The sequence below is a fragment of the Phalacrocorax carbo genome, chromosome 3 (genome assembly GCF_963921805.1).
Source record: "Phalacrocorax carbo chromosome 3, bPhaCar2.1, whole genome shotgun sequence".
NCBI lineage: Eukaryota > Metazoa > Chordata > Aves > Suliformes > Phalacrocoracidae > Phalacrocorax > Phalacrocorax carbo.
Genome location: NC_087515.1, coordinates 24154532 through 24397238, shown reverse-complemented (window position 1 = coordinate 24397238; position 242707 = coordinate 24154532). Strand labels below are relative to the sequence as shown.

At 41.9% G+C, this 242707-nt stretch overlaps 2 protein-coding genes across 2 annotated transcripts; both read right to left on the bottom strand.

Moving 5' to 3' along the window:
- Window positions 1-9116: 9116 nt before the first annotated feature.
- HHAT (hedgehog acyltransferase) lies at window positions 9117-171275 on the bottom strand. Its single transcript, XM_064446166.1, has 12 exons — window positions 171099-171275; window positions 170657-170793; window positions 169837-169904; window positions 167695-167808; window positions 166891-167085; window positions 165390-165602; window positions 161711-161882; window positions 150580-150730; window positions 134605-134640; window positions 92645-92846; window positions 77060-77204; window positions 9117-11455 (listed from the first exon to the last, which is right to left on the bottom strand). Exons 2-12 carry the CDS (start codon window positions 170748-170750, stop codon window positions 11364-11366), a joined length of 1482 nt encoding a protein of 493 aa, XP_064302236.1. The 5' UTR covers window positions 170751-170793; window positions 171099-171275; the 3' UTR covers window positions 9117-11363.
- Window positions 171276-221505: 50230 nt separating this feature from the next.
- On the bottom strand, window positions 221506-228927 carry SERTAD4 (SERTA domain containing 4). Its single transcript, XM_064446164.1, has 4 exons — window positions 228821-228927; window positions 228282-228474; window positions 227671-227786; window positions 221506-224506 (listed from the first exon to the last, which is right to left on the bottom strand). The coding sequence occupies exons 2-4, from the start codon at window positions 228457-228459 to the stop codon at window positions 223760-223762; spliced, it is 1041 nt and encodes a 346-aa protein (XP_064302234.1). The 5' UTR covers window positions 228460-228474; window positions 228821-228927; the 3' UTR covers window positions 221506-223759.
- Window positions 228928-242707: the final 13780 nt, after the last annotated feature.

Below are 242707 nucleotides of genomic sequence, written 5' to 3'. Positions count from 1 at the left end.
CTGGAAATCGGAGTACTAGCGATGAAAGAAGCTTCCGCTGTCTATCATCTGCTGCAGAAGGAGACCTTACTGTGGACTTACATGAAGACAAAAACAACAGGAAGGAAGCTAGTACTGTGTCTCCTGCCACTGATGCTACTGCAACAAGCAGCAATGAATGTTATTTTGTTGGCTACCTCAGCAAAGAAATCCATAACCAGAGGTGACGGGAAAGGGAGATCCTTTCAGGTCAGGATGGGCATACATGACAGGGTCATGCACAGCCACCGTTCCTGCGGGCCAGCAGCTGCTCTTGGGCACGTATACAAAGTTTTAGTCTTCAGGATGTCTGCCTAGACCCTCTGAGCATCGCACCCATTTTTGTGGTTCATTCTTCATCCTCTCGTTGGAGGGTCTGGTGAACACGGCTGTCACCTGTATTAGGACACTTCATGAGATTGAGAATCTCATCTTCAAAAGAACAGCAATAAAGCATAAGCTTTCAGACTGCAGAGCTGAGGCTAAGCCGTACTGAGAGCAGCCAAGGAGCACAATGAGGAGCTATTTTTACCATCATTCCTCCATCCGCTATAGTATGTGGTGTGACAAGATCTCCAGTTGCTAGTATTGTTTCACTGGCCAGTATGAAAATCGAGCTTTCTTTTGCCTAATGTTATATACAGTGTTCCCTGTACTTATTAGAAAATGGAAAATTACCATAGTGAAGGCACGTACTTTTTTTTTTTTTTTGAGGTCTCCAAAGGCTGTTGTTCTCATTTTCTTAACTCTCCATTATTTTATTTGCTCAGGCTTTTCCTGCATTCTTAGCAGCCTCCCTGGTTGTGCTGCAAGCTTAAATTAGTGCAAAGAGGAATAGCATTGCCCACACAATGTTCCATGGCTTCCCTCCCCTCATCAGCCCCACAGCATTTCAAACCAAAGGTTATTAACTACAGCATTTTTTTGCCCAGATTTGTGCAACAAATTGCGAAAGTTCCTGTTCCACAAGCTGGCCTGTCAGCCCTGGGCTCAGCTGAGCAGCAGCAAGCTGCCCCCTTGCCCACCTGTGCCAGCCCCTGCTCCTCATTCACCGCACCTGGGAGCACATTCAGAGCAGGGAGAAAAGGTTTCTAGACCACGGGGCAGGTGCTACGGCTTCTGACTTCTCTCAGCGATAACTGCAGGTATTTCTGTGTCTATTATGAATTAGTGTGCAAAGGGCAACACCTACAAGATGCCTGAAGGTGTGTAGCTAGAGGAGAGCTCTGGGTCAAGACACGTGTAATGATGAACAGTCTTCCTGGGGCTCTTCCTCATTACACAGCCCCTCGCAGGTAGTACTGGCTGACAGAGGACCCGGACCCCACGGAGTCTTCCATGCGTCTACGCTGCTGTAAGTACAGCAGCTGCTGGGGACCCCTCGCAGGGTTGCGAGGGCTTTACGTGGCTGGGTCTGCAGCCCCAGGGCGCTCAGCTGCAGGAGCAACAGCAACGATCTCCAGGGCAGTCTGCAATGTGTCAGCTTGTGGGGAGGTGGGTGCTGCTTACACCGTTTTAAATTTTGTGTTTTGTAACGGGGGCTGTTTAGTTGCCCTGTGGTGCATTTTAGTGTCTCTGTCGAGGTCAGAAGTGCTCAGACTCCAGTGCTTTTTTGCATCGGAGTAAATATGACCAGCATAAACCAGCTCTTCTGTGCTGTGAGAACCTGTGGGACTGAATTGCAGTAAATCCACCCCATCCTGCACATATGTGCAATAGGAATGTCTTTTATTTGCTCCCCCCAATCACTAAAGGAACATCAAAACTGTTTCTGTTCAGTGTGTGCCAGCCATACGTCTGCCTGGTGTGGGCCGGTGCTCGGGACAGCCTGCTGAAACTCAGGGGGAGCAATGAGCCTAGTGGCCGTCTGTCCCCTCATTTCGCGAGAGCTGGCCGCTAAGCTCCAACCTGCCCACCCACGGCGGGCACTGAGACCTGAGGAGTTCTTGGCTGATACCTGCTTTCTGTGCTTCCGTTGCGCTCCACTGAGGTTGGGTGGTTAGTAAGGCTGCAAATCCAACTGGATGTGGTATTGCTATGGTATTTATTACTGCCCATTGTGTGAGGGGTTTCATTGCAACAGGCATCTAGTGTATGAAGAATATCAGCAACTACAAGTATTTTTCACCTAAACAATTGCGTTTTTGCTCCTTTCATTCTAATTCACCACAACCTTAGCGACAGTACGTGCAAGCTGGGAGGAATAACTTGTTCTGTTCTTGAAAGGTAAAAACCTGCAAGAGATCCAAAGGCAGCATTAGAGTAACTGAACTCCTAACATGGCCGTCAGCAGCCGATACAAAAACGCTTGTGCACAGCCATATCTGCAAAATGCATGTGCTCAAGCCTTGCCTTTTTTTTTTTTTTCCCCTTTCCTCTTCCTTTTCCATTCCTGTTCCCCCCTTCCTAATAAAGTTCAAGCCCTCATGTACCACAGCCAAGTTCAAATTTAAGCTGCCCCATGGCACAGGTGTAGGTTTAAACAAGTTTAACTTTGGCAGGTTCACCTGTCATGACTGCCTCTCAACCTTTCTCGCCAAAAATCTCACCTGGTACCGTCAGAGGCAGGAGCGTGTGAGCAACCGCCAAGAGTCTGCTTCTCAGATGACACGCTTTTGTTGTTCTTCACAGCGTTTCTTTTACCTATGTTGAGGTTTTTTTAATCCTTGTTCACTTGTAGAATTTTCCTTGAACACGTGTCTGTTCAGGTGGATGAGGAATGAGGTGAAAGTGCAGCTTTGCTGTTAAGGCCTGCCTGGGGGGACGGGTAGCCCCTGTGACTGTCGCTGTAGTTTGCATGTGCAGAGCTGAGGGGGATGAGCTCTGGTATGGGTATTTGCCTCCACATCCCCACTCTCCTAGCTGAAATAACACAACTTGGGGGTTGGGGGCAGGGGGAAAACCTGTGCTGGACTATCTGTTACGTGTGTGGATTTTCTATAAAGGGAGGACTATGGGCTCTTCTTCAGCAGGGGTTACCAGTGGGGGGAAACGCTAAGCAGCGGTAGCACACTGAGTGCACTGTTAAACCTGGGAGCTACTGCGTGCTCAGCAATAGGGCCAAGACAGCTCAACAAGAAATGGTTCCCTGCAAGCAGTGGCTCACAGTGAAGGAAAATACAGATTGCTTTCAAACCTCTCTGGCAATCTGTTTTTGTGAGTTTTACGGTTAAGCAGAAGGTATTTTAGAAGAACTAACGATAACAGGAAAATTTACTGAATGTTCTCAGCTGTGGCATGAGGATAGGAAAGAGAGCTAAGATAATCTGTATATAGCCCCAAGTCAAAATAAAGTACTTGTTTTGGTTTTCCTTTCGGATGATAGTACTGCACATGCAGCCATACTGAACCTGGCTACTGGAGGTGTGGAGACGGAAATGTTCAGCTGAAACTGTTCAGCTGAAAGCTAAATTGAAAAAAACACCCTGTAGGAAAGCACGCAGAAACTGTGCGTGAACTACTGCCTAAAATTACAGTTCTGGCAACAAGAATTGTAATGGCTCTGGAAAATGGGGATGGGTGCACCTCATTTGTGAGCAGAAAATAAAGCAGCTGTAGTCAGGCATGCTGAGAAGCTGCAGGCTGGTTCCTCTGACCTCTGTGGCAGGCCAGGTGTCAGTAGAAGAGTCTAAGGCTGTGGCAGTAAATGGAAGCAGCATATAATGTAGCCAAAGTACAGCCTTGGATAGCTGTCCTGGTGGGTTGTATCTGCTGCATTTCCTTTGTCCAGGAAAATGGGTTATGGAGGAAACATAGCTGTGTGTCAGGAAAGTATCTGAGGAAAGCCTAGGAAAACAAAGGGCACGCGTGCAGGCTGCAAACCCACCACGGGAGCAGACAGCAGGGAGGGAGCAGGAGCAGCTGAATGGAAGTACAGTACTGGCACAAGAGCAAATGGGACTGACTGCCCAGGAAGCTCCATAGGTTGTGTGTTGTAAACGGCCGTAGCCCTCTGTATTACCATCTGCCCAGCAGCTGCTGTAGTTTCATTAGTGGAGTGTGGCTGTCTTTGGGAAGGAGCTGTGATATACTTCCCCCAGCCTAAGTAGTCTCTGCCCATGCCATAGGGTACCCTTGTGTTACTGCCAGCAGCCTTACAGTTTTAAAGATTTAGCTTGGAAACCTTATTATAATGAAAATATAATTTTTCTTAAAAGGGTGTGAAGTAATAAGCAGTTTGCAGCCTTCAAGCACTCCTAGAGCAGTATGCTATTGTGTTGTGAATGATTGTCATGCTTTTTAAACCCTTATACCATGCCAAACTTGCAGTTGCTCTTGGTGTCAGTGGTTATTGGCATAATCGTTCAAGGCAAGCAGGATGTCTCCAGAGACCGAAGACCCTTTGTAGGCCTCGTATTTTTACCAAGCGATGTTTGGCAGGATTTGATCAGATTGTGGAACTCTGAGAATAAGTAACGTGAGCAAAGGTCGCGGAAGACTGGGCGGATGGCACCAGCAGAGCGTGATGTGTGGGTGAAGAGACGGCACAGCTGACAAGCTTTGCGTTTAGGACCTAGAGCTCACGTGCTCACACATCCCTGGTGACCTTCTGGGATATCGCTGTCTGGAGTGCTGGAGGCTCAAAACCTGCCTAGGGCTTGAAGGGTTAAAAACAGTTAGTGTCCCAAAACCCTTATATTTGTTGCCAGACTGGGAGGAGGTGCACTCAGAGGCTCTTGTGCTGAAGGGGCCTGGGTCTCTGAGCCCCAGAGAGGGTTTGCTCCAGGGTTTCTTCTCCTGTGTTTTGGCATTTCATAGCACATTTGCAATGGGTCTGTGGTGAAGAGCTGGTAAAGTGAAGCCCAGGGTGAGCTGGGCTGATGCCGCTGCATAGCCCAGGGTAAGGCCATGTGTGGAGAGGGTACTAAAGGGGATTTACCGCCCGCCCCAAGCCACAACTCTTTGTACACCAGAGCCGCTGGCAGGCAGCAGTGGGGCTAGGCAAGTGCTGGGCTCCCTCTCTAGGCAGCCTGGTCCTGGGCAGATATTTGCCAAGGCAGGACCCCAGGTCATGCACTCACTGTGTTTGCAGCAGCCTCATGAGAACCGAACCTGATCAAGGGGTGGCCTGGAGGCAGGATGCCAAGAGGTGGGAGAAGGCGGCTGAGTGATCACTGAAGTAGCCTGGAGCAGAGATGTGACCAAATTACTCAGCACTTGTCAGGCCACACCTGCAGTACTGTGTACAGTTCTGGTCCCCTCTATACAAAAAAGATGTGGGCAGGCTGGAAGGGGTCCAGAGAAGGGCCACCAAGATGATCGAAGGACTGGGAAGCTGCCATAATAGGATAGGCTGGGAGAACTGGGTTTGATCAGCCTTGAGAAAAGGAGGCTTAGACAGGAACTCATCCTCATGTACCAGTACTTAAGGGGTAGCTACAAAGAAGATGGAGACTCCCTTTTTACACGGAGTCACATGGAGAGGACAAGGGGGAATGGCCACAAGTTGCTCTTGGGGAGATTCCGATTGGACATCAGAGGGAAAATTTTTCACAATGAGGACAGTCACCATTGGAATAATCTCCCCAGGGAAGTGGTTGACTCAGCCATGTTGGACACCTTCAAGAGTCATCTAGACAGGGTGCTGGGCCATCTTGTTTAGACTCTGCTCTTCCTAGAAAGGTTGGACTACATGATCCCTGAGGGCCCTTCCAACCTGTGATTCTGTAATGTTCTTAGCCTGTAATTTCAGCATAAATGACTGTCTAGCACAAAACTACCACCACAAGCATAAAGAAACCCAGAACTATAAATTGGCAGTAACTTCATTTTAAAAACTGTCTCATATACGCTTAGTTTTATCTTTGCAATTTTGCTTACTCTAAGGTAATCCGCCCACACATCTTAAACAACCTTAACCCTTCCAGTAGCAGTCTGGGGGGAAAAAAAACCTGGATCATCTTTTTTCCCCTCAGACTTGCCTTTTAAATTCATTTACCAACAGTGTACATGTTTCTGAGCTTCTAGTATCATTTCCAGTTGTTCTGGTTTTTTGCCACCTAATTTTGGAAACTCAAATGCACTAGTGCAGGGATGGAAGTTCTATGGTCCATAAAAATTAATTAATCTTGTCAAGAAAGATCAGCTCTAGAGGGAGTGCTAATACAATTTAAACTTCACAGGTCATAACCAAAGTTATGTTACTGTATTATTTTATCAGTAAACTTTAATTTTTCAGTGGTTGGCTGATGCACCTGTCAGCAATGATTCACTTCAGCTACCCAACCATCTGTAAAGTTCCTCTTAAATCCCTGTAGCTAGTTATGTGCTGTTAGTGCCTGTAGGCTGTTGCTGGGGAAGGCGTGTGCCACAGGTAGCCCATTTCATTTTACCCATTTCTGAAAGGTGCTGGGATGCAGGTACCTAAGGTTAATTTACACTTAGACCAAACTGGCCCTGGATATGATGAAAGGTGGTGCAGCCTAGCTTGTGGCCAAAATTTGCCTGTTTGATAGCTTAACCTGCTCTCACCCAGACCTTTTTGTGACTCCCGGCATAAGGAATGAGGAGTTCTTTGGCTATCTGTTCGTCTGTGATTCCCTTAACTAACTAATGCTGCCATGTGATTTTCATCCTGTCATTATCTGTGTTGGGTGCTGAATTCATGTGCCTGGTTCCTCCTGGAGCTGTAGGTTCCGAGGTCAGCAGTGCCTGGCTGGACTTACATACATGGCTGGAGGACTTATATTCCTAAAGCTTGTGGGAGCTGCCCTGACTGGAGAGATGCCCATGCTGCCTGAAAGGTGGGCGTTGACAGTCATCAGCTCAGTCTAAAGTATCTGTGTCAGCTCTGTTAGACATTTTCTTTTCCTTTTCTGCTCCTCCTGGGCGTTCGTGGCATCCCTGAAAGCCTCTCAAGGTTGGAGCAGCCAGTGCTTGCCCCCCCGGCTTGGCATGCCTGAACTGAGTTGGTGCATCCCCAGTTAGCGCAGGCATAGGTGAGTTGCACCACAGACAGCTGGGACGCAGCTCATTCTCAGATGCTCTGACAGGACCTGTGCTTGACATGACTGCATTTGCTGAAAGTGGAAATCGCAGCTAAACTGATTGTCTTCATATTATTTTCTTCCTTTTACATGCAACTAATGAAGGAATGGCTTCACAAGCAGCTACTGGTGGAACTGCTGAATTCAGTGCACGCACACACAATACCCCTGTGCATCCCGTGTCTGCAGGGTGTCAGCAGAGCTGGCCTCTACCGAGGGTGGCTCTCAGAGGTCCCTTAATACAAGAAACGACCTATTGTAATGCAGATTTGCCCTCATTCCTCAAAGGTGTTACAGCCTCAGAGTTCTTCACAAGCTTTGCTGCGAGCAGTGTTTCAGCTGTCCCTGCGGGTTTAAAATATACACGTTGACTAACAAGTGGCTGTGCGCTGAGAGAGTTATTTTGCAAAGCAATAATGGGCAGCACTACTCGGGGGGGGCTTGGGAGGTGTCTGTGTGGGGGGGTGGTGGTGGTGCTATGAAGTGCAGGCAGGAGAAGCTGTGACAGAGATGCATAGCAATTGCATCACTCTTCACAGCGCCTTGGGGAAAAGTGTGCTAGCATGCCTGAGGGCAGCAAGCCTCTCCTGACCAAGTGTGAGCTACAACTGGCTCAAGGGTTGGCAGTGATGGAAGAAATTAAGTGGGTGTGCAAGAGAACAGGGAGGCACTGTGTTTATTGCTATGACTAATAACAAAATTGCTGCAGGTTTTCATAAGCTCTTTTTCTTCTGACCTGTAGTAAGCTGGTTATTCCAACTAAGCTGCTTTTAGGTCTCAGATGTGAAAGAGATACACGAGAAAAGCCTCGCTTGCCTTCTAATCAATGCAAAATTAAAGAAAGAGCCACTTAGCATCCATCCTCTTACCCTCCCCAGCAATAACGATGGCTGGGAGGGCTTTGTTAGCCAAGGAGGGGCTTAAGGGGGGGCGGGGGGGAGTAGCAGTTTTTCACTTGTGAACTGTTTTTGTCAGTAGGCATCACGTGTCTGTCCATCTCCATTTCAGAGCCACCACCTTGGGGTTGTGGGGTGGGGGGTTTTTTTTGGTGGTTTTTTTTTGGGGGGGGGGGTGGTGGTGGTGTTTGGGTTTTTTTGGTCACTGCACACTTGTGACTTCTAGGGTCTATCAGCAGTAGTGTCCTTGAGTGTCTTCCCCCCGTGCCCCCCCCAAGACTGGGAGTGCATCCCCTTCACTTCAAAATGGTGCATGTCTTACTTCGCCAATTTCTGTCTTTGTCAACTCTTTCCTAGGTCCCTTCACCAGCTTTTCCTTTGTGTTTGGAAGTCTCCTCCTCTCCTCACCAATTTTTTTTCTTTAGTAAGTGGGGTGTCAACTTCAGTCTCTTCTAGGCCTCTGCAAGCTCCCACCCCTCTAGGACTTGCATGGGGGATGGCATTTCTGGCTACCACGTAATTTAAATTACATCAGGTGCCACATGATAATGAAGAGTCAATTCTCAGGTCATGCTGAGGAATATGCCTCGAAGCTGAAGGTATAACTGACTACATACACTTAGAGTGCTTCAGGCACAGCCTGAGCTCGCAACAGAGCTGTGTGTCTGTCTGACCAAGCATGCCCCGTGCCTTGCCTACTGGTGCTCTATCATCAGGATGGAGCAGAAACGTTATCAGGGGGTGTGTTCTTGAAATACCTACTTCAAAGCAGCAGGACAGAGAACCTCTGGAAAGACTGAGAGCAAAGGAAATCTATTTATTTCTCATATGATAAATACTTCAACTATAAGAAATAGTTATCTATTTCTTAAATTGTGCAAGTGCACTTGATACTTCTGACTGTGGATCAGGATAGCAAGAGTCTAAAGGGAAGCATCATTTGACTTACATACTACTCTTGGTGACCATTCTCAGAAGCTTCACATGCTGAAGTCTCACCTTAACTGAGCTACAAAGGGTGTTATTTGCTTTTGAAACTCACACTATTAGGGGAATGCACGTTCTGCGCGGTGCACAAGATGGATAAAAGTGACTAGTCTGCACTGCGCACATCCTGCAGGCTTTCAGTGCGTCGTAGTGTTTCTTTACAGCAGCAGAGCACTTATTTTTCTTATACCAAACCGTAGCTTTCTAAGACACAGTTCTCAAGCCAACAGTCAGTTTCAGCTTTATTTATAGAAACAGAAAAGGATACAAAATTATGAAAGGTGTATAAAGCACTGAAAATAAAAAACAATTTTAGTTCAAAAATAAGCATACCCTAGATGAGCTTCAAGGTCATTTCCATATTGGAGTAGGAAGTTTTGCATGCATACAAATTGGAATCTAATCACTTAGTAGCCCCTCGTTTCATGTAATAATGGTAATCGATAAGACTGAAGAACAGACTCATGACTTTCTGATTCAATGCTAATTCCATTTAATTACAAAGCTTGAGTTAAGTTTGAGGAATTTCTTGCCCTTAGCTCAGTTCTACTCCAAAATGGAGGCCAATCTCAGATTCTTTTAGTAAATTCGGAGGCTGAGAGCAATATACTTCTCTGTGGCTAAGGGGATCCCTGCAATCATCATAAGTCAGTCAGGAGGGCCATGTCTCTGGCCAGGCAGCATTCAAGGTAAGTCTTATTTTCAACGGTCCATGGTATCACCTAGAAATGACTTTGAGCAGGAATCACAGCATTCTCATGGTGGGGAAAATTTCCCCTAAACATAAAGGGCTGAAGATTCTGCTTTGACACAGCAAGAGATGGGCCTAGTCTCTGGATGGGTAGAGAGCTGAAGCCTCTGCCCTTATTTCTTCAGGAACAAATAAAGGGGAAAAAGAAGGCTGCCATACTTCTGAGCAGCAGAAACATCAGAAATGCAGGCACTAAGCTGAAGCCCACCTCATGGACTGAATTTCTTACTGAAGGGATAAGGTACATCAGACTTGGCTGAAGCTGCAGGAGTGATAGACAGTAGGATGCAAACTATGCCTCCCAACAGGCCAAAATGGCTGCCAGGGGGCCCAGAACAAGTTTTTGACAGGAATCCTTCTGCTTTAGGTGCAGGAAGCTGCTCTTGGAAGAATACCTTTCCAGGACTGGTGGCCTTTTGCCAGGCCTAGGGGTAATGTCTAAGTTTAGAAAGACTAAAGGTCTTTGGGTGGCTTTTCAATAGAAGTTTAAAATAATAACAGCTTGGGAGACACCCCTTGTGCCCAACGTGAGTAGGGTCTCCCCTTCCCTCAGAAAACAGCATGTGCTGAAGCACTCCCACAGCCCCGATGCCTGCAGGCAGGAGCTTCCCAGCTCTGGGCAACCCAGTCTTTTGGCAAAGATGCTGCTTTAACAGGCCTGGCTGTGGGCAAAGGACATGGAGCTCTGGCTAATTTGGTGCCACTGTATCGGACCGTTCTGGGTTTTTTTAAAGGTCTTAAAATGCTTAAATGCTTAAAAGGGTGTCTTTAATATTGGAGGAGCTGATTGCCTGGACACCGGAGAATGAAGCAGACAGAACAGATTTACCAGTCAGCCAGACCTGTGTTATCTCCTTTCATAACAGGCAAAATACAAGAGGCAGACTGAACAATTCCTTAGAAGGTGTGATTTGCCCCATAATAAAGGTAATATTATATGCTTTAGCTCTAACACAAGGCAGAGAGCTCTTAAAGCCCAAGGAGCTGTAAGGTCATACTTGATTAAAAAGAAAAGCTGTTCCTTAAGAAAAGACCTGCCTCCCTACTCCCTCTTTTTAAAGAAACCAATAAAACCATTCCTAAGACTACCAAAAAAAGAGTGTTGTTTTAAAGGCAAAACATTAAATGAAGATGTTAAAGAGAGAAAGCAGACCTTGCTACACTAGGTAGAAAAGTAGCTTAAGGCTGAACTACTGCAGTCAGTGAGAATAGCAAAAAAGTTCTAACTTATCTCAGAAAGCAATCAAGAAGAACTGATGAGCATCATGCCCTCATGGAGTAACGTAAGTGCAGGGCACAGCCCTGTGTGCCCCTGGACAGAGGCTGAGAGATATTGGGGTTTTTGAATTCTGCAAGGTAGGAAAAATTTTTTTTCTTCAATATCTGAAAATAGGCAGCAAAACATTGGAAGAAACAAATACAATCTTCAACATATATAAAATACCTATTCTGAGAGGCATGCTTCCAATGTACATAGAGTCATAGATATGCTGTTTTATAAAAATAACATAATTGAAAATGCTTTATAATTTCTCCCCACCCCCAGCCATAGCCCATCAGTGTTTCTGGTTCAATACCTGTATTCACAATCCAGAATCAATTACAAGACGTTTTGGTTTTAACACATTAACCAGATACTTGGGTCTGGCGCATCCTTCTGCAGACCGGATATCCAATGTAGAAAAGCCATCAACCTGTCTTAAAAGTCATCGTTCTGCACCATTCCTAATTCACAGCATGCCTTTGTTCCCATTCAATTCCAACGTGAGCATAGCAGTACAGGAACCCGAGAACAGTCAGTGTCGCCCATGGCCAGCCTATAAATAGAAAGACAGACAATCCCAGTCATAATAATTAATGACTGCTTCAAGTAGAAATACTCTTGGGATGACCAACTTATGATGCTTCTAATTAATTTTATTAGCACTACAGTCTCATAAGTAAGTAGAGCCAACACACAAAATTTGAAAGGGGAAATCTGGATTGCTTGAGCTGCTGGGGTGCCTGACCCTCTGCAGCCCCAGTCTTTTCCATTTTTAGGCAACTATATCAGATTTCTTCCGGCTCTGCACCTCCAACCAACACTTGCCAAATTAGAGAGGTCTGTTTCAATCCTCTCCTTTGTGGTGGATTTGTCTGTCAAGCAGATCCCCAAAGGAAGGCCGATGCTTTAAGCTGGCTACGGCACTTCCTGGGCATAAAGGGATGCATGGCCACAGTGCAGGTTATTAACAATCAGAACAAATCCAGTTACCTGTTCTGCCAAAAGGGTGCAGGGGAACCTCTGACTAAGGCTGTTTTGGATACCTGCAGCTGGGTGTAAAACTGCTGTATGCACGCTACAGCCCCATAACAGCTAATTGGCTCAGAACCCCATTGTACCCGTGCAGAACAGACAGCCCTATTTGCCTGATGTGTTCTTGTTAGATTTTTTTTAACATACTAAAAAGACTAACTCCTCTAATATATAAAACTTTCACTAGGGACATGACATGTTTTGTCATTATTTCAAATTCATTTTAGTGAAAGTCACCATCTTTTCACTTGAACTTTTTACAGCTAAAGCAGGAAGCAGGAGGTCACAAGCCAAAAGGTGTATTGTGTTCCAGTGGAGTTGTAGATCACTTGAACAAAATCCATACCTGTACACTTCTGAATCAGGTAAGTGATTTGCTTTTCTTGATACCTTTCCTGGCACCTCTGTTCCCCTTCTCCATCCTCCTCCTCCCCTTAGAATTGATGACATTTACAGTTTATAGGTTGAAAGCCCCAGCATTAGGCCCTAATGTTCTTCAGTGTGTTTCGTCTGTGGGAAGGGGGCAGGGAGGAAGGTATTTGAGGGGTTTTTGGTGGCTTTTTTGTTGCCGTTGTTGGCATAAGAAGTTTTGTTATGTGTATGACTGGTTTTCTGCGTGCCGTTCTCGAACTACCAGCAGCTGCTTCTGAAAGAAGGGCATCAGTGCTCCCCTTTGAGAAAAACTCTGGTCTGAAAAAAACCTGCTGGCAGGAATGAGATTCCCCATTGGCCTGGAGAACGGATAGAGAGATGTAACCGCTCCACAAGACCATACACCTTAGCCTTAGCTGAATAACCTGCCCTCAGCAGGGCTCGCTGCCTTAGGCTCAGTCCTGCACTTCTGGGGACCACACGTGCTGGGACCCTTCCTTTATGGTCTGAGAGCCGGGGCAGTGTAACACTTCACCCTGGAACAGCTCCAGAAAAAGTTAATTTTTTTTTTCCCCCTGTGAAGAGCTGTATGTTTGCTTCATGAATCTTTAATTGTTCTGGCCTTGTTTTGTGGCGAAATACAATCTTGTAACCTGAATGATTTTCATGGGGACATTTACAAATATTAATCACCTGTCCTCACAGCACCCTAAAGCAAAATTATATATTTGTTTAATTATTTGTTTCACAAAACAAAATTGCTGAGGTATTTCCAAGGGGACTTTTAACAATCAAATAGTCTTGTTTTTTCTTCTGTGAAATTAGACTACTGTAGATTGGGTTTCACCTTCAATAGCAAGCTAAAGCCCAGCTGTGCTTTGTCTCTGATAAAATTGCATGCAGAAGTATGTCAATAGATGTAATAAAAACATACCCCTTCTAGCAGCAATACTGTGGTGGCTGCTTTACACAGACAGAGACAGAAAGTTAAAAAAGGAGTTGAGTCTAGGATTGGGGGTGGTTTGGGGTTTTTTTTGTTTTTGTTGTTTTTTTTTTTAAGGGCACTTTTGGAAACCTTGCTAGATACATATTTTGCATTTTTAAATACTTTAAAGCTCTGGCACACAGAAAATGTGACAAAAGTAGTCTTTAGTCTGACTTCTTATCCCCAGCCAATGTATAAGAGATCTTGTCAGAATACACAGGTGTGCACTGGAAATCTTTCCTAGATGCCTTAGATTTATGATAAGATTCTTTAGTGACCACGACCTGGGTTCACAGGGCTTTCATGCCGCTATAATCAGGTTTGTGGTAATCCTGGAAGACAGGGAGTCTCTCCTGTTCAGTGACAGGTGTCAGGGGTTGCATTTGGCAGATTACCTCCTCCTGATCTAATTAAGATGACAAGGATGAAGGAAGACAAAGTGACACAAAACGGGTGAGGGAAAAGGAGAATTCTTTTTAATTTAATCTTGCTACAGCTATTCTAGGAGGAGCTGCACATATCCCAAAGCATTTCTTGCTGCACGGGTGGGAGGTAGCCAGCTCCAAGGCGGGGGTGAAAGAGAGGGCACCTCTGCCTTGCTGGCTCTTTCTTGCCGTACAGGAACCATGTGCATGGCTGCTGGGCCTGGGGAAATGCATACGGTGCTTCTGCTGTAAGTGAGCCAAGCAAAGACATGTTCTGCTCCTATGCAATCCTGGATAGCACCAGTCCACTCAAGGCAGATTTGCACAAGTGCATCCACACCTGAAAAGCAGCCCAAGGACAGCCTGAAGCAAGCAGGGGATCTTTAAACTCTTTTCACTCATCTCTTCCATTTTAAGATTGGATATAAAATAAACTTGTTGAAAAGACCAAAGAACTTGGTCTCCAGAAGGTGATGTAGGCAAGGGCAAGGAGACATTGAGCAACACTAATCCAACAAGGACACAATTTCGAATTCTGCCTAGCATGTAAATGACCTATGTATCATCTTTGTGTGTGATCTCTATAATCAAACAGCAGCATGAGCTGTTCTCTTGCAACATGAGTTCACAGGAGCCTTTTCCTTGCTTAAACAGTTTCTCCTTGTAAACCCCAACAACAAAATCGTACCTATGGTCTTGGATCTGCAGTTCCACAGAAATCACCCTTTTTCCCAGGGCCAGCAGCGTAAGGTACGTTCTTCCCTCAGGCCTTTTGCTGACTCTCATTCTGCTCCTACCCTCAAACACAATTCAACAGGCTCATTATTCTGGTGGCTCCCCAGCTTTACCGTATCACCCTAAAACACTGCATGCTCACCTACACCATACCATTCTCCAAACTCCACTTGGAAGTGTGCCTGTCCATATTCTAGATCAGTATCTCTCTACAAAATCATATATGCAAAATGTACTCTTAAAAACATTACTAGGGTCAAATCAAGTACTAAGTTGTTAAGAAATGGCTGAATTAAGTTGGCCTATTCAAAGACATGTCACATACCCCCTTAAATCTTAAAATTTCTTGACTCTTCAATAATTTGATTTCAGCCTTGAAGGCCAAGTTTCATGAGACAATTCAGATTTTCATGATCTTTTTTGTGGAAAGATGAATTAGTATTCATTAACATATTCTCTTTGTAAATCCAGCAATATTTGTGAGCTTTACCTGCATAAACTTCTTTTAAGACAGCTGGACTTCCCTTTTAACAAAGGAACGCTGGGTGAGAAACATTAATAGAATCACAATCAAATTCTCTGCTTAGACAAATATGCTGCTCCGCAAAAATCAAACGCAAACTCCTTTGTGAAGAGGAAAGGAATGTGAATTCTGTGGCAAGGTAACAGCAGTGCTTTATCTGCCTATCAAACAGCCTCTTCCGAAAAAAGAATTCTCCAATCCTAACTAGGCAGGAGGCAACGCTCTGTCACACACAGCTGGCCTATTGTCCAACAGTCTTGTCATTTTAAAACCATGTTTTGATACATTATGTACTCAGCTTTCAGCATAAAGTAGGGGAGGCTTGTTTTCATTAAATGGTCAAAACAGAATTAATCCAAACTAAGGCTGAGGTACTTAGCAACTTTTTGCCTCAGACTTCACTGGCAATCTCTCAGATGTGACTTGGCCGCACAGTCCTCAGAAGTCTTCCAGTACAGAGTAGTTATTAAATCAATAGAAGGCAGAAAAAGTCATCTGTTTGAAAAGCTTGACTTCAGGAGTGTACATCTTACTTTGATTTGTAAGTACCTAAGTTGCTTTAAGACTTAGCACTCAGGAAAATTTATCCTTAAACTTGTTCACATGTGACAAGATACTGAAGCAACTCCCCTGTAAAGTGGAATTAAGGAGACACAACTGTGGGGAGGAGGCACCAATTTGTCAAGCAGAATAAAAAAGCCAAAGCAAACCAGCATTTGAGGTCAAGAGCTTTCTCACCCACAATTACTGACATCCTTACAAGATCAGTAAACTGCTACATTTTCAGGAAAAAATAACACATGCAAAACTAAAGATCAGTTGAAAGAAACCTATTTTCTAGCCCAACATTTGAATCAGAGGATAAACTCTGGATTTTTTTAAAATTTTTATTTCAGGTCTGTTGGAATCATAGAATTATTAAGGTTGGAAAAGACCTCTAGGATTATCAAGTCCAACCATCAACCCAACACCACCATGCCTCCTAAACCATGCACTCAAGTGCCACGTCTAAACGTTTTTTGAACACCTCCAGGGATGATGACTGCACTCTGTCTCTGGGCAGCCTGTTCCAATGCCTGACCACCCGTTCAGTGAAGAAATTTTTCCTGATATCCAATCTAAACCTCCTCTTCCCCCTCCACTTGTTCATCACTTCCAGGTGGACCCCTGCTCACCATTATAGCAGGGCATGTCCAACAGCATGCTTTACAACCACTGTGCAGTCTTGACACCCAATTATTCTTTTAGGTATTTGGAAAGGAAACTATATATTTTCAGCTGTGTTAGCATTCAGCATGCACATGTGGGACTGGAGAACTTCAAAGCACATTAGAAGCAATCTAATTGGTTTATATAAAATTGCTTTATGCTTTATGCATGAAGTTTTCCAGCTGCTCTGTACACACAGACATGATACACGCAGCCCTACTTAATGCTGGGTCTGGGCAGCACTACATTATGCAGTATGTGCTGTATTTGTACAGCTGAACAGAAACCTAACATTCACTGTGCTATCTTTTCACAGATAATGTTCAGCAGACTAAGCTCAGTGTTTCAATGAAGGGAGAAATGGAAGGGACCTCTCCCTTTCTCCTGGAGTTAGTTTCTCTACTGTAAGTACTAAAGCAGAGTATGAAAGAAATAAAAAATTTTAACTCTTGGATTAAAAAGTTATTTCTGAAGAATATTCTTGTTCTTAAAAAACACCCTTCAATATACAGCATCATATGATAAATAGCAATTCACCCTTTATAGGGAGGGGTTTCCTACAAACTCCTTTAGCCTTAGGATGCTAATTCCTTCCCACCTGCCTCCCTTGACTCGCTTATAACTAGCCCAGACAGGAAACTGGGTATTTTCGATTACCATGTGAAGAAAAAGAACCAAGAACAGCCTTTGTTTTCTAGTTTAAATAATTTTCCCATTCATTAAATAAAGCCAAACATTTAAGAAATCTCAAGGAAACTGGAACCCATGATAGTAAACAACTCCACTCCCAGGTGTAAAGAGAACAAAACAGAGGCAATTATGGAAATATTTGACCTATTTGGAATTCAGTAAAGTTAGCTTTCATACTTTTATCTCTGTCTCTCCCCCCCATCTGCTCCCCCTTCAGTTTCTAATCAAAATCTGTCATTGCCCCAGAATGCTGGACTCAACCATAGAAAGCTCTGGAGTGGTTTATTAGTGGCTGGCAGCTTTGCCCTAAGCATTTCTATGTTACGGGTCATCCTAAGAACAAAATTTAGAGATGGGAAGATGCAAGGAGAGCTGGTAGGAAGCTGAGAAAACCTCTCATATATGTTGAATTATATCCTCTGTGTGATAAAGTAAGCTTACTGCAGTATCATGTAGGGCCAAAAAGCAGCGAATAGTAATGTAAAATATTAAATGAAAACATGTAATTCCCCTTTTGTGTGGCTGCAGCATGTCTAAATTATTTGCTATACTGTATGTAAAGCAACATACTACATTGACAGAAAATGTATTAATGTATCTAAATTACCCAGCTGTACCCCATCCCAATCACATCTGCCCCCTCTCCACTGATCTCTGTATGCTCTGCTTGAGCTGACCAGATTTGGCAGTGATCTAAACCTGATTTAAAGAATTTTTCCCCAGTTTATCCTCCCACTGCTCTGCAAGGACTATACCACCTAGAGAAATTGACTAGAAATGCAGTTTTTTACCAGTCTGTATTTTCTTGAGCAGTGCTATCAAAGGACTTTCTTCTGCGTGCATCAAGTGCTGTACAAAAAGCTTTCATCAGGGAAGCAGTCTTCTCATTATTGAAATTCTTCCTAATCTCCTGGTGTTGGTGATCAAATTTTTTCTTTCTTTTTTTTAATAATCCACATTTGAGGACAGACACTTAAAAATTACAAGTGTGTCCATTACTCACTGTAGCTGCTCCTCTTAAAATCCAGCAGAACATTTAATACTTGAAACCTTAGCCTAAAGGCTAATTGAGGCTCCCCGTTTCTGGGTTTAAAACGTATAATGAAAAGTCTTCTAGGTGGTATTATTCACATGCTTAAATTCAACTGTGGTGCTTTTCTAAATGAATAGCTAACTTAGGCATTACTGTCTGCGAGCAGCCTGTACCCCTGTGTAGGAGCTTTTACTAATAAGCATTTTATTTTGTGTACTTCTAGTTCAGCTACTGATATATAAAATTCTGCTGCTAACGAACAGGCCTGGAAAAAAGAGATGATGCAGATAATTTCAATTCCATTTAACTGGCTTCTTGGCTGTTGCATGGGAGCACTCAAACCAGGGATATCAAATCACTTCCAGCCATTCATTCAGCAATAACTGCAAGGACGGTGAGGTAAGATGCAGTATGCTGAGGATAACTAATTCAGTTGCAAAAGAATACATACGGCAAGCAAAGCCCTAACCTGAGCCATGGCAGAGGTTTTTTTGCTGCTACTTTCAGTCTCCACATTGCACACTTATTGTGAAGAATAGGCAATAAATTCTGCCAGCAAGCACAAAGCCCTCAAAGTCCCAGCTGGGCATCTGCATCCTCCCACCCCGTGTAAAGCAGCACATAGATTCACAGGGTCTGTGTATTCAAGATGCCACCTTGTCCTATTACTAGCCTCTAGCAAACAGCTCCTACATCTTTGCCCTCCATCCGCTGTGTAGCCTGGGAGCAGAGCAGCAGAGTGGCTCAGCGAAGGGGAACCAGCCTGCGAGACTCCAGGCTGACCCTTACTGCTATAGATTCCCAGGTGCTGAAGACACTTAAGCTTCAAGTGTAGATAAGGTCATGATATTCAGAAAAAGTATTACTGTACAATAGGAGGTATTCAAAAGGCAAGCCAGGGAAATGCTGTAAAGATAACTCAACAGCTGTCCCATGCACCATCTGGAAACAAGACTGAAAGGACAAAAATCCTTAGCTGCCAGGTCTAGACCTGAACCTCAGCCAGGTACACTGGCAGTAACCGCAAAAGCTTCCTCTTCAGTAGACATTAAGTAGTTTCCAGCTAAATACATTAACAAATGTATAACATGGTAGTCTACTTATGTGAATTTTAAATTATACCATCCTGGAGAATGCTTACATCTGTGGCTTTCTGAGGACTCCTTATCACTGCTGAGAAAAACAGAAAATGGATAGATAACAGTCCAAGACCATCATCTGCAATGCAGGATGACCACAACTCACGCAGATCAGCATTACTGAGAGCAGAGAGCCACAGTCTCTTAGTGTTTTCATAATGCAAACAGGGTTTTCTTAGCAGATAGTGGTCACAAAAGTTGTGGCTCTTCTTTTTTCTTACTGTGCGTGGAACCACACTTCACCATAGCTAAAATAATTTTACTTTTATGCTTGGCTTGGCGGCACTGAAGAAAGTTGCGAGCTGGCAAGGACTTTCTTAACAAGAAAGCAATTCAACCTGCACCAGGGCTAAGGCTGCTGAACATACTTTTCCCTATTAATTAGATAAGCTGCAAATAAACAATTTCACAGGTAGAGCTCAAAAGATAGGCTTTCATAAAGAACCCCTCGACAAAATTCAACTAAGATGCCAAAACTATTTGCATTGCATTAAGTATATATGTGACAGAAAAAAACCCTGCTGTGTTATTTACAAATGCTGGTAAATGCTCCATGGATGCAGGTATCCATACAGGATATGCCTATCTGCATGGATTGTCCATTTTGTCTTTGGAGCCAGAACCTCATTAAATGCTACCTAACCATGACACTATCAGCTCTCCAGATGCCATACAGTGTAGATCAGAAGCATTATTTCCCCTGTACGTATCACATGATGTGAGCAGGATGACACTGGTAACTTCACTCTGTATTTCTTGGGGGTTTTTTTGGTGGTGTTATCGGCCATAATTCTATCTTAATTATTTTTAGTTCTAAACATTGTATAAAGCACAAAAGAATCATAGGAGTTATGCCTTCTGCTTCATATTTTAAAATAAAGATTTACCCTCTAGTAGTTTTTCCAGCAGAGCTAGTCAGTGGAAAAAAGAAACGAAACCACCTGAGATTTTTCGGCAGTAATTCTGGTCTCACGCATATCAAGTTGACTCTGGAGTAATTCAACTAAAATCAAAAGAACCATATTCATGCTACTGCTGAATTTGAATTAACAGTAAGGAAGACTGCTTAAAACTGCCTGGCAGAATCTTTCTGCCACAAGTGCTAATAGGAAAGGAAAAGAAAACCAAACAAACAGCTTTAGTTTTCAGATTAAGAAGGGGTGAATCTGTAAATCAGAAGCAACCTTCCCTCTCTTCCCAGGCCTTGAGTTGAGAGCTACACACAGCTAATGTGAAATCAAAGCCCACAAAATGTGAAATCTCAATGTTTGTTCATTTATTTTTAGAACAGGTGCAAAAGCATTATAGTAAATAAAGATGCACCTTCACCTGAAAGCAAGGTGAAAAGAGCAAAGAAAACATTTTAGAGAAATATATCTATCTGGCTTTGCATGCATAAGGACAGCACCGTCCCCATCATCAAATGCCGACTTAGGTATTCCCAGGACAACCTCCTTAAATATAATGGGAACAATTACGGAAAGATAACACTTGCAAGGATTTTAGGGCATTTTCCACTTGTAATTATTTGCTGAGAGCATTACAGATGCCAACTGAAACACCAGAGCCACGAGCCTCCTTTTGTTACAGTTGCAGGACGAAACAGGAGAATAAAGAGCTAACTCCCCAGAAGAACATGAACATCCCAAAGGCAGAGCTGGGAAAGCTACTGCTGCCTGGCAGGATCCTGAGGTGAGCATCTGTCCCTTATTGAGCAGAGACACACCCACGTCATATATAGAAAGACATGCTGAGCAGAAGGGTGAATTAATGTCCCCTCTACTAGAGCTTGAATTTCAGGAAGATTTCTGCATCAATCTAATTGGGGTTCTTGGATTTAGGTTTGTCAGCCTTTTTGCACACAACAAAACTCCTCCTGTAGCCCGTTAGTGCTAGGGAGCTCTTCAGAAATCATAGTCATAGAACGGTTTGGGTTGGAAGGGACCTTTTTAGAGGCCATCTAGTCTAACCCCACTGCAGTGAGCAGGGATATCTTCAACTAGATCAGGTTGCTCAGAGCCCTGACCAACCAGACCTTGAATGGGCCTCCACAACCTCTCTGGGCAACCTGTTCCAGCACTTCACCATCCTCAGTGTAAAAACCTTTTTCCTTATATCCAGTCTAAATCTACCCTCCTTTAGTTTAAAACCATTACCCCTTGAATCAAGCCTATATACCCTCAAAAGCAGAGGATTTAAACCAGGGATTCAGACAGATATCATCAATCACCATCAAGTAAACATTTGGGTAAAAATGTGAAGTACTATAATTTATTTCCCCAGCTCAATTTCTGGCCAAGGTACCTTGGAATAGCCATGAACATAAGATGCTTAAATAACCATAAAATAATTAATTTCTAAATGTGAAGAATTATTTAAGAATGAATTATTCACAGTCTCCTTCCTACCTGCAACACACTTTTTGATCCACAATTTTTCCTTGTCATCCTCAAAAACACTTATGTTCCCAGACCACTGCAGCAATTCTACGGCACTGTCTTGTCCCTTCACAGCGTTACGAATAAGAAAAAAAGCAGGCAGCCTGACAAATTTAACAACTATTTACAACAAGTGATGCTGGCAATAAACAAACTGTAACTTCTCATTTCAGAGCTCTCGCACCTGAAATGCTCTGTGTAATGAAAATTATATTACCTGTTAGAGCTTAATGCAGTAAGAGAAGGGCTGAGAGCACATCGGTAATTTACAGGAACACTGCACTTGGGATAATTGCTGTATCAGTGTAAAGCTAGCACTACAAGTGAGGACATTGAAGCGAGTTCTCAACAGAAATCCAGACATCTTGAGGGATGGAAGTGCATAGATAAGGTAACCAGGCAATCTTGCAATCGCTTACCGATCCATAGCAATCGATTCGGGACTAAGGCATTTTTACTGCTGCTGGTCTTAGATTGTATGAATTACTCCACTCCTGCTCACGTCTTGTTTTCACAGCGTCACCGAAGGACAAAGAAAAGGGCTGATGCGGAGCAGCCATCAAAGGACAGCGGTGCCTGAAGGCAGCAATCACCCCACAGAAAACACTGACTATGAACAATCTCCATCACACTGGTGGCATATCATGTGAAATATAACTGTCGCATGCAAGTTATTTGTATGAAAAGGGCCATGCTGGGTTGACCTTGGTTGATCAGTTTGTGATAAAGCCATTGTTTCAGTCCTCACCTGTGCAAGCTAACCTGACCCTGCTTCAGCCCATATAGTCATAGCAACTAAATAGAAAAATTATCAGTAAAATATTTGTTACAGGTATTTTGTGGGTAAGACTAAATTTTTTTTTTTTAAAAAAAAAAAAGGGTCTGTGTTAGTCCACCATCAAGACCATTTGAAACAAACAAACAAAAACCCCTTAAAATTACTTGGAAGTTATCAATATTTCATTGTCTTCAAGGTCAAAATTAGGCAGTTTACTTGTATATTCTCAGAAAAACCATTCTGGATTTCAAGAGTTTGGGGAGGAAATACCTTATTCCCTGCTTTCTGTGTGGATCAAAAATATGCTCTCTGCATCACAGAGTCCAGGGAGGACCTGAAAACACAGGTCTACCTATGTGAGCTGTGTAAGCGTGGAGCTCATCTGAAGCAAAAGCTTGCAAACATTTTATCACCTACATCGGAAAACATGGATTAGAAATACCCAGGCATCTACATCAACATGCAAAATCTGCCAGCATTACCAAGTACAGGGAGCTCGTTTCCTGAGCCCTGCTCCACTTTCCTGGGATCTGGTCTCAAGCCAGTAACCAGCCACCTGAGGGGAGGAAGTCTGATCAGCACGAAGCTGAGCGAGTTACCTACTGGTGTGGAAACCAAGATCAAAACAATTCTGTCAGCCTGAGCCTCTTCGTCTGTACACTGAGGATAACAACGATTCTTTGCCTTGTAGCTGACTCAGAGGAATGCACATGGAAAGATTTACATGTTGTTATAATAGCCTAGCTGGTCTCCTTGCTTTTCTGTTTTAAGAAAGCTTCCTGAACAGATGCGGAATGGGATCACTCACAATGTTCCTTTCAGGTAAGATGGCTGCACTGGTGGAGCAAAGCATATGCAGAAACAATCCTGCAACTGCAAAAAGATTGTCTAAAAAAAAAATCCTTTTTTTTTAAAATCATCTTTAGCAGCATATTCTCTTTTCCAGAAAAAAAAAACCAACCCTCACAACCACCACCTCCTTTACGTTACATCAAACAGGATTACTATGCCTTGCCAGAAAGTTAATGCCTATATTTAAATTGCCTTATTAAACAAAATACAGCTCAGTACAATAAGATACAATCTTTCTATGTGGTTCCCTAGCTCCACTAAAATTAGCAAGGAGCATGATCAGCTGCATGGCTGTTACACCCTGTCCCACCTGTGCTCTGCTATTCAATGTAATAAAAGCAGTGCTGCAAACCTTTAACAAGCCTGCTGATAGTGCTAATATACACATCTTGCTCAAAACCAACACACACATGCACCTCCCTAGAGGAAACTAGTGACCCAGTAATATACATCAACTCTGTAGTGTTTGGCTAGTTTCCTGTCTCCTTGCCCAGGTGTGCAATGAAATGACACTTCAGTGATTCACAGCCTTGATTGTGTCTGCTATCGGTGCAAGGCAGGAACAGGTTAATTGAAGTCAGCTGTACAACCCTGGCTAAGCGACATAGTTTCAGCCCCGAGGGCAGTGAGGGGTGGATTTGCTTGTCTCCCTCACCAGAAGACCGCTGGGCCCTATCTGGATGTCAGGGACATGAAGGCACCAGCAGGCTCTTGTTGCCCTGACCAGACTTAGCAGGGTACTCCACATTGCCCCTAAATTTAACCATATAAACATATATTGTTTACACATATACTGTATGCACACTGTGCCTGATCGTGACTTGACTTCACAGCTCATCACCTGGGCCCTGCCTCATCACCGCTGCCTTGGCCACTCCTGGCTGGCCCCTTGGCCAGCCCCGGTTGACTCCAGTGGACTGTCTCTGCCCCTTGCTGAGGCATTTTGGCGAGGGCAGGTTTCTGCCAGCCTTGCTGCCTCCCTGCTCCCCTCTTCCTGGTGGAGCAGCCTCGATGGCAGAGACTAGGCTTCAGCCCCAGCTACCGTGGGATTTCTCCTAGTGCTAATTACATATCTCATGGGACAGAAGTATAATGAGAACTGGCTATGAAGCAGTCATTTCCATTTGTAAATGGGATAGCACAAAGGAAGAAGTGAGAACAAATTTCCATATGTACAGTCCCTGCTAAACAATCATCTCTGCAAACCTCTCCACAGCGTGCGTGGTGCACACTGCCTTTCTTCATGGGATCAGCCGCACAACTAGAATAATTAATTAATCTAGGCACCATCACACCAGCTCAGAGGATCAGAGCTGGATTCGATTTGTTTTGTTTGAGATCACAGTTCATGTGCAATGGTGTGACCGCACAGATTAGTCAGATTAAATATAATTTGGGGCTAATTAATGAATACCACATCTCAAGCAGGCCCAGACCATGTTCAAACATCTTTGTTTACAATCACTACACATCAAAACACCACTTTCTCATATCCCCATTTTGAAACTAAAACACCAAGATGGAGAAGTAGCCCACCTGAAGAAGAAAGCACGGCAGTTACAGAGAACTGGCCATGCGGGCACGCAAGGCATGGGATGGAGAGTGTGCTGGGCAGAAAAAGACATGGGGAACGGCTCTACAGGTGATACATCAAAGGTCCTGTTTCTCTGTTAGTGTCATTCCTCATGTGGTAATTGGGCTATGCAGCTAATACTTTTAGCATGCTGTAAGAAATGTGAAAATGGTGTATTTTAAAACCTGAGGTGACCAAAATGTCTTATTAGATTTGTTCCGCTTAGATGGGTGTGGTAAGGTGGCAGAAGGAAAGCTCACCATGGAAAACAAGCTACCAAGAAAGGCAGCATTTTGTAGGGGATGCACTAAAAATGTGCATAGGGTTAATTGGACCGGGAGTGGCTTCATTTTAGTTAGGATTGCCAAAGCTAGGGGTTGGCAACTCTTGGTTTGTTGGTGAAAGCATATTGCCAAATGAAGGTGTCAAGGTGTCTATCATTTCCACTGATTAGCTGAAGGTCCAAAAGATTGCCATTTTGGGGGGAAGAGACTGGGAATATGGCTCGCCCTGCTGAAATAGGCTATTTTTCTTTTGAAGGCAGTATTACTCCTAATCTTGACAAGGAGGTTTCTTTGGCAATAATTAGGATACCTAATAGGGAGGATAGAGGATTCATCTTCCCTTCCTTTATTTTCATTTGGATCTTCGACTGGTTCTAAATTATTTTACAAATCAGTTCCTCGTGCTGAACTACATATTCTGGATGAAATGGAAGAGCTTCTCAAAAATTTATGCATGGTCACTTAATGTAAATGATTTTTGCCCAGGAAAATGGAGAGTAAGATTTTGTAGGGGATGCACTAAATCCAAGGTCCATTTATTTCCTTGGTTCTTTACTCTACCTGGAAATCTTAAAGGCACAGTCTGGTTGTCCAGCCATCATATATCACCTTACTCATTTCTTTCAAAAAAACTTTTGAATGGATCCTGGCACACCCAGTATAGATTTTGGAAGCCCTGCTTTTCAGATCAAAATTTCTGATGCAAGTGTCAGTATCCTTCATGTCTGCTCACACTGTATTCATCATATGGGCCAAGACTGCTCAGATGACCCTCTATTTCTCCTTTCAAGAATTATTTTGCATTGGGATTTATGTTCACAAGTCCATGGGGCTGGATGGGATCCACCCGAAGATACTGAGGGAGCTGGCAGAGGAGCTCACCAAGCCACTGTCCATCATTTATCAGCAGTCTTGGTCAACCGGGGAGGTCCCAGACGACTGGAAACTAGCGAATGTGACGCCCCTCTACAAGAAGGGTCGGAAGGAGGATCCGGGGAACTACAGGCCTGTCAGCCTGACCTCGATGCTGGGAAAGGTCATGGAGCAGATCATTTTGAATGCAATTACGCAGCACATGTGGGACACCCAGGGGATCGGGCTCAGCCAGCATGGGTTTATGAAAGGGAGGTCCTGCCTCACTAACCTGGTCTCCTTCTATGATAAGATGACCCGTGTAAAGAATGAGGGGAAGGCTGTGGACGTTGTCTACTTGGACTTTAATAAGGCCTTTGACACTGTCTCCCACAGCATTCTCCTGGAGAAGCTGGCTGCTCGCAGCTTGGACAAGGGCACTCTGTGCTGGGTTAAAAACTGGCTGGACCGGCCAGCCCAGAGAGTGGTGGTGAATGGAGTCAAATCCAGTTGGTGGCCGGTCACGAGTCGTGTTCCCCAGGGCTCAGTGTTGGGGGCTGGTCCTGTTCAATATCTTAATTGATGATCTGGATGAGGGGATTGAGTGCACCCTCAGTAAGTTTGCAGATGACACCAAGCTGGGTGGAAGTGTCGATCTGCTGGAGGGCAGGAAGGCCCTACAGAGGGACCTGGACAGGCTGGATCGATGGGCTGGAGCCAACGGTATGAGATTCAACAAGGCCAAGTGCCGGGTCCTGCACTTGGGTCACAACAACCCCATGCAACGCTACAGGCTTGGGGAGGAGTGGCTGAAGAGCAGCCTGGAGGAAAAGGATCTGTGGGTATTAGTTGACAGCTGGCTGAACATGAGCCAGCAGCATGCTCAGGTGGCCAAGGCGGCCAACAGCATCCTGGCTTGTATCAGGAATAGTGTGGCCAGCAGGAGTAGGGAGGTGACAGTGCCCCTGTACACGGCACTGGTGAGGCCGCACCTCGAGTACTGTGTGCAGTTTTGGGCCCCTCACTACAAGAAGGACATTGAGGTGCTGGAGTGTGTCCAGAGAAGGGCAATGAAGTTGGTGAAGGTTCTAGAGAACAAGTCTTATGAGGAGGGGCTGAGGGAATTGGGGTTGTTTAGTCTGGAGGAGGCTGAGGGGAGACCTTACTGCTCTCTACAACTACCTGAAAGGAGGCTGTAGCGAGGTGGGGGTTGGTCTCTTCTCCCTAGTAACAAGTGACAGGACAAGAGGAAATGGCCTCAAGCTGCACCAGGGGAAGTTTAGGTTGGATATTAGGAAGAACTTCTTCACCGAAAGGGTTGTCAGGCATTGGAACAGGCTGCCCAGGGAGGTGGTGGAGTCTCCATCCCTGGAGGTATTCAAAAGAAGGGTAGACGTGGTGCTCGTGGATATGGTTTAGTGGGGGACTTGGCAGTGATAGGTTAGCGGTTGGACTCGATGATCTTAAGGGTCTTTTCCAACCTTAACGATTCTATGATTCTATGATTTGTCTCAGCATTCACTTTACTGCTGAACTGCAAGATAACCTCCTCTGTCCTTTAGTGTTTCAGTGGGTACTGGACTCAAGTGAAGAGCTAAGCTGCAGTCCAAGTTTGTTGTAACAAAGACATCTGAATAAATAAGAGAAATTTAACATTTGGCAGAATTCTTCACCAGCTCGCAAAAGGAAAAGTCAAACACATAACTTTTGTTCAACTTAATGTTTGATCAGAAACTCTGCTTAAGTCTTTGACTTGCATCCTTGATGACCTTCAAATTGCATTTGAATTCATTTCAATTACCAAGGCAGGAAAATTACCCTGCCAGATGGACCAAGGTCACTGCCAATTTACTAACATCTCTACTTTCCCTTTTGCTGAAGCTTCTGCATCTTCTATGACTTTAGAATAATAAATTATTTTTTATTCTTCAGAAAGTGATGTAGCTTAATTTGTTTTAAATCCTAACCCAAACTGCAACAGATGTTATAACTGTTGGGTGGAATACTTGAGAGGCTGTTGCATGTCTCCATTTTGATTTGCTATTGGAGGCCTCAAAACACAATAAATAAAAGTACAGAGAAGGACAGAAGCAGAAGTGCAACTCAAATGCATTGGCATCACTCTAGACAAAGACTCTGAAAAAATAAAGATCACAGGGTTAAAGTGAGCAAGCAAATCTCCAGTAAGAAGGAAGAAATGTCAGAGGTAAACTGAGAACTGAACTAGGGACACAGTGACAGAGAAAAGATGGGAAGCAAGAGTCGAATTCACAGATTTGAACAAATAAACTCTTCACTAAAGAAGCCATAAGAGGTTTTCTCAACTCATCAATACTGATTTAACAGTCCAGTTAGAAACTGGGCAAAGAATGGGCACTGTGCGCTACGTTAGACAACAAGTGGTCTTAATCAAGTATGTTATGAGAGAGAGTATAACATTCAAGTATTCTTGTTAAACAATACTTTTTTAGAAAGGGAAACAGGGAAAAAGATTTGATAACGGGTTGGGGTTTTTTGTCCAAATCTGAGGTGGTTATTCTCAGTCTTACAAGTAAAAGCAAACAAAGCTTGTATGCCAATGTAAACTTTCCCCACTGCTCATGAGTGTGCCTCAGCAGGGACACAAGCTGGCTCAACTTGCCTTGTGCCTGTAGTTTGCACATGCATCCTGTACTTGCAGAATAGATACCAAAGGTCATTTGGCAAAAGACACCCTCAAAAATTATAAATTTGTAAATTTTGGTTACTACTAACTAGGATGGCCTTTATCAGGTCCAGTCTTTTGAGCCTTCTTTCAGAGCTAATTAGGCCAATTTTGTTTCAGAGTGCAGAGTTAACTTAGTCTACAGTGAAGAGCTGTAGGCTTCGTACAGGTTGGCCAGCAGCTTAATTATAGCTATAATCTTACTAATGCAGAAGAATTTTATTGTCTTCCCTCTTGGAGATACAAGTGGACTTAATCTTGTACCTCAATCAAGCTTAACAGAACATTAAATACAAGTGGTGTCAGTAGCCAACTTCTTTAATGAAGGCAGCAGTACATAAAGCTGAATTGAATTATTAATGAAGTTACTCCTGCAGAACTCCATGATGGTAGGAACACTCTGTAAAATGTGTTGAGTAAATGTTAACATTTTCCAACAAAATAACCACTATCTTTGATTAATGGAGATCTAATCAGACTATACATTAATTTTGAATCACCTCTAAATTGCCATGGAAGTAATTTGTGTCATCTTTCAAAACCAGTACCAATTTGGCAAAGTACTACATGTAATACAGAGTCTTGATGTAACTAACTTCCGTGACTGAAATGCTCATAAAGTGTGTATCCTTGGCTAAGCATGACACCGCCATGGTCTCCGTTTCAAGAGAACTGATGGGTCAGCACTTACTATTGTAACAGAAGTACAGGTATTTTACTGTAGGCAGACCTTTACCATTGTTTTATATACTGCTGTGCCTGCACTGAAATGAAGTGATATATATTTAATATATATCCATAGGCAGTGTGAAGATACAGAAAGTACAAAGTGTAAGCAGGACAAAAAAAATCCCAATTGACCCTTATTTTTTCACAATCATGCTGAAGATTCAGCATTTTAAGATGTGACATCTGGGTATGTGGTGGGTCCTCTTGTTTTGTTTGTTTTGTTTTTTTTACCTTTGTGACTGGCCATGCTTATAGCAGTGCCTGCACACAATGCTATAGCAACAATAGCTATTGCATTTGCTGGGGTAATAATCATACTGGTATGCTGCACCAGATTCCCAAAGGGCAACATGCTTCTACTGGAGGCTTGCACTGGAGCTGCCTCAATGCTGGGCTCAGCTCTCTGCCTCCTTTGAAAGCTGCTCCATGGCTCAGTTAGAGAGTAGCTACATAAAACCCCATGATTTTCTGTATCCGTGTGGCTTGCACACTGTGGCAGAATGGAAGAGATAGGTCCCCGCCCTGCTCCACAGACTACATTTTGTTTCTACCCAGTAACTCTTTAATAAAGTAAATCTGACTTTCCAGGATGGACCAACTGGCAGAAACTAAACCAAACACGTCCTACAGGTGCTTCCATCTTCTCTTTAGCATTCTCTAGGAGGCATCAAAAGCCCAGACCATGCAGAGGACATCTCACTACTCCACTTTACTTGGGGAGTGGACAGTAAAGGTGAGGGCAGATTTTCAGAGGAAGAAAAAAACCCACAAATAAAGATGAGAACATCATAAAGGACCCCCTACCTATGCATGACAGACACATACACTAAGACAGACAATCCTGGAGGAAAAAAATGGGGAGGGGACAGAACGAGTCATTTCTTCTAGACTATGAAAGCAGGTAAATGCTGACTCTCCTAGTTTCTCCCGTCCTCATCTCACCACCTCTCCTCAGCAATAATGTTATTTAAAAAAGAAGCACGAGATAAAGCTTGTGTATTTGACTGTAACGCAGGAGCCAGCTTCACTGAGAGACAGATCAGCAATGCTTATTGCGATGTAAAGGAGACACCTTCGTGTTACTCAGTGACCATGACTTTTTAAACAAGGACTTGACCTTTCTAAACTTAGCATAGGTCAAACAATTTGAGACATGCCTAATTCATGGCAACCCCTTCTATATACAACACAGTGGATTTTTCATGCACTGCTCAATAAAGACTTTACTGCCAGCTCAAAAACAACAGAAACAAATGCACTGAAAGGATCTTCTAACACTACTGTGTTTCTGCTTCATGATCACTTCTGGCTCTTTCTTCTGTGCTACTGAGCTCCATCCACAAACCCCAAAGAACTTGGTGTTTATGCAGGGCTGTGAAAAAGTACATCACAGAGAGGAATGAATGCTGAACTACTACTGACAGCAGGCATGAGAGCCAAGACCTATTCCCAGTTCTGCTACTGACTTGCTACTTCTCTCTGTGTCTCTGTTTCACTTTGCTATTTGTAAAGCCACTGGAATCACAAAATTCTTCAAACGTTTAGGTCAAAAATACAATACAGAACAACAAAAGGATACACCTGTCTATTGCCATATTTTACTGCTCTGAAGCCTGACAACCTACTCCAACCTTAAAGTTAGCCAACACAAAATCAAATGACATTAGGAGGAGAAACCATGCTCTCTCTCTTCAGAAGTGGCAATTAGAAATAATGCAGGTTTATAAAGATGGGTGTTTTGGGACATTTCTGAGCAATTTTGTCCAACATGTTGCCAGTGCAACATAAGTTTTACTGCAATAAAGACAGGTGCTATTAAATTAATTTTTTTTTAAATAAGTGTCATCATGATGTAAAATTTGGATCTTATCAAAGAGGTTAGCTCATATAGCAATATGCATAGAGCTCCATGACACTGTCACCATCAGGCTCACTGGAAAGGATGCTGCTACTAGGAAAGGCCTTTAACCCTGGCTGCTGTGATAGGGTCTGGGATTTTACTGCTCAGCATAAAACAGCAAGATGATATCAAATGCCCTGGCGAAGCTATATGTGCCTTACGACTCAACTGCACACATCAGGTAACACTGCAGTAAGATTCATTCCCTGCTCTACACAATTTTGTTTGTGGAAGTTACAAGAGTATTCCTGCCATTACATGCTGTTTCGATCCAGGGAAGAATTTTACTGAATTGGAATAAAGCATGGATTTATTTGAGATGTCCTGCTGGTACAGCCTGTGGGTATTCCTGTACTTGCAAAGGTGCCCTCTACACAGGTACGGCCCCAAGCATATGAACTGAGAATACAGACAGCTGGACAGAAATCCCTTTGTGGTTCTTCCCTTGTTGAAAAGTGGTCCTCCAAAGAAATCCCAGAGTAACTCCAGACATTCTTTAGGAAGTTATTAGTCCTTGAGAAATTTGGCATTTTGAAGTTACTCCACATCCCTCAGGACTATCCTCTCCTAAATGTGGTGGACTGGAGCTTAATTACTGTGGCTCTGACTCTGACCAGAGCTGGCCTCTGTTCCTGACACCAAAAGGGAGCTGTTAGTGATTTTCCCCCAGGAAGCACCATTCATTATATGCTGCTGTCAAGTATAAAATAGCTTTTGGCTCCTTCAGATTTTTGTTTCATTTTGTTTTGCAGCATGACACAGAATAAAAGGCAACGTGGATTGAACTGTTTATGTGATAAAAGGCACGACTGCCACTACACAAGCTGAAGCAGCTCAATAGCTGAAAACAGCTGCTTCCTGCAGAGAATTGATGTGACAAAACTTGGACTCAGTTTCTGAGTCAGGCAATAGATCTTCAGCCCAGTACAGAGGAGCAAGTGTACTGAACACAGGCTGTGTAAAATTCAGCATGCAGCTTACCCCAAATTAGCTTTTTGTGAGATGGCCTCACCGCTTGGAGAAGATTTCTTAACGCCACCACCTTGATCTTGTTTTCTCAGGCTATGAAAGTATATGTGAAAGAAACAAGGCTGACTGCAGTAAATGTAAGGTTTAATGTATCTGGGATAAGCTCCTACTAAAATTTTCATTACATAATAAGGCTCAGATTGAAATACGGTGGTCTTTGTAGAAAATGGCTTCACCTTAAGAAAAGAAGATCCAGACATTTAAATCTGGTACTAAAAAAATCAGTGGGGATTTTGCCACCAACCTTAGATGACACAGGACTGGGTTGCTCTTTATTGTATGGTGATGACCACTCCCACCAACTCAGGCGGAATTTAAAAGCACTCAATAATTTGGGGGACTTCGCTTGAAGGTAGCTGAAATATTGATGCCTACCTCACCCTGGAAATATACCATTTGCTTGTGATTGTTATTGGAGGACTTCACATCTCTGAATACATGACAGGACCTTCTCCCATAATCCCCACCCTGAACCCCAAACTATCCCTCCACACCTTCCCATCTGAGAAAAGGAGTGCATTAAATATTTTAATAAATGGCAACACTTGAGTATTAAAATTATTTCCCTCTCTAGCAAAATAGTTGGAGTAGAAGACAGGAAAATAAACAGAGCTTATCTACTTCAGTGAAAAAAAAGCAGACACCATTTTGGTAGACAGATCAAAATATTTCTGTAAAATATAATTGTTTAACAAATAACTACCAGACTCCTGTAAAGCATTAGATCATCTACACTTAATTTCATGAGAAGCGTTTAGCAAACAGAAGGTGACACTCTCTGCTCTCAATCTATAAATTTCACTTGAACAAACTTTAAGTCCTCCATCTATCAATTTTTTCACTGCTGTGTTTGGTTACCGTACAGGTACTAACTTGTTTACCTGCATGATCATTCTGTCCTGCCTTTTTATCACCTCTGCTGGTCTTCTCCAAAACCTGCCAAGCTCTGCTATATGCCTTCTCATATTTGGGGAAGGCTGCAGGGACTGCAGAGCTTAACAGCAGTCTGAACACATATACCAGAGGGTTGACTGTATGTGAATATTGTGGTGTGTAAAAGAAGTCCCATCCAGGACTGATAAACACAGCAGGGTAAAGCAGAAGTTGGAAGCCCAACAAAGGAACAAGCTTATGCAAGGGTAGGAACAAATGCAGGTGGAACTGTCTATAGAGCAGACGCCAGAAGAAGAACAACAGTCTGAAAAGCAGGACCATGTAGCAAAGCTGTCATGTCAAAATCAATGAGAAAATCTGCTGCAAAATAACACGTCAGAGCGGGGAAAGCAGAAGGGCAAACACTACTTTCCATATAGTGCAGACAGAAATCTGCTATGCTGACTCAGAGCTATGCAATAAATCCATATATGCTTGAGCCTTACGCTCTCAGCTGATAAATGCTTATATGCATTTATGAACTTGCATATGGTAGGCTCAAGCAGCACAGAAACCCAACCTAGAACTAGATGAGTCTCCAAGCCAGATGCTGCTTTTGGAGCTTTTTGTAACTATTTCTAAATAAGTCATAGACAAGTTTGAATCTGTCAGGATGTGGGCACAGTACAGCCTTGTACTGTGGGAAAATGGCATTCCCAAGAATAGACAACATTCATGTTTGGTTTTTTCTGCTGCTATGCTGATGTTTTCATTGGACTGTCATTAAGATAATGCCAGGTTCTCTCCTGGACAGTAGCAGTCAGCTCAGAGATATGAAGATTGGATTTTGTTCCCTCCCTCTCCTCTGTCAACATAGAGTCAATGTGTAAGTGAACTGTAGTTAACATATAAGTGAATTAAATTTCATCTGCCATTTTATTGCTATGCCACTGAAGCCTCGTAAGATCCTTGTGCACCTATTCATGCTTGCTCCATGTCATTTGTAAAAATGACGTATCATCAGCAAAGTTGATGACCTAGCACAGGATGTGAGCAGGCAAGTAGTATGTGCCTCCCAGGCACCTGGCAAAATATTTCTTCTTCTCCAGAAGCAGAGAGAGAACAGGACAAAGCCAGAGTCATGTTTCCTTTATAGTCCAGTTCAACTCTTGGGGAAGCCCAGTGGCACCTGCTCCAGGCTGCATCCCTGCCTAGACCAGAGCACACAACTAGCAACCACTAACAACCAAGGCAGAAGGATGAAAAGAAGCCACAGCACGTACCAATGTTACAGCTCTGTCCCAAAGCCCTGACACAAACTGTTTCAAATCAGACTCCAGACTGATTTACACTGGTGCTAAGTCACCCAATAACAATTACATATCAAAAGAGCACAACAGCTCTTGTTAACTTGAGCAGGAATTTCTGAATAAGAAAAGAGTGACTGGTCAATTCCCATAAGACAAAAGGTCAAATCCTGACAGATGCAGTTGTTCCTCATCTCTGGGGCACAAACCAAAGTCCTCCCCATACTTCCCTTCCCCTTCTCCTCAGCTCCAAACAAATGCCAAGTCTTGCATCTAGCCTTTCAAAGAAAACTGCCAATCTGGTTGTATGTGCTTCAGCCCCATGCTTGGAGATGCCTGAAGTGTTTTAGCTGAGTCTTTTCTTCTACGAATTAGGCTGAGGGAAAGTAGAAATAAAAACTAAAAAAGAAAACCCCATAAAAGCAAATGAAGAATTAATGGTCTTGTAGTGAGGAATCTAAGGTGCTCCTAACCCTATTTGTAATACATGAATTTAATTTCTTTCAGTATTAGTATTATACAGCAATGCCAATATTAGTCTTCAGCCTTCTCCTAATTTCACTATGAGAAAAACCCAAAAGTATGCAGTCCTTTTTAGCATGAAAAAGTGCTCAGGGTGCAGATGTATAGAAATATTTAGGTAGAAACTTAAATGTTCAAAATTATATTGCCAGTTAGTTCTTATTCAGTATCTGGTTTTAACTAGTGGGTGGGAAACTGCTCATAGTTATCTTGCAGCTCATCCCACTGGAGCAGATTTGAAAGTCAGAGAGTTTCTCAAAAGTCTGGTAACTTTATTCATATGTTAAAAGGGAAGGCTGTCACAGGATGCTTAAGCAGAACTCACTGAGTCAGTGAGATGCATTAGAAATAAGCCTCACTCCTTGACTTTGCTGGCCATTTAGGTACCAACTCACCTGTACATGCAGTTTTGCCTTAGTGAATGTGTTTCAGACATTTGAGATACTTTCAGTTTGGAAAAACATATCTGAAAGAATTCTCCAAGAACCAAAACCTGCAGCCTGTTTGGGATTGTCTTTATAGTTTCTATCAATCCCTGATTAGGAAACAGGAGTAGAGAACATTGGCCAGCCTTGAAAAAACAACCACACACAATATTGTGAACCCAGCTTTCCCTTCATTGTGTATACAAAATGCACAACTCAGCTAAAAAACAACAGAGCACCACAGATGTATTTCTCCAATATGCTCTTGGAATTTCCATTATTCCATTTTCCCCCCCTGATCTTTCCAATCTTCTTTCCACTTTAAAAGATCTCGGGAGGTGGCAGGAGCAATCACCATCATACTGTCCTAAACGAGAAGCTGGAGGCTTTCTAGGCTTTGCTGAACACAGAAATACACCAACACAAACAAACAGCCCCAGGTACCCAGACAGAACTAAAAGATGGCTCTTCAGTAAAGAAAAAAAGGCTTTTCAGGAAAGAACACAGAAGCGTACAAATCAACTTAAACCCAAGACTGTTTCCCCAAGACTTAACATTGCAATAATAACGTAACAGTCAAAATGGAAATTGTATTTTCTGTTCCTGAGAAAAAGAGGTAATTTCTGTTAGTTTTATGAATTCAGGTATGCGTTAGTTCAGCCCCCACTGTGGATAGACTCTGAAGCCTGAGGAGTTCTTCTAGTTCCACGTTAGGAGGATTTTTCCTCCACGTGATTTTACATGGTAAATCCAGATTGTTCATCAGCCACCCACAGCTGATATTCACTTTTCCAAAATCCTCTTTAAGACTTAACTCTGCATTTTATAATTTTAAGCCAAGTCCGTGCAGCAGGAGACCATGTGTGAAGAAGATAAGATGGAAAGCTTAACAAAAACCAGCCTCCCCATGTACTCAAGAACTCTTAACCTGAAAGATTTGAAACAATAATGCCTGGCAATTAAATATAGCTCCAACATCAAAGCATTTTACAGACCCCAAGTATGCTGCAATAAAAGACTGGGGGAATATAAAATGCTCCTCTGACAGGACAACCGTGTCAGTAATTCCAGTTTAAATACATGATCACATCAGGAGACTTCCACCATCTTCCCTGAGGACTTAACTCCTAATCTCACAGATTTCCCTGTAAAAATCTTTCAGACTCTGTAACTAATTGAGCAATTGCTGTGTGTAAAACTTAGCATCACACAGATTTAGGCAGAGCATCCAAACGGACAATGAACATGTATAACACATACATCTGTTGGCAGAAAGCAGCCAGAGACTCTTACTGAAATTTGCTTCTACGGCAGATGCGAGGGATCTTTGAGAAGGAAAGAGGAGGTGCAGGCACAAAGTGTAAGGTAGCAGAAGACTTAAATATAGCAGTGGAAGGAGACACAAAAGAGGAGCAGTTCAGACTTAAGACCGGAGATGCCAATAGAGCAAAACCAGTGGAAATCTGCATATGCTGGGGAAAATGGTGTGGCACAGAGCAGGGTTAGACTCAGGAGCTGGGGCACAGCTGGTAAGAAGAAAGATAGTCCAACATTCAAAGAAAGCTATTTTTAATAGTTGCACCTGTGGTTGAATGGAGATTAAGGAATTTATTTTAAATTATTTTTTTTAGCATATAAACTACATTTTAATGCATTTTGCTTTTTAAACGAACTTGTTTAAAATTTAATAAGAACCAATGACGACTTTCCTGAACATGTGATTTTTTTGTAATCTATTCCAGTCATTTATATAAGAAATACTGCATTATTGAATCATGCTATGAAGTTTAATAAGTTAAAAGGTGATGATTTAATATGAATGTAGAAATGGAATAAATAAGAGCTGTAGCTGTGGATATCAATTCAAGTTTTATAAATAATGCAGCAAATAATACTGTGACAGAAGTATCTGAGTGAATTCCTGCACTATTTTAAGTACTTTTCTACCACAAATGCAAGTATTTTTCATTCTGGGCATGAAAATGAGGAAGTATTGTGGCACCTAATTTTCAGTTTCCATTTTCTTAGGAGATATGCAGGAAGATTTTCTTTAAAGTAGCTAAAAATTAGAAACACAATGTGAATCTAAAACCAGTGTTCTTTGTCTTCCTCTTCTCACCTACAAACGAAAGCTGGCAGAGAGTGCTAGAGGCCGGTGCTGAAAGACTCACTATGGACTAGACTTTCTGAATGTCTTAGATATGCAAAGGTTCTTTGCTATTTTTTTAAAATCCCCCTGAACATCAAGCCTCCTACAGTCATTACGTTATTATTTGCTTGGGAAGAAAACCATGAATTTTTGTACTGACCATCAGAAAGATATCTTTTTTTTCCTTTTTTTTTTTTTTTTTTTTTTTAGGAAAATAACAAATGCAACAAAAGTTAGGATTGAAATTAATTCCTTCAATTTTTTTTCCTCATCTACTGTAAGCACAAGGTCAAGCAAGGATGTAGAAACTCTCTGATTTGAATTAATTCACTTTGGACTGAAGTAGAATTACCACTCTCGCTTTGTTTCCCTATTCTTGTTAAAACCCATGAAAATTTGATGACTATCAGACCTAACAGTACTCTAGAAATATTCATATTTCAGAGAGATCTCTCTTTGAATTTCACACTCTTCATTCCAAGCAGAGCCCCCTTACCACTCATTGGTAGTACCTGCCTTTGAGGCACCTCTGCCTACCCCCATCCTCCTCCCTGCTGAGGTCTTCTCCTTTCTGCCAGGGCTGCTGTGTCCCAGCACCTCCCCATCTTTGCCCAGGCAACTGCCAGTCCAATAAGCCAAGACTACACCAGCCCTGTTCTGCCAAGACTTGAAATGTAGCGCTAAGACCCATAACTTTTAAGAACATTGCTTTAAAATATTTTTAATCAAACTTAGTAAGGTCTATTTTCCTCAATAATGAGTGGATCTCCACAATCAACGCTTATTGCCTATGCTTGTTTGAGCGAATTCATATAATTTAATGCAGTTTCTGCATGAAATGCATGAAACTGGCTTGTGAGAAAAGTTCAGCTTGACAGCTGAATCTCAGCATTTCATTTCCAAAAGCCCAAGTTCCCATGTCAGAAAGAAGGTCTGAAGCAAATCTGGAGAATTCTGTTTATAATAAATGGATGCAACTGATAGATATTACTGCAACTAGTCAATTGTGTGACTGGAATGTCAAACTTCATAGAGTACTGGTAGTTAAACTGCCACACTGAACAGAAATTTTGTGGATTTGAAAGGATTATAAAAGGATAAATTACCCCAGCCATTCTCATTCTCTTAAGTCACTTTTATTAAAGTATTTTCTGGAGGCAGTGATCTCCTGATGCTTAATTTTCACAGACATGTATAACAGTAGAGCTCTTATTGAGTGGATATTGTTTATGTACGGCAGCAAATAGGGACAATCAGTATTATATTTTTTTTCTCTTTTTCAGGTATCAAATCAAGGGGTTACTGGTCTTAAAGTTGATTTTATAAAAAATATATTATTGGTGAATAGGCACACAACTGATTTCTGCCCTGTTTGAGGAGCAATGTACTGTACTCATTGCTAGTTATTATGCACTTGCAGTGTTAAGCTTTTTATTACTTTAGTGATAACTACTTTAGAAATGAACTACTGAAAAAAGGGCAGAAACAGAAGTGAGAGGTGCTGATGCTCTGACCTTCAGCACTAGCGCACATAGAAGGAAAAAGTGGCGATACCTTGTGATGCTACTTACGCTTGCATTTCCTCCCTTACATCATTCTTTAGATAAAACTGTGTTCTGCATTTCTATTGGATAAAAGAAGAAAAAGAAGAATCTGGATCAAGAACTTTTCTTTCTTATAAGCTTGTGCAAAAGCTCATTACCCTCTACCAGCTATTTTTGTAGGGAATAAGCTAGGGATGCTCTCCAGTTCTTAAAGAAAAAGTCTACCTGGTATTAATCAGTATTACCTGGAATGTGATCGCATCACAAATAACAGCTGAAAGAAAAAAATGAGCTGTTTTCTCATTAGTGGAGAAAACCTCTGCCAGCTGAGTGCAAAACAGGTGAGCATGTGCCTGCACTGTTCCACCGCCTGGGTTGACAAACAACTTTTCCATCTCCAAATCAGATGCTGCATCTAATTTGCTATAACACCAGATTCAATCAAGTATGTGCATGCGTGTGCATGCACCTGCATGTGGAGGTTATCTTTTAAACCTGAACAGCTAAATACACTCTTTTATAAGAGAACATTTAACCATGTTTACTGATTTTAAAACATGCCCAGCAATCCTGAAGAATGAAACAGTCTTGCTTTTCCTTCTCTGATAAGGTAAGAGACTGTATTTTAAAGTAAGAATCACAACAAAAATATTGTGTGTATTCACTACTACATTAAAAAAATGTATGCTCAAACACAGCAGCACAGTGAAGTGGTAGCGGGAGAGATGGGATAAAAAAGCCCCATCCTTCTCAGTTTAGATCTTTTGTTATATTAACCACATTTGTTACATATTCAAGGGGATTTTAATGAATGCCAGACCAAGAGAAATAACTTCAATTACTTTAACTAGTTTTCCTTCAAAGCTGCATATAAAAATGACAAATAGGAATGATGAAACTGTTTTCCACATACTTGCCTCTTAGTCCTCAGTGAGTATGGGTTTCTCTCTCCCTGTGATTTCTTCTTCCTTTCTGTTTTATTACATTTTTTTTTTACTTGATCTGCAGCATGGAACAAATTTTCCCAAAAAGAACTATCATTATTCTATGTCACTCTCAGGGATATTATATTCTGATAAAACCAACAGATTAATTAGTGAACTGATAATTCATTCTCCATCTATGGCTCTTGCTCACCTCCTAACAAGTTAATGAGTTAATATATATACATTTCCTAGGGAATGCCTGTTTTGACTGGGACATTTCTTATGACCAAAAAACCCAAGATCAAACCAGGAAGACAATGCTGAAGCCTTTTCTTCCCCCCAGTGCCTTCCTCTCTGCAGCTGTATATATTCAATCTTTTCTGTGATAATTATACTAATCTTCTTCACGTATAAATACACCAAGTTTTGATTATAACTCTGAGAAAATGTTTCTCAACATTAAGTAAAAATACACTATGTGGTTGTTTTTTTTTTAAAAAAAGGTTCTACTTCTGAATATCCTGCCTGGATGCTTGTGGAACGAACAGGTCAAGCAAGCTGTTCAGCATCCTTTGCTGAGACATTTTAACGAGAAAGGCAGCAGTCAGTGCGATGTTGTCACCTTAACATACCACAACTGCTTCTGCTGCATCAAAAAAAATTGAAGTTCTTAGCTACAGTTTTCAGCGTGCTGCTTTCTGGTAAAGAAAAACTGCATTTTGATGCCAGTTAGCACCACGGTGCTGATAAGTGTGGCGGTCATCAAAGGGGCCTAGAGGGCATCTCAGGGCTGCAGCAGAGCCAGCAGACTGATTTTGCCCCCTGAAGTACTCACTGGTGTCAATGACCACAGCTGCTCTGCTTTGGTACTCAAGCCTGGCCAGCTTCTCAGCAGCTCCAAGTTCTTTGTTTCTTTAAAAGCGTGTCGCCTTCATGAACATTTTGCTTTCCAGCAGGCACAGCTCTTGCTGCCGCTGTGTGATCCTGAAGCAGGCTGCAGCCAGCTGTGCTGCCAGATGCACTGATGGACACATGCTGCTCCTGGCCTCTCCTTGACCTGCTGCACATGTGCCTGCTTGCCAGGGTGGACTTACTGACCAGCTCACCACCTGTTTTGGGGCATTTGAAGCCACTGTTAAACTGACTCTTTGCTTTTGGAAGTAGGCACAACAGCTGCTTCTGACTAGAGAAGTGTTACAACTTCATATTTTAATTATTTTTTTGCAGACAGCAATAAAAGGACACATCTGTCTGCCAGAAAATTAACAAAATGAGGATAACAAGATGTAAGAATATGAGAGAGCACAGTGAGCTTGAAACCTGCTGAAACCCTTCTTCATTGAATGATCATTTAACACCTTGAACAGTTAAGAAATCATCCAGCTACTTAAGTCAGAGCTGAAGGCACACAGTGTAAACACTCACCAGCCATATGCAGCATTGCAGAATATGAGATAGTAAGAAATTGGCTATAGACAGATATATTTCCCTATTTGCCTGTAACTGGACTGATATCTAATCTTGGGCCTTCTACAGAGCTACTACAAATTGGTACATTTTGCTACAGACTGAATACAACCAGCTGTAAAACACAGAATTGGTGGCCAATGGTTAAAGAGGCAAAGATTGCTGAAGGACTGCAATTGGAGGAGGACTACAGGTGACCTGCTGTTTTTGCAGTCTACTGTCTCCAGTCAGGATTCTAATTCTCTGTAACCTGACCAAACGTCTTTGCAGAAGCTGATGCTGAACTTGCAGGAAGACATGTTCAAACTTAACATGCACAAATATGCTGCAGTAGGAGCCCACTGAAATGTCCTGGAATCAACATAAGGTATTTAGACACTAGCAGCTGGCTGAGAACTTTTCTGACCCAAAATACACTGTCACACTGATTCTGTAACTTTAGACAGGGAGAGCAGAATTTATACAAACCTTCTGCGTGTGGTTGCTCATAAAAAATAATGAAGCAGAACGTTTTACCATTTCCTACAGCAGGAAAAAAAATATAATTCCTGTCCCAAAAATCTTGTTTTGAAATACAAGCTAAGATTCTATTTTTCAGTTAAAAGAATTCAAGTCTAAATGAAATCTAAATCTAAGGCAAACATATCTCCTTAGACCCTATATGACAAGTCAGGAAAACTAACTGGTTTTTGACCGGTTTTATTCTATATTATGACAGGAAAAATTTGGAGACTCAATACCTCCCCCGAGACAGAAAAACCATTTCCTGTCCTGCTCTGGTTTCCACGAAAGACTTTGCTGTATTAGGATGAGTTTAACACAGGACACTGGCCAAAGATTGTCCATTTGAATTGCAAGAGTACTCACTGCTGTCAGGAGAAGAAAAATTCAGGACTGTTCCCTCCAGCCTTATGCCATCCCGAAAAGTCCAGATAACTGCTACAAATCTGGCTGTCTGCACACAGACCAAAGCATTTGCCATTGCTGCAAAGGTGGCTCCGAGAAGCCAAGCAGTCAGCGCTTGCCAAAGCATGGAGAATGAAGTGTTGCAACTGTCCTATCTGACTGATCATGCAGCTCCTTCAAAGCTGTTCCTTACTCACTTCTCTTACGTTGCAGCCCTAATAGAGAAGCTTTCACAGTGCTCGCTTCCATCAAGGATATAAATAAACGTGACAAGCTTTTAGAAGCAACCTGTTAGCACTGTCCTTGCATTAGCAGACTATCATGAAGAAATGGCCTCAAGCTTTTAAAGATGAACTAAGAAGTGCCTCTTCGAAGAACTGAACTGTTCAAATGCGAGAATGTAATTCCTGCTTAGTGATGTTCGCAACACCGTGCGTTAGGCATGAATTTAAAAAGGCCTTCATTTTGCAGCTATGCCATTTCTACTCTGTCCCCCAGCAGAAGCTTGGGAGTGAGGATTCCTCACAAAGGACTGAAAATCCTTCACATTCTTTTAAATGGCTCTAGGAGGAAAAAGAAAAAATAATAAAAAGAAGCTTTACAACAGGCATAGAGTCTTGCAGCTTTAATGGCTCTTTTACAGTTACAGATCTTTAGACTCTAGCACTATATTTTCAGTGGGGACAAGACTTAGGAGGACCTGTTCCCACTAGCTGCAGTGCAATGACAAAAACAGAGCAACAAGGCAACGCACTAACTCCCAGCTTTACTTTGTTTCCAGAAAGTGAAGCATTGGTACTGCAGGGCTTGATGACTGTATAAGCAATCACCTACAAGTGCACTGAACTGAGCTCTGGTGAGCAGATGGGTACCAACGCATTAGGGAACCACTGGTACAGTCTGATATTAAAGTACAGGTCCAGTGCTGCAATCCACAAGCATGCAGGTGCATGCACAATCAATGTGCTCATCACCTGAAGCTTTTCTCATTCCTGTCATGAAGACACACTTTGATGACCTTAACAGAAGAGCTGACTTTAAGAGAAAACAAGAACAGAAACTGCTATGAAAGACAACCACAGGCACACAAAAGCTCCCTTTGAAGAAGAGTTACTCATAGCCAGCTGCTCAATGATGAGCATCAGCCCTCTCATCGGCTCGTGAGTCAGCAGCACCTGCTCCCCATCACCTTCCTGGAGGATACGTAACACAGCACCGTGATCAGCAGCCCTCTTAAGCATCCAGCCATTTGTGGTAGGACATAACCCACAGGATATGCATTGCACGTCAGCCAGTATGCCCTACTAAATATAAGCATGCCTTATACTAGTGCCTATACTACTCATTTTGCGTATGTGCAGGAGACACTGAACAGTTATCTCACCAGAGCATCACATCTAAACAGAATCAGACTTGAGCAGAATTAATAAAGAAAACTTAGAGGATACTTTAGGAATTTTTAGTTTTCAAGGATTCAGTAGGCCATATTTTAATCTCTGTGTAGTCCTGAAACATTGTTTCAGTTTAAGTGCATCTCTGAGAAGGTGCATATACAGAAACCACATACTACTCTACTATTCAACCCTAAAGTTTCTCTTATTTCAATTGTAAGACCATGTGATACTGTTGTACCTAGTTTTCAGCAGAAGCAAATGGGCATAATTTAAGAATCCCATGTGGGATTTCCATACAATAATAATTCATGCGCATATTACAGTTCTTAAGGAGTGCTCTGTTCCAGACATCAATGGCTGCAATTCCTACAGATGTGAAAAATTTTGACAGATAACAGAAAAGTCTTGACTACCTCTAGTGGTAAGTAATTTACCATCCATCCAGTAAAGTTATGATAAGCCTAATGTCCTGTTGCTTATTAATTATCAGCTCAACAAGCCATTTAAGCAGGAAAGAAATGCACAGCAAGCTGCTTCCTGCCATCCCGCTCATTTGCTGTAACAAGTGGTTGCAGAGTTTACAACACACCACATTGAGCAAAGCGGGCAGGATTCCTGAATGCAGCATTGTTTGAAACAATGCATCTAACTTAGGCACATTTGCTCTGGCACTGTGAGGTCTTCCTTCCTTCACCACAGGAAGCGGGATGGTCTAAGGAGGTTGTTTCAGGTGACTGAGAGAAACCCTCCCACCCCTGTGCAGCCCTCCCAAAATTAATTCCCTGTCTATACTGTACTAACAAAGCCAGAGCTGAGTCCCCAACCTCAAACAAAAGTAACTGCCTTTTAATGTTAACTGACTCTACTGGGTATGGCTATATTTCATAGTGGAGACACTGATCTTGAATTGTTTTAAAAGGACCTCATATTTGTCTGTCTGTTTTTTTTTAGGTGGAGTCCTGACACCATTGACAACAGCGGAAATTTCTCTCATTCCCATCATTCAACCTTGTAATTTTAGGCACAGTAGCATAAACTAGGTACCTACCTACCTAACCTGGGGACAGAGTCAGGTGCTTGCATATCCAGTTTGACCTAGACTACACCTGCACAACTTTAAAGGTAAATTGAGCTCAGATTAAGTACTGCTCTCTTAGCTTTATTTGTTTCAAAGGTGCTCTGCAGAATTTGAGTACTGCAAAGAGGAAAACCAGAACAGGCAATCCATGTCCTCTTTCTGGCTCTGCAGCAGCCACACCAAGGAGAAGAAACTTTCCGATACCTCATCGTTTCCTCTTCTGTGAATTTAAAAACGAAAATTACTCACTTCACCAGAACTCCTTGGATATCACTAGGAATTAGAGAAAATTAAAATTGTGTCTATTCTTTTCTCTCTGCCTCATTAAGTGCAGTGGGATTTAAATACCAGGAGCCACACACTAAAGGACACACAACAGAGGTTTTCCTACCCTCTAAAAAAAAACATTTTCACAGGTGTGGTCTTTATTTGATAAGCTCTCTAGTGGGCATGAGATCATGCAAAGCAGACCAGAGTCGACTTTCAGTTAAACTCAGCAGCTTTTCTTGATTCATGTAGGACTTGACGCCAAGCATAAGACATCTGGCACAAGCTTTGGATGCTAGGATGTCATATATACTTATTTCTTCCCTTTGAATACAGATACACACCTATGAAAGTGGCATGAGATAATTTTGTTAAAACCCCATTTATTTATCCAGTGCATTCACTTCCCACCATTGCTGCTCAAAGTACTTCATCTCAGGGAGAACCTTATTAGAACATATGATATAACATATGGTCATGTTTGTGACTCTGTACACAGACTACTTTGACAAAAGGGCAGAATCATCACAAGTTATAAAAAGCACGGGTTCAGAAGGTGAGTTTTGTTTTGCATGTATGGGAATCTGGGGGTTTTTTTTTATACTCACCCTATACAGAGAATTTTGTTCAGAATGACTGTGGCTTATGCCATAACTGTATCATGCATTTTCTTACAATATGCCTATGCAACCAAAGCCAAGGGATGAATGCAGGGTACTCTCCATCTTACATGTGACAAAGAGAAAACAACCCTGCCCAATGTCCTGCATGACCCTATTTTCTATCACTTGTCTATATAGTTCCCTATAGGTTAGGGATATAACAAGGCCTCAACAGAATCAACAGCTTACATGATTAGCAAAAGTTCTTCTGCTGTACTGTGTATGTACCACTTTAACTGCAAAACTCTACCAGGGGAAAAGGATGGAGCATTAGACCAGAATCTGAGAATCTGATTTCCATTTGTGGCTCCAGTACAGTCTTGATAGCAACGCAAGACAAATCATTCACCTCTGTGTGAAGTCTGCTGAAAGCAGGACTTCTCCGCAGGAGTGGAGAAAAACAGAAAGTTCAGGTAAGTAACATCTGCAAAATGCAGGAAGATAATGGGCTAAAGCCTCTCAGCCTTTCAAATAAACAAAGGTGATGGCCAGAGCCCACCTTCGTTAAATATTTTTTCTCTTCTCATGAAATGACTAGACTGAAATTGCTGAAACATTTTTGGCAGAGCAAAATTTGCAGGACATATTTGTTATTAAAAAAAAAAAAATCCCAAACAAAACAAAACCACAAAATAAAGAAACCCTACTGCTCTTAAAATAACACTAGGAATCAACTAAAAATTATTACTTAGGAAAGAGAGAACTTAACACTGGCACGCAGAAAGGAATACATTTCCCCTACGGCCTCTGCAAGTCCATTTGAGTACTCCTGATACGATTACTTGCACATTCAAACTTCGTATTATCTTTCTTTTTTTTTTGAGCTGGAAATCAACTCCAAGATGGAGACAAACAGAAGTAGTAACACCGAGCTTCTAGCTGAAGCTATCAGAATCAAAATTCCTTTATTGGGAAAACTACTTGTTTTTTTTTTTAAAGCCCCAGATCCTGGAGTAGCATAAAAATTTCAGCTTTTCATTGAAACTAAAGTTTGTATTCAGCCTTCATATTTGTAGAAAGCTACCTGAAACACAGCTGGACTGCAGCCGAAAGCTAAGAAATCAAAATTATGATAGAAAACACAAATGAAGCAAAGTTCTAAAATTATTTTAAAGGCATTAACACATTTTTTGTGATCAGACTTCTGATATTTCACTATTCGCGTTTGGCAATGCTGAGGAGGGGATCCAAGTGACACCAGTTCACAGACCACTGTAAAATGAGACTGTCTTAATCTGTGGCCAAATCAGTTCTTTTGTGACATTTTCACTTTAACTTTTAATAGTGCTTGCTCAGGTAATGAGGGGAAGGTACATGGGGACTGCCTCAGCCATTTGAAATAATCCCTGCAATTTTAGTCTTTATTTTGAATCACCACCCTGAAAATTCAAGGTAGCTACTTTGGAAAGTAATACAACGAAAGGAGAGGCTGTTCCTCAGGAAAATCAGGCTAGTATATTTAACAGGCAAAACACTTAACAACAACTGAGGAAGGGGAATTGTATCATTTTGTTTTACATCATATCATGTTTCCAGTTGAATTTATAATTAGCTACACTTTATTCAAATTTGGCCTTTACTGGATTTAATAAACTATGAAGTTCCCTTACTGCCCTTTAACAAAACTACATGGTAACAAGAAGTAATGGAGTTAATGAGGGACATCATGAAAATAGTACTAGACAAGCTGATAAACTTATCTGTACACCATGATACAGCTATTTTTTACCCAAAGCCTGATTTTTCTCAATTAGAGAAGAACCAGGAGATGTCCTGAATATTTTTGGAAAGCCATTGTCAAATACTATAAAATAAGATACAAAGTTTGGCTCACTAATACAATTTGCATGCAAAAATAAATGCTAGAGAAGCAAGGGTTTCAGCAGGGTCAACTGCTACACCTGAGCTGGCAGAGAAGCACTAAGACAGCAGTCACTGCTTCCCAAGCTCCAGCTCTGCTAAGTGGCATGGCCACTTGCCCATTGCTGCCTGCCAAATGTATGCCTCTACTAATTATAACTAGTTCAAATACGAGTGAGTAAAGAGAAGCAGGGAGCCGATTATTACAGAGAAATACTACAAAGCACGGCCTTATTTTACCTACATGAAAGACAGGTTTTTGTCACTCGATAGCAGCATGAGCAGAATCCCACTAATTTTCATGCAGCAAATCCAGTGACTCTCAGCAACAAAACTCTTGCTGCTCCTACTTTTCCTCTCAGAATAGATTTATTAGGTACTACAGTCTCCTATTCCTTGCTTTTTATCAGCTGTATAATTTGAGTTCAATATCCTGAATATTGGGTCGCCTTGTTCCGTTTTACCCAGTAACTTGCCGAATTCTATAACAAATGAGTAACTCTCTGCACTCTGAGTTTTATGGATCTAACTCTTCCACCTAGGTGCCAGACACTGAAACACTCACCAGTGTTTCCAGGTATTCAATTTCTCCTCATCTGTAGCTTCTGCAGGTTGAGTCTCAGTTGAGGATGACAGTGCCAGTCCCCGTCTAGCTAGGGACAAAGAAGGAAGACAATGTGCTGCATGCACACTGTCAATGCATCTTTTTGTTTGCATTTCTAAAAGGAACAATTTCTACAAGGCTCATTTCCTCCATCAGACTTTGATTATGGAACAGCCCTTACGACCCTGCAATTGTGTCTTGTGGGCAAGACACAATCGAGACAGGGACAGAGAGCTTCTCAGAGAAATGTTTCCAGGGCAATACCGCACTCTACAGTCCTGTGGTGCACTGATCGGCCATTCTGCTGACTCTAAGCACAGCAACACAGCATTCCCACTAATTACTTACAATAGTACAGACATACAGGGTTGAGGCAGTCAGTGTCACTGCTTTTCCTTGGCTCCTCCCTTTATAGGACACCAGGGCCACTTTCCTCCTCTGCACCTTCCACTATGCTGCCATTTCTCTCCCTGTCCTCAGCACTTGACTTGATATGACCATCAGGAGCTGACACTACTTGTTGTAACAGGACCTGCATTTAGCATATCCCAACGTATCTCACAACTACTTCAGCCCTTACAGCAAATCTGCACAAGCCCAGGATGCAAACCCAAGGTGTATGTACTACAGTTCCCTATTTACATTCATAATCTGCCCAAGTAAATGCTATTAAGAGCACATACAGACTGAAAAAAAAAATCACATTATTTCCTTTTTTTTTTACTCTAATTTATATACGTGACAGAACGATCTCAAATCCAATAGTCACTTCCTGTCCTGTTTTATCATCTTGTATTGGGTTTGCACGGCAAGGTTTTGGTAGTGGGGGGACTACAGGGCTGGCTTGTGTGAGACACTGCTGGAAGCTTCCCCTACGTCCAACAGAGCCAATGCCAGCTGGCTCCAAGATGGACCTGCCGCTGGTCAAGGCTGAGCCCATCAGCGATGGTGGTAGCATCTCTGGGATAATGTATTTATCCCAGGGCAGGTAGGGATAAAAAAACAACCTGTGCAACTGCAGCAAGAGAGAGGAGTGAGAATATGTAAGAGAAACAACTCTGCAGACACCAAGGGCAGTGGAGAAGGAGGGGGAGGAGGTGCTCCAGGTGCCAGAGCAGAGATCTCCCTGCAGCCTGTGAAGACCACTGTGAGGTGGGCTGTCCCCCTGCAGCCCATAGAGGTCCATGGCAGAGCAGATACCCACCTGCAGGGCATGGAGGACCCCACGCCAGGGCAGGTGGATGTGCGCTGGAGCAGGCTCCTGGCAGGACCTGTGGACCCATGGAGACAGAAGAGCCCACACTGGAGCAGGTTTGCTGGCAGGACTTGTTACCCCATGGAACGGACCCACACTGGAGCAGTTCGTTAAGAACTGCAGCCCATGGGAAGGACTCATGTTGGAGAAGTTTGTAGAGGACTGCCTTCCATGGGACAGACCCCACACTGGAGCAGGGGATGAGTGTGAGGAGTCCTCCCCATGAGGAAGAAGGAGCAGCAGAAACAACGTGTGATGAACTGACCACAACCCCCATTCCCCATCCCCCTGCGCTGCTGCTGGAGGGGGAGGAGGTAGAGAAATCAGGAGTGAAGTTGAGCCTGGGAAGAAGGGAGTGGTGGGGGGAAGGTGTTTTTAGGATTTGGTTTTATTTCTTATTACCCCACTCTGATTTGATTGACAATAAATTAAATTAGTTTTTCCCCAAGTCTGTTTTGCCAGTGATGGTAATTGGTGAATGATCTTTCCTTCTCCTTGTCTCGACCCATATTATATTTTTTCTCCCCTGTCCAGCTGAGGAGGTGGAGTGATAGAGCAGCTTTGGTGGGCACCTGGCATCCATCCAGAGTTAACCCGCCACAATGTACATCTTGTTTTGTTCCCTAGAACCCTGTCTGTGCAACAAGCCCCAGGAATACACACCAATGGAGATCAATACCCATCAATGAAATGGGCCACTTCATTAGCATCAGAGGTCTGGAGGCAGCCTCTCTCACTGTAAGCTGGCTGGATGCCACCACAAGCTCCTCTCAATTTCATTCCCTGTAACACGACACATCATTGGTAGACAACAGATGAAAAAGGCAGGTAGACTGTCTTCATTCCGTCACCAAATTTACTGGAAAAAAAAAAAAAAAAGGCTACTTGGGAAATAAAACATTTCCTCGATTTCTCCTTTTAATATGTGAAATTCAAGTCAAAAGCTAGAAGGTTTTCTAGCACACAAAGCCATGTAACTCACAATGAAGATGACAAGCACTGTTGACGAAAGGACTCATGCAACTTTCAATATCACTGTATTGGCTCTGGACCTGACACTGACTCAGCCCATACCACGGGTGAGGCTACAGCCAGTAAAACCAGGAGCTGAACAAACTATGCTTCTCTGCTTTCACCTTTCTAAGTACCAGGTTCAGGAGCCAAAGCCATAACTCATTTAAGGTCTACTGCTGACCTGTCATTTAGATGACTGCTCCAAGCAAAGAGCATCCAATAATGAAAGGGGGGGCGGGGGGCGGATGAAGCAGTGATTTATAGAACTAAGTTAATGTGCAAAAATGAATCTGAGCAATTAAACTTTAAAGAGGCTGCCATTGATCAGAATCAATCAGTGGTGGTGAGAAGAGTGAATAAACACCTTTTCATATCAGGTTAATCGGAAGTGACAAAGAAGAGAAACCAGCTTTGGAAAGGACTACTGGAACAGGTCACCCTTGGCAGCCACAACAGAAAGCCTACAGAAGCATCAGCAAAACAGCGCTTTCCTGCATGTAAGGGAATGCTCAGGAAAGCAAGACAAACTTCACATGTAATTCCCTGCTCCAGAGACCCCTCAGTCTCTGCAGACCCCCAGGACCTGCACCCAGTTATGTGCTTGTTGCTATTTTTGGAGTCAGGAGGCCTGAGGTCTGTGTGATGATTATTGTTAGCAAGCAGCCATTTCAGTGGACTGCTGGGGACTTTACTTTTCTGCAGAAGCAAAATCACATCCTTCCATGCCTGAAAATGGAATAGGGAAGAGAACACACATTTATACAACAACAACTAAGGGTACAAATGAAACTGGGCCGATGCATGGCTAATGCTGAGGACAGTTTAAAAAATGGCGGAGAAGGTATCAGCAAAAAAGGTAGCAAACAAGAAGTAAAGAAAGGAAAAGAGGAAAGACCTGCAGGATAAGCAGATAAGGACATAGCAAAACAGAAATTCTGGGGACAGAGTATGAGAAAATAGTATGTGCAAAGGGAAAAGGAAAATGAGAATGGAAATAGAAAAGGAAACAAACAAACAAACAAAAAAGAGATAAAAACCCAAAAGAGCAGATATTTGGCCCAGAATAAAAAGGAACATTGAACTGTGTGTCGGCATCCTTACACTGCACCCATCTTTGAGGTACCTCAAATAGTAAGAGTTTCAGCCTGGATACCTCTGCATCTCATTTGCACTGTTTTGTGGCATCTGTTAAGACAAAGCTAATCCTCTCTGTATTGTTCCATTTTGAAATTGGAAGCTACTTTAAAAAATGTTCAACAATACAGCAGAAGAGAGATAAGCGTTTTATCTGCCATACTCAGCCACAAGCCTCACCAAAGAACAACCACATTTCACCGTTACAGCAGTTCAAGTAAATCTAAAAGCTAAACTGAAATCTCAGAAACCAAAAATCTATCACAGTACTAGACAGCAGGAAAACATATGAGTAGGGGAAGAGAGTTGGAGCTTTTCCAATCTGCTGCAGACTGCTGACTCTTCCAGACTGTTACACAGAGCGGTTCTGCAACAACAGTTTTTCACCTGTGATTCATTTTAAACAATAGATCTGGTCCTGAGTACGTGTCACTTATCTGGTTCGTGCTGGATGCTCCTGACACAGTGCATTAGGGAGATTTTAAAAAATAATAATAATTTAAAAATCACTTCAAAAAAAGATACACTTCAGAAGTGAATCCTCTGATTGCCTCTGCTTACAGCAACTTGATTTGAATCACAAAGCAGCACGACCTGCCTGAACTGGATTCCTCTCTGCTGAAATTAAAATGTTAAAATGCTATCCAACAAACCCAGTCTGAAGTAACCTCTTCTCTTCGTGAAGCACACTGTGCACGGATGTGTGGTTGTAGGCTAGAACTATAGACTAATTTAGGTCAGAAGGGACCTCTAGAGGTCATCTGCTCCAGATGCCAGCAGCACCAGCTTAGGTTGCTCAGGGCTTTGTTCAGCTAAGCTCCACACCTCTCAGGCCAATCTGTTCCGATGTTTTTCTATAATATTTAATTGGATATTCCTTTGTTGCAACTTATGACTGCTGCCTCTTGCCCTGTTACCATGCAACTCTAAGATGACTCTTTTCCTGTCTCCTCCATACCCTCCCTTTGGATTGCTGAAGAGAGCAGAAAGATCCCCTTCAGCCTTCCCTCAAGCCTGAAATTTTTAATGTGCCCCTAAGTTACAGTACCCACTCTGAGACTGTTGCACTACGTTAACATTTTCATTTTTCTTTTCAGAAGCATTTTGTAATCAGCAGACCCTCAGGATCGACTGCTGCTTGTACGGATTTGCTCCTGCCACACAAAAGTTACTTGCTGATGCAGACACGGCCATACCCCCGACAGTTTGCATACAGTGGGTGCAAGGACACCATGCCCAGTAACACTGCAACGCACCTAAACAGGTGATTTTTTGGCTCGGCTATAAGCCATAAGAAGCTTAATTACATTAGCCCAAATAAGTCATTCAGAAAACCTTTCCAGCAGACGGCCAACAAATGCACTCTTGAATACAAACTCATCCCTTCAGGATCGGAATTAAGGAGAATTAAAAATATTTCAGCTCTTACAAATGTTAGTCTGAAATGGCAGGTGTCTAGATGGCTGGTGGGATTTTGCTTCTGTCATATTTTCATGGTCACCCTCAACCTCAACGCTAATACAAAGTTAATGTGATACAGTTCTGAGTCATTGCTACTTTTTTATATGTTTAAAATCTCAGTTGCTTCCAGCAACAACTATTTGTTTATTAATTCCACCACAGAAGACGCTGTAAGGGATTTACAGTCATTAATAGAAGCTAATCTGCTTTCTGCCCTAAACTCTCACTCCTGCACATGAACTAATGAAGCAGTGACTGACCCTCAAGCTCCAGAGCTGCAAATATGAAGCTGAGTTCTGTCCTACCTGTTCCCTGGTACTCGCGAAATGTATTGGCTTTGTGCAAGGTGGTAATCTAAAACAATTCTTTCCCTTTTTTTAAAGCAACCGAGGGAGGACAATTGCAACCATCAACTCTCAATCCATCACCTTCCTGTCATCTTTCAATTTATTTCTGTCACTCTTTGTTGGAGGAAAGGTGTGTAAATGCAGCTCACAATCACGATCCCTGGTGACTATAACTGCAATCCACTCCATTGCTAATCCTTTACAAAGCCTGTTCTGGATTTATTTACCTTTTCAACAAAGTGAAAGAGATTCACAGAATTGGCTGCATTTGCAGGGCATTCTTTACTATGTGCTGATAAATATCAGCAGCAGAGAGATATATGGGGAAAAACACTGTAAATCAGAAAGCCTGAATCAAATCAACTTTACGTTTTAAGTATGCAGACAACATACATCCCACCACTCATCAGATAGTGCATTACTTCGATGCACTTATGATCAGTAAGACCGGAAACAGTAAAAAGAAGCCTTCCTTTCTCTGCTAGACCCAGCCTGTCATCCAACAGACATATCCTTGCTAACATACCTGAGTGCTTCTCCATTGACGCTAGCTCAGATTTTCCAAAGAGCTAGATGATACACTTGCTAGGGTGCTAAGTGTGTTGATCCCTCTTCCAAATCACAGACCAATTTTTCTAAAATTATGAAAAGGTGGCTACAGAGTGGTTAGGTTCATTTCAATGAACAGCAGCTGTAAATGCTGGCATGTATAATTAGTGAAACAATGCTGTAAATATTTAGATAACAAAAACTACAAACAACCTCTGTGATGACAAAGGTAAGAGTGATAAGCAGCCGTGATTTAAAACAAACTAATTATGTCCAATAAATCTATTCTCTTTCTGGACAAAGAACATAGGAAATTTACTAAATCCGGTCATGAGCAAAACATAGTGGGATGGAGTGCAGCTGCAGAAATGTCAAACTATACTCACAAGGTTATACTTGACATTCTGGGAGAAATGCAAACAACAGAAACTTGGAAGAAGAATTCCCAAGTGTCCTTAAAGAACTATAATTAGTTATTGTAGGTCAAAACGATACCAAATAGCAGGATGGTGACAAGAGCAAAAGGAAAGCAGATTTTGCCTCTTAAACTCTGCCATTATGTAAAAGAAATAAATGACAGGCACCCCAACGTTCAGATGCTAATAGAGTATTGTGGAGCAATCCTAACGTGGTAATTATCATATTGGTATGCAAAGTTGTACAACTGATTTTTGCTGCTTCTTTTAAGTTATGGAATGGAGTCTTGTTCTTCAATGCAAATTCCACTTCAGCTTCAATTCAATTTCATCTATGCATTTTAATTTGAATTGCCAGGAAAAAAATACATATTTTTTACATAGTTACTTTTTAAAATGGTCTAGCACTAACTACCTGCTTTAAAAGTTTAAAAAAAAAAAAGAAAAAAAGAAAAACCCAACAAAACAACCACAGAATATTATTTTTGCTACGAGCTTCCTGCCTTTTTTTTTTCAGCAACACAGATTGGATTGCAAATATAAAGACATAGTGAAAGCACGGCCTCAGTGAATGACTTCCACATACGCACTCTTTGTGTACAGTCATTTGCTTAACAAACATTTAGCATAATGACAAAAATGGATTTTCCTATCCCCTGGCAAGCTTTTCTTTCTGGACTACAAGGAGAGACAGTACCTGAAGTTCAAACCACAACTAGTGGGGAGCAGTTTCTATGCCTTAAGGTTCTATTTTTGACCATCTACATGCCTGATAGACGTGCCACAGGCAAATAGAAACTATTTAAAAAAAACAACAAACAACAAAGCAAACTCTTTGTAATTATTTTGATGTTAAACTCATATTCTGAAAAGAAATTCTGTATACTTGCAAGTATAGGGGGAAAAAAAAACCCAAACCCCAAACAAACCTGCTGCCTTATCATGGGGATCTATTGGTGGTATAGCTGCAGGTCTTCAATATTGCTCCAAAAGTTAGAACAGAACTTTGTTTTACAAGAAAATTGTAATTGCCCTCTGTCTGAAGTGACAAAGATTACAATATTGCTAACGAAATATATTTTTAAATGTATGGTTTTTAGCAGAAAGAACTCACTCAAGCATCCCCACAAATTCCCAGTCACCTGCCCCTCACTTACATCTAACATTGTCGAACTATTTCTTCACTTGCCATAATCCAGGTTGTCTAAGACATATCAGTTCTGCATGTTCTTCAGGGTCATAGGGTATCAAACTGTTGGGATAAAAAGCTCCATGCCATGTCTCCAGCAAACTGTTTTTTCAAGGGAAAAATGCCATGCTGTTAGAACTAGATTAAAAGAAACCAGAGCTCAGTTGCCAGACAAGCAGTTTACATTTATGATCTGGAGGCCAAACAATGTCTGTGCTTCACTTGAAATATAATAAAGAATGGAGAGGCTGTCTGCTCAGTCGAATTGACCAGGAATATGTTATTCTGTAGTAACTGTGGTGCTTTAAATTGAGGACTCCTTAGTTTGGAATTTTGTCATTACTTTTCTACATAGACGAGCTGTTAAGAACCACTGAAATTAAAAACATATCAACATAATGATTTTTTTAAGCAGCAGAAATTGGTAGCCTGAAAAATTAAGAAGTAAACCCAGAAAACTAATTACTACCATAAAGGAAAAAGACTAAATCCTGGAGTATGCCCATAACATTTCAGATAAGGTGTGTGGAAACAGCAAGAAGCACAGTGAATTCACCACTGGCCACTACTCCCTGAGAGACCTCAAGAGTACCAATAAAGCAGGAGGTTAGAGCTACCATAAAGAAACCAAACATCAGAAATTACAAAATGTAAAAAGCAATGCCAGCACATCAAACTCAAGCAAAGTTACATCTAAGGTTTCCTCAGAGCATCTCATAAAACACACTCAGCATTTTAACACTCCTTTTCTCTGTTTGAAAATATGAACATTAAGAAATTTGTCACACAATATTCAAGGCAAACTTCTACCTGACTTGAACACACAGGTAATCTCAGACACTTGGTCTTAAAAGCTGCTGTGTATAAGTTAGTGTGTGATAGTTACCTCATGAGTTTTCCCTCAGTTTATGGTAAGTAAAAGGAAAAACAGCAGAGCCATTTTAGTTTAAGGTTTTGTGCATTTATAAACACAGGTATCTATCTGGATCACAGTTACATCCGTGCTAATATTCAATGCCTATTTAATGTTCTGCTTTTACCTAAACAAATCTGTAGCTTAATATTGGTCTAACGAAAAGGCGCGTTTTCAGCTCATTTTAATTAAGCAAATGCAGTAATGACCATGTGAGCACTCCTACTCTAGCTCAGTAAAACTGGTGCCAACAATGGCATAAGCAAACCTGTTTCTAATCTGTTCAGGGTAAACTGAAATACTCAATCAGCCTTCCTTTACAACAGCTCTGGGACTGTGATTAAAGCTTCTTCAAAACCAAGTACCTGACTACGCTCATAAAATAAACCTGGTTTATCTTCATTACCTGAAATTAGCCTATGGTAAAATGATGTCAGGCAAGCATTCTACCCTTCTCCTTTAGTCAATGGGAAGACAGTTGTATTCAAACTAATTCTGCGTGGGTAGATATTTCAATGAATTTAAAATGGAAACTTTGAACTTACAATTACCCCATTGTAACTGGAGCCAGAGAGATTTTAATGGAATATAAATACTGCATTTCTGCAGCATCGCTAGGTTACCTAACCTGAGCATGTGGGCATACTGGAAAGCATTCAGTAAGAATTATAAGAGACCTGGAGAGAACATAAAAGAAAGACTGGTGGAAAGACACATGGAAAAAATAATGGAGGGGTGCAGTTGAATCTGTAAAAGGTCACCCAAAACCAAAAGGAAATGACCTGTCCCATGAGCTTGTAGTGGCCAGGGCAGGAGGACAGTTCCTTGTGTCAACAAAGCTCGGGTTGCCTGACAGGGATGCTAGGAAGGGCAGGCTCCTGCAACCTGAGGAGCAGTCTGGAAGCCCAGTGCTGGAGGGCTGCAGGAGTACCTTGTACAAGTACTTATCCCAAGTTACATAAGTACAGGATCCATATGCTGCCTTGGGGCAGCAGGTCCTGCCTGGGCCTACTGAGCCAACTCCACCTGTGACGACAACCACCTACTCAATCTGTGTTTTCAGTTACATTTTCTGGTGTATGATGGAGCGTCTGCACTCCGTTCGGGTCTCCCTCTCCTCGCCTGGCACATTCATGTCTAACAAGGAGGAAAATAACACATGTTCAATCTGCAGTCACAGATTGGTAAATCCTAAATATGTACCCAGAGAATGAGTGAAATGATCCCATCGGTTCACTGTTTTCCAGAGCTTTTCAATGTTTAGGGCAGCATAGTTTCACACAGGAAAATTGTTGTAATCATTACAACACCAAGACAGTGAATGAAGGAAAACCCAGTTACCACACTTCACATGTATAGGCTTTCCAGAAATCTTTTAGTAAGGTGGTTCACAAGAAGGTACTGAAGAACACCAAGTAGCCCAGCAGAAAAACAAAATATTTTGAAAACAGAAAGAACTGTCCAGAAACAGAATGCAAAGAGGGTAGACCAATTCCCTTCTGTGAAAACCAGCAAGTTGCAGGGCTTGAAGATTTCACATTGGTGCTGTTTGCTCCAATAAAACAATCTGGAAATTCAGTGAGGAGTGAGACAGATAATTTCAGGCACCATGAAGTTATCAGCTTCTTCATGAGGCCAGCAAAGGAGTAATGAAGATCTGGTATTTCTTACACAGTGGGGAAACCTGCTCAGTTCCCTACAGGAGAAGGGTGAATAATGCAAAGCACTAATGCCATCTTCAACAGTTCAGTTACTGCACCAATCCTGGGCTATACAGAGTTAAAAATCTGGGTATGGTGTTTGCAGTTCACACAAAAATCCTCCCTGTTCCTGTAATATCTATAGATATTTGGTAACACCTCTGTGAATTTAATTTATTATATTGAAATCTCCTTTTGTGCTTCTTAAATCCCATTACTGATTTACTTCCTCCTGAATACATTATCCAAAAAATAATCCTAGCAGTGCCAAATACATCACTTCATTAATCATTTGTATGCTACACACTCCTCAGGCAGTTGTCTGCTCTTCAGTGTCCTCAGACTATTCTTATTCTCCTATATCAAGACACATTCAGGGTGATACTGGGATTGGTAGAGGGGGGAGTGACCCACAAAATCTATGATATCCTCAATGGTCACTGATCTGTGACAGTTATTGCAGAGCAGTATTACTGTCAGTCTGCCAGTCAGCCAAGAGTGACAGACCACCCATCACACATCCTCTAGCCCAGAGTGAATTCTGATGTCTTTCAATGACTACAAGTAAAATCTGAAACTGTGAAAAGGAACGTTCTGACAAAGAATTAACACAAATAAAAATAGTCACAAAAATAGTCAAGCATTTAATTCTTCCCTGGAAAAGACTAAAAAAAAGGATTTAAAAGGATTTAAATATGAACAAAAGAACAAAATAAGGGCAATGTGCCTGCTTTCATGCTTTGCAAGTACACTGTCTGCTAAATACAAAGCCTCACTAACGTCTTACAGTATTTCAGCAAAATGTAAGTGTCGATGAAGTCAAGTTCGGGTATGCTTTCCCCAAGCCAGCTCTACTAATAATAATGATAATAAAGGCTCATGCCACTGGTAGGTTGGTTGGTTTGTTGAGGGAACTAGGCAAATAACATACAGAGAAGGGATATTGCCAGGGTCAGTATATATTTGTAAAAATTTGAGATGGCTGAATATGTTTTGGGCTTAATTCCAGATGACACTGTTTTGTAAGAAAGGGCATACTTTTTGATCCTTTCTAAGGGCTTTGCATTCTTTTTCAGGTAAATGAAAGAGAAACACAGTCAAGACGTGTTATACTTTATGACGTTTCACTTCAAAATGGTGGACACAGGTGAGAAACAAGTCACCCTAACACATGATAAATTAGTATTTTCATATTTATTTATTTACATATTTATTTACATACAAAGTAGAAGAACAAATGGTCAGGGATAGCACACCCAGAGTAGGTGGGCTTTACATCTTTGCTAGACCTTAGCTGGACTTTATTAAACTATGGTAGAGTCTACCGCATTCTGCAGTCTCTAGTCTGATGACAGCTCTTGTGGGTTATCAATTTCAGGAGAAACTGGAAAAGCTTTACAGCTGCTCTAACCCCTACCAGCAATGAAAAAGTTGTCTTCATTACTGGAGAGTCCAAAGAGCTGTTTCTCTCCTATCCAACCAACTTATTTTGAGAGAATCAGCTTTGACAAGACAAACCCTATCTGTTTCCAGCTGTAATGGGCATGAGAGCTTTGATTGCTGAAGCAGCTTTGCTAGGCTGAGTACATTTCTCTAGGTGACATTAACAGTGATCAGAAAAGATTCAGTTTATACTTCAAATAAAAATCAGCATGCATGCAGTACATTAGTCACATTAATGTGCCCTGTGCTTTGGCCTCTCAGTGCATACAACACAAACAAGGGCTATAGTCCAACATCAAACCCAGTGTTAACCCAAACTAAAGCTTTTACCACAAAAAAATCGTCTTTCAAATGAGGTGTTCTTGGATATTTATTGGATTTGTTAACTGGAATTCATGGTTATGTGCTGTTATACATACTGAAAAAGATTCAACTCTGAACTGTCTTAATGCACTTCCTTAACACTGGCCCCACAATCCTGCAGCCTCGGGAGATGTCCCTTCCAGGTGACTGCCAACTATCAAGACTGAGCTGCCAGCAAAGCCAGCCAGAACAGACATAATGACTGAAAGTGTTGAAGAAGGAAAGAAAAGAAAAAGAATCCTTTTAAACCTTGGAGGAGAGGGGATGAACAAGAATTTGGACAGTCAGAACAGTGCTTCCTTGGATATATTAGTATCTCAGAGAGCAGATGCTGGTAATTTCACAGGTTTAGATCTTCACCGGAGTCTCTGAAGTGGTCCTGGTGCTGCAGAAGCCGATTTGTACCTAGCCCTTTACACAGCATTAAAAAAAAAAAAAAAAAAAAAAAAAGAGTGCCCCTAACTGAAGTTCGTACTAGCTGTGTTACAGTGCCAAGGTCAGCTACCTTGCTTGAGTTATCCTTGGCAGTTGTGTCAGTGCCAGCCATGCAAGCTAAAGCAGCCACCCGTGAGATGTGAATCTGCACTCTGCTGTTACAGATTTAAAGTACGGGTCCATATTACATTTTTAAGTAGGTATAACTTATTCATTCAATGGAATGTGCCCTTGCAGCAAGTTGCTGATCTCACTGGTATTTTGCACTGCACGATACACTGTCCATGTTCCTTGTGCTACTTCGCAGTGGGACTGCCTGCTCCACAAACCAGTCCAGTAAAAGGAACTGGACAACAGTTTTCCTCCAAGCAAAGAAGGAGTGAGAGCCTATGCAAAAGCCATGGAGAAAATCTGCAAAGACAGAGCAAGCTTCAATGCAGGTCTCTCTTCAAGGTTTATTTTGCATGAATTTGCAGGATGAAGAAATGCTTAGGCCAGACCTTTTTCTTGCCTTGTTTCCATTCCTTTTTGTCTGTCCTCCCTCGTAGTCATTGTCTTCTTTTAATCTCCACTGGAGCTTAAGAAGGAGCTGAGAATACAGCTCCATTCCTTCCAGCAGCAGTCAAAAGAATACTAATTAGCTTTTGTCTTTTGTTGTTCTCATGCTTTAGTTGTAGTTGAGCCAAAATATCTGACTCCTCTGTCAATAGCAGAAGAGTGCAGAGACCAAACACATATTTGTAAGATAAAAAAATAAAGACTGCTTCCTCAGTTCCATAAGAGAAATTAAATCCTGCTGTTTCAGGGATGTGTAACATGTACTGTCCTACGCAATTATGCAGTACTGCCCAGAAATTATGCCCTGCCCTATGAACGAGGGTGTTCACTGTAGTCAAAGTCAGCAACACATTCACTAACCAGATTTTCAGTGAGGCCCAAGTAGCTTTCATCCCTGTCAAGAGCTTGCCCAGTCCTACTAAAAGAGAAGCAAAAGGACCATGTTTACACAGCCATGCCCTTCCTAGCTTGCACTGCTCAGACTGAGGTGTGTACTGCCTCTCACTGTAACAAAAGCTAGTGCTGTCCACCACCCTCCAGACCTGGCCTGTTCCTTACACATTTTTTCCCCAAGCATCTGGTATTGGGTGCTAACATGGTACTTGATACCACAGAATACAGACCTTTGAGTGTGCCAGGACTAGCCAACGTTCTAAAACTAAGTCCACATGACAGTCTCCCACAATGCTGAAAGAATATTTGCACTTTTTAAAAGACTTTTGAGGGTCTTTTGCCATAGCTTGCCTGTAATACCTGAATTAGTCCCACCTAATTCTCTGTTTCTCCTGCATGCTCATCCAAGTAAATTGAAAACAGACCCTCAATGTCTAGCATGAAACCCCTCCTCTCAACTGGCAAGGTTATCTATTATCAGTGTATCACGTGGCTGGCCTGCAACGAGATACTAATAATAGAGCTTAAGTTATAACGATTAAGTTTTCACAAAAAGAGGATTTAGTGAATATCACAGAATCACAGAATGGTAGGGGTTGGAAGGGACCTCTGGAGATCATCTCGTCCAACCCGCCTGCTTGAGCAGGGACACCGGACCGCGTCCAGGCACATTTTGAATGTCTCCAGGGAAGGAGACTCCACAACCTCCCTGGGCAGCCTGTTCCACTGCTCTGTCACCCTCACAGTAAAGAAGTTTTTTCTCATATTCAGGTGCAACTTCCTGTGTTCCAACTTGTGCCCATTGCCCCTCGTCCTGTTGTTGGGCACCACTGAAAAGAGCCTAGTCCCACCATCCTGACACCCACTCTTTAGATATTTATAGGTATTGATGAAATCCCCCCTCAGTCTTCTCTTCTCCAGGCTAAACAAACCCAGGTGTCTCAGCCTTTCCTCATAAGGGAGATGCTCCAGTCCCCTGATCGTCTTCATATCTCTCCGCTGGACTTGCTCAAGCAGTTCCACATCCTTCTTAAACTGGAGGGCCCAAAACTGGACACAGTACTCCAAATGTGGCCTCACTAGGGCAGAGTAGAGGGGGAGGATAACCTCTCTCGATCAGCTGGCCACACTCCTTTTAATGCATCCCAGGATACCGTTGGCCTTCTTGGCCACACAGGCACATCGCTGGCTCAGGGTCAGCTTGCCATCCACCAGCACTCCCAGGTCCTTCTCAACAGAGCTGCTTTCCAGTAGTTCAGCCCCGAGCCTGTACTGGTGCGTGGAGTTGTTCCTCCCCAGGTGCAGGACCTTGCACTTGGTCTTGCTGAATTTCATCAGGTTCCCCTCAGCCCAGCCCTCCAGCCTGTCCAGGTCTTGTTGGATGGCAGCACAGCCTTCTGGTGTATCAGCCACTCCTCCCAGCTTGGTATCATCAGCAAACTTGCTGAGGTTACACCCTATCCCATCATCCAGGCCATTGATGAATATGTTGAACAGGACTGGACCCAGCACAGACCCCTGGGGAACACCACTAGTGACAGGCCTCCATCCAGACTCTGCTTCATTGAGTTCTGTTGTTGAGCCAGTTCTCTATCCACCTCACTGTCCACTCATCCAATCCACACTTCCTTAGCTTGCCTGTGAGGGTGCTATGGGAAACAATGTTGAATGCCTTACTGAAGTCAAGTTAGACAACACCTACTGCACTTCCTTCATTGACCCAGCCAGTCACGCCATCATAGAAGGCTATCAGGTTGGTCAAGCATGATCTTCCCTTGGTGAATCCATGCTGACTGTTTCTAATAACCTTCTTGTCCTTTACATGCCTGGAGATGACCTCCCCCTTTCTGGGGATGGAGGTGAGGCTGACTGGCCTATAGTTCCCAGGTCCTCCCCTTCTTGGCCATTTTGAAGATTGGAGTGCCATTTGCTTTCCTCCAGTCCTTGGGCACCTCTCCTGTCCTCCACGACCTTTCAAAGATGATGGAGAGCAGCTCAGCAATGTGACTTAAGATTTCCAATTTCTCCATATACTTGTGCCCCTGACTTAATTGCAACTTTGGCCAAATCACTATTGCAAATATGGTATATTTGATATGAAATCAAAATATGGGTCACAAGTCATCACCTAATCATTATGAGAGTTGTATTAAACTGGGCACAATACTTTTTACACACCTCAGCGAGCACTATGACAACTTCTGGCACAAAAAAAAAAAAGGACAAAAAAGGGTTCTAAATACAGTAATCTGCTCTCGTAGAATTATGAGACAAATAACACTAAAAGGCTCTTTGAGGGATACTGATGGTTTTCCCTCAGGGCTCTAGTGATGGTTTTCCCTCAGGGCTCTAGTGATGGTTTTCCCATGAGGGTCTCAACGATCATTCTTTTGGCTCTATGTGCTGACTCACAGGGGCACTTTGCTGTATTAGTCATGCAGATCTCCTGTTATTTCTGATGAAGCAGTAATCAACCTGTGTAAGAAAATGCTAGAAAGCAGAATCTCATTCTGCTAGGGCATCTTTAGTAAGGCTAGGAAAAAGATCAGCTAGAGGGAAACTTCTTTTGCAGGAGGTAATATCCAAACCGCCATGCAAATACTCCTTCTAGCACATCTGGGGTGTGACAAAAACTGAATCCCTAACTTTTTTCATAGTTTTTACACAATAGCTGTGCTCTCAAATGGCCAAACTATTGACAAGAGAAAGAGTTCAGCCTCCAAGCTTATTCTGCTGCTAGAGCAGTCTGCAGACCCACCTTGATACTGCTGAGTTCCTGCTAAACACCAGCAACTTTATCTAAACACTGCTTCCCAGGTTGTATACCAGAGGCATGGAAAAAACTACCAGGTGGTACAAACTCTCAGTTGCTCCTGACCTGGAAAAATTTTGAACTTAAGCTAAGGTGAAAGACTGTACATGCCATTAACAATTCTCTAGAGTTTTAAAATCACTTCATTTTCCACATTTCTAATCAGTCTGCTAGTTGACTGTTCTTTAACACTTAAGCATGCTATTTGGGCAGGGCTGAGCAAATTGTCTTCTGTCTCCTGTTGGACTTCATCTGTAATAAATGGTGTCTTGAAGATTATCTTGTTCCACACACACATTTTAATTTCTGATTAGCTACCCTAAAAACATAACTAAGGCAGTTTCTATGTACAGCAATGAAGGATTACATAACACATTCTTAGCTCCATGCAACAGACATGCTAGAACAAAGATCCCTGTTTTAAGCATTTTAATAGCAACTGGGAAACCGTCGTGGTTCAGCCTCAGATGGCAACTGAACACCACGCAGCCGCTCGCTCACTCCCCCCCCGCCCCTGTGGGATGGGGAAGAGAATCGGATGAGCAAAAGAACTTGTGGGTTGAGATAAGCACAGTTTAATGATTACAATAAAATGATAATGATAAATGATTATTATAATAATGACAATAATGTTAATATAATAAAATGGAAAAGGAAGGGAAAGGGAAAACAGGGAAGAAAAAAAAACCACGGAAACACAAGCGATATAACCGCTCACCACCTGCCGACCGACGCTGCCCGCCCCCGAGCCGCGATTGCCTCCTCCTCCCCCCGGCCAGCCCCTCCCAGGTAACATACTGGGCATGACGTTACATGATGTGGAATATCCCTTTGGTCAGTTTGAATCCGCTCTCTTAGCTGTGCCCCCTCCCCTCCCGGCATCTTGTGCACCCAGCAGAGCATGGGAAGCTAGACAAGTCCCTGACTAGTACAAGCGCTACCCAGCAACAGCCCAAACATCTGTGTGTTATCTCAACAGGTTTTTTTTCCATGCTAATTTCAAAGCACAGCACTATACCAGCTAGAGTGAAGAAAATTAACTCTATCCCAGCTAAAACCATGACAGAAACATTAATATTTTCCGATATGCTGGTTTTCAACTATTTACATACAATTTATTTGTTAAATAGAAGATGCCTTCGCTATAAATATTACTATCAGACAGAAGGGTTGGCAAAGCATTATAGTCACAATATTCAAGTTTAGAAAATTTTCAATTATTTGCAAACTATTCCTCACTGTAGGATGCATATTAACCTGCAGGTAATGGAACAATATACTTCACTTTTCTTTCAATGTTAAGAACTACTAAAGAAGATGTTTTTCCACCTGAACAATGCAACTACTTCAATAACACTTTACTATTATTTCTAAAGAGACAAACAACCCTCTCCCACAACAATACTCCACACAAGTACCATGATTTGCGTTTTTCTCCAGTGTAGATGCAAGATAAATCTTTATTCAGACATAAAAGTCCTACCATTGGGAGAATTTTTATGGATAATTTGTATTATAATTCATAAGTCACTCTTCTCCCAGAATTGCTTCAAAGCCTAAGTTAGAATTTGCACAAGGATTATTATATTTGATAGAAGACTTAGCTGTGGGTCTAATAAAAAACACATGAAAGAGGGCAGAAGTAATAAAACTAATAGTCCACTGTTACGTGGTTAGGAACATGGATGTTAGCAATACAAAAACCCCTATCATGTTATTTATTGGTTTTTGCATGCAAGCTGCAAAAATAAGTAAGTAGCTTAAAAAAAAACAAAACCAAAATAACTAAATCAGTTCTTAACAACAGAGCATATTTTCTGCTTAAAATGCTTAAATACTGGTGTGCTACTCTGCAGCTACAAATGACTCACATAATTTACTGCTAACTAATAGAATGGGCAGGAATACACAGGTCTGGCAGCTTGACAGGCATCTGTGGAACAAAAAGACTCAGGTATCTCAACAACTGTCAGAAATAAAATGGATCTTGTTAAAGCATGGAAGACTAAGATATTTGTATCAGGCTTTTAAGCTAACCTACTAACAGTGCAAATTTAACACCTGGGGAGATATCCACAACCTAACAATTCACAACTGGGTATCAGTACATGCTCTCCTTATATTAGGAATTTTAGAAATAATAAGTGAGAAAAGGGAAAGATAAAATAGGAGACAGTTTATTCAATAAAATCTACTCTAATATTAGAAGTCCATTACTTTCTTGGAAGAAATGTTCTTGAGGAATTTCTCTGCTCTAAAATTTATAGTTATTCCACTGTAGAATGAATACCAGCCATCAGAAGTCATTTGTAACAATAACTGGGAACACTTATGATGATCTCCGACTTTACAGCTGGATTTAAGACATTAATATTTCTTGCATTTTTTTAGTCTAGTATCTCGGCTACACACTGTTACTTACACGCACACATACATGCACTAACAGAAAAATGTAGCATTTCTAGGAATATTGAAGTTAAGTCTGGGAACTGTGCCATTTAGTACTCTAACTCTATCTGGTCTCACATAGCTTAGGTGGATTTGGACCATGCGCTTCAAAACCATGTATTCAAACAGTCGTCAGAAGTCACACGTTATAGCACTGGAGAGCACCATATCCCACTGCACCAGAGGGTGCAGCCTCTCTGCAGAAGACAGAACTAAGGTTTTACAAGTTAGAGCAGACATCTCTCCATTTTCTCAGGGGAAGACAGTGCCCAAAGAGATCAGAAAAGCAGCAGAGCCACATTCCTCCCTGCTCAGCTATCCTTTACAGGTGCCGCACTAGATATCAAGACTACCAATAGAGTGGTATAACACCGAGTAAAAAATCCCAGCTATTTAGGAAGGAGACACACCACTGTCCTCATGGTGCTTCCTTAGGGACATCAGAGCTAAGTTTGTGCCACTGTATTGGTGCTATTTCTCATAGGGTTTGATCAAGTCCACATAAAGTTTGATATATTGCAAGTTGGGTGTGAACTTAAATCCCAGCTCCGCAGAGTTTCAGATCTTTGTGGGCTGGGACCACGTGCACTAAGAAAACATGCCACAGCATGCAATTTAGTAAGAAATGTAATGACAGGAGCTAGAAGATATTTCACAGAACTGACAGCATTTATGAGGGTGTAAGTCTATAAATTTTATCAAATATGGGTACAATATTTTGCTCTCTCCCTCTCAAGAAAAAAAACAGTCAAGACAATGAGAAAAGGCCTAATCAAATCAGTCAGTTTTTTGCATGATTCTTGTGCTTTTAGTTTTCCTATTCTTTAAAGCAGTTCCTATTTAAGGGTTGTTGACATTAATTCATTCAGAGATAAAAGAAAGATGCTAAAATAGTCTGAAACAACTATCTTTGTGAACCTACAAGAGAATTATAGACAAAACAGCATTAGTGTAAAAATGTTGCCTACTTATACAGCAGAACTGTGCTATACTGTAGTAAAAACTCCTGTCAAGCCTCCTCAGTGAGAAAAATAAGCTCTTAAGTGCTTTTAATTCCTGTTGCACAGGCAACTCAACTTCTAGGAGAGAATCTTCCTCCTCTGTGGCCCATGCTCCTTCTCAACAGAATAGTTTAGAACATCTCCGACTTTGCTGCTAGAGATGCAAGAGCCAGAATGAACACAGCTTGAAATTCCAATCTCAAGCTGATACACAGGGCTGGCATTTGGAAAAAAAGAAAGTGTCTTTTTTTCTCTATAAGCTGAGAAAATTTGATCTAGCAGGCTCCAAGCAGCAGTAATTGTGGAACCCCACAATGCTGTTTCAACATCACTTTTCAGAAAATAAACAACTTAGAAAGTTGTCATGAAAGTCTCAATGATTGCAAAGCTAAATACAGCTGGTGTTCTAGTTCCTGCTGTTAGACGGTTACTTTCTGTATTTGGGAACTGTTCTCTCAATAAGCATTTGAAAAAAAGTGAAAAAGTCAGGACTAGTTCAAATCTGAAGACAAATGAGAGGAGCTGACAGAAGGAAGAAATGAGATTTAATGATGAGAAAGAAGTAGCACTACAAGACTCCTGGAAATTTCTGAATAAGGAAAAGATTGCACCATTCTTCAGAGAACTTTTCTTGATGGTTGGAAGTCTTAACTGAAATTATGGCTCTTACTAATCAGTTCCATACATGCCACCACATCCATGGGTTCATTTATGTATAAATTTCCCAATAAGCATAGAGACAAAATAAATCAAGTATTTTATACCAGGCTATGCTACTGTGAGCCATTATGAGACCTTTGCCGAGTATGGCAAAAAGCAGGGGAATGAGAAGGCAGAACCATGAGTGTCCTCTGCCCTCCTAAGGTTCTTGGCTAGGCTATTTTGCATGACAGCAAGTGCAATGGCAGGGAAGAGAAACGGTCATGGTCAGTGTGGGTCACTATACTTCCCCTGCAAGATATGGCCAAAATTATCTCTCTCCCCTCAACACTGAGGATGAGCAGGGCCTGGAGTGGAAAAGAAAGCTAATGGTCCTCAAAATTTACTTTTGCTGGTCATGTATGACAAAAAGACCTGGCATAACCACAGTCACACTCCCATCTTCAACTCTTGCTTCTGGAAGCAACAACACTGCTCCCTCTGGCAGCCCTCAGCCCTAGTCCTTGACATCTCATCTACAACTTGCAGGGGAAATGAGAAGCACTATTCCTGTCTTGCTAGTAATTCTCAGAGAACAGTTTCAAGACAATGTAGTCCCAAGGGCATTCCTACATGGCCTTTTGACATGTCATGTAGTTTACTTAGTTCTGTAAGTGACGTATAACATAACATGCAACAGTGAACTCTGTACATGCAGTCATAGCGTAGACTCTCCTGCATTTTTGTACTTGTACATACCATATGTAAAATAAAGGCTTTAACATGGTATATGAGATGTAGGTTCTTTGTGACTGACTCTGACCCTGCAATCATACTGATCCCAGCGGAAGTGTCTGCACGTGTTCTGGGACTTTCTAGATAGAATGACCTTTCTGCATTGATCTGACTGTAGGATCAGGTCTAAGACTGTAAAGACAAATGGGAAACTATTGAGATTCAACAGCAACAGTTGAATCTAAACATAGCAGTGCTCCAACAGTTTTCACACAAAACAGAGGCTCAAACCAATGTGACTCAACAGAAAATGGCAGAACATACTTTATTGTTTCAACCCTAAAGAAAACCCCCCAAAAAGGTGAATATTTGCTTTTATACAAGTCTCGCCCTTTGGGAAGCGAAGGGGAAAAAAACCCACTGCCTTCTTATATACTGCAGACCAAAATTCATTTTTCTTGGTATTTTGTCAGTTCACTTCCCAATGAACCGCACTCACCAAGCAAGTTCACAGAAATGACTGTAAAAACAAGTTTTGTTTGTGCATGAAGAGGATTGAATCATCTGGAGAAATGTGACATCTTCAGTACTAATCCTGCTGCTATGCAATAGTTCTCTATATTATGCAATCCATCAATATAGCATTCATAAATGTATTTTTGGGAAAAAATGACCGTAAGTTTCTGCATAACAGCAGGAAGTCGGATTTCTCAGTGAAAGTGAAAATCTGGAGGAACAGGAACACTGGAAGACCATATGCCAGCTACTCTACAGCAGAAGCTTCCAAACCAAAACAAGGGTCATCTGAGAACACAAACGACAACAGCTCTCAACAGGCAATCATTGAAGTAGCCCTCTTTTTTCTTTCAGATGCAAAGAAATTTGAATGAAGGCTTTGCAAGAGATGCACAGAATGGATAGCAAAGAATCACATAGTCACAGGGATGCCTCAGCTGGCTGTTCCTGTGGCCTCCTTTGAGGTCCTTTGCTACATGATTTCATTTCTCCTGCATCTTTAAGCCCCTTCATAGCTAGACATTTATAGGTATCGCTGCTACTAATCTCAGAAGCTGTTGAAGCACAATATGACTCCTACGATATCATTGTATGTTATCTGGCAACACCTCAGATAAAAAGTCCAACAAAACTCTATTTAAAACAAGTTCTAACTACTTCGCTCCAACTCTTTTTGTTAGCTTCCTTTAGCCTTTAAAATGTGTTAAATCTGGTAACCAAGCTAACCAGCAATATTCAGATAGTTTCTGAAGGGAGAGATGCTGTTGTATGAACTGCTGATCATCCTGAGACATTTTTCCTACGCTCATTATCGCAGCAAATGAGGCACATGATCAGCAACATCTAATGGGTAGACATCATCTTACATGAACCAGACTAGAGCATAAAACAACCAATACAGGAATCTCTCATCTTTTTTTGTTATTGACACCTCACACAGCAGTGGAGCTACTCAATAAGTAACTCATGGCTTTTAAATTATTTAGTTGTTGAACATAGAAAGGCATCTCAACCACTAATATACACGTGATTTTTTGAAGAAAAATGATTTAATTTCACTGTCTTCAAAATCAAGGGCAAACCTTCTAAAGGTAACAGCAGTCCAGGATGATGCCTTGAAGGATCGTAATACCTTTTCAACTCTCAATTCATTCACTATGTGATTTACATAAAATGAAGCAAATATAAATTCTGAGAATAATTTTCAATACTGTGATACAGTGTAATTAGCAAAAGAATCACTTTAATTTGATGTCAAAATATAATGGTCTACTGTTTCTTCCAAAGCAAGCCAACAATTCCACATTTATGCATGTTAGACCAAAATCTTTGGTTCACTCAAACCTCTGAATCTTGTATGCCTTGTATGTCTAAGGTTTCCAGTGAAACACAATCTGAGATAGTGCTGCACAGCTGTGAAGAAGGCCAAAGGCCTTCTGCCTCCATAAAGTAGGTCAGGTAATGACCTAATAGTGATGACCAAATCTTTTCTTTGCCCTACAAATTAACCAGATAACTGAACTCTGATCAGCATAAAACCTAATTTTGCTTCAAAGCAAGCCAAAATGGAAAACTGGAGGCAAAATAAAGGCTTCACCATCTTCAATTAGTAAACTAATATTAGGCACTGAGAAATCAGCTTTTGTTTTGCATGGTATGATTGGTTTTAAATGCACTCAGAAATTTTTCTAACGAAATGTTCATATACAACACTACACTTTTCATGCTAGAAGAAAAGAGCAAGTATGAAACAGCAAATAATTTCAGACTTCTCCATGGGAATATTTGTCGGTAGTTTAAAATTGCACCATGACTTCCACTAAGCTGCACCTCAGCCACAGCACTATGGGCTTTTTCCCCTCATCAGATCATCAAACTTCAAAAAGAAGCTGTTACAAGATGTTACTGGAACCGTGTTTTTGTATATTACCATGGTCCTTAACTTACTGAAGAAATATATAAATCCAAACAAAAATCCTGCTGTGCTGTACACAGGTGTCACTTCCATGTAAACAGCTGTATCTGCTGATGAACCACCTAGAGAAAACAAGGCTTGGAAGGTGTCTGGAGGTCATTTAGAGGTTCCTGCTACACCATGATGAAACCAATATTTTCTACATTGCTTGACAGATTTTTGTCTTACCTGAAGACTGTCCTCCAAAGACCACAATCCAACAGCATACCTAGGTAATATGTTTCAATACTTCCCACGCCTTACAGTTTGAAAGTTTCTCCTACGTGAACTAAAGCTTTCTTGCTATATTTTACAGGTTGTTTTTTTTCTTCTCCTGACCTCACTGGTGATACAGAATAGCTCGTTAACATTTTTTTTTTCCCCAGTAACTTCTATGTACCTATTTCTCCCCTCAATACTTTCCTCTCAAAGCAAAACAATGCCATTCATTTCAGGGTCATGGCTCCTAGACTTCCAGTCATGTTGCTGTATTTCTCTCTCCCTAATTTTCAAAATTTTTTTTTTTCAAACTGCAGTAACCAAAACTGGACATATTTTAACCTTCAGAACATCATGTAGGAGAAGAGGTTATTTTATGCATTTTACACTGCTGTCAATGCATCTCAGCGTAAGGTCTATTTTTGTTTGAAGTGGTGTGACACTGTTGATGCACAAAGTTTGCAATCTGGTAGAACAGTCAAATACCCTTCATTGCAGGACTTCTGCCCAGCCACCCGTTCTGTATTCCTGCAGTAAATCAGTTCTAACCAAGGGTGAAATTTGCTCTTAGCTGGATGTCTACTAAAGGACACCTCCACAAAGGTTGGACATCCAATCTAATCTAAACTAGCCTGTACAAAATGCCTCTGAATTCAGTGAAGAGTGACAATGCATCTCATCCTGTGCTAAGACAGATGTATGTGGGATAAACTGCCCTCAAGAGGGGCACTCCTCACAGTTTAGCAAGGTAAATTGGGTAGTTAAAGTACTGGTTTATAGTTAAGTTAAATGATGGCGGTCCAGTTTTCAGGCAGCTATTCAAAGTATAGCTGGTATGCACTGTGTGCTTTCCGCATTGATCCAGGCTCTGTTCCTCACAAATCACAGAATCATTAAGGTTGGAAAAGACTTCTAAGATCATCAAGTCCAACCGTAAACCCAACACCACAAGGCCTCCTAAACCATGTCCTGAAGTGCCATGTCTACATGTTTTTTGAACGCCTCCAAATGGTGACCCCACCACCTCTCTGGGCAGCCTGTTCCAGTGCCTGACCACTCTTTCAGAAAACCAGAGAGAGAGCAGGAAGCATGCTATAGTTTTATCACCCAATATACTTGTGTTCCCTCCCAGCTTAATGCCTTGGCCATGCTTGCTAAGATAATTCAGCATCTTAACCAAAAGCACTGCACAGTGTCAGTCCCAGGAGACAGCCCTTCCAAAGAGAACCCCCCTCATTGGAGCCTCTCATTTTAAAGTTAAATATTAGCTAATTATTCTGAAAACAGGATTAAAACCAGTTTGTTATGCAGAAGACATTTTTCCTGCTTTCATATTAGAATGACACTATCTCATATGAGAAAAGCCTTACTAAAAAAAGCCAAAGCAAATGCTTGCCGTAGGAACTTTTTTCTTTGTAAATTACTTATGGGGCCAAGTTAAGTTTTAGAAACAAGCACTAAAGCTGGTCTGAACAGTTTGATAACAAAATTAAGAACAAATACAAATACATGTAAGACATGCACGCCCCTGCTCTTGTAATTTTGACAATAGTGATTTTAATGATGCACAGAAATTAATTTTAAAGCCAGATAAATTTCATTTGTTTTTCACAATATGAAATCAAATGCTAAAAAATACTGCTACCTGGCATGCTCAAATATAAACTTTTCTTGTCAGTGGTGTGGGAGCTGTGAAAAATACTGCCAAGGCACTGCAAAAGAGTTCAAATACCAGCCAAGCAAGATTTCCAGGAAAAGAGAAGGGATAACTATGGCATGGCAAGGGCACTGCAGCATCCAATGCTTAACACATGTGAGAAACAACCTCATCTAAATCCTGTTCCTAGAAAGCAATCCACAAAGATTTGATAACAGAAGTAGCTCACGCGCATGGTCCTCCTTGCTCTGACTATGCTGTCTGGGGGTTTAACTGCTTTCATACTCATGTCCTCTCCTTCCCTCTCTCAGACAACTGCACAGATTTTTGATAATACTCAGTCTTTGCAAAAGAACACAGTAGATCCTCTTCAGTAACCAAAACAGCAAAACTAGGAGTGCATTTTGTACATCTTCAGCTTCAGTAAAACTTTTAAGAGTTGGCCATTTCAAATTTGCATCGCTGTCACACACATGCTAATGGGAAGCTGCTCTCCAATTACTGTTTTTAGATATACAATAGAATTCGTAATTTCTGACTACAAAATACTATATGCTGGGCATCTAGGGTTTTAAAATACTGATATTCTGAGGTTCGTTTACTTGCCAGACCTGAAAATGCTATGCACAATACATAAAGCTGCACCTAAACCTAGAGATCTGATTTCTGCTCTGAGATGCTTTTTATTGCTTGAGTTTAGCATATATGTTCTTGACTAATTTTGTTAGATATCTACAAACACCAATTATATTTACAAACTGTGAAATGCACATCTATTTTCCTATTTTCTTCCTACCTTTATATGGACAAATCTTTGTAGACATAATTCTGTGGGATTTTAACAAAGGAAAGGGACTGATTATTCTTTGCAGCTGATGTGCAGCTGGACAGCTTTGTTTCCACTGCTCTCAATTCCTTCCCTGATCTCTTTTCCTTACTTCTGAGGGATTTTATGTCACACTATTGCTGCAGAGCCCTCTGTCACCTCAGTCAACCTATTGCAAGCCCTGCTGCCCAGGTTGCTGAGAACGTAGAAGTGTCCTCCAAATGCAAATGTCTACTCTCTAGATTTGGTTTTAGAGTGGTGCAAAGCCCTGCTTAGGTTTCCTAAACTAAGATTAATTTCAAACAGATCAAAAAAGGTTTTAAATAAAGCAAGAATATTATTTTTAATACTTTAACCTGAAATTCACCAGTTTTCTGGTTGTGAAGAAAGACACCAAGTATCTTCTCTCTTCTCCACCCAAAGCTAACAATTATTGACTCAAAGTAACTAAGTATCTAGCAGACCTTAGTAATGTACTGGACATTATAACATTGCTTTGTCTGCCAAGTGCAAGAACACGTATTTTGATATCATATAGAGAAGAGGCTTGGGGATCCCTTGCCAAATTTCTTGACTGCTCTTGACAAGACACCGATGGGAGGTCGATAACTGCTCTTCAACATCATAGAGCACAAGAGAAAATCTTCATGCATGGGAAATTTATATTACTTGCATCACACCAGAAAGAAAGTGTAAAAATAAATACTCCAAAAAACCCACCCTCCTGCCCCACAGAACACTCACCCACTACCACCACACTTACTTCTTCAAACAAGTCAAGCACAACCCCATTTAATTTTTTGTGAAGGTAATGACAAAAATTTTAGTTGAAGACAAGCAGCTAGATCATCTCATCTGTCCTTGGGCTGACAAAGGAATGACTAAAGAGTATACATTGCAGGATTTAGTTTGGTCTGAATATATTGATGAATAGGATTCACCAGAACAGTGCAGGCTATATATGAGTTTATTTACCTTTTAGCATTGCACTCTCCAAATATATGTGAGATTTTTGTTACATCTCCTACAGACCAGCACTTAAATTTACTTTAAGACCATAATTCTGAATAGTCCTGCTGGATTTGACTGGCCTTCATTGCCCTACATTTGTTCCATAGTAGGAAAACCACAATGGAGCAGGAATGTTGATGCAATAAAATCTTAGCAGATGTTTCAGTTTGTACACGTGAGCTGTCAAAGCCATAATGCAATAATAGTATATGCTCACAGTCATCTGTGTGATCTAAGGATACAGGCATATAAAACTTAACACTGAGATTTCTCCTAGTAGAGTATAAGCGGCACTAAGCAAAAGCTTTTATGTTCTAAAAATAAAGTCAATTTGATTAACACATCATGGAAACAAAGTTGCAAATGACTAAACAAGTTTGCTATTCCTGTCTTAGGCACCTGGTACTTAATACTGAAGTAACTATATGCACTCCAGTTACATGCAGAGCAATAGACCAAAGAACTATTAAAAAAAAACCCACAAAACCAAACCTAGAAAAACAATCAATAATTGATCTCGTTTAATTAAATACTGTTCTACTTGCTAATACATTGTCCTTCATCAGATGCAAACCCCAGCATTCTGCCAACTACTAACTCTTCTGAAGTGGAAGGCATACTTTCTCCATTTATAATATACAATTTGCATTAAGAAAATAATTTGCATGAACCTGAAATGGACAATTTCACTAGTCCTTTTTTTTAAAAAAAAAAAAAGGAAAAGTGATCTCTAACTTTACTTCCAGACTTACCCTCTCAGCTATTTTTTTCCACTGAAACTATCAGCCAACTAACTGGGAGGAAACAGTTGAAGAGAACATGAAGCCTTTTCAAAGAAACAGAAGAAAAACCTTTTATCTTTTAAGAGCAAAACCCAAACGTGAGCAAGTATTTTACTCCATCTTCCCTGCCCAGTATTAACAAAAAGCTTCACTATATTTTATGCTAAAAATGTACCTTTCTTAGGGCTGTTTGAATATTTTTTTGCTTAAGCTCAGAAGATAAATCACTCCGTTTATGTACATAACTTGCTCTTTAATAATTTCATTATTTTGTGATGCTTAAATAGGACCTTGGAACTCCAGAGCTGACCTTTAAACCACTGCAAGGAACAAGGGGAGAAAACACTGCACGAAGGAGCAACAGACAGTGGTCGTCTTTGTAGGAGAGCACTTCTTGGCACAGAAGCCTATTAGTACTTCCCTCATGAGGAAGAAAAATTCTTCTACAAGACCTTTATTTGACAACACAGGGCTCTGGCAGCAATAAGACCTAACAAGAAAACTGGTCCTGCTTATGTTGAGCTCTGGCAAAAAAATTAAAGCTGGATTTGTCTCCTGAGTCAGCTCACAGCACAATGTTGCATACTACTTATTCAGCAACACCACAGGCTTATACTGTTACCCAAGTTCCCCTGTCCTCAAACCTTGTCCTCAATAGTCAGATGGTCTGTACCCTGACAAATCCACTACAAAAAAAACCTTAGTTGCTCAGTTATGTTGTATTTTGCAGATCTCATTCACTAACATTCCACAGAATCTACGAAGTTGGCTTTAGTACACCTATCCTTACTAATGTACATGAAATGCAGAGCAGGAAAAAAGAATCTAACCTGGCTAACTTGTCACACATTTATTATTCAATTTTCAGTGATTCGATTTTCAGTGATTTCACTGACAGAGAAGCCTCTTTCTAGAACTGATGGGCTAAAGTAAATTTTCTTTGTAGTTACACAGCCTGCAGAGTTATTTAGATTTTGTCAGATAGATTTTTGATGGTTTCAAACAGGAACAGGAAAAAAGTTACTCCCAGCTAGTGCACTGAGAAAAGAACCTGGCTCAGCCCACCCAAGGTAATATTTGGAAACTTCTGTTATCTAGAAAGCACATAAAAATAAACTTGCCTTCCATAAAGATCCTATTCCAGTAGATCTTTCCAACATGATTTCCTCCAAGAAATATTAGATTTGATAAAATCAACATTGAAGTGCAAACAGATGCTAGGACAGCATGAAGTCGACGACGAATTCTTGGTGAGAAGAAGCGCTCCTGAGGGGCAAAAGAAAAGGTGCAGATGAAGTTAACAACCCCTACAATTTTACAAGCAACATCAGAAGACAACATTTTAGTTACAACAAACAACTTTTATACAGAAGTTCAAATCCTTATGGAACAGATCCCAAAGTTTTAAAAATATCTACCACAACTCCCACCAATGCCATTTAAGTTTGGGTAAGACTTCATGATAAAAAGCGGTGTTGAATCATAACTGAGGTTGGAAGGGACCTCTGGAGGTTACCTAGAAAGGTCATCAAAGCAGGGTCAGCTAGAGCAGGCTGCTCAGGACTGCCCGCTCAGGTTTTTAATATCTCCACGACGGAGACTGCACAACCTCACTGGGAACCTGTGCTGATGTTTGAGTACCCTCACAATAAAAAGGATTTTCTTATGTTTAAATGGAGTTTCTTGCATTTCAGATTGTGCCTCTTGCTTTTTGTATTGTCACTAAATACCACTTAGAAGAGTCTGGCTTTTACTTCTTCCCCCCTACAATTAGGTATTTATACACGTGGCTAAGATCCCCCCTGAGCCCTCTCTTCTCCAGGTTGAACAGTCCCAGCTCTCTCAGGCTCTCCTCCTATGCATCAGTCCCTTCACCATCTTTGTGGCCCTTTGCTGGACTCACTCCAGCATGTCCATGGTCTGTCTTGTAGTGGGGAGCCCAGAACTGGACACAGGTCTACACATTCTATGTCTTAATTATTTTCTTATTAAATGTACTCCATGATGAATTTTTGCTGATGGACATAACAACATGCTTCTGGGGTGGGTAATACTATCCAAAAGGTTCCAACATGGAGCAAAGCACTTCAGTGCAAAACAACAGCATCCAACAACTTTGTAAGTTAGTAATGCTTTGATTAATAAGACTTCACTGAAAGATTCTAGAGTCAGATCAGAACTGGTTATTGCAATGAGTCTTAACAAACAGATACTTTCGTATATAAAAAAAAAGATTTAAATATGCATGCAATTCCAAAATATTTTTCAGTGTTCAAGAAGTGTAAATATCTGTTGTAAAGTTTTTGGTACTGTTGTTTTAATGACACAAATAAAGTAGGTCTCTCTCCACCATACACTACTTCACATTTTTGTGAACCTATATTTTGCATTATCAACTGAGGTGTGAGTGCACCACAGAGACTGCAAGAAGATGGTGAAAGAAGGATGAGAAAGTTTAACTTCCTCCAATATTCAGTTGTTAGAACAAATTTTAAAGAGCATTATAGCACATCACAAGGAAATACTGTCTCGTTACTGCATACAGAAAAATATCTTGCTCATCATGACCCCAGGCTGAAAGCGCCTTAGCATAGCGCCTGAATCTGCAAAAGACTGAATATTTCATGCGAAGAGATGAGCATCCACCAGGCCATGGGAGCTAAGGAAAGTATCAGAAGCTGCTCAGCCTTCACATCATAAACATTGATGTTGCAGAAAACAAAGTCTTGTGACTGCAACATCAAAAAAAAAAAAAGAGAGCAGTAATTAATCTTTAATAGCTGAAGCTAGACCAAAATTCATGCTCAGATACCTGAAACAACATAAACATATGCTCAAAACAGACCTAAAAATACATTCCTAGACAATTAAATTGCTAGTTTTGTAAGCATCAAAACAAATGTTTCAACTGCTAGATTATAAAGGGACAAATCTTCAAATAAATGACAGTTACAAGCGTAAAAATACAATTTTAACATATTACTGCAAAGCAGATCTCCGGTAAATTGAATGTTAGCCCCAGTCAGAACTATATCTAGTGTATGAGTCAGTCTGAGTCAGCGCAGAAATGGGGATAGATAAGCTTCAAGGAAAAGTACTCTGTATCAGGCTGTATGCACAGTACAGCAATAGTCAATCTTCCATACAATGCTATGAAAAATGTTCATATATGAAAAGAGATAGATTTTTCTCTGAAAATTCTCGATGAAAACTAGGGTATCAAAGGAGAAGGGTAGAGAATATAAGATAATTATATAAATATTCACAGACACCAATGGTTACTTAGTGAAATAACTTTCTCCCTTTCTAGTACTTGGACTTCCAAAACATTCTTCTTCAGTTCACACACAGCTAGAGGATACCTAAAGTTTGTCTCCTCCTGAAATGCACAGTATGAATGCACGGTCCCATACATGAAAAACATATGCCTTTTCAGAATGCATAAATGTATGCACACAGAGAAAATGTTAGAAATCTTACTGTTAAATCCATGTTAACAACCAAGTTTACATAAGGAGCAGTTATGATCATGCTGGCTTGACCTTTTGTGTTAAGAGTCACCAAACTTACTCTCTTCTTACACCCTGCTAATTAATTCTGATTGAGCTGTAGCTTATCTATAGAGCACAGCATATCACCAGATCTACCTTTCACTCTCCCTTTTTCTATCAAACTTATCTGTCAACTCTATAGAGGAATAGTTTTAATTAGGAAAGGGAAAACAATCTTCCGGTAAATCTGTAGAAAGAGTTAGATGGACAACCCATCAGACAGCTGGTGTTCAACTGCATTTTCCACCAAAGCACTGTTTTGCAACCCAGAGCAGTACAACTAAGACAAACAACATGAACAGCTAAAAAAGCTCTGCCACTTTTAAAAAAAAAATTAATACAGTTACTAAAAAATAAAACTGCACATATAATACATCACTCTCTACAAAAGTGATCTATGTTAAACAATACAAGTTAACTTTAGTACTGACCATAAAAGCCATTGGTCACTTATAAGGTATGAGGTAGCAATTTAAGACAGAAACCATTTAGACAAACACTGAATCCTTTCTGGCTTTTGCTGTAGCTAATTTCCATTAACTTTGCTAGGCATTGATCCAAAAAGCAGTATACGTTTTTCTGAGAGTCTTTGATGTCAATGCAGCTTTTACCCAGCTGCAACGAAGGTAAAAAAAGAACCTGTTCTTTAAACATCTCATGTCATCTAGAAAAAGCTAACTATGAATGTACCTGAGGAGCAATTGTGCCCAAATTAATACACTGGAAGCATTAATTTACCCATGAAAAAGGCAGGAGGCTGGTCTAGATAATCCATAACATTTGTGATCTAAATATCTATCAGCATATAGATTTTTCCAAATATACAGCAAGTTGCTTTCACCAAAGCAGACAAAATTAAAAAACCCTCCACACCTACAATTCTTCATTATGCTGTTTAATGCTTTTAACAGTGTGTTCCATTGCAACAACACAAGCAGCTGGTATGGATTTGTGGTGTTTCTCTGGATTTTACTGCCATCTCTTTCTCTCTCCTCTTTTCCTGTTGGAAGTACAGTCAGAAGATAGAGTGGTGAAAGAGCACCTAGTGTTACAATGACAGTGAAGCTGTGGCTGCCTGACTGAAACCCTTGTATTTGCTTCCTTCCATAGTGCGCCATCTTTCTAATCTTGCATCAATACTTCATCATACTTTACTTTTAGTAATCACCCCCACCCCCACCTCCCCACACACTGTGAAATAAACGGACATTTAAACCACACAAAAAAGTAGATGTATTGTCAAGTTCAGTCCAAAGGCATGTGGCATGACATAGGAGGCGACTTACAAAGGTTGCCTCAGGCCAACTTTCCTGGAACTGAATGGAGTTTGGGTTATTATTCCAATCCAATTCCTGCTGTAAATGACATTTTTGCCAGATGTTGGGAAAAACCTCTCTGCACCTTGTTGGATCTAACAAAATTGGCTACCATCAGATGTCTCTCAACTAGGCCTTCTCAGTCATCTTACAAAAATATCATGTAGTGGGGTACCTTGAAAAGTAAATCTGTGTATGTGTTTGAGAGGGGTGGAAGAAGACAGGTGTGAGAAGGCTTTGCCCAGTCCAAACATTCCTATTGCTATTCCTAACTCCACTTCCAGCTCTGCATGCATGTCACATTTAGCCTGAAAGTGAAAACCAGGCTAGCAATAGGAAGCTTGTACAATGGTTGTTTCTTGAAAAAGATAGCTTATGAAGGATAACACACATCAGAATAGATCATTTAGGTTAGAATTGAGTCAAGTTAAAGAACATGGTGGAATTTTGAAGAACATGAGAGAAAATACTAATCTCATTTGCTTTACAAGGTAATTACACCACTATGAGTGCGAAACAAACTAGCACGGCAGGGGAAGTGGCTTCAGACAGCAGAGCATCACGTAAAAGAACTTCTCTCTAAGGTGAGTTAATGCTAATCATCAATAAATTTGCACTTCTATTGATTTTCAGGACTGTGTATAATGATATTACTGAATGGCATAGTGACATTAAATTGAGGGTTCAGAAGTGTTTTTCTAAATGTATTTATACTTCCTAGCTAGCCAACAACAGAGAAAATACTTTGGGGAACACTGATCAGAATAAGTCATCCACCCTTCCATGTGGAAATTGAGGAGACACCCAAGACCAAATTCTGTAGAGCAGTCAAAACTATGCAGGTCTATACAAAATGTCATGCTGAAGTCGTCTTTTACATAAATATATTCCCCAGTATTTTATCAGGGACCCAATCCTACCTCTTCCTACAGCAACCATTCTTCAACTTTTTCTAGCAACAGTGGTGGCACCATGGTGATTTGGCATGTCCCAAATGCTCATTATTCAGAGGGCTGCTGAATCCATTTGCAGTAGCTTGTTCTGGGAGCAGGTCACATACATCATGCTGTTTCAGAGAGGGCTTGGGAACTAGGGTGCATGTTTTCCACCAAACTGCAAACCCAGCCTGATGGCAGGGTCACATGTGGCAAGAAGCTTCCCCTGACAGACATTATCTGGTAACTCCTTGGCAAGTGCTCTGAAGATGGAAAATATCTATGTGTGCTGCATTCACAACACATTTATATAGCTGCTCTGGGACAGATTAAAAAAACCTTCTACATAAAGTCAGCAACATTATCAAGCTTGCTCATACTAAAAATACTTTAACAAGTCCCACATAAAGGAATTAAATTTGCTGCAAACAAGCGTCCATCTTCATGGACTAAAACAGAGATTCACAACATTTGTTTCTTTTTGAACTACCCTTTCAGAGACTTGATAATCCAAGCACATGGCAAAATAAGAGCGTATGGTAAAACTGGAGAAGCAGTTGAATATTTCTCATGGGAACATATGCATTGTGGCGTAAGACTGTCAGATACTATGGCCAGAGTGACATGAAACATGTGCTTGATACTACAAACTGCAACACTACAGATTACATTATTCTATTTTCATCTGCCTTTGATTTTTCAAAGGGTCAAAATAATCTACTACAATTTTTAGAAGAGTTGTCTAAACGTGTAATATGTAATTACTACCTGTTCCACAGATTTCATCCTCTCCCACTTAAACCTATCAGCCAACTTATCCATAATAATTTTAAAATAAGATACATAAACTGCACTATTTGTTGTGTTGAAGAAATCAGGCAAATTAACTACCATGAATATAATACCTAGTCCTGCATTATCTTTCGCTGCCTCTACTAGTGTATGAGAGGGAATAAGTATGCTTTCTACAGTTATTAAAGCTCCATCCTTTCAATTTCCTGAAGGTTTTTACTATAGAAGCAACGCTTAAAAGCTAATGTAATGTTGACTTATCTTTACATCACAAAAACTAAATAAAACATTCTTCGCAATGGTCTGTTACATAGGGTTTGCAAGGAGTTTTGAGGGGAGAGGATGGATGGGTAAAAAGTTTGTGGGTAAAGTTGCTGCAGTACAGGAGGGGCACAGGTGGTACCATTATGTGTATCAGGAAAATGTTTGGAAAAAACCTCAAATTGCTTACTGGAATTCCTTTTACCGGTCCAATTTAAGGATCTGAACTTTGGGTTTCATCCCCCATTGCATGACAGCTGAAGAGTAAGGCCAAATTTATTTACTTCTCTACAGAAACAACAGAGACCACCCAATTAATCTTACAAGCACTCCTAAGCACTTTCTTTTAGAAAATGTTCTTAGATAAATGACAGGCCAACTCGTCAATGTCTATCCCTGAACCCCGGTAATCACCCCATTACCACAAAAGCAAACACCTCAATGCATCTCCTGGATCTGGGTCATCTGCAATGCAGCCTTTTGCCAAAAATAATGGGACAGCAAAAAAACAAGAGCATGGGTGAAAAGCTAAAAGAGAGCGAGGAGCATATGGGATGGTGGGAAGGGAAGCAACACATCCTGACTAACAGTTACCAGCTATTTTATCTATCTGCAGTTAGGTGCACTGAAAATGGAGGGCAGGGTGTGACTGAGCAGCTGGGGGAGCAGATGGGACGGAGGAAAGGCAGAAAATTGTGACAAAGCTCTGCCAAACAGCATGTCAACTTATTCAATTTTTAAAGTGAGCAGTAGAAATGAAGACGGGTTGGGTCCAAGCAGTGAGGCAACTTCTAAAATGTTTGTTAATACACATTGTTAATGGGTAATACTGACAAAAGTGTGTTTGGGAGACTGCAGAAACAAAGGGAGAGACTACAGGTGCTCATTAGGGATGGTAGAAGTTAGGCTCGAAGAGCAGCAGGAGCAAGGGAAAGGCAGCTGATGAGAGGCTGACGTTGTATTTGGTTTGCCTGGCAAGGTTTTGGTACTAAGGGGGCTACAAGGGTGGCTTCTGTGAGAAGCTCCTAGAAGCTTCCCCCATGTCCAACAGAGCCAATGCCAGCCAGCTCCAAAATGGGCCCACTGGTCATGGCCAAGGCCAAGCCCATCAGAGAGAGTGGCAGCACCTCTGGGGTAACATTTATCCTGGAGGTGGGGGTGAGGTGGCTGGGAAAAAAAGAAACAACCCTGTGCAACTGCAGCCAGAGAGAGGAGTGAGAATACGTGAGAGAAGCACCTCTGCAGACACCAAAGGCAGTGGAGAAGGAGGGGGAGGAAGTTTTCCAGGTGCTGGAGCAGAGATTGCCCTGCAGCCCGTGGTGAAGACCATGGTGAGGCAGGCTGTCCCCGGGCAGGCCATGGAGGTCCATGGTAGAGCAGATATCCACCTGCAGCCCATGGAGGACCCCATGCCAGGGCAGGTGGATGTGCCAGAAAGAGGCTGTGACCCTGTGGGAAGCCTGTGCTGGAGCAGGCTGCTGGCAGGACCCGTGGAGAGAGGAGCCCACGCTGGAGCATGTTTGCTGGCAGGACTTGTGACCCCATGGAAGGGAGCCACACCAGAGAAGCCTGTTCCTGAAGGACTGCATCCCACAGAACGCACCCTCACTAGAGCAGTTCATGAAGAACTGCAGCCTGTGGGAAGGACTCACATTGGAGCAGGGGAAGAGTGTGAAGAGTCTTCCCCATGAGGAAGAAGGAGCAGCAGAGACAACATGTGATGAACTGACTGCAACCCCCATTTCCCCATCTCCCTGTGCTGCTGTGGGGGAGGAAGGAGAGAAATTGGGAGTGAAGATGAGCCCAGGAAGTAGGGAGTGGTGGGGGGAAGGTGTTTTTAGGATTTGGTTTTATTTCTCATTACCCTACTCTGATTTGACTGGTAATTAATTAAGCTAATTTCCCCAAATTGAGTCTGTTATGCCCACAATGGTAATTGGTGAATGACCTCTCCTTCTCCTTATCTCAACCCACAAGCTTTTTGTTATATTTTCTCTCCCCTGTCCAGCTGAGGAGGGGGAGTGACAGAATGGCTTTGGTGGGCACCTGGTATCCAGCCAGGGTCAATCCACCACACGTCAATATAACACCTACTCCTGCATTCTGAAGCTGAGGCAGATATTGGATAGCATAAGAGTAGAGAATGTACCAGAGAACAGAAAAGCAACAAAAATAAAGAATTCCGTTTGAATACACATGCAAAATATCTATTTATTAAATAATCCCAAAGAAACTGCGGAATCCCCAGAGCTATAACAGTAACTAGATAAGGAACAATCCTGCAAGTGGAAAGTGAACAAGTTGTGCTACCAAATCTTATCCTTCAACAACTGCCATACCAAATGGAAGAATAAATTTCATTTGCTGTCAACATATACTGTACCCTTCAGTAATCATAGCAATCATTGCTGTTTGCTCTGTTCTTCCTCTAGCTCTAACCCAGAACCAGTCCCCTTTACCTTATTTTGCTTTATTTTCTGTCATTTTATTTCGCTTGCAGTTGTTCCCTCCCTTGGCCTCAAGCTGAACTCTGGCCTGAGGTCATCTCCTGTTTCTTTTCAAGGTATATATTTTCCTTCCAAAGCAAAGGTAAAAATTAGCTCCTGGAAGGTTCACACATGAAGGCGGGAACTGACAATATTGTTCCAAGGGACAGGATGATGCAAATGACCAGTAATTCCCTACATCACTCCTATAAAAAGAGACCGCACAATTAAAATCAAGCAGCTGTCAGTTAAGATCTATTTTCACAAATAGGACTTGCTTCTGAATTTAGGAATAAATGCTATATACAGTATTTGAGAAGATACTCATCTTCTCTATTGATGCCTTACTAAACATACACCCAACAAAACGCTGTCTTGCACCAGCACCAGTTCATTTTTAGATTTTCCAAAAGATCTACATTTAAAGCATCTCTCAGCAAAGAGCCGACCCCCCCCTTCTGTTTGAAGAAAGCCTCCTACCAGCTCATATGTATGCACTACACTTACAGATGCACGTGTGAAAGTTTGACATACACAGAAGTAAATTTCTGTACTTGCTCCTACACTTACTCTTCACCCTCAAAGAACCTGCCCAAACATTTTTAAAAGTAGCAGCTTGTGAAAAGTGCAAAATGAACAGCATTGAAATGCACCATCCCCTTTTCCATTTTATGTTTAAAGCACGGTATTTAACCAAGTAATGGCAGCGTACACACTCCTATAAACATGTCTCAGCTCTCACCAAGGAGGACAGGTTGAGAAAGCCATGCACTCTTCTCTATCTCTGGGTCCCTGGCATTCTTATTTTTGTTCTTCTGGTTCCCATTCTGCCCATTCTGGTTCTCCCAGTTGCCTCATTCACATTTTAAAGTTTTTACCTTATAAATGTAATCAAATTGGGAAAGGATCTGACTTCACCCACCATTAGTGCTGCAATTTGGTCCTGCCCTTAGGGCCCTCCCACACTGCCACTGTGAAACTGTTAACAAATAAATAATACACAGTAATAAACCCCACGGAGACATCTGATAAACACTCTCAGCAAATATAGACCTCACTTTCCCTGTGGCAAGTTTCTGTAGCTCAAGGCACAGCAGAAAGACAAGAGTGTGACCGCTCCTCAGTACTTTAATTTGTATTTCTGTAACTGCTGACATCTACTGTCTAGACTAATTTTTGAGGTGAACAACAGAGGGATGCTGTATCCGTGTAACAATAACAAAGAAGTGCATAACCAGCATCACTCTGCCTTGTTTTCACCCTGTAGCATGACTTACTTCCTTTTCAAACTGCATTATGGCCCGAGCACCAGAAAACTGCCTGATGTCTCCAAAACAGAAGAGGAAGTAAATAGTGCTGGTAGGTGGGAGAAACAACTTTTTGTTATGACAACTGCACAGCTATGCAAGGGGCTTCCCAGCTGACACTGTGGTCTGAAGCAGAGCAGCACTTATCTGGATAAAGACAGATGGAAAATCACAACAGTTTCTCCACTGCTGACATAAAAAATAATATTTCTTGCACAGATTTGAAAAAAAAATATTAAAAAACACGGTTGCTTGTACTCAAAAGGTAGGAAATTATTGAATGTTGTCTCTGAAATCTTACTGCATCCACTTTTGTCATTCACCATATAAAAGCCTGTATCATATCGCATATGCTTGTCCCTCACAGAAAACAACACTTGCTAGATTTTCAGTCTTTGTTACTGAGTCTGAGACAAGAAGTTCCCTCAGTAAAGAAAACCAGAGTCAGAGTGCAAGTGTGTATCTGTGTGTGTGCATTTTTAGCAGGGCTCTCAAAATGTTTTGGGATCCACTTCTGTAAAGAGAAATGAACCCTTACAACAAGATGGTGGAGAAGAGAGAAAAAAGTAAAATCAAGCAAAAGCAGAAGTGTGGCAAGAATTACTCAACTCAGAATTATTGTTGGCAAAGCTAAAAGTCAGTGGAAGAAACTTAGGATGCATCAGCCAGTCCATATTCACCTTTGATGCTCATTCATCAGCTCAGTACAAAACTGCACCTTGATAACTCAGCTTGCTGCTTCTAGGTACCATACACAAAGACTAGCCAGGGCAGACTTGTGATAACTAATGTTCACACCTAGGGAAAGGAGTTTCCATTGATTTCGAGTCAGAGTACATCTACTTGATAGTAGAGATTGGTTGGAGCAATGATAAGGCTGAACTCAAGGTTGAGGTGGGGGTGGGGCAAGCCTGATCCACTGGTCTGGGTTTTTACATTATGGGGATACTTATATCTCAAAAATCAATTCTGCACTAGAGAATAAGAGTCTGATTAAGGGACTTTGTTCAACTACCCCATCTTATATTCTTATAGATTCTCATAAAGTGACAAACCCAACACAAGTCTACAGCAAGCACATAAAAAGGTTATGAGCAAAGTATAATTGGCAATGCTTGCCACTTAATTGAATCACCATGTTGCATCAAAAATACATATGAATTACACAAAACTATTAGCAAAAAAGAAAAGGCCAGACAGGCTTGACATTAGTAAACCAGTGATATAAATACTCTCTCCACCAAATGAAGCAAAATAAAGATCAAAGTGTAGCGTGTGCTGAAGAACAGCTGAGAAGGGTCTTTATTTATTACAGAGATCTTATTAAAGATCTAATCTTGCAAGGTGGTCAACAAACATACTTCCTTTGAATGAGCTCCTAATGTGTTTGGTCAGATCTTGCCTCAGTCAGCTGCAGAAGGAAGCTTTAGAGTTATCTCATGGCAGTTTAAAATGAGTTACACTTGCAGAAAGAAATTCTGTCATTAAAGGAGACATTTGCTCCGTGTACATAGGATATGGCTGTGAAATTCACAAGAATCTTTAGGCTGAATTTGAGCCCTACAACAGGGCTGAGTAATTACTGCAGCAGAATCCAATTGGCTACTTTGTCCCACTGACTTCAAATACAGAGACTCAGCCTACTACCCCGTACTGCTCATGTACGTGTGCAAGGGGGAGGTTCCAAGTAGTCAAGCTCCTCCTCTTTCTTTCCTTGGCTTTTGCCTCTTTACATTGTACTGCTCTGGGTGCTTTTCAGATTCCTCTCAGTGAGACAAATCATCTAGCAATAAAATAACCAGAGGAAGTAAAGCTTTCTGCTGGAGTAAAGAGCTAGGTCAGCTCAGCAAAGATTCCAACAGGAAGGTGTGTGGAGGAAGAAGTGGTAAGACTGCAAGGAAGGGAGGAAAGGGAAATCAAACCTTTCCCCCTTCAATAACAGTGAGCTGTTAGATCAGCTTAATTCCCTGTCGAACCACAGCCCAGAGGTCAGGGTCACCTTTCAGTACCTTTCCATGCTCCATACCAGCAGCCTGCAGGATCACTGCATAGTGCATAACTCATTATGAATAACTAGAAATTTTAATGCACCTGGCAGAAGAAACAGGGCAAACAAAATTAAACAGAGGGGAAAAAACAGGACAAAAGCCCCTCACCACACCCAACTTACTGAAAGATGTCTAAAATTCTCTTCTCTGCAAAGCTGAGGATGCCAGCTGTTATTGAACACATCTCTGGTACCCAAAACAATGGTGTTATTTTAACTATAGAGACAAATGTAGGAGGTTCATTCTTCTGGGGAAAAAAATTTAACACACTAACCAAAAACATGGACGTCATATGAAATATTTCCCCTTTTGCAAAGGGGGGTTGGGAAGGCAGTTACAGTATACTGAAACAGACTTAATCGGAGCACCTTGAACAGCCATAAATTAAAATGTAGAAATCAAAGTATTTATACTTTAAAAAACCAAAACACTTACAAGGATAGTACAAATTACTTTAAAATAAACCATGCTTAAAATTAGTTGGTTTCTCAAATTGAATTGTTTATCATGTATTTAGTTTCTTACTAAATAAAGCTAGACTTAAGGTCTTAAACTAGGAAATCATCATAGCACCGTTCACAGCATGATTTTTAGAAGAGATGTTTATGTCTCAATTTAAGAAATTCTTACTGGACTGAATGACATGTTTTCACTTTACGAAAGAACTAAGATGATAACTGTTGCTGTTTCAATTGAGATTAAAACATTAATTTTAACAATCTGGCAACTTCACCGCCTTTGCTACATCTTTTGGATGATTTCCAAATATTTTTAAAAAAAAAATCCATTGATTTAAAGATGTTGTCAGCTATTCTAAGGTTTAAATCATTCTAGATCTATCTTTATACCAAGATCTAATTTCTTGTATAGATCTGTATCTTGTTTTCCTTAAGGAAAAAGGAGAAGGAAAAAATTTAAATCACTGGAAGAATGATAGCCATTAGCATTTTCTTCCAGAAATCTGACACTGGAGTTACTCCTGGCGTCACTGTTCATCTGTAAGAAATTAATATAGAATCAGTGAAACAAAGCACTACTTTGCTCAGTACAGGTCTAAATATCTCCTGAAAACATAATTAGAAAACAAAAACAAAAAACAACCTGATAAAAACACAATGAAACTTCTCTAGTTTAATATAAAGTTCCTAGATATGCCCTAGTTTATGACGCATAGCATTTATTGTTATTTTACATACAGTGTTTTAATGAAAAGGTAATACTACTTAATTCAGTTCTATTTACTGATATCTAACAAGTAATCTCTAGGGGGAAAAAGGACACAACTTCTTACAACACAATGAAAGTTCAGAGCAGTGTAAGCTGAAAAGTACATGAGAAGGAGCATCAGCTCTTTTAGAGCTGAAATCAGGAAGCCAGGCACTGGTTTGCAATGAGTACAAATGAAAAGTTTCAGATCCAATTTCTTGGGTCAGGAAATTTACCATTTTCAGTAAATATTTGTTTATATGCTGATTTTACTTATCACAAATAATGCCCATGCTTCTCTGTTCATTCTAGTTCAATATGCCTGAAATGACATTTAAAACTTGTCAGACTGCTACAGAAGTGTTATTTACCCATACCACACTAGGTTTCAAGTGCTGAGATTTAAAATACCATAAAATCTGCATAAATATAGGGTCCAATTCTTTTTATATATATTCTTAGTCAGCCCAAGGATTCAGTGAAGGACGAGACTCAACTGTGCTTTATTTAGATTTCTAAATCTTTCTTTTGTAAGAGAATTGAGAAAATAGAGTGAGGAAAAAAAGGGAAGCCGTTTTGATATAATTCTTGTTATTCATTGTGATCAATTCTATTTTAAAACCAGAGCAGAATTAAAATTCAACTTATTCTTCAGAATTTTTTTAATATTTTACTAATTAAACACCTTCTGCTCAACTGAATTATGTAACTCAACTTTAACAATATATGAGGAGGTTTGGTAAATAGAATGGGTTAAAAAAAGCATAAACCTGTGCTTAGTATTTTTTCCAGAAACTCATCTGTTATTCTGAGGACAAAAATAAACTTTCCTTTTCAAAAATAGCCTTCAAGAGCCAACACAGCAAGTGAGTGAAGCACAAGAATGCAAAGGATTCCAGCTTGTCAACAGATTAAATTTAAGTGAAAAACCCATCACCCAGAACAGGGTTCTCAATGCCACAGTGATTAGGCTTACAGTACGCCTCTCGCTGAGACAGGATTATGGGAATTCTTCCAAAAGCCAGATTGCAAGGGGAAAAAAGGAAATTTATACAGGGCATTAAGGAATTTGCAGTTCATTTTAAATGTAAGTGATACTTCTTAGAGAATGACACATCACTCCAACCCTTAATAAGGAAGGGTCAAAGTCCAACTATTCATCTGCTCCCCAGTCTCAGCATTCAAGAAAAAAATGGGAGTTTGTTATGAGACTGAGGGGTAGTTTGCAAAGACTGTAGCTCACGTTGCAGAGAACCCTTCAAGGCACAAGGCAAAGTATGACTCAGCCATAACCAAATGCAGCAAGATCTGCCTAATGCACTAATTCAGATGCCAAAACTATTCCTGTTAAAAATGTTGGCTTCAGAAATGTATCAGGGAAAGATGTGAAATTGTCTTCTAAGGAAGGTTTACAGCCACGTTTCAAAACAGAAATAGAAAACAAGGGAGCTATGAAAGACATTGGATAGGTATTTTAAAACACTGGATGAAAACAAAGACGAGGAAAAAGGTAAAATGCACTTGGTTCGTTGTTAGGGAGAACCCTACCGCCAGCATCAGTTAACTATAATGAGAACTGTGTGGTAGAAATTAATCCAACACATATAACCCCCTTCATAATGCCATGTCCTTATAATTTCTACAGTATTTAAGCACTTAATTCCTAAAAGTTCTTTTAAAAATTTCTAATACAGTGACATAAAGTACAAAAAGCCCCTACATTTATATTTCCTCATCCAGCTGGATGCCTAAAAAACTATGTTGTCTTCCAGTCCAGCGACAAATGTATGCAGCTGGTCAGATGGTGAAGTTCGGTTTTACCCTAGAGGGAGGATTAATGGATCTGATAAATTCATTCTCTAGGATGGAAAAAGGCTGCTTCCAGACTGTCACTGAATCTGCAGTGATGGACACTTGGATGATACAAGGTAACACTGGCTGTTATTGGCTACTAAATTACTTAGCTCTATCAGTTGCCACACATGGGATGCCACAACTGAGATGGGTGGGATGGAGAAAAAGCGTAATTACTTAAGCTTCAGGACTTCATCAGGCTGCAGAGTGAGTCACCACCACCACCACATTATATAGGAGTACAAATCCTGTGTGCTTATCACTACTAAGGAAGCAAGACGTAGGAATTATTTATTCTTACAACCAGTTGTTGGAAGATTTGGGATTTAATAGTGAGCAAACCTGCAGACTAAAACAACCATCAAAATTAAAATAGTGCTTTTTGCATATGATTGCATGTCAAAGAAGTTTTCCTTTGGAAATGACAGCATGAAGGTCAAAAGTATAAGTGAAAATATCAGACATCTTAAAAGCAAAATAGTATTTTCTTTACTTGGCTCTTCAGTGGCATAAGATTTCCCAGTGTAAGCTTGTTCCCAGATGCAAGCAGCTGCTACACACGCATTTGTCCAGGAAACACATGGTTAGAAATAAACACTCCTAATTTTAGTGAAAATGAATATATTAAGGTCATCCTGGGTGAAATCAGAATACAAATATTAAAACTGGCTTCTGTTCAGCCATATACAATTTGACAAGCAGTTGCTTATTCTAGGACTGCAGAGGAAGCTTTTAAGACCATGCATATTTCAGTGTTTGCTTTGCTCATACTTTCACAAATTCCTAGTTATATGGTTTGCCTCGAATACTGGAGGGTGGGTAAGGGAACACTAACTCTTTTATCTGTCAAGCACAACTTTTAAGCTAGATTAAGCCAAACGAGTAACCAAGAACTTCAGATGAGCATGGAGCCAGGAAACAAGAACACGAAACAAAGAGATTCAACTTACAATTAGTTCTTGAATAAGCGAAATAGAAAGTATCCTCTTGACACCATTTTCCACAATTACTCCAAGCCAATTAAGTGCGCCCCAGTACCACAGGTAACTCTGCCCTCCATGCCAGAAGCTTACAAAGGCAAAAGCGAGGGCCGTGGAAAAGAGCGTTCCCAGCAGGCTGGACTGAGATCCTCCCATCGGAACATAAATGTACCTGTAGGTGAAACAACAGATAAGCAACATTATTAGAGATTTCACAGAAATCTCAGAAAAACATCCACTACATAACAAATTTCTTATTTTTGTGGTATAAAAAAGAATTTGAATAATTACCTGACATTCTCTATTTACAGAGCTTGACCTCGTTTCTGGAAAGCTGTAGACCACTTCATGAAATCATGAAGTGATCGTGATCATGAAGTTTCACTTCATGAAATATGTGCAAATACCATTTGGCAAAAAAAATTTTGTGATCACGGAAATTCTGCATTAGGCAAACGTATAGCATAAACTATATTCCTAAAATGGCGAAAGACAAATGCTCAGATTTTCTAAATTGCTGTAGTTGGAAGTCAATTTATATACACAGAAATTACATGTAATCTTCATGTGAATTTAAATTATAAGACTCTTAAAAAAATTAAAATATTATGAAGTCATATATAGTCATAACCCATAGAATATTTTCCATTTGTCTGAAATGTACACACGCAAACATGTATTATTTTTAAAAGCTTGTCATTTTTTTCTTTTTAAATAATTCATTAAAAATTACATGAACTGAAAATATTTCTTATCTGGTTCTCATATTATACTCTCAGGATCATGTCTGCCTAATGACCTTCAGATCACATGTACCAAAAAAAATCCCAAAACCTGTATGAAGCAACCTGTATGCAATTATATTCTGTATTTAAACTGAATCCAGGAGTCAGAACCTTAGCCTTCAGTTGATGCCTGTAAGTGTCCAGGAAGCAGTGCTTGTTCAGTAAAAATACCAGAAGCAATGGGATTCTGAAAGCTGACACTGTTTTCTGGGTCACTTCCTGCCTAGAGAGCAACATCCACTCCTGGCATTTTCCAAGTAGGGCATGGCCACTGGCCAGCCTTTATCTGAAAAAGTCACATATTTCTGTCAACACTTTGAAGCAGTAGAGTCACCATCCAGCTCATGGGTGCCAGCAAGAAGATGAGGTATATGTGAAGTGCCGGTGACAGTTCTCCTCAGCTGTCATTCCTTCAGCATGGCTCACTGTACTCATATTTGAGACTATTCCTAGTTGCTAAGATAATTAAAGGAAAATTTTTTGCAGTGAAATTTTTATCTCTGGTTATCAGTGTTTTTTTAAATTCAGAGATAAATACTAGCTTAAAAATTTAAAAGGGAAGCTAATACAGTCCTTTATTTCTAACCTTAGGAAGTAAGAAAATAGGGTAACGGGGTAAAATAAAGCAATGAGAGTAATTAAAAGGTAAACAGAAGTCATTAAAACACCAACTGTCAAATGCTCCAAATTATCTCTAAGCATAACATCAATACATCTTCTTACTTCAACCTGCTACAGGGAACATCTGATTACATTCATAGTGATTTTCACTATAAGTGTGTCTTTCACTAAGCATACGAAAATAAACAGAAATTAAGATCAATAGTTCTTATTTATGTTGTGGTTTTCTCTCTCCCCTTCTTATGTTTTTCTCTGTCTAGTCTTCTCACATATAAAAAGAAACCGTGTGACAATAGCAGACACTTGCAATTGCAATCAATTAGTTTAATAGCAGAGAGGTATGTCTTCGCAGTCTGTAACCAGGAGGATCCCCTGCAGGGCTCTGGCACAGAGGGTGAAGAGAGCAGAGCCACAGACCCCACTGCTTTGGACAAATTCCTTCTACACAAAGGACTGCAGAAATGAAAAACCAAAGCAGCTCATCCGCTCTTAGGACATACTTTCCCAACATCTTCCCTCTCCCTTTTTAAAGGCCAATTGTTCTATTTTTCAAGGCAGGGCCCATTGTCATTACCAGTTCCCCTCAAAGGCTGGCTGGAGGAGGGCTGTCAGCCACGCTCCACAGCCAAGAAACTGCAATCCTGAGAGACGCACCTCCGTGCCCCTGCAGCCCTGCAAGCATGGCAGTACCTTGTTTCACAGAGCTTCAGCCAAAGGAACCCGCAACAGGACACTACCAGCACTGCCACTCTCAGCAAAGCTCCTGCTGTCTTATATTTACTGAAACACAGCATTTAAAAGTAACCAGACACCAAAGAGACACATCTCTGTGACGGAGACCTTACTCTAAGCCCTAACTTTCTACTGACCTTATAGGGTGCTGGGTTAAATCAACAGCAAAAAAGGTAGCTTTTAGTGCAGAAGTAGCTCTGGGTTTCCGCATTGTCCCTTTCCCTGCACTGAGACAGAGCTCTGTGTGGCACCAGCCATCTTGTCAGCACAGGCAGCCTCTACTGGCACTGGTATTGCCAGGAACAGCCCAGCAGTACCAGCTTGTTCATTTGCAATCACAGCTCACTTTAGGTTTGGCCTGAATGGCTTTCAGATTACTGTGCAGAGAAAAATAGACTATTTTCTAGTCTTTTTAGTGTCTAACAGCAGCATCTAGACAATCGAGCAGCAATAACTCAAGGTCAGTGAAGTTTTAATTCCTAGTGAGGCCCATGACAATTGTGCAACTGAAAATTCACTTGCACTGTCCTTGTGAAGACCTGTCTGAAGGAGGACAGAAGCCAAAAGGAGTCATGTAATCCTTACTAACACTTCAACCTTCCCCTCCAGATCTGTGGAGAGTCTGCCCCCTTGCCCAGAGGAGAAATGCAAAGCAGAAAGCAACGCCTCTCTCCTTCCCTGCTAGTTACCATAGGAAAATAGAATGAAGGCTAGCTGCCATTTTTTGTCACAAGGGCTCTAACCGCCCTCAGACTGTGTGGTCTTGCCTTCCCTTGTCAGGGCATTCCCAATGGCAACTTTAAAGTAGGTATAAAGGACTGATGGATGTTGAGTCATTTCCCTCAAGCAGCATGAAGAGCAATTCTATATGTTCCTGTGTTTTTTTATACAGAAAAATTAATGAGAATATAATTATTATGGTACAGAACACATCAGGAAAGAAAATATTTGCTACCCCATCACGCATGCGCATCATACCCATGTTGTGTTGTTGTGCTCACACTCCTACATTGGCAGGCCTGCATACAAGCAATAGACAACTCAGCGTGCAGCCAGGGCCAGACGCCCACTCCGTGCCAGCCGCTTTGTGCTCTGATAAAACCAAAACTGCCTTGCAACAGAACCACCTCAAGAGCCCTTGTCGTTGCAAAAATGCATTTTGTTTATTTTTGAGCATCATGGTAGTTTAGAATCTAATTTCTCCATACCTTCCCCTGGGTGTTTACACAGAAAAGTACTCGTTTGACTACAGAAGGCTACATTGACACTAAAGGGTGAGGGAGAATAAACCAATGAATAGTAAGGCAGAAGACAGAAGAAACACGTTCCTTCTGTATTATCATTTATGACACAAAACACATTTCGTAACTAATAATTTGTTGTGGTTTAAGCCCAGCCATCAGCTAAGTTCCACACAGCCCCTCGCTCACTCCCCCCCGGGGGGGAGGGGAAGAAATGGAGCCTCTTACAGTACAGTTATACTTACATTAGGAAAGTTGTTCTGTCCTCCAATGCACTAACAAAATCCTGAGGAGGGAAGGAGGAAGGCAGGGAGAGACAGACATTACAGGGCAAAGTCTGCTACAGTTTGATGTCTTACAGATCTGCATGCTTCCCAGATTTTTTCCTTCTTACCAATACCACCATCTACCTTCCATCTATCCTACTTTCCTGTACTGCGACTAGGAAATCGGGGTTTACAAAAACAGAGAGGTTGCCGTAGAGCACGCTGATCTGCTGCGCCATATGCAGAACAGCATTACATAAACATTTCATTTTAAGCTTCGACGCAGTTTTTAAGACTATTCCATCTCTAATCGCAGAAAATCCACAGAGAAGCTCAAAACCCCCAGTTCAGGGACTAGTAGCACATAAAAGTAATCATGGGTCCTCATGGCAGACTAACACAACTTAAAGAAACACCCTCATAGCAGAATGTCTTAACAGCTCATAAACAGATTACACATTTACTGTAAATGTGCAAGGAAGGCAGACTTAGCTGAAAAACATGGTGCCAACGTGCAACAACTTTATCTTAATTCACATACTCACAAAAAAAGAAAACTCAACAGTTATTTGGTGGTCAACGAGCCAAAAACGGATAAATGAAGGAAAGCAACAAAGTATTCTGCAAAGAGAAAAGGATGTTAAGGCAAGTAGGTTTGAGGATGGTAATTGGTCAAGTCCCTCCAGGTTATTTTAGAGGGACAGATAATGCTGGTGCCTCTTAAGATGCATGAAAATTACAGATGGGAAGATTAGACCTGTGGAAGATGCTTAGTATCAAAAAGTTCAGGCTAGGTGAGTATTTAAAAATAAAACATCAACTTATGGGATCAAAAGTCAATCCCTGCCCAAACTTCAAAGGTGAAATTTGAAGGTGAAAGAACAGAGATTTCTAGGCAGGCTGTCAAAGAGGAACTTGCGACTACCACAGGCCAGGTTTACCAACCATTCCTAGGCTGGCTAGTCCTCTCTTAATGACAACAAGAAAAGGGCACTTCACGTTGTCAGAAGAAAAAAAATTATGCATATTAGATGGAGAGAAGAGAAGGGGGAAGAGAACTCTGTGTAGGTTAAACATCTCAAAACATCTGGGGGGCATTTGAGGCACATAAATACAAATAAATATTGTGAGAAGGTTATATAGTAAAAATTATTTGGACACACACACCCCTGACATAACTAAACATACATTCTTAGCCTTTCCCTCCCAAGGCAAAGATGCGGTCAGTCTTTACCATATTTCCATAGACTCTGTTTTGATTTCAAACTAAAATTTACATGCTATTAAACATGTTTCTTTCACAAACATAACTGTGTATGTGTCTTCTGAATAACCAAGTGCCTTACTTTTAGTCCCACTTACGGTACCTTAAATCAGCTTATCTACAGCCAGCAAGCTGTTCCATATACACAACTTATCTTAATTTTAACTCACTAAGTGAACATCAGAGAATTGGATAAAATATGTAAAGGGTACCATTTAAATCCCTAAAGTGATGCAACGCAAACATAATAGCTGAGGTATTTAAAAGCGACATTTACTTACAGAAAATAACTTTTAAATCCAATAAACGTTTTGTTAGTTTTCCTGAAGTGGTAATCTACAGAGCAATCATAAAAGATCTGACAATCATTCCCTTGGAAAATGCACTGTTTCTTTTCTTTTAATGACATCTACATTATAAAGTTTTTATTCTCATAACTTTAGAAAAACCACTGAGAGGAGCATTTGCCACCAGTTAAGAATCACTCTGAAGGGCTTTTATTCCTTGAGGCCCCTATACACTGCTCTTACTTTCACATGCATTTAATTTTAAACATATTTAAGTCTTGAAGTAAGTGCAAGTAAAGCACCTGCTTAAACGCTGTTCTGTCCAGGGGCTCTCTTCAACATGTCCTTAAATTTCTTCCTGAAGTAAGGCCATACAGCAAGATGCATGCTATCTGTGATTTTTCTTCCCCTCTCCTTAGCTATTGGTCTTGGAATGTCTCATCTAGAACTAGATGAAATGTAAATTTCTTTTAAAATGCTAATTTGCTTGTAATGGCAAACTTCTTGTAAATGCAATTAATTTCTGAGCTTTTTGTGTTTCATTTCAGGGAACATTTGATGTTCAAAATTCTAATGCCTCTCTAAATTTCAAAGCATTCAAGGGTTAACCATTTTCAGTTGGACAGTTACATAGCCAACACAGTAAAAGTCAGAAAAGCAATAATGAAGTCTACCATCTTACTCTTGACAACAGAAATCGCTTAAGGCTCTGTACAGTGATGGCGTCAATTTACGGACATGGACACAAAGTTTCATCTGGGCAGCATTATGCCTGGAGAACTGGACCCTTTAAGTCAATAAAAAATTCTTCATCATTAGTTACAAAATCAATGATCAATGAACAATTTTGAGGATTAACTTAAATAGCCAAGCTACCGTTCACCTTCCTTCTAAATTACCCCAAGGATTTTCTCCACAAAAGAGATTTGATTGAAATGAAAAATGTGGCAGGACATAGGGTGAGAACTAGAGGGGAAACCCATCTAGAACTGGCGCTGGGGTTCCTTTATTTATTTAATTTTAATCCTGTGGGGTTTTTTTGTGGCTGTAGACCATTAATTTAAAACTTCTTCTCTACTGCATAATAAAAAGATTTCAGGCCTGGTTCTGCAAATTCTTATTTCTGGGTGAGCTCTTACAATTCCTGTTTTGTCAGTTCAAGCTTTCACTGACTTGGATGGAACTATGCAGGGCACATAAGTAAAGTACACCTGTAAGTCTTTGCAAGACCGGGTCCTACATGAATAAATCTGTTTTAAATCACAGAAACATCTCCTGTAAACAAGACTTTGAAGACTGAGCCCCACATATTTGCACCTGAAGTAAAACAATAACCAGAGGTATTTGGAAGATGATTTGGCAAAATTTCCATTAGGAGACGTAAGCTTTGTTCTTACTGTGAAATTCAGGTTTTTACACAGTCTAATAATTTTTCTGGGCTGTTGGCAAGGGTTTTTAAGCTCCGTAAGATTCTCTCACCCCACCCACTTAATGTGATGTTTAGAAAGACCTTGACAAATGCAGACCTTTTAAAATATAATGCTGGCTCCATGCAAGCCTTGTTAAATTACCACAAAAATGTTTAATGAGAAATTAAGTCCATCTGGGTTACAAAGCATTAATGAGAATATTCATATGCAAGAACACTTGGCTTTATAAATACGACCTGAATTTTGGTTCACTTTCCAGTTGTTAACATGTTTCCCAGCGAAGACTGAGCGTGCAGTTTCCTACTAAAAAGCTGAATAGTGTTTAATGCATTTTTCTTCCCTTGCATTCAACACCAAAACTGATCCGAGTCATGCCCATATGTCAAAGGGCAGGTAACTGGGGAATATTGAACAAATAATTTTGAATTCACTCTTCCAAGGAAGCTTATGTTTTCAAAGAGATTCATTTATTTCAAAGTTTTAATCTAAATCATAATGCTTCCTTTTAATAGCAAAAGTTTCATTACTGATGGACTGCTGTGTTTAGTTTTCTGACAGCCACATCTAGGAGAGAAAAAAACCCTGCCCACCACCTGTTCGCAGTCAAACACAAAGCTACCAGTCAGCCCTCTTTGATCTCAGTGGAAATGGGAGAGGTTCCAGATGACCAAAGAGCCAAAAGACTGGATAAATCACTAAGCCCAAAGCAGGGCCCCAACTTTTTTTGCTGATGGTAGGAACCTATATGTTATTGCCAAAGCAGCCTAGAGTTAAATGTCTACAGCTCAGCTACTGGGCAGGAGAGGGCTGTGCCCCCAGCTGGCTGATGGAGCCGGGAAGGAGGCGCCTCCTCCCATGTAGATTCTGCAGAGCTCCCTGACGCTGTTCTGAACTTAATGCCCCTCAAGGGCCCAATTCATTCCCGATACCCACAACACACCTAGCATGTGCTGATATCTAAGCTCAGCACCAAGCACAGCAATCAGGCTATACTCCTTTGAAAACGTGGCTGGAGGAGAGATCTATTAATAGCACTGTCACTCTTTGCTTATAAAATGGTAGAGGTCAGGCTCTTTGCCAAGGAGACCGACATATCTTGTCTCCCAGAGGAGTGCTCCAGCTGTCTGTTACCAGGCTGCCACCAGGCAGAAAAGAAAACGAGATTCAGAGAGTGAATATGCAAGAAAAAACAAGTCTGTGCCTAGAACATTACCCAGAGAGGTGCAGAGATCCCAGCCCTGCTTTCTGCACCAGGAATTGCTCACTGTGCCCTAAAGAATCATTAGACAAAATGCATAAGCAACACCACAAACAAAGGAATTTTTTTCCCCCCCCCTCCTTTTCTTTACTTCTCCTGACTCTTATGTTGCAGGGCCCAGCTCAAAATTCAGAGCCCTGCAAATCTGCGCCAGGGGCTGAATAGGCATAATTTCCCCACACAAATAAACCCTTTGCAGCAAATCTCTTCCCTTGCCATCTCCCCTCTCATTTTAAGCGTGCGTTCAAAACACCACATTTTACTACAGCTAAAGAAACAGAGATCAATTCTTCCTGTGCATATGTCTGCACATATCAAACTATTTGTGGTTTAGTTAGTGAAAGACTGTTAAGTACATGTCATTTGATGATTTGACCATGCCAAGAATAAAGTACAACATCATCTCCCCACTCTGAGAAAACCATTTTAAATTCCATAGGTACAAACACAAACCATTTAGCCATCCTCCTAATCTTATATGCCAGGTACATCAGACAAAATGCAGATCCATCTGCATCTGTGGATTCAGATGTTTAAAATACACTCATCACCATGAACTTAACTACCTTTTTCAGCGCACTGCTGACAAAGGAGTGCATGAAATGTAGTTACTACAATAGAATCTGTATTATTTTCCTTATTAAAATATTTTTGCATAGAGACAAGGTGATAAAGTGAAACAGCCCCCTACAATTTGCTAGGTAACAGAAAAGATTGTTTAATCTTCACAGACCCCTTTGTGGAGAGCTTACTGATTCTTTTACATTTATATATCCCTTTGTACACATGCATGTCAAAGGGCTTTGTTAGTATCCACAGACCACACAGCAGTTTCACCAAACCATGCAATACCTTTGCCTTACTGGGCTGATAGTTCTATAGACAAGCAGAAACCAAGGCGTCAGAAGACTTTCACCTGGGTACATCAGAAATAAAAATTTTTGTGAGACCAGACAGTGTTTGACATTTGAAGTTCCAAAGTCAGTGAAAACTCGATAAGCATCACAACCTCTGGATTATAGATGAAAGTCAATAAAATATACTTCAAATGCATCTCTGAAACAAAGTAAAGACATATAATTAATGAAAAGCAGAAATATAGAAGAGATTATTTAAATATTGCAGGAAACTTGATTAATATCAATGTATCTGCTTAAAAACTGAGTAGCATTACATATTCCTGCAAGTTGCATGTGAACAGTTTAAAGAGTTAGACTTCTGATATTATTCCAAGCTGAGTAATTCACTCACCTCTCCCAGGTTCACATTTCTTAGTCTTTTCCCAGAACCACAGACGGTATTTTCTATTTATAAAATACAGCCAAGGCATTGAGACATCTAGGCAAAGCTGGGATGACTTAAATTAAGATTATACAGCACCTTCCACACTAAAGAAATTTTATACACTCTCCACTCTTCTTCTACACTCTTTTATACACTCAAAACCCCTTCAAACATCAGCAGAATTAAATCCCCTCTGATATAGAGTACAATCCCTATTTATCAGCCCAAATCAATGCTGACTAATTGTTATATAAGTGAGAATGGATATCGAAATGTGATTAAGCAGAGTGAAGCAAAATATTTACCTTTCTTGAAGCAGCGCCCTTAAGTGACAATGATCTCATTTTTTTCTGATTTGTAAAGAAAGCATGGACACACTCTCCTAACACCAGTCAGGAACATGGTTTAATCCAGATAAAAACTTAAGTGGGAAATGTCAGTTCCTGTGAAGTCAGCAGCAACAGGGAACCAGAGCTAAACAAACCAATAAATTTTAAACACACAGCAAAAAATTATCCCCATTCAAAGGTAATACTTGAGTAGGAAATGCTGTGGCTACAGCCAGAAATTTAAATAGGTATGTAAGAAGGGGAAAGAAATTGGGGTGGGAGGGTGCACGCTCGTGGAAAAAAAGGAACAGTAAAAGCCTGCAGGGAAAAAACATCAGTTATGGTTTCACAGGAAGGTAAGCAAAAAATGTACTGTAAATCTTCTTACCCTCCTACAACATTTAGCTATATATCTGTCCAGTTGTCTAAGGGTAGTCTGTTTGTTAGAAGGAGTGAACAAATAATGATTGATAAAAGAATGACTTCTCTGCAATGATCTTCACAAAAAGCCCCAAAGCGATGAATCAACAGAACTGGTTTTAGCTGGGAAGTGCAAATGTAGGCCAGAAAAGGTAGAAAACAGATTAAAGACTATGAAGACTGTCAGCAGCATTCCAGTCGGTGTGCCTTCACAGAAGTCTCTGAAAGGTATTCAGGGAAGCATCTAGTTTACACACTGGGTCACCAGTGATTGTTCTTCCCGTTTTCTGCTTCTTGAGATGAGTCAACAAACTGTAAAAAGCAAACGAACTCCTGTCTCAAAAAGTGGGGAGAACCAAGCAGGACCAAGAAAATCTCACCCAGCTTGGGAACTGCCTAACAAATTCCTGGTGGTACTTGGGAACAGACTATGAAACAGCAGCTTGTGCTCACATCATCCTTAGTACTTGCGGCTAACCAGCTAAGAAATAACACATAACTTCAAAGAGTTAAATAGAAACAGCAACACCAAACTAGCATGTATTCCCTGAAAAACCACAACTAAACCCAAATCTATCAGTTAAAGTCTAAACAGTAATGTAAAGAACACCATGGTAGGATGTTCTTTATACAGTTTAGCTTTGAAACGGCTTGAATTATTCACCAAATACTGAATGAAGCATTTAAACTGCTTCAGTATTCAATATTTCATACCCTCCAGCAATGGTGTGAGTACCTCGTAGGGCTGTAACCTCTGCACCTGGGAGAGGTATCAGACACCCACAAAACACGGGTGACACTGGATGGAGGTGGAAAGCCTGTCTGACTCCAGCCTCAACTGGGAGGCAGTGGACAACCGCTATTCTTGGCTGTTGATTTTCCACCATCTTGCAGAGACTGGTCCCTGACTGGAAGATGGCGTCTCCCTGTCACAAATCACTGCTTGCACAGGTATCACTCGACTTTGAGAGCTACAAGCAGAACAACATTGTCCAGTGCTTTCTGCCTCCAAGCTAAGACAGCCCCCTGCCCCCAGGAACACTTTTCCCTTTCACAGATGGGTTACTTCACATCTGTGAAAGGGATGCAGGGGTACAGCATTTACATGGCTACTAGGCATCCATCAGCTTTTGGTCTCAGCCAGGAGCTAAGAGGCAATAAAAAAGAGCCTGAATTTCAGGTGCACCCTCACCAGTGATTTGACTGTTTGCCCTGAAATAGACCAGAAATGCTCAGCCAGGTTAAGGAGAATAAGGAAGAGTCTCCCATTCTCCCCCAGCTTTTACCTGAAACTCATGATTCTCAATTATGAGCTCATACATACATATGGACAGAACTCATGCATACCAAAAAGTCAAATATAATTGTCTGGAGTCAAGAGTGTTGACAATGTCCTGGAATATCCTCCGTTTACATTGCAAATTTTTTGTTTAACAGCACCACTGCAGATATTGGTAATGATGATCCACCTCTACAGTCTGTTTACTGATGTTCAGTGAGAAGTAATGTGAATGGCCATAAAATGATACTTTCTCATTTTCACCTGCTCACCCATTTGATTATTAGTGATTCTAGCCTTCTTCATTTGTGCTTCTCAGCGTTTTCAGTAATCTAAAGAGCCCCCAGTCCCAAAACAGCAGCCCACTCCATTACCATCTGTCCTAAAAGACAGTTCTATGATTGCCCCAGTCTCCATTCCATCCTGTTCACGTACTTTAACAATGTCGAAAAGAAATTAAATACAGTAATGTGAAAGTTTAGAGCCAATTCACTAGTGTAGAGACAGTAACAGTCTGAAACTGCTGACTGAAAAACATGAATGATGATTTATGGCTATGAACACTTCACCAGATACACCAATCATTAGTTCAGATTGCTAGGTTATTCCTAAGACAAAGGGAAAATGCAAGTGTTCCACTGATGCATATACACCAAAACATTACCAAGACGAGCATGGGATTTCTTGGTCAGTGATAATTAAGATCAGTTTACTTGTTCCTAAGAGAAAAGGCCAGACTGTATTTTCTTTTATTGCTAGCAAGATTTCCTTCATCAGTTTCAGCTGGATAGGGATCTGGGTTCTGTGCTTGTTTTCAATGCCAAGCACTAAGCTTCCTCCACTCTACCCCTAAAATTAGCCAAATCAAAACCTTTTCAAAATTTGAGGTCAGAAGACTCAGAAAGATTTCTTGACCTTTCCATAGTTACAGATACGATGCTACAATTCATTGTTATTTCAAGAAAAAAAAAAAGTATTGAGTAATTGTGTGTTCATATTTCTTTTTCTGCATGTATTCACACAAATGCTTCAGGTGGATGCTTGCACATTTTGTGGGTGTTGTGGATGCAGGGGTGGGACTCATTAAGCACAGCATACTTTTAGCAGAGCAGAAAGACAAAAATAAATTATTTCACCATTACCTTAGCCTGGAGATTGGATTTAGCAGAGTCAACTTGACAGATACTTTTTCCAGTTTGAATGTTATTTCAGTTTGTTCAATTTCCAGACTATATGCATTAAAGGATTTCCGTTTTAATGTTAAAAACTATGTTCCCTACATTAAAAATTCTTTATTATAAAAACCTGATACCACATACAAGATACAATGGTTTTCTTGTCTTATATGCTGGGCAGAATAGCCATACATAATTATGACCTGGCTGTCTAGTTTCAATCTTCTAAGCATTTCTGTATGAGAACTCTTACCATGGTTCCATGATCTACTGATATTTTTACTTGCATATTGATTGAGAAGTAATTGTCTCCATAAGGTAGAGAAACCAAGAAAATACACTGCAAACTAAACTGCCGTCCTTAACATGCAGCCTGCCAGTTAAATCCTTTTCTGAGCACATGCACAGTACTAACTTTGCAGCTAAGCTGTGAGATGTCAGTGTCAAGCTTGAATTTTATTTAAAAAACAAACAGACACTATTCTCTGTATCTCAGACTCTTTTCTGTGCCTTTATGGGATAAGCTGAGCATATGACACAGCCTCCTGAGGTAATCCCTGTCAGACAGCCATTGCTCCCTCGCTCCCTCATCACCCCTTCTCTGAGCCAGAAAACACAAGCTGCTGGCACTGCTCCTGAGATCCCAATAGGTAATGGCTCTTCTGCTCCTGCCTGGCATGATGAGAGAGCAGTAAGGTTGGAAGTCAAAGGATCTGATCACAGGCTCACTTAAGAAAGCTCCAACTTCCCTTTAAGCTATAGGGGACAGCATAAAGCCAACTGTAACAGCTGGTGTTAAAACCTTTGAAGCATCTACTGCTGGCAGAAGGTTGAGGATTTTGGGCAGAGCTGCTGTCATTCAGAACAGGAGGCGATTTCTAGCTCCTAATGTAACAAGAACAAAGAGTGGTCAAAAGTGAGTACAGGCAAAATTTACATTGTAAAATGAATTTTATACCTAATTCTAGTTCTGAAATACACATTTCTTAACAATGATAACCCCTGTAATCACCAGGATCTTTGCACAGGATCGATATTTTTCTTTGCTAGCTATATCTGGGCAAGAGAAACTGATCTTAGTTATCAAAAAACATTTTTACTTGTTAATAGAGTTCAATATTAAATATGAGTACATTCTGTGAAGGAAGCCTAGCTGTGATTCCTATGGCTCTTGTTTTGCTGAGTAGGTAGAGTTTAAATCAATAGCAAGGGCATTCTCCATCTTCTATCTTCAGCCACCTTTGCTATGCTTTTTCACTTTCTAAAGGAGAAGAGCAATACAAAAAAACCCACCATGCTGTTCCATTTTAACTTAGAATTTTTGAAAGGCAAAATTATCAAGAAAACGTCTTTATGATCAATCTTTGGTTCTGTGAACAAAACCTGCATCAAATGCTTTTTGTATGCTTCAAAAACAAAAGAAGTATGGGCTGAGTCCACTATTCAAGAAAAAGAGAGAGGAAGAAAACAAAAGTATCAACCACTGGTGCTTGACAAACCCTAACGCCACTCAGACCATTGCAGGAAAGAGCCTGGTTGGCAGTATGACACAAATATATTGTTATTTTATGTTAGTCTGCTGGAAAAGAGGCAGAGAAGTCTCAAACCATGCAGGCTTGATTTCTTCTTCTGGGGTTTTTTTGCACAGGGTGCAAACAAGATAAAGAAATGGACTGCATCACCTGTTTACTGTGTAATCTAGTAACAGCAACTGATCCACTCCAGCCCTGTTTTAGTTAACATTAAAGTGCAATACTAAAAATCAACATTTCAGCATTATCTCAGTACCACTTCTAGTCTAGTCATTGAGATTCAGTAATTAAGAAAGTGTCTTTCCATGTTCCTTATAGCAAGAAATAAAGCAGCAAAGAACCTTTTTCTGAATCCAAGTATCTTATCTTTTCTGTACATAAACCTGCAAGGATCAATGATACCACACAGCCATGTCAGACTGAGGAAGACTGGCTGCAGACAGCATCCAACGTCAGGCAGCAGCCTGTACACAGTGTTTGACATGTAATACAAGCCTGCCCTGTCCATGTTCCAGAATTTTCTAGGTGGGAACACTACTTAGATTTAACATTTTGCCAGTTAAAAAAAAATAATTATAGTACACTGTTCTGCTCTGAAAGCCATTATGTGAATGAACAAGACAAGGCAACTGATGTAATTACATACCAACAGCGTATTTAAACTCTACTGATCGCATGTTAGGAATAGACCTGTCTTGCTTAATTGGGACAGTATGTGCATGCTTAACATCAGGCATGTACTTAAACAACATGTAGAACCCAAATCTTTTAAACAGATCCAAGCAGCTTTCACCCTCTTCTCAAATTGAGTAGTAACACTCACCGCTTTATCTGCTTCCCACAGGCTCCTGGACTGCACATAGTATTATTTCCAACATTTTCCATGCTGCAAATTTGACTCTTAGTTACTATGCCTAGAGGATTCTCTCAAAAACCAAACTCCCTCAGGATTACCAGTCACCAGATCTAAACCACGCAGACTGACCCAGCACTTAGTACAAAGTATTCAACTATACCATCTCTGCCTCTTGAAAAGGACAATATTGTGACTTGCACGGTGCAGCTCTATCATCCTCAACACAATACCCAGTGTCCCTGGCTCCACACTCACCATATCTCATGCTTTGGCAGGAAACCAGTAACCCCTGGGCAGGATTTTACTATGTTATCCTGGTTCCATTTCTGAGCAACACCTGATAGCTTACTGCCAGGTAACACTGTACTTACTAGAGCACTAAGGAGCAGAGCAAGGCCTGCACTCCCCTAGCTATCATTCAGCTAACTCCATGTGGATTTTTGCATGCATGTGTGAGAGACACAAAAAGCCAAGAGGAAAGAAGAGAATGTTTTACGGACAACACCTGACCAGTCCAAAGGTAGGCATGAATCAGTATCTCTCATTTACATTTGCTGCTGGCAAGAGATGATCAAGTATGCAAAAAGTCAAGTTGTCAAACATGACCAAGAGCTCTATTATAATAGGAAAATAATTGCTTGGCATGTTCACCTTCAAATTCTAGGCTTTAAGTTTTCATGACTCCAGCATTAGAAACAGATAAAATAAAATCCCAAAACCATTTCATATAGACCCAAAGTTTTAACCCCTACTACACTGCACTGAGATCAGCTTCATCTAATAGCTAAGTGATTGAGCACGTATGCTTCCTGGCAAACCCAGATAAGGATCTAGCTAACTGTGCTGGCACCATTTGCAAGCACCCTACTTTTTGTTTTCATTAGCAGGTTTGCAGAAGTGGAGAAAAGACCACAGAAAGAGGTCTACATGGAAATAAACTGCAGAAGGGTGAAAAAAAGCAGCATGCTTTTTGTTCCTTTTCAGTATCTTTTTCTTCCTATGCAACTAAAATACAAGACTCAATTTATGAAAATTAAAGCAGAGCTGAAGAAGGAATGAGAGACAGAAATTAAGTGTAGCTTAGAAATTTGCCATTTGACCGATAATGATGGAAATGATTTTACTGCCCAGATGGTAATTATGTTTTCAAATTATATCATAATTATTCAAAGGCAAGTGACCTTGCCATGTGTAAGTCTTAAGAACTGCTTGTACACTAGAAAGAACAGATTTTAGATTGTTTGCAAGCTGAAAGTTGATTATGCTGAAACATTGCATACCAAGGAATAATGTGTTCTGACTCAGTAAGAATGAGCTGACTGGAAGCAAGGTGAGACACTAATTAAAATCTGTGCAGCACCTGGAAATTATAAAGTGATTTAAATATGAAATGTCATTATTATCAATGTATGAATATGTATCTCTTCATGGATGAAAGAGCATAAAGGAACAACACAGCTACAGACCCCCTTCACCTTACATATGAGTTCTGCACTGATGTGTCTGATGCTAAAGATGATTTTTACTAAGTATCTCATGACTTTTCTAAAAAGATATTTCCTCCTGTGTACTTTGGCAGGGAGAGATGCTTTTAAGGTAGATAAGTTATCATATCGTAATCACTTTTAAAATGCATAGGAAAATACCTTTAAAATATGCAATCTAATCTAATAGTGTTCATCTGGTTCACATTCTCTCAATAGGGTCCAGTGAAGCTTCCCTTACATCGTCTGCATGAAATAGATATATGGAAAGCCACATTAAGTCAGATAAAAGGTAAATAAAAGTAGATTTTTCATAACTGTAATGGTTAAAAATGCAGATTCCATTCTTTCTACTTATCTCACTCGGACAAGAAAGTTACATTGAATGTCGTCCTAACATACTGCCTGTCTCTGCATGTCATATGTGATCCAGGATAGTATATCTATTCAAAACAATACTCCAGAGATTTCTGTTTGTTCCAAAGTTATTTTCAGGCACTGGTAAATGTTGCATATTTCATTTGAAACAGTCGGTGCTTGTCAAACCACATTCTTGCTTGTTCTATAAAAACATTTATCCTATCTCTATCACTACAGTATCTGAATACATTCTGCTACTGTATGAAAACAACCAACCAACCCACCCTTCCTGTCCGTCCCACCCCATAACCCTTAAACTGACCATACTCTGCGGTTTATTCACCCACCACAAAGGGAAAACCATAGCATATGGAATACAGCATAGCAGTTTGGCGTGAAAGGAGACTGTGCATACATTTTCAAAGTGCACTTGGAAATGAAGGAAGCAAGGTTTGAGAACACTGCTCTGCCTATGGACTAAAAGGTGATATCATGGCCCTTAGTTTGGGTAGGTGCTCACTACAAATCCATGGGCTATATTACCAGACAGAATTAACTCCTGAAAAGATTATCTTTAACCTGCAGGTAGAAAGCTTCATTACCTTTGAAGATTAGGGTTACTGTCTGTGGTCTGCCTCCTGGATCTTTACAATGAAATGTTTCGGGTCTCTTAGCCCAGAGCTCAAACCTTGAACTTGATCAGTATTAGTAAAGCATGAGTATAGAGAATGCAGATTAGCTTTCAGGTGTTCGCAGTAGCCCACAGGTGTGAAAAAATCCACTAGAGTATTCAGTGCCAACTGGACTGTTCGATGTACATCACCAGACTGTGTCACTAGGAACAACAGGAGTTTCTCAGCAAGGAAAGTTATAAAAGACAGGGTGCTCTCTTCACATAGCAATACCATTTCAAGGGCGCACTGCATTGTGCCACTGAAGACAGCTAAGCTAGAGACTATCTGCACAGTATAAAAATAAAAACAGTAAAAAGCAGCCCAACAAAAAAAATCCTATACAAAAATCAAGCAGTGTTGCCCTAGAATCCAGTTCCAAATCCTGTCCTGTCCTCCCCCGACATTTGAGTTGTATGAGCTAGTGCTTGACTGCACCAAAGGAGGAAATTGCTTATTATATTACCCATTATAATTCTGTAACTATGTATGAAAATAGGAATGCCATCTATAGATATGAAACATTGCATAATGACAGCCTACAAACATATTATGTCACCAGGGGAAAAAAAAAAAAAAAACAACCAACAATGACGAGCAGGTTGTAAACAACTTAAATCAATCCGTCGCAGGGATAATAAGAACCATCCTCAAAGTCACCCTACCAGGGGTAAAGTCAATTGTTCATCATTTGTAACTGGATCTAAAAGGCCCTGCGGGGGGGGAGAAGAGGGAGAGAAATATGTGAAAGACCACAAAATGAGCAGATCTTGCCCCCATTATCCCACCCAAACAAGCCACTGCACTGAGTAACAGTGAACAACCTGTGCGAACCATATGGAACCTAGTTTACATTTATAGTGTTTCCCTGTGCGTTGGATGTATATACATTACTCAACGCATTTTTAAAGAAACCTTGAAGTATTCATCCGGGCATAGGAACTCTTCTCATGGAATGTCATGGAAATGCAGGGACATAACAAACACTTCCAGAAGAGCCAAAAAAAGCCATGCGTGCCGTCCATCAGCGCTACGTCTGTTGTAGCTACCTACATGGGAGTTAACAAGACGGAGTTTTGGAAAGTGAGAAAGCAGACTGGGGAGAATGCAGGGTAAGGCTGATTGACAGGGAGCAGACACTGTAATTAGCTGAAATTACTGGTCACCTTTGCTATTGTTGATTTTTTATCATCATCAACAAGAGCTACTTTGAGTGGCTAGATAAGAGCACCACAGCACTAAGCAGGCTAGCTGAAGCAGCAAACCCAAAAGTTAAGAGTGGCAGAAATTAAAAAGGCTAGAAAAAACTCCAGCTGACCAAGAATAAGAAAAAGAAAAAGGCAGAGGTAACATGAATAGATATTTTAAAAAGAGACAAAATAAATTTACCCATGACCCTCAAAATCCCAAACCATTAAATACACCGAATTGAAAGGTTATATAAAGAATTAAAATTGATTGAAAAGGCAGAGAGCAAGCAGCTACCAGAAGAACACAAGCTACAAAAACAACTTGAAGAGAGATAGCACTGCAACAGAAGAGTCACATCAGTTGCAATGATACAACATTGTAATTTTCAGCAATTTTCAGTAATTTTTCATGAACAGTTTTCATTTTTTAGGCAAAAAGACTCAAAAACTTTGCAAAATCTCAGGCAAAATTTGGGATTGACAGCAAGGAGGCATGAGATGATAATGTCTAGCTGTCTAGAATTCTCTATCACGTATATTGTAAACATGCCATAACGCTTTTTTTTTTCATAATCAAAACCTACTGCATTTCATTTTCTACAATTCTATTCATTATGTGTACACACTGCAAATAAGATGTTAGAAAATTTTGGTGTTGTACCAGAAAAATATGATCAGGACAAAATTTTATGTAACTAGTAAGTGTCTGAGTGAAAATAGCCCGCTTATTTCAACATTAAGAATTTCAGGTATTTGTTTTATATAAACACATCAAAAAGCGGGATATTGAACCTACAATTCCTAAACCCAGGGTAAGGTACTTAATAGGTATCTTCATTTACAGTATACATACACAGTTTTTTGAAAAGTCTAAGAAAAGGAAGGATAAAACTTACACAAAATTTACATACGAGCTCCACAACAGAGTCACATTTAAAACGTCCTCCACCTTAAAGACAGATTCAGAGAGACACCTTTCCTCGCAACCTTTGCTATGTACCATAAAAACTTCACGGGCCAAGCCAGAGCAACCCGAGCTTGAATTCAGTGTAATTATCTAGGGAGCAGACAAAGACATGGTACCAATTTCCTCACCTTTTCTCACAGTGGTTGCTGCATTGTAGTGATTGAACCACCCTTTTTGTGCAAGTGCTAGGCAAACAAGGAGAGGGTGCACAGATGACCAAAGGAAAATTGGTCATCGGAGGACTTCCCAGGCAGTTTAAGACAAACAACTGCAAAGGAACTGAAAGACAATGAAAGTTTCACCCTCAGCTTCAGTTATGTATGTCGTTCATGTAATTGGTATGACAACTGAGTTAAAGTAACACAGGCTAATGCAGTAATCTGCATAGCAGCTACCTTCTTTAGGATACAATGAGAGGTTTTAAATGACCAATGTTAAAAGTTATTAATGGATTGAGATACTAATACTAAAAATAACCAAGTAATACAAGATGTGGCTGTAGAAAAATTCCTAAATCAGCTTATAAATCCCATGCAATTCTCTTGGAGCATCCACAGTAGCTGGGAATGCAAGGACAAGGAGACTCCATCAGCTTTTCATGTTTCTTTGTCCAGAAGATAGTTATACAGGCCGGTGCACTGGCCCCATCATACAGGAATTCTGGCTCAAAACAAGGGTTTAGGGAAGAGACACTCAAGATGGCCTAAAGAGTCATCATGATACACAGGATGAATTAAGCACCAGGAAGATGGATGAACAGAATTTTTTAACAGCCAGACCGCTGAAAAATGGACACCAGAGCCAAGTGTTCCTGACCGAAAACTGTCCCATGTCACCTATTTGAAAAGAGGATTCACAGCCAAAAACCTGTTTTAAATCCAGATAAAGTCATGCCCTTTGGTGTGTTGCGCTAGAAGAAAGAACATCTATAATCAACTAAGTAAAGCAGATATTGCATCTATAGGCAACATATTACAGAGTACTTTTACCTTCACACACAGACACCTGTTACTACAACATTCAGTAGGCTCATCAGTTTGGGTAATATGTAAATAATGCACACAGACAGATAAGGACTCAGCACATAGTGCTTATCTGCTCTTTATATAAGATAAAAGCAACACACTTCTCTTAATATAGTGCTTTATCGGCCAGTCTATATAATTTATCAGGATTGCAGAATCTAGATGTTAGCAAAATACTAACAGCAAAATATACACCATTCTTAGGAAGCAGGGTTTTTATCTTTAAGGACCAGGAAAATAGATGGTCCCGCTATAACAGCAAATGGTGCAAAGATGGTGGACATCAGCTGGGGAAGAATACTCTTACCTAAAATGATCAATAGGAATCTATTTCAGAGCAGTTCCTGAGTAACTTAGAGACTTTCTGGAGACCTTTTCCAAGCAGAGGTTTTCCTTTCCCAGATCAGAAAGGCAGGATTGGAAGATTCATTCATTTCTGCCATTACTCAAATAATGAGTGTCTGTTAACTGAAGTGGTTGTGGCAGTCTCCTGCCAGGGCTGAAAGACAGGGCAATAAGCCTAACATACCTAATTACACCAGCAACCATCCTAAATCCTCTCAGAATCTGTTTTGTACAAATATCACTTTTCTGTAGAATAATTACCTCTTACATGCCCAATCCTATTCCTGACATGCATATTTTAATGCTCTGACATTTTAATGCCATCTGCCGCCAAGAAACCCAGCCTGCTGCACTGTCAGAACTCAATCCACGTCTCTTCCTACTCCCCATCATTTAACTCTTCCCCTGAATACAGAGGAATTGCTTCTTCAGTGCCCAGTGTTATGACTTACCCTTTGGCAGAGTAGGTAGGAGACACCACCAAAAGCAAACAGCAGCAATTTTCAGCCTATTTGTACATTTTGTGGCTATGGTTTTTGTAAAGTGAAGAGGAATCTAGGCCCATTGCTCTTGGAAGCACCAACTGCCTTTAGATCACATCTTCTGAGGCGTTTGTGTATGCAATAGAAATAAGAAACAGTCCCATTTCCTTCTCCTCCTTGACCCATGGCAATGGAGGAAAAAACCTCCTCTAGCATCATTTACCTCAAATCAGTAAAGGAGTACAATGAGATTATAAAGTGCCTTCAGTCACGTGGAATTAGTTGAGGTTCTTATCTTCACTTTCCAGTATCTTAAACCTTGGCAACATTACCTTGCATACAAAAAAAAGCAAAGAGAAACAGGCAAATACACCAGAGGGACAAAGTTTTGACTCAGACAACTTACATAGTAGGAACTGATTTCCCCCCTGCCCCTGATTTGAGAAAGCTAAACAGCGTGGCTTTACATTTCAGATTATATCAATAATGTACTAATAGTATTTAGGAAAGAGTTACAGTCATGTAGTATTTTCCCCTACATTTGGGCATTTCAGCAGAGCTGGGACTGTGCACTGTACACTGGACATAAAAGTAAATGTGCAGAAAAAAGGAGAAACAATACTTATGTTCCTATGTGTGGTAAACAGTGATTTTAAAAACAATAGACTCAATCCTGACTCCAGTTACATCAGTTGTGAGATGGGAGTGCTTTTACAAAGATGAAAAACTACAAATAATCATTAATCATTAAGTTATTGAAAATACAGGAGTAGTAGGACTGGCAATGTTGTGTTGGAAACATATAAGACAACAGGTAAAACTGTGCTACTGTCCTCTGTTCTCCCTTACTGTTCCCCCATTTTCTAAGTCTAGTGATTGACAACGTTTATTATCCATTCCTATCCGGACTGGAAGACCATTGACACTGATGTGTCAGTTCTCCCCTCCTTTCAGGCTGCCACTAATAGCATTTTTGACCTGAGACTTCTCACAAAGTTGGCAGAACTGTGCACTGCACAACTGGTTGCCAGGTGATCATATATAAATATTTCATCAATACCTTTTGATTTAGTAGCAACTCAAAAAAGCACAGATGGAATGATATTACACCCAGAATAAATTAATATAGACAGATGACAAACTGTTTTATTACATATATAAGAATGCAAATAAACCAGCTCTCTTCAGTTTCCTTTTGCTTCTTTATAGTAAAAAAAAATGTTTGTTAATTAGACATCTTTAAAAAAAAAAAAATCACACTGCTTTGAAAATTACAACCAAGATGAACACAGCTTCCTCTATTTTTTTGGTTTATCATCCAATATATATCTATACAGAGTCATTTGGGAGCTTTCTTCATTAACATAATTTCCTAAGGGCTAGTATTAAATTGATTATGCAGAAAAAGAACGCTGTGCACCTTTAATGTTGACCATAAATTAAAAATAAATCAAAATGTAGGAAAAATAGACATGGCCAACAAAGGATATTGGCTTAAAACACTTCCGTAATTTGTTTCAGGACTACTAAAGTACATCTCTATATACTTTACAGTACATTTTGTTCAAAAGACATCAATAACAATATGGAACAGTCTTGTGAGGAAAGCTGTTAAGCCTGCTCTGGGGGCTCAGCATGCTTGGGTGGCTCTCTGAGATACCTCTGTGCTAATGCAGGCAGCATGGGGAACACACAGGAGCTAGAAGTCTCTGTGCAGTTACATGACTGGAGTGCTGTCACGGACGGATACAGGCTCTTCAGGAATGACAGGATGGGAAGGCCAGGAGGGAGACTTGCCCAATATGTGAGAGAGCAGGACTGCATGGAGCTCAGCCTGGGGATGGGTGCCACCATACGGGGTATCTGCAACAGACCTCCTCATCATGAAGAGGGAGATAAGGCCTTCTTCAAACAACCAGAATAAGCCTCATGTTCACAGACCCTGGTCCTTATGGTGGACTTCAACTACCCAATATCTGCTAGAAGGACAACACAGCAGCCTTCAAGTGATCTAGCAGTCTTCTGGACTGCATTGATGACAACTTCCCAACACAGATCATCAAGGAACCAGCAAGGAAAGGTGCTCTGCTGGACTTTCTACTTACAAACAGTGAAGAACTGGCCAGGGATGGGAAAGTAGAGAGGCATCGTTGGCTGCAGTAACCATGAGATGATGGGCTTCATGATCCTGAAAGGAGGAAGCAGGGCAGAACGCAGAACCACAACCTTGGACTTCAGGAAAGCAGACACCATCTTCTTCAAGGATCTGTTTAGAACAACCCCATGGGATATGGCTCTGGAGAGAAGAGGGGTCCAGGAAAGCTGATTTGATACTTATGGATCACCCCCTTCAAGCTAAGGAAAGGTCCATCCTGACAAATAAGAAGTCAGGCAAAGGCAGCAAGAGGCGTGCATGGATCAGCAAGGAGCTCCTAACAACTCAGACTTCAAAAGGAAGTGTATGAAATGTGGAAGCACTAATTTCACTGTTAGTCTTCTGAGGCCTTACGGGTCTGAACTATGGGACATTTTGATTGCTGATTTATTTTTAAATAATCCTTCTGCCAAAACTAGGACCTACTACAGGTGCCACTGGGCAGACTTTTGCATCAGCAGTTCTTGGGGGCAGCATCAGGACCTGAAGTCATATTGTTCTTCAGAGATAAACAAAAATATTTTTATAAAACGTACAGAAAGAGAACAAAACATCTGCTGATCTCAACACAAACATGAGGATCTTTTTGAAGAAAATTGTATGTATTTTCAAGTTCTGAAGCTGTATGAGGACACAAAGCACAAAACGCTGACCCAGCATCATGGCATTAATAACTTTTTTTAATAATGAGGAGAAAAATATCACTTTACTCCTGTGGAAAGTGGCCTAACGTTTATTCACACATATGCACAGTTTTCAACTTTTAAAAAAAGTTTTCTTTTTACTATAAGCTAGCATAAAATGTCAAATCAGCAATTCTGTGGACTGATGGTATAAATATTTAGTAGCTACAAAATAAGTCATAACAATGTTTCCTACGTACAGCCCTCAAGAGATTCCCGTAGGATACATGAGAGGAGTCAGCATGCTGTGACCACTCTGCACAGGTTATGGAGGTTCTGTTGTACTTCAATGCAATGATCATCACAGTCAAGATGCATACTGCCTCCGAGACACTGATCATAATCAGCACAAAGATATGTCAGCTTTCTGTGATTAAATGATTTGTCAGTCTGATCCTAAAAACGATTTGTGCATCTACAGCTCTAGCAAAAGCATATAACTCCAACACATTTCCTTCCAGAGCTGAAACATCTTAATGAAAGCAGTCATTATTTTTGTAATTTACTTCTGAACTCTTCAGAGACAGCATCAGCTGAAGCGAGACGTTTCTGCCTGAATATTGCTTTCTGAGCCTTTTGTTATAAGCCATGCTTAAGGTGAAAGAAATTTAGGAAAAATAATTTCAGGCTTTCCCTGTTGATTTGGTCTGTGCACTTGACAGCACTTCATAAAATCTTGTCTCTCTGCTCCTTGTTTGATCAAGTTTTCATCTTTACTCAGTTCAACAGAAGAGGAGGAAAAAAAATTTAAAACAGCAATGCGAGGCACAAAATAATTTGAAAAGGAACTAAGGGAAGGTATTGTACTAGACACTCACTTTTTGAAACTCACTTTTGAGCACTATGCCTGCACACTGCACACCCTTCTCTAAGCACTGTCCAAAAAGCAAGCAATGTTCTGTAATACAGATACTTGCCTCCTAGCACCGATATATCTTTTAACTTGGTAACACTAAGCAAACAAGACCATGTCTACTTTGAGCAATCTATATATCACTGTACCACATCTGCAGTTTTGTTGGCACATGCTGTAACTCTTCTTCACAGACTGTGCCCAGAAATTCAACCACAGGCAATTCAATCACAACTTTTCACTTAGTTATAGCTATACTAACTTGCCACTATTAATTTCTGAGAATCAAAAACAGAAGAAAAAGCTTGATATCACATCTACTGGAGAGTACAAATAACAGAAGACTGGCCTACAGGAGCAATTTCTGCCTGGTGTATTCAAAACTTTGTCCCTATTAAGGCTATTTTTTATACAGAAGTGAAATACTGATGGTTTCTATACAGTTTCTTTACTTGAACCCAGGGCTGAATTCCTACCTGTTATAACAAATCCTGTAGGCAACTGGAAACCTGCATAAGACAGAATGCCCTGCAGTACCACAAACCAAAAACTGAGGCAAAACCGTGAGTAAGAAATTGTAAAATTATTCATTGTAACTTTTGCTCCTTAACCACTGCTCTTGAGTCATGCAAAGGTCTAATCAGACAGTTCAGAACATTAACAAATCTTCAGTTCTGGAATCAGGAATCATAGAAAACAGGGAAAATCTTGCAAAGGCAGGTATCTCAATGAACTAGAACTGTTGCCTATAAAAGCAGGGACAAAAAGTGAAGGAAATCCTGGCAAAAGAAATTCTTAAAACCAGACTGAATGCAGCACAACCAGTACTGTAATAAACAGAGTAATGCTCCAAACCACTGGAGGACCACAAAGACATTATCTCCAACTGCAAATTATGGAAGTCAAGCGACAATAAAAACATTCAGGTAATAGATGTCTTATTGTACCTAATCACTCTAAGTTAATCCAAGAAATAAAAATTGGTTTTATATTAAGTTGATCGTTCATTTGACAAAAATTAAAGACCACTAACCATCTCTGCTGAGTTTAAACTTAATTGCTAACATGCCAACATACAGAGAATCATCTTGAAATGATAGTCCAGAATTAAAATATGAATCTGAAGCACTGTCAGATTTGAACATACTTAGGTGCCTCAGATTAGACTCAGGTGTCTCAGATTATGTAAAATATGTATTTTGTATTTGCAATTGTTATTTTGCGAGGAATTAATTAGAAAGGTAAATTGTACTTAATATTGTTCTTCTTTCTTCCAACATTTCTAATGTTAAAGCCTAATGATTTCTAAACATAAAACATTATTTCCTTTCACATTCCTTTTTGTCAGTTCTGTAGATTCAGGGATGACCAGCTCTGTGAAACCTGCCTATATTTTGACAATTGGCTATATGATCCAAAAAGTATGCAATGCTCTCCCATTTAAAAACTGCTAAGTGACTCCAAGTACCAGGAGAGTGCAGCTCTTACTTTGAGTTCAAAAAGAACAAAGTGCTGCAGGTGGCCTTCTCAGAGGGCATTTCATATACATGGCGGCAATTCCAATCTAAACCCATGAAGTCCCAAAGCCAGCACACCTACAACCCATCACACAGGAAGATGCCACTCCTGACTCCAAAAGTTCACGAACCACAAATTGCTGAAGAGAGTTTACAAAAAAGGCTTGAACCAGCTCTATGCACCTCCTCACTAGGTGCTCACTGTTGACTGCTAGCAAAGACAAGAGTGCTTGGCCAGGGTAAGCTCTGCTCCAACCCCACACAGTTGCTTTTATACTTGTAGTTAACTTTTGCTCTAACGTATCAGGTTCCCCACAGGAAGGTCTCCCAGAATTTAAGGAACTAACCAAGACTTCAGGTGGCCTTCCTTTCTTCAAAATAAAGGCAGTCTCCAGTTTAAGAATCTCCCTCCTGAAAGTTAGAATAATTTTGTCCAACGATGCTTTGATCTTATGCAAGTTAGCACTCATATACTTGAAACACCAATAAAAAAGACCTTGAATGATAGCTTATGTTCTCTTCATCTGGCATTTCACAATGAAAACAGCCATGGCAAATTTGAAGATCCCATTATTCAGAAATGCAGAAACGTGTTTTGTCCAGTCACAGCTTGCTACTAGTGTTACAGCTATTTGGTACCGCTTACTTTTTATTTTCAGTAGCCCTGCAAGAATAAAGTATGAATGCAAACTCACTCTTTACACTGATCACAAAATATTGGTCTTGACTAGATAAACAGCAACTTAAAATACAAGCTTTAAGGTTTATTTTGTTGGTTCAGTTCAAATCACAGCAGGGGAAAGAAATAAATATCATCAAAAAACATTTCCACAGAGAGAGGGAGAGAAAGAAGATAAAGCAGGTTTCCATGGTTACTTTGTTAACCATCTCCATTTTGATGTTTACATAGTTTAAAAACTACAAGACACTATAAACAAAAAGAAATGAAATATTTATTGAGATCTACATTACAGAAAGCTCCCACCATATGTCATGTCTGTTTCAACAGCTTACTGTCCGATTAAGCTCTAAAAGCCACACTGCCATCTACTAGTTGCTGGTACTATCAAGTATGTTATATAGGGCAAACCTTTATTGAACATGCACAGAGGAAGCCCTTGACTCAAGTTCGTTTACTAATATTTCACCTGTAATTTATTTTCAGTAAAAGATGATCCCTCACCACGAGACTAATAACAAAAGTGCAGGTGTCTCACTTAAAAGCCATAGCTTTTGCTTGGCTGTCAGCTAAAACTAACTGACCAAAGGCTGTTCTCAAGCTCTAGCCATTTCAATGGCTACAGTTTTAATCATCTACTTCTAATGCAAAAGAAGTTCCTCTTATCTTGAGTCATCACCCTAAATGAAAGGTTAATTCTGTATAACAGCACTTTTCAGCAAAAATACCGTGTAAATTGGGTCATTCCTGTTTTGATTTCCTGAAAACCTGTATTTTCGCTAGGCTTCTTATTGTCTGGGGGAGGAATGACAAGTAACTCTGTGATACCACTAGTACTGTGAAGGCTCCAGACTTGCACTCAAAAACAGAGAAGTTCTATACAGAGTCCCCAGTGCAAGAAAGTCTGGAGATATTTTGAAGCTCTTGGTATTTTGATATCACCTTCCTTCAATTCAGAGGGGGCACATAACCTTAGGTCCTGTATGCATAGACATCATAGAGCAAAGAAGCACATATAAACCCAAGGTAGCCAACTCCAACACTGACAGCAGCACTGCAGTACTGATTTCAGTACAAGGTGGTATGTAGAATAATGGAATAATTTAGGTTGGAAAAGAACATCTAAGATCAACAAGTCCAACCATTAACCTAACACTGCCAAGCCCATCACTAAACCACGTCCTTAAGTGCCATGTCTGCATGTCTTTTAAATACCTCCAGGGACGGAGACTCAAGTAGTACACTACAGTCTATTTAAGTAGCGTACAGAGACTGAGATGGACATACTCTAAGAAGCAATGTTTTTCCTGCTGTGTCCTAGCCAAAAAGTGTCCTGGAAACTGTTGTGCAGCTTGAACATTATCAGCTTGTCTACCATCCTACAAGCAAACTTCTGCAATTCACTGCTGCTGTGTGTTTGCAAAAATTGCTATCAATGAACACATTTATATTCTTTTAGACAATCTGTGAATCCTGCAGAGTTCAGCTAATCTCTCCTCCATGGCAGGATCAACTCGACTTAGGTAGTGCTTGAACAAGATTTGCTCCTGAGTTTTTGCTATATTCTGAGGGCATTCAGATGAGAAAGTTTACCTGAGCAACTCATGGCCTCTTCTGGCTCCCATTTTCCATCCACCCAGAAAAAATATTTTTTTAGCTCCCTATAACTGTTCAAAAAAATAAAGGTCAGTATTTAAAACTACTCTGCCTCACTAGCAAGTTGTAGATGTCTCAATATATATTACTTTCAGAGCAATAGTCTAATCCAGATTTGAAAAGCAATTCATTGTACCAAGATGCTAGATACATTTTGAAATAATCTCTAAATCTACCAGAACTGTCTCTGAAAAGCACGAGCACATGGAATGCCATTATCCTAACAGCTAGAGGAGATAACGTTCATTACATAATATCAATGTCAACAAAAAAATAATAGAGTGATACTTATTACTTACACATGCTGATTCTCTTTACATCAGTCAAGGCAGAAATCTACTTTATTTAATGCTTTTTAAGTTTGGGGTAACATCATGTAACTCAGGCAAGCGAACTGCATTTTGCTATTCACATAGAACAGAACAGCAGAGGGTGGCTGGAAAGTAGAGTTACTTTCCAAGTGTCCAGCTATGTTGCGTGCAAGAAAATGCTACATCTTCTCCAGGAGAAGGCAAACAAGAACTGTATCACAGCTGATAAAAAGTATTATCATTTGGTCTCCATGAACTTAGCTCATTCTTCAGCACTACATGGAAGTACTGCAATTACATTTTTGGGATATACTAAGAAGCCTACAGCATGTTACTTCACTCTCTTATTTCAGACAGTAAAAAAAAAATAAAAGTCCAAAGGTTCCTCATTCCAAAGTCCCTCATTCCTTCTAAAATAAGAGTTCTACCCAATTATTTATTTGTGACCTTTAAGATGGAAGTCTGCATGAAATTTTGATTCACATGGCCTAATTTCTTTAGGAGCGGGGAAGGAGTGTTTCCCCTTAAACTACATATCATAAACAACATGCATTTGCAAAGATGTTAACCGACACAGTTTATACATGCTTTATTGATTTTTGCCTTAGCTGCTTAAAAGATCACATTTTACTACAGTTCCCTATTTATATTTATAATCTTCTTAATTGCATTTACTTGGGAACACATACAGACTGCAAAAAAAACCCCAACATTATTTGCTTTTTTTTTACCCTAATTTGTATTTGTGATAGAATGATTCCAAATCCAATAGTCACTTCCTGTCCTGTTTTATCATCTTGCATTGGGTTCACGTGGCAAGGCTTTGGTAGTGGGGGGGCTACAGGGCTGGCTTGTGTGAGACACTGCTGGAAGCTTCCCCTACGTCCGACAGAGACAATGACAGCCGGCTCCAAGATGGACATGCAGCTGGCCAAGGCTGAGCCCATCAGCGACGGCGGTAGTGTCTCTGGGATAACACAATGGGGGAGAGCGGGAGATAAAAAAAACAACTGCACAACTGCAGCCAGAGAGAGGAGCGAGAACATGTGAGAGACACCTCTGCAGACACCAAGGGCAGTGGAGAAGGAGGGGGAGGAGGTGCTCCAGGTGCCAGAGCAGAGATTGCCCTGCAGCCCGTGGTGAAGACCACGGTGAGGCAGGCTCTTCCCCTGCAGGCCATGGAGGCTAGCAGTGGAGCAGATATCCACCTGCAGCCCATGGAGGACCCCACACCGGAGCAGGTGGATGTGCCAGGAAGAGTCTATGACCCCATGGGAAATCTATGCTGAAGCAGGCTCCTGGCAGGACCTGTGAAGAAAGAGGAGCCCATGCTGGCAGGACTTGTGACCCCGTGGAAGGGATCCACGCTAGAGCAGTTTGTGAAGAACTGCCGCCCATGGGAAGGACTCACATTGGAGAAGTTTGTGGAGGACCATTTCCAGTGGAAGGGACCCCATGTTGGAGCAGGGGATGAGTGTGAGGAGTCCTCCCCATGAGGAAGAAAGAGCAGCAGAAACAATGTGATGAACTAACCACAACCCCCATTCCCCGTCCCCCTGTACCACTGGACGGGGAGGAGATAGAGAAGTCGGGAGTGAAGTTGAGCCCAGGAAGACGGGAGGGGTTGGGGGAAGGTGTTCTTAGGATTTGGTTTTATTTCTCATTACGCTGTTCTGATTTAATTTGTAATAAATTATGATAATTTCCCCAAATCGAGTCTGTTTTGCCCATGACAGTAATTGGTGAATGATCTCTCCCTGTCCTTATCTCAACCCATGAGCCTCTCACTACATTTTTCTCTAACATGTCCAGCTGAGGAGGGGGAGCGGTAGAGCGGCTTTGGTGGGCACCTGGTGTCCAGCCAGGGTCAACCCACCACACATCTGTTCTTGGTGTTATGTAAAGAGCTTATACTAAATATTGACGTTGAGCTTTTATATAGCATTCTTAATCCATAGATCTCAAGACATTTTACAAAGGATTGATCATTATCCTGCTTCATCTATTAAAAGGAATAACATGAAGATCTTCAGGGTGGAATTCGGATCTCACTGAATTCCCACAGTCCACAGCAAAGCTAGGATTACACTCCTTATCACAGTACCGCCAGTCAGCCAGAACAGCATCCATATCCACAGACAGATCCCAGAGCCTTAGAAATGGTGTTCTGTGATTTGCACTCAGCAATTCCACACGCCACTTCGGCGTCAAACCAGGGAGAATATGGCTTTCAATACAATATCTTATTCAGCTTGACATTCACTAAAACACCTCCCATCTCACATTAGCAGCACTTTTTAACTCTACCTTCTCCCAGATATCCTGCTTACAGCTCTAAACACAATAACGTTGCCATCAGTGCTGTAAATAACTGCAGTCAAGTCCTCTACTCAGGCTTTACTACTGCAATCAATACTGCTGCAGACAGATACACAGATATCAAGGTCTAATGCCACCACTCAGGTGTCTCAAAGTATTTTCACCTCTACACTGAAACCCTCAAATCACTTGATCTGTGGGTAACTAGATATGAGTTATCAAGCCTCCTGCCTTCATCCTTTCCTCCCCTCTTTTAGATTGGTTACTCATGCCCAGTCTTTACACCTTGCTCTAAGGTAGATGTTTAAACTCACAGACTTCCTTGACTTTATAAACTCTCCCAGACTCCTCAGGGAACCTAGAACCAAGTTCTTAAAGGAACAAGGACTGAAAGCAGACTACATACTAACAACCACACAGGTTACTGGGGTATCCATCTGACAAACTGCTGCATGCTACTGCACAGCCATAAAAAAAAGCAGCAAAGCTATCTCCTTCAGTAGCACGTCTGATAATGTACTATCCAGATGTGATAACCTGAGAAAACTTTGTAACTTATGACTTCGCATTAAAGTTAAGGGGTTATTGTTTTGACATGCGATATCACAACCACCCCAAAAACACTTTGGACCCAGGCAAAGTCAAGCAAGCTGACCTGAGCACAAAGATGAGCTGAAGAGCCATGATCTTCAGCAGAGGATTCAGAACACTTCAGTCCCCAGAACACTGCACACAAAGTAACCAAGGAAGAGAAAGGCATGCAAGCTTTCCTGCCCACAGGGAGGAAGGGAGTCATTCTGTATTCCACTGTGTTAGCCCAGACAGGTTATTCTGAGCAGCTGTTCCTGGAATCCCATACGTTATACAAACTACCTACTGTCTGAACTGGTACTTTCGGGAAGAGAAGGCACAAAAGCAGAGGAGGTCACATAACAGATTGCATCTTCTGGGGTGCACGTTTCTTAGAATGGGACCGCCTTCCAAAAACCCTAAAGGCAGCCTTATGGACTTCCACATCATCCCCTGCAACATTTGCCACGCAGAGAAAGGCATTACAGCGAAAGCGCAGCTTAAATACACAGAGCTGGATCTGTTCCCAAGCTTAGCTAGGTGGGAGCGCGCACAGGTGCGGAAGGACAAACGGCAGCTCTCCGTGGCTGCATTCCGGCAGTGACCGCAAGCCTCGCGCCGGCACCGCAAGCCTCGCGCCGGGCCAAGGGCGCCCCCTGGCGGCAGCGCGGGCCCGCGGCGGCGTCCCGGGGCGCGGCTCCGGCTGGATGCGGCGGCGGGGGCGGGAAACGGGAGCGCCCTTTCGGAAGTAGCGCTCGCCAGGGAGCCCGGCTGGCGGGGCCTGCTCCGCTCCCGAATTAGCAGGCAGCCAGAAATAAAGGCATTGTAATTTAAGGATTTAGTTGTCCCGCACGGGGCAGGGAAATCTGGGCGGGAGGGTCACAACACGTTGCTTTTTAAGGGGGAGGATGAAAGGTAACCTCAGAGCAGCAGGGATTCAGATTACAAGGGGTTAGTTTGAATCATGTGCTGGCTAAAACATAATTTACAGCACCTGTGCTGCATACACCTAATTTACCAGAAGCTGGGAATATAAAAGAATCCTCTTTCCATTCTTACCCACCCACCCACCCACCCTTTTTTTCCAGCACTGGTCTACATCTTAACAATTCCGATAAATAATCACACAAAAATAGCACATGGCTTTCAGGAAACACATCTGAGACATAAAACATGAAATAACTTTGAGATTGAAGTTTGTAACAACTGCATCCTACTATCTGGAAGTTGCAATCACGTCTCTTAGCTTGCCAAAGTACAAATACGGACCACAACACATGGAAATAAATAAAAAGACGACATGAAAAGTGAGAAAGACAAAAGAACTAATAAAAATAAAATTAAGCAGAATTCTGTAAATTTATACTCTAGGTCATACGAACCCTTTACACATGTTTAAGCTTTCACTACAAGTGCTTGGTAGAACACAAAATATTATAACTAACTTCTTAAATAAACAACATTTCTTATATATTCAGTTTTATGACTCTGAAATACAGACTGCTTCAGTTGTAAAAGACGCACAGTCCCTCAGACTGACATCACATGTAAACTCCAGGCAAATTCCGGCCCTTATAGTCAGATTCAGGGACAAAAATGTTCCTATGATATAATTTCCTGGACTTGACAGAGAATAAATTCAGAATCCTTACAATCCTTACAATCTCAGGTGGTTCAAGGCTGCTGGGCACATACTTTGTTCTATTCTACTGAAATACAACCTTTGATCCAGCTCCATGAAAACACTCAATAAAATTATTTAAAAGCGGCCTGAACTGAATCTCAAAATACTTCATCTTCCACAAACGGTGTATTTCTTGCTCATAGACAGTAACTCAAACACCCTGCAACAAAAATAACAAACTGTTTTAATTCACAGTTGCAACGCATAAACATGATGAGATCTGTACCTTGTTAATCCCAACTTCCCCACTCCAACAGTTTAAGTTAAATATCACATTTACATAACATTTACATAAAGATTCGGTTTTGTTTATACAAAACCCAGCCTTATTTTTGCAACATGCTCAATGCTAATTCATTATTTAGCAACAGATTGTTTGCTCTATTAAAAAAGGTTTACTTCTGAGGAGGTGTTTGAGAGACTGCAGTTCCTCTGAAGCAATTTAGCATCATTCTTCATTACTGTCTGATATAGTTTCTTGGGTTTGCTTGGTGTTTTGTGGGGGTTTTTTTTGTTTGGTTTTCGGTTTTGGGTGTTTTGGTTTTTTTTTTTAAAACAAGCTTGAGGTTTTTTGGACACTGTCCCACTCTAAGCACGACACCCCAACCGATTTTGTACATCATGGCACTCATACAGTTCATACATACACCGTCCGCATGCAGCAGAACATTCATGGAGTCTCCCACTGCAACCCCCAGGAGTTTAGCTGTGGACTTCAACGGCAGCAAGGCTCGATCTTGTAGCTGGGAAGATTTCAGAAGCTTCCAAGCACTGTCCAGTTTGATTTTTTTTTTTAATATCGCTTAGATATGTTATGACTGCTTTCAACAGGAACACAATTAGACCAGCGCTGACCCCTTCAAAATTGCCAACACCAGCAAATATTGCAAAACTTCCAGCATATCTGAAAGCAGAGCTCATGGGAATCTGCGATGTGGCTGGACGTAACTGCAATATTTTATTAAAAAAGCTGTATCTTTCAGCTCCTCCGTGCAGGGGTCCCTACGGATGGATTGATTACAGTTCTCTTCTGTATTTCAGAACTGTAAAATGATGTTTGCAGAAGCCCTAAGGCCCCATATTGAGAGTAAAATTAAGCAAGAAATATTTCCTAAGCTAGTACCACTAGCTTTCACAGTAATAAAATAAACACTCTAACCTTAAAATTACCTATAAATTAGGCAAAGACATTCAATCACATCTAGTGATCACTACAATTGCTTTTATTAGCAACAAGACTACCTACTTGGGTTTTCAATATGCTAACTTAATCACAAAATTTCAAGCAAGTCTCTACAAGGGCTGTCTCCAGCACATCATGTCTACATCACAAAACATACCAAAGATGGCAAGAATCACCTTTTGTTCTTAGCTCCCCGGCTAAAGAGGTATTGTTACAGTGGGACTTTTTTGTCCAAAAGAGCGTTTTTGTAATTTAACTTCTGCTTCGGTGTTAGTCTGCTCTGGAAGCTTGTTTCAGGGCTGGACACCCTTGACTGAAAACACTGCTTGCTTCTGCTACTACCACTGGCTTTATCTACGCTGCTCAGAAGAGCAGTGATCCAAGGGAGTAAGTACTGGTGAAAACTTGCTAGAAATTCATACCCTACTAGTCCTCACTTGGTTTAAAGGCTAGGGATTGGAAGCAGAAAGGACCCGAGAGAATCCAAGTACAGCAGTTGTATGTGTCCTACACACAATGGTCCCACCTGCATGTGACAAAGTACCAGCATCACTGCACCCTTTCCCAGAAAGCACATGAGTAGATCTAAGCGGAATGATGCAGTACATCACCTGCATCTTTGGCAGTTTTTACCCTGTACATTACTTTGGTGATTACAGATAGATATAAACTGTTTTCCTTCATCCAGACACACTGCTGCTTAATCAAGACAGCACCTTTGCACCAGCACTGATCCAAGTGGGAAAAATGAGAGACAAAATTATCATAGACGTACTGCAGATAACACTAAAGAAGAGAGTATTGCTTATTCAGTGTTCTCCCATAGACATACAAGCTACATATAGAAGTCAAATGCATCTGCTCTAACCAGTCATCCAGAACTCTAGGCAAAGCAGTACAAAGATTTGGCAAAACTGGTTAGGATTAATCTCATCTGGAATAGATCGGCCAATCCACACAATGCAGAAGTTGCCCCTTAGGGCACCGTGTTTTTCTCAAGGTGTCTGAAGGAAGGTGAGGCCAGCACTATGGCCATTTTTAATAGCAAAAGACTAAGGTTCCATGCTGACTAAAAGCACAGCCTGAAAAGAAAAGGGAGGTCCCAACAGTAAAAGCTATTGGGGAAAATACAGAAACCGCATTGGGCACAGGAAGGCGAAGTTGGTGTACTTGTAACGATACCACCTATCAGAAAGAGTCTGTGATGTGAATGATCCCCTGAACCACACTCAGATTTTGGTTCTTGAGGAAATGATTTGGTTTATTCCAGAAGACAGTTTGGGCAGACATTGTTGTGAGAGTCGTTCAGCCTGTAGACGAGATGGCTCCAGGGAGACCTGATTGCATCCTTTCAGTACTTTAAGGGGGCTTAAAAGAAAGATGGGGACAGACTTTTTAGCAGGGTTAGTTGTGTTAGGACAAGGGGCAATCGTTTTAAACTAAAAAGTAGATTTAGGCTAGATAAAAGGAAGACATTTTTTACAGTCAGGGTGGTGAAACACTGGAACAGGTTGCCAAGAGAGGTGGTAGATGCCCCATCCCTGGAAGCATTCACAGTCAGGCTGGACAGGGAGGGCTCTGAGCAACCTGATCTAGTTGAAGATGTCCTTGCTCATTGCAGGGGGGGTTGGCCTAAATGACCTTTAAAGGTTCCTTCCAACCCAAACTATTCTACGACCGTTGTGCCTGCAGCAAGGATCACAAGGTAACCAGAACACAGAGTGAACCCAAAAGCCAAACTTCTTGATAGAGCAGAGAAAGGATGCATCATTGTGGGACTTCACACCTAGCAATTTCAAGGGCAGAGATGATTATCCAAATACCTCTATAAATCCTGTTGTAAGAAAAGTGGAATCTCTTTAATACCATGCTGTCTAGCACAACTTACAGTATATGACATCAGTAGTATTTTGGGCAGCCACATGCAAAGCAGCAGCAAAGAGACTGTAGAGCATTAGCACTGGTATCTGGCTCCCAAGAGAGCCATGGATTATGCTGCATCCCATGTGGCATCCCAGCAGGGAATCTGCATCTAGCTGTTGGAACCCAGAATCACCTCTGATCTTCCCTAGTAATGGAGTTAGAGGACGGATGCAATACAAAGCAAAAGGGACTGTTACATCACGTTGACTTTCCAAGACCTGGGTGCATTAGAGAAGGGGAAAGCTCAGAAGTGGTGGTGTTTGTTGTTGGGGTTTTTTGGTCAGATTGGTTTTTTGGTTTGGTCTTTTTCGGGGGGGGGGGGGGGGGGGGGGGGTTGTTTTGTGGGGTTTTTTTTTTTGTTTGTAACAGAAACAGTGATAGCAAGAACTGCTTGATTTTTAAGCAGGGACAGAGATCTCTTCAGCTTAGGATGGCTTGAATATTGTTGGGCTTTTCAGTGAGTCTATGCTTTCCCTGTGGGTTACATTTAGTGATTTCTCACCATCTCGGCAAACAGTTGTGATGTCTTTTGGGAGGAAATGTCTTCACTTTAGAAAAAGTTTTGACTTCACAGGAACTGATCACAGTGGTACCTTTCTGAACACAGTAGAATAACAAGGAAAAAACCTGACTTTAAAAAATTTACTTAACAAACCAGTCATCAGATAAATCATTAACATCACTATTCCATTATCCTTTTGGGTCCTGCGGTATTCCACAGAGAATGAAACCAGGAGTTGAGCCAGCTGATGAACAAGCTTTTCCTTGTCTTCTTTCATCAGTGTACCTTATTTATAACCAGAATCCTTCTTTCACCATGGTACCATTCTGCCCTTACATGGAGGTGTTCTGCTTCTGACTGAAAAAAAAAATTCAATAGAAGTGGCAACACATACTAAATTTTGATCCCAGAGCTAAACTATGCCTTGCCTCACCTGATAGAACTAGAAAAAGGAATGATTTCCAAGTTTTGTATTTGGAGAACCTTTGCACCAGGTAATAAGCTAAACCTAAATAACTTGCAACTCTGAACAAGTTAAAGTCATTGCAAACCATGGGGTGAGCTGTGAGCACTGCTAACAGATGGATACCTTTGGGAGACGCTGGGGGGGGGGCAGGGCGCGTGGTCCTGCATCTCTTTTCAAAGCCAGATCTGTACTGGAATGAGCATGATTCACACTTTTTCAAAGGCACAGCAGTGCCACTGAAAGCGTAGAGATTTTTCAAACAGATCATGCCTCCAGGAACTGTCATTCTTCTCCACTGCCCTCATCAGTGCTGTCCTAACAGAAGCACTGTTTGGCATTAGGACAGTAAATATTCTCATATGTTCATGATTGTATTTCATCCAATGCCCTGTTCTCAACACTAGATGAAATGCCTGGATAAAGTAGCTTCAATGAGGAAACAGCACCAGGCAGCCTCTCTCTTGCTCTTTCTCTCTAAATTGCTACCCCAAAGGCTCTTTTTATGCATTTTGAACTATGAAAATACACCCATTGCTCCATTCTGAGAAGGCTTAAGGTTTAAGAGAAACAATTTTTCCTGTAGTCACAATGAAAAATATTACTATGTTTGTGTAGTATTTGTGTGATTTAAATAATTTTGCTGATCCTAAAAGTAGTAACAAATACCATCTTTTATATTATTGTGTGAAAACAGTGGGCAAATGGCCTTAAGTATTGTGTACATATTTAATGGGTAGTATCAAAACCCAATTTTCATCACAAAATTACTGATCTTCCCCCACGAATTTCCAATGTAAGAAATACAGTATAGCTAACAACTGTTCAAGGCCCAGACCCCAGTGTACTCTATTGCACTTCAATTACACAAATCGTAGTTCCATGATGCCACCATATTTCAGCATGCAAGCGATTAGAAATCTAGTCCTACAATCCAGTCCATCCCAAGCCAGTAAATACCACATAACTAGCTGTTTCAGTATAATCTACACTTCAAATAAGTTTAGAAAGATGGAATTTTTAAACCTTTCAGAGCTATCTTAAAAACCATATTAGAAGCATAGTTAAAGCCACAGCTAGATGAATGGACAGAATTTTTTTTTTGCTAAGAACATAGAAGTTGTGCAGCTGTAATTTGCTGTCATACTTTGTGTCATGCTTCACTTGGGCAAGCCACTGACTGTATGCCAGGCTATGTACAGTCCTAGCCCCTTCAATCAGCATTTTAATAAGTAATTAGGCACAGATTGTCCTTTTAGCAGAGACTATTTTTAATTTTGTTGGCCCTGCATTTTATATTTAAAACTGTCACACTGGGTTCCCTGTTCCACTGTGGGGTGACATCCTTATTTTTAAAGCAATATAGTCTCTTGAACATTTCAAATCTCAATTCGTATTTTCAACACTTCCTACAACTCCAGTTTGTTTGGGGTTTTTTTTCCCCTCACTGTTTTATTTCACACAGAAACCCAAACTGTGAAGAAGATATTTATGACAGATAGTATATGAACATAGGAGAAGATCTGCCAGTTTTTGGAAGCAGAGGCACTGAATTGGCAAAACAAAAAGCAATAACTTTCTAAAGGTCACATGTAGAGATGTAGCACCAGGTCATCTGTTTCCTAGTCCACAAAGTCATCTTCTAAACAAAGGATATGTTTTTTTTCAGTTAAGGAAACCCAAGCAAAACTCATACACCTAAAACAGAAAAGGACAACATCCCCTCCTTAGCAGTACAGTTAGAGTATCTGATGGCTCCCCAGGTTGTTAACAGGGTTATGTGACAGACTGAGAATGAAGTATTAAAGCCAAGGCTAGAACACCACACTGCATAGAACCCACGGTTGGCTTTGAAAAAAATTACATTCAACTCATTCAAATTCAATGGCTATCTGCAGTCCAGGAATAGCACAAGCATAGAACTCCAATGCTGCATCTTCCTAGGATGTAAAACATTCTTATACACTACATTCCCTTTGCAGCACTAGCACATTTGTAAACCATTTCTTAATATGATTACTTCCATTTCTTATATGATTATTTTTTTAAAAAAAATCAATCTGCGGGTCAAAATATACATATAACTGTTCTTGTAGAACTGATACCAGACCTTAAATACATTCAGTAGTCTGAAAACTATATCTACACACTGAAATACGTATCTTCAGCAATATTAACACTATGGCTTTAGTGAAGAGAGCTGTCTGTTAAAAGCTGCCTGTTACATGCAGAGAAATACATAAAATAACCCTAATATTATAAAGCCTACTGCTCCAAGGTTATGAGATGTCAGGATGGCTGTTTGCCTGTGTGACCTTAAAACAAACCTGAATTTCCCTGTGACATCGGCTTTGTGTTATCTAATATTTCATGGCTTTTGTATTTCATTTAAACCGTAAAAGCATGATGTTCAACATGATGCAACTCACTATCCTTCCCTTTAAGATATACCTTTCGTATTATTGGCTCATTGGCACCCAGACCTTGGACAGAGAATTACTTTTTCCTGGATTTCGCCACAGTACCAATAATCTAGAGAAGCTGAATATGAAAGGGGTATCTTAGATACTTCAGAGGACAAAGTGAAAAGAACACTTAAGTGATGCTGACCCTAAGGCAGAGAAATGCTTTTTGGCATTTATAATTTTGTCTGCAGCTGTATACTTTTACTAGCTACAGTCAAGAGCAATTAGCAGGGTTCTGAAAACATTAGAAAATACACACTTCAAGTGAGCGACCAAAGGAGCAAAAAGCAATCAGGAGCCATCAAACTGTTAGAGCTCTTGGCATCTGTGAATCAGTGCCAAAAAAAAAAATCTCTATATTAAGGCCAAAGACTCATGAGTGAAAGCTTAACAGTCTTATCCAAGATATGACAAAGTAGCCCAACAAGTTAGTTCAGTGGCGAGGCCAAATCAAGAGAAGCCTAACATCACCCGATCCTTATGGTGGGACACAAACAGCATGCTCTGGCTCACATACTGGGTTTGTTCTTCCAAGGGTAAAGTTCTTCACAGATGGAGATTGCAACATTTTAGTGGGATGAAATAACTAATAGAGTGAATTCTCTAAGGGCCTGAAGACCATGGCAAACTTCATCTTTCATGATACGCATTGCAGTTACTTGTGAAGATCAGTAGTTAGTGATAGATGCATTATTAAAAATGAATGAAAACACATTCTTAGTGAACACCTGTGACTTTGCTCACACACAAGAACTCCAAACAGCAAAACAAGTTCCTCAGTGTAGCATTCAAAACCATTAACCTCCCTTTTCATGTTGAAGTGCCCTACCTTAATCACTGCATTCCTCCAAATGTTAGTAAACATAATTATTCCACTTTCCTTATCTTCAGAACAGTCTATCCCGTGGATCAAATAAAATTTTCTATTGAGAAAATAAAACTCCCCTCCACAGTCACATTCATGACTATATAAGTAATGTTTGATTTTTAAATTTTCCTTAATTATATGTCCATTTGAAGTATGTCAGTTTAAAGAACCAGAGAAGCTTCAAAATAAATATTAATAGGAGCATTATCATGGCACCAGCCTAACAAAATAATGCCTTCTCATAAGTTGAGGGCGGTGAGGCACCGGAACAGGTTGCCCAGAGAGGTGGTAGATGCCCCATCCCTGGAAGTGTTCAAGGCCAAGCTAGACAGGGCTTTGCACAGTCTGATCTAGTGTAAGGTGTCCTTGCCCATGACGGGGGGTGGGGGGTATGGAACTAGATGATCTTAAGGTCCCCTCCAACCCAAAACATTCTATGATACTATAATTTTCTAAAAAAAATCAAACCCTTAGAAGGTACGAAGGTACTTGAGTTACTAGTGCAAAAAACTTTTAAAAAGTTTTTCTTTAGTACAAGAAAAATTAGTATTTCCTCAGTAATGAGTGGAACACTGCCACTGAAATTCCTGAGTCAAGGGCTTCCTGATGGACACCTGAAGAGGTTCCTCAGAGAGTGATATTGAGTAGATATCCAAGCCAAGTAGTTGAAGTTTCTCAAACTAATACATAATTGGAATACAAAAGAGGAACTCTGCCATAGAAAATATCAAGTAGTATTGAGTTTACATGGCTATGTCTACCTATAACAAACACATTTTGATATGGAATTGGAATTCAAAATAAGCATTGGCTTACCTGACCAGAAAACGATGTAGCCCAACGTCAAAACTTCTGTAAGAAAAAAGATTCACCATATTTTAGTTATTAAAAAAGCAATATTCTGTTGGGTACTGTACAAACACTGTATTTTAAAACAATCAACAATACTGAAGAGAAATATAAAATTACTGGAATTGATAAAAGAGAAGCAAAAGTATAATATACAATATCGTTGAGGGTGACAGAGCAGTGGAACAGGCTGCCCAGGGAGGCTGTGGAGTCTGCTTCCCTGGAGACATTAAAAACCCACCTGGATGCGTTCCTGTGCCCCCTGCTCTGGGTGTCCCTGCTCAAGCTGGGGGGTTGGACGAGATGATCTCCAGAGATCCCTTCCAACCCCTACCATTCTGTGGTTTCTGTGATAACATGTGACATTTAAGACAATCAGAATCATTAAGGTTGGAAAAGACCCTTAAGATTATCAAGTCCAACTGCTAATCATATGGAAAGATTTAGAGGCATGTTAAAAAGCTCACAAATTCCTTGTTTGATTATTTCTTCAATAAGGCAGTAAGAGTAGTGTAACCCCCACATAAAGCATAAGTGTGTATATTCTGTTACTGGAAGTAATTTTTTTAGGCATCCGGATGACCAGTAAGTCTGCATGTTTCTTGTCATATGTAGGTAGATCCTCTATGGGAAACTACTGTGGAATCCTTTCTTTCCCCTTTTCTGCTCTGTTCTGCAGTAAAATGCAAGGGATTGCTGTGAATTCTCTCCATGATATAGAATAATCAAAGAACGCCCTTATGTCTCCTTCAGATACACAGAATATACAGAGAAGTGGGCCTTGCGTGTTCCGCTCAGATCTGGTGAGGAAAATAACTTTGAGGACTTTTCACAGTAAGTGCAAGTTAGATAACATTAAAGTACAAGAACCGTGCCTAAAAACTTCAGCACTAAACATACATTAGCAGTTAATGCCTGTGTTTCTTTCCCTTTTCTGTTTCCTTCATCCCTCAGCCAGCTCAGGAAAATCACGCTGATGAGCAATGTACTAGCAAATCCTTGACACTACAGGAAGGTATCTACTGATTTGAGACATTCATCTAATATCTGAAGTATGTGCCATTTTATGGGACTATCAATATAAATCTAGATTAACTGTGTGCATAACAGCACAATCAGAAAATGCACGTCTTATTTCCAGTGCTGGGCCTGCTATGAAGTGGGCTTAGATTTTGTTCACAGAAAACATTTTGGCATATACTAAGCTCTTCAGCATCCCATTCCAAAAAAACCCTAATTGGTCATTTGCATACATGGTTTTATTTTAACAGTATTGCTTGCAGTGTGCTGCCTTCTATCTGAAACAACAAAAAAAGTCATCAGATGGTTAATGGCATCCTAATAACAGCAGACAGATAATGAGCTGTAGAAGTTTTGAGTTAACAGTGAAGGGAAAGTCCACTGGTTCAGCAGGGTAGAGAAGAGGGGAGCGAATATCACTTGAAAGCTGCATTGCAACAGAAAAATTATTCTGCCAGGAAGATGCACATGGTCATCAAACCTATATTTTCACATTCCTTTCCTAAAATCATTCCCTGTTTTACATTATTTATTACATTACTGTGTTATTATACTGCACAAAGTATATCCAGTTATCTTCCTGCATTCCTCCTGCCTGAACACATGCTGCAATTTGGCTTCCCCTCTTCACTAAAATATTCTGTGTTGTACAGAGTCTGCTGTATCAGAGCTGCCCACAGTCTGTATTTATAGCTCTGAAAACCTTTTCTTCCTAGGACCAAGAACTTCAGTATGTTTCTGCTGGGATGGAAAGAAGAGGAAACTTGTACTGTTCCAGGGAACAGCTACATGCTAAACAGCTGTCTCACACATTCAGCCAAGCTCATCGTTTCAAGGTCTCCTGGCTATTCTCTGATGGCAATGACAGAATCTGCTGTCCTCTCTGAAGGGACACAACAGTTGAGCTTCTTGTGGACAGGGATTGGAGGATAAAAACATCACCGCTCTTGACACTGAATCAAAAGCCAAAGGACTTGGCCTACAGCGAGCATGGAAACTGAATGGTCCTCTTAACTTGAAATATCAGAGCTGAAGGAGGTTGGGATAGACAAAGCTGAGGCAGAGTTTCCCTCCCTCAGACAGGGAGGGAAAATGAGAGTTTGCTGTGGACTTACATGCCATCTCTCATTTTTCACTCTTTCCAAAACATAATGTACTTGCTATTAAAAAAGATTTATACCTTTATTTCACATGTACTTTAGCTATTAAAATTTCCACAGATATTCAAAATAAGTATTAAAAATGAACATTCATAGAACCAATTTATTAGAATAAATTTAAAGGAAGATGATCTATCAAAGCCTCACTATGTATAATTCAGCATAGACAGACAGGCCCCATTATTCCTCAGTGTGATGCTGTACCGATACATTTCAACTGACTACCTAAGATCCTGAATTCTCAACAGTGTGAGCAGTCATTTAAAGATGAAACTACACTATGACCAACAATTATAAGGATAGAGATATCAGTAGCATCAGAGCGTGCACCTAGATCATAGAGACACCTCAGGACAGTATCATTTATTAGTTCCAAAAGAACAAGGCCAAACAATTTCAAGCTGTAAAAGGAAGAAATAATTGCATTACTTAAGGCTATGGATATTGGGTACCTACACTTTTAAGTACCTAGGATAACGAATAGAGACATTGTGCAAAGCAAAAGTGCTGAAAAGCTACGATTATGGGAGGCTGGTTTTGACTAGACATTACCACAGACACTTTCAACCATTCTGCTTGTTCACATTTAAATACATAATGCATTTAAGTCTACAAGTGAAATGAAAATACAGTGAAGTAGCAATGGAAACAGATGTGTTTCCATTCTCAGGTAGAAGAGTTAACAAGGGATAAAGAGGGTTTGTATAACAGACTGCAACTTGGGGGTGGAATAAGCAACTTCTTTTCAACAACTTCTAAAAAAGAGAAGAAGTAATCACACTGCTTTTGGATTAAAAATTTCATAGTAATACCTTCAACATCACAGGAATCAACCTATCAGGCATGACAGGGTGACCCCCACAATTAACTCAGAGTTACACATGGACATGATTATCTACTGCCTATAAAGTACACCCATCTTTATAAGTTATGTCGCAATATCAAGTAATCAGCTTCCTAAAGCTTGTTCAGTCCTGAGCTGCTCTGCTAGATACAGGATTTATCTGGTAGCCCCTGCAATTTAGAGTGCCTCAGTTAAATAAAAGTTTCACAAATGCATTTTGAAATCCTGTAACATGCACAATTTTCCAAAATAAAGTTTTTAATTAAAATCTAAGTTAACAATAGAAAGGATATCCATAGCGATACAAGTAAAAAACGATTTGCCAATTAAATTTATACTACCTAAGTGTCAGTAGCAATATATATATTTTAACTTTGAGAAGTAATAGGTAAAATCTAGTTTATCAAAATAGTAATAGTAGTCTTTGAAGAGGGCAAAATCTTGACTCAGTGGAACAATAAAGGGGAGGTATATTTTACCTCCTTTCCATATTCATGTTACTCATTGCAGACAATTTGATAGCCATTTCCTTTACAAAAGTGTCTCAATTCTGTTCCTCTGAAGGGCAGTTCTGAATCAGTTCTGTATGCAACTTTAATGCTTTTGTTAAGCATGGAAGTTCTAGTTTTCAACAACAGATTATACATACAATCCTTCCTAATCAAATTCTCTTTTCCCAGTACATTAACTAGAAATTGGTGACCAACAATACACATATACTAAACCAACACGGACCTTTTGCAAGATACAATCTTTGAAATATTTGCTTGCAAGCATACATCTCTCCAAGGTGCATTTTCAAAATTACTTCACAGACATGCAGTTTCTGCTTTCAAAGCTAAATGCATAATGCAACAAGCTGCCTCCAAATTTGCATTCAGGGCAAAGCTGATGGGGGGGAGGGGAAAAAAAAGTCTTCATATAGGAAAGATATGAAAAGGCAGAGACATGCTGGTATAAACCACAGTCAGTAGCAATAGCACATCCACTGAAATCACAATCCTGATTCCCAGATAAAAATAAAGTACAAAACTCCTCTTTTTGTCCCCAATGATGCAAAAATGGAGACATATATCTGAAAGCCAAATGAGCAAAACTGTGACAAGTTTCTTTTCATGCTGCACTTAGGATATCAGATAAGCCAGTCATCTGTTTCCCCCATTGTGTCATGGGTACTTTGGACTCGTTCCAAGATTTCCATTTGTCCAATTTCCTTATAGTTGGGCCTTATTTTGAAATCCTGTACCTGCCACTTGCCACTTAAGAGTGCTGTAAGAGTGTATGGTTCTCCAACTCTACCTGCCTATTGTAGGCTGGCTCATGCCAAATCGGGATCAAAAATGGGTCAGGACCACCTCCTAGGAGCTAGTTCACACTTTCCTAGTGTCACATGCCCTGAGCTCAGCACAGGTCAGCAGACAGGGGGGCTCCCAGTGGAGCGACAGATTGATATGCAGTGACACTCTTGTTTCCTAAGCATCACCATCCACTGGTCAGCATGTTATCCAATGGATTGTTTATGGTCCCACTTTCCACAAAGCTGTGCCTTCCTTTAACCGAGGTCTAAACTCTGGTCCTCAAAAGAAGAGTTGTATGAGCCTTCAGTATACAACTTTTAAATTCAATGTTATGCCAGCCTATGTTATTTAATGACCTGACAGCCCACTTACCTCGAAAACAGCTATTTATTAGTTCTGTTAGGGACTATAATTCACAGTTCCAGTATGATGGCTAAAGGACCCCAATCTCACAACAAGGTTTGATTGAGAGACCTCATTCCCAATGATTTACAGAATAAAAAAAACATAAGCGCCAAGCATGTGTCAGGATCATATGAATCAGTTTAAAGTTAAGCTCATTACTAGAACCATTTTTAGTAAACTAAATGCAATAATTTGAGTTGCCAAACCATGATTTTGTATATCCATATTTTTAAACCATGTGCTGAGGAGAAACCAGCACAGCTTTGTTTTGTGTCAGTTCCTCCCCAGGACTGCTGGGCTGCACTCTATTCCCAGAGACAAAGCACAACAAATCAGGCAACACATAGCATGATCTGGGAAGCATTTGGTTAACAACATGCTTCAGCAAAGGTGCCCACTTTAAGCTGACAGCACATCACCACTCAAAAAAGTAGACAGCAGCATGATTCTGACTTTGGTCTCTACCTTCAACGGAGTAGGTCTAGGTAGATTGCCATTTCTAAAAAGTTCAAAATCAGTAACACAGATGGAGACGGATAAATGTGATACTGTGTGCCCAGAGACCGTATGGCATTATAGACAGAAGTATCCCAGACACCTTAAAACAGCTGTGTTGCTGCTGGAACTTGAACACTTTTGAACACAGAAAGGAATGGCATAATTCCTATAAACAGGAAAGGAGTTCAAGCAGCAGCATTACCCCACATTTCACTGGAGCAAGCAATATAACAACTGCACTTAAATATCTTCAAATGAGTTAGTCTAGTTGCCATTTATGGTGGTGATGAAATCCAACAAGTGGGTTATTTATTATACCTTCAGTACTCTATCCTGTTGGTATTCACCATCTCTGAAAAGAAACATAGTTGCTGCAATGTTTCAACAGCAGTTCTCAGCCCTTTTTACAAATGTGGCTAAACTTGACATTAGAAAGTCTAACTCATTCACACATCCTCAGAGTAGCCCATCCTATTTAACCATAGAACAGTGTTTGCAAGACCAGCACTTTCATTAGCAGTCTTTACAAATAAATCTGGCATTTTGCCAGTGAGCTGCTGACTAAGTCTCTCCCACACCAGAACACTTTGCACTGGAGAGTGAGAGGTCATCGGATGACAGCTGCTTTCACTGACAGAATGCTCTTAAATTGCTTCATTGTCCCTCTTTCTCCAGCCACGTCTTACAGCAGGGATGCCCAAAAGGCTCTATAAACCAGAGAATTCCCCTGACGGACACCCCACCATTTAGCAATTCTACACTACTCTGGATCCTCTTATTTCTGCTCAACTTTCCTCCAATGCTGCCTGCGGCAACCTCCCCAACTGGCAATCCCTCAAAGCTAAAAGCTTCCAAATAACAAATAATTACAATTGTGCAATATAAGTCTGAAACATGTTTTAAAGTCTTGTCCGAAGAATAAGATTACTACAGGGAAAGCAGATAGGCAGGTTTTGTAAGTGCTATTATTTAATGGCTGAATGAACTATAAAACTTCGCTAAAGAAACCCCCTAGAGGGACTATGCCTACCAAGTATTTTTCAAGTAGCAACTGCTACCAGTTGATTCATCATCATCATCACTATTAAATAAAGATCTGGGAAAGCCATCCATGTTTTTAAAAGACACTTTTGCTTGTCTATAGCTTGCATGGATTCAGACACTGTTTTCTACAAGTCTACTTGAAACCTACACCTTCATAGTGAAGCTTGTCTCTCAGTGACAGTCAGCACACTTCCTAAATAATACAACTGCCACCATACAAGGATACATTATTTAAAAAGCAGATGCAAAACTTAATAGAAAAGCAACAATTAAATTGTCACAGAAGATATTTCAGTAGGAATATAGCAAGCAAACTGAAAATACTAATCTAAAAAGCCCCGACTGTTTACTGTTTAGTTTTAAAAATGAAGATGCATGATAAAAAATGAGATCCAATCCAATGCAACAATCCATTTGGATTTATCTATTACCCATACTATGGAATATACTTTTGGACACTGAGCCTTGAAAATCATACTGCAACATACTCTGGGGACTCTTTTGCCACATACAACTATGTTCTTGGAGCTCATTTTTCACTTCAGCCTCTCAATTAGTGCAAGACACTTGGTGAATTCTACCCACATACAGATTTTACCGTCTGCCCACTGATACAGTATTGGAATCAGGAACAAATACATGGAGCTCTTTTGGCATTCCTTCAAGATAAACAATTCTATCATTTCCTATGCAAAAACAAAACATCTCCCCCTTCTTACCATGAAAGATACAATGAAGCAAACCCTGGCTCAACCCAATGAGAAAATTCCTGTTTAAGTGAATTCAATGTTCTTTTAAACATCAATATCTTAAGAACCTGCTTAAGCCTAGATCTCAACCTTCAATGGGCTTCTTTTGTTTGTGAGCTTTTAAGTTTGGTCTGCAATGCAGCAAACTAGTAGCAGCAGCTTTCTTTTGTATCAATGCAAAAATGCAGCTAAGAGCAAAAAAGAAAAATCTATGTTATTTGAACGAAAAAATATGAAGACTGTCAAATGCTTTTATATCACACCTTTGACAAGCAATCTCTTGTTGTAGTAATAATAAGCAGGACTTGTATATACATGAAGATATCTTTATCATATTCTCTGACACTTGCTTAAGGACATACTGGAGTTTTAACACTTCATGCTTCGATAAAACACTCTGATTTTCTGTTCTGTTTCGTCTTGGAATTAAGCAACAGCACCAAGCTGCCTTTTTCTTTCCTCCATTATTAGAATAACCAAAGCTGCCACCACATTCAGCCTGTGCCAGATACCTCCATCCAGAGTTCCTGCTCAGTACTTAGAGCTCTTCAGCACCAACACATCCAATGCATAAACATTCACCTCACTTCACAAAAAGAATGATTTGTAAATATGTGATTTCTTTAAGGTTGAACAGAGTCAACCCTAAACACTTTACTTGCAAAGCATTTCCTGCATAGCATCACAGGGAGAAGCTAGGGCTTCCTGTACCTAAGAGAATGGTAGAAATCCACAATGAAATCCTGACCCGGTCAAAATCAGCAAAAACCCTTACTGATTTCAGCAGAAGCAGAAACAACTGGGCTGACTCTGGGCAGCCTGTATAATGCAGAATACAGTCCAACTTTGGCATATATTTTTAGACACCTTCATCTCTGAGTAGAACATATCACTAAGTCCCAAAGCTTCATCTGTGGAGTTTCAGTTATTAGCTGGGAGCTCAGGCTGGAGACCTGCATGGCAAAAAAGAATCTACAGTAAGATAGCTGCAAGGAGAAATGTCTTTGGGGACCACAAGGACTTCACAAGTTGCTAGTGGCCTCCAGCCTACAAATTGGATCCATGAACACAGCTCTGCCTACTTAGGCTTTAAGACAAGAAAGTAGTTCTGTTTCTCACATATCTGCTTCATTGGATCTTAGAGAGAGTTCAGCAGACACTTTCTTAAAAAAAGCAAGTCTCATTTATATTCTGTTAATCTCTCCTAGAACCCTTCAGAAAAAATTAATTTTATACCTTCCCTGATTCTTCAAAAGCCTGTGGTAACTCATAGAAAGTGGATGAAACCTAATGCCCATTAGTGGCAAACTCCCATAGGGTAAGTTCTCCTTCAGTTTATCTCGAGCAAGACTCTTGCAATGCAGTGTTGATTGTCGAATTACTACGAGATCCCTATCCCTACTGCAAACAGAACAATGAAGTTTATTAATAGCCATTACTCATTTTCTACAGTGGTTGTGAGCAGGCAGAGTATTGTTTGCCAAATCTGAGCAGCAGTAACAGTTTGTATCTATGCAGAGCTCATGTCAAATGCCATGAAGAATGGGCTTCGCTGGTGATCAGCAGTAGGTGAGCTTAACTTATTTGTTAAAAAAGCCCAGCAATTTCAAATTACAGTGACAAAGCAGTCACTATGCAAATAAATTTCAAGTAATTATGGCAATTTAAATGCAAGAAGGATTAGGGTACTTCCCTATCGCCTCTTTTTACACTCCAAAGAGACAAATAGATTTTTTTTCCTTTTACTGAAGAGATAAGAGGCCTTTTAAAGTTTTAATATAACCAGCAAATTGAGCTGTACAGTACATAAGAACTGTAGCATGCACTAATTTGCCTGACATCAAAAGCAATTAAATCTTTTGTCTGTATCAGTGAGAGGATGACTAACCTGTCCAGAACTAAAGCATCTTTCATATATTCAGGTAACCTGTTAGCTAAAAATAATGTGCCAGAAATCAATGCTCAGCTTGAAGCATCACAACAATTAATGAAAAATACAAGTAAATCAGGAAAAGTGTTATTTTTCAACTTAGAAACAAATTATTCTACTACTAAAAATGTGCACTCATTCTGCAGTTAAATGCCCAATTTTGGGGCAAACAGCTTAAGTATTCTGATATTGGCAAGCAGGTGTACCATTTAAAGGTTATACATAAACTCCATAGCCTTTCTAAGTAGGGCTTTCCTCTTTAAAAGACCACCCTGACTCCAGATGTTACTCCACACAGTAGCTGTGTATTTCACACAGGAGCATACTGCTTAGAACTACCACAGGGGTTGTGAGTACCAAGGACATACAGCGAGGCCTGCCTTACATTCAACCCTAGTCCTTATACACCAACAGAAGGAAAAAAAGAGCCCTTTCCTTTCTGAAAAAGGAAACCTAGCACCTTCTAAGACCACATAAAAAGTTTTTTCAAGAATGAAGACTATTATTCTTTAAGCTTTTTAAAGCACATCATCTACAAACACATGCAAACAAGCTTTACGTGACAAAACTGTTCTTACGTATGCTGTTTTTACTACTGATTTGGGACCCAGTTCAGTGTACTTGTCCAGACAGGACACACAAACCAGATCTCATGACTTCAGGGTGTTAAACTTAACAAAAGAAAGCTTAACGTGGCTCATGGGCATTGATGCATTTAGACGTCTGCACACTTTGGCAATATCGATTTCTTCTATTCTTAAGATTTCAGTGCAGTTTCCCCTTTTTCATGGGCACTAGGCCATTTCAAAACTGTGGGTGTAATTCTATTTAATCCAACTATCCTTTTAAATAATCTTTTTTCATATTTAAAGAGATACCTCTAAAAATATAAGGTGGGGAAAATATGCCTTTTGATTTTTAAATAGAAATACTGCAGCATTAGCATTTAAGATTAAAAACAGTGAGAAACTAGGTCATTGAGACATTTTTGTTTTACCTGATACACTGTCTAAAACACTGGACAGCTTTTTCTTTGAAAATGTCAAAGGCTGCAAATATACAACTGACACTCCTAATCTCCAGAGGAAAGGGAAATATGCATAAGCCTGTCCTTCATTTTCTTGTCTCTCAGTTCCAGCTGCTGGATAAGTCCCATCAAAGGCATGGAGGAGGGAACTTTCAAAAACATAGCTGTCTAGAACTATATGGCAGATACAAAACAAGTCACCTCAAAATGGCTGATCCTCTTGAAGCTGACTGCTAGGGTATTCACAGCCCTTAAAATGAGATTCTCTGTACATAGCACAAGTAGGCTTGGTCCAGCATCCCTGCTCTGCTCCCCAGAGAACAGCCTCTCCCCAGGCACAGAACCCCAGCAAACATCCTCCTGCAGCCTTGAGAAGCAGCTGTCACTGCCACTGCAACTCCTCCCACAGCAAGGTGGGCAGCAGGTCTGAGCCACAGATCTGGATGGGCCATTCAAATTTCTACCAGGCTCCAGATGATTTGTGCCAAATCCCTTCTTCACACTACCATGGAGACACAGAGTTCCTTTTCACTGCCTGCCTCTCCTTCCCTCATGCAAATTTTTCAAGGATTTGTGCCGTAACTGACTCCTGAGAATACCTGCCATGGGAAGGAGTTTACAACCCATCACTTAGCATCCTTTCTTTTTCCCCTGTAATTACCTCCAGCCAACAGCTTGCACAACAGCTGCTTTATCAATAACATGTATTCAGAGAACTAAACTCATAGGAAGGAGAAATTTAGGGAGAAAATCTGCAATCTCAAATTTCAGACCATCCATCACCTTACCCAGAAACACTACAGCAAAAGAGCACTACACTACTTAAGCAAGAGCCTTCCACAGGAGTTTGTTAACATACAAGCCCCTAAACTTGTAAAGGCCCCTTCTGAGCCCAGAGGCAGGGATGTCATCCTGACTACACATGGCTGTAGCAGTTACAGTTGGACAGTTATGTTTGTGTTAACTTGTGCCAGATATCAGCTACTTGGGAATTTAAGGAGGCAAGCTTCCCAAATCAAGCATTGACAGAAATACCATTTCTGATCTTATTTAAATTTCCTTAATGCCTTATAACAAAGCCTTTCAGCAGCTTAACTTATTAAATATATCATGATAACTCCCAAACTGATTTAATCCAATAAAGAAAATCAGAAGCCTGAAGAAGGGAAGCGCATGATAAACTGGGCTGAGACCATGAGATGAACAGGTGAAAATGGACTTAAATTACATTTTTTCCCCCTACCCATGAGAAAATCCATTGTCCTTGTTTAAAAATCTATTCCAGACATCACCACAAACTAAGAATAGGCAGTTAGATATAAATACTATCAAGCATTTAAGCCAGAAGAAATGATAAGTTTTTGCTTGCTATTCATCATTCCCAAATCACTGCATGGGGTCACAGTGATCTCTTGTGCTCATACTCACACATAACATCAGTGTCAGACCTGTCTCTTCCCAAAAAAGAATCTGAAAGAAAGGGAAAATACCTCATATCGTCCTTTCTGATTCACAAGGAACTGTTTCCAGAGGGGGGGACGTTTCAAGCGCAACAGCGAAGGTAGACAAAAAGTATCAGGATGAGGAAGAAACAGATGCAGATGAGATTATATTTCCATTTGTAGATCCACTTTCTGCAGCATGGTTACAACAAAGAATGTTTTAGTCTACAGAAAATTTCTAATCCATAATTTGGAGCAATTCACTGAGACCTTATATACAGACCACTCTTCTCATGAGGCAAGCTATGCTTTTGCAGCAAACCAGACTGAATTGCAGACAATTTCTTTCAAATCATAACCCAGACACCATTTTTGGATGTCACCAAAACATCTGTGGTACAAACTTAACATGTGCTCATAGAAAAGTGTGTATGTGTGTCTGTACATGACAACTACAGCCCTCCTAGTCCACCCATTAGCATGGAAGAAAATGGTGGCGGGGGTGGGGGGGTTCACTTATGCCGGACTCCTGTCTGGCCAAGAATCAGGGTGTTAAATACAAGGTGGAATCTAGATCTTACAGCATGGTAGTTGAAAATGGCCAGATCTTTCTCCATCATTACATTGTTTTATTTTTATCTGGCAGCATTTCAACTCCATTTTCTTTATTCTGGATAAAATTGTTTCCTGTGAAATCTACCTTTCAAATACTACTACTTACTGTCTTTCTGAAGAACCTCTACCCTTGCTGAGGCTAACCTATATTAAACATGCATAAAGCTTTAGCACAATTTGTCCCCAACACACTTGTCTCAATTATTCTGGGATAAGATACTTGGGAATGGGCAAATTTTAAAGGTGGAATGGCAGAGAAGTTGTGCTTCTGCACATTTCGTATCAGTCTATGACCAGAAATAACTGGTTTCTTACGCCATGCTGTTCTCATGGCATGTCAAAATACAGCTGATCAAGGCGTCCAACATCTTTGCAGAAGAACACTCTACACTCAGTAACATAGTATGGACACAAAAATATAAGCACCATGCTTCCATGAACAGCATCTGTGCTAAATATTGTCCTAATTTAAAAACTGACAAGTTTCTGTGGAATACATTGCTGAAGTAATTTACCAGTATGCCAAAGTTGATGTAGGATTTAGTTACCTGCTACCTATTGTTTCTAGTTTCCACACCCCTACTCCTCCACCAGGATGTTTTTCCATCTTGAACTAAGATGCAAGTTTCACAGTTTCTCCAGCTGCACTACATGATTCACGCCCCTGCCTGAGAAGTTGTATTGCAGACATCAGTTTTGACCAATTCTTTAAAGGCACAAGTTTCCAACAACAACGGTTGCTCTAACATGATTTATCGACTTGCTTTTAACCTTGGTAACAAAAACCAAGCTTTAATTCCTCACAACTTAAGATAAAGCAGACATTAAAAACTCCCTGCCCTATCTGGAAATCAGGAGCTCAGAAATTCCTTTTCACAGCTGTAATCAAGCTTTTCAATAGTAATAAATTTATCATGCATTTATTAACTACGCAGCTGCACATTTAGCAAGATAATGATATCCTGGTAAAATGAAACCACAGTAACAGATTCAACACCTGTATTTGTCTTGAGACAGAAAACAAAAGTGCTAATTTTTTTACTCAAGAGATTGTCTTGATTAAATAAAATGCAAATTAGGCAGAATCTACTATAGAGTTGATAACTCCTTTTTAATTAAAGCCTTTTATTTTTAGTTTGAATGGACACAACTGGTTTATCATTTAGTAGGATAAATAGTGAGGCAGAGTACCTGATTTGTTCTTCTAACACCTGCTTTGCTTTTCAGCTCTAGAGAAATTTTAGACACACCATGGTATCTTTCTTACCTTCCCAATCAAAAGCTCTTCCACCTGCTATATCATAGTGAATTATGTCAGCACATATTGATTGGAAATTGACAGTGGTCTGGATGTATGAGATCAAAAGCTTTGTTGTTATGCTCAGAGGACACCAGGTGGTGGTGGAAGACTCCTTATAGCATATTTGCATTCCTTACATGGTGACATTCATGCTGTCTTCCTCTTCAGGTTACCTACTCTCCTTCAAAACCTGCACTGCTAATAGGTTTGAGACATACAACTATCGATACTGGGCCTTCTGAAAGCATAGCTAGCCTAATACCCTGTTTCTGGGAGTACCCTAAAGTGGACACCAGCAAGAAGGGTAAGAGCGAGACAAGCATACGCAAGCACTTTTCCCCAAGCAGCCCCACCAATGCCAGCCAGCATGTAACCATGGTGCACTCCCATGTCATCTGGCTCATTGCACCCTACTCCATTTCCCCACCTGGCCCTAGGAGCCTTTAATAAGCTTTAGCAGGCTACTATTTTATGAAAGAGGTCTGGTACAAATCTCCTCACTCACCCTTAAAACTGGGTACTGTGTTATTAACATTTAAATTTGACCCACTCTGATAAAGTTGTTGGGAACAGTCACTTAGAAGTCCATATATTCACAAACTACATAAGTATTCAGCACTTTAAGTCAGTGTCACTGTTAGTAAGGCTTCACAACACGATATTTGGTTTCACCGTTTTTTGCTCGCTTTTACACTAAACACACCATTTCCACACTTCTTGTCCTGTTCAGATAGTCATACAGTTCAGAAGTGAGAATAGCCTGTGTTTCTAACACTGACATTCCTATAAAACATACCAAAACATGAAAAGACTGCAAGGCCTCTGGGTAGTAATGACTGAAGAGTTTAACTGTAAAGGCATAAGGGCATCATAATTCAGGGATTAAGAGAGGAAGGTACATGAGATTTCTGATGATTGAGAATTCATTAGCAACCATAGGAAATTCTACTATCCACGCAGCTTTGAGAGCAATAAGTTGTCAGCTGTACATTAAGTGATTTTTTTTCAGTCCTCAAAGCAAACAGACAAATCCCATTGATGAGATAGTGAATGCTTGATACATATATGAATTAAATACTTAGGCAATTGGTAAATATCAGCAGTTGACATTATTTCCTTCTGTAAAAAAAATTTAACTTTCTGCTTAGACACTAGTTTCAATTTTCTTCAAGTGTTATGAATATATTTGAAAGAATATCCAGTGTTTTTGCTGTGATACACCACACATCTTTGTAGGTGCAGAGAACCTTTTCGTGGTCTGTTACAACTACCTGACACAGCAGTGTCATTAGGATTTGTGCTGAAGTTGTTTCATTTGGCACCTCCAGAGCAATACACAGATTCCCTGGAATAGCTGGGAAAGGAGGGAAAAAAACACTGCTGTTTGCAGCTCTGCTTGCAAGGGCCAGCAGGCCGAGAGATGCTGCTCCCAGGAGCGTCTGGTAAAAACCAGAGATTTCTATATTAACTGTCTAGGTCATAAGTTCAGTTCAAACTCTGAAAGAGAATTTAAACCAAGGCATTTCCTAGTAGCTCAAATAATTTAAGAGTTAATCTGTTTTCTGCACTTTCTCCTGCATTTCTTTGAATGCTACATATCTACAGTTGCCAAACATCATAAAGCCTTCATGTTACAACTAGCTTCCAGCTGAAAACAAAATTAAAATCTCATCCAATAAAGCTCTGATAATAGCAGGCCCACTGTTTTTATGACTAAAATGAAAAAGCTTTATTCATTTCACAAAGCAGTTGGAGACCAAACAAGGTAAGCACCATTGTGCTAGGCTCTGCACTAACACCACAAGAGAAGCCTCTGCACTAAAAAGCAGACAAGTCTAAATCATTTTAGGTAATGTTTTCTAGAAGTCTGGGGCACAGCATCCCACACACTGGAGGAACTCAAGATAGTGCACAGGAAAACAAGGGAGGTGGAAGTCAAGTGAATCCACTGTTACACACAGGCTAAACAGCAAGCAGAATCTACCTGGGAGACAGTTTTCAGGGAAAATACTTCCGTGAACACCAATTTAAAGCAACCATAAGATTAAAAACTGATACTTTTGTTAACTATTGGGCTGAAACTCTTTAAAAAAGGGGGGATCCAGAAATTTATCCTGCATTATAAACAACTGCCACTTTTCATAGTATTTTTAATGTGTTGGAGACATTCTCTACTGCATGACTCTACATACTAAACTGTTATAACTACAGCTTTCCTCATGGGGTAATTAATCAAGCATTTCTTTTCCTTCACTGGAAGAGTATCTAGCTGAAATGTGGGGTTTAGACCAAGACTGAAAAATGAACCATTTAATAGATATCTGGAAAAATAATTACTATGTTAGTGAAGCTAAGTAGGCTGAGTCTAATACTAAAAATCTATAGGATGAAAATGCTAAGGGATGCTTGCCCCTACCCTCTGCAGTGGGAAAAAAACTAACCAAATTGAAGTTCATTTAGGAAGTGCTAAAGATGAATCATGGGGGTAAGAAAAATGCACGAGGACATACAAGCAAACATGCATGTGACCATGACCACACACATCCATACTCTTATATACTAACTGCCATATAACAGTAATAAACTGTCTAAAAAGCAATAATGACTAACCTCCACATTTTAGTGAAACTATGCATCAGGCTCACACAGCACGGCAGAGCTGGAGGTTTGAGTCCGTCCATTTGAAGGAGGAGGGCAGGAACACCATACAGAACCAGGTATTTCACATAAAAAAATAGTACTTGAGCTAAAGCCAGGCCACCTAAAAAATAAAAGTAAAAAAAAAATCATACCTTAAACAAGTCCTGAAATACTTTTAAAACTGGTTAATACCGATTACTCCCAAACAGCCATTATCCAAAAAAAACTAAAGAGAGCATCATCAGTTGCAAAAGTAGGTATTGTATACCTGTCAACAGCTATAGGACACAAGCACACGCAATTATGACTTTAGGCACAAGCACACAGAATAGTACCATCATGAATGATGGTAAAACACAGAGGTCAACACCTTTATAGACACCGGTGAGAGTTCACTCCTAAAAGTTCCACTGACTTTGGCAAACTTTTCCATCTGACAGCTGACATGAATAAAATCTAATCCCAAAGGAGGGAAAGTAAAATTATTACAATTTGGAAGAGTAAAACAAAAATAATATACACAATTGTTACATCTTCCTTTCCAGTGTTTTGCTATCCTCACTGATATTAACTTGTTATTTGGCTGGAGTACTCTAGATATCTAATGTAATTTTAAAACCTTCCAGACCTTCCTTGGAGACAATGTTTTCAGTCTAACTCCAGCAGCACAAGCCCATGAACATCTAAATAATCTGCCTTTCTTTTGGCACAACATTCCTTTTGCATTCTGCTGACTAATGAGTATAATATGGATTAAAAATTCATCTAATATATAACAACCTAGGGTGAAATTCTGGCACTAATAATATAAAGTTGCAAAACTCCTGCTGGCCTACATTTTGCTGCTACAATCCAATATTTTTAGTTTTAATATCATGATCAATGTGCATGATATAAGAAACAGTTCTGCCATACATGATAAAAATTTACTTTAGAACAAAATACCTAGACATGAAGCTTATGATATTTTTCTTCAGAGAAGCAGTCATCTAGCATTCAATAACATTCATCCCCAGAGGAAACCAATCAGAAGGACAATTTGGATATTAGCCAAATTACACATTAGATTTGGCTGTACATAAAGTTCAGCAGTACTTTCTTCTTTAATTCCCATCTCATTCAGTTTCTCATTTCTTTTCCAGCAAATTTCAGTGGAGAGCTGAATGCTGACACCCAAACAAACTGATTATGAAGATCACAACTTTCTGTGCAATGGTAAAATTCAAAATCCTTTGGCTGTGCATGATGGAAAGACATTTATAGACACAGACTACCACTCTTGAGGCCCAAAAGTCAATAAATTTGATTTTAAATACAATGATGAAAGACTGAGTTCTCAGATACAAAGTTATAATACACAAGTTTCAGGAAAAAAAGCATTTTTACCATCTCTAATAACATACATCTAAGTTGTCATTACTGTTAACTAGCAGACAGCTCAATAGCACTGGTACCTAAAATATAGGCATCACATCGCCAATCATTACCTGGCACACGCTAGCTATTCTACATGTGGTAATTCTAAGACTCCCAATATCAGCAGTGTGAAGGTTCCTTTCAAAATACATAAAGTTCTCATTGATCTTCAATTCATCCCAGCTGTGTGAGTTCTGGCCACACATGGAAAACTAAGGGGAAGATTCACATCCACACAAGAGCTGGGCTGCACTGACAACCTTCTTGCATACCTAAGACACTGCAGCTGCTTTGCATTTGCTCCATTATAGCACAAAGCAGCCAGAAGTACACTGCTTCACCTGATTTAAAAACATGAAATAAAAAAAGAAATTTAAGGTCAATGCTAAATTTCTCAAATTCATTAACAATATCACAAAATTTGTTCTCTAGTGTTTGATTTAAAGCTTAAAAAGAAATCTCACACAAGCATTACCTTAAATTGGAAACAAGCTATTTCAAATGTATATTAAACACATACCTCATGGAAAAAGTACTGCAAATTTGCTATATTTTCCCCAGAAGAAATTAATTCAAAGGATTCAGAGTCAATGGGCTTTTCTTTAAAACTTAAATGTGTTAAAGGATAAAAAATATCAAATACCCATACAGTCTTAAACCCATGCACTTCAACAGTCAAGCTGTTTGAAGTCCCAGATTAAATTAACTGACTTTTACAGAAGTTTTCAATTTATCATCTCACAATCCTTAAAGCACTGTAAGTTATCCTATGCTTTAAAGATGCATTTATAGACCTTCAAATACTTGCCTGCCTTAAATTTTCTACAAAACTGCATTTCGTAAGTTTTAGAGCTTTGATTCAAGCATAATTAGAATTTAGAATATTCACAGATTTTGTTGTTGCTGTTTTCATATTCTCAGAACTCTGCCTTATATTTTTTGACAGAATTTATTAAACATAACATTTTCATAAGTGACAAAAGATTTGGATCCAGGTATCAGAAACCACTTATGGACCATTTCTCTGTCCATAAACCATCACCAAAACTCATGATTAAAAATTATAACTTAGCAGGCAATTATGAGCACACAGCACAAATTTACCCTTTTTGCAGCTACAGTGACCATATAGCATTAATGATTGTAGGTGCTTTTTTCTGTCAAGTACCAGGGCAGGTGCAACTAGAAAACACATATCAGATAAATATGCACTCATATTTCAGAAGGGTTACTGACACATAGCACAAGTCTAATAGGAAACAGACATTTAAAACACCTAAGAATCTGGGTCCATATTATCAAGTTGAAAATATCAGGCTTTAGGGGTCCATTTACCTTTTCTCTTATTTTGTACATGCTTCCTCCACAGAAAGAAATAAAAAACTATGCAGGGATTCCCTCAAATTAAAATCTCCATGAAAGAATATGGCTCTGCACTGGAGCAGATAAGCTACAGATGTATCTCAGCAATAATGCCAACAATCATTAAGTGCATCAGGAGTTTCCAGCTCTGTAATCAATTACTAAGAGCATGATTACTGACAAGCTTTACACTCCGGGCTACAGCATTTTCTTCACAGCAGGACACTGCTTCCTAACAAAAGCCCCAAGACTGAATACACTATGACCTTCTCAGTTTGGTACAGACCACAGCAGGAGGCTACACTTCACACTGGGGAAGCTTTCATATGAACATAACTACCACAGCACCAAGTCAACTTGGCACAAGCTACCAGGTAAGCAGAGCTCTGGCCATTGCCAGCAATCCCACATAGATGAGGCTGTGCTGTCCTGTCCATCCACTCATACCTGCCACACTGACCTGAATTAATGCAAAAGTGACAATTCAATTCTGTTATTCCCATCTCTAGCCACTGAAAAAGAGCACTGTGTAAGAAACATGAAGCACCCTAATTTCTTACTTGAATTCAATTAATTCAATTAATTCAAATTCAATTAATAATTGAATTGAATTAATAATCAAAATTCAATTAATAATTCAGCTTACACTGCTGAGCAGTGTTTTTCACTGCTGCTTGGCAGTGCTTTGAAAGAGGTGCTGGCTCACAAAATCAGAAGGAATGATTTAAAAAAAGTACTACAGGACTCATGCGGCCCAGCTTCATATCTAAGCCTTCTAGTAGCACACAGCAGCAAGAAAAATCCTAAAACACAGGGAGCAGTGGCAGGAAAGTACATACCACAATGTTTGCCCTAGAGGCTAAATGCTTCTTTTTAGATTAAATTGAATGGGCATAAAGACTCCAAAGTGAAGTTACATAAACAAGACTAAATAGAGCTGTCAAGGGATTCTTGGTCAAGGCACAGACACATCTGCCAGGTTAAAGAAAACCAGAAGTTTTTTCAAGGATACACATGCCTTGAATACTCCCAAACCATCTAGAGCAGGCATTATGTTAATTAGTAAATACTTGCAGGAAAGAACTCTCTAAACAAACAGTTATCACACTGTGCTGGTTTTAACTGGCATAGAGTTATTTTTTTTCCACACGTGACTAGTATGGGGCTATCTTTTGGATTTGTGCTGGAAACAGTGTTGATAACAGACATTTTCATTATTGCTGAGCAGAGCCTGCACAGGATCAAGGCCTTTTCTGCCTCTCACCCATCCCACCAGCAAGTGGGCTGGGGGTGCACAAGGAGTTGGGAGGGGACACGGCTGGGACAGCTGACCCCAACTGACCCAAGGGATATCCCACACCATATGATGCTGTGCTCAGCATATAAACTCAGGGAAGAAGGAAGTGGGGGGAGAGGGCATTTAGAGTGATGGTGTTTGTCTTCCCAAGTAACCATTACACATGATGGAGCCCTGCATTCCTGGAGATGGCTGAACACCTGCCTGCCCATGGGAAGTAGTGAATGAATTCCTTCTTTTGCATTGCTTGCCATGCATGGCTTCTGCTTTACCTGTTAAACTGTCTTTGTCTCAACCCACAAGTTTTCTCACTTTTACCTTTCTGATTCTCTCCCCCATCCCACTGCAGGGGAGCAAGCAAGCAGCTGTGTGGTGCTCAGCTGCTGGCTTGGGTTAAACCACAACACACGAGTACAAACCATAGTCATAAAAGTAGGTTAATTGCCAATACTATCTGGAAGTTTAGCCTGCAGGAAAGCTTATAAAAATTTACCTTCCACACACACACTTCTTTCTATAAAACAGTGAACTACCCAATGTTTTAGAAAATAAAATCTTAAGCTTTCTGATTGACCATTGTATTTCCAGTTTTCAAAACAGACATCAAGACGCTACGTATTATCATATTCCTCTTATCTTTTTGCAGGATGGGAAAAATTGATTACTGTAAGTATTTCATTACCATTCAGACAGGTGCGCAGACACCCTAATTTCAATAGCAGAACACTACATGCTTCTTAAAATGAATTCAAATCTATTTCCTATCTATGGGGTTTATTAGAAAGAACTGTAACACATCAAAACCTGCAACCTACATCCAACTTAGACGGACTACTCTGTAGGTCTCACTTTCAAAGAGGAAACTATGTAAATTTTTAAATAAATCAAAACATGAAATCACCAATTACAGATTAAACCAGGTGGCTCCACCTTTGAACAGATCATATTCTAGATTGACTTGCATGCTGCTCATATGAAAACAAATACCCTTTTGGAGTACTACAGACTAGTTAATAATTAAAACAATCACAGCTAATTGACACTAACTTGTGCATGCTTCACTAGAACAAACAAATGGGAATGGTTAAGACCAGTGCATTAAAGCCACAGAACACTCACAACATTGTATCACACATGCATACAACTCAGATGTACATCTTGACATCAAACATACCTCTCAAAGCACATGTACAGATTCCTAGTTAAATATATTTCCACAATTACAATATCTATTAGTATCCTGGATTAATCCAGTGCAACAATTGCATTAGACAATACATTTTCATGCAGAAATCTGGCTGTCATCATTCCTTATACCCATGAGACTGACATGAAGCTCTGTTCAGATGAGCAGAGACAAGAAAATGGTGCTGAACCACCAGACTAAACAGGAAGCCTCCTAAGGAAAATATAGGCACTGTTTTCTTAACCTCTGCATTTTCAGAGCAGACTTAACTGAATTAGCAACACCTAACATCCATTGCCATTTCTATATAACAGAATGTACCCCACCAGAGTGAGTTTTACCATTGGTATTCTTTGTTATCATAGTGAAGAAAAAACTAAATCACTTATTTCAATTTAAGATCTTTCAACTAGTGCTGTTGAGCTGTTACTATGCAAGGCAATGAATTTGTCATTCTGCTACAGAAGCCTGAAGAACATACATTGGAAAGGATCAACAATCTACCTGCCTTTTATTTATTTCTTTTTCCCAGGCTTCATTACACACTATGTCCAAACATTACTCACTAGAGCAAATAAGCCTCTGATCTGGCCTAGTGTGGCTATTCTTCTGGTATGCTGCAGTACACCAGGATACTGGATTACTGGAATCCATAGCAGCTTTTATCATCTGTGCCTGCAAATTTCATTTTAGTGTAAAATGTCAAGGCAGCAAATTAATCCCAATTAACTTTAAAAACTGAGAAGAATTAATTAGTGTTTCCATTACTGTGGAATACAGGTCTCCCAGCTGTGTCATTAATTCTGAAAGCACCCAATTCTTTCAGACAATCCTACTGATGCTACCAGAATGAAAGGCAGCACTGACACAAAACCATGGAATTGCTATAGACATTGCATTTAGTGCTCAGAGTTAAATAAGCACAAATGCCCTGATATTGTTCAATATGCCAATAGCTATCTATTCATAGACCCAAATATTTGTGAATATAGACAAAATGATTTGTGAATTCTAGAAGATGCTCTCATTCTCTGAACAATGGCTTGCTGGGATCAATAACAATACCATGCTGCTCAGCTGACATCTTTAAATTAATTCTGTATTCAGACATTAACATCCCTCCAAGAAACTGAAGGGCCATACATATATGGCAAACATACACAGTCTAAAAACCAAATACTACAGATACAGTCCCATCCTATTCTTCATTCTATTCCTGATGTGGGACCCAGTATGTGGCCAATGGAAAACCGTATTGCTTGCTATCACATGGTTTTTCATATAATTCCTACCACAGAAGATCTACATTGCTGAGAAGGACTCGAAGCCAAGGTTTGCTGTAAAGACAGTGGTGTCAGGAGAAGCAGTTCTGAGAAATGAGCCATTCATAGGAGAACAGCAAAACCCAGCCCATGAGCAACCCTTAATACTGCACTGCCAGGTGCTCATCATACCTGCTGCGTCTTGGAGAACAGTAACATCTTCTGCTGAGAGGGTGGGGTGCTACTGCAGCCCATCACATTGAAGGAATATGCAGGCCAGTACAAGAGTCACTGAAGAAACAAGTGCAAGATTTCACATGGATTTTGTGTTCTTTATCTTGTGCTATCTGGAGAGTACAGTCAAATGCCTTCCCCACTATGCAGACAGAAAGCAAGATTCCCCCTGCCCTGTACAGAGAAGAATGAAGTCTCTGTGGGTGCTGGAGCTATGGGTGATGATGGAAATCATTTATACCTAAAGTTACACAAAAGAGTTAATATTTGGATATCTAAGAACACTTCTACCCAAAACAGCTCTTACCACCTCCTCTTCCTCCATACCAGAGACTGAAACTTCCTCTTGGAGGTTCTTCTTGCTACCGAACACAGGCCACTGAGGAAAAAAATACAACTGTGTACTCTGCATGAAATTACTTTTTTTCAGACCCATATGATGCAGCTTTTTGTTAATGCACATAGCATTTGGTCTCCAGCACCACAGCCACGGCTTGCTGCGATATAAGCATGCAAGTTTAAAGTAGTATGTGCAGAATGCCAAAGGAAACAATTTAAACACGAGAGTATGTGGTAGAAGAAATTCTGACACCTATGTGGTACATGGGGGTTGTAGTATTAAGCAGGGGAGGGGACACCCTGAAAACATATCCATAAGATGTCCCTATTGTATTTAGTCTATGGAAGATATGGATGTAACCAGCTTTTTCTCAGGTCATGGAGAGAAATTCAGCTAAAAATATTCAACATGGAAAAATAGAATTAAATAGATTTTGTACTGTCTGGCTGAAGAGCTTAATGAATGTGTTTCCTCTTTTAGTAGAGAAGTTCTTCTAAATAATATGAAGAATAATTTTAAGAAATAGGCTGTTCTTCAGCAGACCCTCCAGCTAAGACTCCAACCATTTTTCATTTTAATCCCCCAAAATCCAGGGGCCGTATTGCAACAAGACACATTCCTACTCAAAGGGTTGATGCAAACTGCCCTCTCTCAGAGCTGGTTGCTGACTATGTACTTCCATAGCTTATTGATCCATAGGGTAAGCACATAAGCTGCTTTTACTGGCAGCTGCCAGGCAAGTTGTGAAATGTAGGTGAGGAGTAATCCAGGAAAACGGGTGACCTGAAGGGGATTGAAGGTTCTACCTTTACAGGAACTACGCATACACTGCCTTTAGTCTTCTGCTCACAATTCCCAACACTCTTATCACCCAATTAATGACCTTGAAACTTGCCAGTTACAAATATAACTGCATATAACAGCAATTAAAGAGATTGCACAGATACTTCAATTACAGCAATTCTCCCATCCATAGTACCACAACAATGCAGCAGGAAAGCACATGCCACATGATTGTTTATTCAAGAGACAGGCTCCATCTACCCAGATTACACAGCCAATAAAGAGACTGGAGGATATTCAACAAGCAAAAGGTGAAGCAAGGCTACGAGCGCCCTCTGAGCCTTTAAGATACTATGGTTAACATGTTACAAGAACGTAACATGTAACAAGAAACACATAGCTCAGCCAGGTTATCTGGGACAGAGGGTGGCCTCCTCCAGAAGGGGAGAAGCCTTACACTGACTTTGTCATCCTCATGTTCAGAAGTGTAGGTGAACACACAGAACTAGGTATTTGCAAATGAATTGGAAGGAATGAGGTAACATAACCTATAGGGGTAGAGTGCTGTTACAGTAATGCAAGTACTGGCCTGTAAAGGGCATGGAGAAAAGAACCACCTGAACATTTGACCTATAAGGATCTTTGGTTTAGTTGCAAAAGGACACTAGTTCAAACAGCCATACAATTCACAAAATGTACTACCTAGCAAATGCATGCAACCAGTAATATTGAAGGCAACTTGCACCTTTGTTACAATAAATATATGGGCATCAAAGCCATACATGCACCATTTTGTATATTGCTGCTTCTAGAAAGTCATCTGCCTAATTCATTCCACACAGGAGAATATACTTCTTTTGCTGGGTAATACATTCTCCCAGGTAGTCTTTTTTTTAATAACTGCGTGCACTCAGTAATGTTACTTAAGCATTTCTGCTTTACATGATCCACAAATGACAATGTTGTACACTAGCATTTTTAAACAAGGATTGCAACTCAGGTTTTTTGGGGTTTGTTTGTTTGTTCAGGGTTTATTTCTTTGCTGTCACCTCACAGGAACACCACAGGAAGTGATGCAGAACATAGCATAGCGTCACACTTCTGACATGTAGACTGACCGTCATCACTGCCCTGAAGATGCCAAGAGCAAAATCTTATAGCACTGTTGTCTTTACCTGCACTGCTGGCATTTATTTCCCACCGTTCAAAGATGTCCCAGATGAAAAATGGAGGAGCAGTTATAATCTCCCTAAATAGAGCTGATTGCAACAGCCTCACAGCCTTTTCCCAAAGTTTACCAGGCTATGGGGGCAGCCAGGCCCAAGCTGCTTTGATGCTGCTGTAGTTAAATAGGAAACAAAATGAACAAAACACCCATCAATGCATAAAAACTAATATACCATGTGATTGATCCTCCTCAGTCCTTGGCCTTAAGACTCCGTTATCTGATGTAGTTGGTTTTAATAACACAGAATGTGGAACAACAGAGGGGGAGTGTTTGGCTCAGTACAAGCCCTGATGTAGAAGTATGGTAAGATCCATAAGGATCCGGAAAAATATTACCCATACCCTTACTCATATATCAGTGGCTCACGAAAGCAAGTCACAACCGTGGCCTGTCACTGATTTGAGTTGTGGGGGACCTGTATAATCACTTTGATTACACATTAAGAAGTGGCAAACTTCCGTCTCAAAAATCTCTGCTCTCATTACTAAAAAGACAAAGCTCAATGAGAGTAGGGCTACTTTTTGAACACACCTCAAAAGCAGGGTCTCCACAGCAGACTTGTTTCAATTCAAATGATCATATTTTAATCAGGCAGCTTTACAGTACAAATTTGCTTAATGCTGCCTTTCATCACCTGCTGCTTTGAGGCATTTTAGCCTTTCCTAATCATCTATTCAAAGTGTATTTTAATTCTTAGGACATAACACTTGATTTCATCAACTAAATACACAGCCTACTTGGCTATTCTCTGGAAAGTAACTTTTTCCCCCTTCTTTCTTTTAAAAGATCAACCTTGGTAATCTTGAAGGGAGGGGGAAATCTGCCAGTAACAACAAAGCTGGAATATTTCATCCCCAATTCTACAGCCTTGCCTCCCTTATCCAGTGGACAGTTTTTTTCAGACAGACAACACTACAAGCTAACAGATTTAATTCAATGATTTGACATTTACAACAGGAGACAAAACTCAGAACCTACGTCCCAAAGAGTGAGGAGGTGTAGAATGAACCATGGAGGCAAACCTCTCACTTTCTGCTCTCCATCTGCTCTTGCTCTTTTTTATCCATAAGAATTATATATTGAAATATATATTAAGTGTGTATATACACACACATTGCCCTCTACTGACCAGAGTCCAATACACAAGTGTCCTCCAACACATACTGCTCATCATATGTGTTCTCCAATGAATACTTGGCAGGATCATACCAGTGTGTGTATCTATTCCTGTTACTTGGTGGTACAGTAAGAGGCACCTCTCCTTCAATTCATCAATCACCAAGACTTTTTTCAGAAGCCAATTCTAAGGCCTGGAGTTTCTCCACTTTCATTCCTCCTACCTGGTGATACACATAGCAGGACAGTAGGAAAAAAAATCAACCACATACGTCAGTGACTCATGGGTTAGCCTATCTCTACCTACACACCAGCACCCAAAGCTCTTGCCATTTTATGCTACATTCATCAGCACTCTTTTTTCCCCGCCAAGTTCAGCCTATTTTAATAAAATACTAGGGAACCAGGAAGGGACAGAAGGGGAAGGCAAGCAGGAACACAGAGTTGAGAGGTACTGACTGCTACTTTCAGGCCATCTTGTTTGCAATTCCTCTCTGCTCTTTTCATGAGTACTGTCAATTTACCTTTCAACATGAATATGAACTAGGAACAAAAAGATGGATACCAATAAAGGATAAGAAACACTAATTCTTAACATCTCCCCTCCTCCATCCCTACACAAACTCTAAGTGTCTACTTCTATGATTGAGGGGGCAAAAAAACCACTTTAGACCAAAGTTTAGATACACACTTCAACAAGTTCAACTGTAAGCTTATCAGAGTACCTACATGTTATATTAAGAGTCTGTAGACCACCTCTGACAGTGACTGGCCATAACGTACTATTCATAAGTACCTACAGATGGATGTAAAAGAGAATAGACCGAGGTTCTTGAAGTGAGGGAAGGAAGATTTCTGCTGTTGTTTCTGTACTCACCCAAGGCCCAGTATGATGCAGCTTCCAAAGGTGGAGCACTGCTGTAGAGAGCATGGATATACATGAGGTGAATCATCAGCTCAGCCAGGCACCACCAAAAGAAAATACGAATTATGCCCACAATTAAGATGCTGAGATTGGTCTTCAAACTGAAGGCTTCTTGTCTCCTCATCTAAAGAAGAAATCCAAAGTAGTTATATGGCACATAATTGACTTTTACTCAAATACTCATCCTGAAAACTTCGTTTCATTTGCTGTTCATTACTAAGGAGACCATTTGGTAAATCCTGACATACCCTTTTTGAGGGAGACTGGTTTCTCAATAAGCAGTAGTAATCAGCAAGAGGCCAAACATGAACACACGCTACAAAGTGTTGCAAAAAAGGCCAAGTGCTGTTGACCTGAACACAATCCAGGCAAGAGACTTTTTTTGTAATTCCTGTAACCTGATAAATCTCTAGAAATAAAGTTTAAAAAAACTACAGTATGAAGAACTTTTTCCAAGCAGCAGCCCTACCAAACACAAACAATGAATGCTTGCTCTTAATACCTCCAACTTCTACCAGCTGGATAGGATTGATCACTTGATCAGTTCTTCATTTTTCTCCTGTAGCATTGCCAAGGTCAGCAAGACCTATGTGGCATACTGAGCAAATGGCAGTTAAGTGCAAGTTAAATATCAGATAACAAGGTTTGCCGTTGACAGACTTCAAGATGCCCTAAACTCTTACACTGTTAGCTATAGTAAACACATTGGTATACTATTATTTTACCTTCTTTCTGCAGTAAGAGTGAATACGATCAAATAACAAACAGAATTGCCTAAAAATTTAGCTGTGTTTTGTATATCTATCACTGTGTGTGCACGCAACACTTCCTTCTCCAGTCTCTAACTGGCCACCAAAAATGCACATACAAGATAAGCAACCAACCCATCTGCGTAGACAAAACCCCCTCATAACTGAAAGCACACAGTACAGCTAGCATGCAGTTAGCTCTGCTCACTTACAAATGAAGCACCACACTCATTTTGACAGTACGTTTATACCAGCTAGATGAAAGCTTGGAGACTACCATTTAATTGCATCAATTTGCACAACAGGACTTCAAACCCATGGCTAGAACTGCTATGCCCTGCTTCAACCCAAAAATTCAACAAGACCACTGATGAAGTGTCAGTCTCAATTTTGTCTGGCAATGGACACCAGTTGACAGTATTAGTATTACACTCTTCAGGCCACATAGCCGTTTCTGTCTCCACCTCCAGGACTTCTGCTTTCCAGCATGCTCAGCAGGAACCCTGGTGTCTCTCAGTCTCAGCTTCAGTTAAGGGGTTCTGCAGGTTGTCTTTTCCGGTAGCAGCAATAAACACACTCTGTATTATGCACTTTGAACCAACTGCTGGGCACTGCTAACTTCAAAACCCTTCTCCAACCTCACCTGTCAAGTCAATACCCTCTGCTCAGGTAAGAGCTCTGACAATGCACTTCAAACACCAACAAGAAACATCAACATTGTTCAGTTTGTTCCATTTCCTTTATGGCTTTAACCAAACAGTTCTGTACATATTTAAAAATTAACCTACTGTAAATACAGGCATCCCATTCTCAATCTTCCTTTCTCCCCTCACACCACCTTATACCAAGAATACAGTTGGTCTTTGCTGAACCATATCAGGCAAGCTCAGTTTCAATGAAAGACCCCACACACAATTCTTCCTGCCAGCTACCCCAAAGCTATTCTCAGCTTGGAGTTTCATGTCTTCTGAAACATTCCTTGAAAAAAGATCTCCCTCTGCTACAGGTACAGGAATATAGGTGGAATTTAACACATTTCAGAAGCTACAAAGCAATAAACAGTAAAAAAATAAATTACCTCAGTTTCTATGCAAGTCTATGCGGACTTTTCCTACAACATCCAGCCCAGGATAACAACATTCAGCCTTGCATCTTCCAAAGCTACTGAAGACAAATGAGCATAGGACTTGTCACTCAGGGGTCCATCAGAATCTGTTTTCACTTTCATAAAGCCCAGTCTATTTGCTGTGACTTCAACAAAAAACTTCCAAATAAAAACAGAAGCAAGCAACGCCTAGGCTTCTATACATAAGCTGAAACAGCCGTTATCATTTGAAATGTCCACTCATCCACTTTATCCCAATGATGTTAGCTACAGACATCACAGGTGGTGATTTCACTTTTTACTCAAGTGTGCAAGAAAATAAAGAAAGCAATAAGCATGGAAATCTGGCGGTTTCCCCATCATGTAGAAGCAGGCTTGAAAAGCAGCCTGCAGGGCACTAGAAAAAACATGCAGTAAGATAGGTAAGTCTTTCACATTCAAGGAGCTGCTCAGCTTGCTTAAGGCTGAAAAGTGTTCCAAGTAAATCATCACCTGTTTTCACACCAACAGGAGGTGAAACTGGGATCTTCATGAATTCCCAATACAAACCAGCAGTTTTCTGTGACTCTGAAATATGTTTTGAGTTAATAGCCAGCTGCTGCTGAAAATGTTACTTTATTCCACTTGATGGAAGAACATAAAACAAAAATCCAGTCCAGAAGCTACATGCTACAGTTATGAATACTCTCCAAACATAACGACATGTGTCACTGGCTCCCCGATTGAAGGGATGAATCTGATGTCACACAGAAAAACATCCTGTAAAGTAGAACTTGGGGACGAAGGTTTGTCTTAAAGTTGATATCCAGGACATCAAATTCCCAATGCTATATTCAAAATTGTCCAGTCTTCACATTCCAATTACATTATTTGATATTTTCAAAGTTATGTGGAAGATAGCTTCAGGCACCCAAACAATTCTTAATCTCCAAGGACTAAGTAAAAATTGAAATTCTTCAAATCACCAGTAAGGAGGAAAAATTATGGAATCAGTTATAGATGCTTTTACTGAAGTCAACACATGCATGAATGAAAACTCCTTTTCTGTAGTGTTTCCTTCCCCCACAAAGTATCTCATTGAGGGAAAAATATTTCAGAAGGAAATTAAGATCAGTGTCTGACAGAAGATTAATCATCCAACCTTCAAACTATTTGGCTTTTCCACCTTCTCTCACATTGGGATCTAATCAACACCTCTCCACCCAAGTACTAGATATAAAGACTTTGACAATGTATTTTGACTAAATATATTCTCAGTGTTAGTTACCAGCCTTATGAGAGCTCAGTATTATGCCACAGCTGGTATATAAGCATGAATACCCAAGACTGGTTTCCACCTACAGCCCTCCCTTTTGCAGGCAGCATACCTCAACAATTATAGAGAAAAAGATAACAGATACAGCCTAACATTAGGACCACCTTCTGTTTGAAAGTCTCATCAGTATCGATTTTTGTCAAGTAGGTAACTAGAAAACAAATAGAAACTCAGGCTTACCTGTGAACTATCTCATGAAGCACACCATTAAAAGCATCTCAAGGAAAACTGGATGAAACTGTCTACTTATCATTTTCTCATGATTGGTATTAAAATATCTCAAGATGAGGAAAAAATAATCAACCTATCAAATTTAATCTATTCCTCAAAGTACAGGTTCTGTGTCTAGACTTGGCAGACAAAAAAGAGATCACCATCCACTTCAATAGCTCTTCACTCAATTCACCTGAGGCACAGATACACTGAAAACCTGTAGCTGCATGATCTTAAAAACACCATTACCTGCTTACTAAATTCATTGAAGTTCATAAGGGGCCCATTGTGGAATGTGGGGTAATAAAACACGTATGCCAACATCCACACAAATGAGTGGGATGACTTCTGGGCAGGTCCATGCCAGCAGTACTCCAGGCTGAAGCTAGTGCAGAAGAGGCAGCGGACAGACACAGTGAAGAGCAGCAGATAATACTCGTTTTCAGTGTCATACCACTTTCTCTGAAAGACAAAACAAAACTAGGTCACAATGGTGCAATGCAGTTTTCTCTACATGGCATGACAGTGAAGTCCACCCAGATCCCAACTTTCAGGGTCACCAGCAGCAGGAAGCAAGTACAGTGAACAGCAGCTGGGACAAGCATCTGAGTGAACAGCACTACTCAATGCATGAACAGCTAGCACTGGCTGTTGATGGAGAAAGGGTCTCCAGAGCTACTGCAACCAGCATAAAGAGACAACAGCTTGATTTCAGAAACATTTTGTTGTGAAGAACTGAGAGCAGAAGAGCTTTTCTTACAGGAATGCCATTATCCCTCTCAGGTTTGGTCCAATAATACAACATCAAAGCCACCTGGCAACCCTACTGACAGCTGAAGGACTGATAGGGTTGAAGCCAAGGCTGCAGTTCAGATCTGAGGAGAATCAGTCAGTCCTGAGAAAGCCTGAGGCTAAAAAGATGCTACTGAGCTTTTATCAATTTTGACACTCCCTGGCACACCCATTTCCAACAACAAAAACACATCATTGAAAAAAATACTTCGAAACATCAGCAAACATAGTTTGGTTGATTTCATCTGTATTGCAGTGGACCCTTTCCTCCTCTCAGCAAGACACAAGTCTGTCTACACCACATGAAGAGACCCAATCCATGCATCTCCCCTCTGCTGAACATCAGCACAACAAGCCTTTTAACACATACCCATTTTTTCCCTTTAGACCAAGTAAATGCAGCAAGGACATTTCCTCACAGCTGGGCAGCAGTTTTGTTAAAATCTGTACTGCCCAGCAAAAGCCATTACAGAAAGAGCAAAACTGAGCCTGCACCAACCAGTTGTGAGGAAGCAACTCATTTGGAACAAATCAAAGTGTTGGAGAAAGTCTCCCTTTCCACGCAGAAGCCTGCAGTCACCAATAACATGTGGTCAGGCTTGACTAAGCAACTCCTAGATATGAACCCAAAAACCAGTACATTAAATTGGCATTACAGCTCCAAAGAAACATGTTTACTGGAGCACTAGTAAAGTATTATCATACTCCTGCTCTACTGAACACCACTTATACATTAAGGCACATACTTTCATCTCAACACACCGGCCAGTATGATTGAGATGTCTTTTCCAACTGGAGAAGCTCTAGCATGAGCCACTGCAGCTCTACTGCCTAAGGTTTTTCAAGCCAACCTCTTCTTACATCAACTGAAGGGACAGTGTCTGTCAAAAAGACAGCTGCCATAATGGCAAACACCACCACAATTAATTTGATGCTTAATTGGTCCTTCTTCCATTACCTTGGCTTCTTCCACAGCTGGTATGCGTAAAGTGGAGAGCAGGATAAGGGAGCACAACCAAGTCAGGAGTGACAGCTGAAACTGAGCCACAGCAAACGAAATAGTTGCATGTAACAAAATGAGAGCAAAGCCCTTGATTCCCAGTAACAACCAGCAGGCAGACATTCCATAAACCATCAAGCACCATGGTTTATACTGTTAGAAAAAGAAAAATGAACATTTTTTTAGTTTGATTATTTCTACAGCAAAAAAGCACTCAACATCTGTGTTGTCTTACACAGGGTCTATAGTAGAAAGTAACACAGTCAACAGGTTAAGCACACACGAAACACAGGAAAACCCAACTATAGCCATAAAGATGGAAGGGAAGGGGTTTCTGTAGCAGCATGTGCGAAATCCAGAGCCCCCCTAATCTGGGGGAGAACATAACTTCCTCCTTTCCTTCCCCAAACTAGCAGGTGTGACACCACATGCCAGTCATTTCCCATAATCATGCAATCATGCCAAAACCCAAGCAGTCATCACTTCAGTCTTGGAAGGGAATAACTACACCATTCTTTAGCGTACAGGTCAAGCAACACTGGTTAATGGTTCACAAAGCAGCACAGGCTTTCACAGGTTGGAGGCTGAAGTCTCCAAACACAGACCCAATACAGCCTACCTATTCACTCTCACTTGCACATAGTTACAAGCACTCACAGAATGGTATTTCCCACACTCAGTAGCCTCAATGCCAAGTTTCCCATGCCCAGAGTAAACTGAAACCCACAGAAACTCCCTGCTGTGAAGAAAATCTATACATACCTTCTCCACCAAGAGCCTGGACACTTGTGATACCAGCAGGTGGCCAGCCAGAAGCCACAGTATATGTTCCCTTCCCCATTCAATCCAGTAGCTCCACTCAAAGTCCATAGGGTCCTGGGGCATCAAGAGAACTGGTCAGTACGTACATCTGGCCAAAAAAACATGTTCTTACAGGACAAGGAAACATCTCTAACACACTAGCTCCATTACCCAATACCACAGGACTTGACATCTGGGGAATGCCTTGGCAATGCAGTCTGACCACTTTCAGCAGTGACCTCCAACAGCTCCCTTCTGACTTCCAATGGTGTGAAATTCAGAAAGAGCGCTTTAGACAGCATCATGACTCCTAGGTCCCATGATAGCACAGAACTTGGCCATGTAGCAATTGCTACCTTTCCCCACAAACACCACAGGAGTTTTCTAACCACAAAGCAGGCAGGCAGGGAGGCACACACACCCCCACCCTTCCCCACTGGGAAAGAGGGAACAGGCTGGTAACTACACAGTTGTAGCCTGGAAAAAGGGTCCCACTTCTCAGGGGCTTCGCCATCCAACATAGCCTTGCTTTGGTTCCATGTCAGGAAACAAAAAAATCAGTCTGCTACTATTGTTCCTGACCATCTCTTCAAACTCAAGAAATTCACACCTCTGCTTGACCTAGTCCTTTTAATTTTAGGGGCAGGGGGTTCTTAAAAAGAAAAATATAAAACAGTTCTGGACTATCCTTAACTCATGCAAAGTTTAGCCAGGATTTTTTGTTTTTAAATTTGTATTAACCCTTTAATAAAGATAACATCAAAGCAAGAGCACTGCCTTCCCTGCACATGACCCTCACCTCTCCTGAGAGATTCAGAGCAACTCTGCTCTGCTTTAGAAAACTGAGATCTTGGGTGAAAAGGCACCTTGATGGAAGACAAATTTTACTCCGTTTCAACAAAGCCTAGGTAGTATCAGATGAAGTCAGGTCAGTTAGACATTCCTGTGACATAAGGTTTTTATCTAAATTAGATAAGAGGGACCAGCTGGTAGCCCCATGTCCCATACAGAGCCCCATTAGAAGTTCATCTTTGCAACTGCTTTATGGCTTTCCTGAAAGCACATGTCAAGAGCCCCTTCCCAGCAGTGATGGTGGGCCTAAACATCAAAATAATTCCATAAGCATGCATTCCTGGTCTTGTGTAAATCATCATCAATATTAGTTACATTATTGCATGCAGTAGTTGTACTTCTTCAAAAGGATGTAAGGTCAAAAGCAGGCAAGGGGGGTGAGAGAGGGATGGTTGGTTTTGTTTGGGGTAGAAGTGTGCTAGTTTTCTTATTAGCTTTTTTTAAGACCAGCCATGTTTCTTTAAGCCCTTACAACCTCAAAAATCTGTTCTCCTCTATGGTGGACTACTACAGAACACGATGGAAATGCATGTTCACTGATGTTAAGCATTACAGTGACAGGAAAAAGGGGGAACAGCTGCAGGAAATGTCAAGGTGATCACAGCTTTTAAGGCCAAACAGTAAAACAGAAGGTTATTAAGTGATGTAATGAAGGAGAAGCACTTAGGCCAAGAATCAAGAAGAGAAACAACTTTGGTTATGATTCTTAGATCTAGACACACCTGGCAAATCCCTCTTCCTCATTAGAAACAATGAGATTAAAATTAACTATGAATATCCAAATCTGCAGAGTTAGCACAAACCTCTGAAGCTAAATCAGAAGCTCAGGTGAGCAAAGGGCATGCGACCTGGGTTTGTTCAGCCTGGACAAGCGAAGACCGAGGGGGAATCTTATCAGTACTTATAAATATCTGAAGGGCAGTGTCAAAAGCATGGGGCCAGACTCTTTTCAGTGGTGCCCAATGACAAGACAAGGGGCAATGGGCACAAGTCGGAACACAGGAAGTTCCACCTCAATATGAGAAAAAACTCCTTTCCTGTGAGGGTGACAGAGCAGTGGCACAGGCTGCCCAGGGAGGCTGTGGAGTCTCCTTCCCCAGAGACATTCAAAACCCACCTGGATGCATTCCTGTGCCCCCTGCTCAAGCAAGGGGGGTGGACAAGGTGATCTCCAGAGGTCCCTTCCAATGCCTACCATTCTGTGATTATTACCCCAAAATAAAACAGGCTGGTACCAGTCACACATCCTACCTTCTTGAGGCCCTGAAATAGAGTCCCTGGTTCCAGCCCAAACCTTCTGTCCATTGCAGCTTCATACTCTGCAGAGAACAACAAATCTTTATTAAGGACACAGCAGCCAGAGTAGGGAGAGTTGGGGACATGGCCTCTGCTGCTGAAAAGCAACATATTCCCATGTTGCCTCTGCCAATGGGGATACTCAGAGTCAGGGAAGAGCGTGTCTCCATGTCACCGCTCACCAGGTGAGCTGCCTGATCAGGCCACGGCTCTGCCCCCCAGTAAAGGCAAAACCACTGAATTATGTTTTGATCCCCCCTTACAACAGGGACAGTGGCAGACAGCAACCAACTTTCTACCACACAGGACCTGCACCAATCTTCATTTCCTCTTTCAGGACTGCCTGGTTTCTCCCACCAGAGCAGAAAGGACACACAGACCTGACGGTGACCAGTACAGCCAGAGCAAGGCAAAGCCACTCAGAAAAGCCACCTCCAGAGCCCATTCCTATGCAGTCTTTTGCCATCTCTGCAGAAGACGTGTTGTACACGTGGGTGTAGAGCCCTTTACCCACCCAGCACTTTTCTCACTGCCCTGCAAGAGCCTTTCTGGCACTCCTGTTCTTCCCTTAAGCACTTTTGAGAGCCATCTCAGGTCATTAATGTAGAACACCTTGCTGATTAAAGCCTGACAAGACGCAATACGCATTTCTTTAACAAACTTCTCTAAGTAGCTATACTTTTATTAGATGTCATTAATTTCCCTGAAATGTGCTAGAACACAGCCACGGGTGGGAGGCACCGCAGCAGCGAGCACACCCACATCGCAGACTTACTTCGGGACACTTGGTGTGCTTCGTAGAAAGCGTAAAGATGAGAGCCCACGGCAAGGAGCACGTAGAGGTGCATCTCCCACGCCGGCAGCAGCATCGGCCCGGGAACTGGCGCCCCGCAGAACCCGCCGGCCGCCTCCCTGCGGGAAAGGAGAGGACGGGAAAAGTTTCCCCACGGAAGACGGACGGGCACCGAGCAGCGGGACACCCCACACCGGGCACCAAGCGCTGCCGTGGCCCTGTGGCGTGGCGGGCTCGGAGGCGGTCGAGCTCTGCCGGCAGCTGCCCGGAGGGCAGGCGAGCCCTGCCCGGCACGACGGCTGCGAGGTCCCGAGTCCGAGGGCTCGGTGGGGCCCGCGGGACAGCACTAGGGCCAGACCCCGGCTGCTCTCGCCTACCCGGAGCTGAGGGGAAGCGGAGAGGGGGATCCCACTCCCGCTCTTACCTGCGGAGGGCTCCGCGACCGCGGCCCCACGCGAGCCGAGCCGACGCTCCAGCCCCGCAGCGGGCAGGCGGGGCCCCTGTGAGGGGCAGCTTGGCGCCAAGCCGCCCCCACCGCTCCACAGAAGGCCCAGCAGCCGGCCCGCCCGCCCCCTTATGAGCTGCGGCGGGAGGGAGGGCGGGAGCGGGGCGGAGCTCCCCGCCCCTGCGGTGCCCTCTCCCGGCCGCCGGGCGGCGCCGCAGCCCACCCGCCGCGGCGAGGCGAGCCCGGCCCCTCTGCCGGGCCCCGCCTCGCCTCCCTCCCGCCCGCCCCGGGGCTGCGGCTCCGCCCAGCCCGGCCCCGCCTCGCCTCCCTCCCGCCCGCCCCGGGGCTGCGGCTCCGCCCGGCCCGGCCCCGCCTCGCCTCCCTCCCGCCCGCCCCGGGGCTGCGGCTCCGCCCGGCCCGGCCCCGCCGCGCCTCCCTCCCGCCCGCCCCGGGGCTGCGGCTCCGCCCGGCCCGGCCCCGCCTCGCCTCCCTCCCCTCCGCCCCGGGGCTGCGGCTCCGCCCGGCCCGGCCCCGCCTCGCCTCCCTCCCCTCCGCCCCGGGGCTGCGGCTCCGCCCGGCCCGGCCCCGCCTCGCCTCCCTCCCCTCCGCCCCGGGGCTGCGGCTCCGCCCGGCCCGGCCCCGCCTCGCCTCCCTCCCCTCCGCCCCGGGGCTGCGGCTCCGCCCGGCCCGGCCCCGCCTCGCCTCCCTCCCCTCCGCCCCGGGGCTGCGGCTCCGCCCGGCCCGGCCCCGCCGCGCCTCCCTCCCGCCCGCCCCGGGGCTGCGGCTCCGCCCGGCCCGGCCCCGCCTCGCCTCCCTCCCGCCCGCCCCGGGGCTGCGGCTCCGACCGGCCCGGCCCCGCCTCGCCTCCCTCCCGCCCGCCCCGGGGCTGCGGCTCCGACCGGCCCGGCCCCGCCTCGCCTCCCTCCCGCCCGCCCCGGGGCTGCGGCTCCGCCCGGCCCGGCCCCGCCTCGCCTCCCTCCCGCCCGCCCCGGGGCTGCGGCTCCGCCCGGCCCGGCCCCGCCTCGCCTCCCTCCCCTCCGCCCCGGGGCTGCGGCTCCGCCCGGCCCGGCCCCGCCGCGCCTCCCTCCCGCCCGCCCCGGGGCTGCGGCTCCGCCCGGCCCGGCCCCGCCGCGCCTGCCGTCCGCCCGCCCCGGGGCTGCGGCTCCGCCCGGCCCGGCCCCGCCGCGCCTGCCGTCCGCCCGCCCCGGAGCTGCGGCTCCGCCCGGCCCGGCCCCGCCGCGCCTGCCGTCCGCCCGCCCCGGAGCTGCGGCTCCCCGGCCCCGCCGGCCCCTCCGTGGGGAGGGGGCTTGAGCAGGCCCCGCTCCCACCTGCGGCTCCGAAGAGCTGCTGCAGAACTCGTTTACTGAGAAACACCGTTGTCTCGGGTCATGGAAAATGCGATGCAGGTCTGCTGAAGTCTGCTGAGAACCCGTCAGTTGTCTTATAACACACGCATGAGCCATCTGGGTAAGAAGGTATCGTTCTGGTCTGTGTTTCCGTAGCATGTCCGCGGACGCGGGCATCCTCCCGGCTGAGGGGTCACAAGAGAGTGTCGCCTGTGGGAAGGCGCCCTGGGAATAGTGTGCCAGCGTCAGTGCTGTACGGGAGCTGGATAGCAATGGGAGGCAGTCAGGTGCTGCAAGGAAGAGTGAAAACACAGATGCCTTCTTCAACGTCTCTGAAAAGTTGGTCCAAGACGTGTTGTGTAAATTAATGCTGAAGTAAAAATGAAGGATTGTACTCAGACCAAAAGACTGTCCGCAACAGTCTCTCACCGACTCTTTCCCCACTGCAGGAGTGCAAGGTACACTAATGCAGGGACTCTCTTTTTACAGTCATCATGACAGCTTGAGAAATTAGCAGGTCTGAAGAGCACCACCAAAGCAGGAACGTGGGGGTGGAAGTGCTGGTGCTGACAACCACCACAGGGATCAACCTGCATTTTAGCAAGGGTTCCCTCCTCTTGGCACTTCAGACACAGCTCACAAAACCCCCTTCTCTTAGGGTTAAGAACACATTCGCTTTCCAGCCCAAAAGCTTTGGGAAATTTATGCTCATCTGATCTTCCACCATGTGACTTCTGTCCCCTCCATTATTGACACCAGGGGTGCCATTTTTTAATGGAGGAAATATCTCATATCCTTTTGGATGTTGTCTTACTGGGTCTTTAGGTTCCTCCTGTAAAACAGTATTTTAGTTCCCCTGATTCCCTTGAGGCCTTCTTTGCATATTCAAAGTCCTGTTCCTGACCTTTGAAAGCCAGGCTTGTGTCTGACACGCCAGGCGAAGTCTCATCAGTACAAGGGGCTGTCTTCCCTATTTGAACCAGACACACATCTCCTGATGCCTCCAAGAATCACATATGTCTGTCAGAGCCACCTAACTATTTTGCCTTTTGCCACCAGTTTTTCTTTCCATCTCTCTTTGCCAGGGAATGACTCACGTCAGTTTACAGTGTCAATTTTGATAGCTGCTAGATGTAAGATATTGCGTTTGATATTGAAATTTGTGTCTGCATTTGCACTTGCTCTGTGTACCTGCTGTAAAAATCTCAAGATCAGGTACATTCTCTTCTATGAAACCCAGATCCTCGTCTCCGCTGACAGTGCTTTCCTAACTTTTGCAGTCAGCAGGTTCGTCAGTACCTTCGTCCCCTAAAAAAAAAAATGACAATACCTACATAACAGCACCAGAACAGCAGTCCTAAATTTGTAAAAACATTTATACAGCACTATAGCCGACTTGTGGCCGCTAAGGGTCAGCAGAGCTTGCATTTTCCTGCACTTTTGTGGTTTCTGGTCACCAGTGTGAAGTTGCTACAGGCAGCATACCCTCTAGATGGCTGCATAACACAAGCAGTATGCACACAGGAGCGATACTGCAGTTTCAAAAAGGGAAGAGGTATAACAAGTTACAGTTTTTACACCAGGTTACACTGAAAAGGACATCTTTGTCATTAGTTGTGTGGTGACATCCAGCAGCATGTGTATGCTCTGTGACCAGGTGAGCAGCTGCCCTTCCACAAAGGTCACTGCCAAGCCCATGGAGCAGGAATACTGACAAACTCCAACAACAGTCCCAGCTGGAAGACCTCACTGCCTGGACTTCTACATTAGATGATATTTTTTCTCCCACCCTCATTCAAATGATTTTATATAGTAAAACATGACAAGAGTCTCAGTGAATGACTTTGCAAGACTAGCTGTAAACTAAGCTGCTGAACATAGCTGGCACGAATACCTACACATCAACACAGCCCTCACCGTTTTTGATGGCACGAATGAAAAGAGAGTTCTGCTGCTGCTATAGTCACTGACAGGCAGTGGAGGAACCTGAGAGCAGAGACTCTAGAAAAGCGGCAGCAGAGAGCCCCACTTCTCATTTGATCAGCAAGGAGGTAGAGTTTTTCAAACATCTCTTGCCCTGTGTCCCAGCAGCTGCACAGGCCTGGCAGCCTCTTCAAGGCATCTGGCCTTTGGGAAGAAAGTGGTGTGGTGCTGTGTACACACGCAGCAGGTTTCTCCGAGGCCAAAAAAAGCAATCCACCTTGGGCAGAATGATGATTTTTGAAGGTAGAGGTGTTTCTCTGGGACAAATTCAGAGCATCACTTCTGCTTGAAGGTTTGCACCACTCTTACCATGAGAATGGCTACAGAGTGCAGAAGCAACAACCTGCCAAGGAGGTCCGTGTCCGTCCTCACTACTGGGAGCCAGCAGGAAGGCATTCAGTCCCCACCATGGCCTCAATGAACAGTGGAGCGTGCAGTGCCAGCCTCTTGCAGGTCGGTTCAAGCATCACTAGAAGAGTGTCTGTCTCTAGCAGATGTTCATGTCCCCTTTTTTTATTTCTATCTCTTCTGAAGCTGGTATAGCACCTGAGTTGGAAGTGTTGGCTTTTGACTGTAATGTTCAAATGCCGTTTGGTGAGACTCTCCCTTTCTTATGTGGTCAGCTGTAGATGTGTTCATCAGAAACTTAAGTAAATTATTCCAGAATCAAGGAGGACAGAGGTAGCAGGAGGCCTTTTAAAAGGGCCCTTACTATTCCTTTTCTGTGCAAGTTCTTCTGAGGTGAGCTCATTAGAGAACTCTTCATTCTTAGGGCCTCACCATGGCCACAGGGATGAGGCAGGATGGGAGTGTAAAAGGCAATGAGGAGGGCAACTGAGGCATTTTGCAGCTGAGAAAGTAAACCAAAGCTTGCGTTTTTGAGGAAATGCTTTTTTCAACTTGTCATTTGCTTCACATGTGGTTAAGAAGTCAAAATGAATATTTACGAATCCAGCAATAGAGTCCTCAGGCAGGCTAAAGCATAGGGCTTCTCACTGCTTTTCTGAATACAGTCCTCCTGAGAATTACAAGCAGTGCTCTATAGCTTTCCCTCACAGGTTGATAGCTCACAGCATTGAACCAAGCCTCTTGTTTTCATTCACCCTCTGGAAATCACACAGTAATGCCCCCTGCGTGCAACATCTGAATGACAGGACACGATCAGCACCCACTGAGAGTCTGTGGATTAGAAATTCAGCAGCAGATGGGAGGGTGAATCATGTATATTTAGAAGAAATCACAAGTATGACAAGGAATCTCCACGTAGCAAGTATTAAAATGGGAGAGTCAGAAATATAAAAGGTGTATTTACGAAGAGAGCCAAGTGAGTCTTCCAGTAGCCAAGTTAAATATGACACAACTGAGGTTAACATGAACCCTCCCTCCAGAGATCTCAGGCACGGAGTTATGACCTCTAGGGAGACAACATGCAAGCTTGCCCTTTTAGTCTTGTTTGGCTTGGCTTAATGAAAAGCGAACATTACACTAAGTTGGTCAGCATTGCAGATAGCACCGTCTTTACAGGTTCCTCTCTCCTCTGACCCGCAACCCTGAAACTGGCTCTTTGTGAAGTGCCAAGCAGTTTTTTCCCCATCACCTTTAGCCCTATCTATGTAGGCATTGTTTATAAAGAAATCCTTGCAATCGCAAAGTCAGTATTTCTGTGCTTGCAGATATAATAATTTTCCTGTCTTCCTTTTAATGAATCCCTTGCATCTTTGAGAACTTGTTTCATGCTCTGAGGCTGGAAAATTACCATCATGCTTCTGACCGGGGATTCATAAAATTACTTTTGGAAAAAATACAGTAAATTAATACAGTATGGTAACTAAGCAGCTTACTGCTGGACTCATGCTGAACATCTCAGAGGCCTCCTCGTCAATATACTACCTGCTTTGCTTAACTAACACCCTTAAAACCACAGCTCCTGGATTTCTTTACTGATTACCCATTCTTCCCTCCAATGAAATCAGTATTGTAAGCAAAGTCATACAGCCTTGTTCTCACCATGGATATAGAGTAGCTGGGGTGAGGTTCACCTGTGGTACCTTGATCATGTCCCAGTCTCAGTTAGTCATGCTTGAGTCTTAGTTTTTAAGAGTCCTCTACTAAACAGAAAGGCTTGTTTCTTTTTCCTACAATACTCATTAGAAGTTCCCTAACTTTAAGTGTGAAATGATGGGAGTTAAGGCTACATACCTTAGCCATCATACTGAAACCTCCCATGATTCCTAGCAAGGAAGTGGATAATCTGCTACTGCAGTATTTAAACACCTCGGTATTTCATTATCTCAGTCATCCTTGGGCAGAATGGATGGTCCAGTCCAAACATGGAAGAAGGGATTCTTCAAAAAAATCCATACTTGAGATATTACTTTTCTTACCATGTTTAAGTAACAGTGGAATGAAATCCAGAAAAAAAGGCCAGATCACAGCCAGGTTACTCAATTATAATTTAAATTATTACAAACAATGGCAAGGCTCCCACTGACCTCCAACAGGGGAAGTAGCTGACAAAATGTAAGTGATCCAAAAGGTTGTTTAAATTTAGTTATAGTGAGGTTGTAAATCAGATGCAAATCTCATTTTATTACACCACATTATACACATCTTTTTCAGTGGCATAAGAAATTACTCCTATCTGTGCATATCTATATTTAATCCATAGCTATATTCCTGAAAACACTGCCTTTTCAATTAGATCAGTGAATGGAATAAATGTAGCAAAAAATGCATCTCGGATTACTGTATGATAATTGACAAAAAATAATCAGACAGAATGGCCTCTCTCACTGAGAAAAATTTCTAAACTCTCTGTCTCTTCACATCACTTCACTATATGAACAGCCAGTAAAGGATCATTTCAGCTACCACAACCGCCTGTGTTTTACTGGTTTGTCCCTTACTTCCTATTGTTTGCTGTATCCTTGGGAAAGAGTGGGAATACATTCCAGGTTGATTACTTCTATTTGACAGAATACTTTTATCTTTTAATGGTCTCTGATACTAAGAGGACTCTCTGGAGCTGGCTCTTCACAACACCACAAATGGAGCCAGTGCCACCCTATTGAGTAGCCAGCTGTTCAGACAGAACCAGCAGAGGACTCAGAAACTTTCTCCTCATAGCAATCAGGCAAAGATATAGACCTCAGTCTTTTATGTCAACTGCCTGGTAGAAATGTTATTTCTTACAAACATTTCTAAGTGGATTGGATACATCTTGATATCTTTTATGAACAGATTTGGCTACATTTAATTTCATGAGCAATGCCAGTATTTCCCTTATTGTTCAGGCTGCCCTTTCTTCAGGGACTGTGTTTTTGTTCCATGAGTGTGTGGGGCCTACTCAATGATGCCTTAATTGCCAAATGTTCCTTCTAAGCTCTACCACGATGTAGATATTAAAAAATCACTGAATACTCAAGTCAATGCAATTATATTTGTGGCCACAGTCACGCATGCTCCTTGGCTACCTGGTGCATTTGTGGCCTTATGGCTGCAGGGTCCCATTCCCTTTACACGTATGCGCACTTAGATCAGTCTGCACCTGCCTCTACATTGTGTTGTAAATAAAAAGCTTATAGCTGGTTTCCTACCTCATACATGGATGACATCTTAAGAATAAAGATAACATTCTATTACTGGTCAGGAGGAGCCTTCCTCTAAGGATGTTTCAGGAAAGAAATGCTTTCGTATGTTTTATCTGAGAAGCTTTCTTGCTTTGTGCATTGACTTCTCCCTAATTTGTCTCCATTTTACGTTTCACCTTTCCATGAAGAGAGGGTAGTACTCCAGGATGTGCTTCCAGGTCATAAAAATCTGACTTTAGGATGCAGACATCTTCTATTTTGCTTCTGTGTTTATGTAACAGGCCATAAATGTATATAAATGACAAGAAGTGCTCTGTCATACTTGAAGCATTTTTTTAGATTGTTCTTGAGATTATGCCTTTCAATAGGAAAAAGAATTCAGAAGCTCTCTTGGTGTCTGTGCAAAATGCCAGCAACATCTCACCCTTTGCAGATAATCTCTTCATATAACAGTGCTAAAATATTAACAAAAATTGCATTTAACTCATAAATATTTACAACTATCTGAAATGCCAAAATTTTGCTCTGCCACTAGCACAAATCAACTGAGTAACACTGTGTGCAATAAAAAAGTGGGTCATTGCCAATTGTGGTTTATAACTGCAACGTGATTTGCAAATACATCAAATTGCTGCCTCAGGACAAGGTGCTGCTTTCAGTCCACAACATCTTCATTGACTACTGTAAAGTTGGAACAGATTTCAAACCTCACATCTACCAGGAACTGCCATAATATTCCTGCCTCTTTTAGTCTGAGTTGACAGTTTTTTACTGGAAAATGGGAAGAGGATTCACCTTTTTAAAACAGTACCTTGACATGGAAAATGAACTGAGTAAGGACCAGCCCATCCAAACAATGCAAGCCCTGCAAGAGATATCATCCTCTAGTCTGCCTGGAGGAGAAAATTGAGACCCATCATCTCTGGACAGTGGGTTACACGGGTGAGTCAATGGAGATTTAGTGCAAAATACAAAGACAATTGTATGGAAGGCTGAAAACCAGAAAAATCCTTTCCCTTATGAGTGTCCCAGATACTAGGTGCGGCACCACACTTGCACTTTTTTCTCTTTTTGGCCCCAGGTATCCTGCATCATTTTTTTGTCAGGTGATAGCCCTTCCATGGAAAAGTGAAGAGCTCTCTTTCCCTACCACATTGTTTTTCACAAGCTCAGTTCTGTTATGGAGACAGGTGGAACCTCTAAGGCTGAAGAGAATACAAGATCTGTCACTCTCACATCCTGAGGTTTGCTCTGAGCTTTAGGTTGTGCCAAAGGGGCCTAACCATTGTATTTTAAGTAGAAAGTGGTGATGGCTGCCTTGATGGTGTGGAGAGCAGGACCTGCTCTGGCTGCTGGGGCAAACATACTCCAAGCATCCCTTGGGGAGCACAGAGGGACTGTCACTGAACTCAGAGATGCCCTACAAGTTTTCACAGCACTCCCTGGGACACAAGAAATAAAGCAGAACTCCAGGTGCCTGAAGATATTTTGAGTCAAACAGGGAAATATTAGAGCATTTCAGCACCACTGGCATTAAGCGGTTTTAAGTGGCAGTGTTCTGTTAAGTACCTCCAGTTTCTCCAGTTTCTGGTTTAGATGCCAGTACTTCCTTGGAATTAGCCCATTATTCACCTAGCTGTTCACAGGCTTTTCTCCAGAAGGGAGTTTCTAGAGGAAGGGTCAAACAATAGACCTGGCTCAGCTAGCCTCATCATTCAGAGTTGCAGCCCATACATAGAGAACAAGGCTAAAAAAGAAAGGTCTTTCATTCCACTCATAGTTGAAATTGCTTTTTGTTTTAAAGTGTGGTCTTTGAGAAAACTCTGCCTTCTAATGCCATTTTTGCTACTCACATGATCTGCTTTGTTCTGCTGCAGACTTGCTGCCATATGATCTATGGCTACTTTGCAACACAAAAGAAAGAGGCTTTTGCTGCAGGACTGTTGCTGACCTACACTCAGAGGCAACTGCGTGCTCAGTACCACTCTCCACTGAGTTGTCAGTTTGTTTTCAGCTGAAACACTCTGTGGACATTTTGAGTAAAATATTCTGAACAGTATCTCTCCACCATTTCTCTTGCAACATTCTCACCACAAGGAAACAGTGGGGAGCATTTTTGGTTTCCACTTTCTATAGCTTTTTCTAAGGAAATGCTATTGTGTATTGCTCTAAAAACACAGTTGTAGGTCCTGCGGTATGACTTAAGCATTTAATCTGTCCTGATTACTTTATAACAGAGTGCAGAACACCATTCTTATGAGCTGTATGCATTAAATCTCACACTTAAAATGCACTTATTATCAAAGTGTTTTCCAAGCATTAATTTTCCAACATCTTGTAAAATTACTCAGCAAAACAAAGTGATGTTATCACCATTTTACAGATAAAGAAATTGAGGTGAAGAGATCAAGTGATTTAACCAAAGCTTTGGAAAGAATCATAGTCAGAGCCGACTGGGACTGGGAGCTTCAGGTTTTGTCTTGTGCTCAGAACAATACTTCATGCTTCCCCACTAAAGACTAACTATTGCCAATAACAGTCTGACTTTATCATCCTTCAGGGCGTGCTGCAAGGCACATTTGCTTTCCTGAACTGAGAGAAGCTAGAGAATGGCTCTGGTAAGAAAGCCAACAAGCCTTCAGCTACTGGGTTATTAATGCCTGGGTGATGCCTGCCCCTGGAGTAGTCTGTTTGGATAATTGCGTTTTAAGAATGTGCTGGGAAGTACTTTGAGAAAAGCATTCCTTTTTAACTAATGAATGTTTACAGGGAATGAATATGTTAAAATAATGCATCCATATTCTTCACATCAATAGTTGCTCTCATTTATGTCCATTTTCTGAAATTGGGGGAATCAACAGAAAAGAGGAAGATGAAACAACTGTAAGTATGATATATACCTTCTTGAAGGACATAAATGAAGAAATTGCTACGTTGTTATGCCTTGAAAGCAAGTAATTTTTTTTTATTTTATTTTCTGAAGAGGGGAGAAAATAGGTAGAGAAGTATGATATTATAGTAAAAACTGCTTTGGGAGGGTACTTATGTTCCCCTTCTGAGATGCCTGCTATCTGTGATTCCTCAAAACATTATTGTAAAGATGAAAAACATTCACTACAGCCTCAGAAGAATTTAAAATTTTGCACAATGTTTCAAGAGAATAAATGTGACCTATTAGCAAAGAATACTTTTCAACAGTAATTTTCAACAAATTGGTTTGTTTTCCACTACTGTATAACATCAGCGTCTTTTCTTTTTCATTTGAACTAGTCAATTTCTGAGGCTCTGAGAGAAAAAAAAAAAAAAAACCAAACTAAAAAACAAGAAAGAAGAATATAATTGTTAAAAGCAGCTTAAGTGCACACAGCACAAGTTTTGATCATTTTCCACTCTGTTTCCATTTTTATTCTTGGTATTGCTCTTTCTGTGGAAGAAACCAGCAAAACCTTGTTTACTACTAATACCTTTTTCTAGTATCCTCTGTGAATCCCAGATGTTTAGTCACAAACTGTGCAGAGGCAAATGTTGTCCATTTCCAAATGACCTTTTCTGATTCCCATTCAAAAATCTGCAGCCACTTAAACCTTGCCTGTTTGACAGTGCACACACCCACACAAACAGGACATTGTTCTCTATTCATCATGCTTGAAAACCATGTCTGAACTTGTGAGCTTAAAAAAAATCATGTGGACTTAGCTGTGGGTTGCATATTTCTTTGGTATGGCCCGCAGCATATTTTTTGTAAACAGCACACAGAATAGGTGCAGTGTAGTTTTAATAATTAGAACAGGATAACGCCACTTTCCCAGGGCAATGCAGTTCTTTTCTAACATTGTTTTAGGAATTGGCTGACAGCATCTATTGGCCACGTAGCAATTCAAGTGTCTGAATCGGAGAATTTTGAAGTGTCAAAGTGTCTCTAATGCCTTACTTACACTAGATAGTAGCTGTATTAGAAAATTAGATTGAGAGTAAGTCAGCCTGAAAAAGGATGTAGATCAAAAGGAAAAGCAATTAATCTAGTTTTGATGGATAACGCTAGCTGTAAGACAGAACAATTCACAGAGGACATGGCAGCAGTCCATGGATCCAGACCTGGAACCCACAGAGAAAAATTCCAAGCCCAGGAGTAGAACAAGCTTCTGAGAAGACCTGTAGCTGAGGGAGAGCAGGAGCCAGTGGCAGCGGGGCAGGGAAGCACATTCAAATAATGACGTGTTGTTCAGGGGTCTTCAGTCAAACTGGTACAAGCACCATCGTCTTACAGTTGCCCTCATATAACTGGCATAAGCCTACATGCATGGTACCACCAAAATTGGATGTGATCTGAGACATTTTCTGCCCCTCAGTAACACTTTGGCAGGCAAATAGGCCTGGAGAAGTACATAACAATTCCCTACTTCAGACTGCACTTCTCCAGATTAATTACTTCCCACCTAAGACAGGTTTTTCCTAGGTACGGGAGGGAAGTTGTTTTCACATGTTCAGGTCGGACATTATACAGGTCTAAATTACACTATTTCGTATATATAAATAGATTTGCTGAGTGTGGAGCTGCTTTTCTTCATTTGGACAGACATTTCTTAACTAAGGAAAAAGTATTTCTTCAGCTGGTAGCCAAGAGGTGTGTTTCATCCGGCATACTTACATCATGGGCTTCCAGGAATGATTGAATTACTCTTTGAGAGAAAGAGTCCAGGTTCATAAAGGTCCAAAGGACCCTCATTTGACCATGTCTCCTTCTTAAGGGAGTTCAATTTTGAATTGGCATAATACCGGAACAATCTGATTTTGAAGGTGTTAAACTGCATTCTGTTCTCTATAAGAGGTAACTCGTGTTCACCCACAGCAGTCTGTTCTCCCGTGGATATCAACACACACTGCTTTCACAGGGAAATCCAAACTGCCTGTACACAGCTACCGAGGAGAGCATTCCCATTCAGTTTCATCCCAACATAAACACTGTACCCAAAACATCTGGTTCTACTGCAAAGAATGAGAGCAAAAGCCTTGTGTGGCTACTAGGGACCCTTTAGTCTCCAGGTCAGAAAAATCATTCAAATTAATGGAACCTGAGAGCATGCTCAAGTAGTTTGCTGAATCGGACCAATTTCCCTAATTGAGACTTCTGTCTTTGAGGAAAGAGTCAATGCTCCCAGCACAGGTCTCCCAGTCAGTCTTACAATAATAAAACACGGAGTGTGTTCATTAAGTAAGAACATGCAAACACCACCAGGTGAGTCAGCAGATTGCAGTTTCAATAGTGCTTTAATCACAAACATTGTGATTTTTTTTTAAATTCTTATGAAAAGCTCTTTGACAGTGTAATTTTAAGTAAATCATTCTCTACAAAGCTTTTTTATTTATTCTTTACTATTTCCTTCATCGGATATTAGCCTTTTCAAAGGAAGAGCAACTTGTCAGAAAAAAAATGCCTGGTTCACAATTTAATGAGCATATTTATTCTTTCTTTTCTCTGAAGAAGATTATAATGTGATGGGTGAAACATAGAGAATAATTAGTCCCATTGGATAGTAAACTCCAAACAATATTTTCTCTTTTCACAACCTGAACTGGGTGAGCAGGATTTGGTTTTGGTTCACCAACCAAGGAAATTATTAATTAACTCTAATTGCAGAATCTTTATCCTGGTAGATGTGCGAACTTTAAAACACCCAGCTTCCAGCTTAGCTTTCAGATCCTCCCATCTGCTTCTAAGAAATAGGTTATAAAAATCCTCCTTTCACTATTGGGTTCTGGATATCATTGTTATTTTACAGCCAAAACATTCAGGGCTTAAACCAGCTGTACAGCTGGATAGGCGAGTTCCTCCCTCCGTCTGTGAAATGTCACTTGGTTAGTCTGCAAAAGGGTTTTTAGCACACACAAATTCAGATGCTCAGCTGGTATAAACCTGCACAGCATTACAGACATGAGCTAGCTAACACTTTTGTCCTTCAGTCTCAGAATCCGTAAATTAGGTATAATATGGCTGGGGATCACAACAGACTAAGGATGAAAAAAGATGCAGTTACAATAATGAAAAAAGCAGAAGAGAGGCTCCTCACTCTGTTTGTTTCAGTATGCTTTTGTTTTTCATTAAGAGCAAATCCTTTGAAGTGCTGAAGGAATTTTTTTCAGGGCACAGTCTGTGGGAACAGGTGGAGCTGTTCAGGAGAAGGGACAGAGCAAAGACCAAGGTTAAGGTGGTCATCAAGGTTAAGTGGTGCATCACTGGCACCACGGGCATGAAAAGAAGAAGACTTGGTTGGCATCAGCGTAAAATGAATTGGTGAGGGCTGGAAAACCAGCTGATCAGCTCTGCAAGGGAACTGATCTCCATGTCAGGCCTCTCACATTATCTCGGCTTACAGCTACATTTGGCCAAAGTTTACGCTGGTCTTCGAGGCCTCTGGTAAGTCATCTAGTGCAATCAGGTGGGGTTTCAGATATGCTCTCCCACTGTCCAGCATAATGATGTGGCTAATGTGACACAAGCAGCACACAGACACACATACCTGTCACACTATCCAGAGCCCTTCCACGCAGGCTTTTGGGAGAGGGCTGGAGAAGCTACACAGGAATTTCTGAGTCTCGTTGTCCTGATTCACAGTTCAGGACTCAGTGCCAGACTTCCAGGGTTGTCTGGCTCCCAAAGAAGCCTCTGTCATCCTTCGTATATGTTGAAGTAATCTGTAAGGAAATGCAGTAATAGATTTTTTTCAGGGTGGGTATTAATGTGGAAAAATATCTGGGTAGAGCATTAGTCTCCTAGGAAATTATATTCCGGACATTATATTCCTGAGATGATCCCATTTCATTATCAGACTTTGGGCCCTTTACCTTAAGCCTGTGGAGGCTGGTTACAATGTGAGAAAAAAATTACATCTTCCTCCCTGCCCCTCAAAAATCAGAAAACAAACAACTTTCTACTCCCAGTTCTAAAGGACAGGGGGCTGGGAAAGTGAGTGAGTTTCAAGATAGCTGTTCATTTCCCTCTGTGACTGGAAACTAATTGCTGCAACCACAGAATACAAAATGAAAGGGAAGCAAGACATAAAAATGCAGGCAGTAACAGTCCTGGCTGCTAAATTAACAAAATTATATTATCTGTCTGTGAGACCATGCTGAAAACTTGCTGTATTCCAAATCATACTCCTTTTTACGACGGGTTGAGGCAGCATCTTGCTTTAGTTTTTCACCGCAAATGTCAAAAAATAAATTATTTAAACCAGACATATGATATTTGTGCACATTTTAGGGCAGCTCTGATTTAGCAGATGCCTTGTATTAATAATATACAGTTGTGACAGGAAATGTGGTTTAGGTTCCTGGAAAAACATAAAAGCTAATTCCATTACTCCATTTCATGGTGCTTTTCCTCAAATGCTAAACTGGTTTTAATTATACGGAAACCTTACAGTGAGAAAACTTTGTCGAGATTATTAACTTATCGGTGCTTATCCTCCTTACATGTCTCCTCATGCCGACCTACATTCTGGGCTACCTGTGAACAAGCCTAAAACACACAGACAAAATTGTCCTACAAGACCCGGTAATGTTGCAGAGTCCTTTTACTAAGACTATTTCAATTATTACTTTTCCTTAGAGATACTGTGTTCTGCTTCCCCTTCTCTTTTTATTCTGCCTGAATTAAAGCATTCAAGACTCTTTCAGTTTAACAAAACATTTCAACAACAACAACAAGCCCCCAGAACCTCTTATCCATAGTAACTAGACAAATCATGGTAATTGATCTCTAGAGGGAGTTTATTAAAAGCCTAAGCACAAACACTTTCCCGAACACTGCTGTAATAAGCATGAACTCAAACAACTGCTCAGTTTGCTATCTGCAGTTTGTCACTTGATACATTTTGAGCAACTGACTTGAAAAGGGTTTTTTTCCAGGAAAAAGGAAGCAAATTCTGGTGATTTAAGAACTAATACTGAAGTGAATTCACTTCAACTAAGTTTGTCTTCAGTGCCAGAAAACTTACACAGCTTATGGATCACTGTATGCAAACAAAAGTTATAATGAGAACATGTTACTTCCAATGTATCTAAATACATATATTTTTCACCACTAAACCTCAACTGATTCCTGAATTCAAAAGCATTAGTTGGATGATTAGCAAGCTATTCTACAGCCAAAGAAGGCTCAAATATTTAATTGATACCTGACAGTAGAAAAAGATAATCGAGAAAACAACAAGAAATGAAACAACGCACACCACAAACACAGACAAACATCTACAGCTAATATTGTGTTTGGAGCAAAAGCAAATGTCTGGAGGTGAATTACAAAATTAGAAAAAGCTGAGTTTAATAAGAGCTTAACTGAGCTGCCCACAATGGAAAGAAACTGCTTTGAGGTTTCACAGGCCTCAACCCCTCCCCTCCCCTCCAAAAATCTCCCCATCAGGGTATCAAATGACAGCACTCTTAACCAATGAAAAAACTAATCAAAAGCATTACATCAAGCTTTCATTATTTCATCATGGTACAGCAACACAACATTGGGACCTTCTGAAAACTAGTGTGTGATTCCCACCCCTCACTGAGGTATGACATCCATGTGTGGATTCACCTTTACCCCCTCAGCATTACAGTATTTGTCATGGCACAGCTGGTTCCTGTCAGTCTAAGTGTTTGTTGTGGCTTGTGGGATCTTAAAAGATGCCAGTATTGTAGCCTTGGTTTTGACCTGCATCTTAGCCTTGGTGTTAGGTGAACAAATGTGTAAGATACCCTCAACAAACCCAAGGCTAGCTTTAAATATCTGGGGATGAATCTACTGTGCAGCTATATCAGTTTTCAGATGTGGTCATGGTAGCCCTCACAACAGTAATATTTGGGAATAAACTTTGAATCACATCAGGAATTATGTTTACGTACGTTTTGGTTCAGGCAGATTAAGAAATACCACAAAAAAGATTCCCCTCTCTGAACTGCTTAAGCAAACGGAATGAAAATGTCTGTTTATCATTCTGAAATGTTTTCTCTACTGTTACTTTTATTGCATACTTTAATAATCTATAATAATCAATAACAGTTTTCTGAATTGTTTTGAGTATTTTTCCTCTGCAAACAGCAGTTCTTATCTATCCTGTAGCACCTGAAAGTACAGGAAGTGGTTTTATAAGTAAACGAGTCATGCTCTCTTCTAGGAAGAATTTTTGGTCTGAAAGGGAATGTTATTAGCTGAGGAGCACAATTTAACCATGCTCAAAGTAAGTAGTAGGAAATCAACTAAACTGATGGGTTTTCTTCTGAAGGCTACATACACACACATATACATATATGTATGTACGTAAAATACATAGATACATATATACATATATGCTTTTTCAAGGATTCTGCTCTACTTCTTAATACCAGAGCAGCAGACAGAAACAATGTCCCTTAACTATCCTTCTGCAGGCCTGCATCAATACAGATCATAACAGAGCCTGTACAAACTTAAAAATCATATGGTAAAAAAAATTAAGATTCTTATAATATGAAATTAATGGAATTAAATGTACTAAACGTCTTAATTCCAGTTGTAAACATTGCAGAGGAAGATTATATCAGACACTGGAGAAACAAATGCTCAAAAGTTAAAACTGGAAAAAAATCAGGTATCAAACTGCAAATTAGCAGCTGTAAGGATAGTTATCTCTCGGGTCAAACCTCCACATTACTGGGACATGCACTACCACCCAAAATCCTTAAAGCAAGATTAAATTGCTTCCTTACAGTGTACACTGGCAGTCGACTACAAGACAGCTTTCGCCAGGAAATCCTGGGAAAGTTCTCTAGTCTGTGTAATGCAGATGATTAGACATCAAGGGAAAAGCAAAGTATTTTGCATAAGAAAATAGAAAACACCAGTGGAAAGGAAGGCAGTGCTTCAGCGAGCCATGGCTTTGTCTGGTCAAGTCTTGAAAAGTTTCAAGGAAGGAGATTTCAGCACCTCTCTGGTTAACCGGTTCCAGAGATACAGTACCCTCCTAATGGAGTTTTTCCTAATGTCCCATCTGAAAAATGATATTCCAAATACCAACAGATTTAATTAATTCACTAATCAAAGCCTCCAAGTGTTTCACAGTGTGTCAAAAGCATCTAGGGAGTCTGAATGGCCTACAGCGCTCTACACTGTACGTACACATTCACATGGTTGACTTGTGATAAGTTGCAGTGAGGAACTTCTGAGTATGTTCGACCTTATATCCCAACACTTTTCAGAGTATGGTCTTCTGGGGAAAGAGGTGTCAAATGGATTTCTACATTACCATTCTGAGCACTATATACATTAATGAGTATTTTTATATACAGCCTGTCCAACATGCACACGCAAAGACTTTCAGTAGCAAGAAAATGTCTGTCAAAGCACTGTAGTTCTGTGTTGATAATATAAATTATTTAACATAAATATTTTATTTTGAGTACTCTATAAAATTTGGTCGCCCTTATTACACTGTATGTTTGCATAATTAGAATGAAATAAACCATTGTGGAAATATTAATTTGTATGTATTTGAGTGCATGGGCATATGACTATGGTCAGTATTTTTAAATATGGAAAGGTATTCTTACAGCATCAGACAGTGTTACTAAGGGAAAAAAAAATCCTGAAAAGGCACCGTAAGCAGTTTGATAGGTAAGTCTTCATAATAAACACGTCAATGCAAATAAGGGTTTGAATACCTGTGTTTGGTGTGACAACAGATATTTTTCTCTGATTCCCACACCATACTCCCCTTTATGTGGAAAGATACATGTCCACCGTACAACTGAAACTGGATAGACAAAGACTTCCTAAATGTTGTAGTCATGTTTACATAGCTGCACTGCTTTTATAATATAGCTGGAGAAAACCAGACACCCTTCTGGCATGACTGCAGCTGCTCCTGGTATGACACTGAAAGCATGGCAGAAAGCAGAAAAGTATTTAATGAAGACCCAACTCATACCTCCTTTGGTGCAAGATGGTCCCTCAGCAGGCTTAATGAATAAGTACATGAGCACAGGATCGAGCACCGCTAAACCTCTGAGGTGCGTATCTGCACTATAACTAGTGTAGTGCAGAGATGGCTAAGCTGGCTTTAAATGAGCTTGCTCAAATGCTGGACATAGCCAAACTGCAGGCAAGCCTGCCAAGAAGCGGGGTAAGTCCTCTGCTCATCTCCAGGCCGCTGCAATTAAACTGATCCCGGTATCTGAGTCAGCTCAGGTATTTCCACAACACACTGCAGACTGAAGTGCAAACATGTCCTTTAAAGAGAAGAACCAGTCAAGGCTAAAAGAAGCCGAGAACCTTATCAGTGCCAACGTGGAAAAGAGCTGACTTGGCTAATTTATGTACAATTTTACTAATGAAAGTCTAATTAAATCTAACACTTTGGAAAGGTCAATAAACAGTGTTGCAGTTGGTGGATTTCCATTCATGACTACTAAGATTTATTAAGAAGCTTAGTTTTTCCGAGAAAGGATTACCAAAGAGAGAATACTGCCAATTTTTTTTATGTTTTACCAAAATGGTGAGTCTAAATCATTAGATCATAGCATTACATTTCTTATTAAAATTCTGCTTTTTTAAAAGGACCAAGTTATATCTCAAACCTGAACAGAGGCTGAGGATTTTCAATGGAATCTAATCACACAATCTTATTTGAAAGGAAATATCAGAATTTGGCAAGGGTACAAGCACAGTGAGCTCCTGTACAATAACAATGACAGTGTACAAGTAGTCCCCTAAGAGTAAGTCACCTGAACAGTTTATGAACTGGAAAAGACCCATATCAGAGCCAGGGGACTTTGGTGCATATGTAGGATTATCTGGGGATTTTTTCTGGACACATCCAGAATTATGTAAAACATGTGGCCAAAAGGAAAGTTTGCATAATTAAGGAATATAAAATGTTGCTTCTGCTTGTATTTGGCTTGATGGAATTATTTTACTATTCCGTCGAAACTAGTTAGAGTTCCTCCCTTTAGAAAGGGTAAATGAACTAAGAGATATACTTCTGGTAAGAAGTCTTGTATGTGCATACCCAGTACCCTGGATACGAAGTGTTGTTTCCTTTGCAGATTTTTGCTTCCATTGAATCCGTGGTCAGGAGAAATACTAGAAGCTGCCATTTAGGAAGTGATACAAAGAGCACTTCCTCCTCATTTCATACCAATTACAGGCTTCATATGCAGTATTCAGGAGTTTTTAATTTTAATTTAGTTTCTGAAAAAATTTATGGTTAACAGGTGGAGGCTAATACCTTCTGATGAAAAAGCAGCATATGCTAAATCTAAAGGTTCTGCTGTGTGCACAGGCATTGCCTGTTAAACAGTATACAATATACTAAAAAGGCCCAATTCTCTTCTTGCATCTGTAACACTGAAGAAGTGAGGGTCATGAGTAACAGCAAAGAAGTGAAACTCATTTCCACAACACAGGATTGGGAAGTACCAGCTCTTGGTGGATTGGTCATTTGTATTTCTACAGCCTGTTTGCATCCCATCCTCAAGAGCACAGAGCGCTCTGTGAACAAAGTGACTTTAAGCCCTGCAAAACTCCATGAAAAACTATTCAGCATGGGGATGTGGATACAATCTTTGGCTGAAGAAACCCCTAGCTGCAGATTGCCAGAAACTGGAAGGGTACACTGAGAGAAACAAGCCTGTATGCTTGTCTACTATTTAAACTGTTTACCCAGGGCTCTGCTACTAGCCCATATCACGCACAAGACATTGGAACGGGCAAATCTCTGGTCTGACTCACTACAGCTGTTCTTAGGTTCAAAGGGGAGAGAACACAGCCCATCTTTCACTCAGTCAGATTTGCAGCAAACATGAGAAAACGTGCAATTGCCTTTCATTCTGGTTTCATTCAGCATTTCAATCCTTCACTTTTCTGCCTGTGTGAAGCTTAATTAATTCTGTTATAGAGGAAAAGTGAATGTGACATCAATGCCACTGACCTCTAGCTCCTTGCTCCCCTGGACACATACTCACTATTTAGCCTCCTAAATCTAAGTTTTTGGACAAAAGAGCAGTCACAGTCTGCCACAGCATGCAGCTCTGAAATTAAAGGCACAACTTAGCAATAATGTCATTTTGTAGCTTAGTTTTGTATTGCTCATTTAATTTAACTTTTCAGCATTAAGCAATGGAATATAAAGGACTATCGGTCCTGGGAAACAGGGAAAAAAGGCTCAGGGAGCTCCATTTACGGAGTTGATGGTGAAGATCTCACCATAAAACCTAGGCAGATTGGGTGGAAGACTGGGTGCTCTCTAGCCACATCTCCCTTCTGGACAATGTTGGATGAGTACCTCAGAGCACTGTGCCACTCAAATGTAAACAGTTTGTGCTTTACTATGAAGCCTAATGTTATAGATACATCTCCAAACACAGCAGCATGAAGCTAGGAGCGGGATCCTGCATACACATGCTGTGCCTCCCAGGTCTCTGCTCTCCCCGCAGAGCCCCTCTCCACTCCACAATACAAAAAAAGTGTGCATACAGTCCCCTTCGTTTAGCTCCATGCGTTGCAGTCACTGTAACTTTACAAGATTTGGCAGGCAATGTCCTACACCAGCTTCCAATCTCCCATCTCAAATGGAGCAGGCAAACATCACTCAAGCAGCTGACAATGGGGAGAAAAAGCTTTGGTACACCGACTTAGTAAAAACCAGTGTCCTGGTTGCAAATCCTCTGTAATCCCATGTTATCAGAAGGAATTCCCACTTGTTTGAGGATCAGGAAGCTTTCTGCTATGCTACTATCCTCCCTAACATGCACGCTTACCCTGCTGCTTTGCTTTTCTTGTACAGTACTGCAGCACGTGGAAAATCATGAAACTGAACCACCGATAACATCACACCTTTAACAAACTTGCCGATTGATGGATTCCTACCAGACACTCTGTTCACTGAGCAAGCTTTACATTTAGAAAGGCGAGCCCGTAGCTTGACTGAAGGGAATGTCATCCAAGAACTGATGATATTGTTAGATAAATGCCTGAAAGGACCAGCTGTAGTAAGGAATGAGTTCTCAACATCTTTGCTAATGGACTGTGGTTCTTTCAAAGAAAGAAAGAAAAAACTGTTTTTATTATTCCAGTCTATTACCAGAACGTGTTATCATAGCATATAATCAGGATATGCATGAAGGAACAGGAAAAGCATGGCAGGATACACAGGATATACATATGCATGGCAATGTCAATTTAAGACATAGGGAGAAAAATACTTCTAGGATTTTGAACGTGTCTATTAAGTTAAAGTATCATCTGATATTTGAATAAAACTGCTGGAGTGAAACTGTACAACTGCCATAGATCGCAAACTCTAAATGCAGCTCATAACAATGGAAACTGTAACCCCGTTGGGAAAAACAAATGAACACACTCATGCCACCATAAATGTTTTTAGAGGTCTCTCTCCCTGCAAATACTGTACAGTCTCCTGATTGCCAGAAAAATGGAAATGGCTCTTTCATTACACAAGGCTCTTCAGTGCTCGGGTCTGCAGGGAAAAAAGACCAGATCTCTGAGGAGGATCAAAGTCTGCCAGCCAGACCTCTGGTTTGGATTTACTCTCTTTCATCACACCCTTGTCCCAGCTGCCTGTTCAGTAAAAGTGACTCCCTCCTCTCCTGTTACACTACCAGTTTTCACAGGAGACACTCTCTTAGCCTAGGCTTTCTCATTTTGTACCAAACATCTCTTTTTTCCTTCCTCTCTCGTTTCTCCATTCCAGTCTTCAGAGCAAACTCTCCCCACCCCCTGGCATGGCATGGCCCCCTCGGGCAGCCTCCCTCTGCAGTGCTGCAGTGGGGGCCTCTGCTAAACCTCTGGGTGCCGCCATATGCAGCCCTGCTGGTTTGTTCTGCCACAGCGTTGTGCAGCAATGCAAGAAGAAGCAGTGCCCCAAAGGATGCCAGGTTCCCTCCCTCTCTCTCCCCTGCTAGCAATCATCCTGCCCAGCGGCTAGGGAGGCCAGGAGTAACGTCAAGCAGCCCAGCGTGCTCTCACCACCTCTGCTACAGCCTGCAAGCACCGGCGGTGGGCAGGCCTGCCAGCTGTGGGAGATGCCAGTCCAGGCTCCACAAACACATTTCTGTGGGCCACGCCTTGCATTGCATTGAGCTGCAACAGTTGTGTCTGAAATGTCATCTCAAAGCCCCATCTTTGTGACCCTGGGGATGACTCTGCCTGGGGCCCTGCACCACCCCTCCAGAGCATCTGCGTGGGGCAAGGGAGGCCACGTATGTCCCAGTTCATCACCACCAGCTACACTGCTCTCTCTCTCTCCCGTGACTTTCAGTTTCTCTGGGAGATGTCTGGAACTGTATTTGCACTTAGGGAAATTCCTGCTTTGCTAAGTGGCCTGCAGTTTTATCATGCTCATTCTAAGAGGAATTAACACAAAATTCCCAAGCCCATTGTATTTCACATTGCCTGTGGAGAGAACCCCCAAGCATGCCTATTTGAAGCACTTGTTTTGTTCAATTACTTATTTAGCTGCCAGTGACAGAGAGGAGTCTCCAGGGAAAATGGTATTTTGCAGGAACTTGAAAATTACTGTAGCCAATTGTGACAAAATATCTATTGAGAGCTTTGGGTCTCCCTTCCATAAAGAAAAAAATAAATAAATAAGCTTGCTAAAAGAAAACAGTTTTAAAGTATGGTCACATAACAATCCACGTATAAAAACCATATTAAAAAAATTCCAGACATCCTTTAGTTGTGGTGGTTTAATTTCTGGAAAAGGTTTGGGGGTTTTTTTGAGTTTCCAGTTACAAGCCAAAAATCTACATTTCCACACTCAGGATATAACAAAGGCCCCTGAAATTGAAACAACGGGACAAAAGTGACTTTCTTTTTAAGGATCTGGTAGTTGATGGGGAACTACTATGGGAAACAGATGAGAAACACAGACTCCAACTGAGCTGTGTGAAACAGCCAGCCCCTTTTTGTTACTAGACAAAATGGCAGGCACATAGACCTTCTCTTTATTTTTGCTGCTTTTTCTGTTATGCTCTATTTTATGTTTCTGTTATGAATTGCATGGAATTCTTTTGTCTGGGAGGTCTATCCTAGCCATACCTACCCAAGGTCCACGCACGCCTAGGAGAAGCACAGCTGGCCCCGCAGCCAGGCAGAGTTAATGGGCACTCAGCCCCATGCCCAGCCCAAGCGCACGGGAGGGATGAAGCATGCAGCTTGGCTGCAACCTGTGTGCAAGACAGCACAAGCACACGAAGCTGGACAGGTGCAATGATATGAAAAATAAGCTGGCCCATGGAGAACTTAAGAGTCATTGATAACCAGCTGATCACTGCAAGCTGGGTGGGACCAGTTCCCAAAGAATTCCTGAACAGTTTTTTTAACACAAAAGCCAAGTTAATATCTATTTTTGCCAAAGAGTTTAACTGAAAAAGGAAGAAACATCAGCTTTACAAATTGTTCATCCAAATATGTTCTTCCCTGAAAAGCACGTATTATCTGCATGCTTTAAGATGAGCCACCAGTGTCCTGCTATGTCTGGAGGGCAAACAAATCGAAGAGCCAAACCTGTTCCAGAGCAGTGGGGAGCAGGCAGTTGCTAAAGAGATAGCTTAGAGCTGGCAGAGGTTACCAAAGGAGTCTGTGTAGTTCTCATCCTTGTAGATTTTTAGGAACAAATTAGACAAACAGCTGCCAGAAATGATAGGTAGCTGTAAATCACAGGAGGGAAGGATTGTATCTCACAGTCTCTTATGGTTCTACATAGCTATGAAGAGACCCTTCAGAAAGACATTTTGCATTTCATTATCAACCACAAGCAAAAGGCAAAAAACCCAAACCAACGCTTTCTATTAATTTACTACCAGTCAGAGAACACAGCAATAACTCTGACTTTGAGTAATTATTTCTGCAGCTACCCAGAAATTATGTTCATGGGACAAGTTTACAACCAGGATTTGCCTATATTAGAGTATGCTGCTTTCTGCCTGTGTAGTAACTCACTCTGATGAGGGAACATAATGTATGCTAGCAGACCTGGCCTCCGTCTAGTCTAGAGTTGAGTATTTGAGGGCTCTGGGCAATTACAGCTCAACAAGGAAAAAAAAAAAACAAACCCAACCTGACTTCTTGAGAGCCTAATTGATAAGGGAGCCTTATTACCTGGTATGAATAGGTATGAAGGTTTACCTTCCATACAGGAAAAAGTCCTTGGCTGTGTTAATTGGGTAATGATGCAGCAAAGCCTTTGGACCTTGGCATATTTATGTAGTAGGTGGACAGTTACAATATCAAGGATATTTATGAAATATTTGCAGGATCACTTGACCCTACAGATGTAGTTAATATTCAAGTGTTGTAATTATAAACTAATTGACAATGACAATTGACAATTAAGCAATGGAATAAATTGCCCCCAGTGCATGTGGGATGTATGACCATATATGATTTACAGTAACTATAAAGTAGCTTGAGTTATAAACAGCTTGTTTAAGGAATTGTTCTTTGGAACTTAACCCCAAATTATTTTTTCTCCGCATTTCTTGGTCACCTGTTTCTTCCAGGGTAAGGAAATTATGGGGAAAAAAAATAATGTGATGAGCTGCTAGAAAGGTGTTGCTTTGCATAAAGATTTTAGCAATAAAAGATTATTGCTGTTACACCCTGGCTTCTGCAGAAATAAACCAGTGGGGTTTTTCATCATAACTTCTGTAATAACTTAAATGTGAGTAGCAAGAGATGAAACTAGAAAAAAGTCACAAATGTTATTTGGGATTTATCTAGTCTCAGTCTAATCTGAGAGTCTACATGCTGGGTCAATGGCTTCTAACAGAGACCAACACTGCGTTTTTCATTAAGGCATTGAAAACCAAGTGATATTCTGTTGTAGTTCAGAACTGGATGGCAGATATGCCTGGAAGGCATAGTTGGAGAAGCCTTCATTTGGACTTGGCTTGCTCTGTTGACCTACTTACTAGCTTACTGCGGACGTACTGTGACCTGCTTCAGAATTTGTACCATGCTTACTTAATAAATTCACACTTTGCAATACAGGAAAAGCCCACGCAGCATGATATAGTGTGTAATAGTTAACTGATGAAATGTAACAGGAAGGCTACAGGAAGACCTGCAGGCCAGATGGGAAGGAATAGAGACATCCAAGAATACAGCCAGATTGCTGATTTAGCTCAGTGGCACAAAAGAGAACCTTAGTTAACTTCTTCCCTCATCTCCATGAGTCTTCACATCTGCTTGGCTTTGGGAAATTCGCATTCCTAGTCTTTGAACCTGTTCACATTATGTGGCATATGGTTTTTATGCAGTAGTAGATGATCTCTGTTATGGAATGCCGTAAGTTCTTTGCCACATGAGGACTCGCAAGTTGGAGGTGCAGGGAACCATACTCCACACACGGTAAAGAAAAAAGCCAAAGGAGCTCATCCATCCTACGGTTCCTGCCCTAGAAAATATCCTCTCATCTCAAGGGAGGAGCTAGGAGACTGAAATGGTCCAACTAAACAAAGAATTGTATCGTGAGTAAAAGCTAAAAGAGTGGGCGTGTTTGCCAGCCGTTGCTGAACTAAAGATAGAAGGCTTTGCTTATGCATTGACCCAGAAGAGATGAATACATGAAAAGAAGGCATTTTCCACTGTCTACAAATGGAGAAATTCTGGAAGAAGGGCTTGATGCCAAATATTTTTCTAAGCTTGGTGTGTCAGAAGGGCTCTGGCAAGTGCCTTTAGAAAAACAGCTCATGTTTGCACATATTCACCAACCTTTTTGGGAGACATTTTCTTCAGACTGCCAGTTGGGTTGTGCTTGGCACCTGAGACATTTTACTGGAAAATACAACATGTTTTTGTTGCTGTAGAGGGTAGTAAGGTTTATAAAGATTATGTTTTGGTCTGAGGAAAAACAGTAGAAATGCATGACTGGGGACTTCAAGTAGAAACAGCTGACATTTCTGGTGAAAGCTAAACAAGCAAAAGTATAAACTCTCGCTAATGAAAATAACATACCTGGGAGAAAAAATTAACACAGCAAGGAATACAAGCAGACCACAGTACAGCTGAGGGCATCACAAACTTGCCTGGTCCAACTAACAAGGAAATGGAATAAAGATTTAATGGAATCATGAACTATGTAAGGATATTTGGGTGTAATTTAGCTAAAAAAAAAAAAAAAAGAGTTTCTGATTCTCTCAGGAGGACATCTCTTCCAGCTTTGGTATCAGGATTTCAGGTAGCAGTGCAAGACTGGCCCACAGCCTACCACACATACAGCGGTTTTTGAAAAGGCAGGGATGTTTGCCTGTGACTATGTGAATGTTCCCTCTACCAGGCCATAACTTTGCACTAGAAAAGGTGGGGGTTTTTTTTAGAAATGAGAAGCTGTAAAGCAGTACAAACACCAATCTGCTTTGACTGTAAGCAATGATCTCAAGTATGTTTTTCAGTAGCATGAGGGCCCTAAGGTCATCACTTGAGGTCCTTCCTAGTGCTTGCAGCCCAGTTACCTCATGTATCTCCAGGATGGATCATGCCCTTGAGCTGTGACTTTGTGTCAGCTGTGCCAGCAGATAAGTTTCAAGGGTTTACCTGTTGCTTTAATTTTTATGGTGGGCTACTTAGATTTAAGGATTACACTAGCTGATACAGCCTTGTTACAAACTATGAGGCCTTGTTATGAGACCTGCTTGGATTTGGACAGTAAGAAGGCTCAGGGCTATTGCAGTGCAAAGAACAGGAGAAGTAGGAAAAGTCAACAGAAAGGCAAGTTCTCCTCTGTTAAGATTACTATAAGGACCTATTGTCATGTGAAACTCAGTTTAACCAAGTTGCAGATTTTTATACATAATGCAGCATCTGTCTTCACTGATCTCTTCATTTCCAATTTCACTTAAAGACACATCTAATCAGTTTGAAGTCTCACTTGCACAATCCCTGTGATCTGTCTGGCAGACTGCTCCTAAGAAAGCCAAATGCCCAACTATCGCCCGTATGGTGCCTGCATGTTCCTCATGCAGTGGCCAGGGACGGTGCCGTGGGCAACGCCAAAGCAAATAGCTGTGGAAGGGCTTTGACATTCTTTGTATAGATGAGCAACAGATCTTTTGGTATAATTTGTTGTGGTCACAATTGCAACATTCTGGTTTTATGCAATGGTAACACAAATGATCTTTTGAATTTCAGGCTGGTGAGCAGGGATCCCCTCACAAGCAATGGGGATGAGAACTGTGCAAACATTGAAATGCAGAGGAATGAGTCAGTGGTGATTTTTCATGTAACTAAGTAATAGTGAAAACTTGAACTGGATGTCTGGTATCTATTTTTTCTAAAATTGGTTCCTTTCCCTAAGGGGGGAAAACCCTAAATGGGAGGGCCAAATCTTTCCAGTCATACGTTTAACAGTAGGAACTTAATTTACATACATGAGTATATACATTGTGCATCAGTAATGCTTATTGCCTAACTCTCCAAGTTGAGCACACAAAACAATACCCAGTCTTCAGATATCTATCCGAAGACTTGGGCTCCCATCCCCAAGGCTAGATTAGAAATGTGCACCGTTAAATAAAAGACGTTTACATGTCCCACAGATGAAAAATGCTTACCACTAAAAGAAGACCATATATAGGAGCAAGGCTATGGAACGGGATGGAACAAGGCATAGACTGGGGATCAAGATCCAGCAGCAGAAGGCTGCAGCTGTCTGTTGTAAGACTTAGTTTCCAGCAGTACTTACCCATCTGTAATGACTGGGAAGCTCCAGAGCTTTTCATAATTTCTCCAATATGTGATTTTCCTACATCATGATAAGCCGATCATCACAGATACTGCATCAACATCGCGTTCTAAATGAAGAAATCGGATGGTTTAAACCAACCAAACCCTGGGGACTTTGCCCACCCTCAACCCTCCACCCTCCACCCTGGCTGAGAAAAATCTTGCTTTTGCTTCCCAGCTTGCCTGACCACTGCCATCCCAGGTACACACAAGCAATTTGTACAACAGGTACACAAACAGGTCCTCACCATGCAATTGACTTCAAAGACCTTGTCGCAATATTGGCCTGATATTAAAACCTCACCAACAAAGGTAGGATTTCTGGTCTTCAGCTCACAGATGAGAATAAGACTGTACTAACAGGATTCTCCTCGGGTTTTCCTTGCCAAAGCTGAGGTCAGCCTGCAAGACCTGCCTTGACACCTGCTCCAACAAGTGCACCCGTGAGACTAGTTAGCGCCACTAAAATAGACTCTTCAGTGGGAAGCATGCCTGTTTGCCTGACACACAGCAGATACCCTCAGAGCTTTTCTCCCAACCTTCAAAATGTAACACACTGCTTATACTGAAGTGCCACATTTTCTATTTATTTACATTTGGAGTTCCTCCTCTGTTTTTTCAAACATGGCCTTTGTTTGCTGTACCTCAATATTAAAAATTTTGGAAGTGTTGCTACAACACAACATCCCCAAAATTAATATGTGTCATCTTGTTCTCAGATTCTTCCTGTGCCCTGTAATCCTACCCTTAATCACATTTTTTCTTTCTTTTTTTTTTTTTTTTTTCCTATATAAGGCTCTTTAGACGTTAATAGATACTGCATGCTTTGCCCATGAGTAATTTTGTAAGGCAGTTTGAAAATCTTGGGACAAACTATTCTCCATTAGTAGATGTTACTATGACACATCCTTTATGACAGGTACATTTCCAGTGTCATGTCTTTCATTTTAGCAGGTTATCAGATTCTGTTTAAGGAATTATTCTGAAAAAAAAGGTGTTCGTAGTTCAATCCTGCAGCTTTTTGCTCAAAGTGGTAGGTAAAATATATCAACAGAGATAGTAAATGCATAGTTTACTTTTTCATAATATTTTCCCTTATAACATAAGAGCAAAAACTTCACACCATTTAGGTCAGCATTTCCCACAGGACCAAAACACAGTCCTGAAAATTCTGTGAATTGCTGAGGATATTAAACACTGAGGATAAGATTACAGAGAAACAATGCAGCCATTTTGTGCTGAGCTTTCCCACAGTGAAAGGTTCAGTGAGGCCCAGCTGGTTGTTTTGACTTCAGACACTGACTCAGGGATTGGAAAGTTGGACACTGAGGGTGGAGTAGAGAAATGATTTGGCAGGCAAAAGAAAAAAATTAACCTTTTTCAGTCCACATGCTGTGTACTGCACCTACCAGCCACTGCAGGGTCTAAAACCAGATTAGCTTCTGTATATATCTGGGTTTAATAGCATGCAAGTGATTATAATTCTTCATTTTTGTCCTCCTTTGTTTGTGTTCCATCTTAAGCTGTAGGCCTGCGAGCAGCTTATGTACACTGTATATCTTAGAGGGGCCCAATCCTAAATGTTTCAGTAGTGTCATGACACAAACAATTGCAAGTTATGACTACAGAATAAAATTGCAGAGAACCACCTGAGGTTCTAAAAATTAATCTTCAGTTTTCAGAAGCCTTTCCTTTATTTCCTTACATTTGAAGTTTATTCTGAATGGTTGGGGGTTTTTTTGGGAAGAAAAGTGAACATGCTTTCTGCTCGTAGCTTAATAGAAGAACAGCTATTTTCATTGTTTTCTTCCTTAGATGGTGTAACATTTGCTCACTTCTGCTGCTTTCCTGAACAAAGCATATTCAATAATATACGCAGAGATGCACTCAGAAATGCAGGCACACTCCTTGCAGATAATTTGAATGTTGCTTCCGACTTGCTCCGGAGCGAAGATGGGGGCGCAAGGGGAAGTGCCCCCACCGGGGAGGGCTGCGATGGCAGGGCTGGCATGAAGCAGGGAGCCCTGGCAGCCATCAGGAGTGTGGGATGGCTGCTCAAGCCCAGATGGGTCTGCCGGGGGGGAGACTTGAGCGTAGGCTGCTGCGAAAGCGAGCCGGCGAACGCCACGGTGCCCTCTCGCTGGCTAGAGAGCAGCTGGGTTTTACAGCTGCGTACAGGGCTGCTGTTACATCCACAGCACATACCAGTAAGCAGGAGGTGAGTAGACACCTTGTCACTGATTTATAGGCATCGCTTTGTTGTGCATTGCTGGTGCCTGCAGGATTCTGCTGACTTTACACTTGCTTAACTGCCAGTAAGATCAGTGGCAACTTTGCCTTCATTGAGATCATAATCCTGGAGCCTCCAAGAGGGAATATCGACAGACAGTGCCAAACCACTTGGTATTCTGTGTTTAGAAGGCTGTGTAGGCTGGTGGATACACCAGAGGAGAGTAATTCAGGGTGTATTTATTCCTGTAGTGTGACTTTGACAGAACCATCTAACTTTCTGGTGCATTGGCTTGCCCAGCTGGGGAACACAGGCTGTGATGGGTGTGAATTCCCATTTGCAAAGCATGTTGAGATGCTTCAGAGAGGCAAACAATTATTTCTGCAGAGTTATTGTTCTCTGAAGAGAATTATTACTTTTACAACTGAGAACTATCAGCTTTAAACAGAGATTTCTGTCTTAGCCTCTCTCTTCTTGCAAGTGACGTATTTTTTTGATTCTGAGGAAGCCTCAAAGGCATTATTAGTAACATGTTTTCTTTCCTCTTTCTAAAATCCCACTTTTCAGTTTTCTTTCACTATCCAGTCTCAGGTTAGTGAGTACTGACAAATACTATCAACACATCTCGACAAACAATAAAGTTCTGTCTAGAGCCATTTCACTCCCTCAAACATGTTGAACTAAGAAAGCTGAAGAAGAAGCGGGGGTGGGGGAAGAAAGAGAGAAATGAGAAACATTTCCAAACATAACATAAAAGGTCTTGCCTTAAGACCATGGATTTCCTTTTTGGTACTTTCAAAGAATGTGTCTTTAGTTCTCTTTGGCTGTGTGACCAACAGTTGTGGGGTGTGTCTGTGGTTTTCTTCTCTTCACAGTAACTCTATTGTTCAGAAACTGCAGCCAATTTATGGAAAGAGGTGGAATGTTTATGTAACTTACTTTGCTTTAGACAAGAAAAAAAAAAAAAGACTGGTGGAGGAAGGCCAGTCAAAACAGGATTTTTCTTCCTTTCTGGACACAGATGTTGGGAGAAAAAAAGCTAGCTCTGTCTTCGCGTTAAGCTAAACAGAATTTCCATTTTTAGACACTTTTTTAATTAAGTAGGTCAGAAAAACAAAATCAGCCATTAGATTAGTGCTATAATTTACTTGTTTCAAAATGTGCCATGTTTGAGAGCTGCCCTGTTGACACGCTTACAACACCATAAACTGAGAAATAGATATATTAGGGTCAGATGATATTACTTTTGCCTAGACTGCTGTGTCCCAAACATATAGTTGGCAAGTACTGCTAGACTGCAGATGGTGAGTGTCTCTTCATAACTAGACTGGAGTTTCCTGCCATTTCCAAATTAGCTGAGCTACAAATATGATTTGCAAATTGCAAACCAAAACAAGGTAGCCAGAAGAACAAACCTTCTTATTTTATGTGTCCCCACTGTCTGTATTGCAAAAGCAGACAAGTTATGATCGCTGAATTTCTGCCTTATCTATCCAGTGCCCCAGTGCCTTGCTTGAACTCTTCTTTAACTGCAGTACCTACCTAGAAATGTTAGGTCAAATTCAGCTTTTCTACTTGGGCAAAACTGCAAAGTTTTTGATTAAATAGGAAGAAGGATCTTTAAAGTCTAGGATATCCTCAGGAGGGCTTCTCATGAGTTTCCATTTGTTAGGTTGGGCCTGACCTGAACTAGGCAGGTGCAACTTGCATGAAGCCAGCACATTTGCGTCAAAAACTATCTCAAAATGAGGTTTTTGAATGTAAGAAACAATTTCCAGCTATCACTCAGCACCATAAAAAAAAATCCTCCTCATATCGTAGTGCCACCAGCATGAAACCAACTGGGCATGGAGCCAGGCTGCGCAGACACCGGTACTGGCAAGACTGGGTTGCAGAGTCTAAATTCAAGTGTTGGTCTTTGTTTCAGACATACACACAGAAGTCTCACAAAAAACCAAAATGGAAACTATTATAAATAGAAAACAGAATGGAGTTTGGTGGCTCAAAACCCCGAGTGAATGCAGTGTTCCCTTAAGCCACAAAAAATACAGAGCTTGAGAGACACTGAGGAAGCTGCCCCTGCCAAAATATTTCAGCCTTGACAGGGAGAACAGTTTCTGGAGGCAGATTCTGTTTCTATAATTATCTGGTCCTTCGCCTCACTAAGACCACTGGTTTATTGCATTGGGCCAATAAAGGCTTCTCAGGTGCCAGGAATATCCAAGAGTTTCCACCCTAGCCCAGCGCTCAGGTGGCAGAGAACTCTTAACCTATTACAGAACCCGTTAGTCTTTCAAGTGCTCTGAAAGGCGGGGCTGCACCAGCGTGAGTGAGGGCTGGAAATTGTTCCAGCTACATTATTCAGCTTGAAACCCCTACTCGAGTGTGCAGAGAGTTTATTTGACCCAAAGGGCCAGATCGAGCTGTGATTGCCTTACCTCCTCGCCAACTGCAACAGAATTGCACAAGCATGAGCAGGGTCTGGTCCAATAACAAGTAATTTGCCATATGGAAGCTACTGAGCAGACATCTGCAGGACACTGAAAGTGCTTTTCTATATACAGCGCTGAGTGCTACAGTTGTGCATTCCACAGAGACTCCGTTTGCAAAGGGATAGAAATGAAACGTTATTTCGGGTTTTGGTTTCTTGGCCTTGAAAACTGAAATCTGAAAACAATTAAAGCCCAGTGCCATACCAAATCAGTTATGCAGTCATTCCTGGATTTTCCCATGGAATTTTTACATAAGAATTAGGCTGTATTTGATGCAAACTAACACATACACAAAGAACTGTGCTGGTCAAAGGCAGGCCAGCTTATAGATGAGTTTCAGGAGTTTTTGCAAATGCATGTAAAAATCAGTTAGAGGTGTACTGAAACACACTGCTAAAGATTGCAAGAAATTTGATGACAGCTCACCCATTAAAAGGTCTATCATGCCTTACATCTTGTCCCTGAGAGACGGTTTTCCACACCCTCCCATTCCAGCGTTGTTTATCTTCTCTGTCACTGCAGATTTCCCTCTCCAGCCCACCTGGTAGACTCTGTCCCATAACTGGGACACTGGAAATACCCTTCCCATCTCTCTTTGGACATCTTTCCATCATGGCATTGCTGGGGGATGGAGTGAGTCCTGTGCTTTTTCAAGGAATGAGCAACCTTTGATGGTCGGTTGGCCGCTGTCCAGGAACACACAACGAAGAGGCTCCCTGCAGCTTTCTCAGCTCTTTGTGCGCCCGTGTAGCAGCTGGGCAAAATCTGGCCTCACAATGGTGTGCCTGTAATGACACAACCAAATCCAGTCCTGGCATGGAAGGGAAACACTGCCCAACTGGAGGTCAAGCTTTGAATTATAATGGTGCCCTCCAGACTCCAGATATCTGAATCAGCTGCTTCCCCCTTCACTCAGAGCACTGTAGCTAATGTTTCTTTATCCCATTAAAAGTCCAATCTCCTTGAGAGGAGGGGATTTCTGTGATTCTTTCAGAAAAGTGAAACATTTGCCCATGCAAAAGAATGAAAAAAGACAGCATATTCACCAGGCAGGAGAGTCAGACAATCAAGTCTTTAGTTTTCCTTCATTGCAGGAGACTTGCTGCAAACTTCTAGTGAGCATGGCTGCACAAGTGTTCTCTGGTTGTTTTCTAGTATCCTGTTAGTGCAATTACCTTTTCTAGCCCATTCATGAGTACCAAAACCACTGCAAAACTCAATAGATTCAGCGACAGGTGTTACAACTGACCTGTAGAGGAGTCCTGGAGGCAGCCTTACCCAGATCTGAGATGTGGACACAATGGCATGGAGCACAGAGTCACCATGGTGGTCTGGCAACAACAACAAAAGGTTTTCCTTGAGTTTGGACCCATTTTGAGCCTTTTACAGTTAACTCAAAGCTTTTCTTTCATTGAGCCAAATGTTGTCATAATTTTCACTGCATTAATCTCTAGAGTTCAAATCCCTTTTTGAACATGACACTTTGGATGTGAGATGACAAGTGTTAATATTCATTATTCTACAAAGCTATAAATATCGTGAGGTATAGCAACTCACTGGAAAGGACATGACCAAAATTATTTCCTCAGCTCTGTGCTTCAGATCTTCATCACAGATACTGTTTTTCACATACTGAAATGCTTTTGTTGCACTTATTTTGGCACTAACGTTCACTCACGTACTTCTATTTTAATGGATACTTGTAAAGTTAAATTAAAATATTCAGTCAAACTTTCCAGTTCACAGTAGGCAAGTTGCACACACACATTCACATTCAGCCTATACACCATTTTCCTGTCACAGTGCATGAAGAAAATAAGTCATTTCAGAAGCTACTGGAGTTTCCCTACTGAATTTTTCCTACAGATTCTTTTTCTAGCAAGACCTTACTTGCAAACTGTTTTCCCATCAGAGGCTTGCCAGATTTTTGGGGCAATGCCGAACAAAGGTCTTACCACCTTTGTAACACTAAACAGCATTTAGTCTCTTTCATAAACTTGATAGCCTGTAAATCTGAGATGGTCCACACCCTCTGCATTCCTATGTCGCATACTAACAGCCTCTTCTTTAATTACAAGGTGTGGCATTTCTGGACAAGAGACAGCTAATCCTCCAGATGTGTGTGTGTGTGTGTTATTTACATTTACCCTAGAATTTCTCTTTTATGCAAAGCTTTGACTCTGAAACTGCAAAGGTTAAACCTCACTGACAAAATCTCTAGCTCATGGCCACACTTTGATGCCATTTCATATTCTGGTTTACTAATGATTAAGTAGAAGTGTTCTGAACAAACAGGATTCAGATCTAAAAGCTGGGAGGTATTTGGATCTAGGAGTCTGGTTCATGCTGGTATATGTTATAAAACACAACCATCTGCAAAACTCAAACTTCAACAGGAGCCCACATTAGCACGTTACTTTAACTGATGCTCAACTGCAGCTCTCTTGACGAATTCTTGATTAGAAAGAAAAAGAGTTAAAGCTCTCTTTTTCTTACATAAAACACAGAAGACACACTGGCAAACAGTGATTTCTGCTCCTGCAGCTGGTGTAGCAGCATTACCCAGGTGTGCACGCTAACCCCGAGCCGCACAGCCCCCCAGGATTCCCTGGCAGGAGGCTGGGAGCCCCCAGCTCTGTGGGCCAGGCTGCACTGGTCTGCAAACGGGGGATGGGAGACTGCCAGGGCCCTGCTGTGTGTGAACAACAGGAACAAGACCAGCCCTGCAAAGCCATCAGAGCTGGGTGCTAGTTTTGCTGGATCTGGTAGCTGAAGCACACCTCACCCATGACTGCCCAGCGCAGGGGAGGACCACTTCCCGCAGAAGGGTGGCCGACACTCCTCCTGGGCCAGTGCCCACCACATGCTGGGTTGTTTCCTCAACTCTGTCCAAGTCTGTCACCCACAGTGCCTCCCACATCCCACAGCTTCAGGAAATCCAAAAAGTCCCAGCCCCAGCCTTCCTCCAGCCACACATGCCTCCGCTCCACCTTTCCCTGAAATACTTCTTTTCAATAGCTTCTCTCTTGCTGCCATCTTTTCAGACCAGGGGAAAAAAAACCACCCTCACCTCCTTTGTGAGGGTGTTGGATAAATCCCTGTTGAGCGTTGCCTTCCACAGGGCACAACAGTGTGGGCAACGCTTGACCAACAGCAAGTGCCAAAGAGAGACTTACTTGGTGGCAAGTTGTGACTTCTAAAGGAAGAAGACTTCTGACCATGGTCATGCGCACAAACGGCAAAGGTCCCCAGTCTGTAATGAAGCCTTAAAAGGCAAAAAAAAAAATCAGGACTGAAGCACTCTGGGGCCAAGGTGATTAATTTGCTATGGCGTAGCACACGCTGTGTGCTCACACATCCACACCTCCGTGTGCTCCATGCAGCAGCACCTGCACCACAAGGAAGCTGCAGCCCCAGGATTCGTGTTGCCAACGGCCCATCACTACCCTCTCAGACAACCTTCTCCCTCCTCCAGGGACACCTTGCTACCGTACCTCCAGCTGCCTCCACCACAAGCCCCTCTTGGCACTGTCTGCTCTGGTGCATGCCTCCACGCTGTGCTTGGTGTCTCCATCCACAGCTCCCTCTCTCAGCAAGACCTGCTGAAGGCAGCAGTAAACACCCACAGGCACCCACAACACATCACTGCTGGGTTACAGAGAGCAAAAACTTGACTTCTGCCCCTCAGAAGGGACTTTGACCATCTGAGTGGAAGTTATTGCACTGGTGCGGGGGTGGGGGGCTGCAGGGCAGGCTCTGTGAGGAGAGGCTGGGGCTGCCCAGTGCTCAACACAACCGGCTCCAGCAGCCCCACCACAGGGCATGGCTGAGCCCCTCAGCCAAGGTGGTGGTACCTTGGGGAAAGCCTGTGTCAGGGCAAAACAGCACACAGGCAGTGAGGAAAAAAATGTACAAAAGAGTCCTGCAGACACCCAGGTCAGTGAAGAAGGAGGGGGAGAAGGTGCTGCAAGTGCCAGAGCAGAGATTCCATGGAGAGGACAATGGTGGAGCAGGTTGTCCCCCTGCAGCCAGTGGACAGACCATGGTGAAGGTCATGAAGAGGACCCACACTGGAACAGGGGAACAGCGTGAGAAGGAAGGAGTGGCAGAGAGGACCCATTACTGACTGACTGCAACTCCCATGCCCCATGCCCTGCACTGCTCAGGAGGAGGAGGTGGAGGAGTTGGGAATGAAGTTGAGTCTGAGAAAAAGGAGGGAGGGAAGATGCTGGTTTGTCTTTTTTTTTTTTTTTTCTATTTTAATTGGCAATAAATTAATTTTCCCCAAGTTGAGTCTCTTTTGCCTGTAACGGGAATTGACAAGTGATCTCCCTATCTTTATCTTGACCCACAAGCTTTTCTTCCTACTAATTTCTACCCCAACCTGTTGAGGAGGGGACTGGGAGTGTGGCTGGGCAGTGTCTGGCAGCTGGCCACAGTCAGCCTACCACAGTCATAAATTGGACCAACCACAGGAGAGAAAGAAGAGAGAGAAGGACAAGAAGAGAGCAGAGTTACCCTGACACTGCGGTCCAGACCTGGTGCTCATGATGGTTCCTGATGAATTGGGCCATTATCTAAGGACTGCCCTGGACACAGAGCCCCACTTCAACACGCGCTCATCATGAGGTTGAATTTGTGGAAGTTAGTTATGTGCAAGGACAAGGCTATCCCTGCCTCCTGCCCAGAGACAGTGTTCTTAAACAGGACATGACCTTTCCTGAGGCAGTCCAGGAAAAGTCCACTGAATGGAAGGATCATGAAAAAAAATCAGGAAAGGCACAGACCAGTAGTCCAGAACATAACTGGAAAGATGGTGAAGACATCTCTTTTTGGGGCCACTAAGAAAGCTAGTACAAAATATTGGGGTGGGTTTTAGCTCATAACTTTTGCTAACTAATTAATGTATCTGTTGGCCGATGCAGCACTACTACGCTAACACGCTCCTCTACCAAGGACTCCTTTAGCCTGACTTCCAACTCCACTGCTTAAGAATGCCAGGCAAACACATAAACTGTGTCTACTCTGTAGCTGAATGCAACAGAAAATTTATTAATGGAAAAAGAAGAAATACAAAAGGAAGATCATCTCTGGACATAGCCCAGGCAAAACGTAACTTGCCATAACAGTGCTGAAAGGCACTACTAGCAAAATACCCTGGCATGTTACAGCATCCTCCCAACTTGTACAAAAGCTGCTTTATTGCTGAACTCAGTTTACTCTATTCCCAGGGCATAACTGAATTGTGGGTTTTTTATTGGTCATCTGGCCTCCCCAGTAAGTGTTCTGGGCCATCATTAAGGCTGGGTAAGGCAAAGCTCTTTTTTCTTTCTTCTTTTTTGCAGAGCTTCTTTCTAGCCTTTTATCAGCTGATCTGCAGAAGCTGCAGAATGATATGCAGTCCTTCTCCTGAAGCAGTCCCTGAATAACCAACTGCTGCTTCTTCTTCCTGGAGCCACCAGGAACGAGTCAGGGGCTGGGGAGGGTTGACAGTTTCGCCAGCATTGCACTGACTCCCATGACTCAACTGCCTCAACTCCTCCAAGCCTCAGCTTTGCACCCCAAAAGCAACATTGGGAAGAAACTGAACTCACATACAAAAACCACTCACAAACTTCAGATCATGAAGAAGTCTCTGGGTGAAAGAAAACAACTCGGTATGACAGTCTTTGTAAGCAAAACTGCTTCCTTCCAGTTCCTCCAGCTTCACCTGCTTCCCATGCTTGACACAGCGAAAAATCCCATAAGGAGCTCATCTATTCATACCCAGGAACTGCTCATGTTACTAATGTGCATAATCTGGATGCAAAAATCATCGAGACATTAGTGCATTCTTGAACAATATCCTGTCATATTCATTGCGGGAAGCACAGAAAAAAAGTATCAACTTTTATGCAAAAACCTGGCTTCTTTTATCTGTGCTGCATTTAGTGTGCATGGAATACTAAGTTTGCAAGGGAAGTCAGAGTTACCGAATGTGGTTTTCAGGACCCTCAGGTAATGTGGCAAGGAAAACGGAATTATTAATAAAAATGTTCAGAAAGTTGTGGTTAAGGTAAGAACACGGCAGGCCTTTGCGCTTCTGTGACTGCATCAGGACTAGTCCATATGTATAGAAAAACATCATCAGGGAGACCAGCTCAAAGAAAACCAAAGGAAGAGTAATGTGAAGCTGGTGGTGAAATAAAGGAGGGAAAGGGAATCTAAATAGAAGCTACTTGTCCATGACTTGAGTCAGAGGAGGGAGGCAGCAAATTTCAGAGAAATATGTTTCAGTTCATGACCCAGTTACAGCACATTTCTCTCCCTTCTCTGTGTCCTTCCACTCCACTTTTGGTGTCCCTTTTGCCATCACCACATTCTCCAATTTACATTCAACATCCAGCAACAAGCCTTCAATCACGAGGGAGGAGACCAGGGCTATTTGCTTTCCTTTGCACCTGCTCCACAACTGAAGAAGAGCAACAGGCCACAGCTCATCTGACAGTTCATTGCTTGGGAACCCGTCAGCCCAAAACTCAATATTATTTCTGGGATATTCTTAAAGTTTACAAGCAGCAGGGTGATGTAGAAGTAATTGCAGAAGTAATTGCTGTGCAAGCCTACATAGTGCCAGGGGGTTGCTAACAGATCTATGATCATCTTTCAGGATGACAAAAACAAATTTCTAGGTTGCAGCTGCCCCTGCCACCTTGATGCTTTGCAGCTCACAGACTGCAGGAAGCGCTTCCTGTAGCTCCAGGAAGCTGGCTTTATTATGCAGACGGTCTGGACTCTTTTCTGGCCACTTCTGTCTTCATCGCACCCAAGTCCCAACCTCTGCACTTCTAAAGAAATGGTGGGGAGGATGCAAGGGAAAAATAGCATGAGGAAAAAACAGCCTCTGTTCACGCCCTTACATTCAAGAGGTCCAAAGCTATTTGTAATTGCTAGTCACTGTCACTGCTCTGGAAAAGAACCTGTCTCTGATTCACTATCTATATCTCTTGGCAGCAGCTTTTACAGTGGCACAAGGCAGAAACAAAGAAGCCGCATTTCAGACTGGCCCATTGTAGACATGCAAAGTTCGGACCCGGATCCAAATTTCTGCCTGCAAAATCATGGCTCCAAGCCCACCAGCTGGCACAATTTTGGATTAAAACTCCTAGGTTTGTCCTCGTCTAGCGAATATAAAATTTCACTAGTTAGACAGAGGCTTAACAAATGGTCTGAGCAGAGATTTCACAATTAATATATGATGATTAACTGCAGGATTACAGAGATTAAAGGTGGGAAAGAACTATTAGATCATTGCAGCCCTATGGCTGTTGCATAGTTGTTCTCTGTAGCATATATCTCCCTGCACCCTGTTCAGGCTAGTTTTGAGTAGCTTAAGCAAAGGCTCTCCCGGTTTCTTTCTGCAGGCTGTTCCACACTCAAGCAGATCTTGATGATATTTACTTGATATTTAATTTCACCTTGCTCCATTCTATAGCTAAGAGCCATCTTAAACAGTCCTTTTTCCCACTGGTGCCTTTGTGTTGCTGTTTTCTGCCCTTGGGTCACTTCACAAATTCATATCTATTTTTCTGTTTCCCACCATTTCCCGTGACAACATCAGCAGGAACAAACAGCATACTTCCATATATGCTACGTCCCTTCCAACCTCCATTAAACCAATCTAATCTTTCTTTGGACATACGACATTGAATTTCTGTAGTTTGAATCATCACGTCATTTCCTGCTCCTGCTTTTGACTCTTCATGAGGTGCCAGCAAGACAGAGAGCAGGACCCCCCAGTTAATGAGATGTAAAGATACAAGAAAAGCTTTACTGAGATAATTGGTTTTGACAGCTTATTACAACAGGAGATAGATACAGACTCAACCTGATGCCATATGGACGGCTTCAGGTCAGTTCCTGCTCTGACTTGGATCCACAGGTCTTTTTACTCTGCGTCATGGGTTTAGGCATAAAGTGCCTGATGCCAATGAAAGGAAGTTTGGTTCGGTTGTAATGTACAAAGCAGCACGCTGCAACTAACTTCACAGACTGAGGCTGGGAAAAATACATTCCTCTCTTCAAGTCACGTTAATGGAATATTTGCTGCTGGATCAGGATCAGACATTGTAAGGTAGACATTGTCTAATACAGAGGAGGATGTGGGATGAACAAATGCCAGAGCGAACAGTCCTAATGACCCTTGCTTTAAAGAACCCAGAGACAAGACAGAACAAGGCCAGGGCTCCAGGAAACAGCCCAGTGAATGTGTGCACACATGTGCGTGCCCTCCGACAAGCTGCGCCCAGCCTCCCTCCGGCACGCCAAGCAGAGCCTACCGCTGCCTGCAGGCAGCCGACTTCGGAGAGGTTTCAGGTTCCTGTTCAGAGAAAACAACGGCACAGCAGCTACGCGGCTACACACACAATTTTAGCTCTGAGAGCTATCACAAACGCGAGTGCCTGGTGTTGATCCCAGCACTTCTAAATTTTTCTGAATTCCCTGCTTACTGAAGGGTGAAATTAGACTCACGCTCACAACTTCCAGCTTGTGGAAAGCAGCTCGAATCAGGTAGGGGAGGGTATGGTGCACAGAGGATAAAAAAAAATTATTGTGGGTGCAGAGAAATATATTCCAGCAACACAGACTTGGTTGTAACAAAGTTCAGACTGGCAATTTGCATATGGAAATTCGTTATGAAGGTACTCATATTAACAACCTGAATTGCACTCTTAACAGATTACAGCAGTTAGGGAGAGGTAAATGAGCTCTGTCAAAACAGGAACAGCTCTAAGTGATTCCCCAAAGCAGGATCAGGGCATGCACCACAGCAGACTTCCTCCATATTCTGGCACTGGCTAGGGAAATTATGGAGGTGTTTCTTTTCTGCTTCAAAGCAGAGGGTCTGGCAGCAGTTCCTGTCCAACAATGTGAAGTCTGAAAGAATTTGAGTCAAAGGAGTGTTCGTGCAAAAAAAACCCCAAAACAACCAAAACAGTTGGGGCTGTAGTTCAGACACCACCAAGCCACCTCCACTTTCAAAGGCACAGGAGATGATGTGGTCATGTCCCTTCAACAGCCTCTGAGCATCAGAGAAACTTCAGGAGAAACAGAGCAAGGGCAGGAGGGTGGACCCATGAGGTCACCTACAGTGGACGGCTGCGCCCAAGATGCATCTTCCTGTCAGAGTGACTACCTTTGGGTGCCATGTAGCCACGCTTCCAGGAGCCTCAGCAAAACTGCGGCTCTTCTCCAGACAGCCATACAAGAGCCATAAAGCAGCTGTTTCTTCCCAATAAGTCTCACTCAAACAGGAACAGACCTTTCAAGCAGAATCTGCATGCCCTAGGGAAGTCAGGACCCAGGACAAATGGACCATTGGAGAAGACCGCTTAGTCACATGCAGGGCTGGGGCATGGAGGTCCTTCATACTGTGCAGATTTGACTGCCACCAAACAGTTCCAAATATTTTCATTCCTCATGGACGTCAGCAGCTGCATACAGATATACCTACAGAAAGTCCACACACAGAGCTTTTTGATCTTTCTAATCTCCTGTTTCTCAGGGAAGGTTATGTCTTACAGACTTCTGCAGTATACTTTTGGCCTGAAGGAAGTACAGTGGATCTGGCAAGCATCAAGGGTTTAAAGCACTGCAGCCAGCTGCTCTTACTGACCACAAAAACTTCTCAGTCCTGCTTGATTTCTGTTTCCTCAGTCCATCTCTGTGAGATGGAGGAAATGACGACTCCATGGGTGTCCTGCTACAGTATGTGGCCCAGCAGATCTCCTCTGATGAGCCTTGACCAGGGGTCTGCCCCTGTGCTGGGTTACTGATCTCACTGGAGGTATACCAGAGCAGATTATGCACTCATCCTCTGCTAAGTCTCTCATGCTTTTGCTTAAATTGACCACATTTCTTACGGAAGTGTAAAATTAGGATGAGAGAAATAGTAGAGCTTGGTTTTCCATGTAAAAAATGGACACTGACAATGGATATGGTTGAAGAAGCTATATGGTTGCTATAGAAAGGAACAACCCATTTTCTGAGGCTGTGGTAAAAACAGGCTCAGAGAGAACAGACCTGATGGTGACTCTGCAAGACCCAAAGTAAGCACTGTAAGAATCTTGCAGATTGTAAGAAAGAAATTTTTCACACACAGGGTGCACCATATCTATTATGGACAGAGGAGGCTGTCTCAGGGTCTGTGGCTGTGCGCTGTGAGGACAGGATTAAAGCACTGCCCCATGCTCCCAAACCTGTAGAGAGCTTACCTGAGAATCTTCCTTTTTCAGCTCTAGTTTTTAAAATTTCATCAGTGTCTTGTGTGGTGTTTTATGCTTTCAGGCTGCAAAGAAGCATTCTCTGCTGCAAAAATAAACAGTATGTGTAAATCTCCCCACCACCACCCCGAAACAAATGAATGTAAAGCATCACCCAATGACACTCCCTACCACTGAATCCATCAGCACCCTTTGTGTTTTCATGGACATATTTTCCTTATAAAAACTAGTTCCATCTTCTCCACTGCTCTGTGAAAGGCTCAAACAAATGTCAGAAAACTGACTGACAGACTATGCAGCAAAGCGGAGAACCTGACTGTGTTCAGGGGCTGTCAAGTGCACAAAGTAAACAAAAGAATAGATCTATGTAATTTTTCCTCACAAATCTCTTTCAGCTATGAATCTTATTTTAGATGTTACTTGTGAAGGAAAACGCAACATAATGTCAGTGTGTCTTAAATATAAAAAGTCTCATTAGTTTTGACAAATATGTTTCTCTGATAAATTTTATTATAACTATCAGAGGCATAAAGCCTAAACAACACTGCATTTTTAGTAACCATTTGAAAGTTATGGCTTCCTAAAACTACCATAACCATTTAGGAACCATAATGTGTTTTTGTGATGCTCTGGTTTTGTCCTTCCTCAAAGTCTACCTCTGGCTCTTCCCCCATGTTCCCTCTGTTAGAGGCTCAGCAGCCTTCCTATCCCATGCACAACCAGGACAGAGCAGTAGGATCTTCTGTGTTCGTTGCTCAACTTGCATCTCCCTGCTTGATGAGGTTGTACTGTATACAAATACCTGGGTGAAGAATATTCAGGTTTTGCAGAAATCACCACCACCACGGATGGCAGAGCTCACACAGCTCCCCACTGCAATACAGGCTGCCTGCAGTGCTGACAGAGCCACCCTCCTATTTACTCTCCTGCCCTGCCAGGGACTTTTAATCCAAGGGAGCAAGGGAAAGAGTTGCATATGCAAGTTAGATTTTAAATCCCTCTTTCTGACAGCATGATGCAGCTGCATGCTGCAAGCGTGTCTGGCAGACGTTGGACCCAGGGGAGGATCAGCTTTTAAAAACCTTCCCTGGGATATTTTTGCTCTTTTTACTTCATTCTTTGCATTTCTTCTAACTCCTGGGGTGGGTAATTTTCCTCAGACAAAAACCAGACAAAAGAGGGGAAAAGAGGAGCGGAGAGGTATGCTGCAGTCAGTGGGCAGCCAGACCGCAAGTGGGCACAGTGCATGTAAGCGGCATAAAGCAGCTTATTTCACGCGAGCCGGGGAAGGGAGCATGGGTTTTGCAAATGCCACGGGCCGTAGCAGGCTCTGTCTGGCCTCTGCCACGGGGCAGGAGCAGACGCAAAGGGCAGCTTTGCTGCAAGCAAGGCAGGAGAGGAGCACACCATGCCTGGCCCGCCCCGGGGAAGGCACCTAGGCAGGGAGAGAAGCTTTCTGCAGGGTTCATAACCTCTTCTGCAACTAAATCAGTGCAAATCACCAATGTCCCCACAGCGCAGCTTTGCCATTTGCTAATGATGAAAATGGAGCAAAACATGAAGTGCTTGCACCCACAGCCTTCTCCCTGGTAACCCACCACCTATGCATGGCACTTCCACCTCTGTGCTGAGGGACAGAAAGCAGCTGTCAGGCAGGCTGGGGCCATCCATCTCCTCTCCACTGGCCCAAGCCCACATGCCCCACGCACCCCAGTCCATCAGCCCCTGTGCACCAGGAAGAATCCGCCCTGCATCACCCTGGGGCCCTCTGCCAGCGGGAGAGAACCACGCGCCTTTGCCACGCGTGCCGGGCAGCCACACCGACGGCCACTGGCACCTGGTTTCAGACGAAGGCACTTGCAGCATGGCTACACTCAAAACTCTGAGGATTTCTATATTTGCAATTAGAGTATTCAGATTGTTTTCACTTTAAAGGCAGGGGGATCTATTTATTTTAATTTTATTTTGTGTTTTTCCAGTTCTACCTGGAATTCAGATTTATGTAACACACAACCAAATGTGTCAAGGTATCTGAAGGCTCAAAATGCACAATACAATACTATAATATAGCTCTTTGTTATGCTAATTATTTCTTCCCAGCTGCTCCTGCAATGAGCGCCAGCCCGACCTATCAAAGGGGAACAAAACCTCTAGGCGAGCTGTCTGTTGCAAGGTCCCTTACCTCTGCGCTCAAGGGACTGGGGCTGAGTCTCTTCTGGCACCTGTAAACCAAGCCAAGAGGTAAACCAAAACAATTAAATATTGCAGCTCCACTGCTGCTGGGAACATGAGCTAGGAATTAAAAAGTGATACCCTCTTGACAGTCAGGTTGCCATGATTTACATTTTTCTCTCGGGTCCCCTCCCCCTCCACATGCATCTTCTCAGCACTTCTGAGCGAAGGGGAAAAATGAGGCAGTGTGGGAAAACATCCAGTCAAACCTCAGAGGCTCCACCGATGCTCTGATTTTGGCACCCATCTGGGTAGCACTATGTGATCATGAAGGACTTTTAGTATCAGATTCATGACAGCCAGAAAATGCTGTGGTTGCATTATTTAAATTAAAATTATGTTTCAAAATAATAACAATAATAAAGGTTTCATGTATTCAAAATTAAAAGAATAAAATTATTGGCCTAGTTGCCCTTCTATTATTTATGTTGATATTCAGTTAAAAGAGAATGTGTCTTGTCCCTCTGTTTCTAGAGCCTAGGAAGATATTTTATTGATAGCATGTGGAAATATTCAAAGGGGAAAAAGGAGCTTTGGCAGCTGGAAAGGGACTACTGGGGGCCACTGGCAGCTTGAGAGGCTCAGAAGACCACTGGGAACGTGGGGCAAGCTCGTTAGCTGAATGTCTTTTTTTATAATGGTCACTAGTGAAATACCTCAAATGCTGACGTTACACTGTCATCTTTAAGCCTCTGAATTAGCAAACAGGCGCTTTCAACGAGCGGATAAATTAATACAATAAAAATCCTTGCCTCAGCCTGCATGCAGAATAAGGAAAATTATCTATATGACAGTAGCTTATGTTCTACTCATATTTTAAGATTTTCTTCATGGCTGTGATGACTATAGAGGTTATTTTAAAGTTTCAGTATTGGAGCAATTCTTCAATGAAGAATTTTAACATTTTAACACTACGCACCTTACTTCTCATAGCAAGCCCAAAGTGAAATTTGCCACTGTTACACTAATTAGTCTGCTGGAAAACCAGAATCCTATCTATCATGCAGAGAAACGGGTCAAAGAAGGAATAATATGTAATCACCCTCTGCAGGTAAAATGTAGGCTGCTCAACATTTAAAAATTAGTCAAACCATATTTTCAGGATGATAATAATAATAACATTAATAGAAATTGAAAAATGTAGGACACTTTGGTCATACTTGTTGAGACTCACAGAAGCTAAATGTGGGGAAAATGTTGTAAGTATATTACATTTACAGCATAACACCACCTAATGCATGTACACTGTCTGATGATTTGTGATATAAAGGGCAACTACGGTTTCAGCCAAAACCACACTACTTTATTCAAAGGAATAAATGGCCCCACGGCAGCCATATGGCTAAGAGAACGTGGCTGGTAAGTGGGGCCTACTCACAGACATAAGCACAGAGGATTTCACCCTGGAAGATCACTGGATGGAAGTAAAAAAAAGGGTTGATGAAGGAATAGAGCACAGCTTTTACACATATATTGAGAGACAGAATTGATTTTAGAGTTTGGGAATAAAACTGGATTTAAAAATATTCTGTTGCTTGACACCTATTTCTGGTGGCAGAGGCTTTCCGTAACTAAAGGGGTATATACAGAGTAGCCGATCCCACACTATATGGTGTGGAAGAAGGGGACTGCCATTTGAAACTTGTTCTGATTAAGAAAATGAGGCAGAGGAGAAAGAGAAAACCAGCAATAACCAGAGGCGTGGCTGGTCAGCTAACACAACCAGGCACAACTTGTCCAAAAATCAATGGCACAGCATCAGCTGAGAATCTGATCACCATCATCCAGCTGCAAAGTCTCTGAAACATCAGCCAGCCAACTGCCAGAGAGCACTTGACACCAGCCATAGCATACGAGTGAAAATGCTGTATTAGAAATACAAGGTGGTGAGGGAATAGTGGAAGTGCCATTGGGAGGTCCATCTGCACTTGCAGGAGACGCACAGCTGTGACAATTAACAGGCCAGTTTCTCACTGAAGAGGCACAGCCACTCACCACTGCCACCCCCTCACCCTCCTTTGCAATGGCCAGAGCCCTTAGTTTTTTCAGGTGGCAGGCACAGCCCATGGGATGTAAGAGGAACCTGGTGGGGAACTCCACATGAAAAGCACCCCTGCAGGAGGTAGCACTAGAGGGATTGGCCTTGACCAGACAGACCATTCATTTTGTTGTGGCAATCTCACTATGACAGATTAGATGGTCTCTGCAGTAAATTAGCTAATGATGTTGTATTAATTGAGAAGAATTACTAACCATGGAAGAGAAGTTATTTTTTGAATTCAGTATCTCACTGTTCTGGGGCTTTTGTTAGGTTTGGTGTGGTTTTTTTTTTTTCTCATTGTGCATACTGAGCATACACAGACCACCCATCTGTGACTTCTCCTCACACTCCCTACATTCCTCAGAGGGAATTTGAACACAGAGATTAAAAAGAGTTAACATACTTGCCTACCTGGCATTTCAGCTGGATCTGGCGAGAAAGCTTCGCATACCTTGCAGTCTGCACCACTTTTGCAAAGCTGAGGCACTGAAACTCCACCTTCCCCAGAATGCACTCACTTCCTTGCTATCACTTAAAGATTAGGGAGCACAACAACAGGCCAACTACAACCCCAAATGTAACTGTTTTCACATGAGAACTCCCCTGGAATTTAACCTAACCTTCCGCACCTGAACCCAGGCCCCCTGACATGGAAAGCCACTGACCCTGAATGGTAAATTCAGTCTGGTCTCACAGCCACAGCTGCTTTGCTTCATGCTCTCTGTGGAGAGCCAAGAGGAGTGAAGGTCTCATCCTAACGCCCCTCAGCCCCAGGGCTGGCTTGTGCTCTGTTCCCCAGCACAGACCCGGCTCAGCTGGGTACACCTCGCATTAGCAGCCTTAAACTAAGCAGGATTAACTACTGCGAAGGCACTCGGCACCCTGCCACGGCTGTGTTTACATTAGAGAAAATGGACCTCACAGAGACAGTTTGCAAACACCACAAGACGAACTTTTGTAAACTCCCTCAGTTTAGTCATCTTTCCCCATCTGTCAGAGAAGTTAAAGTGAGATTGAAAAAACACAGGAAATTACCGTGTATTCCAAGTAGTTGTGACTGAGTGGCTTGGCTGTTACATGGGATGCCTTGTGGAAGATTCACATCTCCTAACATTTCCAGCAAGATCCTTTGCAGCGCTTCCCCGGCTGCAATCTTTTAGCAAGCTCTGCACACCCTGCCAGGAAAAGCCTCCGGGGTGCTTCATGCAGCTGTGGAAAAACTCATACCAGTACCGAGGAGCCCAGAAGGTTACCTCCAGAAAGTGAGGGCAGCCCCTTTCTTCAAGGTTGCAAAGCAAGGGGAGGGCAATGAAAAAGGTTAGGTCACTTTGGGAGGCTTCCATGTGACAGTTACATTCACTGAATAAAACGCCAGATGAAATCCTTTACCCCACAGCGGTTTAAACCTTTCTCTGATGTGACTGACTGGCTCTTTTTGTGATAAAACTTAAGAAACTTCTTTTATCAAGGTTCCTGGCATGAGTAAGCAGCAACTGCATTTGCTACACCTCTGGCTATAGCCTTTATCTCACAAAATCAATGAAAGGGCGTGAGTTGAATGCAGACTAGCAATCACCCTCACATCTCCGCTTTGGCCACAGCCCTTTCACCACCAGATCCCTGCCATAGTAGCAATATGAGCTACTGGCAGCTGGAGAGGCCATTTAGGTGGGTGGGTTGCAACTGGCATGGGGCTCCAGAGGGGCTGCAAAGCAGCGAGACACACAGCAGCCTGGTTAGTTTGCTTAAATTCCCCTTTAGATTATGCTGTACCTCTGACACAGCTTCCTACTTCCCCTGCGCAAACCCAAAGGGTGATGGCACCCAGCGTACCACCCTGGCGGCGTGGCGGGGCCTTCAGCAAAAGGACAGTTGGTAGATGAGGGATGCAAAAGGATGGAGGGCACACAGGAAGATGAAATGTGAAAAACATCTCTTTACCACAACTTTGCTTTGGGGCATAACACCTTCAGGACTGAAAGAAGCACTTCATTTCTGTGGCTCAGCCTGCATTTGTTTTCTCTGTGGAGCCAGCTGCTACGCTGGCATTGCAAATTGGTGCCAGCTAAGGCTATTTGAGTGCTGGGGATGCTTAAGTAACCGTGTTAAGCTGTTTCAACAGTTTAGCTAATCCAGCAAAAATAGTAAAATTTTACCAAAAGTATGAAGCAGAGTGTTATTATGCCGCGTGTTTTGAAAAAGGAGCATGATTTTTTCAACTCAAATTAACTATGCATTTCCAAGGGAAATGTATTACCTGGTGGAAAGCGGTCCCGAGGATAAAATGACACTTCTGTCTTAGTGACAGTAAAATAGACCTGACAACAGAAAATCTTTTTCCATTGATGTTTTCCATGTATTATTGAAGTACCATTATAAGCAGGGATTAGCCTGCTGAAAGGCACAGTACCTTACAGTCTTACGCTCCAGGAGCAAAATATCTTATGATACAGAGTAAAACAATCTCCCTAGAGAGAAGCTCTACTGTCCAGTTCTTCCAGGCAGGTAGGCCAGGATCAAGTTCAGGAGCATTCATTTAGCAGTTATACATGGGACATAACGGATGAAAGGCATTAGTATAATCTTGGCCAAGAACTATTTCTTGAAAATTTGTGATACTTGCAACATGTCCTTAGTACTGGAGTGTGCAATGGGGAAAAGGCCTATCAGATTTACACTCTTCACATGCTATAAATCAAACCAAGTTTAAATCATGAAATCCATTCAGCCTAGCCCAGGTTGGAAACCCTATCAAGGTCTATTGAACTTCTGGCAATTGGACAGGGTGTTTCCAAATCTCTTTTCTGCCATGAAATACCTCTTTCTCTTCTGAAGCAAACAGGATAACTCAGCTGACTCCCGAGTCCAATACATCTACTTCCAGTATTTGCTATTATTTTGTGAGGCAGGGTCCAGAGAAAGGCATCAAAGACCACTTATCCTTAGGCCAACCTTCATCAGATGACATTTCATCCCTTACAGACCGTGATGCCACTCAATAAGACTGTCCAGAGCGGTAACATGTTAATTTCTAGGTGTCCCTGGAACTAAAAAAGCTGTTTGAGAGGCCAGAGTAGACAGAGATCCGTCACTTCAGCTGGTGCAAATTCAACTCAGAGGACTCTGCAATGGGTTATATGTTCAGGCTTCTTCTTGAAGATCAAGGAGCTCTGTAGGGTCAAAAAGCTTTTGGTCCCCCCAATGCATTTGGCCAGGTGTTTGGCTATATGTGCAAACCTACAGAGAAGTCTCTTGCTTCTCAGTGCACCTAAAGGCTCCTGAAACCCCACGAAGGCTGAGCTTCGTCCTGGACTCAACTTGAGGTGCACAATCAACTGCAGCCTAACCTCTTCAGCAGGGAGCAGTTTGATTAAATGGCATTTCCTTGGGTGAGGGAAGGGAACACAGGGGAAAGGACCCAGTAGCCATTTGAGATGTAAAATTAAAATGAATTTTGGTCATTTTAATAAATATATATCAAGGAAATTTCACTTTACTACAACAACACATTAGTATACAAGCATCTAATATTTAAGCTTAAAACATCAAGTGTTTATCAAATATTGGAAAAGAGCAGACATTACTAGACTATCTGGGTATAACACAAGAAAAATCAGGTTTTTTAAAAAAATTGGTCCTTGTGGACAAATGTCTAAATGATGATCCTACTCATACACTGTATGAATGAGATCTATATTTAATATTATTATTATTATTAATAAAAAAGCTTCTGTCTTGGAGAAATCAGGTGGGATTTATACTTTATCTATTGTTCTTCACAATCATAACCCTTACAAACTTGTCAGTTCCAACTCATCTGACCACAAAAAGGTTATCGCTGATTTACATCCCAGATACTCTTTGTGGTCACTTTGCTGGGGGGGGTGGAGGGAAGCTTTTTCCTGTGACCACTGGGCTTGGCCAGGAAAACTGTTCAGCACACAAACATGACTGTGGGATGTGCACGCTACCCAAAATAACCATGGCCCAGGAGGACTCAGGCTGAACCCGTGAAACCCAGAGCAGGAGGTCTGTGACCCAGAGACTCAGCTGAGTCCAGCGCCAAGCCAGGGCCAGCCCGGGGCAGTGTCCCCCTGGGGACTTTCGTGCCCTGCACTGAGCCGGCCGCTCCCCCAACACAGGGGTGAATTTCACCGTTTGGACAAGAACCAAGCAGAGAAGATGTCGCTTGAGTGCATGATGCTGTGGGAATAGGCAGCTATTATGAGTCAGCCGTGGCTTGGATGTGGCTATTTTGCCGAGCACATCCTGCCAGTTGTTATGGGGACTGTGGGAACTAATTAATATGGTGGATCTAAGACTCACAATACTCTCAGTCCAACCCCAACTAATGTCTTCTGGGCAATTTAAACTGCACACTTTTGCAAATGGTCTACCTAGGGATGACTAAATGTTGTCCTTAGCCACTGAAATCTCAGCTCATTTCTCCAAAATGTTCTTTTTTAAAATTAAACCCCTTACATTCATTCAGATAAAATCATGTTTATCGCCACATTATCAATTAACGTTGTGCTTTTTGCTTTCTTTTCTTGTCTTCTTTAAATCAACGGCAAAAGTCATAGAAAAATTCCTGCATGCTTTTGCAATCTAAAAGAGAGAATTTATGCGAAACAGAATAAAGTATAAAACATGCCACTGGTTCATGAACTTCATTATACGAAGAAGGAAAAAAAAGAGCCCCAGCAACAGACAGTTGCCATAGAAACACTCAAGCATCGAATGCTTGTTTACAAGAGACATCTCTCTATTGTTTCTTAAATCCCTTCCTAAGGATGGCAAATCAAAAAGCAATTGAGCATCAAAAAGGAAGAACAGAGATGTTTGAATAGGAAGTTGAACTCAGTACTTCAAAGGTTAAAGGTTTCTAATAATATTGATCCACCCTGTGGTTTTTGTTTTTTTCCTCTGTTTAGGTTAAATCCCTGCTGTATCACTGATTTGTACTTAATTTTCACGCTGGCAAAAATTAAGACAAAAAGTAAGGCACCAAAAAAAACACCTGCCCTGTATAACAACAAGCCTCATTAGTTATTACAGCCGAGGCAAAAACGTGCAAGTACTTGGGCTGCATGTTGTGTTTCTGATTAAGATCCCATAAACAGGTTATTTCTTTATGCTACGTCCTATTTTGTCAGCTGAACAAGACGCTGAATCCAGGAATTCATGAGTATCAGTACAAAATGTAAGGATGTTTTGTTCCCAGTCCATGAAGACAGTCCTTTGTCAGAACAAATACTGAGTTACAAGGAGCACGTCACCCTTGCTGGTAGCATCAATTTGTTTACAAGACTTCTAATTCCTTGGTAAACATCATGGAGGTTCTTCTTAATTAATGGCAGACTTCTTGGGGGCAGGGATATATAAAACGATACGTTTTCCCCATCTGGCTGATTGATATTTTCAGTAACGAAAGCCACACCATAGCTGTACAGACTACAGCGCTAAGCAGTAACGCAACTGCGCTCTTTACGAAGTCTCCATATTTATAAATAGCCCGCTGATGCAGATCACAGAGCCACTTTGCGCAATCTGCTCTCCAGTCATTTAAAACTACACGTAATGTTTGTGGCATGATTGTATCATTTGTAGAAAACTATAAAAAATCCATTCAAAATAAAAATTTGATAGACAGACATGTTGCGCATACTTCAACGGAGCAAGAACGATGCCTCATATTTTACTTCCTTTGCTGCAGCACATTTTATTACTTGGTAAAGATTCCTTTTTCCTTAAGGATTTTTTCCAAGATTCACTTATGTTGCTCTTGTCATTACATCCAGCCTCAAAATAGTCATAAAATTTGCCTTTACATTCGAGAGCATGGGTGCCTCTGACAGGTTCACAGTTTAGGGTGATGCTCTCTCGCTCATGTTCATCACCCCCTTTTTCGTCATTAAATTTTGCCTTTTCCTGATTACTGTGAGACCTGGCATTAGTGACAAATATTTCATTAGCAGGTATCTGGTCATCGCTCCTGTAAGATGAGGCACTGCCAATGTCATAATCCACCTGCTGGGAACAGCTTGGCAAAGAAATGGGGGGGGAGGAGGAAGAGGAGGAAGAGGAGGAAGTATTTTCTGTACTAGCATTAACAGAGTAAGGTAGGTTTAAATAGTGACTGCCACACTCTTGATAGAAGCAGCATGTGTGCAGCTTCTCGTACTCCTCCTTTGCCATCCGAAGGCGTTTTCTGTAGGGACAGTCCTGAGGCACAAACCACTCTTGTGGCGAGGTGCCACTGAAGGAGCAGGCGGAGAAGCACCAGTTGTTCTGCATGATGATTTCTCCATGGATTCTCTTCATTAGATTGTTGATGAGGACAGATCTCCGCAGATAGACTTCAGGATCATCAATGAATTTCAGCTTTTCCAAAGACATGTAAAGAATATGGGCCCGCTCCTCAAACACGGAGATTGTCTGAAAATGCAAAAGACAGAAGATATGGAACTGAAGGCAACTAGTTTTGTTCCAGGCAAGGAGAAAGAAAACGAAGCAAAGTATTCCCCCCATGTCACTATTTTTCACATTCTCTTTCCAAGGAGCCTAAAACTGGCTTTTCATTTTGCACACCCATGTAGCTGGGACCTGCTTTTTCTTGGCCACTGCATTCACCCAGGCTTAGGAGGTAAGTAGCTAAGCGTTACACCACAGAGGCAATGGCAGGGCACGCATCCAGGATGGGAGAGCAAAATCCAGATGCACACATCTGGCTCTTTATTTGCTTTTGGGGTTAGAACATAAAATTGTTGTGCAGTTTTGCTCCATTGGTGGCTGGGGGCCTTTTGCTGTAAACGGACCCAATTCCATCATCCCCTGCGGGGCTTCTACAAAGCTCTGAAGCCAAGTGAAGGTCCCCTCCTGCAGCCTCAAGGTTTGCAAGATGCAGCCAGCAGCCATCGCCTCAGGCGGCAAGTGTTGAAGCATTTAATCCACTGCCAGTGGAAGAGGCCCTCCGGCAAGGAGGTCTCCATTTGCCAAGCTCCCTTCAACTGCTCTAGTGTACAAAAGTGCATGCAGGGAGGGAGGCAGGCAGGGAGAAACCTATCTCAAAGCATCACAGCATCTGGAGAGCAGCTGTTGGCCTGCATACTACACCCTGCGCTCTACAGGGCCGGTGGGAAAGCAGATAGGCAGGGACAAGGTCAGGAAGTAAAGAGAAGATAGGGATTTGCAGAAAATCCTGGCTCGACGCCCACAGATTTGTTCTCCCTTCCATGGTCCTCCAGGACTCCCCTTTCTCAGCACTGGCAGCACGAGCAGGTTACTGCCCCCGGGAGGCCCTGGATTCTGGGCTGTAATCGCTACCCTGGGAATCAAAATAAGAGAGGGGGCAACACATGCTACTGTAAGCACTATTAACTAATTTTCATTTTTAGTAAGAATTTGGTTTGCGTAGGAGGAAAGCAGCAGAGCACAAAGAGAGACTGCTCTAAATCCCCCCCATCTGTGGCTTGATCATTCTTCCCTTTCCCACATGGTTACAGCATTTTTGCAGAGTGGAAGTCGTAGCTATGAGGACTGAGAGAGCTTAAAGCACAGCTGCTTTTCACATCCATTCAGCTCTCCTCAGCCCTCTAGCTCTTTCCACAGCCGGGTCCTGTCTGCAGGGCTTAGAAGCAGCACAGTGCCTCATCAAAACAAAAATTGGACACATTTTCATCTGAGTTCACAACTGAAGCTCTTCTTAGTTAGAGAGAGTAATTTTCTATAATAAATGACTCATTTAAAATTGTATTAAGCCTATAGGCTAATTCGCGTCCTTTATACCTGCTGCTGCAATAGTCAGTGAAGCCGTGAGAGCCTGGAGCAAACCAGTAAGTCTTGAACTGTGATCCTCCTGGAGATATATCCCGGAGGCCCACCAGTAGGAACAAGTTGTGAAAGGCTTTCTACCACAAATGTCTGCCAGCAGCCCTGGAGAGGGGCTCTGGGCCCTACTGTCATACCTTCTGTGGGACAAGGAATCTCAGAACCTAACTCTTTCTCTACTGGGCAGTGGAGGTAAGAAATCTGAAGAAATCTGGTGGGCATCCTCCCTTCCCTAGAGCTCAGTGTTGCAAAGTACAAAACACATTTGTGCTGAACAGAAGAAACTGGTGACCCAGGGTTTCTGACATGATACACCTCTACAACAGCACAAAATGATGTCTGGGATGGGTCTTCCTTACCAGTACCTCTACAACTGTTTTTTATGCCATTAGAAAGGGATAAGTAAGTATTCCTCCTCTTTGCGAAGAAAACAATCACTAATACAAAAATCCAACAATCTAGCCAAGAAAAAAACCTGGCTGAAATCAGAGTGATGTGACACGTGGGAGATGCGCTCACTAACCAGAGCGCATTTTTCAACACCCTCGGTGCTATTTATTCACTCCTCTGGCAGCAGACCGAACACCTTCTGGAGTTAACAGCGGGGCAGGTTTTCACCTTCCTGGTCAGGTACTTATTTCCCGCCAACACTATTTGTAGGTGAAAATTCCTTCAGCTACTCTAAGGTCCTTGGGAAGCAAGCTCAGCCTTACTGCTTGCTTCTCCTCTGCAGAAATCCCTCCAGGGAAACAGGATGCCACTGGGCAGACCTCCCCAGCCAGCGCTCGTGGTAGGGACAAGGCACCCAGTTCCCCCCACACCTCAGAAGGTTGCCTCTGCAATGCAGGTAAAGAGAACGTATAAACTTGCTCAGCATCTTGATCTGTTTTAGCTTTCTGTCTCTGGGGCTCTTGCAGTCCTACTGACTCCAATAAACTGTGCTTTAATCAGATTATATTGTGCCCTCCCTATAGCAAATAACACAAGGGTAGCACTGGACTGCCACGGGCCAAGTACGATCCAGCAAGGTAAGGATGGTGTTGCAAGATATCAGCTATCCTTAAGGACATCGCTCCAGACGTTCAGTTCCTTACAGGACAGAGCCCATAATGAAAGAGAGCATAAAATCTCTCATAGAAAAAGTTAGATTTCAATTTATGTATTCACTGGCCTGGGAAATGTTTGCTCTAATCCCTCCCCTGACGGCTTTCATTTAAAAAAAAAAATATTCTTTCATTTACTAATCTGTTCTTTTGGAATTATTAGCTTTTTAATAAACAGGATTAAATACTGAAGGAGCTTGTACTCACTTTCCAAGTGATTCTGTTTTTCTAGAGGATCTGTAACCCGTTTGGGGTACAAAGATCCTATGACTATTTTTTCCCCTGGACAAAGTTTTGAACAAGTGGGGAACCACGGGCCCTTATTTATGTTCTTTGTTTCTGCTGTTCAAATGCTGTTAGGGAGCCATTTCTGTAAGCGCGATATAAACTGTCTAAGAACAAAATAATTTGGGGGGGGGGGGAAAAAAAAGTTGTTCTCAGCATCTCCATTTACAGTTGTTATAAATGAAGAAACGCCTTTGCTTCTTAAGCAATCTGATGACAATAAAACAATAAATGCGAACAAGTGACAACTATTTGTTTCTGAGCAAACAGCTGGATCATTCCCCTAATTTCCGCAGAGTATTTCAGCCTTCTGGAAATGGGTCAATCGAGTGTTAGTAAGCATCTGAAACTCGGAGTAAAAATAATGACTATTAGAAAACATACTTTATGTGTACAGCTGCCGAGTGGTGGATGAAAATCCTCTTCTTCCACATATTTCCTTTTAAAGTATGTGATCTTGGATGTTGTTACAGGATTTGAAATTCCCCTGTAATGTGATCCTGCGGGTAATAAATCAGATATGACAAATGACATGCGGTTTGCCGGAGGTTCTCCAAACAAAATACTTTTCATTTCCCTTCGCGCTACAGGAGAACTCCACCGCATGCATATTTTCTCATGCATTTGCGGCGATCAGAAATCAGCCCTCACCTGATGAGGCGTGACTCGCCGGCGGCTCCGGCTCGGGCCCCGCGGGCCGCTCTCGGGGCAGCGCGGGGGGCCGCGGCCGCCCTCAGGGCGCTCGGAGTCGGCGGAACTTCCACCCCCGACCCCCGGCGCGGCGGGCAGCCGCCCCCACCGCCCCGGAGGAGCCGGCGGCGCCCGGCGAAGCCCGCGCACCTGCGGCCCCGCCGCCGCGGTCGCCCGTGGGTGAGCCCCCGCCTTCAGCCCCCACCCCACGGACAGACCTCCGTCCGTCCGTCCGTCCGCCCGCCCGCCCCACCCCACCCCACCCCCCCCGCTGGCCGCCCCGGGGGTCGCCCGGCGGTGCCTACCTGCGGCGGGGGGCCCGGGGGCCGGCGAGGCCGGGGGCGGCGGGGCGGCGGCGGGGCCGGGGGCGGCGGGGCGGCCGCAGCAGGGCGGCTCCCAGAGGGCGCGGTAGGCGGCGAGGTCGGCGGCTCCCTCGGCGGCGATGGGGCGGCCCAGCCGCTGCATGGGCAGCACCAGGGTCATCGCGGGCGCCGGCACCTGAAACCGAAGCAGCGCCGTGAGCGCCGGGCACCCCCCTCACCGCACCGCACCGCACCGCACCGACCCCGGTCCCCCTCGCCAGCCGCACCTTTGCATGCACGCACATAAAAAATACCCGCGGATATATCTTACACGGACACACGGCGGGGGTTTTTCCCTTCTTATGGCAGGGAAAAGACCGGCGCTTTCACCCACAAAAGGCGCGGGGTCCCCCCGCAGCGGGAGTTTGTGCGCGCCCCCGCCCGCCGCCCCCCGGCGCCTCTCCCGGCGCCTCTCCCGGCGCCCCGGTCCCGGTCCCGCTCCCGCCCCGGCCCCGGCCCCGGCCCCGGCCCCGCTCACACACCGGCCCGGATCCGCTCACTCGCTTCCCATTTTCTGCCGGCGGTGTTGGCACGGCGCGCTCGGCACCGACGGGTGTGCGAGTCCGTGCGTGTGCGTGTGCCTGCGGTGCCTCTGTGTGTGCGTGTGTGTGTGAGTGCGAGCGAGAGCGCCCAGCAGTCAGGGATCGCGTGTCTTTCTTCTTTCTTCCCTCCCAACCGAAACAGACAGCGGAGACTTAGGTAGTTGTTTCCACTAGCCCCGATCGGACTGAACTGGATCTGCCTCCAGTCAAAACACTGTGAGACTAAGACAGAAAATTGGCTCCGGTTTCAAGCCGTGAGTTGCGGTCCCACCGGAGCCAAGCACAACATCGGCGGAGCGGGCGGAATATTAAGCAGGCGCGGGGACTCCAGGGCCAGCGCCAGGCTGCGAGCTGCCTCCTGCCGCGACAGCAGGCGGGAGGGGAGGGGAGGGGAGGGAGCAAACTTTCTGCGAGGGGCAAGGGATGGGTTCATAGTCACCTACTTCTTGGCAGAGGAGCGCGGAACAATGCGCCCAGACACGGCCCGGCCCGGCCCCTCCCTCCCCTTCCTCCCTCCTCCTCCTCTCTCTAAGAAAGCGGGATGTAGTTTCCCCTCGGTGCAGCCCTCCCGGAGGAAGACGAGGGCCCGAGCAAGCAGCGAGAAGGAGGGGCCGCAGGTGGGCAGGTGGAATTTCAGCAATTGCTTGTGTTAGCAGCTGAGCGCTCGCTAACAAGAGGAAAAAATAAACCGCAGCAGAAGAGGGAGGAAAAATAAATCATTCACATCTGCCGGTTGTTTTCTTAAATCCTGGAAGAATGCACAAGGCTGCTACTTTATTAAGAAATGGGCTTCTAGTGTGCGCTAACTCTCTGTTCCTTAGATGCACGCGTGGGTCTGCCCTAGACTCCTCAGTGGGGCAGAAAATGGGAGGTGAAGGGGAAACACCCAAGCGGTTTGCCCTAGTAAAAAGGCCCCCAGGCCTCGCTGCAGTCACACTGAAGGGTGCCTAACCCCCTTCCTCAGCGTCATTTTGCTGGTCATGCGCTGCACGTGGCTCTCAGCCGTTGTCTTGCAGTAGCCCTCTAATGCCATCTTGCATTTCCTGGGCAAAGAAACCATGACATGGGGAATGGCAAGCCACCACACTGGCCCCTTGGAACTTGGCCGTGACACAGACAATATATATTATTTATTCCCCGCACCTTTTGTTGCCAGTCGAGTACTGACACATGGAAAGACTGGTCAAAGCAACAAGTGGGTCGGTCTGCTGACTTAAGAACAGGGCCAAGAAGTGGCCCAAGAACCAGCTAAAAAGTCATATATTTTGTGGCTGAAAAGATTACGCTATCATTAGAATGCACCCATGGATTCTCCTCATTAATCTGCACAGAGGAATCACTCACAGGGAGACATCAATCTTCTCATGTTGGCATGATGTCAACACTCAAGAGCTTGTCCTCAGAGAGCAAGGATTGGAAGAAACTCGAGGCTGCTTTGGGAAAGTCAGGATTTCTTTACTCATAAGGAATTCAGCACCTCTTTATGGATTTTTTTAAATGAGAATCAGAGATTTCAGCTGTGCTTTTCTTTTTACCATATTTCATCACAAACAGGTCTTTCTATGCTTAAGCAGAAACACACAGGAAGGAAGGAAGTGTTGGGATGCCTTCTGCACAGAGCTGCTAATTTGTCTTGAAAAACGGAGTTCTCTGGACAGCGGGTAAAGTAAATGAACTGCTTCTGCTATTTACAACATGCAAAATTAATAGAGGCAGGCCAGTTAACTTCTATACACAGCTACCATCCATGCACATTCTCCATGTTTCCCAACTGTATAAAAACAAGGCATAAATAATAGGCCTTTCCTAGGAAAAAAAAAACAAACCCAACAACCAGAAGACCAAAACTCCAAACCAAGCTTGTAGGTCTCAGCATGCGTTACAAAGCGGTATAGGTGGCACTCAGCTATAAAATAAGACCCATTTTGTAGCTAAGGAATTGCTTCAGCACACAGAAGGTGAGAACCAGGATTTTAAAAGGGCTTGTGACTCTGGGCATGCTATTTGCTCCCATTTGATTTGCAGAAGCGCTGAGTTCCAGCTGCTGCAAATGAGTGGGAAGGGAGCTGTGAGTACTCAGCACGTGGGAGAAGTCAGCCTCCTTGAAGGTAAAGTTGGACAGGGCAAAACTGGAAGCCTGAAGTACGAGGTGATATTTACTGAAAAAGCACTACCGGACCTGGCTCCATAAACAGGACCTCTGGCATTGCTCCCAAAGAGCCAAACCACTGTTTCTCCCCATTAAGGGTGGCAGAATCCACGCCTGAGTATCTTGCCAGAAGTCACGCAGCAAATCAGTGTCAGAGCCAGAAATAGAACCAGATCTCATCATCCTCCAGCCATAAGCCCAACCCATCTATATTACATTATTGTATGCAATGGAAGTGATTTTATCCAAAATCCCGTTCGTTGCAGTGGGACTCTGCAGAACAGCACACGCATTGTTACATTTCCATTAACGCCACTGGAAATAAGGATGAAAGATGTACATGTGAGCCTACAATACATTTACTATACAAAATTACAGCAAAAGGTTGACACTTAGGGCTGGATTCAATTTTGAAAAATCCACTTGGGAGCCTTGCGTGGGCTTCAGTGGCATGGAAGCCAGGCACAGTTTTTTATTGAACCCAGCCCTCCATCCTTAGGCTACCACGATTTTTCCATTTTGTCAGCCAAATGCATGCAGTGCGAGGACAACCCGAGGCATCTACAGCAGCCTGAAGGTTAAAATGTCAAACTTTTTCCATATGCAGTTTTACACAGTAAGACTACTATACATTGCTACGCTACTCCATTTGCTGGGGTTTTCACTCGCTATTCCTCCAGAGCCATTATGATGTTAATGAGAGAACTGTAATGATGCCATTCACATTATAACAAGCCTGATGCCATGTCAGTGAAAAGGGCTCTTTATACAGTTCCCAAACGCCTCTAAAAACCCAAACTTAAATATAAAATGCCTGTGACAATAATGCTGCAGGTCTCACCAAGATCAATAAAGACACGGGGATAGACTTAAGACAGCTATTCCTTTCTTAAAACTCCTGGGTTTGTACCCAAGTACTGCAGCAGTTTCAGTCTTTATCATATATTCTGGAGCGTTTCCATTGCATAACAACCAGACTTGAGGAGAGAATAGCGTTTCTTATCTGTACTATACCATTGTTAGCATCTGGATTGCAGTGCTTAGAAAACAAAATTGCCGTCATTTCGGTAGCTGTTACCTTTCTGGCATTATAGAAGTTTACACTGCAGCAGCAGGCAGCAATCCCACTGCACAAGCACAGCACGCAGGCTGTGCAGACCCACAGTCTTAAGAAAGCAAGTGACAGCCAAAGAGAGGAAGGGGAAAGGCACAATCACATACCCAGCCTAGTGTATATGCATTAAAACCAACAAAACCCAACTATATCACACATAAACAATCCCAGGATAGCCAGAATTGTTAACTTTCTCGTCAACTATCTACTCTTTACGGTTGCTGCGACAAAGTTTGGTATCACCAACTTAGTTGAGGGAGGCAGGGCATCTTCTGGGCAAGGGCGTCACGGAAGAGGGCATAAAGGCTCCCCTGGGAGCTGCAGATAAATGCACGAGGGTGCCAGCACCACTGGTGAGGAGAGCAGAGCCATGCAATAGAGACAATGATGGAGGGATGACAGCTAAGGTGGAGCTGTGACAAACTAACACACGAAAATAAAAGACTAGATGCAGGCAAATAAGGAGGAAAGGCAGGAGGCAGATTGGCTGTGACCACAGCAGTGGACAGGGAAGAGAATGTTGGGAGCTTGTGTTTGAGTAGATCAAACTGGCTGATATGTCACAAGTTCGAGGAGGAGGAAGTTACAAGCAGAGATGGAAGATAACAAGGGCCTTGATTAAAACTTTTATTGACTGAACAGCTATGCATGGAGTTAGAGTAATGTTATGAATGAAGCAGTGGAAACACTGGGGACACTGAATCATGGCATTCTAAGGCAGCCCAGTCACAGTAAATGAAAGCAAAGCGTCAAAGACGATCCCTGAGCTCAGGGACCTGGAGGCAAGGCAAGCAGCAAGACTGCAAGAAGTGGAAAAGCACCTTGAATTGGCCATGCTGGATTTACACTGAAAATTGGACTTCCATGAGACAGGCCATGGGCTGGGAGCAGACAGGGAGAGAGATCGCCTCCTCTTGTTGATATAAAATAGCTGAGAAGAACAGCAGTATCTCATCACTCCAGTGCAGAGCGGTCCCTTGTCTGCAGTGAGGGAGATGCTGAGCCACAAGCCGGAGGCTGCAGGGAGGAGGCAGAGGGAGGAGAGGAATGAGGACAGGTGGCAGGGAGACAGCGCAGGTCCCAGGCAATTCTGTTCCTTCAGCTGCACCCCATATCAGAAACGTGTATAACCCATCTAACATAAGCATGGTACAAACATGAAATGAAAGGGTTAAGGCTGGCTGAAATAACTAGACTGGTAGAACAACAGGTCTGTGTGCCAACAGGGTCAATTCAGCTCTTCATCCTTTGGAGGTATAGATAAACTATAGACCTGCCAAGTCTAGTGTTTTTCCCTGTATTTCTTGGCCCCTACTTCAGGGAATTTCAAGGAATCCACTGGTTTTTTCTTTCTGCTTGCCTTTTTTTTTTTCTATTTCTTCTTCTTTTTCTAGAGCTGACCTTACTGTTTGGGGGAAAAGGAATTAACTTGAAATCAGAAATTTATTTCTGTGTCAAGATACAGCCTTCCATGAAGGTGTTTTGAAGGTATCTTCACTTCTGTCCTGATTTAGATTCTACAACTCCAGATGCTCAAGCGTCTCTTTCTCAAGACAGAATTCCAAGCAAACATTTATCTGACTTTCCTAATTCCCACTTTTTTTCCTTTTATTCTTTTCAGTTGAATTCTTCCCATAAAGACTTTTTGGAGTTACACTGTCCCAGTGTCATGGTTTAACACCAGCCAGCAACAAAGCACCACACAGCTGCTCGCTCACTCTCCCCCGGTGGGATGGGGGAAAGAATTGGAAGGGTAAAAATGAGAAAACTCATGGTTTGAGATAAAGACAGTTTAACAGGTAAAGCAAAAGCTGCACGCAGAAGCAAAGCAAAAGAAGGAATCAATTCACTCCTTCCCATGGGCAGGCCGGTGTTCAGCCATCTCCAGGAAAGCAGGGATCCATCACGCGTAATGGTTACTTGGGAAGACAAAAGCCATCATTCCGAACATCGCCCCCTTCCTTCTTCTTCCCTGAGTCCCTGAGTTTATATGCTGAGCATGGCATCATATGGTGTGGGATATCCCTTGGGTCAGTTGGGGTCAGCTGTCCCAGCCGTGTCCCCTCCCAACTCCTTGTGCACCCCCAGCCCACTTGCTGGTGGGGTGGGGTGAGAGACAGAAAAGGCCTTGATTCTGTGCAAGCTCTGCTCAGCAATAACAAAAACATCCTTGTATTATCAACACTGTTTCCAGTACAAATCCAAAGCATAGCCCCATACTAGCTACTGTGAAGAACATTAACTCTATCCCAGCCAAAACCAGCATACCCAGTTTGTCAGGGTCCCCTGATTTTCTCAGCAAGCATTTTTTTTTTTCAGAGAAAATAAATGAAAAAAAGAAAATGTGCTTTTGAATGCTTAACAGTTGTGCTTTCTCCTGCTTCTAGTTTCTGAGAAGCAGAACTAGGGGAGGTAGGTTTCTGTACTGACAGTAAAGAGGTTTCCTCTTTTATTTCTTTGTAGGTATACATCACCTACCAGTGCCCATGGCAGCCTATATGCCATGAACTCTTAAATGGTGGTTCTAACAGTTATAGGTTGCCCCACAATGTATGCAAATATATTAAAATACAAGCAAATTTGCAATCTATTTTTTTGCCACGGGGCTTTGGCAGATACGAGAAAAGGTGACATCAAGTGTACTGCGGCCATCTCCTGAAGGCTGCTTCTCCTGCCTGCTCTAGGAGAACAATAAAGCCCCATGGTATTTATTTCAGTAAGCATAAATATTTTTTCCAGTGTTCTTAGCCAAAATGTCTCATATGCTCTCTGCCTCCACCCCACTGGTGGCTGCGTGGCCCTGCTAGCCATATAAAGCTCCGTCCTGGATCTACTCAGCTCAGTGGGAGCTGGTTTGCAAAACACTTCGGTATCCTAAGGGTAAAAGGTGCTCTTATTGCTGTGAACTATAACTGACAGTATTTCTGGTTAGTTAACCTTTGCAATGGGTTTTGACACCAAATAGGTGCTAGCTGCTGCTGTTGGGACTGAAGTCAGAGAGAAAAAGGGGTCCCAGTAGTCGGGCAGGGCTGAGAAAGCAAAGCCCTTCTGTTACATGGGGAGACTTCCCAAATCACAAGGCAGTTCGCATCACTTATCTTTAAAAGAGGTACCAATTAAAACCTCTTCCCCACTTAACTCTCACTCTGGTGCAGCAGTGCATGCATGTCACTGGCACCGTAAATCAGATGGTTTATGGCTTAATTATATTGCCTTCTTCACTTTTTGTCTGCTGAAGAAAGTAAATAAAACAAACAAAAAAGTGTTTTGGAACAAAGAGCAAGTTGTCTCCCACTTTGCTGTGTGCTACTTTCCACGAAGAATGAGCACTATTATTATTCTTTTACAAGTTTCCTTCTAAGGGAAATAAACACCAAAGGTAGGATTCCAAGGAAATGACTCACAAATATTGGCAACAGACTCTGAAAATTGGATCCAGTCTTTGCAAAAGCCTTTAGCAGAATACTAACCCCTCTTATTGCAAAATAAACTTTTCCCAGACGAGCTGCACATCGTGTGTGTGCATGTGTGTGTGCGTGTGTGTTAGGAAGCAGAGACAGGAACAGAACCCATTTCTCGCGTCTCCCCCTCTTCCCTCTGGGGCACCGCTTCTGATGCCATTTTTAGCTGGAAGCTGGAAATTTTTAATAACCGACTGAGTCATCCTCGGGAGAGGGAAGGAAAGGGATGCGCCTCACCTTGCTGCGCAGCATGCTGCCCGCCGGCCGTCCCTGCCTACAGAGACCCCCGGGAGAGCTGGGCTGGGCAGCCAATTTACTGCAAGCTGATCTACAAGAGCTGGCAGGAACCTTTATGCTACAGCTGTAAAAATGAGGGGCAGAGCAGGGAAGGGATTTTTCTTTTTTTCAGTCCCCTGACATAGCGTAGGATCAGCCTCTAATAATCTGTTTTCAGTCAGTGAGTTACCCTTTCAGATGTGCAGAAGGTAACCGTGCACCATGACTCATATTTTATTTCTTAATCAGAAAACCCCAGGAACCAGGAACGCAGACATTGGAAAATCAGACAGCTGAGCAAAATCAGTGTGGCAGGATTACCATCTGCAAACAGAACAATCTACTTTGCATATTTATTTTTCAGCTGTTTAAAATTTTGAATCATAAGTGCATATTCTGTATCACTTGTAAAGCACACATTCTCAAATGCTCGTGCTCTCTCATGTTGGTTTGGGGGGTTTGTTTGTTTGTTTTGTTTTTGACGATGTAAATCTGGTTAGACAAGAGCGACAGAAATTGCAAACCTTACATTGACTTCCTTTGTCGCTTGGTTCTACTTAGACAAGCCTTTTAAATGAAAGAAGCCGGTCCCCTTATTCATTTCCTTTGCAAATTCTTATTTAACCACTCCAAATCGAGATGAAACAAACAGGGATGCTGGTCCAGAGTCAGATTTTTTTTTAGAAAGTGCCTTTACAGTGTGCCTAAAACTGATTGGCAGCCAAGTACCTACTTAAGACGCTGAAGGCTGCATTAGTGGAAGTTTTGCGTCTGGTTCAAGGTCTCCAGCATTGCCAGGTAGTTTCTTAAGCCTGTAATTCACTAAGTGCCCAACAGACACTTCTTCCAACAGGACCTCTAAGTAGGAACAATGTTTATATAGACTGTCTGAGACATCTGAATAGTGCTGAACTCCAGCCATCGCTCAACCAGTTATAACCAGCTGTCAGGGTTGGGAAGAAAACCAGGATAAACCAGTGCGGTGTCGCCTTCCCGAATCTGCTGGCAGGGTGGCATGGCAAGCTGGGAGGTAGGAGCTCCTCAGGCCCCACCTCTCTGCAGTGTTAATGGGTGAATTTTAATATTCAAAATTGCGTGGCTGGTCATTTTAGTGACAAGAAGGAATCAGCTGGGAAGCAGCGGCTGCTGCAGGGAAGGAGATGCGGAGAGACGAACACCAAGCCAAGGAGGGGGGGAAACAAGAACAGGAGTGGAAAGAGGGAAGAAAAGCAAAAGGTAACAGAGTCTTGTCACTCTCCAGGTCTTATCCTGTAATCTATGGACTTCATAAAGGAGAAAAAATGACACAGCACCAGGAATAAATTCATTATGCTAGCACATGATAGAAAACATGCAGTTATCCACAAGTCAAAAAGCATGGTAACTAACTGGCCCGTGCCTGTTCTCGGCCCCTTGTGGTGCTCAGCTTTTCCCATTTTCTGGAAGACCCCGAGGCAGTCAGGGCAGCCGCAGCCGCAGGAGGCCAGCCAGGACCCGATCCCACTCGGCACTGCCACTTCTCCACCTCGCCGCCCTGCCAAGACTGAATGAGGGGAAACAACACTGACCCACCGCCTGGGTGGAGGTGCCAGCAGGAAGCCCCTTCCCAGTGAGAGATACTGGGAATCACTCTCTCATATTCTGTAAAGGTTAGGAAAAATGAGTTTAGTTACAGGATGAAGGTCTCCCAGCTGCAACAGCACAGCATGTCTGTGGTGAGGAGCTGGGAAGGGAGGAGATGGGAGAGAGCCCACTGTTGTACGGGGTATGAGGGGTTGATATAAAAACGTAATTTAACGTGCTTTCTTTCCATAACAAAAGTTTGCAATACACATAAAATAAATCAGAAACAAAGAGAAATGTCTAAATAGTGAAAATATTACAGAATTATTATACCAGTGCTGTTGAGCATCCATTTTTTATGCATGACATAGCTCGTGAGGCAATTGGGCAGCACAAATGACCTGTAATTGGTGAGACTTTTGGCAGGAATGGATTAGTCATCCACCTCCGTGCGCTGGGGACATCTTTCTTTCAGGCTTTCTGGGGCAGCATCACAAACTACAGTGTTATGACAAAATATTGTGTTTTGATGCAGAACTCCATATTTGACTAAATTTTTTTGAGACTTACAGCATTCAGATTGACTCTTACTAAGAAGACTCTGTCCTTTCATTTCTCAGTCTCCTTGTTTATGTCCTTGCTTTCAGACTTCAACATTTATTGTCTACAAAAGCAAGCAAACAAAAAAAGATCAATTTTATCAAAATTTAAAAGGCTTTATTTATGTTTCAATTTACAATGCACACCTCCAAAGACTAAGGTTTTAAAATTAAAACATTTTAAGTTCAGTCTTCATTTCAAGTCCAACCTATTGATTTAATAACTAAGGGAAAAGTCATCTCTTAAAACCAGGAAAAAAATAACATACAATACTTATATCATATGAAATAATTACGCAACCAAAGAAAGTGAAAAAAAAATATCTTGTACAGACAAAATTGAGGTGACAAAAACAGCTGAGGTAATGAGACAGTTAACGTAAGCAGGTCACATTTATAAGAAAAGCATTCCTCTGCACAACTTGTCATTGCAAAAGCAGAGATGTAGATTTCGACTGTCCTTGGACTGATGACATTCTGCTAAGATCTGCACTCAATTATTTCGCTGGTGCTACAGAAAGTGATTACTCCTTTTACTTGAACAGTAGCATAAAAAACTTGAAGTTATTCTGAGAATTAATTTTCATTTAGGGAACTGTTTTGAGGCATATGTCCTCATCAAGGCTAGGACTCGTAGCGCTCTGATCCACACAAGTGGTTCTTCCTCTAGCACTGGAAATTGGTCTTTATTAGCACTTCATTTTTCATGAGTACTTTTATTGCCATGAGTAGGGTCTATTTATAAGGACAGCGCAGTCCAACGTGGATGGTGTTCCCAGGGACCAGGAAGGACCATGTGTCCTGGTGGAGCCTCCTGTGCATGCTCCTGGCAGAAGGAGGAGGTAAAGGTCTGGAGAAGGGGAAAATATAGGTGTGTTCAAGCTAGAGCAACCCAGCTGTCTGCAGGAAATTACCCGCTCCTCTATACTGAGGCAGCTTCAGGCAAAAAGAGCGCAGATAACCAAATGCTGGGCCCAGCACTGAGGAAGAGGATTTACTTTCCTCTGTCACAGACCTGGGTAGTGTCTAATGTCCAGAAAGGAAGACAGTGTTCATGTGTGGGAGGAATGGCATTTTAAGAGCAGGATCTGGTGCAATGGCAATAACCCAAAGCCATTCCTGCTTGCCTGCTCCAAAACCTCCCTCGAGCTACTGCACAGCTGTGTCAACCCTCTTGTTTATCCATACGGCATGTGCTGGACTACATCTAAACTCCAGGGACTGGGGAGAAGCCCAAGCTAAGTCCTATGAAGTTTTTTAACTGGTGTGAGTAATGGCTGGGGACAGGCAATTGCTTTAGTTTAAACAAACCTGCATGGCAATACTAATGATTTCAATGGAACACGCTATTCCCCAAAATTTGAACAACAGGAAGAGAACAATACGGGGAAGTACTTGCATATTCCTTTATATTTTCATTGTGTTTACAGTATATTGATACTCCAGTGCCCATATCCACTTTCACCTTCATCTCCAGCAGTATTAGCAAAGACACTGCACATCCAAACCTTCTCAAGCATGCACTCTGGAGCAAAACAGTGACTTTTCTTTGCTAAAAGGAGAAATATTTTTAAACCTCACTATCATACCATCCATCAAACCACCAAGAACAACTGAGTAATGGTCAGCTTCAGTTCAATTATTCAGTTGATTCATTTTTGTCATTGCAATAAAATTGCAACATGACCTCTAAAATAAAACTTAGATCTCACGTTAAATCCCTGAAGTATTTTTTAGCTCTGGCTTAGCTGCTGTTCCATGATAATGAATTAAAGATCCATTTCCTTCCCACATCTACTTCTGCCCGACGCATTCCTGTTTGCTGTCCCTCTCTTACACATGCTCTCTGCTTTTCACAAAAGGAGGAAAAGACTTTCCTCTCCCCGCTTCCAAAGACCAGACAGTGCCAGCCCAGCTCCTGTTGAACAGTTCCCTCCAGATCACCTCACTCCATGGATAGTTTCACTGAGCGCAGTGGGACTACTTGCCCTGAATAAAGCTGGCAGGACCTGGCCCTGAGAAGAAAGATCCAATCAGTCCAAAGACAAAAACAAGCTCGCAGCAATGTCGCAGGGTACAGCTCCGAGAGGCTCCAGCCCAACTTAAGGACAGCCAGAAGCAAGATGCCAAGTTTCTGTTACAGCCTGGGAGAAGTTTGCGCAAGGTTACTGGAGGATTACGCAGAACTGCAAGGGTGATTTGCTGGCGAAAGTCTGCTCGAGCAATTTATTATTATGAGCTAGGGAAAATACACCCCGGTTGTCTTTAATAGGAGTACATCACAACCTTTGAAGGCTATATCATCTTAAAGAAGAAATCCCAATAGCTAAAAATCTGGATGCTGAGAAACGTACCATTCAATTACAACGTAATTTATATGAGCCTCCTGTGTGTGGTTCTGCTCTCTAAAAGCATCAGCAGCTTCCTACTACTTTATAGCAATGAGAGCAATTTCTTTACTTAGAGAAGCACAGTAAATCAGAAATAAAAGGTCCTCAAGAAAAATATCGTGGCAGCAATTCCTAATCTGAGGGGCACAAAAGGAGTTAAAAATCAGCAGAGCATAGCCAACGATTGAGAAATATATTGGTAGGAGAAATCATTTTGGGAGCCAGAGTGGGTCACAGTAAGTTAAACTGTAGACTGTGTTTGTTGTCTGAAATTACTCCAAAAGCAAAATTATTCCAAGAGAGAAGGAGAAATATCGTTGAATAATCCAAACCAAAAATCAAATATGAAAGCAAGGATATTATTTAGTTGGATTCCAAGGCCATGCCGTTTTGAAGGAATTAACCACTTGCCCAGGTTTTGCTCTCTATTTGTTTCTAAGTACAGAGGCTAGAGAGGAAAGCACTAGGGGAATGCAGGGAATCTCAGGCAGGGCACTAAAATTAAGTTTCTTATTCAGTTTACATACCATGTATGTTTTTAAGTATAGTTGACTTTGCCTCCCAAAATCTGATCCAGGTGATACAGAACATGTACTATGTTTCAAAGTATACTTGTACAAGGGAAGTAATCACGTTAACAACAGCCGAAAGTTAAATATATAAATTTGAATGCGAATTTTAGAATCTGCAGCAGGGCACTGGTTAGCCTAAGACTGATTCACCTGGTACCACTTTAGCAATTCCACGTATAGGTGTAAACATTATTAAAACCCTTAATGTCAGAGGACGCAATGATACTTGGTATGTCAGGCCCTCGCATGTCTGTGTGCCAGGAACAACACGCTCACGATGAGGTTAAAGCCAAAAGTAACTTCATAATTAAAGAAGGAACAAAGAAAACCATCATCTCTGCTAGTTTAGCAAGAATTAACTTTAAGAGGTAGTATTACAAAATCTAAATCAATGGATTTCTTCTTTTCTTATTCTCATCAGTGAAAGCTACCAAGCTAGTTACATACCGTTGCTGCTCTGGGGCCGTCCTGGTGCAAGGCAGCAGAATGCATCAGCATTTAAAATAATATATTGAAAGATTTAAGCACTCATATTTGACGTGTATATTTTTTAACCTCTGAAGTAAATAACTTCATATGCATTTTAGAGGCTGTTGCTTTTAAAGGGACTTCTATTGCAGCTGATGAAGTATCCACACTAAAGGTGGTTTAAAATAACAAAGTTTAATTCCCTCTGTACATACAGTAAGTTACATTTTGGGCTTCAGCAGGCTGACACAACTCTTTTCACCCAGCGAGCTTCAAAGGAAAACAATTTTTGTATCCGTAAAGCATCTATTTTCCTTCATTTTTATGCTGCCAAGGGCTCTTCCAGTCATCCTTCTTTTCCCAACCATTAGCTACATTTAGAAATCAATAGATACGAAATCCAAAAGAACTGACGGATACAGAAATATCTATCTGTGGGAAGTGGCAAATCTGGAGGCCTTCCTCTTGTCCAGTCTATCTGAAGAGCTTAATAAACTTGTTGGAAATTCTGCAGATCAGCAGGATCTTTGAGACAAAAAAGGAAGAACCCCACAACTTAGTTGAATTCAATGTAGTTCGGTTCAATTTAGTTCTGGATTTTTTAGTTGCTTAGTGGCTATTTCTCAGTATTGATGTGAGAGTTATTACTAATATATGAGCCAGCTACTCCTCCTACAGGTCAACACACTGAGATCTCTCTTAATCAGAAAGCGGTTCTGGTGTTTCAGAAGGCGGCATTTTTTTTAAATGCCCCAGCCTGATTACAGGCAACATAGTATTTCTGGGGGGAAAGGAGCATTTTCTGCTATCCCTTGCAGAAGGGGTAAAACCGGGATCTCAATTGTTTGCATTCATTAAAGATCCTCTAATGCATTTCATTAGAGTAAGTTCTTTAACCTCAAGGGTTTGACCAAATTCCAACTCAGTCTCATTATCTACCTGAAAATTCTCCCATTAAATGAGGATTGATGTATTTGTCTCCTCCCTTAAACTGATGTGCAGCAGTGGCTTGAACTGCAAAGAGCTCTCTAGGTTTCACCTTCAAATTGGCTCATTTCAGGGTTAGGTTAAGAATATCAACACACCCAGCTGACACAGGACAAATACTGCAATTAGTATTTGCTAAATGTTTCGATATCCACCTACCAAAGGAAGTATGAAGTGAAACACATAACCCCACATTGTATCCCTGAAGGAAACAGATAGGATTATGTGCAATAACTTGCTGAGAAATC

Coding starts and splice junctions, on each gene's coding strand:
- HHAT (XM_064446166.1), bottom strand. CDS start 170,750: ATGCTGCTGCCGGCGTGGGAGATGCACCTCTACGTGCTCCTTGCCGTG. Junction 161,883..165,389: donor TCAATGAATTTAGTAAGCAG/GTAATGGTGTTT, acceptor TTTCTTCTTTAG/ATGAGGAGACAAGAAGCCTT. Junction 134,641..150,579: donor AGTTTCACTAAAATGTGGAG/GTTAGTCATTAT, acceptor TTTTTCTTACAG/AAGTTTTGACGTTGGGCTAC.
- SERTAD4 (XM_064446164.1), bottom strand. CDS start 228,459: ATGACCCTGGTGCTGCCCATGCAGCGGCTGGGCCGCCCCATCGCCGCC. Junction 227,787..228,281: donor CCCCGGGCCCCCCGCCGCAG/GTAGGCACCGCC, acceptor TATTACCCGCAG/GATCACATTACAGGGGAATT. Junction 224,507..227,670: donor TCGGCAGCTGTACACATAAA/GTATGTTTTCTA, acceptor TTGCATTTTCAG/ACAATCTCCGTGTTTGAGGA.